Raw genomic sequence first — 244,095 nt, forward strand, 5'->3', positions numbered from 1 at the left:
CATATTTTTATGGCTGTTTTCATGTTACAACAACAGATTGAGTAGTTGTGACAGAGACCATATGGAATGCAGAGCATAAAATATTGACTGTCCCTGTGCAGAAAAAGTTTGGTGCCCCTTAGGATAGGCACTGGCGATGCCACAGTGAACAAAACAAACAAAGACCCTTGCCCTCCTGGATGGAGCTTACATTCTACTGGGGTGGAGTCAGGAGTTGGTTGAGGTAACATAACACAATAAACCAAAAACTAGATATTTAATATGTTAAATGGTGCTAAATGCTATGGAGAAAAGAAAGTAGGGAGAGAGGGTATCAGGAGTGCTGTGGTGTAGGGGTGTGGACTGTGGTGAAACTTAGGGTGTCAGGAAGTCCTATGAAGGTGACATTCGGGCAAAGACATGAAGGAGGTGGAGTGAGCCACGTGGACTTGGCCAGGAAGAGCCACCAGGAAGTGGAGCAGCAGGCGGGAGCCCGAACTGGAGGATTAACAATAGTTCATCCTATATTGAGTGCTAGGTACCTGGTGCCCTTCAAATGCTTTACATACATAATCTCATTTAATTACTTACAAGTCATCCTCTCATTACACACTTAATCTTACAAAAGAATGATCTGAATATATTTCCATTGTTAATATTAACACAGAACTTTCAGTTTACAAAGTTGTTTCGTAATGTTTGCTTGCTCTTCATAGCATTTTGAGATTACCGACCCCACTGTAGGGCAGCTGAAGACCAGAAAGGTCAAGTAAGTCCCTGGCCCCAGGTCACACAGTCAGTAAATGCAAAGGCTTGTTGGAAGGAACTAGATTGCCATCATCCTTCCAGGTGAGAGTGACCAGATGAACTGCTCCAGTCACACCTGGAATTCACAGACATGTCATTCCCTCTGTCCTGGGGCATTTACACTGTGCCCCAGGCTGCTTCTGGGTATGCCAGTGCTCTTCAGAGCAAACCCAAAGCAGAAGCTCAAAAGAGAGTGTTTGGCAGATCAGCTATTGCTGAGATTTTGTTTTGTTGCAGTTTAGCAAGCCTTTCTTATGAATGGAGGGAATTCTTCAGAAAGACATTAATTCAGCAAATATGTACTGAGAATTACAATGTGCAAACAAATTGAGATTTACTATGTGCAAAACTTTTCTACATAGTGAGCAGATTTACTACAGCAGGACTAGAGATGAATGGGACATGGGCCTTCCCTGCTCTGGGAGCTCAAAGTCTCTACTGCGGTGAGGAGACTGACATTTTGCATGTGGTTGATCACCGACTGTGTGCCAGGCACTGTGCCAGCCGGGCACTTTCATCATTAAAAATAATAGTAATGATAGCAAACATTTTTGAACCCTGACTGTGTGCCGGACACCAGGCTAAGCCGTTGACCTGGGCTAACTCCTTGGTATCTTCATAACAACTTCACAGGGAAGATGTCACTACCATCTTCAGGATGAGGCATCCGAGCCTCAGGGCGGTCGAGTATCTCACCCACAGGCACATCCTCAGTGGGTGACAAAGCAAGGATTTGTACTCAGGTCTGTTTGCCCTGCCGCTTGTACACACTCAGCTGTGACACACCTGGGAGAGAGAAATGGCCAGAGGAGAGACCCAGACAGAATTCGGAGGGGTCTCAAGATAAGGGCAGGCCTTGCTAGTGGGGGCTTCCAGGAAGGGTTCCTCAAGAAGATGCCATTGAGGTAGCCCCTGGAAAGCAGGCCTCCAGCAGAAGGGACCCCAACACACAGAAAGGGTCTCTTTGGGTGACAGCTCCCACAACTTTGGTTGTATGTTTGATACAAAAAAGTTGCCATTGGAGGCTCCCAGTGGGGAGATCAGGCTGGGAATCAAACAGACCTGGAGATGAATCTTTTCTGCCCCTGTTACTAGTTGTGTTGACCATGCACAAGGTAACTTTTTCCTAGCCTTGGTTGCCTCATCTGTAAAATGGACATAACAGTGATATTTTACCTCATGGGGTTTTATTGCAAGGATTTCATCAGACATGTGTGTAAAATGTTTAACACTGTTCCCCGGCACACAGCAAGGGCTCTACAGATGTGAACAGTGGTGATGGTGATGATGATCGGTGCCACACTCTTCAATTCTGAGGAATCTTGATTTAAAAAAGAGGTCCACCTTCCCAGCCCTCTCTGGGCTCTAATCATCCTAGATTGAGCACTGAACAACTGAACCAGTGGGCACTCTGGGCCCCAGGGAAGAGGGCCCTGAAGACCAAAGGGTAGTGGCATCCCACACAGTGGCTGGAGTGGGGAGTGTGTAGGAAACAGAGGCTGCAACAGAATGCTGGTTGGTTGTTTCCTTGTGGTGAGCGAGGGCAGTCCTGGGGTCCCCAGAGTCGGAATGGGTTGAAGGGTGAGCCAATGCTTTGGTTACATCTCTCGCAGACCCTTTACAGCAGCCCCATGTGGTGTGTTACAAGTTCCGTGTTACTGATGAGGAAGCAAGGAAGTAACTGGCCCAAGGTTGCAGAGCTGGGAATTGGCTGGGCAGGACTCTGAGGCAAGGCCCCCTTTCCCTCCAGTCCAGTGTCTGGGCCGGGCTGGACTAACAGGTTAAGAGGTCGGCTCAGGAGTCCAATGGGCAGACTATCTCAATGGTTCTCTGGAGTCTGTCCTCTCCTCTCCCACTCACTGCCCAACTCTGAGCCCTTGCAGGAGTCTCCCATCCGGCCTCTCTCCCCATCCCCTTCCTCCAGTCTCAGCTCACACCTCACTCAGGCGAAGACACACCAGGGAAATTGGCCGTGTCCTTCCCTGGGGTAAAAGCCTTCCATTGCCCACAGGCCTGCTCTCACACTGGCCAGTGCCCTCAGCAGAGGAGGCAGCCATCTTCCTGCAGTGACAATTACACTTATTTTCAAATTATAACACATATATGCTGAAGACTGGAATGTAAAATGTCCAGGGATTTTTCTCAGAGAAGGAGCTGTTTGGGGCTAAGCCAGCTAACCCTGGCACACTGGCACCCGCTGCCTTTCCAGCTGTGCTCCCCAGATGCCTGGGTGTGCTCTGTGCTCCAGCCATAACTGTCTTGAAGTCTTCCTTATAGCCAGTGTGACTTACTGCCTTTCTGACTAGAATGTCTTTCCCTTCTCCATTTTTAGCCTAGAAATCTCCTCGTAATCTTTCTTTTTTTTTAATGGAGGTACTGGAGATTGAACCCAGGACCTCATGCATGCTAAGCATGTGCTCTACCACAGAGCTATACCCACTCAATTTCATGTCCCCTCCTCCTAGAAGCCCTCCCTGATCCCACTCCTTCCTTGTAATGCTGCTCACTTGGCATCTTGCTCTCCCCTCTGCACAGCTTCTTACCACAGGCTGCTGGGACCAGCACTTTGAGAGATGGCCTCTCTAGGAGGTTATGAGTAAGTTAGGGTCAGGGAGTTCACCATGACCTCAGCCTCCACTATTCATTCAACACACACTAGGAGCCCCTCTCTGTGCCAGACCATGGGTTCTGGGTACAGGGATGACTCAACGTGTCCTCAGAGGCATTCTGACCAGAAAGAGAGACAAACCATCCATTCATTTATTGATTGATATATTAAAACAAACAAAAAGCAAAACCTTTAGCTGAGCCTCGACTGGGCCAGGCCCTCTGCTTAGGGCTGAGGATCCAGGAAAGAGCCAGACCTGTGCCTGCCCTCAAGGGACTCCCAGTCTGGCCAGTGGCCGGTGGAAACCACCAAGAGCATAGTGAGTCCGGGGGACTGGGTGCCAAGGCAAGGGTGGGGTGCTTTGCTTTTGCTTTGTTGCAGATGATAATGAATGAATGAATGAGTGAATGAATGAATGAAGTTTTCTTTTTCTATTCTAGGAAACTTGTGAGGTTTTAACCTTGAATGAACTCTAAAACAAGGCACCCAATAAATGACTGATCAATTAATTGATTGAAATGTCACTCAAGAAGTTGGTAGCAGCAATAGGGCTATATTCTGGTCTCCACCACCCTGGACTTTCTCAATGGGGAGCAAATCTACCCTGACCATGGCTGCTTTGAGCAGACCCTGCAGCTCCTGGCTGCAGAGCCTCCTGCAAATTCGCAGTAAAAGGCAGCAGCTCTCGGCCTGCCTCCCAAGGGGGTTGTGAGCATTAATTAGTTACCATTGGTAAAGTGCTCTGAAGATGTGGGGGTATATAAACATGGCAAGTCATTAGGCCTCTCCACACCACTCTGCTCTACAGCCAGGAACTGCTAATTGAGAAATAATTAACACCTCAGGGTGCAGAGGACGGATGCCTGGCTTTTCCAGGATTGGAAGGGATGTAATAACGTGCAGGGAGAGCAGGGAGAAATGTAAGGGCTACTTTGGATCCCGAAATACATTGATGATTATTCACGTCCTGCCCCTAGAGAGGAAGCATGGAGACTATTGCCCCAGTAAAACCTTTGGGATTGCACTCTTCGGAGAAAGCCCCAACCACAGTGCTGGGCTGCAGAGGCCGAGCGATGTTCTTAGAGCAAAAGGGCTCCAGTCCAGCCCAGGTCTGCCTGGCCTTCCAGCTGATGAGCGGATGCCCCTTGTGGGGCCCATCAAGCTGTATTTCTCTCAACTGTAGGACTGGGATGATGATGACATGCATCTATCATCCCCCCGCTTCCCACCAGGTTGCCTGGTGCCCTTCCTCCAGCTCAGCAAATCTAGCCCAGGCTGCACGATAGAATCACTGAGGGACTACAAAGTGCTGATGCCCAGCCCCACCCCAGATCAATGACCAGCATCTCGAAGCTGGGGCTGGAGGAGGGGGCGCATATGATGATTCCTAGTGCAGTCAAGGTTGAGAACTGCTGCTTTGGCCTGTATGTCAGGCACTGTTTTGGGAGCTGTGGGAAATCAAGATGTAAATCCTACTACACCCCATGGTTCCCACACACAGGCTCATTGCTTCCTAATTTTATGTCTGTGAGTGTCCTGGACATTCCACCCCACTCCCCCTGCCATTCTTGTGCTGAAACCCCACTCATCCTTCAGGATCAGCTTCCTCCTTGGGGAAACCCTCCTTCCCTACACTCCCACAGGACTGTTCTCAGCCTCCAGTACATCGCTGATCACACAGTGTTGTTCCTGGCAGATCCTGCAAGGCTGAGAGCCTCTTGGGGTCAGTATCTGAATCCCCAGTGTCTTGCACTGGGTTTGGTACACTTTAGGTGCTGCATAAACTATGGATGTTATCAGTTAGGTAGAGTTATATGATATGCAGCTCCCACCTCAGGGCACTCCCATTTGTTGTTCTCTGTGTCTGGAACATTCTTCCCTCAAGGCTCTCTCATATCTTTCTGGTCTTTGCTAAAATGTCACCTTCTCCACCAGGTTTTACCTGATCCTTCTATTTTAAATGGCAACCACTTGACCTCCAACCCCATCCTTTCCCTAATTAATTTTTCTCCATAGCATTTAACACTGTTTAATAGATCCTGTCTATATAAAATTTTTTTAATTTTTAAATTAATTAATTAATTAATTAATGGAGGTACTGGGGATTGAACCCAGGACCTCATGCATGCTTGCATGCTAAGCATTCACTCTACCATTGAGCTATACCTACCCACCCCCTATATAAAATTTTGATTAATTTGTTCACCATGGAGTTTTTGTATGATTTTATTTTTTATTTAAAAATTTTTAATTGCATTAAAATATCATTTACCTTGATCTTTGGCCTCCCTTTAAATTTCACTGTATTGGTTTATTGACTAGAATGTAAGCTACGCTAAATCTAAGGAACTTTGTCTATTTTGTTCACCATCTGACTATCTACAAGGAGCTGGTAGTAGTAGCTGCTCAAAAAAATATTTTGTGAATTAAAGTTTGATTTAGTGTCTTAAAGACTAAAGAAAGGTGCCCTATTTCAACTGTTTAAATTTTTAAAATTTATTTAAATTGAAAGCCTGTAAAATCATAGGGTAGATTCTAAACGACATTGCCTATCGTTGTCATAGTTACCCTATCACCAGCTATTTACCTATTGAAGAGTGGGCCGGGCCCTGGCAGTGAGAGGGAACACCAGCTTCAAAACCCAGGAGATCGGCCTTGATCATAGAGTTAAACCTCCCTAAATCCTAGAGGGCACTTCCGGGACGGTGATTTACTCAAGGCTGCCAGACCAATCTATGATCACGTTCTCTCTTCTTGGCTGTTTCCGGCAAACCTCTCACTTGCGTGTAGAGAGGGGTGGGGCCAGTCCCAGTGAGTGCGGCTTTGTGATTGGCAGGGAGGGCAATGGGCGGGGCTTGTTGCGGGCACACCCCTGGCGCAAGCGCACTGGTCCGACGCGGAAGTCGGAGCGCGGTTGGCGTTGGCTGGCGCTGTAGTCGGTGAGTGTGGGTGACAGTGAGGGCTGAGGGGCTGGCGGGAGACTGCGGCGTGAAGGAGGGCTTGGTTCTGGGCGCAGAGACCGAGGACCCTGGTGTCCGTTTTCCCATGTACATCCTGTCCTGGTATTGGGGAGGGGTCTCAATCACAAACTCTTGGATAACACTCGTCTCCTAGTCTGTTTCCTTAACGTTGTGAAATGAGTGCAGGACTTCCCTTGTTGCCTCGGGTCGTTGTGACTGGGAACTTTTTAGAAATACAAGTTTTCTGCCCACACTCAGACCTACTGAATCAGAAACTCTGAGGGTAAGGCCCCGCAGTCAGTGTGTTAAGCCCTCTGGGCGATTCTGATGCTTGGTTAAATTTCAGAACCACTGGGCTGCTGTAATGGAGCTTTTCAACCCAAGTGGAGAAGGTAAGGGACAGAAAGGATAGGGTGGACCTGAGAGAAATCTTGGAGACAAACTTATTCGTTTTAGGAGGAGTCAAGGATGAAGGAGTTTCTGGCCTGGGCCATGGGCCTGAGGTGGGACCTTAAGTAATGGCACCAAATGTGAACCTGCACTTTTCCACGCAGTCACATCAGGGCTCTGTGGCTGTGCCTTCCACCCTTTTTCAGGTCACAGGCCACATAGGAAATAATTATATTTGTACAGTGCCCTGGAGAAAGGGCTGACGCTGCTTGAGGTTGGAGGGGACCAGCTGGAGGCTGTGAGGCTACTGGAAGCTGGCGGGAGCCACCTGGGGGATTCCAGCTTCCTAGAACTGAGAGGAGTCAGTAACCCATTCTCAGTGTACTGCCGGGGAGCACCCCCATGCGATATGCTGAAGATTTGAGGTGCTTACAAAGTCTGGCAGGATAAATTAAGAACCATGAAAGAGTTTATACCCTTTGACTCAGTAATTCCATTCCTGAAAATCTCCTGAAAATTTATTGTAGATTACGTATAGCAGAAAATTGACAGCTCTCTGGAGAATCGTTTTTAATCTAGTCAATCAGTGGAATGTTGTACTGCCCTTAGGAATGTGTGAATATTTTATAAAATCATACTGAAAGCATCATGCTCATTCATGAGACAATGTGTAGTAAGCCTCTGCTACATGCAGAGTGATGAGCAAGTTAGATCTAGTCCTTGCCTATGCAGAGCTGAGTGCTTGGGGGAAGACCTGCAGCCAAATGAGCAGTAACTCCAAAGAATGATTGGTATTTGATAGGGGCTGCTGCAGGAAAGCTGGTCTTTGGAGTATGGGGTGTGGGACGAGGAAGGCCTCCTAGAGGACAGGGTGGCAATCCTGAGGCCTGGAGGATGAGTAGATGTTGGTATGTGAAGGGGAGAGGTGCATTCTATGCAAAGGGGACAGTGTGTTTTAATAGTGACCTTGCTGAAGCCGGAGAGGGTAATGGTGAGAGGAGGCCAGCAGGGACCGCAGCTGTTGTCAAGTGTGTCTTGGAAGTATTGCCTGTGGCTGCAGCGTGGAGAATGGGGTGGGCCTGGAAGCTAGGAGTGCAAGTGAGGAGGCTGTTGCAATAGCCCAGGTGAAAGATGATTGTGGCCTAGACCTGGGTAGAGGCTGTGGAGGTGGAGAGAAGGGACAGAGTCAGCAGCAAGTGAAGAGGTAGGAATGCCGGGGCCAGTGGGTTCGTGAAGGTGGTGCATGGCAGGGTGAGCTCAGCATGGATGAACCCGGGTTTCTGGTCTGGACAAAGGGTGGCTTGTAGTGCCATTCAGAGTGATAGGCAGCACTGGAGGGGGAGCGGGTTTGAGGGGAAGATGCTGAGCTCCTTCTGGGGTGTTCTCCAGGAGGCAGTCGGATGGGTAGGTCTGAAGCTTAAGAGGCACATACAGAATGGAGATGTTGACTAGGAGTCATGAGCATCTGGTCGTGCCAGGTACTGTGTGCTGTGAGGGGGGATGAGGCACACAGCATTTAAGGACATTGAAAACGTGGGTGGGGTGGGGTACGTGGACAGACAAGGTTGGCAAAAGAGACAAGGGATCATCAGCAGCGATTGTCTCTGGGCCGAGAGATTGTAGTTGATTTCCTTTTTTATTTGTTTCTGTTTTTCCTAGCAAACATGGATTCAGCTCACAGAATGTGCCAGATACTGTTCTGATAACGTTTTATAACTTTTCTCTGAACTCCCACAATAAATCTACATGGTGGGTCCTGCTGTAATAGCATTTTATGGAGGAAGAAACAGCACAGAGGGGTTAAGTCATATGTCTCAAGCTACACAGGGTGCAGTCGGTGGGAAGCCCGAGCCTGTGGGGTCATCATGCGTTGGTGTCTCCACACTATGCTGTTGTATTTTTATAAATGGGAAAATACTGATTTTTGTTAAACAGCGGTAAGAGGTGAGAGAAGTCGTACTTGGATCTGTTAGGATATCAGAAAAGAAAGGATTTGCATCTGCAAAATCATTAGCTGCCATCGAAGCCTGTTGGAGACCAGCCTGTGCTGGCTCCTTCATGGTGTCGATCACAGTTAACACTTAGTTCTGCACAGCTCGTTTTTCTTCAGACACAAGAGCCTCCCTGTGCCGGGTATCATGGAAGGGCTGCTGACAAGATGCAGCGCGCTGCCCGCCCTGGCCACCTGCAGCCACCAGCTCTCTGGGTACGTCCCTCACAGGTTTCACCACCGCACCCCGGGGAGAGGGGAGCGCTTGGTGCTGTCCCGCATGTTCCAGCCCCAGAACCTTCGGGAAGACCAGGTGCTCTCTCTCGAGGGCAGATCTGGCGACCTGACCTGTAAGAGCCAGCGGCTGATGCTGCAGGTGGGCCTGATCTACCCGGCAAGCTCCGGCTGTTACCACCTCCTGCCTTACACTGTCCGAGCCATGGAGAAGCTCGTGCGGCTGATAGACCAGGAGATGCAGGCCATTGGGGGGCAGAAGGTCAACATGCCCAGCCTCAGCCCAGCAGAGCTCTGGCGAGCCACCAACCGGTGGGACTTGATGGGCAAGGAGCTGCTGAGACTGAGAGACAGACACGGCAAGGAATACTGCCTAGGACCAACTCACGAGGAGGCCATTACAGCCCTGGTTGCCTCCCAGAAGACACTGTCCTACAAGCAGCTCCCGTTCCTGCTGTACCAGGTGACGAGGAAGTTTCGGGATGAGCCCAGGCCCCGCTTTGGTCTTCTCCGTGGCCGAGAATTTTACATGAAGGACATGTACACCTTTGACTGCTCCCCCGAGGCCGCCCGGCAGACCTACCACCTGGTGTGTGGGGCCTACGACAGCCTGTTCCACAGGCTGGGGCTGCACTGTGTCAAGGTCCAGGCAGACGTGGGCAGCATCGGGGGCACCATGTCTCACGAGTTCCAGCTGCCGGTGGACGTCGGGGAGGACCGGCTTGCAATCTGTCCCAGCTGCAACTTCGCAGCCAACATGGAGACTCTGGGCTCGGCACAGACAAACTGCCCTGCTTGCCAGGGACCACTGACCGAAACAAAAGGCATCGAGGTGGGGCACACGTTTTACCTTGGCACCAAGTACTCCTCCATTTTCAATTCCCAGTTCACCAATGTCCACGGCAGACCATCCCTAGCTGAAATGGGGTGTTATGGCTTGGGTGTGACACGGATCTTGGCTGCTGCCATTGAAGTTCTCTCTACAGAAGACTGCATCCGCTGGCCCGGCCTCCTGGCCCCTTACCAAGTCTGTCTCATCCCTCCCAAGAAGGGCAGTAAGGAGGAGGAGGCCACAGAGCTCACGGGGCACCTGTATGACCACATCACAGAAGCAGTGCCGCAACTCCGCGGGGAGGTCCTGCTGGACGACAGGACCCATCTGACCATCGGAAACAGACTGAAGGATGCCAACAAGTTCGGCTACCCCTTTGTGATCATTGTGGGCAGAAGGGCCCTGGACAACCCTGCACACTTTGAGGTTTGGTGCCAGAACACCGGAGAGGTGGTCTTCCTCACCAGAGAGGGAGTCCTGGAATTGCTGAGCCAAGTGCAGGTTGTCTGAACGCCCCCACCCCCACCCCAGGCCTGTCCCACTCCATCTTGCAGCCTTGGTGTTCGTTCTAATGCTGCATTTCTTATACTGCTTTCTGGGGCTGGTCCTCTCCAGAAACAGGACGGCTCCTGGAAGGTGAGACTAAGTTAGGAAAACCAGTTGTTACTCAGTCATTTGTTTGGACTATTTGTATTTAAAGTTGCTAACTTGACCCCTTTGTCTGCACTGGCCAGCTGCCACATGCCATTCCTTTGATATTCCATTGTGGAAGCTTCTGTTTCGAGGTAGAGTGGCAAGAAGGAGCCAAGCTGCCATCTGGGCCCTCAGGCGAGTCACTTCCCTTCTCTCAGTGGAGTTTCCCACGTGTAGGATGGGAGTGGCCGACGGCTGAGGCCCTTCTGGCTCCGGAAGTCTGACCATGGGCCTCTTGCCTTCAGTCCAGCTCTCCTCCATTAAGAAGCTGGGCTGAGGGTCTGGGGAGAAGAATCAGGACACCTGACTGCCACCGACTGACTGGTGACTTGGACCCTCCCCTGCTGGGGCTTCAGTTTCCCCATCTGTGACGTGAGAAAATGGAACTAGATCTGTAAGACCCTCACAGGTGTGACTGGCTGGTTCCCTGAGAGGTTTGTGACAGGCAGATCTGGTCCCTCTGTTCCACCATCATCTAAGCTACCCAGAAAGTTAATACAATTAGCTAATGGCTCAAAACCACCTCCAGAGACATGGCCCTATTGAGGCGGCTTAGCACTGAGATCATGTTGTATTGATTGAATAAAGTCAAACTATTGGGATGAGCCTTGCGTGTTAATTGGAACCAGTGGTAACATTTTACCAGCGCAGGACTTCCTGCCTGGAGACTGTTTCCTTTTCTATCGTTTCTCCACTCAAAAAAGAAAATTGGGTGGCTGGGAAAATGTGTTTTAAACCATTTCTTCCCACAAGTGTCAGGGGCAGCAGGCTTCAAGTGCCGTAGCGACCTTGTCCTGGGTGCAGAGTTGGAGCCTAGAGCCATGCACCACAGCGGTGAATATTAAGAGAAGGCCTCTGCCTGAGTCCTGGGGAGAACTGGGAGCAGGCTTGAGCTTTCATTGCTCCTGCCCCCCAGGTTAGGAACAGAATCAGGTTCTCTGTCCTTGGCCCCTAGGGTCGCCTAACAAGAGTCCAACCTAACAAGAGTCTATCAGGGCCAAGCTCAAAGCGACTGCCTCCTGTAACATGTCCGACATTCCTGGCAGCCTTCCCCCTCCAGCTCCTGGCGCTGTCCCTTGCTCAGCACAGTCAGCCTCACTTCTTGCTTGGCGCACAGGTTGCTGTGGGGTGGTCCAGCTTCTTGTCGCTGATGGGATGATCAGCTCCCTGAGGCCAGGGCCCTAGGCTGATTCCTAGTGCACTGAAGTTCTTTTCTCTGCCTTCCAAACAGCTTCCCAGTAGCTGGTGACTGCTGTACCTGCCAGAGTAACCTTGCCCCCAGCACACACCATCGGGTTTCTTAATGAATGTAGACACCAAGCCCTAATGACTCCCAGGCCTGCCGCTGGGCTCTGAGCCAGCATTCAGGCCAGGAGGCGGGATTCTGAGAGCGGACCTAGAAAGGCTGGATTATAAGGCAGGGATCTTACCCTTGGCTGCACAGTGGGAATCCCATGGGTCCCACTCCAAGGTTCTCTTCCAGGCTGTGGCCTGGGCATCAGCAGTTTTAAAGCTCCCCAGATGATTCTAATGCATGAAGTCAATGGAGAGCTCAAGGTACGGGTGGCCGCCTTCTGAGCCTGCGTTGCAGGCGACTATTTGAGCGGTTTCGGTTGTGCGTTAGATTGATGTGAGTTCTCTGCTTTCAGTGGTCGGTCAGTTATTTGTTGAGGGCCTGCATGTGCCATTGTCTGTGAGGTACTTTTATATACTATGTTTAGACCTTCAAACTGTACAAGGTAGGTGCTGTGAAATTCTCATTTTACAGATGAGGAGACCTGAAGCTCCATTTGAGCAACGTCATCAAGGATGCACAGCTGTTTTCATCAGAGCTGGAATCTGAGTATTGACCAAACCTGTGCCCTTCCCACTATACTGCTTGGCCTCTGCCTAGGCGAAATGATTCCAATAAAACCGGATTATTTACATCTGTCTAATTCAAGTTGGCCTAAAATAGCTGAGAAATTAGTATTTATGCAAACGAGTTCTTTTTTTTTATTTTAAATTTTTGCTCCATAGTTTACGTATTTATAGAAGGCTAGCCTAATGTAAGCGCTTTTAAAAACCAGATTCAAGGAATCGAGAACCAATTAATTTAAAACTCTTCATAAATGTGTACATTATAGAGTGATTTGACGGTGATGTAGAACTGTGGACCGTTAGAATTGGAGCCTGCCTGTCCAACCCTCCTTTCACAGATGGGAGACAGGCCTGGAGTGGGAATTAACCTGCCGCATCCCATCAGACTGGCAAAATGCCTGATTGCAGGCCAGGTGCTACGTCCCCTAAATTAGGCTACCTCAGGTCGATCTTTTTGCAGGGAGAGATGTCTGGCTGGATCAGCCTTTGAGCTGCAAAAAGCCCTACAGGTTTAAAACAAATACATGCCCTCTATTTTCCAAGGGAGACAGATACAGGGAGCTCAGTGATTTGCCCAAGGCCAAGCTGAACTGAAACCCGGGAGTCCTGACTACTTAGCCAGTGTTCCTTCCATTAGCCAGGGACAGTATAATTTGGTGGAGAGATCACAACCTTGAAGAGACAATCCTAAATCCACCAGTTAGCAGGAATATGACCTTAGACGAATAACTTGTGCATCTCAGATTCTTCATCTATAAGATGCACTCAGGATAGTGGTACCCACCTCCTAGGGTTGTCTGGGGTTGGCTGAGCTGACTTACATGAAATGCTTAACCTTTAGTGTGCTCTCAGGAAACCCTTCCCTTACATGGGACAACTTAGTAAACACCCCCATGGGGAACTCAGGTCCCGCTGTTAACGTTTTCTGGAAATGATGCTTCACAGCCTTCCTGGAGAATGCCACAAGCAAGAATTAGGTATCGCCTGTGGAATGGTTCCATCTCTGTAGAGACAATATTCAAATCTTGTACCTTCCTCTTTCCTTTCTAAACTTTCCCATGTTACCTCTCGCCATAAATTGATGAAATGGGGTTGCTGGCAAAATAACAGGTACAGGCTGTGTTATCATTGCTCATTCCTCAGGGAGTCGGAGCAGCAACTGGCTGGGAAATATTTGGCAGAATTAATACTTGGGGACAAAGTCTGGTGCATAACAAAACCATCATGTAAATCAAGCTTAGAATGTAAATCAAGGGCTCCATTAATATTCGGTGTTTTAATGGAATAAACACCTGCTGGGCTGTCAATAAAGGAGCTTTGCAGAAATCTGTTGAAATTGTCATTTCCTTAACTACTTGAGTGCTAGGCCTCTTCAAGGAGTTCCCACCATCCATTTCTACAGCGAGGTGCCAGTTGCTTTTTAGAAAGGATTGTCACACATTTAAGGGCACACACGGCTTTGTTTTAGAGTTAGGAGAAGGATTTTTTTTTTAAGTTTTCTATAATGTGAAAATGGGAAAATAAAGATTTTTATGATGTTATTGCAGACTTTGGGAACATTTGAAAAAAAAAATCAAGGTATTTCACTTAATTTAAAATAATGACTTACATCATAGTGACCCGGACTAGAGACTCTGGCGTCAGACTGCCTGGGCCACTTGGTAGCTATGTGACCTTGTGCAAGATACTTCTCACACCCCTTGTGCTTCCTCATCGGTAAAACGGGGACAGCAGTGCCTGCTCACAGAGGTGCCTGGGAAGTGGCAGCTGCCGTTATAGAGGGCCAGTTAGCCCCCTGCACACAGCAAGTGGGTGGGTGGTGCACATGAGCCAACACAGCAGGGTGGCATCTTTGGGCTCCCTCGTTCAGGCACCATCTCAGTGTGGGGATGGTGTCCACTCCTGTTAAGCTGGCAGCTCCCAAGACTGCTAGTGAGCTTCCATGGTTAAAGCTTAATTGCCTTTGGCTAATTAAAACCGTGTCAGCTGGGAGAGTGAGGTGGCGGTGCTTACCCATTAGTGGTAACTGAGGACGCCTCATGTCCAAGGATAGGACTTGTCCAGCACACCCAGAAAGCTCGGGGCTGACGGGAGCGCCATGGGCAGGGTATCGGGCACTGTGGGGATCCATCTGTGGGCCCTAGCAGGGGTTTCTACAGACTGGATCCTCTGCCCAGGCAGACAGGTCCAGGACGTTGCAGGTCACAGTGAGCGCCAAGTCCACCATAACCTCAGAGTGAGCCGGCAAGGGCCTTTGGATTTATTGCCAACCTGTTACTATTGCTGTCTGAGGGGCTTCAGGGAGATTCTGAGCTCAAATTCTGGCCCCATGCTTCTCTAGTTAGCTGATGTTGCAAGTTACCCTCTTTAATGTCACTTTTTTTATCAGTAAAGTGGTGCTGTGAAGCTGCTCACCTCCAGAGGTGTTGCGAGGATTAAGTGAGCCAGTCCACGTGAAACACCTGGAATGCTACCTGGCACTGCCCAAGTGCTCCAAAGGTGACGGCTGTTACTCCAAGCCAGGCCAGCATGTGCACTACCCATGAAAGATGCCCTTTCAAGATTCCTCGCCTTTGCTCAAAGGCCCTCGCACCTCACCCCACCCCCCACCAGTCCCTTCTTCAGCTTCATGGCCCACATCCATCATGTGTGGTGGCTCCCCCCACCCCCGATCTGTTCAGAATTCATCATTCCTCTGTGTCATAGTCAGTAATTGTTGTGCACCAACTATATGCTGCGCAGGTGCTGTGCTAGGTCCTGGCAGTACAAAATGCACAGTTCAGGGTCCCTGACCCAGTTTTCAGAGAAGCAGGAGCAACCATCAGGTAATCAATCACAGTGCAGTGTGCTAAGTGTAGGGATTGCAGGTGTCATGGGACGTGTGGATAAGGGGCCAGGAGGACTCACTGGAGGAGGCAGCCAGGCCTGATTGAAAACTAGGTGTGATGTAGTAAAGGGGGGAACCTTGAGGGTGGAGGAATGGGAACAAGTGGGAGTAAATCTTCTAGACAGAGGGAACAGAATGTGCAAAGGCCCAAAGCAAAGAGCATGGCAAGATTGGAGAATAAAAAATAAGTGTCATAGATTAAACATTTGGTTTGAGACAGGCTGTGTTCCATTGCTACACATAGATTAATTCATTTAATCCTCACAGCACCTGCGTAAAGTAGGTGCTGTTTTGCTCCTTATGTTGCAGACGGGGACACTAAGGCACAGTGCCCGGGGCCACTCAGCTAGTGAGTTGTGGGGCTGGAGTTGGAAGGCAGGCAGCCTGGCTCCAGAGCTGATGGTCTCGCCACTGCACCCGCCTGCCCCACAGCGGAACTGTGTCCGGGATGGCTGGGCTAAGGAGCCTGGAAATGGAGGGAGCCGAGGAGGTGGTAGGGGGCTTGACTCTGAAGGGCCTTGAATGCCACACCAAGAGTGTTATGAGGGAACGGGGAGAGAAGGTGTGGACAGACTTGCTTGTTGTGGCTGGTTTCTCTTCGCTGGAGCAGTTCCAGCCGAGACTTAAGTTTATGACGCCTACTCAACAGCATGACCCTGAAGGCAGGGGCTGCCTGATGCTCTTTGGCCTTGATGCCCTGCCCTTGGTGCCAGTTAAATGTTTGTAAAGCAAACAGAATAAAAGGAACACAGGAGAGGAGGCAGGTGGGCTCTGGAGGGAGATGCTTGGGTTCAGATCCTGGCTCTGACACTCACTGGTGAGGCTACCTGCCCCCATCTCCTTATTTATAAAATCAGGTCATAGACCTGAAAATGTGGCTGCTAAGTGAAATGAGAATTCAGGTACACGGTTTGCGCAGTGCCAGAACTCGGTGTTGACAGCCAGTCATCTCCCTGCCTGTTCTTGTGCGCCTGCCAGCAGTGTTTCATCAGGGTGGCTTAAGGGGGTTTTGTCCCTTCACTCAATTCTCCAGCTGCCACCCCAAATCCAGAGGTAACCAGAGTGGAGGGTCTCCTCCATCCCTGACCCTGGCCTTGGGAAGGGCCACACTCCTCTTGCAGGGGAGGAGGGGCCCTGGGATGGTGTGAAAGGCTCCGCCTCAAGTCCAGGATGCCTAGGATGCTGGTTTCTTGGCTGTGCCCTTGTCTCCCCTTCTCTGGGCCTAAGTTTCCTCATCTGTAAAATGAGGTGGGGGAGGGTTAAGTCCTTGTGGGGAGCTCTGACTTGGCTCTGCTAGAGTTCCATGCTCGGGCAGGTGGCCACAGAGGCATTGCATGAGGGCCAGGCCCACAGGCCCCACTACACACATCCACCTCCAGGGCCACCTGTCCCCAAACCCTCAGGCCCCGCCCTAAGAAGAGTGTCTAGGGCCCTCCCCCCATGCTCCTGGCTGTGCTCAGCTGGGCTGGGCCGCCCACCACTGCAGGCAGGCAAGGCTGGACCTGGCCTTGCACTCCACAAGGGGGTGTAGGCACAAGTGCCAGGCCTGTGGGCCCCACAGGGCCCCCTGCTCCTCACCCCAGCCAACTTATCCTAACTTCCATGGGCCACTCCTAAGTCTGAGCCAGATCCACGCTCCTGGCAACCCATAGATGATGGCAGAGCCATAGGCTGGGGAGGCCAGGAGACTTCCTGGAGGAGGTATAAGGTGGCCATGTTGGGCATGAGCCTGGGAACGCCTTTGCTGATGCTTGTGCCTGTGCAAGTGGGGCCCTGGGACAGGACTCTGGCTTTCCTTTTTTTTTTTTCCCCTAATTTTAAAAAATTGAAGTATAGTTGATTTACAATAGTGTTAGTTTCTGGTGTACAGCAAAGTGATTCAGTTTTATACAGACACACACATTTTTTTGCATTGTGGTTTATTACAGGATACTGAGTATAGTTCCCTGTGCTATACAGTTAAGACCTTGTTGTTTATCTACTTTATATATAGTTGTGTGTCTCTGCTAATCCCAAGCTGTTAATTTCTCCCTCTCCCACCCTCTTTCCCCTTTGGTAACCGTGTTTTCTTTGTGAGTTTGTTTCTGTTTTGTAAATAAGTGCATTTGTTTCTTATTTTAGATTCCATATTATAAGTGATATCATATGGTATTTGTCTTTCTGAGTTACTTCACTTAGTATGATAATCTCTAGGTCCATCCATATTGCTATAATGGCATTATTTCATTCTTTTTTATGGCTGTGGCTTTTTTCTTCTTTTTTTCTCATTCATTAGTTTCCTCCTTCATTCTTCCATCCACTCATCAGCACACACCCTGAGTTCCCACTGTGTGTCAGGCCTGGACACTGAGTCCCCACCTGGCCCCTGCCTACTAAGAGCTCGCCCTCTGGAAGATTTACTGCAGCCTCTCTCTAACACAGCATTAGTGACAGTTGGGGCCAGACAATTCTGTGTTGTGGGGACAGTTCTGTGCACTGTAGGATGGTCAGCAGCATCCCTGGCCTGTACCGACTAGGTGTCTGTAGCACTCCACCAAGTTGTGACAACCAAAAATGTCTCCAGATAATGGCAAGTGTCCCCTTGGGTGCAGAGCTACACTCGGTTGAGAGTCACTGGTCTAGTGCTACCAGTCTGCATGGGTGTGCCCCTGGGTATAGCTGAGTTAAGACCTGGTTATTGAATAATTACATGCCGGGCACTGCACTGAGCACTTTGCACACAGTATCTGCATAAAAGGGCTTCAGACACCTGAGAGGGGAACAGGGAATCATTTTACAGATGGAGTAGGCTCTGCACACAGTCCCTCAGTCACAGTCAAAGCAAGTCAGCATCACCAGGATCCTACCTGTGGTCTAACAGACTGCCATTCCAAGTCCCTTCCTCCTCTATCCCACCCCAGCCAGAGCGGGGCAGGGCCTGAAGAGAAGGCGGAGCAGAAGCGGCTGAGGACCTGGCTGCCAGGATTCTTAAGAAAGGGCTGGGTGACGGGGAGGAAAGTCACATAAGGACCATTCTCAGGTGCATATAGTTTTGAACGTACAATTTGCCGTCATCTGACATCTCACCCCAGCTCACAGTGTCCAGAAGGGGGCAGGGTAACTAGTCTGTGTTGCAGATGAATACGGCGGCAACTTGGAACCTGCTTTGTCCCATGGGAGCGTGGTGGCTGCTGCAGGAAAACCTGCAGCACCTGTCATGATTGCTGTGAGCCAAACGTGAGCCTCTTGCACAAAGTGCCGAGTCTAGCTGGTAAGTGAGAGAGGATGGCCTCAGCATGGCCTAAGCCAGGCTTAGGATGGAGGCTGGACTTCAGCTTCCCGGCCACAGGCAGGGGCCTGCATCTGGAAGAAAAGCTGCCTGGTTCTCTGTGAGTATTCCACAGCAAATTGCCCTTCAAAGACACAGCACCAAACCCCAAAGGAGTCTATCTTAAGGACAGCAGCTGGTTTCAGTTTAATGATGTATTAGTTAGCTTTGCTAGTAACAAACAACCCCCAAATCTCAGTGCTTATTACTACAACAAACATTTCTTTCTCATTCATGTTAGTCAGTGGCTGCAGGCCAGCTGCTTTAGCTCTGCTCCACGTGTCTTAGCATCCGGCAGCCAGGCTGAAGGAACAGCCCCTCTCTGGGAAACATGTTCTCCTGGCAGAGGGAAAAGAGCAGGAGCCCACCACACAATGACTCTGCAAGCTCTGTCTGGACACGTCCACTCACATCCTTTTGCATCAGGAGCAAGGAAGTACACTCCTCCCTGGGGAACGGGGTGAGCACTGCAAGGTAAGGACAGACAAAACCCTCCAGGAAGGAAGAAGCAAATAGCTGCAGAAAAAATACCACCTATGACAACGACTCAACACGCAAAAAGATTTTCCAGTTTAAAAGGCACAAAATCCTAAAATGTGAAAACTGGAGAGGAACTCAGAGTCCACTATCCCAAGTATGTCACAGTTCTCCATACTGCAAAGATGAGGAAAAGTGGCAAACTTTTTAGGGGTTCTGCACGACCCCAGTTTGTAGGTCTTTACAGATGCAGAAAGAGGACCCGGTTTTCCAGGCCCCATCTCACCCCACGGCATCCCCACCGAGCAGCCCTCTGTGCTTATGAAATAACGGGAGGCCCGAACCTCTCAGCTTTAATACCTTACAATTACATACATGGTTTGTGTATACATGAGGCCTCTGACTCCACAAAGGTTCAGAACCATGTCACTGGATCCTGAGTCAGCATCCACTGGCCAGTGTGCTCCTCAGGTCAGTTGCTGTGTTCTGGTCCCTACAGAGATGGAGGCTGGTGGTTGACACAGCTCACAGTGAGTCCAAGGAGATCATGACCAAGGCATGGAGTTTTGTATCAAAAGAGGAGAGTGAAGACCAGCTGGAACTTAGCACTCTGACCAGAAGAGGCTGCAGTTCAGGAAGTCAGCAGCAGCTCCCCAACCACGATGTGGGGAAGGCTTGTCTCCAGGGTGACAGAAATGATGTCTGGACTCCAGGCTGAGGAGGGGGAGGGAGAAGATCCAGGGGGGCCTGGCTTAGTCACTTTACCTGGCGCACCTTTCTCCCCTGGAGATAATTCCTGCAAAAAGCAGAGGATCCTACACAGACCAGAAATGCTGGCGTCAGGGCTTTTACAAAGTACCTGCAGTAAACACAAAAAAAGAAAGGGGTTAACTGAACTGCAATCTTAATCGTCCATGGATCATCCCAGTAACAGTCAAGGTGAACCTTTGGATATGAGTCAACATTAAAATGCAAGTTTAGCACATTTGTTTGGTTGTTTATAAATCTGCAAATTAGCATGACCCTCTCCCCCTTACAACCTTTGGGCCAGTCCTCTAGCATCATATCTGTCTGTCACTAAATGTGAAATAAAACAAGAACATGGTTCCATTTCTTCATTCAACAGCCAGAGCCCAGAGTAAGCGAGGCCCATGCTGAAAACACAGATTAAACTACAAACAAAAACCACCATCCATGCTCTCAAGTCCTGAGGGGAGAGAGAGAAGTAATCAATGACAGCAAGGCACAACTGTGCCAGCATTTGTAAGGTACAGTGTTAACCCAAGGGACGTGATTCCCTCTATGGGAAAGGGGAATCAGGAAAGACTTCTGGGAAGATGCCGTGTCTGCACTTGCTTTAATTTTTGGTGGGGCATGAGAGCGCAAAAGCCCGGAGGTGCAGGTCACTAGAGCATTTGCAGTTGTTGGGCATAAAGCAAATGGAGTGGGCAGGTCGGAGAGCAGGCAAGGCCGTGGCCTCCTTGGTCGAGAGGAATTAGCATCACCCAGAGGGCTTGGGTCTGGACAGGAGGCCTATATCTTGGCCCAGCACCCAGTTCAGGGTCTAAAGTTGCCATAAACCTGTCCTGGCTAGCCTCTTGCCTATGCTAGTCAGTTAAAAAGTAATCACTTCCAATGCATTTACACTTTCTGAGAAGCATGAAATTGGTTTTCCTCCACAGATCAGTCTGCTTTCTGTTTAGATTTCGCTCCCATTTTTGGGGAGATAGGGTAGAGTAGACCTCAGGCCTTTAAAGAATTCTGGGTAATTTGCTATAGAGAAAATGAATAGCTAAAAATTTGTCTATAAACTAGAAGGGAGATTTGAAGCCAGAAAAAAAACACTGCCAAGAGAAGTCATCGGTCGTATCTGAAGGAATCGTCACCCCCTGCCTGCCAAGCCAAAGCAGAAGCACCAAGACCAGTGGGACACCTGCACTGAGTCAGTCGATAGATCACCAGTTCTCACCCCATTCTACCTCCTACACTTGCTTCCAATCCATCCCCCACATCATGCCTCTTTAAGTACACTTAAAATCTGCACATCACTTGGTAAATTGTACCTAAACACCCTTGTCTGTGGCCCCATATGCCCCCATCAGCATACAGTTCACGCCCCTTCGTAGGGCATTCAAGGCCTCTGCCCTTGGCCTTCACCCAGTCCTCCAGCCTCATTTTCCACCGCGCCCAACCACCCTCATTCCTCTAGCACATCAGGCTCTTTTAGCCTTAATGCAAGACATTTACTCTGCTCAAAGCTTAGGGAAAAGTAGCCCAAGAGTCAGCTTTAAGCTACTGAGGGCATCCCCTTACTGTCCAGGAACACCCCTCCTCCCAAGTTGAAGACAGACAACTGCTAAATCCAACTGGCTGCCACTGTGACTAACAAAGGTGCCCTTTTGTGGCACGATCACCCTTCACAGTTTATAAGGGTTTACACTTTAATTCCTACTCTCTCAAATACCTGAAAAACACAAAGGCAAGAGTCATTATCCCCATATTAGAGATGAGGAAACAGCCCCAAGGAGGCAGCATGTGCTCAGAGTCGCATGGTCAGTAAATGATGGTGTTTGACTTCAAGAGCCAGTGTTCTTTTCATATAACAGCACTGGGGACACAGGCACCACTGGGAGCAGAAGGGCCATCCTGGCTGTCTCTGGTACAAAAGCCAGGTAGCTTCTTCCTTCTCAGGCTCCTGTCTGAGAGTGTCGTGGCTGTGGTGCAAATGGCTGAGTTGTCAGCACTGCAGCCGTTTGGCCAGTGGCCTGCACCAGCCTCCACGGTTGCTGTCTCACGGTTCTGAGTGCGGGGAAGGAGGGAGGGGAGTACGAGGCAAACACTCAGCAGCAGATGAGAAGCTGGCTGGATTGCTGGGACGGTGCCCGAGTGTCTTCCCTGGCCTCTCAGCCTCAGGAAAGCGGCTCACCTGGGCTGCTGCAGCACTTGCAGCAGGGTGCTCTTGGGAGGCACCCGGTATAGTTCTGCCCTGGCCTCATCCTCAAAGTAGACCTACAAGGTGAACAGAGGAGCAGGAGTCAGATGTGAATAAAGAGCTTCAGCAGCACGAGGCGTATTGAGGCCAAGTCTAGGGAAAAGGTAAAGAGACGGCATTATTAGTGAATGCCTCCTTTACAGAGTTGTGGAGTATAAAGCACTCAGTCCTCCCCTGTGACACTAAGAAAGGTAATACTGGCTCCATTTTCTGAAGACAGAGACAAGGCTCACAGAAGGAAAATAACTCACCAATTAAACTCAGCTAGTAAAAAGAGGAAGACGCAAGTCCAGGCCTAGGAGCCTTCCCTTCCCTAACATTCAGTCCTAGCACTATCAGGTGTGGGGAAGGAAAGCAACAGTGGCCCAGAGCAAGGGAAGAGAGACGTCCACACTGGGGACATCCCTGTGCAAGTATCAAAGCCCAAGCAGGGTGAGGAAGATGTCTGCGTAGGAGGGCTGCTGGTGGGTGAGGAGTGTCAGAGCCTGGACAGTGGAGGAGGGCTTCCTTGCTGGGGACCGGCCAGCTAAGGGTGAGAAGGGCAGCCACTCACAGCAGGGGGTGGCCTGCTGAGGGGAGTGAGGAGGTCGTTCATGCAGGATGGCCGAGCAGTGTGGGGTGTCAGGGTGTATGTAGGATGAGAAGGGCTGCTGCCTGACTGGGGGAGTCAGGAGGCCAAGTCGGGTGAGAAAGATTCCCCATGGGAGAGGGGACACTGGTGGGACAGGAGGGGGATTAAGTACAGGGGACTAATCAAATAAATATACTAAAAATAAAAGAAGCCACGTTAAAAATATAGGAAGGGAGAAAACTGGTCCTGTGATGCAGGGTTAGAACTGGAGATACCAGTGAGAGTTCATGTTTTCATACACATACACACGGCCCTGGAGCAGTGAGCACTTCCCTCCCTCGCCTCTGTACTTACGAGTATACCTACTACTAGATCTTGACTTCTAAATACCGTTTTCCACTAAAAAGAACCAGGGTTCTAGAGCTGGGGCAAGGAAAGCACAATTTGAGCCTGGAACATCTTTTGACAGAAAGCAAGGAAGTGCTTTAAAAATGGAAACAAGTTAAAAGGACACAGAAGCAGATTTGAAGGCATTCCCACTGACCAAATCTGGGACAGTTTGAGCATAACATTCATAGTAATAGATTATAGCACAATGAATAAAATAGGAAACCATAAATCCACTGATATAAACAATTATGTTGAAGGTTCAATGAACAATAAGATACTTATATTGTTTCAAAGTACCTCCCTTATAAAATACTAATTACAAAGGGGAAAAGAGTAACTTTGCAGGAGAGAAGCCTGGCAGACCCCTACCTCAATCAGGTGATCAAAGTGAACACCATCAATAAAGGAATGTTTGAAATTATGTGTGCCTGACAGGATACAGGGAGAACACAGCATCGCTTCTGTGATATTCTGGTCAAATATGCATAATCCAGGTCATAGTCACAGGAAACACAAGACAAACCTACACTGATGGACTTTCCACAAAATAACTGGTCTATAATCTTTAGGAGTGGTAAGATCAAGAAAGCTGCAGAAAGACTGAGAAAGTGTACACACCAGCACTGCCACAAGAACACGCAGCAGCTAAGCACTGGATCTCAGGTAGACGGGCCCTGGGAGAGGACTCAATCTAGCTACAGAGACAGCCTGGAGGGCCTGTGTGACTCAGAGGGAGGCACAGAGCCCACTGTCAGCACATGAACAAAAGTAGCGGGTCCAGCTATGGCAGACATTGTCAGCGTGTGCACCAGACGGTGCCACAAGAACATGCAGTGGCTAGGTGCTGAATCTTGGGCAGTCGGGCCCTGGGCAGGAGTATGCGGTGATCATTTCCCAGTGGAAGCACCCCAGCTCCCCACAACTGAGCACCAGATCTGGGGTGGATGGGTCCTGGGAGAGGTCTGCCACAGAGCCCAGGTCCCAGATGTAGCACAGCCACCTTGAATCCCACAGCCACAGGGCCCTGACCCTCAACCCCAGCCTATTCCACACCACAGGATGGTTTAACATACATAAATCAATCAATGTGATAAGCCACATTAACAAAAGAAAGGACAAAAACTACACACGCTCATCTCAATAGATGAAGAAAAAGCATCTGACAAAATACAACATCCATTCATGATAAAAAGCTCTCACCAAAGTGAGTATAAAGGGAACATAACTCAACATAATAAAAGCCTTTTATAACAAACCCACAGCCAATATAATGCTCAGTGGTGAAAAGCTGAAAGCATTCCCACTAAATTCTGGAACAAGACAAGGATGCCCACTCTCATCACTTCTATTCAACACAGTAATGGAAGTCCTAGCCACAGCAATCAGGCAAGAAAAAGAAATAAAAGTTATCCAAATTAGAAGGAAAGAAAAAACTCACTATTTGCAGATGACATGAGATTCTATACAGAGAACCAGAAAGTCTCCACACAAAAACTATTAGAACTAATAAATGAGTTCAGCAAGGTAGCAGGATACAAAGTAATATACAGAAATCAGTTGCATTTCTTTACACTAACAATGAGATATAAGGAAAAAAAGTTAAAAAAAAAAACCCACTTAAAATCTCATCCAAAAAAAAAAAAAAATACATAGGAGAAATAACCAAGGAGGTGAGAGACCTATACACTGAGAACTATAAAACACTGACAAAGAAAACTGAGGTGATTCAAAGAAATAGAAAGACATCCCATGCTCTTGGATTGGAAGAAAAAATGGCCATACTACCTAAAGAAATCTACAGATTTAATGCAATCCCTATCAAAATACCCATGACATTTTTCACAGAACTAGAACAAATAACCTAAAATGTATCTGAAACCACAAAAGATCCAGAATTGCCAAAGCAATCCTGAGAAAAAGGAACAAAGCTGGAGGTATAACCCTTCCAGACTTCAGACTATACTACAAAGCTACAGTAATCAAAACAGCATGGTATTAGCACAAAAACAGATATAGAGATCAACGGAACAGAATAAAGAGCCCAGACACACACCCATACACCTACAGTCAACTAATCTGCAACAAAGGAGGCAAGAATACAATGGAGAAAAGACATCTCTTCACAGCAAGCATTGTTGGGAAAGCTGGACAGCTACATGTAAATCAATAAATTAGAACACTCCCTCACACCATATACAAAAATAAAGTGAAAATGGTTTAAAGACCTAAATATAAGACATTACACCATAAAACTCCTAGAAGAGAACATAGGCAAAACATTCTCTGATATAAATCATAGCAATATTTTCTTAAGTCTCCAAAGGCAAAAGAAGTAAAAGCAAACATAAACAAATGGATCTAATCAAACTTAAAAGCTTTTGCACAGCAAAGGAAACCATCAACAAAATGAAAAGACAACCTACAGAATGAGAGAAAATATTTGCAAACAATGTGACTGACAAGGAGTTAATATGCAAAATATGCTCATACAATTCAGTATTAAAAAAAAACAAACAACCCAACCAGATGGGCAGAAGACCCAAATAGACATTTCCCCAAAGAAGACATACAGATGGCCAACAGGCACATAAAAAGATGCTCAACATCACTAATTATTAGGGAAATGCAAATCAAAAAACCACAATGAGGTTATCACCTCACACTGGTAAAAATGGCTATCATCAAAGTTTACAAATAATAAATGCTGGAGAGAGTGTGGACAAAAGGGAACCCTCCCACACTGTGGGTAGGAATATAAATTGGTGTGGCCACTATGGAAAACAGTATGGAGGTTCCTTAAACAACTAAAAATAAAGCTGCTGTATGATCCAGCAATCTCACTCTTATTCATAAATCCAGAAAAGATGAAAACTCTAATTCAAAAAGATACATGCTCCCCAGTGTTCATAGCAGCACTATCTACAATAGCCAAGACATGGAAACAACCAAAGTGTCCATCAGCAGACAACTGGCTTAAGATGTGATATGTATACACAACGGGCTATTACTCAGTCATAAAAAAGATGATATATTGTCATTTGTAGCAACATGGACGGACCTAGAGAATATTATACTTACTTAAGACAGAGAAAGACAAATACTATATATCACTTATATGTGGAATCTAAAAAACAATACAAATGAATCTATATACAAAATAGAAACAGATTCACAAACACAGAAAATGAACTTATGGTTACCAAAGTGGAAAGGGAGGGGGAGAAGGATAAACAAGGAGTATGAGATTAAGATATAAACTACTATACATAAAATAGATGAGCGACAAGGATTTACTGTATAGCACATGGAGCTATGTTCAATTATCTTGTAGTAACTTATAATGGAAAATAATCTGAAAAAAATATATATATATAACAATCACTTTGCTGTAAACCTGAAACTAACATAATGCTGTAAATCAACTATATGTCAATTAAAAAATTAAAAAATAGTATGTACAAGAAAAAACATTAGTGGGAAAATTTGTGAAAAGTGAATGGAGTCTGAGGATTAGCTGGTACTAGTGTATCAAAGTCAATTTTCTGATTTTGATGATTGATCAGAATCATGAAAGAACGTGTGCTTGTCTGTAGGAAACAGACACTAAATTATTCAGGGGTAACGAGGCATCAGTTGGCACCTGACTCTCAAATGGTTAGAAGACAAATTCTTTGTTCTGTAAGTTGTGATTATTTTTTTCAAAATTACAACAATGGAATGTTATTCAGCCTTAACAGGAAGAAAATTCTCACATGTGCTAAAACATGGATGAACCTTAAAGACAGCACACCAAGCGAAATAAGCCAAATACAGGAGGACAAATACTATATGACTCCACTTACATGAGGCACCTAGAGTAGATAAATTCAGAGACAGAAAGTAGAAGGGCAGATGCCGTGGGCTGGGGGGAAGGGGACATAGGGAGTTACTGATTGATGGGTACAGAGTTTCACTTTAAGATGATGAAAATGGAGTCAGACGGTGGAGATGACTGCACAACAATGTGAATGTACTTAACACTACTGAACTGTGCACCTAAAAATGGTTAAAATGATATGTTTTATGTTCTGTATATTATACCACAATTTTAAAAGGCAGTGAAACCTCACTGCACCACCTGTCCCCACCCCCCAGCCCCTGCCAATTCCCACAGAAGAACAAAATAAAACTTCTCTTACCTCTAAATTATCAGGGCAGTATTTTTGCTCTAAATCCCAAGAGGGCGTTTCACCAAACATCACCATTAGATGATCAATAAACCTAAGGAGATATGACATGTACTTTCTGGGTATCAATAACTCATGATCTGTTTTCCCCCATCACAGTCCCCAGACATCAATCCACAGAGATATCAAGAATGTATAAATCATGAAATGCAGGCTTAATCCATTTTGACAGCAGTGCCCAAAATGTGTGAATCACTATGACATAGTAATTCTCTTTGAACTGACTGAGGATTAACAACATTCTTACATTTAGCCACATTCTAAGCATTAACCCTATGAAATCACATGTTAAAATGGATAGTTTTATGCTTTCTAATAAATATACCCTTCAATTACTATGCATGTACTACCTCCAATGAGTTCATCTCTCACCAGAGACAAGTACCAGTGCTTGACCAACACTGTACTATGGTGTTACTCAGCAAGAGGGTGAGACCGTGTCTGTCACTGCAAAGCTACTCAGTGAAAGGACAAATCAGCTATGTGATTATGTTAAAACCAGACTCTGTCAAACCCTCTCTATTCTCTTCACTCCTCAACCAAAAATCCACCTGTCTCTCAAGCCAAGGCAGCAGGGAAAAGCACACAAGCACGAGCAGAGGGTACCTGGGGAAGGAAGTACCTGGAGTCCTCGTGAAAAGCAGAGATGAAGTCCGACTGGGCATATTCCGGGTACAGAAAGAGCACAGGCCAGCTCAGTCTGCCCTGGTCATCCACACTCAGCCTGGCTCCGTAAGGGTTCTCAGAATTCAGCCCATTCAGGACAAGCTCACTGAGACCTTCTGAGGCTGAATCTTCATCCTCTCCGGCAGCTTCGGAGATTAGCCTGATGTTCCTAGCCTGGGTCAAAGGCAGAAACACACACACACCCCTTATGTGTGGAAGGATGCAAACCCCCATCACTAAAACAGAGAAACCATACCACTGCGAGCTCCCTGGGGGCCAGCTCTACACGTGATTCATCTTCATTATCCCCGAGGCCTGGCACAGAGTCGGCATCGCTCGTTTAACTCCCCTTTACTAGGCATCTACCACATGCTAGACTGTGTCAGAGATGAGCTAGACATGGTAAAAAGTACAGCATAAAGTAAGAAGTAAAGCTGTGGAACTGCAGACCATGAATAATTAATTCAGCCTGGGGGTTGGAGGTGACTGGGGGATGCTAGGCCTTGAACAATGACTTTGAAAGGCAGAAAAATTGAGGAGCAGGGGTGTGGGAAGGGCATTCTACCCCAAGAACAGCCAAGGAACAGCATGTGCAAAGGTATAGGAAAGATCATGAGTAGCATGTATAGAAATGGCAGATGTTTCACTTTAGCTAGGACATGGAATACTAAAAATAATGTACACACTGACTTAATCTTAACTGTCTCATGGAAATAAGGATAAATCAAAGATCTGAACAGTAGTCACCTCTTGGGTATGCTGGGTGGAAGCTCCTAAGGCTAGCACCCAAGGAGAAAATCATACAGAAGCAAAATCATCTTGATCTATCTCCTAAATCAGGGGTTGGCAAACTTTCCCTTAGAAGGTCAGATAAGAAATATTTTAGGCTTCACAGGTCGAATGGTCTCTGTTGAAATTACTCAGTTCTGTCATTGTAGTGTAAAAACAACCACCGGTAACACATACACCAATAGGCAGGGCTGTAAGCCACGGCTGCAAGCCACGGCCGCAGCTTGCTGACCCCTGCTTTAAACCATTAAAATATAGTATATATAGCTTTGTGTATACTAGTGTTGAGAGTAATTCTTACATACACTGAAATTTGAGATACAGTTAGGTTAAAGGAGAGAATCAAAATAAAGTCTGTAAGCAAATGTCTGGGTCGTCCAATATTCTACATTTCAGAAAATGACCAAATCATTCTAGAGTATTCCTTTCTCTTTAATTTGTTAATGTGTTAACAGATTGCTTGTTGTGGGGAGGGACCAGTGCAGTACATTTTAGTAATGTGTAGTTCTCAGAGTCAACAAGTACCTATAAATGGGTGCATAATTTAACTCAACAAAGAATGAAACCAATTCCATAGGTTGTCTTTTTGTTTTGCTTATGGTTTCCTTTGCTGTGCAAAAGCTTGTAAGTTTAATTAGGTCCCATTTGTTTATTTTTGCTTTTAATTTTATTGCTTGGTAGACTGCCCTAGGAGAACATTGCTAAGATTTATGTCAGAGGATGTTTTGCCTATGTTTTCTTCTAAGACGTTTATAGTGTCTTGTATTACGTTTAAGTCTTTAAGGCATTTTGAGTTTATTTTTGTGTATGGTGTGAGGGAATGTTCTAACTGCATTGATTTACACGTGGCTGTCAGCTTTCCCAACACCATTTGCTAAAGAGACTGTCTTTACTCCATTGTACATTGTTGCCTCCTTTGTCAAAGATTAATTGACCAAAAGTCTGTGGGTTTATTTCTGGGCTCTCTATTCTGTTTCATTGATCTGTATGTCTGTTCTAACTACTATATATAAAATACATAAATAATAAGTTTATACTGTATAGCACAGGGAACTATATTCAATGTCTTGCAGTAACCTATAATGAAAAAGAATATGAAAACGAATATATGTGTGTGTATATATATATGCCTGAACTATTAGGCTGTACACCAGAAATTGATACAACATTGTAAATTACTTCAATAAAAAACAAAATAAAATAAATAAAATAAAAAAGAATGAAACCAAGAACCTACCCTACAATCTCATAGCAGGTTTACCTCCCCTGTGAAGGCAAGGTTCAACAGGTGACGTGTTGGGTATCCAGATGAAAGCAAGATTTGGGTCAGACTACATTCATTTAAAACACAAGAAAGAGAGGGAAGGAGAGGCCGAGTTTTGTTGTTGTTATAGTTAGAGGAGCAGCATCCTAAAAATTCAGACTCCCTCAGGATGCGGTATAACACAGGGGCCAAGAGCAAGGGTGCAGCTCTGACACATATTAGCTGTGTGGGCTTTCTTCATCTCTGAGACTATGTGCTCATCTAGCAAAACAGGAGCAAAAAGACCTACTTCAGAAGGCTACTGTGAAGATTAGATAGTGCTTAACCCACAGCAACTATTCAGGATCTGTTACCTGACCAACACATGGACACAAGTGGGAGAGCTGACCGAACTCAGAGGGCCTGACTTGTCACACTGCTTCACCAAAAGCAGAAAGAAAATGAACAAATCATTCAGGTAAAGCATCCCCAGAAAGGTTGCCAACAGGCTACAGGATTAGTGGACTTCACAAGACCATAAATGCCTAAGGTTTGAGAACTCACCTTGATGGCCTGGAGTAAAGCCTCATTCTGATTCTGCTCCTTCTTTTCTTTCAGCTTTGCTTTCCTTATGTCTCTCTGTTCAGTTCGCTGAAAATGAAATTCAGATGCATCAGCTCCAGGGACCCTGCCTCCTCGTCTGTTACCCCCGCCTGATCCTAAATGACTATTTCTGATCTCTATTCAACCCAGGCTCCTGTATCAAGGGATACCAGTGGCTGGATTCAGTTCAATAAACACTTAAAAAGCACATGTCTAGGTGCCAGGACCAGTGGCAGCAGAAATGTTAAAATGTACAGTTCCCACATCCAAGGAGCTCACAGTCTACTGAGAGGGTCAGACACGTTAAAGGTCTGTTACATGTCACCCTGGTGGTGTGAACCAAGTGCTATGAAACACAGAGGAGGGAGTGACAGAATCTGCCCCATTGAGGAGGTGGGCTCAGATAGAAACTAGGTGAAAGAGAAAGGCATTCTTGGTTGAGGGAATGACATCAGGGCCTGTTTTGTTGGGTTTTTTCGTTTTTTGTTTTCTCAAAAAATCTTATATATCCTGGCTCCTCCCTTACTTATTCAGAACAGTCCCTCAGAGCTATCTGAGAGACTATATCTAGGCCTTAAGTCCCCAGTTAAGTCTGCTGAATAAAACTTAATTCTCAACTTCTAGGTTGTGCTTTTATTTTTTCAGTTGACAGTTCTTAGAACATGTTTAAAATAACTGGTTTAGAGGAGGGAGAGTACAGCTCAGTGGTAGAGTGTCTGCTTAGCATGCACGAGGTTCTGGGTTCATTCCCCAGTACCTCCACTAAAAATAAACATCTAAACCTAATTACATCCCCCCCAAAAAAATAAATAATAATTTAAAAATATAAGTAAATAAGTAAAATAGCTGGTTTAAAGTCTCTGTCTGTTAAGTACCATGTCTGGGCTTCCTCAAAGACAGTTTCTACTGATTTCCAGCCCCCACCCCGGGTATGGGCCATGCTTTCTTGATTTTTGTAATATTTTGTTGAAAACTGCAAACTTAAAATAATATATCATGGCAACCCTGCAAATCACATTCTGTCTCCCCTCCCCAGTGTTTGCTGTTGCTGCTGTTATTATTTAGTGACTTCCTTAAACTAATTCTGTAAAGCCTGTATTCTCTGTTGTGACTACTAACGTCTCCAGTCAGTGAGCTTAGTGGTCAGGTAATGACTGGACAGATTTCCCTAAATGTCTGAAGCCAGAGAGTGTCCCAGTCTTTGCCAACGGGCAGTGCATGCTGGGACAAGCCTTCGACAATCACCCTAGCAGTCAACTGTTGGGCCTCCATCTTCACTTCCTGCTTACACAGAGCTTCCAAAGCAGTCAGAGGTGAGAGCTCAGGACCTTCTTAGATCTTTACTGAGCACACATGTGACTGCCTAGAGTCCCAGGAATATGCTGGAGCTTTTCAAAGCCCCTATACAATCTCATTTCCCAGCTTTTCCTTTTAAGATTTCTGGTAAGCCTATTGTTTGCTTCAACAGTTTTTCACTGACTCAAGCAGCTGCAACCTTAAATAACTGCCTTGAATTGTTTTTAACAAATGCCTCCCCCACCCACCCTCTATGAAAACACTTCTCATACTGGGATAGCTCCAAGATGGGTCAAATAAAAACAGCTTATGAGTGGGGTCTCCTAGGGAACCACCAGATGGTCAAATAATGACAGCCCTCTGGAGTGGGGCTTTGAAGGAGCTCTAATCCTGTTCTGCCTCCTCTGGTGGCTGCCAGGCTGCTCAGTTTCACTATGATTGTGGGCTGTTGGCTTTCAAGGCTACTAGGAGGAGATGGGAATAGGGCAAGTTAAAATGCCACAAAGCTTGCTATTCTCGTGAAGGTTCAGCCATTTTTCTTGAATGAACACTCCCTAGACTGTTGCAAGCCTTTGGTTCATTTCAGAGTTCTGAAAAAGTCAATTCTGACCATTTTTGCCAGTTTTCCACTGACTTTACAGAGAAGAGAATTTTTGTAGGTCTTTAGTTGACTGTTTTTGCTGACGTCACCTTTCTTTACTGATTTCTTTATCTACTTATTATTATCAATTACTCTGAGAGAGGGATGTTGCCATCTCCATCTCTCTGTACTTTTGTCTCTTCCTTCTTTGAGTTGTTAACTTTTTGCTTCATGTACTTTGAAGTTCTGTTATTAGGTACATATACATTTAGAATTATTAAATATTCTTGATAAACTGACCTTTCCATCATTTAAAAAAATGCCTTGCTTTATCTCTGGTAATACCCATAGCCTTGAAGTCCATCTTGTTCAACATTAAGATAACCATATGAGGTCTGTTGCTTACATATTACAAGCACATGTGAATCCAGAATCAATTTATACTCAGATAAAAGGGAATAATCCTGACACTCAGCAAGCAATGTCACCTATACCTAGGTCAAGCTTTTGGACCCTGAAATCTCTCTTTAATTATGCCTGTGCTGCAGGACCTAGAAGCTTTCATTTAGCTCCCATAAGGGCTTTTCTGTGGTAAGCTTAGCAATGGCCTTCCACAGTAGCCCTCTGGACACTCTCTCCTATATATACCATTTTTAGAAATTCTGGCTCACACCCAGTTACTTAGGCTTAGAATTCTGTTACTGAGCCATGTGGGTCTAGACATATCTATTTTTCTACCACTTCACATGACTAGAATGACTTTGACTAAAACTTATCCCTGTTCAGGGCCATCTCAAGGCTCCCTTGGCACTGAAAATTTCCATTCCGTAGTATAAGCAGTGAAGAGAGACCTGGACAAGGAATCAGAAGAGCTCAAGTCTTGTTCCAGGTTTGTACTGAACAGACATGTGAGGCAGTAGTGCACAGGGACTGAGAGTGTGGACTCTACAGCCAGACTCCCTGACCCTGAAGCCCAGCTTCGCCAGTTGTGTGACTTAGGCAACTTCCTGATCTCTCTGTGCTTTAGCTACCTCACTAGTGGAAGGTGAATTAGAGTACTGCCTACCTTACGGGGTTGTGTGTGGTTTAGCTGGATTCATGTAAGTAAAGTTTTTTAAACAGCACTGGAACATACACACAGTAAGTGCTATCTACATGCTGGATATTATTTTTGGTAGTGACGGTAGTCTGTTATTATTGTTTTTATCATCATTGTTGCTATTATGTGCCAGAATGTAGCATTTCATTAGCAAGTTATAGGTGTCGATGCCAGGAGCTACACAGTATTACAGAAGCTTAAGGTTTTGCTTAAACGTTTAACTGTCCTTTCCCCTTCTCTCTTTCAATAACTTTACTCAGTGTGCATACTAGACTATGGCAATAGTCTATTTATTCAAATCAAAATAGCCACAGATTTATCAAGTCCTTACTAATGTCAAGAAATTTGCTAAGAAATACACATACACACACACACATTCTCTCTCTTTAATCCCTAAAAAAACCTTTTGTATTATGTTCACTATATTCAAAGAGGGGACTTGAGTTTCAGAAATATCAGGAAGTTGCCCAAGGTTATATAGATCTGCTTTCTCCCATCTGGAATGTTCTCCCCCACATCCCCAAGCCAAGTAAACTCTTGTTCAGTCTTCAAGAGATTAGACTCAGGCATCACATCTCTCAGCAACCTCTGCTACCCCCATTTCTGCCTTGCTTTTGACCAGGGCAAAGTTAAATACCACTACTATATATACTATATATTCTTCCTTGCTTCTATCATGTTATAACTGTTTATTTACTTATTTGTTTACTTATCTGTATCCCCCAGAGTCCCAAGGGTAGGAACTGATTTTGGGTTTTAAAGGAGAAAAAGTTTACAGTGACCCAAGACACAATCTGGGTAATGCTAATTAATTAATTAATTAATTAATTAATTAATTAATTAATGCTAATTAACAAATGCCAACTGGCTACTGGTTTTGCCACCAACCTTTAATTTGTCTGCTTTAGCCCTCATCTCCAGAAGCTTCTTCTCTGTGGCATCTATTTGCAGCCCCTCATCGCACCAGCTCACAGCCTCCGCATAGTTCTTCAGTTCCAAATGGCATAAGGCACCTGTAGAAGCCAGCACCCTTAGTATCCCTGGACAACATGCATGGAAAGAGCCATCTTTGAACAGGACTCCCCACCTCAACCAGCTACCAGCCAGCACTCTGAAGGGAAAATGCATGACAAAGCCCCTTGTAGTGCATTTCCCAGACAAGGAAGAGTATTTTTTGTATCTTAGAAATTCAGTTCAAAACTCCTGTAAGCCTGGTGTCAAGGACTATTAAAGAAGGGAAGGCTACAGCTTAGTGACAAAGAACATAGTCTTTGGAATCAGACAGATTTGGGCTGGAAATCTGGTTATCATTTACCAACTACACATTAGACAAAGAACTGAGCAACCCTGAGCTTCAGGTTCCTCATCTATAAACAAGATTAAAGCCCCACTCAGATGACTTTTTTTTAAATGGAGAGAAAAAATAGAATTTGCCTCAGTTATTCATAAAAGCAATAGCAAGACCAAAGACACTAGGTCTCTCCAAAAATTGTTCCTGATGGCTACCAGTTTAAGCTGCCTCTCCTTTAATCATGTTTTTTCCTCCAGTTAGCCTCTTTGAACTTTCCACAGTATTTAAAAATAATAGAACTGTAAGGGCTTAGATGTCAACAGAATCCAACCTCATCTTCCAGAAGTGGGCAAACTGATACTCAGAGTGGGTGTCTTGCCAAAGTCACACTGCTAAGGTAAAATTGACAATTCAATCAAGGTATTTCCAGCTATGGCCAATTTCACAGGACTACAGTCAATTTACTTGCCCTTCTTTGTTTAGTACTTTCTCTGCGTATAGCTGAAGGACTTAACCCCCTCCCCAACCATGAATACTTAAGGAAGCATAACTTTGATAAAGCATTTTAAGTTAATCCATGGGGATATAGAGATTAATATGTGATGAATAAATTAAAGTTTATAAAGTAACTTTGAACTTCTCAAAGAAAAGGTGAAGTACAAAAATAATAAAAGCACTATCATTACCTAAAAAGGTCAGGCTACAAGAGAAAAAAATAATCTGGAAACATCTCAGCACTCGTGTTATCGGCAAAAATCCCATAACTTCTCTTTTAATTAATATTAACATGGCATTTGAGATCTTGCCTTTCAATCAGCTAATTTGGAAAAAAAATTCCAATGTGGCTTTTGGAACTGCTTTGTTTTAATTAATTTTACTCTTTATTAATTTAAATCGAGTAGTTTCAATTTCTCCACAAATTCTTAAAACACAGAGGGTTGGATTATTCTGTGGGGAATTCTTTTAAAAATGGCATGTTGCTATTGATAAGGACCAGGAACTTAATATCAAGATTGCAAAAATAAGGTGACTTCATTAGTATCTTAGCACTTTTAATACCAAAGCTTAAAACATTTCTGGTGCAGTGTGTGCCAACTTTTCCATAATGATAATCATACTGTCACTCTACAAGACTTACCTCTTACTACTGCTTTGAGATGGCAGGGTTTTAGTTTTCTGGCAGCCGTTACATCATTGAGAGCAGAACGAAAATTGCCTAACAAAACACCATTTAGTAAAAGAGAAAACAAGTTTTGAGTTCAGATTATTTCCCAAATTTTGTGTGTGGAAACAAAAACACTCTTCTACAGTCTTGGAGAAATATAAACCAGAGCAATTGTTTATGGGAAAAAAAAAAATAGTTGTGCTCATCAAGAGCCTCGGAAATGTTTGTAACATCAGGCAACCTACTGAACAACTATAAATGGCTAGTAAGCACATGGAGAGATGCTTAACATCACTAACGACTAGGGAAATTAAAATTAACATGAAACTGGTAAAAATTAGATACCAGTAACATCCAATATTGGTGAAGATATGGGAAAAGGGCACTCTAGGAGTAAATCAGAGAGCAAATTGGCATGGGCTTTGTGTATACACTTTGACCCAACAATACTCTTCTAAGAATTTATCCTTAAAAATGTTTGTAAAATTGTGCAAGGATAAATGTAAAAGCATGTTAACTGAAGCATTACTTTTAATTGTGAAAAGCTGGAAATAACCTAAATATCCTCAATTCAGTAATGATTAAATAAATTATGGTAACTCCATACTACTGAATTCTATGTAGTCATTAAGAAGAGTAAGATAGATCTGGTTGGCTGGAGCCCAGCAGCAAGTGTGAGTCAGTCAGAATCTGCTTCCAGGATCCAGAGATCCAGAGAAGCTGGGGTCAGAGCAGGTAGCTCCTCAAGAGTTACTGATATGAAATGGCTGAGAATGGAAAAAACTGTGACCAGAGACCTATAGCAATGAACAAGGAACAATATAATGGAACTTCACAAACGTGTCTTCAGTGAGTGAAAAGAGAAGGGATCGGGAAAAAAGGCAGAATATTGTCCTGTGGAGACAGCCACTCATTACCTTCCAGTATTTTTCTCTGGAAATCCTAGTAATCTTGAAGGAATGGACCTCAGAGTAAAGAGTTTTCCATTACCTTTTATATAAACCTAATTTACTAATTTTAGAAATCTTCAACAACTTCCTATTCCCTGTCACCTGCTCTATCAAAATGAATTAAATTTAGAACATTATAGGAATAAAAGGGTAAGATAGAGTTGCACGTAAAAGGCACAACAGGATGTGTTAAGCGGTGGGTCAATGTGTAGAGAAGTCTATCTTTGTAAAATAAACAAACCAACATAAATATACAGACACATGTACACACACATATATATTTGTAAGTGCGTTTTAAAAAGGTGTGCAATCATACACGCTGGTTATCCAAAGTAGGAGGCATGAGGTAGATTTTCACCTTTAGTTTATCCTGTAAATATTACTTAATTAACAGTTTGGTATTTACCTACTAATTTCACTTCTAAAACCCTAGCCCAGGGGTTAGCAAAATTTTTCTGTAAAGGGCTATACAGTAAATATTTCAGACTTTATAGGCTACATATGGTCTGTTACACATTCTTCTTTGTTTTACAATCTTTTAAAAATGTAAAAACCACTTTTAGCTCACAGGAGGCCAGGGATCCAGATGTGGCCTGTGAGCCAGTTTGCCAAATCCCGCTTATCCAAAAGAATAATTAGAATTATTGGAAAAACTTTATTAATAACTTTGTTCATTTTTGCATTACTTAAAAAAACCTAAAAGCAGCTACATACTCAACAACAGCAGAATAGTAAAGGAAATAGTGTAAAGAGTGGTATATCCATATGATGCATCTTTATGCAACTATTAAAATAGTATTCACAAATAATTTAATGCTAAGTGAAATTGTTTATGTTACAAAATTAAGTGAAAAGAACTAAATACAAAATTGGAAGAACAGTATGATCTGAACTATGGAAAAAATACATATAAAAGAAATCCAAAAACTTCTGCTTAAAGGCAGTAGACTGAACACGTGCATTTAACTCTACCCCTACCACTCCCCCCACCCCAAAAAGCCATAAACCCAGAGACAAGAAGAATGAGAAGAACACAGAACACATTTTAAAGCTGGAAAACAAAGAGACGGGCTAAATGACTAATCAGGCTTGAGAAAACTGAATTCCAAGCCAGCAGAGGGAAAACTCAAAAGCCACCCGAGCTGTACTGCAGAACCTACAAAGCACTCAGGACTGAGGAATCGACAGCACCAGGTGCCGCTCCAAGTGTGGGTGAAGGTGTCTTCCGCTTGGTGTATTCTGAATCAGAACTGATTCTGCATCCTAATCCTAGCACTGTGTACCCTCAGATAATTCATTTGACTACATTTATTATATTTACTACAGTTTCTTACTGTGATAACTAGGGATAAAACTGTTAACCTCACCTATCTTACATAGTTGCTATGAGGTCAAGAGGGAGAAAAAATGTGAAAGTGCTTTGGAAGCCATACCAGTGACATCACTTAAGGAATGTTTCTGATTATTATGCATTTGCTCCTCTGGTATAGCACACACACGTTTTTTTCCTTGCAAGTTGCTTTTGGTCTTACTAGCCCTATACATGACATTCTTTAAGTTCCCCCAGGACAGGAACTATGTAGGTCTTGTTCACAGTGCAGTGCCTACTACACAGGAAATGCTTTATATTTAGTAATCGACTAAGTAAATGAATGAAACTACTTTAGGGAAAAGTCAGGTCTTACTCATTTCTATGATGCTAGTGCCTAGCACAGAACAAGAACTCAGTTTGCTGAATGAAAAAAATGTACTCCTCCAGAAGTTAGAAGACTGGGTTTTTAGTACAGGTTTTGGCACTAACCAAAAGGTCCCTCTCTGGGCCTATGTAAAATGAGGGGGCCAGTTAGCTCAAATAATCTCGAAAGTTATATACCACTCTTATTTGGGGGATTTTATAATGAAACAGGCTAAGGGAGAAAACACCTGGAGCAGATTACAACTGGGGAGAAACTCCGCTCAAATGGTGTTGAGTCCCAACAGGCTTAGTCCAGCCAGACTGCAGGCTTATTCCCTGCCAGCCCCTCAGAAATGCCTGAGGTCATTCCCTGGTCCTCTCTAAACTCTGTGATACGAAACACGGGTCTAACATGACCAAGACTAGTCACCAGCAATAATGCCACCCAAATAATCAGTGTTCCCCAAAGTCATGTCTGCAGAACAGCACTCCATGTTAGTAAGTGTTATCTGCAAAGGGGGCTTATGAAACCTGTGAATCACAGGGTAAGGTTCTTTGCTGTAGGTTTTCTCAGTGTTAACATACTAATGTGCACTGCAAATCTCTAATGAAGAAGCAGCCCTTTCCAAATTTACTTGTCCAAAGAATATTTTTTACTTCAAATGTCCCACAGAATACTCTGAGAAATTCTCCCCTGGATTAATATAGTTTCTCTCACACAAAGAACTCTATTGCCTTAATTCTTCTAGCACCCTTGAAAAGAGGCTAAAAGGCCAGAAAAAAAAACCTTTTGTTTTGAAAGCGTAGAAGCATTTTGGCTCAAAAATCCGAGATCATACCAACTCATGTATTAAGGCATTTGATGTTACTTATTTGGTTCAGATAGTAAGAATTACACAATCTACCTGGTTCCTCTTTTCACGAAGTCTACCTAAAACAGAGTTCAATTAGAGTAAACTATCCTTGGTTTCTGGGATAAGCAGCCCCTCTTCCTCTGACACTCTCAAACCCTCCACCAGCCATCATATAATGGTTTTTATCATATGCTAATTTTTTAGAAAGGACTAAATAATGGAATAAATTACCCAGATAGTACTGTGCTGCCGCCCGGTTGGTATAAAGAACAGCATTCAGCTCAGGGTCTGCACATTTCTTCTTTAATCCTTCGGTATATGAAATCACAGCTTTCTTATAGTCTTTTTCTTTAAAGTAATCATTGCCCTCGTCTTTATAGGTCCTGGCCTGTTCTATAGAGAAGAAACAATCACTATTTCCTATTTTTTAAAGGGCTTATTAAAAATAAATTCTAAATCATGCAATAATGTAACATATGATAAACCAAACAAGAAACCAACAGGATAAGAAAACTTAAAAATGCTATAAAACTGGGTATTAACATGGAGAAATAAAGTTACAAGTACTTAAAGCTACAATCAATTCCAAATATCTTATAAGGTAGATTATTAAGTGCTTACCAGAAAAAAAAAAAGTATAAAGGAAAAAGTATACTTGTCCTAGCTCTTGAAGAGAGGACTGGGTTTTTTTGTTTTTTGTTTTTTGTTTTTTTTTTAATTACTGAAGAGGGGAAATTACACTTCTGCTATTGTGTATGTTGTTCCACTCCCTGGAATGCAGATTTCTCTCCTCACCCTAGCAAGAGCCTACAAAACTGTTAGAATTCAGTTCAAACTGCTGATCAATTGAAAGCCCACTCCTACCTCCCCCACCTTTAGTGTTTCAGCAGCACCTAGTATATAGCTACATGTTGGCTCTTATCACACACGTTTGTCCTGATTCTTTATGACAGTTTGGCCTATCCACTGGTATGTGACCTCTGAGGGCAGTCTTATTCATGCCTGTATACCCAATGCCTAGCATTCAGTAGGTATTCAAGTAAGTATACATGGGATAAATAGTGACAAGTGAGCTCAGGCTAACTACTACTTGTTATCAATCAGAACATTTCTGACTTTATCTCAATTCAATGGAGGATCAAAACAAATGTCAAAGTCATTGAAGATACCTTCTGGAGATCGCTCTTCATCAAAAATAATTGACTGGAGGCAAGCCAAGTCAGGATTCTCTCTGGGATCAATTTCTGATGGCGCTTTCTTCATAAACAGGGGGATTTTTTCAAATTCCTGGAGGTTGTTAAGAGAAGAATGAACTATACGAATAGGAGTTTCCACTAAGTAGCTCCAGTTCCATGTCTCTATATTAAAAGTTTTCTTACTCATCATGATTTGCAAATCATCATGATTGAATATATCTCTCCCCATTCAGGCCTCAGTCTCCCATTTGTAAAATGAGAGTGTAAGATAATAATCCCTAAAGATTTTTCAGTTCTCACATGCTTACAGGAGTGGTAGTAAATTGAGCGCTCACATGTTCCTAGCACTTTACCCACCCTCTCTCTTCAGCTTCCCCACAATCTTCGGAGACTGGTGCTACAGTTTGGGGAATTTTACAAATGAGACGACGGGCTCAGAGAAGTGAAGTAACTGACCCAGTATCACAGCCAGTAAGTGGTGGAGTCACAGGTTTCTGACTCCAAGACCTGGACACCTAAATGTACTGGCAGCTTAAGAAGACCTTCAAAACCTGGAGGCCGCTTTTTAACACTCAAGTAGAAACCACCTATCCGCTGCAGCGCCAGAGGTCGGGGGTGAGGGACGTGTCTCGGCCACAAACACACACACACACACACATACACTCGTGCGGAATCCCTGGGCCCGCCCACCTCCTCCCACTGGTCCTCATGGAAGCCGCCGCGGTAAGGCTGGCTCTGGAACTTTTCCAAGAACGAGTCCATGGCGTCGGCGGCGGCGGCCTCTGGCTCGGGCAGCTCCATGTCAGCCCCTCCGCGACCCAGCCGCAGCCCAGACCCTGAGAGCAGCTCGGCAACTTCCGGCGGCGCGGGTGCCCTTCCCTCAGTCTTCCGGGCCGCAACGGGCCGCGCGTCTGGCGTTCCGCAGTTCTGGGGGCGTGGCCGACCCGACTCCACCCCGCCCCGCCCCCTCCTTCAGCAAGCGCCTGCCCGGCCCCGCCCTCCCCTAAACTGTGCCTCAGCCCCGCCCTCCCGAATACTCGTGGTCGTGGGTAGGCCCAGTGCCCTATAATACCCCACTATCACTTCGTTCACTCATTTGTTCACCGTGTCAGTCTACAAATAACTTCCTAAGCTCCTTCCGTGTTTCAGGCCTAGTCTAGTTGCTGGGTGTACACTGCTGGGCAAAGCACGTAAAACCCCTGCCCTCTAGAAGTTGATAAAGTAGAGGGAAGAGACAGACAGTAAAACAAGTAAGATGTGAGAGTTGGTCAGGTGGTAGCAAGAACTATGGAAGAAAAGTTTTAAAGAGGGTGGACAGGCATTCAAGCAAAGAAAGAGGCCTGGGATTGGCCAAGGAGTGTCTGGGGAAGAGCATTCCCCCATGGAGGCAATAGAGAGGGCCAGGGGTGGGGGATGGGGCAAAGAGTGTGAGTAGAATGTAGGTGGAAGGGATAATGGGCCCTGATTCTTAGGGCTTGGGTTGGCCTTTAGAGTGCAATGGGACCTTTTGGAGAGTTTTGAGGAAAGGAATGATGTGCTCAGACTAGTCTATTTCTGAAGTTAACCACCCTTACACCTGGCCCCCACAGCTGAGATGGAAACAGGGCCTCTGGGCCAGGTGTGCCTTCCGGCAGCCGCTGGGTTGCCCAGCAAATGGCCGTGGGGCCTGAATAAGGTGCTACAGTCTTGGGAACTCACAGCCTATTCTAGAGGGAAAAGCAGACAGGAAAAGACCAACCTAAACCCGGGCTGGTCACAAGCCTGCACAGTGGAGGCACAGAGGAGTGCCTGTTCCTTGCGGGGTTCAGGGAGGTTTCACAGAGGTGATGCAGAGCTAAGAGCAGAGACGGGGAAGGTCTCACAGACGGATGGGGCCTGGAGGGAAGCTGGGCATTTTAGGCAGTGGGGGTCCATCTGCAGAGAGACATGGAGGTGGGCAACCGCCTGCATGCTGGGTAGTGCAAGACTTAAAGGGAAGGCCAGCAAAGTGGGTGGAGGCCAGAGGGCCAGAGTAGCCCTTTATCATAAAGACATGAGGGTAAATTTATCTTCCAAAGACCTGGGTTGCCACGTGAAAGATTGATGGGGGAGGCTAGGTTAAGAGATTGACAAGGAGGATGCTGGTGAGAGGCCAGGGAAGAAAAGAGATCTGAAGCCCAGAAGCAGAGGTGGCAGGCTTACTCATTATTTGCACGAGAATGACGGACAGCAGGGCTAAGGATGACACACAGAGGTCTGTGAACCTTCCAGGGCCAGGACTGTGTCTTTTCCCTTCTAACCCATCCACACCCAGCAGAACACCTGGTCCAAATGCTCCCTTTCCTCCAAATCCAAACCTCCTTCTCCACGCTGCATCCTCCAGCCTGCTCCCTAATGGTTCCCAACTTACCCTTCCAATTATCTTTTCCTTTCTTCAATACAGATCCTATAAAGTCTTTTTGCTTCTATTGTAAAAGTTAAATACCTATAAAACCGTGTAAGAACTCATTTTACAGGTGATGATAGGGAGGGTTCAGCGAAGGGAAGTGGCCTCTGACCCTTCTAATTCAAGACCACTTGGGGTCTTTGGCCAATAACTGACACCATCAGCCTCTGTTGTGCTTCAAGGCCACCCAGACCCAGAATATGGCAGATGTGATTTGTCAAGGCCACCCCAGACCTGGGTTCCAGCCAATGAAAGCAGCAATATCTCTGGGAGGAAAGGGCTCAGGCATGGGAGTTGGGAGGCCTTTGGGATCCATACTTCTATTTATTCCTGGCATGACATTGGACAAGGCCCACCTGTCTTTGAGCCCTGTCTTCATCTGTAGAATGTGAGCAATGAAGCTGGCCTTCCTGTCCCATAACTCCATGTGGCTACTGTGAGACTCAAACAAGGCAATGCTCATGAACATTCTTGGCAACAGACAAGGTTATGCGAAAGGACCACCCTCATTTCCTTCTCTCTCTTAGGCCCAGAATCCTGATGGCCTTGGCCTACCTTTATTGGACGATGATTGTGTGGCCAGCTTCACAGGTTCCTCATCTGCAGCAGAAGCTTAAATATAGGTCATCTACAGGCTTATATCTCTTCCACTCTGCACACTCACCCAGGAATCTCACCTCACCCCTGTGCACAAATAAATCCCAAATCTGTTTCCATCTCATATCCCTCTGCTGAGCTCCACCCCCGTGTAGCCAGCACCTGGGGGATGTCTCCACTAGCATGGCACACAAGCCCCTTAAGTTCACCACATCCAGACTGAACTCATCCCCCTACAAGCCTGCTTCTGGTCCTGAAGGACACTCAGGGCGAGGGGTGTGGGGGAGGGACACCATTGGCCCAGTCATCCACCCAGAAACCTGACCACCATCCTTGACATCCCCCTCTCCCTCCCCTTCCTCCATCCTGTCAACCACCAGATTCTGAAAATACTCCATCCTCAGTCTCCTGCAGGTCCAGCCACCCTCTCCACCCTGCACTGTAACCCAGGTCCCTGCAAAGCCTCCGGCCGTGTCTCTCTATCTGTGCTCTTGTCCATCACTCCCTTCCCCACCCCTCGCCGCCAGCCCTTTCACTCCACTACTGCAGGAGCTTTCTTCCCTCCCTTTTTTCATTTATTCCCTTTTATGCTCCAGAGCCCTCCTCTTCATCCCCTCCCATCACTCTAATGTGTTTTAGTATGCATTTTCAGTTTGTAAGTGTTCTTGCAAAATGCGGCTTCTTTGGTGCATCCATGTTTTACGTACATTTTTCCCTCAGCACTAGGTCTTAGGTCCCATCAGTGGTGCTACATGTACCCCTACTGCCTCTAACTGCTGTGTGGGACTCCACAGTGCCCGCTCACTTCCCGAGGATGGATACCCAGACTGTCTTCTCTCCCAGGTACCGCAAATAACACTAAGATAGACTTCTTCATACCTCTCTCCTTATGGACCCATGGAAAGATTTCCCTGAGATGCGGAATTGCTGAGTCATGGGCATGCGTAAACCTAATATGACTGAACGATGACAGATTCCTGTCCAGAATGGCTCCACTCTCTACCCTCCCACAGCACTGCCTGTATCCACATGAGGGAGGAGCTTTCTAAAGCAGACATCTGCCCACACCTCTCCCCTGCTTGCCTCTCCTGCTCCCCACCATGCATTCCCATGCTCTCTGAAGACTCCAAAGCCATAGTGACCCAGCCCTTGTCCCCCTCTCCCCTCCCACTCTGGGCTCCAGTGCATCTGTATATCTGCAGTCGGTCCTTGGTCTCATGTGCCCTGCTCTTCTCCATACATGTCTGTCATCTTTCCAAGCTTTCTGACAGCCCCACCCCCAGCTGGTCTATGTACCTCCTCTGGACTTCACCACCCCCATGCTGCCCTTCTTCACAGCACTGACCTGCTGGGCAGTTGGTGTCTTTATACATCTCTGATACTTCTATTTGGCCAAAGTTTCTCAACCTTAGCACTTTTGACAGCTTGGGATGGATAAGCATTTGCTGTGGGGCTGTCCTGTGCACTGTATGATATTTAGCCATATTCCTGGCCTCTACCCACTAGGTGATGATAACATCCCCCTCCACAAGTTGTAACAACCAAAAATATCTTCAGACACAGCCAAATATTCCCTGATGTCAAATCACCCCTAGGCATCAGACTCTGAACTGCCCAGGGCCTGGGACTGGGTCTTGTTCGTGTCTGTATCTCCTGTACCGAGAACAGGCCTGGCCCAGACAAAATGTTCAACAAATGTTGCCTGAAAGAGTGGTGGCCAATCTCTGGACAAAGACTGGAGGGCGGGACTCAGAAATCAGGGTTCTGGGACATGCATGATGTCATAGGGCGGGGGAGTCTCTTCTTTTCCTCCTCCAAAGGCTACCCAGGTCATCTTCTTTCGTTCTTATCCTCTCCTTGTGAGGGAGGGGAAACTGAGACATCAGCAGACTTACTGTGTAGCCTTGGGCAAGCCACTCCACCTCTCTGAGCCTCATCTTCCCCACTTATAAGATGTGGACAACACAGCCTATGTGCTACTGTAACTGTTGACTGAGCCAACACTGAAGACAATGTGCATCTCACAGATTTGTCCCACAGAGCGACGGCTGCTCCTGACTATTGGGCATCTCCCACGAAGAAACACTCAGTGGGGAGAGGCAAGCCATGTGGCATTTATAGTGAGGATGGCTAGGGCCATGGCCACCCCTGAGGAGGGCTGGGGGCTCGGGGACATCACTGCTTCAAGGACATCTTCCAGGAGCCCAGTGCCTTCATGATCCAGGAGCGCCGCTGGTGGGAAGTGGGCAGGTTCTCACAGCTAGGGCTCCAGCGGTGCATGGTGGCCGGGTCGCACACCCACGTGTCCCCATGTGGCAGTGGCCAGGAGTTCCGCCAGCAGCTGGCCAGGATATTGTCCTGGGCCTGGGCCGCATAGATGCACACTGATGCTTCTGGGTCATGTCTCAAGTTTTCCAGAGCTGAGTTATGGGGAGAGGAGATGCCACTTATTAAGACCAGGTTCCCACATGAGTCTCACAGCTCATGCTTCTCACTTCACACCTTGGCTTAGGCAGTCTGCTCAGCATCCCCTCATCTCCCAGCTCTTCAAATCGTTCATGCCTTTCAAAGCCTGAAGCAAAACCTGCCTCCCCTAGGAAGCCTTCTTGGACTTCCCCGGCCTACCTTCATGCTCCCATCAGCTTCCTCAGTTACAAAATTAGCCTGCCCCCTGAACTACTCGGCCTGCACCGGTTTCCTAGATCATAAGCTCCCCTAGGGTGGGACTGTGTGTTCTGTGTCTTGGTGACCGCATAGTACCTAACATATACTCGCCTTGATAAATACTAATACAACTGGACTGAGCTGAAGTCCCCGGCCTGGGGCCACAACCCTTCCCCTTCCTATTAACCACTGTGAGCCTACTCCTTCTCTCACTGGCCCCTGAAATCTCACCAATGCCAGGCATGACTCACCCGCTTTGACTTCATTCAGACGATCTTCCGTCATGATGCTCTCCATGCAGGGGACCAAGGACCCTTGGGCATAATCCAAGAGGTGAGTGCATCCTCCTCCCAACTCCGACCCCCACCCTTGGACCAGACCTCCTCAGAGAAGCTCTCCCCATCCCCCTCCAGCCCCGCAAAAGAGGACACAAAAGGAGAATTTCATCTTGACCCTGGGACAGATTCCCCGAGGAGGGTCCTAGGAGAGGTAGCAGGTCCAGCAGGCAGGGAGGATGGCACCAAGACAGGGTCAGGAGCTGGGCTACAGCTGACTCTGACAGGTGGCCCTAGGTGTTCCCTCCCCCAGGCTGGTCCTTCGTGTCCTCATCTAAGATTCAGGGAGATGCTGCCTCAGCACCACCTCCTCCAGGGAGTTTGAGCCACAGTAACATGGAGGGTACCAAGTGCCTCACCTACCTTCCAGGCAGGTGGTTGGCAGGATCCCTGGAGGAGCTGAGACCCAGTTCCTTGGCCACCCACTGCTCAGCACTCCCCTGCTCCCAGCCCACGTGCCCGGCTCCCAGTATACCTGCAAAAGGCCCTTCCCACACTTCTTTGCCTGGCTAATTTGTCCTTGAATATACGGTTTAACATAGTCGCTCCTCCAGGAAATGCTAACCCTGCCCCAAGCTAGGTTAGGTGCCTCTCCGGGTTCCCAAATCTCTGAGTTTTATCTGCATATACTGTGTCGAATTTTAATTGTGATTAATGACCATCTGCCACCAGACCAGGGGTTTCTTCAGCTTAGATCCACTAGGGTGGGGGAATGGGAAGGGCAGTCTCTGAGGATCTTTAAGACATGTGTACAAGTGCATGCACATATGCAGTTTTCTGGGGAAAGTATTCATAACTTTCTTCAGGGACTCACAAAAGATCCCTAGCCCACAAGAGGTTAGGAATCAGAACACCACACTGGGGGCATATGCAGGCGATACTCAGTTTTGTTTTCCCAACATAGGCCTGGACACAGAGAAGACTCCCAGGGTGTTGAACCAACATTGTTAGAAGTGATTAATTTGGAGCAAGATTTAGAGAAGTCAGAACCTGGAAAATAATGTCACTGTGTGAGAAGTTGCCCCTTGTCCTGAGCATTGCTCCTCTGTCCCAGAACTGATCATGTTAACAGCCACGCTCCATACCTCCCCACCCTCAGCCATCAGCATCACCTCCTGAAGGATTCTTTGTTTTTCTGGACTAAGCGCAGGGCCTGACACAGAGTGGAGGATCAATCGATGTTTGTGGTATAAACAATGAATGCATGCATGGATGACCACATGGGCGCAAACCTTCAAGTGAACTGGGGGAAGGTACTACAGGAAACATCGCTTCACAAGGTGGGGGGCTGGGAATGTCATCCTCTCTGAGCCTCTTTACGGCAGGGTCTCCTGGTCCTTGAAGGGTGTGTGGCTGTTCGGGGGAGGGGAGGGGAGTAGCCAAGAGGAGACAGCATGTGATCAGAAGGGTTCTGTCAGGGGATCTTAAGTGTAGGGAATCTATTTGTCCCCCCCACCCCACCCCAGAAAGGCAGAGGTTGGGACTGTGGGAAGAAGAATGGAGGTGACTAACAATGAGTGAGCATCTTTCTGTGCCAGTCTTCACTTAAAAAAATATTCTCATCCAGTCCATGAAATAGGAGTTGATCCCCATCTTACTGAGGATCTTACAGATCTTACAGAGGAGGCTCAGTGGGAGTAAATGACTCAGGTAGGGTCACCCAGAAAGGGGATCATGGAGCTGAGATTCTGGCTCACTTTTCCACTGTGCAGCTTGGTGCCTCCTGCCATGGTCAACAGCAGGCTCCTGCTGGGCCTGGAGCCACACTGTACTCAGGAGGGAAGCAGCAGAAGCCAAGGCTGTCACCTGCACCAGGACTCCAGGCTGAATGCAGCCTGTGGCCCACTCCCCAGGCAGTGATCTCAGAGGAGGGAAGCCTTTCTAACTTGCACTATGACTGCCTGCCGGCCAAGCCTTGTCCCTAAGGGGAGGCAGCCACCCAGGTGCCGGAAGGGCAGCCGCTTCCTTCCAAGGGGACTAGTTCTGCCAGGGCAGTTTACCTATGAATATGACTGCGGACTTCCGGAGGGAGGCCCGGGAATTCTCGGCGTACTCCAGGCTCTGGCTGAGAAACGTGAAGGCGCTGTCTCGACGGGTGTTCACCTGGGACAAAGAAAAGGCCTGAGAGAGCTGGGCCCTCAGAGGGACTAATTACCTATCCACTCCTCCTAGGAACAGGGACCCTGTTGGGCAGCCAAGCCATGGCCCCTTGTCTCCTAAATATCTCTGCTGCCCTTTCTGGACTCTCCTCATCTTCTCTCAGCTGATTGCAACAATCACTTCAGTGGTCTTCCTGCCTAGGGTATCTCCTTTTTCAAGCCCTCTACCATTTGCAGCCAGAAGGTAGGTTCTAAAATGCAAGTCCAGCCAGAGGTAAGGATGTACATGGCATGTGAGGGATATGACTAAGGAGACAGGTATGACCAGGGTGAAGGATTCAAGTTACAGAGCAGTGGGGAAAAAAAACTGGAGACTTGGGTCTTAAAAGTCCTTGAAATCCAGACAGGAACAGGGCTTCTTTTAGCATTAAAAAATAGGAAGCCAGCATTCATTCTTAATAGAGCAATGACAAAGCAATAATTGGGGCAAAATAGTCTGACAGTGGTGTTCAGGTTAGGTTTGATCAAGTAGAAACTAGGGGGCAGGCAATCAGCTAAGATAATGTTGAGGGAGATGAAGAGAAGTCTGATCTGATCACTCTCCTGTTGATAATCTGCATGTCAGGGAGTAAAATCCTAGGCCTGGTGTGCAAAGCATTCACCATCCTGTTCTTTCTCAGCCTCAACTTCCACCACCACCTAGGAATAAGGAACGCACAGCTGCCTAGCAGATGTATAATTTCAGTGTTTAGATTTCATTCTTCCTAGCTTCATTCTGCTAGAGATTTTGGATTTTCTATTTCTGTATGGTTTTTGACCTCCCTCAGTTCAGGTTCTGCCTCCCTGCCCCCCACCATGTACAGTATGCTCCACCCAGGTGGTGGCCCAGCTCTCTCCAAATGTGCCTGCTACAAGCCATTGTTCCTGATTGGAGTGCCTTTCCTCTCTTCTTCACCTCATGAATTCCTTTTCATTCTTTGAGGATCGGCTCAGAAACCATCTCCTCTCTGAAGGCTTCCACAACCCTCAGGCAGAGCTGAGCCCACCACTCTAGGTGATTCCGCAGCATGTTGCACAGCTGTTGTCATGACACCTATGACACTGTGCTATAATTATTTATAATGTTTATATATATTTATATTTATAACATTTATAATTATTTATAATGTTTATATATATTTATATTATATATAATATATATATATAATGTTTATAATGTGCTATAATTATTTATAATCCATCTCCCCTACTGGATTCAGAGTTCCCTCAAGAGAAGGGGCCATCTCACCGAGCTCAGAGTCCTCAGCATCCTGGACAGAGCTTGGCATGGCCCAGGTGCCCAGAAAGTGTTGGATGAATGAATGAATGAATAGTTTACAGATCCTTTCTTAAAGCTAAGGCTAGAGAGTGACCTTCATATGAGCAAAGCTGTTGATGCCTGGAGAGCAAAGAAGAGACTGAGAATCCAGAGGGGTCTAATCCAGAGGTCACAAACCGGCAGCCCAAAGACCACAAGTGGCTGGCAGGGTAGTGGCCAGCACAGTGCTTTAAACAAGCTAAATAATTAATGTCTTATAAAAATCTAGGTTACTAGCTTTTCTTGTAGAACTGGAGGTGCTGGCAAGAGTGAGCTGCCTGGTGAGCTGAAGCTCTCCACTTGTGCTTTCAACAGAGCCTGGGCTCTCCAGGTTGCCACCACCCCACCACTTACATGTAACTTATAATCATTATCTGCCTGGTCACTGATCACGGTATGTATTTGAATTAGAGACCCTGGCCAAACACTTTCTCCAAGCCTCCTTTTCCCCCTGTAAAATGAGGTAGTAATATTAGGCACTGGATTGCAGAGGTTTTGAGCATTACTGATAATGGCTATTGTTGCAAAGCAATAATCTGTTACTTTGTTTATTTTTGTTAGGTTGGTGGGGGATGGGAATGCTACATGCCCCGCTCAGATCTCCCTTAGGGTGTAAAGGATTTATTTCCCTTGCTACAGACTGCCTCCACAGAAGAGAACTGCTGGTCCAAGGTCACATCCTTTCCCAGGGTGGCTGGTACCCAATGACAAGTGGACATAGGGGTGTAAAGACCTGATCCCTGACCCCAGTGTGGGGGGTCTCGCTGTAGTGTTGGCTGGGACCTCCCCTGAATCTATGCTGCAGCTTGACTCCTCCCTCTGCCACTCCTGCTCCCTGCCCTCCCTTCCACAGGTATTGCTTCCAAGGATGCTCCCTAACAAACCTGCTCGCTAATCTCTGCCTCAGGGTCTGCATCCTGGGGAAGGCCCCCTATGACAACAGGATAGGTAGATGGGATTAGATGGCAAAGCTTCCCAGTTGTTATGCAGAGGGACCAGGCTGTGTCCTGCAGTGTATGTTACCCTGTGTGTGTGTGTGTGCATGTGTGTGTGTGGGTGTGGCTCGCTCCTACCTTAAGATGTTCTCCCTTCTTACCTGGAAAGGGAGTTCTGTGGTTAAATAAGTTTGGGAAACAGTTCCTCCATGAAACAGAACATCTCAGAGCTTTAATGTACCAATGGCACTGCAGATCTCCAAAAGAAAGATGATAATGCAGTACTTCCCAAACTTATTTGTCTTGAAACTTCATTTCTCCCCTGTGGGGCATATCTTGTAGGACTGGTGTTGCATGGAATACACACTGGGAACTGTTATTGTAGAAAAGGAAGCCAGTGGATCCCTTCAGGCAGGGATATAACACAGATAGACTCGTGTTTTAAGCAGCCCACCCTGGTGGCCTGGGTGGGGAATGAATTGGAAGAGATGAGATTCAAGGCCGGGGGAGCCATGGCCCAGGTAAGAGATATTCATGACCTGAACTAAGAGTAATGACAGTAGGGACAGGGAGGGAAAAACAGATCCAGAGGGATTTAGGATATTTAAGATCCATCAACTGTGGAAGGTGAAAGAGAGGAAGAAGTCTAGGATGGTTTTAGGGTTCAGCTTTGGAGATCTAGAGGAACAGAGCAGAACTGAAATGGGAAGGCCATACGTTCAGAGAAGACATGCTGAGTTTACAGTGTGTGACTCATCAGGGGAAGTGTCCGGTAAGCCACTGGAGAGAGAACACCAGAAGTAGGGAGTGAAGTCAGAGACAAAGATGAACTTCCAGGGACCAACAATTTGGAGGTGGCAATGGAATTGTCAGTAGGGATGCTCATGTTAAAAGAAGGAAGAGACAAAGAAAGAACTGGCACCTCCAACATACTCATAAGGACCCACTGTAGCCTTGGAAGCACTCACAAGGTACTTGCAAATTTTGGTCACTGTCTGCTGCCGGCTGTCCCAGGGCTTCCGGCTGTAAGCTTTTTTTGGCAATTCCCAAGCCATGAAGCAAGAACAGCGGAACAGGGTCTTCACACATTTCTGGGAATCAACAGGAAGAGAATACCAGAGCTGTGGAATTCCAGGACAGCTGGAACATGTTCCAGGGGAAAAAAAAACTGGGAAACTGGACTTTGGAAAAGCCATTCCTATTTGAAACATCCAAATGAGGTTGGTTGTTTCAAAGAGAAATACGGACATGGTACCTTTGGAAAACAGACTTGGCCAGGTATAAATAAACTATCTCACAATGGGTTGTCTGTGATTCTGGGTGAGGTTCTGTAAAGGGGAGTGTACCTTCAGGGTTCGGTGCCTGTGCACACTCACCTGGCTCACCTTGGCATTGCCCTCTTGCATGGTCAGCAGCAGGGGCACCAAAGTGTTTACCAGCTGCTCTTCTGTCTCCGGGGTGCAGGGCGAGCGCAGCTTCTGGACCACCTTGCCATACAGGTTGATGCAGGAGGAGCGCACATCCTCTCGTGACTGGGGCAGATCCAGAGGCTCAGGTGTGCTCCATCCTCTAGGAGACTGCCTAGACCTCTGCACCCCACGTGGAGGCACATGGCCTTCCTTCCACTCATTCTGAGGGCCCCTCCAAGTGCAAGAGGCACTGAGATGGAGAACAGCAGAGACCAACTGGTAGGGCTGATCTGGGGCCAGCATCCCCCTCATCGGAGCCTAGGTCCAGAGCTCTGCCCACTCTTCCCAGCCACTAACCTAAAGATGCCTTAGTGCCAAGTGGAAAAATATCCCCATCTGCCACGACCAATTAAAAAATGTGACCCTTCTAGGTGGAACAATTACAGTGAGGCAAGGCTCTGGGGAGACTTGATGACACAAGAAGTGCTCCCTCTCTGAGAACCAATTAGACAAGGAACTATCTCTGTGCAAAACAATTACAAAAAGACACAGACTAGTTGGAAAGGGTGCCCCTTTCCCTGGGCTGACTTGGACCTGTTCAGGTCCCAGCGGGTCAAGGGAGCTATTACAGGCCTCAGAGTAGTAAAGACCCGCCCTCCACGTGCCCCTCCATCCTCCCACCCTGGTGGGATTTCTTACATCACTGAAGTGCGGCAGCAGGATCTGCAGCATCTCCACATAGACCGAGCTGTTTGTCAACTTCCGGTCCTGCCCCTTGAAGATGGTCTTGAGGTTGTGGACAGCCTCTACCACCAGCAGCCCATCCACACTCTTCAGACCCTTCACCATGGAGGGCAGGAGGGCCTGCACCTTGGCGGTCTGCAGGGCAGGAGCGTTTGGGATGGAGGCTCCTACCTGTGCTAACGGGCGGGAGACCCAGCCTCTGACTCACTGACATGAACTTGATGAAGCAAGTTCCACCTCCAGGCCTTTGCTTATGCCATCCCGCTTGCCTAGAATGCCCTCACTCCAGCTACTCCTGTCCCCAAAGCCCACTTTGGCCTCACTGACTCCTTCCTAGCCTGGATGCCTGAGGCTCTTTGTTGTCTTTCCCCTTCCTGGCACTATGTAGATGATACCCTGCATTGGCTGTTAGCTTTCTGAGTCTACTTCCCGTGCCTTTGTCCCTCTATAACATGAGCTGCAACAGCACATAGCAGAGAAAAGCACAGCACTTTTTAAAATGCTAATGATACACCAACAATCTGGGACTCAATTTCTTAATCTGTAAAATAGGAAAAATTACTGCCATCCCCTTCCCCTCCTATATATGCCACCTTTAAGGTCATTGTAAAAAATCTAGATTTAGAAACTATTTTTTCCTTTGTTTTTGTTGTTGTTTTGTTTTGTTTTGTTTTCTTCTGTTTTGGGGGATAATTAGGTTTTATTTATTTATATAAATAAATATTTTTATTTATATAAATAAATATATTTATTTATTTATGGAAGTCCTGAGGATTGAACCCAGGACCTCATGTATGCTAAGTTTGAGCTCTACCACTGCGTTATACCTCCTCCCAAGAAACTACTTTTAAAAGAATAAAGTATATAGGGAATTATTAAGGGGTACTCATGTCACAGGTGGGACAACTGAGGCAGAAATGAGCTCTGATTCCAGCCACCAGCATCTGAGAGCCAAGCTCCATCTTTCTCCAGTTGGGGGCCTGGCTGGGTAGGCTCTCCCCTGCCCTCCACTTGCCTTCTCAGTCCTGTGGGCCAGAATGACCAGGCCTCGGATGGACAGCACCTTCATGATGGGGTCCCGGTGGTTCAGGCCTTCTGCCATCCGCCCCAGAGAGTATTCCTCAGGGATCCGCCGCACCTGCTCCATCTGCAAAAGCTGACGGAATAAGGGTAATTACTCCCTGGGTTGAGGGGCAGGGCAGCCTCCAGTGTCCCCACGCACTAGTAGTGCACACTGGGTGACCAGGGGCTGAGTGTTGGGTGTGAGCTATTGCTGTCTGGTCAGTGCTGTCCAATGCGAGCTACACATGTTACGTTAAATTTTTCCAGTAACCACATTAAAAAAGTAAAAAGAAATAGGTAAAATTAATTTTAATGATACATCTTATTTAACCCAAAATACTCAAAATATTATCATTTCAACATGTAATCAAAATAAAAATTATTAATCTATTTTACACTCTTTAAGATTTTTGTAACCTAGTCTGAAATCCGATGTGAATTTTATACTTACAACACTTATATTTACAATAGTCATAATTCAGACAGCTGCATTTCAAGGGCTGAATAGGTCCCATGCAGTAGCCAGTGGCTACTGTATCGACAGCACAGGTCTAGTTAATAATAACCACTGGGCTCTCTGTCTCCACCCAGCACTCAGTGTTGGTGACCCCGAGTCTGGTCTTCTCTGCCCTGCTTCCCTCTGCCCATTGTGCTCAGTGAGCTCCCCCACTCAGATTTTAACTGCTCTCCCCGTCCCGAGGCACATAACTCACAAGTCTCCATCTCCAGTCTCAGCTTCTGTCCAGAGCTTCCAGCTTAGACAACCAACAACTCACCAGACATCTCCACCTGATGTCCATCAGCACCTCATGGCACAGCTGAACTTGTGACTTTCCAGCTCAGAGCCCTCTGTGATCCCTCTTGTCTTTCACCCACCAACCCTGCTTGCCTCTGGGCCCTCTTTCACACCTGCTCACCCTCTAGCCTGCACTCTTACCACCAACCAGCCTCTAATCAAGCTGCCCCTCATTCACAGAATGACCCAGGCTGTTTTGTGCCCCTGGGCAGGCAGGATGACCACCCAATAGAGATCACAAGAGGAAGGCAGGGGTGGCAGTTAAGAGAGTGGGTTTTCCAAGTGTCTGTCGACGGCAGAATGGAGAAACAAAATGTAGCATGTATATACAACGGATATTAGCAAGCCTTAAAAAAGAATGATATTCTGACCTGTGTTACAACATGGATGAGCCTTGAAGACACTATATTAAGTGAAATAAGCAAAACACAAAACAACAAACATTGATGATTCCACTTATATGAAACCTAGAATAGGCAAAATCACAAGGCCAGACAGGAGATTGGTGGTTGCAGGGGCTGAGGGGATGAGGGGAGGTTATTGCATAATGGGTGTAGAGTTTCAGTTTGGGAAGGAAGATGAAAAACTTCCAAAGATGGATGGTGGTGATGGTTGCACAATAGTGTGAATTCACTTAATGCCACTGAACTGTACACTTAATAATGGTTAAAATGGCAACTTTTATTATATATATACATATACATATACATATATATATATATATATATATATATATATATATATATATATAATTTATACATATTTTGTAACCACACACACACACACAACTAAAGAGAGGGAGTGTATTTTAGAGCCTAGGTGTCCGAGTTGAATCCTGGATCTGTCACTTATGAGCTGCGTGGCCTTAAGAAAGTTACTTAAATCTGTGCCTCAGTTTCCTCCTCTAAAGTGGGCAAAGGAATAGTATCTGCATCATAGGATTATTGTGAGGATTAAATGAATCAATATGTGTAAAGTTCTTAGAACATGCCTGGAAGGTAGTCAGTGCTCAATAAATGTTATTATTTTTAGCAAGTCTCCCCTTCTGCGTCCAACCCTACCAACCTTCTCCTGACCCATCTCTCCCCAGCACCCCCTCCAGTACCTGCATACACTCACTCAGCTTAGATGTCTCTTCCTCCAGGAAGGCCTCCCTGATGCTCCCCAAACCTAACACATACAAGACTTCTGTTTTCCCACCACAGCTTGAATTGCCTCCATCACAGCACAAGCCACTCTGTGGTATCCCATGTTATAACTGGAGTGTCCTCTGTCTCCCCTGCCATACCAAGAATTCCTTGAGGGCAGGGCAGAGTCAGATTCATATTTGCATCTCCAATCTGGTACGTGGCACATAGAGGTGCCCAGCAAAGATCAGCAGTTGCCTGGGGGGGGGACTGGGGGGTCTGGGAAGAGTGGAATGGGGTGGGAGGGGTGAGAGATGGGAGGGAGGTGGGAGGGAGACCTGTGAGGTCTTTGTAGTCAAGACAAATCATGTTCAGGAGAGACTCTAAACTGTTAAGTACTGTTTGCACAGGAGAAGTGACCAGCAATATGAATTGAAGCCTATGCTCAGGGGAGGGCCTGGGGGAGCCCCTGCCCCGCACTCGGGGCCCGGGGCCCAGTCAGTACCTCCACGAAGAAGGCGGTGGCAGTGATCTTGTGCTTCTCGTCGCCGCGCTCCAGGAGCGGGATGAGCAGGTAGAGGATGCGGCACAGCTCCTGGCAGGAGTAGTGAACCATGGCCCTGGGGGTGGAGGGAAGCAGTCCGCTCAGGTTCTCCAGCCCTGGAGGGACCTGCTGGGTGGGGGTCTGGCTTGACACTCAAAACTCTGGGCCAGCCCAGGTCACCTGGGTTCCTGTATCCCTAGGATTTCCCACTTGGACAGGATCTCAGAGGCCATTTGTTCCAAGTGCTTCATTTTACAGATGGGAAAACTGAGGCCCAGAGTCGGAAAGTGACTTGCCCAAGAGCACAGAGCAAATCAGTAAGATAGGCAGGCTTAAGACCCCGGAGTGCACAGGATCATTCCAGGAGGAAGAGGTAGGAAGGAAAGGATGTGAGGACCACCCACCAGGCACCAGGCAGCAGCAAGAGGCTTTCAAGTTGTTATTGCATTTGATCCTCACCACCCCGCTCTGAGGCAGGTTACTGTTGTTATCCCCTTTCATAGGTAAGGAAACTGAGGCTTTGAGTGTGAACTGCTCAAGGTCACAGAGCTCGAGCCCCAATCCAGGGCTCCCCACTCCAGCTGCCTCATTCATTCTACTAAACCAGCAGTTCTCAAAGTGTGGCCCCTGGACCAGCAGTGTCAGCATCACCTGGGAACTTGTTAGGCATGTACATCATCAGGCCTCCATCCCAGGCTGACTGAATCAGAAACTCGGGTTGGGGCCCAGCCACCAGTGTTTTAACAAGCCCTGTAGATGATTCAGATGCACGCTCTAGTCTGCATCATGCTTCATTAATCCATGAACCCAGGACAGTGTGTCAGCCATGCGTAGAGTTTGGAATAAGACAGCCTGGGTTCAAATTCTGGCCCCACCACTAGCTGCATGACTTCAGGCAAGTCAGTTAACTTCTCTGAGTCTCAGTTTCCTCATGGGAAACACTGGATAATAACAGTGCTATTTCATTGGTCAAGGTGATGGTTAAAACGTACAACTCTTTGTGTGGTGCCTGGAACATAGTAAGTGCTCAATAAATATGGCTGTATCCTGAGACCCCCAGGGAGAGTACCATCATGGACACTCAGGGTGCAAGGCTAAGAGGCAGGCTGTTCCTACAGGAGCCACGTTAGTGAAATGAAATCAAGGTGCCCCCATACGCCTGACCCTATGGGAGGCTGTGTGTGGCTTGGGGGAAGAGCCCTGGTCTGGGTCAGCAGGTCATTTTCCAGCCTTGCTACTTCCTGGCTGTGTGACTTTTGATACATAACTGTCCTTCTCTGAACCTTGGCACCCTCCCCTGCAAAATGTACATTAATAATCCCTGCCCACCAGTCAGCATAACAGCAGTAAAAGCTAACCTGTGTTGAGCTCTTACCATATGCCAGGAGCTGTTCAAAGTACTTTAATCCTCACCCCACACCTCAGAGGTGGGTCCTGTTATTATTTCCATACTACTGATGGGGAAATTGAGACACAGAGAGGGAAAGTAACTTGTCCTAGGTCACACAGATGGGAAGTGGTGAGCTAGGATTCAGATGCAGGCAGACCTGCTCCAAGGCCACACTCTAAACTGCTCGGCTCTACCACCATTTCTGTATCGGTGTGGGAACTAAATTCAGGACACAGTGAGCAGGCTGCATTATACACAGTCTAAGTGCCCTGCGACACCAGGTACTGGTACAGCCATGGCTTGTCTCTGGAGAGGGTGGGCCATCTTTTCACATCAGTATTGCCTGCCCACTGAGGTAGGCAACACCCTGCTGATTTCAGAGAAGAGGTGATGGAGTGAGGGAAAGGTCTTGCCCGGAGAGAGATGCAAACTCAAGTTCGTCTGAAGACCCCAAGGTCTCTCCCCTCCCTCCCACCCCTGCCCTGGGGGGCCACGGCCTCACCTGGCCAGCAGGGACACTCCGCGGTGATGGTTCTCCGCCTGCCCCATGAGCTCCCAGCCGCCCTGGTCCTCCAGAAAGGTAGCCTCGTAGGAGCAGCCCATCTTCAGCAGCAGGGTTTTCACCACTTTGACCACCCAGCTGCCAAGACAAAGGGGCTGAGACCTCATGTCACCCTGCCCCCAGCAGGCCGGACCTCCCTCCACCCAAGCCTCTCCCACCACAGCTCCATCTGGCCAGACAAGCTTCTCTCTGCCATGTTAATTGTTAGACATTGATGTTCAGTGTATCCATAAAGGGAGACTTTCTAAAAATAATTATTAGCTTTGAGAACAAAAGAGTAAACAGCAGCAAAATTCCCATTTTTTCAGAGATGGTGCTTTTACCCTCCCTTTTCTCCTGAGCCTCGTTTACTGGAGGGAGAGTTTGGAGCCTCCCAGCCTCCAGGGAGCTGCCTGCTGCTAACCCTCCATTCCCCATCCAGCTCATGGCTGGGTGGGGGCCCTGTGAGACTGTGCTCTCTGCTCACTAGGACGCAGTCTCCTGTCCAGGCCTGAGTCCTTCACCCTCATGGGACACTTAAGGAGTGATTCCCAAGGCTTGATGCACAAAAGACCCCGGGGAGCTTTCACAGCCCATGGAACCACCAGCAGGGACCCAGGCATCTGCACCTTTGAAGACTCAGGTGAGCTTGAGAATCCGTGCTGTGAGGGAGCAGGGAAGAGGGCATGGCCATGAACTGACATCCTGCTGTGTGCTGGGACAGTATAGGCACTCACAAACGTGAGATACACACCTTTGTTACAATAAAAACTGACAATGTGTGGAATAAAGTTTACATTTAAACAAAGTTTTCCAGAACCCTAAACACTTGCTTAAAGAGTTAACAGGGGGAGGGAGGGAAATAGCTCAGTGGTAGAGCACATGCTTAGCAGGCACAAGGTCCTGGGTTCAATCCTCACTACCTCCATCAGAAAAAAAAAAAAAAGTTAATGACACGTTGTGTGGACATACTTCAGATAACCCTGAGAGCAAGTGGTTCTCATGACTCAAGACAAAGCATCCAAATAGTTTGGAAATCAGGCAATGTGCAGAAATTTGCTCTTAACTTTCATGTTTCTGGTCTTGAGATGAGTGTGGATCCAGTGTGAAAATTCAAGCTTCTCCTGAGGCCAGGGCTTTTGGAATCACTCGACCTTTGTGCCGATTCTCTGAAACACGTGCCATCACTTGCAGTCCCTAACCAGCAACGACTCCAGAGTTCAGCATCACGGCCTGGGGCTCGCCCTCCCCAATTCTCCAAGTCCCTCCTCCTTCCCTCCCACCCCTCCCTATTCCCAGCACTGGCTGATTGGCCAGGCTGAGGTTTACGCGTTTTATATGGAGATTTATCTGGAGGAGGAAGATTATTCTCTTCCAAGCATCAGCACCTCTAACTGAGAGAACGAGCTGCCATATGTGCACTCCCCTCTGACCTGGCCTCCGCCCCTTCTGGGGGTCCCGTCTCCAGAGGTAAGACTTTCTCTCTTACTGGCTTTCTCTCTTACTGGCCTGGGGACAGCATTGTGCTCAGGAGATCCACAGGGAATGACGACTTCAAGGTTTCAGACAGTCAGAGCTTTTACCCAGACATCCCCCTCCACCCCGTCCTCATTTGTGCAGCCAACAAGGAATTAGATTTAGGCCAACGTTCCCAGACGCAGAGCTGCTTCATTCGTAGTCTGTCCTCTCCTCTGTTTTGCCATCTCCTCAATCAGGCTCCAAATTTTAACAACCCATCTCCCTTCCTCCCCATCCCACTCCCAAAGACACACGTACAAAAGCCCCCAGTGAGGCTCTGCCATTTTGTGAAAGGGCAGAGGTGACACAGTTAGGAGGAAGGCTGCAGGTGTGTCTTGTCCCCTTTGCCTCCCCCAAGCTTCACCTTCCTGGACAGTTCTCAGCTTTTCCCAGCAAAGTGGAGCATGAGTTGCCCTGTATCTGCACTGGACTTGGGTAACCAACGATCCAACACAGGGCTGCTTCAAAGCCTAGAGCACCACATGGCACAGAATCTGGCTTCGAGGACACTCTGTCAGGCTGTATCTGTGGGGTCTGGCCCAGCAGGACTCCATCCTCCCCCACTTCAAACCCAACCTGTGTGATGGGGCTGGCGTCCATGCTCATCCCCACACCCGCCTCTCCTCATGGGAGACACAGTCTCTGTGCACTTGCTCTTCAGAGCTTTCCTGTTCCATCACTGGAGTCTGAAGCGCCGATGACCCATTCAGGTCCCACACCGCAGTGTCTTAGTTTCCCGTGGCTGCTTAACAAATCACATACCTGAAGGCTGGAACAACAGAAGTTTATTCTCTCATAGTACTGGAAGCCAGCAGTCCAAAATCCAGGTGCCAGCAGCAGAGCCACGATCCCTCTGAAGGCTCCAGGGGAGAAGGCTTTCTTGCTTCTTGCAGCATCTGGTGGCCCCCAGCATCCCTCTGCTTGTGACCACATCACTCCCATCTCTGCCTCTGTCTTCACATGGCCTTCTCCTCTGTGTAGGTGTATCTCCTCTTCTAAGGACACTTGTCATTGAATTTAGGGCCCACTTGGTTAATCCAGGATGCTCATATGTGAAGATCCTTAATTACATCTGCAAGGACTCTTTCTAAATAAGGTCTCAGTCATAGGTTCTAGGTGGGCATGTCTTTTGGGGGCCGCCACTCAGCCCACCACACCCAGGTACCTCCTCGTGGCTTTTCTGGTCCCCTTCAGCCTGGCGCTCGCCTGCCTCTGCTTTTTCAGTCTCACAGTTTGCTTCCTGAGACGTGGAGGTGAGGGTGGACATTCAGGCTCTCTCCTGCTCCCCTGTGCGGCCTCAGGTGAGTGACACCCTCCAGGTCGGGAGGTCACACCTCATCATTCAACAGTCAAAGATTTTCCTGCTACGTGCTCCTCCTTCTCCTCCAGCACCTTCTCCACTTTCCTCCAGTTGTGTTTTCCGCAGAGCCCCACCAGCTTTCTGAGTTGAGGTGATGCCCTCAGGGAATCAGAATCAGTGCCGCAGCCTCTACACGTGGTGTTGTGCTGTGACGTGATCCTGTTTGGTCCCTACATTTCACAGGCGAGGGAACCAAGCTGCCAAGAGGTTGAGCTGGTTTACCAAAAGTACAAAGCACTATTACAGTGCAAATCCAAAGTGCACTGACTTCAAGCCCACCTACCCAACTGCTCCCTCTCTGCCCTTCAAAGTTCACCTTTCTGAGCATAACACACAATAGAAGCCAAAAAGGAAAAGACTGAGAAACTCGACTACATAAAAATTTTAAATTTCTGAACAGCAAAAGACCATAAAATAGTTGCAGGTTAAGTGACAAACTGGAATACAAATGACAAAGGGCTAATGTCCTTAATAAATAAAGAGCTCTTAGAAATTAATAAGAAAAAATCCCAATAATCCTATATAAAATTAGGCAAAGAGCAAGAACAGGTTGCTCACAGAAAAGGAAACACAAATGGCATTTAAACTTCAACCTCACTCATAATAGAGAAATGCAAGCTAAAATTACAGCAAAATATCACTTTTTTCAACTTTCAGATTGGCAGAGATGAGACTATTTTATACCACATTGTGCTGGTGAAGTTACAGGGGTAAAAACAGCATCATATACTACTGGCAGCTGTGCCCTCTGTGGGAAGTAATTTGGCAGACTGGGTACTTTAGAAGGTACTTCATTTTCCTTTTCGTCTTTCACTGGTCCAGAACTTTTTCCACCACATAGTCCTCTTCCACTATAATATTTAAATGCAGAAACCCTTTGATGCACCCATTCTACTTTCTACTATGTATACAGTCACACATCTGCATAGAGACATACAAACAAACTCACTGCAGCATTGTTTGTAATTGTAAAATGCTGTGAAATACCTAAACCAATAGGATCCTGGCTAAATAAATGACAGTATGTTGGAATTCTACGCAGAGGGATACTATGCAGCTGTTTAAAATAAGGAGGTAGCTCTGTATGTAATGATCTCAGAGAGATGGTATAGGACAAAAGCAAAAATGTTTAACTGTGTAAATTCCACTACTGTTGGTGTAAAAATAGAGATTGTGAACATGTGTTCTTATCCTTGCATCAAACACTTGGAAGGGCAAGAAAGAGTGGGTTGTTAGGGCAGATAACTGGGGCGAAGAAAGGAACAGAGACTCCCTTTTAATGTCTTTTGAGATGTTTACCCACGTGCCCTTAGTTTTTATTCCAATTAATAAATCAAAATAAAATGGTTGGGCCTTGGATACAAATCTAAAACAAATAACACCTCTAGGGAAGGAAGAGGAAAACTGAATTGGTGAGCTCCGCGGGGGAGGCTGACTCTTCCTAGCTGTCCAGCACTGAGCAGCAGATACACACAGCAGGTGCTCACAAACAGTGCTTGAACAAACGATTGGCTCTCGCTCATAAAAGCATGCTTCTGTTTTCCCTTCTAGTCCCAAAGCTAATTTCTGCTGATCGATTGCCCTAAAGGCTTTTGGAAGGGCCCTTGCTGGTGGCTCTCCCTGCCGCCCAGGGGGACAGCTGGTGCATACCGTACAGGTACAAAGCTGGAGGGCTGCGCATCCTTCTTGGCTTCATTGCAGGAGGCCACGTGGCCAGGCAGGTTGAGGCCAATGTGGTAATGGACCTGAATGAGCAGGGCCAGGAGCAGCTGGGGGTAGATGCGCCTCACGCGACCCATGCATCTGTTGATGGACAGGAGCTCACACAGGCCGCTGGCTGCCTGGGGACAGAAGGGAGGCTGGTGGGAGGTCCTGGCGCTCATCCCAGCGCTCCTGGTGGGCCTGGACTGCTTCTCTAGGAGGTTGGCCCTGGATCGTTGCTCTCCTTTAGCCCCCTTTGGGCCAGCCCAGATCCCCACCACCACTGCACCCCAGCTCCCAGCTCTCTGGGTGACCCTGCCCTAGAACAATCAGAACGACCTGCTGATGTTGACACACCAGTGGAAGACTCATGGTAGAAGGATCCCTTCCTACATTGGGTGGGGAGGAGACACGCTCAGAGGAGTGAAGAGACTTGCCCAAGGTCATCCTGTCCCTCAGGGCTGAACTGGAACTTGAACCCAGGTTTTCAGAGACGGGCTGTAGTGAGCCTCGCATCTTCCTGATTCATAACACAGGCACACAGACGGTGAGGGGGCACCAGCTGCCTCTTCATTTGGGGCCATTAAAATAGGCTGCCCTCACTGCCTCCCTCAGTGGCCAGCAGCCAAGAGAAACAAACCCCAGCCTGAGGCGGGCGCCAGGCAGGACCAGTCCTGGACTCTGCTGCTCCATGCTCACCTGCCTCACATCCTACCCATGGCCCCACACCAGCCCTCCAACGTCCAGGGGAGTTGAAGACAGACTTTGGCTTTGTTGGCATTTGGCCCATGGTATTCCCTGGGGCCCAATTTGCACTCACCCTGCAACTTCTCCACCTGCCAGTCCTGCTCTGGTCCTGACCTGGGCTCACCCCTCACACTCAGCCGCCCAAGTCCTCTTTAACTGGCAGGAGGACAATGCGGGGGTAAGGGAGGTGATGGGCTGGGGTCCACAAGACCTGTTGGCTCATTCTGGCTCCACCACTCCCTGCCCCTGTCTGGCCTCAGACTCATCCTCCATAAAGTGGGGTTATGGTCCTAGTCCCACCAGCCCCACAGGTGTAGTAGAGGTTGAATGAGAGGAGAGGTGAGAATTCTTTACAAAGAAATGGTCAAGATCTGCCACCAAGACCCCGTGCAGCTGGCCAAGGGAAAAGCTTCCAATTGTGACGTGAAAGAACCCATGGCATGTTCCCATGGAAACACGTGACTTCATGTGGGTGGGTGAGAACAAAAAATGGCAGTGGTTTGTACTTTAGGAAGCCCTTTCACATATTCTGTCTCACTCATCTCAACAGGTAGGATAGATAAGGCAGGAGTTATTACTGCCCATTTTACAGATCTAAATACCAAGGCTAGAGAGGGGGAAGGTCCCAACCAAGGTTACATAATGAAGCAGTGGCAGAGCCAAGACAAGCCTCTTGGACTCAAAGCCTTTACATTTTTCAGTAACCCAAAGCTAATGGCTGCATCCAAAGAACACAGTCAGTGTGCGGAGAAAGTCTGCAGTGGTGTGCCACAGGGCTCTGCTCTTGACTTAATCTTGCTCAGATGGCCTCTCAACACCATCAGATAAAAATCAGTCCAGGCTGTACTTATGCTTAAACTAGGCTTGTTGAACAAGAAGCATGGATGGGTGCCTCAAGAATACACCAACACACACTGACTGGAGGAGTGTGTAAATGCCCAAACCAGGGAAGGAATGGGTGCTGGTGCTTATTCATAGAACTCAGTGCTGGGGGAGAGAAGCAGAGGCAATGGTGGTAAGGCATGGGATTTGGGGGAGGAGATCTGAGTTTGAGTCCTGGCACCACCGCTAGCTGTGTGACCTTGGATGAAACATGGAATATCTCTGAGCATCAATATCTTCCTCTGTAAAGGGATCATCCCATCTACTCCTCCATCATCACGTCTTTGTTTATTTTCTTTCCTTCCCTTCTTGCTCTCTGCTGAAGCCCCAGAACTTATGAGTGTGCCTGGCACATAGTATGTGTTCGATATCTGTTGAATAAATAAATCAATCCAACAAAAAATTTGAGTGTCTACTCTGTGCCAGGTATACATTAGACTTTGGGGATATCAGGCTCAGGCACTTAATTCATACATCTCACAGATTAATCAAATGACTCCCCACCCCCTCTACACACACACTATTGTCAAGTCACAAGTAGAGTAAATTCTCTCAAGATAAAGTATGTGAAGCAAAGTATAATATGCACAGATTTGATCTGGTCAGGGAAATCAAGAGGGCTTCCCTGAGGAGGTGATGATTTGAGTTGAGAGCTATGGGATGAGCGGAAATTAACTTGGTGGAGAGTAGGCTAGGCAATTGAAACAGCATGTGCAAAGGCCCTGTGACAGAAGATAGCACAGTGTGTAAGAAGATCTGACAAACAACAATGAGGCTGGAGCCATGCAAGCAAGAGGAGCATGGAGTGTAGTGAGGCCAGCAAGGGGCACAGGGCTTTGCAGCATAGGTAGGGGCACTGTGTTACTCTCAAGGGCAATGGGAAGCCATTGACGGGGTTGAGGAGACCAGATGTGCATTTCTCAATGGTTTTTTTTTTTTCATCTGTGGTACAGATTGGAGGAGCTCAAGTGGAAGCAGGGAGATAAGTGAGGGTATTACCCAGCTGGCTAGGACCAGGGTGCTGGTGACAGAGGCAGAGAGACACCTGTCTGTCCACCTAGCCTTGTTCCTGCAGTCAGAGCCCTTTCCCTCTGTGTTCCCAGGGCCGACCTCTGAGACTGGCAGCAGAAGCGATTAAACATTTTATGTCACTAAATGGATGAATGCATTACCACGTTTCATTTTCACAACTGCCACAGGAGGCAGGGATCGTTATTCCCATTTACAGATGCAGAGACTGAGCCTCAGAGATGCGAAGTGACTTGCTCAGGTTACAAAATAGTAATGGAACAAAGCCAGTTCTCAGACTAAGGTCTGCGAGTCCCAGGTCATTCTGTGCCCACTCTTCCAGGCTGCTGCTGTCACCGTAAGTAGCAGTACTGTTGTCATCCAGTGGATCACAAACAAGAGCCCAGAGACAGAGACTTGCTCAAGGCCACACAGCTAGTTCTTGGTGGAGCAGGGACTAGAAGACGGGTGCGCGGAGCTCAGCGGGAGGGGAGGCAGGAGGAGGGCAGGATGGGGCAGTGGTGGGGCAGGCGGGCAGGTCCTCACCGCCAGGGGCACAATGGAGGCCCGGCCCTTCTTGGTGACAGGCTTCTCCTTCAGGCTGGTCAGGAGCAGATCCAGGAGGTCTCGGATGTCACAGCTGGGCTTGCGTAATATCAGCTGCCTCCACATCTCTGCTCCATTGCTGGGGAAGCAAGGGTGGCAATTGTTAGTGGGGACCAGGACAGTGGGGCCCACCCTACCTCCCAACTGTTTGAGGAGGGAGGAGGGAAGGTGCCTTTGAAATGACGTCCATGGGTGCACCAGCAAACTTCTGGAATGGTCCAAAAAATACTCCCTAAGAGGCAGGGGGCTAACAATTACTGAAAACCCATTTCTAAGGTAGCATGCCAGGTGCTTTGCATACAATTTATTACTTCAGCAAAGATTGAGCATCTGCTGTTTGCCAGTAGACATGAGCAACATATTCAAGACACTCAAGGTCACTGAATTCATACAATGACCCTCACAGTGAGTTGTTATTCTCATTTTACAGATGTGGAGTTAAGGCTCAGAGAGGTCAAATCACCAGTCCAAGACCACAAAGCTAATAAGCAGCAGAGTTCAGCAGTACCAGGTCTGATAACTCCAAAGCCTGTGCCCATTCCTCTATGCCAAGGTGTCCTTTGGGGCCTGGATCTTGCATTTGTCACATAATGTCAAGGAGCTCCCACTCCTGTCCCTTAGAAGGCAGTGCAGCAAGCAGGGGAAAATGTCCATCTGGGACGGCGGGCACCAGACTGCAGGCACTCTTATCATGGGGAGGTGACAGCACGGACAGGCCAGTGCACTAAAAGGTTAACAAAACCTTTTTCCCCTTCTGCTGGAGATTTGAACCTTCCATTAACTTTCTAGCTCTGTTTCCCTGGAAACCTGATAAAGATAGTATGTCAACTATGTTGCTAGGCAACATTGCTTATGGTAAAAATGACCCAACTGGTAAATTGGGCCTGGGCTGGGAGAAACTATAAATTAATTCTAAGAACCACTGGGGACGCTGTAGCGTTGAGCTTCCCAGGGTGCAGTGACTCTTGTGACTGGGTTTGTCCCCGTGGGGATCCTGGACACAAAGTCTCTAGAGTTACTGTAAGAGATAACCAGTTCCTTCGAAGCCACAGCCACACAAGCCAGAGCAGCTCCTACACCAACCCCCTGGGAGGCCCAGTGCCCAGCCTAGGGTGAGGGAAGTGAGGCATCCAGAGTACAGTGTTTAAGGAGGCCCTGACTCTCAGGCTCATGCCAGGGCAGGTGTGGCACCTGAGAGCGAGGCCTCCTTAAATGCTGTCCCAGCTCTTGTCTGGCCTGCTGCATGGGCTGCTGCAAGGACACTGCTCTGTCTTATATCCTGAGTAACTGATGTCAGGTGTGGCCCTGGCAGTCTTATGAGTCTGAGTGTTTAGTGACTCCAAGAAAAAAACCTTGGTAGGCAGTGAAGCCAGAAAGGGTTAAATTCTTCCAGGTGGGAGGTGGAGGTGTCACCCCAGCCCTCAACATCCCAGCTGATTCCCTTGGCTTCTATGACTGACGCCAACTCTCCTGGTTAGAAGCACACCCCACTTGCACAGCTCTTCATAATTTTTTCCATTTACTCTCAACCAACTACCTTAAGATATGGGTTCCACACTTCTGCCTGGGTTTTGTTTTTTTTTAACTTTTTATTTATTTACTTTTTTAATTTTTGGAAGAAGGTTTATTTTTATTAGGTTTATTTATTTTTATTTATTTATTCATTCACTGGAGGTACTGGGGATTGAACTCAGGACCTCGTGCATGCTAAGCGTGCACTCTACCCCTGAGGTATACTCTCCACCCCCTCTGCCTTGTTTCATTCATTCAAAGCTGTAGGAACAGTTTCCTGGGCTGGGAGGCTGGAGGAGTCAGACTGGTGTCTCCTGCCCATGAGCTCATCACTGTCTGGCCACAGTCCCCTCGGCGCATCAGACCAGAGCTCCCTGCAGGCTGACAGGATGGCGCGTCCTCCCACACAGGCCCAGGCCCGGACAGGCACTCAGCATGGCTGGCTGCGTTACTTGTCATGACCACTCATTTGGGTGAGAATGCAGGAATTATCTCCTCCTTTTGCCTATGGGAGAGAACTGAAGCCTAGAGAGGGCAAACAGGCTACCCAAGACCACATAGCAGCTAGAAGCAGAATCAAGACCAATGCTGTTCTCCTCTCTGCAGCATCACTGTTGAGCTCTGAGCTTAGACTTGGTCATATTTGAGTTTAGGTCCTCATCCTGTTGCTTGCTCAGTAGGGGCCTAGAGCTGGAAACTTCCCCTGAGCCTCAGTTTCCTCATCTGTAGAACGGGGTGGTTTACTAGCGAGAATATGTAAATGTGCACACCTGGAAATGCACAGGAAGGACTTAGTAGTTGTCATATGCACCACAGATCATTGAAGAGGGGCCACCTGGGAGGGCGAGGGGTCCTCTGGGTAGAAGGAGGGATTCCTAGCCCAGGAGGGGGGCTGCTTCAACCCTCTGAGATGTAGTGGCTGGAAGCCCCCCTCACTTGGTACCTGTCCAGCGGGAGGGGGCACATGAGCAGGGCCACAACGACCTCGGTCATGAAGGAGCTGGCCAGGAGGGAAATGGGCAGCAGGGCCACCTCGCGGGCCCGGGGCTCCTGGATGTGGCTCAGATGCACATAGATGCCCTGCATGATCTCTGGGATCTGGGTGCAGCCGGGGCAGCCGGGAGCAGGCAGAGGGCCAATTGGAGAAGGCAAGGGAGGGAGGTGTTGGGGAGCAGGGACACGGGAGGAGGAAGGAAGGAGGTGACAGGGGACGGGGAGAGAGAGGGAGAGGAGGGTGCACAGGAGAGAAATCGGGAGACAGGTGAGCAGAGTGCCTGCTCCTTCCCTGGGGATGAGATAGTTTGTCTCTGTTGCCCTCCCCAACCCCACACCAAATAGTTGAGTTGTCTTAGGGGCTGGTAAGTGAGTTCTTTCTCAACCTGCAAGTTGGGAGCCCCTGGAATTCAGCCACCACCAGCCCTTCCCTGTCTGAGGGATGAGCAGGCCCTGGGGGGGGTCTCCCAGCCCAGCCCCTACCCCCAGGGGGTCTTACCACCTCTAGCGCCCTGTGGCAGTACCACTCCAACACCGAGCTGAGCATGACCTCCGAGGCTAGCTGCATCATCTCCCCCGACTCCTTCCCCAGAGCCTCTGAGCCACCTTTCAGCCCTTCTAGGGCTGCTAGCAACAGGTCTTTTACCTGCTGGGGCCCCAGGAAGTCTCCAAATTCCTGAAACAAAAGTGCAGAGATGCTGACACACAGGGACAGACCCAGAGCGGATGTACAAACACTGCCAGACTCGCGGATGTCAGCAGGGAGGGCTGTCTGCTCTGCTAGTGAGTGTTGAACCATTTGGGGAAGAGCTACAAAAGAGGAGGCGACGTGGCCCCTGCCCCGAGAGCTGGGTGACACAGCCCACACGCTGGGGCACAGACCAGAGGGGCTGGGGCACTCAGGATGGGCCTCTGTGGTTGGGAAAGGCTTTGTAAAGGGTACTTGAGCCTGGAGGGATGGAAGGGGTGGAGGAGGCTTGGGGTGGTCTGATGCTGCCCCTCCTCCCTCCTCCTGTCCCAGGAGGGCTCCGGGCTGATGGACAGCAGGCAGTCACCGCAATCACACGCAGAATGTTCTGGCATGGGCTGACAGGGTTGTAGGGCCCCAGGAAACGCTTGTTGCTCTCATACAGCTCCTTCTTATTGGTCTCTTCCTTATCTCTGGCTCCTGCAAGAAAAGAACCTTTTCAGTGAGACCTGACCACCTATTTTTTTTTAACTTTTTGTTCAACATAATTGTAGGATGTGCATACATCACAGGTAACCAGCCTGATAAATTTTCAGTGTACATATCCATGTAGGTGGCACCCAGGTTAAGAAACAGAACACGGTCAGCACCCCAGAAGGCTCCTGTGCCCTCACTTCAGTTCTCTATCCCCCTCCCCCACCCATAGTAACCACTGTTCTGACTTCTAAACCTGTAAGTTAGAGCTCCTTGCTGGACTTTTTATAAATAGACTCCTACAGTATGTTATCCTTTGCGTCTGGCTTTCACTCAACATTATATGGGTGAGATTCATCCCCACTGTGAGGTGGGAAGCCCCATAAAAAGACCGGCAGGGCCCCCAGGCAGGGCCACTACTTTCCTGCCAGCACCATCCAGTTCCCTGGCCCAGCGGCTCTATCTCACTTTTTGCCTCTGAAAGGGCTTACTTCTAGGAAAGTAGAACTTACCCCTAAAATTCTATTGGTTCCTGAGCTCACTCCTGATTGGTTATTTCCTTCACTCCTGATTGGCCCATTTCCCTAACTTCTGATTGGTCTATTTGTAGTACTTCATTTGCACGGAGCACACTCCTGATTGGTTATTTCCTTCCTCCTGATTGGTCCATTTCCCTCACTTCTGCTTGGTTATTTCTCTCCCTCCTGATTAGTCCATTTCTATAAAGCTTGTTCCTAATTAGTCAACATTTTGTTATACCTTATTTGCATATGATGTTGCAAAGTGTAAACTGGCAGCCTATAAAAGCCTTTGTAAACGTTCAGATGGGGTCCACAGCTTGGAGTGTCAACTTCTCTGGGCCCACTGGTGTGATAAACCTGAGTTCTCCAACTCTCCGAGTGCCGGATCCAGGTTGCTGTCACAACTGAGCTGTAACACTGAGCTGTAACACATTTTTCTGCAACAACTGTTGCAAATTGCAGTGGTTCATTGATTCTCAGTGCTATATAATTTTCCATGGTATGAATATACTACAATTTATTTATCTGTTCTCCTTCTAATGGACTTTTGGCTATTTTGCATAGTGCTGATATGAACATTCTAGTATATCTAGCCCGTGACTTTTGGTGAATGTGGGTACCCATTTATAGGCATGTAGCTAGGAGTGGAACTGTTGTGTCCTAAGGTAGGTATGGGTTCAGCTTCAGGGGATACTGCCAAACAGTTTTCCACAGTGGGGGCCAATGATGCTCCCACCAGCAACGTATGAGATTTGCAGTGACTTCATGTCTCACGAGTGAATGGTCTGTTCCATTTTTGTCATTCTGGTAGGTGTGTGGCAATACCTCTTTTAAACTGCAATTCCCTTAACCCTGGCATTCCCAATCCCCTTTTTCTGTTTTTTTCTTTTTTCTTTAATCCTTCGCATCATCCAGCTTATTCTATGAATTATTTGTTTATTTTGTTCACTGTCTCCCGACCACAAGCAGGTAAGCTCAACAAAAGGATTTTAATTAATCTTTTTTATTCTGTGTCCCCAGTGCCTAGAATAGTACCTGGCACATGGGGGCTCCTTATTTTCTGTTGAAGGAAACACATTTCAGGCACATTTCCTGAGCCTTACTGTGACCTGGTTTGGGTCCTACCTGGATCCCCCAGAACATGCAAGACACAGGCATAAGAAAGGGCCACTGAGGCAGAATGACCATCTGGACCAAGTGTGTGGGTTGTTTGTAAAGGGAAGGAGCTTGAGACCTGGAATCAGGCAGACCTGGGTTCAAATCCTAGCTTTGCTGCTTCCTACAGTCAGGGGGCCTGGACACACCACTACACTCCTTGAAACTCTAACAGTGTGGCTTTGTCCTAGATAAATTACAAGCTATCCAGTTAAGTTTGAATTTCAGATAAATAAATAATTTTTAGCGAAAGTATGCCTCAAATATACCAAAAAGCATTTATTGTTTATCTGAAATTGGGATGTAACTGGGTATCCTGTATTTTTTTTTTCATTTCAATCTGAATTTTATTTTATTACATAAGCAGTGTATTTTTAAAATATATTTTTATTGAAGTATAGTCAGTTTGCAATTTGTCAATTTCTGGTGTATAGCACAATACTTCAGTCATATAGGAACATACATATATTCGTTTTCATATTCTTTTTAACTGTAAGTTGCTACAAGATACTGAATATAGTTCCCTGCACTATACAGTATATACTTGTTGTTGGTATCCTTTATTTCCATTTGCTAGATCTGGCAATTCTAATTTGATGTATCAGTATACTAAGACTGATCATTAATATGGCTCATACCACCTTCACCCAACACCCAGGGGGTCTGAGTGGTTCCTGGGCAGCAGTGGAGATCTCCAAGGGGCTAAATCTTTGCCCCAAACACTGGAGAACAAGAGAAGCAGGGACACCAGACAGACCCCAAAGGCTCAGTCTCATAAGATGATCCTTGTAGGGTTGGGGAAAAGGAAACTCAACTGGACAAGTACCTGTAACTTGTGGAACGAGCTGGTCTTTTATACATATGTGATCTCATTTAATCTTCCAAAAACCTTGTGAGTTACATCCTACTATATTCTTTTTACAGATGAAGAGATCTAGGCCTGGACAAGAAAAGTACTCACCTGAGTTCACACAGCTAGGAATGGCCAGAGCAAGGTCTTGTACCCAGGGCACTCTGACTCCAGAGCCAGGGATGTTTGAACAATATGCCAAGGTCCCTTGGTTTGGAGCAGAGTTGGGACTATGGAGAAAGGAAAGAGGCAAGTAACAGTTGATACTGTACACCCCTAGGTGCGGTGCCAGCTGGGTATCTGTGTCAGCCTATACCATATCGCTAGCACCCTGCAGCTGAATCCAGAAATATTCTCCCACCTACAGGTTTTAGCCTCTCCAGATTCTAAGATAGGACCTCTTCTTTGTTTATTCATCCAATAAACATTCACAGAGCACTCACCATGTGCCAGGCCCTGGGCTAGATCTTGGGAATGCAGTGGTGAGCAAGACATAGCTTCAAATGGAGCTATAGTCTAGTGGGGAAAATAGACCAAAAAACAGGACATTGGGGCTATCATGTCTGGGTGTACACGGTGGCGTGGGAATGTGAAAGTGAGAGTCACAAACTAAACTTGGTAGGATGAAGAGAGGCTTAAAGAGAAGCATTGCTTAAATCAAAATAGGTGTTTTCGGCAGGGAGGGGATAAATTGTGAGTTAGAGATTTGCAGATACTAACTGATACATATAGAAGAGATAAACAACAAGTTCATGCTGTATAGCACAGGGAACTATATGTGATACCTTCAGTAACTTATGGTGAAAAAGAATATGAAAACGAATATATGTGTGTTCACATATGACTAAAGCATTGTGCTGTACACCAGAAATTGACACAGCATGGTAAACTGACTATACTTCAATAAAAGTATATAGATACAAAAAAACAAAACAGGTGTGTTGTAGCCTCTGTCTCCTGATTCTGTGGGGACTAAGGCTACACGTGGGCTTCCACCTGTGCTGGGCTCCTCCATCTCCCATCAGTGTCTTGTTGCCAAGGCTCCAGTCAGTCCCCAGGCTGAGCACCTGCTCAGAAGCCTGGTTTCAGAGGCACTTGAAAGGGCTTACGTTTTTGAAGCTCCAAGATGGTGTAGAGGATGGTGATGCCGTCTAGAGCCTCGCGGCCAATCTCCTCGTCAGGATCCCCGATGCGAAGGATGAGCCTCCCCAGCAGAAGCCCCAGTGCCAGGAACCCCGAGGACATCTGTTTGTGTCATAATCTTAGGAACTGAGACCTACAGGCTCAGTAATGCTGTTCAGTAAATGGGGACAGAGCTGGATGGCTTGGCCCTGATAGCGGAGCCCTCTGAGGGTAGTGAGCCCCCCGGGAATCTCTGGACAGAGGCCCAGGCTCTGTCAGATCTGGGAAGATTCTCCCTAGGAGTGTCCCCCCACTCTCCCAGGGCCACTCACAAAGAAAGGCAGGGTCAGAAGCACGTGGTTCAACACAGAGACGCAGCTTTTCACAGCCCGTGCTCTCTCGTGGGCCTTCCCAGAGTTCATCCAGGGCCCCAGTGGCTGTGGGGAGAAGGGCAAGGCTCAGATCTACAAGCTGGATGCCAGTCTCTGCTGCCTGGGTGGGCAGGCCAGCCTTCACCAATCATCAGGAAGCTTCTGGGGAACATAGGCACCCACCACAGTCCTCCTCCTCCTCTTGGAGCCGAGGGAGACGTGGGGTTCAGAAGCTGAGAACAGAACTGGAAGACAAGGGAGGGCAAAGGGCGATGAGGAGAGAGATGAAAGGTGAGAGTCTTCAGAATAAGAGACAGACAGGGACAAGAGCTTAGAGAGCAAGGATTTGGGGGCAGTTACAGTAGGAGAGGGGATAGGGAGGGAGTGAAGGGACAGGAGTTTGGAACAGGTCCTGTGAGAGGGACAAGGAAGCAAAAACCTAGCATGAGGTGACATCCTGAAGTCAAATTTTCTGGGTCCAGCCTACCACCCCCCCAGTCCACTTCTGAGTCAGTTCTCCATTCTCCTCCACCCATCCTCTCCTCCCTGCCTCATACCTCCAAGATGCTCTTCAGCCCAGCAGGAGTGGGATCCTCAACAAAGAGGGTGTTGAGCAGTGTCTGCAGGGCATCCAAGGTCTGACGGTAAAGTATCTGTGGACAGGAAGAGGACCAAGCCACTAGGGGGCCTCTGGAGCAGACCCAGCCCCAGGCAACTCCTGGTGGGGGTCAGGGGAGGAGGGGGTTACTCAGACCCAGGACAGTGCTTTCCCGTCCCACCTCTGAGACTAACTTGCGTAATATTAGACAACTTACTTCCCCCCAGGGGTTACAGTTTCCTTATCAACAAATTGGTCATTATTATCCCTGCGTTTCTCAGGTTCCAAGGGAGGAAGCAGGGGCCCAGCATTTACTGAGAATCCACCTTGGGCCAGGTGAGTGCCTTGTGGCCTGCACAACCGTATCACTTTATCCTTAAAGTGTTTTTCTCATTGTACAAATGAGGAAACGCTCATCCAAGGTCACACAACAAGGAAGTTTCCGTTTGTAAGGAATAAATGAGAAGATCAGCGGGGAAATGCCCTAGAACAGTAAGAGCCAGATAAACAACGACCAGCCTTACTTTTATCATTGTCTCTAGGGAAATGCTCTGATTCTTTGTTAATTGCTACTCCTAGACCCAAATAGATTGTCTAAGTTGCCCCTTCCAGGAGCCATCTCTCTCCTTCCTCAGCCACACTACAGTCCTGGAATTGTCCTAGCATTACACATGCACAAGGCTGAGCAGTGTCTTTGAGACCCTCTGTCCCTCCTGCCTCCCCTCTTCCCACTAGCTCCCCACATCTATCTTCCAGCCATTGTCCAGGCTTCCTGAGTCCACGCACACCGGGGTTACACCACAACCACCAAGCAAGCCTCATTCGCCAGCTACCTCCTCCTTCCTTCCCATCGGCCACCCATCACTGTGCAGCACTGACCTCTGCTGGCCTTGACTGGTACCACAAGAGGGCTGCCCTTTCTCTTGGCACCCAGGAGGGATTCCCCATCTCTCCTTTGGATCTTCTCACAAGAGCACCCCTCCAGGGCTCAGAGCCCTCAGGCTGTGGCTGGTCTGGCATCCACTGCTCTCTTGCTTCACCCTCTGGACTCCAGCCACACTGCCTCCTTGACATCCTTGCAGTCACCATGTTCTCTCTGTCCTCAGGCTGCTGCACAGGCTGTTCCCTCTGCCTGGCATGCTCTTCCTTCTGCCATCCCCTTCAGCTAGTTTGGTCTTCTGTAGCCTTTCACCTCCAGCACCACGACCCCTGACCCCCAACATGGTCATGTCTCCCCACTCCAGGCTCTTTATAGTACCAAGTACTTCTTGCTTGCAACATTTACCATTGTTGTAATTTTGCATTTATTCATACCATACTTTGATAATGTCATCTCCTCCCTACCCTCAGCCCTACTGGACCTCACCCTGCACTTCTGGAGTAGGCACTCAGTTAATATGTGCTGAATGAAAGGATGCATGCATGTGCCTCATCCAGAGCTGAAATCCCTCTCCTTCAACCTCCCCAACTACCCCATTCTACAGGAAGGCTCATCTCTGCTCACTCCTCCTGGGACAAGACTGCAGGGTTTTGAAGATGCTCCTGGGAACCACCTGAGGTTCCTTTTCCTTTCCCCAACTCACCCAGTCCTCAGGCCTCCTCCTCCCAATCCTGGCCATGTCCTGAGGCCATGCCAACATCTGCCCACCTCCTTCTCATAGGGCAGATTCTAAAGTGGACAGAGTGCTTCAGTTGAGGGATCTTTTATTCTGAAGATTCATTCATTCACCAAGTATGTATCAAGTGCCTACTCAGGCCAAGAGAGGTGAGGTGAATTACCCAAGCTGCTTGGATAGGAGGGTGGAAGATCTAAATCTACCTCCCAGAACACTCTTCCTCTCCCTGTTGGGAGTTCGGGAAGGCGTCTCACTCTGGGGATGCTGGACAGCCCTGAGACCCCTCTGGGAAGGGCCCTGCCTCACCTGGATGGCCTCAGCCTTGGCCTTGTCTTTCTCCTGCATGGCCTGCACAGAGGGCAGGGAGAAGACACTCTTCATGCACGTGTTCACCAGCTCGAATCGTTCCCGCATGCCCAGGACAGGCAGAGAACGACTGGGGGAGAGACAGAAAGCAGGGGCATGGAGTGAGGTGAGGGGCTGGGGCTGGAGGCAGGAAGCGAGGGATGCAGGGCTGGGATGAGGGCTTCTGGTGATTCAGATTCACAAAAGGGTGAGAAGAGGTGGGGAGGAGGAGCAGAGTAGGGTGCAGGGCAGACAGCCCTGGTAGAGGCTGGGCCAGGGGAGAGGAAAAGGCCTGGGAGTGGGGTAGGGGCACAGCCAGAGCCCAGAGGTAGAGGGAAAGGGACTGGGGGTAGGGAGGGGGCCGTGGGTACCTCAGCTGGGTCAGGGTCTCCATGGCTTGCTGGCGGATGGAACTTGAGAGGGAATCCAACGGTTCCTCCTGGATCTGCTTCTGAACAGGGGACCATGGAGGGGCCGCTGACAGGATGTGAGGCCACCCCTCCTCACGGCGAGTGGGCCGCAGCAGCCCCTCAGCCTGGGCAGCCGCCACACCCTGCCTGGCCTCCAGTGGGGGAGCCAGCTGACTGCTCAGACCCTGTCCAGATCAGTTCAAGGCCACCAAAAACACGCCAAGCCCTAACCCGCTGCATCGCCACATGTACGGCTCAGCAAAAACGGTGCCAGCAGCCCAGTGGTGGGGAAGCCCATTTAAACCAGGGACTGGCCCAAAGCAAAAAACTCCATGCAGAGCCCTTGAAAGTGGTCCAGCTGAATTCCTTTAAAATGTCCTTCTAATTAATTCTCTTTTGATCTAGCACCTATAAGCAGTAGGTGCTCAATTAATGTTAAGTAAATGAAGGCATCACAAGTAAGGATTTTTTCCCCCTCTCTTTAGAGCTAAATATAATTCTAGAAACTTCAGTGATTATCCTAGCCCAAACATTCTTGAGGACAATGGGAAGTGACTGAATTTAGGAAAGTGATAAGGAAACTCTCAGAAGTTCCCCACCAGGAGAAATTTCGGGGGAAAGAATGTAGAAAATGATGACCGCTCCCACGTTCCTAAGGCTTTATAGTGAACTAGCCTTTGGGTTCTCACCACCCAACAAGCCAAGGACACAGATTTTATCACAGTCGTTTGTAAGGAGTGAGGCTCAGAGAAGGGACATGGCTTGGTCGAGCTCCCTCAGGGTAGGTGGGGGCAGTTAGAGGTGGAGCTGAGACTCAAGCCCGTGTCCTGTGCCTGACTGTCCTCTCTCCCCCTCACCTCCCCCTCCACCCGGCCTCATCAGTAGGTGGTGGACTCAGGACCTCCGCCCCCTCCCCACCCCAATGCCACAGCCCCGCCAGTCGCTCCCGCACCATCATCTTCTTCATCATGGTCTTCTTCTCTTCTTCCATGTTCAGCACATCCGGGTGCTTCTGGAGGCTGAGGACATTCTCGACCTCAGGGGCAGCAGAGATTAAAGCCACAGGGTGAGAGCCCTTGGGGGCTGCTGTAACAGCCTCTTAGCCACTTGCCACCTGCAGGCAAGCAAGCCTCTCCTCCCCAGCTGCCAGCCCCCAGCATCCACTCAAGAGAATTGAGAAACCACAGGGGAATGTGGGGTGGGGTGAAGATTTGAGAAGATCGTGGTGGCAGCAGGGAGGTTGAGGGGATAAAACCTGTAGACCAGCATTTGGGGAAGGACCAGATATCAGGGACCGCAAAACACTCTCTCCTCCCCAACCAACTAAGGGAGAAGAAGCAGGAGCTGATGGGACAGAAAGGGTCCCAACACCTCCAGCTGAAAAGCCACACTTAGTAATATCTCCTAAAGGCCTTCTAGTGTCCACCCTGGGCACATACCAGTCAGGCTAAGGCATTCTGCTACCTGAAGGAGGGAGTACATTGACCAATATCCAATTAATCTATTCTTATTATCTTAAAACAGAAGAAGAAAAAAAATTGAAGTAGATAAAATAAAGTTCTTTCCCACCCCTCCTGTCAAGAGGACACATTGCTCTTGACTCTGGGCTCATCTGAACCCTTGTTTGGACCAACAGAAGGACGTGGAAGTGGTGTTGTGCCAGTTCCTGGTCTAGCCCTTAACCCAGCCACCACGCTGCAAGGGAGCCCAGACAGACCATGGGATGAATGATGGCACCAGCTGGAGAGAGATCCCAGAAGATCAGGGTCACCAGGGATGTTTCAACCCCTCTGAGTGATCTCAGTCTACACCACACAGAACAGTACCACCACCCCACTTGGCCCAGTCCAGTTTCAAAATTGTGAGAAATTGGGCCCCTCCTATACTTACTCCCCTGGCAGCCAGCATCAAATTTTAAACCACTAAGTTTGGGGGTGGTTTATTAAACAGTAACTGATCAACTGTAAAACTGATGGTAGAGGGAGGGGCTAATTTAGACTAAAAGTCAGGGAAGGCTTCTCAGAGGAGGTGAGTCCCAAAAGACAAGAAAGAGATAGCCATGTGAAGAACTAGAGGGAAAGTCTGCCTGTGTCCCCAGACTAGAACGTCAGCTCACTGTTGTATCTCTAGTGCCTGAGACAGTGCCTGGCACATAGTAGGGACTCAATAAAATTTGGTTGGCAGCAATAAACCCTCTGGGTTGCACACACCGTGCCCAGTGTTGTGCATACATTACCTAACACAGGCCTCGCTTCAACTTTAATATGCCCATATAGATGAGAACAACCTTTCTGACAGAAGAAGAAAGTGCAAAGGCCCCTGAGGCAGGAATGTGTGTGGCATGTGTGAGAAACAGAGAAAGACCTGTGTGGCAAGAGCAAGGCAGACAACTGGGGGAATTCCAGAGGATGAGTACAGATGCCCCCAAAATGCAAGACCTCTTCTTAGTCTTGTCACCCTCTCCCCACCCCCAGGCCCACTCTGCACTGCCCTTGGGGCTAGAGCTTCCTTTAAAGCAGCTTGTGGGCAGTGCCTCCCTTCTGCACAGCCTGGGTGGATCACCTGCCTCCACGCTATCTGACAGCCAGGCTCACCTACACTCTGAGTGCCACACTCGTGTTCAGCAGCCTGACCAGGCCGCCCCCACCGGCCCTCACCAAGTCCTGCAGATGCTGGCTTTCTCTAGCTTCCCAAGGCCTGCTGCATGGCCAAGACCTAGGTTGGGCCTGTGTCCTGAAAAAGGTCATTCCCAGCTTTTCTTCCCCTCTTAGAGACCCTCTCACAATTCATTCAGTTGTTTAAAAAACTGTTACGAGCTCCTATGACGTGCCAGACACTGCTCTAAGTGCTGGAAACAAGACAGACAAAAATCCCTGACCTATGGAGGGTGGATTCTAGTGCAAGAGACCAACAGGAAATAAGATGAACCAGTAAAGCCTATTGCACATCAGATGGTGATGAGTACCATGGAGGACAGAAGGGCCAGGCAGAGAAACAAGGAATGCTGGGGCAGGATGGGGGAGAGGGGTTGCATCCCAGGAAAGTCAGGTGGGATTGGGCAGGACACATACCAGATCCATTTTGTTGCCATCCTCGCTCTGCCCTGGCACCTTCACCAGGCACGAGGCCACTTCCTCGAAGGTTCCTGCACATCATAGATACATTGAGAAAAGAAGAGGGAAGGTAAAGATATGGTGTAGCATTGTCCCATCTCCCCTCCCCTACTGGGCCCCTCCAATCTTTACTCCTTCAGCAGCCAGACTGAGCCCCCATCCATAAAACCCTTCAGGGACTCCCCATTTCACTGAGCATAAAACTAGCCTCCTTATTAGTGCCTTCAAGGCCTTGTGAGTTCAGTCTCCCCCACCCTCCTCCCCAGCCTCACCTCCCCCTGCTCTCCTCTTGCTCACCATTCTCCTGCCACACAGGCCTCCTTCAGGCCCAGCAAGCTCCCCCCCCAGGGCCTTTGCACAGGTGGTTTCCTCTACCTGGGCTGCTCTGCTGCCATCCCCTGTTGTCCAGGTAGAGCCCCCTCCTTCAGGTCTCTGCTTGCCTGCCTGACCTTCGGGCTAGCGGAGGGCCCACTGAGATCCTCCCATGCATCCTCCTATTCTCTGCTTTCAGTTGTCATCACAATTTAAACTATTATTTGTTATAGTAGATGTATGCTGTTTTGTCCCTCTCAGATTTCCTCGTCTTCTGAAGAAGCCCCTGGTTTTCCTACGGGCTACCCATTCCATGTAGCTAGGTGAAGCTGAATTCTGCAAACCCCACCCATCACCCCTTTCCAAATAAGAGTGGGCTTTACACCTGAAATTGATATAATACTGTAAATCAACTATACTTCAATAAACAAACAAAGGTGGACCTGGAACCCATGCTTGGCCAATAATAGATTCCCATGCCCCCAACCAGAGTGACTGGTGTAGGTATAGGCCTACGCCGCTTGGATGAGCAGGGCCAACAGAGCCTTTGACTTAAAGGGGCTGAGGGGAAGCCCAAGGAGAGACACCCTGGAACTTCAGAGGCATCTTGGCCACCAGAAGCTACTGGAGGATGGAGCCAACAGTGAGAAGCAGAAACACCTCAACAACAGTGAATGCAGTAGCACCAAAATCTTGGCTTCTAAGTACCATTTTCCACTAAAAGGAACGAGGCCCCTTGGAGAAATGGCTGGTTCTAGGACCTGGGCAGAGAAAGTGCAGGATGAGCCTGAGACCTTTTGTACCAGAAAACAAGGAAGAGAGTTCAAGAAATTATGGGGACATGTCAAAAAGACAAAGAAGCTTACTCAAAGGGGATTCCACTGGTCAAACTGGGGGAAGTTTGATCATCACAATAAATGACAGCAGCAACAGATTAGAGTGTAAACTAGGAAACCACAAGTCCACACTCATGTAAAGTAAATGAACAAACTGAAAGTTTGATGAGGAATTGGATATTTACATAGTTTCTAAGTATCTCCCTAATATTTTTACATACTAGCTAGTACGTAATATTTATTACAAAGGGGTAAGTAATGACTTCATAGTGGAGAGCCTTGGCAGGGACCATTGTACCCAAGTGATCAAAGCGAACAGCACCAGTAATGGAACAAATCAAAACCATATGCCACCAGAGAGGATGCAGTGAGAAAACCCCAGCATCACGTCCGTGCTATTCCTGCCACAGATGTATGACGTGAATCTGATCATGAATAAACATCAGACAAACCCAAATTACAAAATAGCTGGCTTCTTAGCTTCAGGTATATCAAGGACATGACAGTCAAGGACAGTCTGAGAACTGGGGGAAACAAAACAGACTAGACAAAAAAAGTACAATGAGTGATTCTGAGCTGGAACCTTGTTTTAATAAAGAACATTACTGGGACAATTGGTGACATTTGAATGGGGCCTGAGAATTAAACAGTAGCCGTGTATCATTATTAATTTCCTGATTCTGACAGTTAATTTTTGTCCCTTTTTTATAAGAAACACATACTAAAATTCAGAAGTCACAGGGTATCACTTAGTAACTTATTATCAAATTATTCAGAAAAAAATTTTACACTGTACTTTCAACTTTCTTGCAAGTTTTATTGCTTTAACTTTTTTTTAAAGAATGAAGGAGAAATAGAGGTATTTTCAGACAAAAATGGAAAAAATTTGCCATTAGCAGAATTCACTAAAGGAAATTCTAAAGGATATGCTTTAGGCAAAAGGAAATTAATCCCAGATGGAAGGTCTGAGATGCAACAAGCAAATAAGGAAAAGAAAGAGGTTAATATTTGGGCAAATATAAAAATATTAACTATATAAAATAATAATAATGTTTATTGGGTTAAAAAAAAAAAAAGAACTAACATACATTACCAGGAGAGAATATTAGTTGTGGGGGAGGGTATTAAATAGAACTAAATTGTTTCTGATTCTTAAACTGTCTGGAAGAAAGATAAATGCATTGATTAGTTTAAAACTTTGATTAATTAAATATACATATTGTAGCTTCTAGACAGTCACTAAAAAACTTAAAACAGTATATAACTTCCACACAGTAGAGGAGAAAACAGAGAGGAAAAAACAACCAAAAAAAAAAAAAAGGAGAAAAAAAGAAACAGAAAAAGCAGAACAAAGAACACAGACATAAGATGATAGAGATCAGCCTATTCATAATGACATTAAATATAAGTAGACCATGGGTTGGAAAACAGTATTATAAAGAAGACACTGCTACATAAATTGCTTTGTATTGTCAATGAAATCCCAAGGAAAATCTAACCGATTCTTTTTTTTTTTTTATGGAAATCGACAAGCTGTTTGTAGAATCTATACGGAGAACTAAAATACTTAGACGATCTAGAGAAAAAACAAAGTTGGAGGACTTACACTACTAAATATTAAGACTTACTCTAAAACACATTATTAAGGCAACAGTTAAGGATAAAAAACAAAGGAACAGAAAAAGTCCAGAAATAAACCTACGTATGTGTGGTCACTTGGTTTACCTCAAAGGTGACACTGTAATTCAGTGGGGAAAGTATAGTCTTTCCAATAAATGGTCTGGAGCAATTAGATACCCGTACAGGGGGAAAATGAACCTTAAGTCCCTCTCACACTGTTTTCCAAAATTAATACATGATGCAATGTGTAAACGTAATGTGAAAGACAAAACAATAAAATTATAGACAAAAATATGAGACTATTTTCTCAAGATATGGGTACACAAAGATTTGTCAGAAGAAAAATAATAGCCCCCAAAATTGATATATTGGGTTCTTTAAAATTAAGAATTTTGTTCATCAAAATATTTCATCAAACCACAGACTTGGAGAAAACAGTTACAATACATATCTCTGACAGAGAACTCATACATGGATTATATAAAGAACTCCCACATATCAATAAGAAAAAGACAACCCAAATTTTTTGAATGAGCAAAATACTTGAACAGGCACTTCATTAAAAAGGATATACAAAATGACAACAATCTTATAAGAAGATGCTTAACATCAGTAATCATCAAGAAATGCAAATTAAAACCACACCAAATATCATTAGACACCCACCAGAATGGCCAGATTTTTTTTAAACTAACAATACCAAGTGAGGATGTGGAACAACTGGAATTCTCACATGTGAGAAGGTAAATTAATCCAATCACATTGAAAAACTGACAATATCTACTAAAGCTAAACATATGCTTATGCTCTGACCCAGCAATTCCACTTCTAGATAAATAAGTGTATCTGTGCACCAAAAGACATGTACAAAAATTTCAAAGTAACTTTAATCATAATATACAAGAAGTAGAAAAAAATCCTAATGTCCATCAGCAAAAGAATAAATTGTGGTATGTTCATAAGAAGGAATACTACAGAACAATAAAAAAGAATCAACTATGATACATGCAACAACGTAAATGAATCCAATAGGCACAATGTTGGGCTAAAGGAGCCAGAGTCGAAACAGTATCTACAGTAGTAGCCTGTTGATAAGAAGATCAAAAACAGGCAAAACTAGTCTATGGTGATATAAACTAAAAGAATTATTACCACCATGGTAGTTGATAACTGAGGGCAGTTGTGCCCCCCATGGAACACTTGGCAATGTCAGAGACATTTTTGGTTGTCACAACTTGTGTGTGTGTGGGGAGGGGGGTTACTACTAGCATCTACTGGGCGGAGTCCAGGGTGCATCTTTTAATGCACAGAACAACCCACACACACCCGCATCCACACAACAAAGATTTATCTAACACAAAATGTCAATAGCACCAAGACTGAGAAACCCTGCCCCAGAAGAAGGGGTATCGACTGGAAAGGGTCACAAGGGAAAGTTCTGGGCTGCTGGAAAAGATCTGTGTCTTATCTGAGTGGTAGTTACCAGTATGTATACATATGTCCATCAAGCTGTATCTACAACTTAAGATTGGCAGTGCACTTTACATATTTTACTGATACATGTTACATATCTTTAAAAAGATTTTTAAGGCTAATAGAATTTGAAAATATAATGTTTTTAAAAATTCAAATGGACAAAAATGCTCCTATTAAAAAAATAAGGTTGACCCTAAATAGCCAAAAAAATCTTGAAAAAGAACAAAATTAGTAGACTCGTATTTCCTGGTTTCAAAATTTACTACAAAGCTATAGAAAGCAAAACAGTGTGGTGCTGGCATAAGGACAGACATATAGATCAATAGAATAAAATAGAAATAAACTCTCATATATATGGTCAATTGATTTTTTACAAAGTTACCAAGACCACGCAGCAGAGAAAGGATGGTGTTTTTCAATAAATGGTGCTGGGAAAACTAGATGTCCACATTCAAAACAATGCAGTTGGACCCCTACCTCATATTATATACAAAAATTAACTCAAAGACTAAACTTAAAAGCTAAAACTATGAAACTCTTAGAAGAAAATACAGGGGAAAATCTTCATGACATTGGATATGGCAACAGTTTCTTGAATATAACACCGAAAGAACAGATAATAAAAGAGTAGACAAATTGGTTTTCAACAAAATTAAACTCTTTTGTAAATCAAAGGACATTATCAAGAGAATGAAAGATAACTCACAGAATCAGTGACAATATTTATAAGTCATATATCTGATAAGGAATCAATATACAGAATACATAAAGAACTCCTAAAACCCAACAACAAAAAACAACCAAATCTGAAAATGGACAAAGAATTTGAATAGCTCTTTCTTCAAAAAAGTCATACAAATGACCAATAAGCATATGAAAAGATTCTCCACATCATTAGTCATTAGGGAAATGCAAATTAAAAGCACAATGAGATACTACTTTACACTCTTTAGGATGGCTACTATAAAAATGGTTTTTAAAAATGGAAGATAACAAGTGTTGACAAACAGTGATTTAGTAATGCAGAATTTGGAACCCTCAAGGTACATTAGAGCCTTTGCATGTTGCTGGAGGGAATGCAAAATGGTACAGCTGCTCCGGGAAATAGTTTGGCAGTTTCTCAAAAAGCTAAACATAGAATTACTATATGGTCCAGTAATTCGACACCTAGTTAAATATCTAAAGGAATTGAAAGCAAGGATTCAAACAGATACTTGTGAGCAAATGTGTACAGCAGCATTATTCATGAAAGCTAAAAAGTGGAAACAACCCAAATATTCATTCATGGGTAAATGAACAAATAAAATGCTGTACATACATTGGAATATTATCTGACCATACAGAAGCATGAAGTACTGACACATGATACAACATGGATGGACATTATGCTAAGTGAAATAAACCAGGTACAGAAGGACAAATGTATGATTCCACTTCATGAGTTATCTAGAGTGGGCAAATTCATAGATCCAAAGTAGATTAAAGCTTACGAGAGACTGGAGAGAAAGGAATGGGGAGTTATTGCTTTATGGTGAGACCTGCTACTTGGGATGATGAAAAAGTTTTGGAAATAGTGGTAATGGTTACACAGTACTATAAGTGTGACTAAAGCCCCTGTATTAAACACTTAAAAAATGGTTAAAATGGCAAATTTCTGTTATATTTATTTTACTACAATTTTTAAAAGATAAATAATGTAATATACCAAAAGCCATTGAATTGTACACTATTAATTGGCAAATTGTATATGTGAATTGTCACAATAACTGGACTCCGCATGCAACGGAATGAAGTTGGACCCCAATTTCACATCATATACAAAAATTAAAGCAAAAGGGAACAAAGATCTAAATTTCAGAACTGAAAATAATAAAACTCTTAGGAAAAAACATAGGCATAAATCCTCATGATTTTAGATTAATAATTTCTTAAATATGACACCAAAAGCACAAGCAATGAAAGAAAAAAATAGATAAACTGGACATCATTGAAATTAAAAACTTTTGTGTTTCAAAGGACACCATAGAAAAAGCAAAAGACAACCCTAGGTTAGAAAATATTGGCAAATTATATATCTGATAAGGTGTATATCTTATCTGGGGATAAGGGATAAAACTTATATCTGGAATATATAAAGATCACTTACAATTCAATAATAAAAATACATGTGACCCAATTATTTAAACAGGCAAAGGATTTGAATTGACATGTATCCAAAGAATATATAGAAGTGGCTGATAAGCATACAAAAAGTCATCCAGTATTATTGCCCATCAGAGAGATGCAAATCAAAACCACAGTGAGATACTTCATACCAACGAGGATGGCTATAATCGAAAAGACAGATAGTAAGTGGGAGGTACAAACTATTGGGTGTAACATAGGCTAGAGGAATGTACTGTACAACACGGGGAGTATAGCCACTATTCTGTAATAACTATAAATGGAGTGTAACATTTAAAATTGTACAAAAAAGTAAAGTTTTTTAAAAAAGGATTCCTAGCTTTTTGTTTAAAAAAAAAAAAGACAATTACAAATGTTGGTGAGGAGGTGAGAATGTGGAAAAATCGGAATCTTCATACATTGCCAGTGGGGAGTGTGAAACAGTTTAGCCACTTTGGAAAGCATTCTGACAGTCCCTGAAATAATTAAATGTAGAGTTATCATACGACCTAGCAATTCTACACCTAAGTATATACCAAAGATAAATGAAAACATACCCATTCAAAACCTTGTTCATGAAAGTTCATAGTAGCATTATTCAAAATAGCCAAAAGCTAGAAACAACCTAAATGCCCATCAAATGATGAATGGATAAAACAAATGCAGTATATCCATACAGCAGGATATTATTTAGTCATAAAAAGTAATGGGGTACATGACAAATGTTATAATATGAATGAATGCTGAAAACATTATGCTGAATGAAAGAAGCCAATCAAAAAAAGGACCACATACTGCATGATTCCATTCATACAAAATCTCCAAAAGAGGCAAATCTATAGAGACAGAAAGTAGATTAAGTAGTTGACTAAGATTGGGGGGCATGTGTGTTGGGGGCATGTGGGTTTTCTTTCTGGGATGATGAAAATGTTCTAAAATTGATTGTGGTAATGTTTGCACAATTCTGTGTATATTTTAAAACCATTAAATTGTATGCTTTAAGTGAGTAACTTTTATGATACATAAATTTTGCCTCAAAACTGTTTTTTAAAAGAAAGGTCAACTTAAATAAACAAAGTTCCTCTACATCATCAGTACAAAATAAGAATTGTATTAGAAAATAAGGTATGATTCATGGTAGCAATAAAAACTCTAAAGCACCCAGGAATCAACCAATCCAAAATTGTACTAGTCTTTTATGGAGGATTTTTTAAATTCTAGTAAAGGATAAATCCTATATAAAGTGAAACTTGAATAGATGGATAAATTAATAATATTTTAATAAAAATGCCAGAAAGATTTTTTGAGGACCTAGACAAGTATGTTTTTAAATGTACACGGAAGAATGAGGGTGCTCTAATAGCCTCCAGGGCATGGTATAGAATTATTCAGAGAACTTTAAAGAGGTATTCTCATGCTATCAGATATGAATGCATATCTGCAAAGCCATAGTAAATTTTTTAAATCGCAATATGGTATTGATGTACAAACAAACAAAAATGTTTGGAGATATAAATAAGGAGATCTTTACAACATCAAAAACTGATGGGGGATGAATTTACAGATCATCCCCAGTCATCAGAAGTGAGAGACAGATTCCAGATAGGACCCCAGGGCTTCACTTTGGTGGGGATCTCAGAAAAATCAATAGAGGCATGCTGAACCTCAAGCCTGCCTGTTCCACCCATCAAACTTTGACCTGAGAAGCTAGGGCTGAAATTTATCAAGAAAGAAAGGAAGGTATAGTTAGCCGGTTGACTTGGAATTTGGACAGAATAAAAGTATTATGATATGGAGATACTATATTACAGTTAAGAAAATTGAAGCTCAGAGAGATGAAGTAACTTGTCCCAAGTCACACAGCAAGCAGAGGCTGAGCACTAGATCGTTTGTGTATAATTAATGTATCATGTGTTATCTATTGCATGCTGCTCCCTTCCTTTCCCCCTTCCTCTCTCCTCCTTGCCCTACAAGTCTGAATAGAGATTGTCTGGGTCAGTGTCCTCTCTGGGGCTGTCCCTCTGGCCTTACTCACCCTGAGGGATGCTTTGGAAGGCCGTGGAGTCCTTGTTTGCAGTGTCGCAGGTCGGGGATTCCAGTGGGAACTGGCCCACCTCGACACTGGCCAGCTCACTCCAACTCCCCAGATTCTCCTCCAGGGTCACGGTGTGGATGCTGTCCTCAGCACACTCATGCTGGCTGCTCAGTGTCAGGGTGGATGTGTCGCTGAAGATGAGGCTGGAGTCCAGGCTCACAGTCTCATTGGAGCCCAGGATCAGTGTCATGCATGAGGGTGGAGAAAGGGTGGAATTGGGTCTGTGAGTGCTGGAGTGCAGGCTGACAGCATCACTGGAACTGGGAACCAGGCTCAAGCATGAAGCCTGAGTGATGGTCATGTTCAAATTGGACCTGGGATTGCCATTTGAAGCCACGTTGATGGCTCCCTTGGAACTTGTGTTCCAGGCTGCACCAAAGGCTCTTTTTGAAACAGATCCAGAGATGTTATGTGAAACCAAAGTGATGGTCTCGTTCATGTCAGAGATTAGGGAACCACGAGAACTTGGAGCCGCATTCAGGTCCACTTTGGAGTTGTTTCTTGAGCCCACACTGAGCAGCTGATTGGAGTCAGGATCCGGGAAGGCATTTGAGGCTGGAATAAGGAGGGCTTTTGAGCCTGGCCTGGAGATGCTGTGGCCTAGAATGAGGGTTTCTCTTGAATAAGGCCTTCTAAATGGGTTTGATTCAGGCCTGGAAGGATTGGAGTTACTCTGACCCAAATCAAAAATCTTGTTTGAGAAGGAATTGAAGGCATCCTCAGAATCTGGCCCAGAGTGGTTCCTTGAGCTCAGATCCTGGGCCTCCATAGAGCCAGGGCTCAGAACGAGGTTTGAGGCTGGACACAGGGACTCCTGTGAGTTAGGCTTCGAGATATGATTGGAATCTGGGCCCAGGACTTCACCAGAGTGGGCAGCAGTGATCTGGAGGGAGGCTGGAGCCACGGCCTTGCTGTCCTCAGTTCTTGGGGTGTTACTGGACACCAGGCCAGGCTCCTCCTCTGAGACAACACCCAGATTAAGGTCTGGGACAAGAGCCAAGCCAGGACTCAGGGATGGATTCGAGACAGGAACAAGGTCCGTGTCTGGGCTGGGCCCAGAGATGGTGCCAGAGCCTAAACCTGGGGCCCCAGTGGAACTGAGACTTGTTGTCATCTTGGAGTCTTCCTGGAGGACCAGACTAGCCCTTGGACTCAGGGCCATGCCTGGTCTGGTGTTCTCTCAATGCCCCCTGCCCCCTTCTCGCCAATAGCCAACTGTTGAGCTCTCTGCAGTGCTCCTTAAGGGGAGAAAAGGCAAATTCAGGCATGCCTCACCTGCAACCTTTCCATGGCTCCCCACTGTCCTAATGATGAAGGAAGGCCCTGGGGTGACTTACGAGGTCATCCATGACCATGCCCAGCCCCCCTTTCCAGCCCCATCCTACCGGCAATCCCCCACCACATCCCCTGTGTTTCCCGTCTCTGACCACACCCTGTTCCCTCTCGGCTTACGGCCCTTAAATGCGGTTCCCTTGGCCTGGAACCTCCATGTATTGTGTGCTTGCCATTCTCACTCCTCCCAGCAAATGACTCATTGCACTTTATTCCAAGGGCTCATTTAGTGGTCCAGCCCCTGCTAGAAATGAGCTCCCCACTGGCAAGAACTATGCATACTTTAGTCCTTGGGGCATCCCCAGCAGCTAGCACAAGGCCAAGTCCATGGTAGGAAGTCCACAAATACTGGACAAACAAGGAACCTCTCCCAGGGAAGGAGGAGCTGCCTTACTTACCCTACTTCCAGCCAACCCCTAAGTTGCCAGAACTACTCGGCAAATGGCTGGGGCACTAGATTCCCAAAACAACCTCGGCAGAGCTGCCCACTGCCCTTAACAGTTTGCTCTGGGTGAAGCAGGCTATGTGGAGGAGAACCTGGGACAATCATCCAAAACAGAGCCTGCCTCAACCCAGCAATCTGACTGCTGGGTGAACTTCCCAGTCCCCCTACCCTACCCCACCCCTGCCCCTGGACTACCCTCCCTAAGGGAATTGTAGGGACAGCTCACCTGCATGCATGGTGTTCTTAAGCAGGAGTTGGCCCCTGGGAGGAGATGCAAAAGAGACCAAGTCAAGCAAGAGTAGCTTTTTCAGTACTTACTGAACAAAGTCTACAGGCCAGGCATGCACATCTGACAACCAAATGCCACACACACACACACACACACACAGTCCTAGAAGTTAGATATGATTACTCCATTATATACTTAAGGAAGTGAAGGTCAAGGAGAGGAAGATTACCCATGCCACTGGCTCTCAAGACAGCCAAGATCATCTCTTTATGCCACCCATCTGCCTACCCACCAACACGTCCCATTGTCTTCAGGACAGTATCACCAATCCTTAGCAGGACCTAAAAGGCCCTTCTGTGTCTGGCCCCAACTCCTTTTTCACCCTTCTTGCCCCTCTACATGCCCTGTCCCTGGCCCCTCCATTCCAACATCCCTCAACTCCTTTGAATTTCTCCAAAGAGCCAGCCTCCCAGGTTACATCTGGCCTTCCATGGGTTGGGAACCCCCTTCTCCAGCCTCGTTCCCTGGGTAACACCTATGGCTTCACCCTTTCAGATTTCAGCTTATAAATTACAAGCCTTACAAGTGCCCCCAACAGGTAAGGTCCACTTGTAAGTTCCCAGGGCATCTTGTCCACTTCCCCTTTCTTGGCACATAGTATCTGGTTTCCCCACTAGACAATATGACCCATAAGAGTCTAGCACAGTACCTGGCACACAGCAAATGTTCAATAAATGAGCTCGTTATTTCATCTTTGTATCGTTTCTTCATTCACTCATCCATTCTGTCACTAGTTCATTTCATCACTTATTCATTATTCATTCATGCACTCACTCACTCACTAAATCATTTATTCACCCCATAAATGTTGTTGTGCATCTTTATAGTGTGGCTTTGGAAAAGCCACAGATTTGGAGTCATGTCATTCCAGGTTCAAATCCCCACTCATCCTCTTACTAGTGTTAGTGAACTTGGGCAAGAGACTTTCCCCCTGTGGTTCTCATCCTCCTCATTGCTAACATGGGGAGCATGAAGCCTGTCACCCACAGTGCAGTTTCACTGGTACGGAGCACATGACCCACTGAATTTCTTCTCTGAATGGTAGCTACTTGTCTACTACTCTCTGCCGGGCACTGTGGGCAGAGAAGAGTGAGGAGCTCAAACCCAGTGGGAGCTGCCTTCATCTCCGAGCAAGTAGTTCATGCACAGCTTTGCATCCTGCCTCAGAAGGAAGCGTTCACCTTCCACTGCCACCAGAGGTGATTTTACCCTGAAGCTAATGAAATTTGAAATTTCAAGGCTCTTCAACAAATGGTGGTGGGACAACTGGAAATCAACATGCAAAAGAATAAAGTCAGACCCCTGCCTCACACTAGATAGAAAATTAACTCAAAATGGATTAAAGACCTAAATATAAGAGCAAAAATTACAAAACACTCAGAAGAAAACATAGGAGCAAATCTTTATGACCTTGGATTTGGCATTTCTTAGAAAAGACACCAAAAGCACGAGAAGAAAAAAATAGATAAATTAGACATCAGCAAAATTTAAAAACTTCTGCCTCAAAAGACACTATCAGGAAGTAAAAAGATGACCTACAGAATGGGAGAAAATATTTGTAAATCATATATCTGATAAGACTCTATTATCTAGAATATATAAAGAATTCTTACAATTCAACAACAAAAGACAAACAATCCAATTTTAAAATGGGCAAACAACTTGAGCAGCACACCTCTCTAAAGAAGATATACAAATAGCCAATAAGTACACAAAAATATGCTCAGCATCATTAGTCATTAGGGAAATGCAAATCAAAATCACAATAAGATACCACCTCACACCCTCTACAATAAGTATGGAAATAAGAAATGGAAAATAACAAGTGTTGACAAGAATGTAGAGAAACTGGGGCCCTCAAACACTGCAGGTGGGGATGTAAAATGGTGTAACCTCTGTAAAATCCAATTTGGTAGCTATTCAAGTCACTAAACATAGAATGACCATATAATGCAGCAATTTCACGTCTATGTATGTACCCAAAAGGATGAAAATTGATTTTCCAACCAAAACTTGTACACAGATCTTAACAGCAGCAGAATTCACAGGAACCAAAGGTGGAAGCAGCCAAACTGTCCATCAGCTGGGGAAAGGATAAACAAAATGTGGTATATCGATACAATGAAATGTTTTTCAGCCATAAAAAGAATTGACTACGGATGCATGTTAAATATGGATAAACTTTGAAAATATTATGCTAAGTGAAATAATCTAGACCCGAAAGGCTACACATTGTATGATTCCATTTATATGGAATGTCTAGACGAATATAAATCTAGGTAGATTAAAGCAGACAGAAAAAGGTTGTCAGGGGCAGGGGAAAGGAAGAATGGGAAGTGACTACTTAATAGGTACAGGGTTTCCTTTTGGAATGACAACAATGTTCTGAAACCAGTTAACTGTGACGGTTAGTAATGGTACTAAGTGTCACTAATAGTAAATTTTATGCTGTGTGTATTGTACCACAATTTTTTTTTTAAGGCATGTAACCGACAAGAGGACATAGACCCACTTTTCCATGCTCCTTCTTTTGAAACACAACTCAAAATCCTGGAAATAGTTCAGCAGATAACCATAAAAGGATTCTGAAAGCTAGAAAGAAGGCAGCAGTCTTACTAAGAATCTCAGGACTGGAAGAATGATGACTCTAGTGAGTTCCTCAGGGTTTTCTTTTTATCATCCGTGTATCCCAGACTGGGTACCAGAGAGGCTTGCAACACAGATCTGCCAAGAGCATATACACACACACAAAAGAAAAGGAGAGCCTGCTCTCTCTGGCCAAAGGGCCAGAAAAGGGGAAGCCCAACAGAGAGGGAGCTGCAAGGGGGAGCCCCAGTCCCTACTCCATACCCAGGGCAGTGGCAGTCCAATCCACCTGCCGTGGCAGCGTCAGCAGAGCCCTGCATCCTGGGCCCTCCACTCAGTGGCAGAAAACTTACTAGGGCCCATAGCTCCTGGCCTCCCAGTGACAACAGTTGGCTCAGAGAAGGACCTTATTCCCCTATAGGCAACACCCGCAGGAATAAACAGATTCTTCAGTGGTGCCAGAAGACAAAGCACACTACTGCTCTGAAAATGATCATTGGAACTATGTCCACAGAAGTAGGCCAGAAGCTACACACTAAACCTTAACAGGTTAACTGCCTGCGAAAACAGATTTAAATAGGCTCAAGAATCTCTTGGTGTAATATCCAAATGTCAAGGATACAATTTTTAAAAATCACTTGTCATACCAAAAACTAAGACAATCTCATCTTGAGAAAAGATAACTGACGCCAACCCTGAGATGAATCAGATGTCAGAATTTGCGACAAGGATTTTAAAAGCAGTCATCACAAAAATGCCTCAACAAGCAATAACAAATCTTCTTGAAGCCAATGAAAAATCAGAACTTTGCAACAAAGAAATCAAAGTTATTTAAAAGTACAATAACCAGAATCTAAATAGAAACTATTTTAAAAGCTCGATAGCTGAAAAAAATTTTATGACTTGCTGGATGAGCTCAATAGTAAAGTGGAAGAGGGGGAGGGTGTAGCTCAAGCGGTTGAGTCCATGTTTAGCATGCACAAGGTCCTAGGTTCAATCCCCAGTACCTCCTCTAAAAATAAATAAATAACTAAGCCTAATTACCTTCCCCCAAATAAAATAAATTTTTTTAAATAGTAAAGTAGAGATAACAGAGGATAGAATCAATGAGCTTGAGGACAGACTAAGAAAATTTACTTAACCTGAAAAAAAAAGATAAAATAGACTGAAACAAAATGAACAGATCCTCAGTAATCTATGGAACAAAACAAAATACCTAACATTCATATCATCAGAGTTCCAGGAGATGAGAAAAAGCGCTGAAAAATATTCAAAGTAGTAATAGCTGAAAACTTCCCAGACTTAAGATATAAACATACAGATTCAGGAAGCTGAGAAAACCCCAAATGGAAAAAAACTCAAAGAAATCCATACTATAACACATCGTGTTTAAACTTCTGAAAACTAAAGACAATGAGAAAAATATCTTCAAAGCCACCAGAGAGCGTTGCCTATAGGAGAACACCAATTCGAGTGACAGTTGATTTCTTGTCTGAAGCCACAGAGGCCAGAAAGAAGTGGCACGAATTTTTCAAGTGTTGAGAGAAAAGAACTGTCAACCATAAATTCTACATCTGGCAAAACTATTCTTCAGGGATGAAGGGGAAATAAAGATCCTCTTAGATGAAGGAAAAATGCATGCAAATTCAACATTGCCATTCCCCTCTTAGAACCGTTCTGTGATTTCTTATGGCTTTTTAGACTATGGGGTGTGGGTAGAGCTTATATTTTTTCAAAAGACAGATTCCCAGGCCTCACTCTGAAATTCCACTTTGCAGCTCTCAGTGGGCCCAGAAATCAGCCTTTCTCAAGCTCTACCACCACCACTCCTCCCCGAAGTGATTATCACATAGCTGGTGGACAGTCCACAAGGGGAGACAGCGTCTGCAGTCTGATGTCTGTGTTCCTTTTACCAGGACCCTCAGCACACAGGCCTTGCCCCTCCATCTCTCTAGCTACATCCAGTCCCTTCCCCAGCCCTCTGCTTGAACCACTTTCAACTCTTCCTAGTACTTCAGATATGCTGGCCTTCCTCTTGCAGAACCTTTATAAATACTCTTTCTTCTCTGTGTAAACTTCCCCAAGATTACCCACCTAAACCTCCATCACTCCCCTTGACTAACACTGAGTCACACTGAGATGCCAACTTAGGTGTCTCTTCTTCCAGGAAGTCTTCCTGGGACCCTCAAATGTGGGCGAGGTGCCTACCTCATATGATCACCCTGTATCAGAGAATTAATCTGTTTACTTTTATGTCTCCACCTTAGATAATGAGCTTGGTGAGTGTCTGTTACCCCTGTTTTCCTAGTGCAGGGCACAGTGCCTAGGGAAGGTTCAGAGAATGTTCGTGGATGACAACTCTTCAAGATAGGTATCATTATCCTCATTTACTGGCATGTTAATGCAAACTGCTTAAGGATCTAAAGCAATTTTTGCAAGCGGCAGAGGAAGGATTCAAAACCAGGTACTCGTATCTCACAGTTTTCCCTACAGGACCCCAGAGATTCCCGAGGTACGAACCACTCAGTGAAGTCATGTCTTCCTGTTTCTCATTCCCCATTCCTTCTGCCACTCTTTGGCTTCTACCCTGGAGGAAAGTCCAGTGAAACAGCGCACCTCTCCTGATGCCCAGCCACCATGCACAAGTCCACAAGTAGGTGTAGGACGAAGATGGGATAATGCACATAGTGATGATCATGTCATCTGGCCCCCTGGGGTCCCTCAGTCGTCATCCTCTCTGTCCTTTCCTTCCCCGGGCAAGGGCAGGGTGGGGGCCTTGAGGGAAAGACCAAATCTGGTTTCCAGGTTCTCTGCCTCCTCTGCCTCACAGTCTATGATTGTCTCTCCCTGTGTCTTACTTTATTTCCTCTCAACTCCCCCAGACTCCCACCCACCACATTCCCAGATCTTGATACCCTAAACTCTTTCTCCAGGAGCCTTAAGCTGCTGATGTAAAGTTCAGAGTGTTACCTCCACCTGAAGCATCCACATGGTACCAGAAAAGTCAGCCTTAAGTCAAAGGTATGAAGTTCTGACTGTAGAATTACAGAGAGCGGGGAGACTTTTACCCAGGGGGGTGGGGTCAAGGTGGTAACTACCCTGTGGAGGCTGCGAAGGCTGCCCCCACCCCTGGGACTTTCCCAGAGCCACCCCTCTGCTTACCTAGGCTCCCCCCAGCTCAGGCCAGCATTGGGGTCTTTGTGAGGTCACCATGGCTTAGAATTCCCAGCCAGTGAGGCTCCTTCTCAAGCCTACACAGTGGGAAGAAGCAGAGAAGTGTGAAATAGAATTCACATTTTATGGCAAGACAAGAAAAATTTAAACATAAAAAGTTCTTCTCTGCCCTCTGGCCTCCTCTCTCCCCACACTGTGCACTGTGTCTCTGCATTAGGCATCGACCAAACCTCCCGCATCAGCAGGAAACCCTGCTCAACCATAAAGAGCACTGATGTCCTCCTAGAATCAACAAGACAACTCCTTAAAAGATAACAAGCCTTCCTGAGTTTGTAAGAGGTCACATGACCCACCAGGATGATGCTTAGCTCTGAATTATGTAAACCGTCAATAATTCGTCATTTGATGTACAGCCCTCTGTCTCAAAAAACTCTGCCTTGATTTCTAACTGGCGAAACAGTTCTTAGAGCTTTCTGAGATGCTCTTCCTGGGTTATAATCCTCAGATTTGGCTCAAATAAAAGTTTCTTTCTTACTTAGATTGGCTGATTAATTTTTCATCAACAGAGGTCTCCTTTCAAAGAAGGAGCTATCTTCAGACCCTCCACCACTACCTAGAAATGACCTCGCTCAAACAAAGACTGACCACCTTGCCTGGCATTCAAACTTCCCCATAAAAGCCCCTCACCCTGTGACCTTATGCCTCCATTTATCTTGGGTGACAGACTGGTTCAGAAGAACACTGCAGATTTGGGGCACAACAGATGTGAGATGGAACCCTGTGGGTAGTCAGCCAGCCAGTGATGAGGAAACCGGGACCCACAGAGGGAAAAGATTGGCCCCTGGTCATGAGCTAGGACACTGCCTCTGTCCTTTGTCTTTTCCCTGCTCCACCCTGCCTCCTCAGGCACAGATGACAGTGTAGAGCAGGGTGGAAACGCGGGCTGGACCAGGAGACCCAGAAAGTGAAACCTGAATTCTGTGAAAAGGCAATGAAGACAATGCTATTATTCCTAAAGAAAAGCTGTTGAGCAATAACTAAGCTAATTAAGATTATCAGGGACTTCAAACTTCAAAACAGTAGAGGAAACTGTCCACTAAGTTGTATTCCCGCTCACCCAGATCATTAATCCCAGGAGAGTCCGTGTACGTCACGTGATGTTCTGAGCTGTGCCCAGAAACCTGCTCAGTCACATGCAGTCCCCACCCTGGGTGTGTCAGCCCTGGATGGTGGATTCCCTTCTGTCCACTTTGGGTCTCGCCTTTTCTGCCCTCACCTCCACGCCCCTGCCTTCCTTGCTCCTGGCCCTGCACCTCCCTCTGCCTCGGCTGCTTAGGGACCTGAGTCTAGAGCTGCTCCTCCACCTGCTTCTTCCCACAGCCTCCCAACGTGGCCGAGCTTTCTCTGCCTGAGTAAGCATCCTCCCAGCAAACCTGCTTCCTTCCCTGCAGCCCTTCACTTGCTCTTTAGCCACAGTGACAAGAACCATTTTTGCCTCCTCCTTCTCCTCCCCAATAATGCACTCAATTAATCACCAAGTCCTTCTGCCTCTGCATCGGTCCTATCCCTCCAACTCCACACCCTATGTCCTGGCTGAGGTCCTCAACTTCACAAACCCAGATCCCGGCTAGTTTTCTCAAAAATGTCCCACAGGGCAGGCTCTCCCCTCTGCTAGCCACCTCTGTCCTGCAGCCAGGGAGCGTCTCTGACAATTCATTTTCCCCTTAATCCCTTCCACTGCCCACAAGGTCACATCAATTCTCCTTGGTCCGGCATTGAGACCCCTGCACAATTTACTTTTTCCTGCCTGTCCTCCTTGTTTCTGCTCATTTTTCAATTTTTAAAATGTGTACTAAAGCACTATATACATACAGAAAATTGCATATGTCGTGTCAATTTTGTTGAATCTTCACCAAGGGAGTGCACCATGTAACTGGCACCCAGATCTAGATATGGAACCTTACCAGGACCCCAGAAAACTTCCAGCCGCTATCCTCCCCACCAAGGGTGACCACTATCCTGACTTCTAACACCACTGTTTAGATGTACCTGTTTCTGTATTTTATATAAATGGAATTATACAGCGCAGACTTTGGGTTCTGGCTTCTTTGGGTCGATACTAAGTTTGTGAGGTTTTACATATTTTTTGCATGTGGTAGCTGTTCCTTCTTCTAAATGTTGGCTCTCCTCTAGTCAATTCCTGCCTCCAATGTCTTTCCAGAGTTTTCAGGTAATTGTTCTTTATAATCTGTCCAGAGTTCATAATTGTTATCTCTAGGAGGGTTGGTCTGATAGGAGCTACCTTGCCATTGCCAGAAGTAGTATCTCTCCTTTTTAATTTGTATCTTATTTTTCTCCTTTCTTCTCTTCTTTAAAATTACTGAATTTATCTTCCTTCTCTCCTTTTATCCCCCTTTTTTTGTATGGAATTTACGTATTCTATGTCTATTCCTTGGGGTCACTCTAGCCATTCTAACATGCATACTTTACATAGAAAAATCTAAAATTAAGTAATACTATTAATTATTACTAATTTATTATTACTAAAAAAGTAAAATGAAGTAAAGTAATACATTATCCTCCTTCAGAAAAATAAAAAAACAAGACTCAGGACCTTAGAAGCTTTTAACCCTAATCAGCCAACTTATATACTATCGTTATCCTTTATTTTAGTCCTGTTCTGTTTTTTAAATCCTACCCATTAAATATCATTGTTTTATTCAATCAGGGTTTGTTAGATTTAACCAATATCTCACTAATATTTTGGCTGATCATGTAACTGAGCAGGACCCTATAGGGCCTTCCCAGGACAGACTGCCTCCCCCCACACCCCACCCCACCATGTCCTCCACCTGCCTCTTGTTTGCCAAAAAAACTTTACCCTTCTAGGCCTTCCCCAAGTTCCAAAGAATAAATTTAAGCAGAGAAGTGAGAATGTGCAGAGGCAAAGGGAAACAGTCAAACAAGACAAAATAATAATAGTTTAGCCATTAAACAAAGTCCAGGACCTTTAGTTCCTCCGCAAGGGCTATAAATAATATTCTGAGCCATAGCCTTTGAGCTGTTTTGCAGATACTGAAACTCCCACCAGGTGAAAGAAGTTAACTGTGTGCTGCCCACAAGCACACGGACCCCAGACCGGTTGGAACCAGAAGGTTGAGGAGGTTGACTCTTGAAGACCTCACCACTAATCAGAAGAATGTCGGCGAGCTGATCACACTCTCCACAATCCCCGTCCCTCATCCTGTCTTTAAAAACCTTTCCCTGAAAACCATCAGGGAGCTGGAGTCTTTTAAGCACTAGTTGCCTGGACTCTTTGCTGGATGCCCTGCAATACACACTACACTTTCCCGCACCACAACCTGGTGTCAGTAGATTGGTTTTACTGCATGCAGGCAAGCAGACCCAAGTTTGGTTCATTCATTCTTTTAAATTCAATCTCAGGAGAGGAGGGTGCATGCTTAGCACACACAAGGTCCTGGGTTCAATCCCCAGAACTTCCATTAAAAAATAAATAAATAAACCTAAATAACCTTCCCCCAGCCAAAGAAAAAATAAATTCAATCTCAGACCTTCCATCTGGGATCAATTTCCTTCTGCCTAGAGAATAGCCTTTAAAAATTCCTTAATAAGAGTTTACTAGTGATAAGCTCTTTTAGTTTTTGTTTACAAAAAAATATATTTTATCTTCATTCTTGAAAATATTTTCACTGCATGTAGCATTCAAGAATATCTGTTATTTTATTTTAGCATATTAAAGTTAATATCCCACTGCCTTCTGGCTCTCACTGATGTTTCTAGTTTATTATACCACTGGAATCGTCCCCCAGTCTCACCTACCATTTCCTCCTACACAATTAGTTGCTGCTTTAGCAACACACTGTTTTCCCCAAACTCACAGTGATGTGTCTTGCCTCTGTGCTTTTTCTCATGCTGTTCCTTCCATCCAGAATGCTGTTTCCCTCCCATTCCTCCTTCATTTCACCTGCATGACTCCTACTTATTTGTCAAAGCCCAAGGGTATCTTCTCTAGGAAGTCCTCCAGGATCCCCTCCCAATAGCTAGATCAAGACTTTCTCCTTTGCTCTTGCTGCATAGATCAGAACTTTATGACAGTGTGCTATAAATTTCCAGTTACTTGACTATTTCCCTCATTAAACTGAGACTGCTGTAAGAACAGAGATGTCTTATTCATCTTTGCATACCTGGTACCCAAGGTCTTCAGTAAGTATTTGCTGAAGAAATGAGTCATATTCTTACTCTGGCCTCCTCCGCCTCACTCCCTGCCCTTTGCTTAAACACTCTGATCTCTGTCACCTCCTCTCCACTGAGGCTCTGCCTCTGAGGACATTGCTCAGTTGAAAGTCTTGTCCTCCATCTTCATTCTCTGCCTTCTCTGGAGCATCTGCTTTGTGATGCTCCAAACTTAAGACTTTTTCCTCCCTCGGCTTCTGGGGCACTTCACTCTGCTGGTTCTCTCCCCGCCCCAGACTCTTTTTCTCCTGTGTTCCCCCCGCCCCGCCCCACTCCCTACATCTGTGTCCCCTGGGATTCTGGCTTTGGGTCTCATAGCTCTCACCTGGGGTTTCTTCCACATTCCTTGCTTTAATTATGGCATCAATGCTGTTGGCTCCTGGATCAGTCAGCGTTCAACCAGAAAAGTAAGAAACCATGCTAAGTGTTTAAAACAGGGAATTTATTCCAGAGAAGTGGCTCCACAGCGATGGATGAGCTGAGAAGACAAATGGGCAGGAGTCAGGGATACCAGAGCCCAGGTTCCTGGGCACATGGTGGGAGCCGGAGCCACTGAGAAACAGAGCCATTCGTTGCTAAACACGCTCCCTGAGGCAGAGATGACAAAATACTCTGCCTCTCCCCTTCTCCCACCCACCATGCTCCTGCCAGTGCCTCCCATTGGCTGAAGCAGCTGGAACACTGTGACAAGGGAGGCTGGGAAACGTTGCTTGCAGGGTTCAACTCAGTGCAAGGCAAGGGAAGAGCCAGGAGATGTGGACACCCCAGCCTGAGACTGAAACAGCCGCATACCTACACTTCCTGCCCCAAGCTTGTTCACTATCTATATACCCTACCACTTACAGGACACCTGTAACGCAGCATGTCTCAGCTGAATCTCCTTCCCAGAAAACGTGTTCCTCCTGCCAACTTCTTTATTTCTATCAGGGTTCTTGATTCTCATAGAGACAGGCTAAAAACTTCCAGCAAGTCCTCTGACTTCTCCCTCCTCCACCTGGTGTCAGATTCCAGGTACAAAAGACTCTTTGATGAAAATACCCACATATCCCCCCTTTCCATTCTTACTGCCCCCACCTAATTCAGGTTTCCTCTCCTCTTGCTTGGCTTCTAACAAGAGCCTCTTCGCTGGGCTCCCCGCTTCTGTTAGCATTTCCCTGATTCATTGTACACTGCAGCAGATTCATCCTGCTGGAAGCACAGACCTCAGCATGTCATTCACTTGTTTAAAAAACCCACCCATCAACTTGTTTAAAAAACTGGCGAATGAAACAGGACTCTTCCCACCCTGCAGCCTTACATCCCACCATGTGCTCACTCAGACCTCATGGCCAATCAAACAGGCCTTCTCCCTGCCCCTAGGGTGCCCTGGCTATCTCCCTCCGAGCCTTGGGTCATGCTGCCTGGAATGGTACTGCCTCTTAGCATCTCCTCCTGTGGATACCCCATCCAGCCATGCAGCTCTAGGATGATGTAAATCTCTTAGAATGAAATTTTCAGTAGATTCTGAAAGCCTTAAAAAATGTGCTTATCCTTTAACCAAGCAGTCCCACTTCTGAGGATCTGGCCTAAGAACATAATCGGGAGTGTGACCAGAAATGCTCACTGGAGCATTTGCTTATTAGTAAAAGATTATAAACAATCCAAGTATCCAACATGGAAGGTAATGGTTCCATAAACTATTGAATGAGATTTTATGCATCCATTAAAAATGAAAATTACAATCATATAGGGAAATACTCATTATATATGAGGGAAAAAAAGCAGGATACAAACTCATTTATTTTTTTAATTGTATGTACATGTACAACAACAGGTCATCTTTATCAAGCACTTGGTTTGCATTGGGTACTGTCCCAAGTGATTTACATGGATTTATTCATTTAATGCTCACAACAACCCTACAAGGTTATAAATGAGGAAACTGAGGCACAGAAAGGTGAAAAATGCCTGAGGTAAGTCACACAGTTGGTGCGTGTCAGGGCTGGAAGGTAGTTCTTAGCTGTAATGCCTCCCGCAGGCAGTGGAGCCCAAACCCTTTAAAGGGAAACAGAAGTTAGCCATCACCACGGTAGGTAGAATAATGGCTGCTCAAAGATAGCCACATCCTAACCCCTGGAACCTGTGAATATGTTACTTTCTATGCAGAGGGAATTAAGATTGCAAATGGAATTAAAGTTACTAACTAAATGACCTTAAAATGAGTGGGCCCAGTGCAATCATAGGGGCCCTTGTAAGTGGAAGAGAGAGGCAGGAGAAAGCGAGACTGAGAAGTGGCAATATGCTGAGGACCAGGCCCAACCTTGCTGGCTGTGGAGATGTAGGAATAAGGCCAGGAGCCAAGGGATGTGGGCCGACTCCAGAAGCTGGAAAAGGCCAGGAAATGGATTTTCTCCTAGAGCTTCCAAAAGGAACTCAGCCACACCAACATGTTGGTTTTGGCCCAGTGAAACCTATTTCAGATTCTGACCTGCAGAGCTGTACTGTAAGATCAAAAATGTATTGTTTAAGCCACTAAATTTGTGGTAGTTTGTTACAGCAGCAACAGAAAACAAATACACCTCCCAAAAAAGCAAAACAAAGCAAAAATTCCAGTAATAAACAGGCACTGGAAAAGATTGGAAAGGTCTTCAATAAAATGAAAGCGATCAGTTGTAACTGGTTGGTGAATCTCCTTATTTTTAAAGAATGATAATTTATTTTTCCATATTTCCAAATTTTCCAATAATTTTTTTGTACTGCTTTTATAAGGGGAAAAAGTTATTTTCTCCCTAAGAGATCCTACCAATCCTTCAAGGTCCAGGTCAAACACTGCCTCCTCCAGGGAGCTTCCCAGACATTTAGTCCTGACCAGGGGTGGCCGCTCTGCTTCCACGGACTTAACCCTGCACCTGGATTCTAAATGCCTCGGGAACAGGGTCCATGTCAGATTATCCCCAGGGTTCAGGGGCCCCAGCTAGTGCAAGCTGAATGTTCAGGAACTGGGATCAGGAAGAATCAATCATTTTTCATTAATAAATACACAAAGCTGTATTTCCCCACACTCTGATGGGATCCTCCGGGGAATGGGGAGGGGTGGAAAGGTGGGAAGGGGAGATAGACACTGCCTCCCAGAAGCTATCAGGGCACAGTGAGCTGAACTTCCTGCAGGACCTGCTCTAAAGGCTGTAAAGGTTTCTGCTCCACATCTGAAATGGGGGTGCATCCTAACAACCTTGATTTCTTCTCCTAGTAATATGTCAAGGTGGAGGGTGTAAGCAGATAGGGTAGGGGGTCTCCAGAAAAAGAGAATGAAGCATGTCTTTCTTGCCATAAGAGAAGCCATTTTTGGCCTAAGCCATTTTGTGATCTAAGCCTGGCCACAATGCTTGCCCTTGAACAGGTCTCAGCAATTAATGATCTTAAGGGACATGAGGGAATGCAGAGACAAAGGAAAAGCTGTCAAGAAACAATAGCTCCGCCATAAAACAGAGTCCTAGTTCCTCCTCAAGAGATAAACATGACAATCTGACACATATCTTTGAATTCTGCAGGAACTAAGGCCCCCACCCAGGTGGAGGGTTGAATAATTATGTTGACTTTTCGTGACCTTCATGACTTCAATCAACTAAAGCCTGGACTCTGTCAATCTCTGTCCCAATTCTATGCTGAATTCTCCTCTGCTAAAGCCCTTACATGAATGTGCTTGTACCCTTAGCTTAAAACTTTCCCAATTTTGCTGTTCGTGAAGACACTGCTTTGGGAAAGAAAGTGTTCTCCTTACTTGCTGCAGGTAATAAATCCTTCCTTCTCCGGATCTTTGGCTTGGTGGTGTGTTTTGACTCGACGCCCACAAGAGGTGAACCTAATTTTCAGGTAACAGAAGGGATTGAAGTAACCCAGGTTAACAGAGCCTGGGCCTCAAACCCCAGTGGGCCTTTGCTTGTTCTGAGCAGAATGGCGTGGGAGGTCATGTGGCTCGATGGCAGGGCCAGGGCCGGGGGTACTAAAATTGGATGTCCCCGGTGTTAGGGATGGTTGGGACGTCTCCAGCCATTTCTCAATACCAGCTTCCAGAATCACCATCCAAAATCCAAGCTGAGCAGGCCTCTCTCCTGCTTTTCCTATAAGTGAAGGCTCCCCATCCCCTCCAGGCTGGCACCAAGCTCTTTATTGGGGTGACCCAGCACTGCTCACCCCCCAACCTCCTCTCCTGAACACCCCCATTTCCCACCTGACAGGATCCAGTCCCACTGCACCCCACCATCCTGAGCAAGCCCTTCTCCCACATGCCTTTGCTCGTTACATACACGCGCACACACACACACACACGCTGCACCCTTGTCTGGGATGTCCGTCCTTAGCCCCAGTCCCCCATTGTTGCCCAAGAATAGGTTCTTGCCTCATGTAGTAAAGAATTCAAGAGCGACGCATAGTAAAGTGAAAGCAAGTTTATTTAGAGAGATACACACTCCACAGACAGAGCGTGAGCCATCTCAGAAGGCAAGAGAGAGACACCATGAGATGCGGGATTGCTCGCTTTTATGGGCTTGGTACTTTCATATGCTAACAAGTAGGGGGATTATTGCAACTATTTTGAGAAAGGGGTGGGGATTTCCAGGAATTGGGCTCCAATCTCTTTTGACCTTTTATGGTCAGCCTAGGAACTGTCATGGTGCCTGTGGGTGTGACATGAGGCTCAAGGTCAACTGGAAGTCAAACCTTCTGCCATCTTGGTTCTAACCAGTTTGTCCTGTCCTCAATTGCTGTGTCATTCCTTCAACAATTGTGCCCTGCTCCCTTCCCTCCTGTCTCATCATGGGTCTCCAAGTTCTCCAGGCCTCCTCTGAAAGACTCTGGGCCCACCTAGGAGGTTAGGGCTCCACCTCTGTGCTCCTAATCCCCTGTGTCTCCATCATATCCCACCCTCCCACTCCCACCCCAAGCCCTGCTACTAGCACATCCTCCGGCTGTGAGCCCACTCTTGCAGCGTTAGCTTTAGAATGGCAGCTCTACCTTTAGAATGCATGCTGGAGTCCCTGACAACCCCGGCGTTCTCCTCTCCTACTTCATGTCATAGGGCACGAGTGGGCCCCCAGAGCTAGTGATGCAGGAAAAACGGATGTGGGGTGTGAGGAGGGCCATGTCCCAGGTCTCAGTTGAGCTCCTGGGATGTGCCCCGCCAAGTGTGAGTCCTTGGCTTCACTCAGGAAAGAATTCAAGTGCAAGCCACAGTTGAATAAAGGTAGATTTACTTAGAGAGATGCATAATGCATAGAGTGTAAGGCAAGAGAAAGACAAGGAAAGAGGTGTGGGAATTGGGTGCTCAAGTTTAAGTAAAAGTAGGTACACCCTCCACAGACAGTGCAGGCCGTCTCCGAAGAGGAGCGAGTGAAAAAGGACCACTAGGCATAGTGTTGCCAGTTTTTATGGGCTCAGTAGCTTCACACGCCTACAGGTGGGACCATTCCAACTGCTCTGGGGAAGGGGCTGGGATTCCCAGGAATTTGGCCACTACCCACTCTTTGACCTTTTGTGGTTAGCCTTGGGACTGTCATGACACCTGTGGGCATGCTATTCACCATGCTAATATGTTACAATGAGCAAATAATGAAGCTCAAAGTCTACTAGAAGTCAAACCTCCTGCACTCTTAATCCTCAAGGCCAACCGGGAGTTGAATCTTCCACCATTTTGGTGTTAACTGCTGTCATTCCTTGAATGGCTGTGCTCTGCCCTCTTCCCTCCTGTCTCACAACGACCCCCATTTCTGGGCTCTCAAATGTCTGACATTCTTTAATGGGTGTGTCTCCCCTAACAAACTGATAACCCCAGGTAATGACAACCTTATCAGAGTCAAACCCCACCACCCTTCACGGGCCCCAAACTTCTCACCTCACCTACCACCAATCAGAGACTTGCGCACAAACCGATCAGGCACCTTGTAACCCAACCTTATAAAAGACCCCAACAACCGGCCCTCAGGGCTCACACAGACACCCCTCGCCTGTGTGGCCCACTATTGTCTATGACAGCATACCCCTAATAAACTCCTTTTCTATTCTCATACTTTAACTGGTAAATTCTTTTACCACCATGTCACCAGCTGGCTGCCTTGTTGTATCCCACAACACTTTCTTCTTGAAGTGACCCTCCCATTGGCTCCTGGGACCCCTTCCTTCTGTCCCACTATGCCTGATTGATTCCTCTTCCTCCACTATCCCTAAAGTCAGTGGTCCCCAAATGTCTGCCTCTACCCTCTTCTCCTTTTGCTTTAGGCAAGAAGTAATGCTCACACCCTCATCTTTGCTCCAGAGCCTCAGACCTCTGTATCCAGTTCCTTCCTGGGCAGCTCTTCAAGGATGACACACAGCCCCCATGACTCCACAAGGCCTGAACCCAACTCCCTCCCAACCTGCACCCTACCTCTCGGATTCCCACCATCTGCCCACCTGGGCATCATTCATCCTTCTAGTCACTCTTGTACACACACACACACACACACACACACACACACACACGACCATCACCAGGGATCCTGCTGGATTCCTCTGTGAACCTCTGTAAGCCAAAGTCCCTGTGCACATTACAGATGATTCTTGGACTCATTTAAACTCCAGGATCACTGAAAATAAGGTGGTCTCTAACTGCCTTCCCACACCAGGGTTCCTAGGACACCATCTGTGCCAGATGGTGACGCAGTCCCTTCCCTGTGGACTCGCTGAGTCAGGAGTGGCCTATAGCAACTCAGGCCAGCATGCCAGGCCTATCAGTTTCAATCCCAGTTAGATAATATATCAGGAATCGAAGGAAAATTCATATTCCTCAGGCAGATCTAATCTGCCCTTGTCACCCACCTTAGCCTGAACTTTGCGACTCCCTGGGGTGGGGCAGAAAGAGGGAAGGGCCATCCAGTTGCCTCCTTTTATGCAGGGGAAAGACTAGGTCCAGAAAACCTGCAGGTCTTCAGGAAGCCAAGGTCAAGCTTGTTTTGGGTCCCTGGTCTCCCAACCCCCAGGCAGGGGCCGACAGGCAGCAGGTGAGGGCTCCGTCCAACATCTTCTGCTGCCTCTTAATGAGCTCAAAGGTTATTTTGGGGGTGGCAGGATTTTCTGCTTGACCTGTTAAGATCCTGGGAGAGACAAGGAAGAGGAGGAGGGCCGGGAGGTAGGAGGGGCCTCGGGAGCTGTCTTCATCTGGGACATTCCAGGCCTGCAGGAGCTGGCTGTCCTGGGGGAGAAGTAGGTGCTGCTGGGGGCTCCTGCCTCCCACTCGACCCCAGCTCGCAGAGCCTCAGGAGACTGCACCAAAAGGAGTGGTGGGTCATTCCCTGGAGAGGTCATCATGGCCCGCAGGAAGGGGTGCTTGAACAGTCAGACCAAGTGGGCCCTTGTCAGCGGGGCCAGTGTGGCTGTAGTGTTCGCCATCGGGATGGTCCTGTGCTTCACACTGCAGGAGCACACCCAACCAGGTAGGGGCCTCCCGGTCATGCCACCTGGCTGGCTTCGCCCATCCTTCCCTCCTTGTCCCCACCAAGGCTCTGTCCACATTGATAGCTCTGATGGCCTCCTCTCCCATCCCTACTCATCCTCCTTCCACAGCTTGACTTGCCTCTCCTATCCACCAATCCCACTAAGACTTCACCCCAAGCAGAAGGTCCCGTTAACTTTCTTTCCCTTCCTCCTTTGCCTGGCTTCAGCTGCCTGAGGACCACAGAATCTCAGTCTTCAGCCCAACCTCCTTCTGTGCCCCCAGATTCCTTCTTGGGGAGTCACAGGGACATCTCAAACTCAGCTGACTGAGCTGAACTTTCCCCACCACCACCTGCTGGTCCCTGCGCCCTCTCCCAGTGAAGGGCTCCTCCATTCACACGGGGACCTGGGAGCACCTCCTCTCCTCCTGTATCTTCAGCCCTGCGCCTCAAGGCTTCTTCCTTTCCATCATCTACCCTCCCACTCTGACCTCTCAGTCCTCCATCTCCTGCTGAACCCCTGCAGCAATCTTCCCCCTCCCACACAGACTCTCTGCCTGCCACCAGCCTGGCTCTCACCAGCCCATGCTCGCTCTGCCACCAAGGAGATCCTTGCCTGCTGTCTCCAGCACACACTCAACTCCTTTGCTGGCACCCAAGGCCATTTACAACCTGATCACAGCCCTTTTTTCTAATTTTGCCCTATTCCATTTCTCTACATCAGTACTGGGCCAGGGGCCATTCCCTTAGGCAATCACACTTTTTCCTGTGGCCAAGCTTTTGCTTATACTGTTCTCTCTGCGTGGAATAACCTAGTCCTCTCTTTTGGTCAAATTCACACATCATCCTTCTCGGTCTCCCTTACGTGTTCCCTTCCCAGTGAACTTCCTAACACCCCCAGGCTGGTTCAAAGCCTCCTTACACCCAGGAACCCATGTATTTCTCTCTCACGCAGCACTGATGACTCTGGGGGACTCCGGGGTCCACTGTCTATCTCCTAGATGCCATGCTGGACACCCCCTGGGGAACCAGGGAGGGTCAGTGGGATGTACAGATGGGAGTCCTGGGCTGGGCGAGAACTGATGCTAATAGCCCTCTTGGTCTTGACTCCAGGCTGTAAGCAGGATGCGGTCTGCCGCCCCGACGCAGACATGCTGGACTACCTACTGAGCCTGGGTCAGATCAGCCAAAGGGATGGCCTGCTGGTCAACTGGTACCACGCTGCCAACAGCCAGGAGGATATGAAGGCTGCCCTCAGCAGTAAGTCCAGTCGCCAGGACTGGGACAGGCTGGGGGGAGATGGAGGGAGAGCAGAGGAGGGGCTAAGGGAGCTCTACCTACAAGGAGGCATTCTGATGGGTATCTTGCCTTTCTCCACTTGAGGAAGTGGAGGCTCAAAGGTTAAGTGACTGGCTTAGGTTGTACAGAGATGTCTGGTTCCAAGCTCATGTCCTGCCCTCCCTCCAATGGCTTGTCAGGAGACTGCTTCCCCACTCAGGAGGCCTTTGCCCTCAAAGCCTAAGGAAGCCAGAAGATGCGTTTGACCTCCAGCACTACCAAAAACAAGCTGTGAAAACCTGAGTAAACCAAAAAAGCTCCTGAGTCTCTGATTCAGAATGATTATGGGAGCCAGTCAGCAGCTGATTCCTGTGCGGACACATGCTCCCATTCCACGTGGGGCCTCCTGGGGCCATGAGCAAAGTTTTGTGGGTACCATTTGACAGAAGAAAAATGAAGGCTCAGAAAAGTTTGGTGTGGGCCATCTCAGAGGGTCAGGGAGGCCATGAGGCATGGGGGTGGTTAAAGCAAAAGTAGATTTACACACTCCATAGACAGAGTGCTAGCCATCTCCAAAGGCAAGAGAGAGTGACCAGTAACCCACCCAAGGTCACACAGCTTGCAAGTGTTAGGACTGGGACTAGAAGCTGGCAGTCTTGGGTTCAGGGTGGGCACACAGCCATGGTGCTCTTCTGCCGGATGTGAGGCAGAGAGCTCCTGGCATCTGGGATGCCTGGTAACGTCCAGTCTGCTCCCTCTGGGGAGCAGCACTCCTTCCCACCTGACTGTGCCCCTGAGGACCAGGGCTTCTACTGTGGCTGCAGGAACCTGATCTTTCCCTCATTTCCTGTCCCTTCTTCAAATCCCTACCCAAACAAGTCAGCCCCCAGATTCAGCATCTGGAAGGCACATAACAGGTGCTGATGACAAGGGAGAAAATTTCTAGGAGGAAGGTGGAACCAGGTGGCGATCACAAGGAGGCAGGTTAGGTCCATCAGTCTTTAGTCCACTTCACTAAACATTTTCTGGGCCTGTGCTCTGGACCCAGGTCAGAAGGAAGGTTTAGAAATGACTGAGACATGACCTGGGGTTCATGGAGCTCGCAGTGTCTCAAGGGAGACGGCTGGTGTAGATCCAGCAAGGCAGCAGCATCGGAGGGTCACCAGGACTCTCTCCCAGAGCAGCCCCATCTTCCCCAGACTGGAAATGGCCCCCTTAGATGGGGAAGGAGACCCCTTAGCACCCATTCTCTTGAGCTACCCTCTTACCTGCCCAGCTGCCCGGCTTGGGCCTGGCTTCTCTGGGCCTTATTGGGCCCCAAACCCTTTGGACCCCTCTCTCTGCATTCCCAGATAACTAAAAGTTAAGATAAGAAAGGACTTTGTGTTCAAGCCATAAAAATAAAGGCTACCTTCATACTGCCCTTCACGGTTTACAAGGTGCTTTTATGTCCATATCCTGCAAGTCAGGGCCTGAGGCGGGAGGCTCATCCCCATCTTGCCAGTGAAAACACCAGGACCCGCAACCTCTGGGCAGAAGGAATAACATGAGGATGAAATGGGACGAGGCCAAGTACCTGCTCAGTGCTGGGGACAGCCTGGCACTCAGCTTCCTTCCCCTCCTGGATATCCAGACATCTAGGTGTTAGAGAAATCTGTAAAACTCCTCTGCACTTTTGGGCAAGCTCTTCCACCTTTCTGGACCCGGGCTGGTTGACCTTAACTTCTCTATCATTCATTCATTCTGTCATTCATCATCCAACAAACATTTCTGAAGCTCCTTTTTAGGCCTGATACCATCTTGGCATCAGATGTGCAAGTGATGGTCAGTGCAGACCCAGACCCTGCTCCCTGGCACTTACACTCAGGACGACTGATGCTGAGCGAGCAATTACACGGGGGCTGAGTGCTCAGAGGAGAAGCAGGTGACCTAACTCGACTGGGTGTGGGGTTCAGGGATGGCCTCCTTGAGGAAGTGATATTTTAAGCCAACACCCACAGATGAGCCGGAGGTGGCCTAGTAAAGCTGCAGAGGGAAGAGTGTTGCCAAGGCAACAGCCAGCCACATGGAATCGCCCAGGGATGGGAGGACAAGATAGTTGAGCCCCGATACTCAAAGTGTGGTCCACGGACCAGCGGCATGGGCATCATGGGGGAGCTTGTTAGACATCTCAGGCCCTGCCCCAGACCTACTGATCAGAACGTGCATTTTAACAGTTTCTGGGTGATTTCTGTGTGCACATTAATGCTGGAGAAGCAGGAGTGGATGGAACCTAGAGATTGAGGGAAAGAGGAATTCAAGATGAGACTGGAAAATTTGCCAGGGCCTGGTCATTCATGGTCAGGCGTTTGGATTTGATTCTCAGGGCAAAGGGCAGGGCTGTTTTTGTTTTTTAATAGAAGTGACACGATCAGGTACATGTTTGGAACACTCACTCTAGTGGCTGTGTAGAGAATGGACTTGGAGGGAAGTGAGAATGGTCAGGACACTGCAAATATAAACCAGAAGAGGCCCCTCCTCATGCCAGCTGTCTGAGATGATGCGGGAGCCACCCCGCCCTCCCCGCACTCTGTTCCCTGGGCAGAGACCCTGGTCAGCTCTTCCAGGTCTGCTTCTCACTGGAAAGGCCTTAGCTCTCTCTGGACTGAACTCTCAGGGCAGGAATGACACAGCCACCTGACCGAGTTAACTGCGTGAATTTAGGAGATAAAAATAACAATGCTCAGTGCTGTAAGGGTGCCGGGAGATGGACCAGCTTATGTACTTCTGAACAGAACATGAATCAGAAGAATTTTTCTAGACAGTAATTTGATCATATGGGCTTTAAAAACGACCCTGCATTGCCCTGACTCAAATTCTGCAAGTCAGGATCAGAAATAATCAGAAAATCAGAATAAAATTGTATCGTTACTTATTAGTAGCAAAGATTAGAAACTACTGAAATGTCTCAGGAATAAGGGAGTGGCTAACTAAAGCAGGGTGAGTGCCCTCCATCAGGAATTCTGCAGCTTTTTTTTCTAATGAGACGTAGAAAGGATTGTGAACATGCATTATAATATTGAAAGAAAAGGATTAAAAATTATAAATGCAGCATGGTCTCAACTGGTAAAAACTATACATAGATAAAAATGGAAGAAAATACATCAAAAATGAACTATGATGGAAATGTAGGTGACTATTTCCCTTCTTTCTGCTTTTCTGTATTTTCCAAATGTTCTGTAATAAACGTGTTATAAATGAGAAAAAAGGGACTGATTGAGTTTGTCCTCTTGCACAGGCGATGCCATGGTCCTAGAGGCAGATGTCACAGTAGAAGGACTTGGCACGGCCAACGAGACAGGGCTTCCAATCATGGCGCACCCCCCAGCGATTTACAGTGACAACACCCTGGAGCAGTGGCTGGAGACTGTGCTGACCTCTTCTCAGAAGGGTAAGGACCTCTCTCAGCCCCTCCCTGGCTGCCCAGCCCCCTGGTCCTCAAGCCACATGTCAAGGATCTCTCCACTGGGAGGCAATTCCAGTCCCCGTCAGAAGTTGCTTGTTGCCTCGGCTTTCCAGCCCACACCCTAGAGGCCTGGGCTCCGAAGATTGGTGAGATGAGGGATGTAAAAGTGCAGGATAAGCTGCAAAGGGCCAACCTCGTGCAGGGTGTTCCCTCCTGAATCCACAGAACTGGACACACATGCCCAAAACCAAATTCCACCTTCCCCTCCCATGTCTCTTTGCCAATTGCAGTCAGAATCCAGACATCCCCCTAATGCTTCTCCCTCATCCCCCACATACACTCATCTGCTGCATCTGCCAGTTCTAACCCTGAATCCTACCCCTTGATTCAGCCCCAGCCACATCATTTTCCCCCTGGACCTCCTTCCTTACTGGTTTCCTTCCTTCAAACTCAACCCCTACCTGAGTGAGCTTTCCAAAATGCCAATTGTCATGTCACTCCCCAGCTTTAACCATCCATGGCTCCCCACTGTCCTCAGGACAAAGTGTGATCTCCTTGGCCTGGCTTTTAACATCCTTCTCTAACTTCCCACCCTCATCTCTGGCTTTTCCCGTCATTCCCAGCCCCCACCCCCCTCAACAGAATGGGCTATTGTTCACGCTGGGTCCTTCCTCTACATAGACAACCCTCCTCCACTCACATGCCCCCTCCCAAAGACCCAATGACCTCCCACAGGCTCGAGTGGCCCTGAGCCTGCCAGCTCAAGAATCACAGTGCCTTTTCATCGGATGCTTGACAACCCCTGCACCAGCCCCAGGTCCCAGGCCCTTAGCCGTCCTCTGCTTCCTCCCTTTGGGGATGAGGGATGGGAGCTCACTCCTGCAGAACCAAGACCTTCCTCTTCAGGTTAGCTCTGCTTGTTTGAAAGCCCTTCTTAACGCCAGGCCAGAATCTGGTCCCTATCTTTCCCGTACCACCACCCCCATACCTGCTTTCTCTGCCCCAGTAAGTCATGTCTTCTGGTTCCTTCCTCCTGGAGCATGAGGGACCAGTTCCTCAAGCCCCTGGACCTCTCCCCACAGGCATCAAACTGGACTTCAAGAGCATCAAGGCTGTGGGCCCCTCCCTGGACCTCCTGCGGCGACTGACATCGGAGGGGAGAGTCCGGAGACCTGTGTGGATCAATGCCGACATCCAGAGGGGCCCCAACGTCCCCATCCCAATAGAGATCAATGCCACACGGTAAGTGTTCACCTCTCTGCCCAAGCTGTGTCCAGTCCTCTTCCTTCAACATCTGGCACAGTAGGTCCTCAGGGGACCTTTGCTGAATTTGCCTCCAGCCACACTATGCAACATCTGAGCCTTTGCACATGCTGTTTCTGCTGCCTTAAATGCCTTTCCCCCATTTCCTGATGAAACTTTGCCCAGTCATTACCTATCCCAGAAACTTCCCTGACACCCAAGGCTGCTGAGGGCCTTCACCCACACTTCCTCTTAACACAGTCCTGATTTCATTGCGTTATCATTGTCAGGTTACAGGTTTGTCACCCCTACTATACCGTTTACTCCTGGAGGGCAAGCAAGGTCTAGTCCAGTGACCAGGGCAGGACTTGGCCTGCTAGAAAAGTCTAAAGCCCTGACTCCTTCCCCAGGCCCCTGAAATCCCAGCACTGCCACCAACAGCCATCACGTACATCAGCTACATGGTGCTCTCCAATTCACAAAAAAGGACCACATATAAGGAGAGACTATATCTGAGTTTGATTTTCACATAGCAATGCCAGGTTAGGAGCATTTTTTCCTCCTCATTTTGCAGATGAGAAAACTGACAATAATTGAGGCTCAATTTGTTGACTGTTTATTATGTATCACAGGCACTGTTTTAAGTACCTTAGTTGTAGAATACCATTTAACTCTTACAATGACAATGAGGTAGGTACTATTATTTTCATTTTGTTAATACAGGAACTATCTCACTAAAATTAAATGATCTGCCTAAGTCTAGTAATACGCAGAGCAGAGATTCAGAGCCAGGCTTTTATGATTCTAACCCTCATGCTCTTTACCATCCATCTCTACATCCATCCATCCATCCATCCATCTTTCCAGCCAGCCAGCCAACCATCCATCCATCCAATATTTATCATGATTCTCAAACTGAGGTGCATCTGGAAAGCAGCAGTTTGAAAATGTAGTCAGTGGCCCAAGATAAATGTGGTTCATCTTCTCCGAATGATTTTACTCAATATTTTGGGGAGAGGGAAAGAGTGATTATTTGCCTATTAAAATCCACATCAGGGCAAAATTTGAATAAAATTTTAAAATAAAATCTGGAAGTTCAGAGACTCCACAGATGACAGAACCCAGATCCCACACCCAGGGTTCTGGACTGCGTGCCCCCTGTCCAGGTAGGGATGTTTAAGAAGCCCTGTCCTGCTTGAAAGGATGCCATCTTTGAGAATCAAAGAGGTTGGGTGAGCTACCGAAGGTCACAGAGTCAGGACCCAAATCCAGACCTGCCGGACACCAAAGTCCAAGCCTTACTGTGGGACTTCTGTTCCTTAGGACTCTGCCCTTATCTCATAGATGCAATAGGTCCTGCCTCTTCTTAGCATTGATGGGAACCCAGGAGATGAGGAAGGGGCTCTAAAAGACCAGCATCTTTTATCCTTTTCAGGTTCCTGGCCTTGGCCCAGGAGAAATATCCTGAGGCAACCCTGTCTACAGGCTGGACCACCCTCTACCTGCCCATGTTCCCGAACAGTACGTATACCCGAGCCATGGTGGAGAAGATGCAGGAGCTGGTGGGAGCACTGCCACAGAAGGTCACCTTCCCTTTGTACGCTCTCATGGCGCGGTCTGCCTGGCCCTACTTCAGCTGGCTGCTGGGCCAGTCTGAGAGGTGAGAGCTCCCAGGCCCCTGCCACAGCCCCTGCTCTCTCCAAACCCATTCCCAGGCACTGATGCTCCAGGAAGATCCCAGGTGCTCATGGCTAGAAGAGTCTTAATGATCATCTGGTCCAACCCCCTCTGGTGCCCCCTTTCCCTACAGTGTCCCTGCTTCCCTGCTTCCTGCTTATATACCTCTGGTAATGGGCAGCTCACTATCACCTGAGGCAGCCTGTTCATTGGTAGATAATCTTGCCTGTTGGAAAGTGTTTATGCTGAGACACAATTTGCCTCCCAGTTTTCTCCCATGGGAGCTGGCTGTGCCCCTGGGGCTGCACAGATTGCACCTGCAGCCTCTGCCCCAGGATAGCTCTGTAGGGATTGAGAAACCCCCATCCCCACCCCTGCACTCTGCTCCCAGCTGCCCAGCACCACCTTCCTTAGCCTCTCCCCACAGGAGTCTGGAGGCTGCCCCTTTCCCCTCTTCATACCTGACCTCTCCCCCTACCCCCTGTGCCCATCTCTCCTGTCCTTGTCTTTTTCCTAAGGCAAGATCCAAAAATAGATACTCCAAGTGAGGAGGCAGGGCAGGCCATCCCCTCCCTCCATCTAAGCCTCTGTGGTTTCTTCTGCCCCCAGGAAGGAGGTAGTGCTCTGCCCCTGCCCAGCTAGGGTCTAGCTCTGAGCACAGAAGTGGGGCTGAGGACTGCTGAGCCCAACAGGCACTGAGCCGGCTCTCTGGGCCCCAGGTACAGCCTGACGCTGTGGCAGGCCACCTCAGACTCCGTGTCAGTGGATGATCTCCTCTACATCCGGGACAACACCGCCCCCCACCAAGTCTACTATGACATCTTCGAGCCTGTCCTGTCACAGTTCAGGCAGCTTGCCAGTAGGGAGGGGTCTGGGGAGGGTGGGGAGGGCGGTGGGGCTGGATTCCACACAGGGCAGCAATTGGTGGAGCAGAGCTAGGAAGGGTGGAGCGTTGGCAGGGGGAAATCCTGGGTGGGATGGGAGGAAGGAATTGTTTTAAGCATCAATTGTATGCGACCCCGATACAATATGCTGTCTAAGTCTCATAGATCCATGAAGCATGGATTCCATTTCACAGAACAGTTATGTAATTTACACAGTCATTCAGCTTGTACGTAGCAGAGCTCAGACTGGAACCAGCAAATTCCAAACCCCATCTGCTTCCCCTTGTAACACAGCTCCTCTGAGAGTTACTCTGGCAGTTCAGAAAATGGCCGCTCCACCGTACCTGCTAATCAATGATCCAGACACTACCTATTCCTTCGTCCAAACCCTCATTCCCTGGACTCCAAACTTAGGAGAGCCTGCAGTTAAGTCATCTCAAAGGGGACCCAGCAGACCCAACACTCCTGCCATGGGAGCCATCTAGGCGAGGGGAAAGAATACCAGCTTTGGAGCCAGATGGATCTGGTTCCATCAGGTTCTAATCAAAGCAACTCTGCCTCATGGCTATAGGACCTTGGGCAAGTCACCTGTAATCTACAAAACAGGGAGTTACAGCTCCCTGGAAGCTTGCTGTGAGGCTTAGGGAGGATGTGTATAGGGCCATGCTACATAGAAGGTGCCCCACGGCTGGTGGTCACTTCATCTTGGCAATTTGTCCCACAGTGAATGCCTCACGGAAGCAAAACTACTACACTGGGGGCAGCCTGACCCCATTTCTCCAACTCCCTGGGGGTAGCAGTCTGAGTGTGGAGTGGCTGGTTCCTGACATTCGGGGCCATGGAAGCACAGCAACAGTGGGCCTCCCAGGTAAGGTCTGCCTGCAGTCCTTGTGCGCCTAGCTTTCCCATGAGGGCTTCCAATGCTGGGGGAGCTACCTCAGGCCTCAGTTACCATGGCAACACAGCTGCGCGCTTAGGGAGTACAGTGCTGGCAAGAGTGTGGGGCCTTCAGACCAGCACCTGTGAGCCCGCAGTCACATCATGCTGCAGGAGAGGCGGGCACGGGCCCCAGGGCCAAGCCATAGGCAAGGGCCCAGAACTAAGTTAACGGCTTATTGGTTAATTCTCACGAGCCCCGGGCACATTTATAAAGCAGCCCTTTCATCTGGAACCCAGATCCCATCAACAGGTCCCATTACCCCCCTGCTATCCCTTTAGCTTCAGCAAGGGCCTCTGACACCCCAGGATAACCTAAACCCTAGACACTCTTCCTGCACTACCTCTTCCAGACAGAGAAGGCATGATCCTGCTGAACGTTGGCCTCCAGGAGCCCGCAGCTGAGAACCCCATGCCCATCGTGCGTGCCCCAGATGGCCGTGCCCTGACGCTGGAGTCCTGCCTGCAGCAGCTGGCCACACACCCCCGACGCTGGGGCGTCCATGTGCACATTGCAGAGCCCACAGCCCTCCGGCCAACCCTGGCCATGCTGGCCCACCTCTCTGCCCTAGGCCACCTGTCTAGGCCTGTGTGGGTCGGGGCCACAATCTCCCATGGGAGTTTTGTGGTCCCTGGCTACATGGCTGGCAGGGAGTTTCTTACAGCTATGGCTGAGGTTTTCCCCCATGTGACAGTGGCACCACGCTGGCCTGAGGAAGTGCTGGGCAGTGGCTACAGGGAACAGCTGCTCACAGATATGCTGGATCTATGCCAGGGCCTCTGGCAACCTGTGTCCTTCCAGCTGCAGGCTGGGCTGCTGGGCCAGAGCACAGCTGGCGTGGTGGACAGACTGCTGGCAGCCTCCCCCCGGGCCACTGTCACAGTGGAGCACAACCCTGGTCGGGGCAACTACGCATCTGTGCGGGGAGTGCTGCTGGCAGCCAGAGCCGTGGATAAGACCCGAGTCTACTACAAGCTACCCCAGAGTTACCGCGAAGATTTGCTGGCAGATGTTGGTAGAAACTGACCACCCAGGGGTGCTGGGCTGGCAGACCCCTGGGTAGAGGCTTCCCAAGGGGGAGGCGGGAAGAAATAAATGCCTCTGCCTTCCTCAGTGCACTGCACATGTGTCCTCGGGGCAGGATGGAATGGGAATGGGTGTGAGGTGGCCACTGAGGGTGCCTAGAGGGTCTGGAGGCTGGGGGCCAGATCGTTCCGGTTGTCCAGGAGGAACTGCTCACAAGCCTTGAAGGTGGTGTAGAACTCAGAGGAGAGGCCGGTCACATTGGTGGTCACATAGTTGAGAAGGCCCGTGGTGGCCTGGTTGTAGTAGGACACCTGCAGGGCGGGAAGCTGCACTCAGGGAGGTGGGGGCGCAGGGGGCGGCTGAGTGGACAAGAGGCAGGAGGGAAGCAGCCTTGCTTGCCTGCTAGGAAGGCAGCAAACAGGAGCTGGCACCTGGGGCCTTAGAAGATTGTATGACTGGCAGGCCTGACCTCCTCCAGCAAGTCTCCCCTGACCCCTCCTCTGTGTGCTGACAATCCTGGCTTCCCTCTGTCACCACACACTGTACTGTCACCACGTGCCTCCCCTGTCAGGTAGGAGGCTCTGGAAGACAGGTACTGGATCTCCAGAGCCCAGCATGGAATCCCTTTTAAATGAAGGTGCTCTCTGGGGCCATACACAAGTTAGAATAAGCCCAGGGATAGCCCTGAGAAGCTCGCCTGTTTAAGCGTATTAAGTTAGCAAACACTGTCCAAGGCCCTACCTGGGAGGAGTCTCAGGGCCCTAACAGCCGCTGTGAGCTGAGGAAGGGGAGCTGGGTATCCCCAACCCCACACGCTCTCAGCTCCTCCCCCACACTTTCAATTAACACTGACTGCTCTGCTGAGTTTTATGGGCCCTGAGAGCCATATAAAGCCTTCCTAGAAAGAAGTAAATAAGGAGATGGAATTTTAGATCAGAACACAGGCCTTCTGCCCTCGGCGTCCAGAGCTTTTTCAGAGACCCTGCAGTGGCCTCGGACTTATCTCTGCATAGATTAGATCTTATTCTATCTTAATGAAGGCTCATTTTCAGACACTGTTAGGCTCCCCTAAGCTGGAAGAGAGCCTGATGGCGGATGTGGCTGAGTCTGGAGCTGAGCCGGACAGCACTGAGCTCTCTGTGGCTTTGGGGGTGAATCTGGGTGGTAGGGGGAAAGCGGACACAGGGCCTCACCTTGGTCAACTGGTCCCCCTCGCGCCAGAAGCAGAAGCCCGAGCAGAGGGTCTCCCTGCGCCTGTACTCTGGCGTCTCGCGGTGTGTGGGCAGCGTAACCGACCTCAGTGCGATGACGTAGGGGTCCCTGGAGAGAAGGAAGGGTGGGGGGTGGGCAGAGAAGAGGGTGAGGGCCTGGCTCCGGAGCCCCCTCTGGCACTGACCCAGGGTCCCAAGCCTCCTCTGCACTGATGCCCTCATCATTATCTAAGGCACATAAAGCCTGGCTCTGGGTCCACTAGAGAGAGGAGGTATCTGTGGGTTAGCAGCTCTGAATTTGCCAGGAGCCAGTGTGACCACACTGTGGATTTTCTGGAAAAGCCCCGCCACTGCAGACACTCAGGGAGCAGTGCTCCACTTTGGGATTTTTGCGCTTCACCTTTCTCCCCTGTCTCGAGCAAGAGTCACGCCATCGCTCCTGCATCCTCATCATGGCACAGCTGGCAGCCTTGCCACCCTTCAGCCAACATGGGGCTTTTAGAGACTGGAGGCCAAAGAGCTGCCCACGTGAGAAATGGCCTGTCCATGGCCTGGGGCAAGGCAGCCTCACCACCCCAGGGACAGAGAACAACCTGCTTTAGAGGATGAGTGACCAAAAGGGCCGTGCCTCCCCGTGTCCTCCATTCTACCCACAGTGTAGACCACGGCCCACAGGAAGCAGCGCACTGACTCTAGGCTGAAGTCCCTTCCCCAGGGGAGGAGGATGAGCCCTGCCCACCTCCCACCCCAGCAGGCAGGCACGCACCCATTGTCACAAGGCTTCCGCCGAGAGGCCAGGATCACAAAGTCCTGGGGCTTGGGATCACTGCCGAGAGGGGGGCTGATGACGTGGTAGATGGCATCATCCTCATCCACCTGCTGCACTAGCTCCGCACTCCTGTGCAGAGCCCATGGGAGTCACAGGGGAGCTTCTGTCTGGCCCAAGCCCTCCCAGGCTTCAGCCTCCCCAAGCAGATGCTTAGGGGACATTTCACACCCAACACTGCTCAGCAGGGATCAAAGGATGGCAGGAAGGCCTGGCCAAGACAGGCACACACACACAAGCAAATGCACAGCCCCACACATGCAGACCTGGGAATAGACTAAGACATACACGGACACACCCACACCTGTGGGCATACCTATGTGCACAGACACATAGACACCCACCAGTGCGCACACAGGTGCACGCACCCTGCACAGATGTGTGATGATTGAGCGGTTGTTCTGTACTTAATATTTAGTGAGTGCCCACTGTGTGCCAGGCACCGTTCTAAGTGTACTATCTCATTTAACCCCGCAGCAGCCCAAGGTTGGTCTCAGGACCCCCATTTTATAGATGAGGGGCCTGAGACCCAGAGATAGAACTCGTCCATGGCCACAGAGCTAATAAGGAAGCAGGGCTGGGAGGTGCTCAGGCTGCTGGGTGTCAGAGCTGTGCCCCTCAGGCCTGGATATACTGCATACACATGCCCAAGTAGAAACACTCAGGCTTACACCAACACACACGTACACAGACAAGGCCATCCACACAGAAACACGCATGACCAAGTCCAGACCTGCCACCTTTCCCTGCTGTCCTGCCCACCCTGGGAGCTGCCTCAGGAACAGGGCAGCTGTGGGCAGGGTGGGGGGAGCTGCTAGAGGCTCCCTCCCCTTAGGCACGCCCCTCAACCCCAGCAAGCATCAAGATCTGATCAGGCCTCCAAGGCCCACGCCAGTCCACCCCCTACAAGAAGCCTTCCTACCACATTTACAAACCCCTCCCCGCAACATCCACCACTAAATCACCTCTCAAGCTTCTAGAATGGCATGGTCAGCAGGCCTGGGGTCACCTAGACGAGGGCTTTTTAAAGCAACACAGCCCTTTTTGCAAAGAAACCTTAAGCAGAAAGCCTGTGTACGAACAGCTACAGGCAGACCTGCTTTGTGAAGATAGACGCGGGTTGGTAGGGGAAGGCCAGTCTGTCAAATATCAATTCACCAAATGACCTGCTTACTGAGTTTCCAAATACACAGATCTTCCTTGGATACACCCAGGAATATAGGCTTCTCCTAATAAGCCATTGGAGAAATGATCAAAGAACCCCCAAAGGACGGTGTTGGCATAAAAGAAAGTGACTTTAGAGAGATACGATAAAAACAAGAGTTTCAACTTTAATATTCCCATATTAAACACTGAAATTTTGGCTATTTTCCTAAGAATAAATTTATCTTCCTTGGGTAAATTCGAGAAGAAAATATTCACATGGAGAATCAGTAAATTTGGGGAACAAATGTATTCATAGGAATAACATATTTATATTCAGTAACTCACTACATTCAAAAATAACATTCATATCCATACAAGAACTGGTAAACTTGGCGAATTCAGCAAACTGGCCCTTCCGTTAGTTACCCTGAGCCTGGGAAGGAGTCCCACCCGCCTCCTCAGCCTTCCAGCTCCCACCCCAAGCCATCCCTGAGTCCCGTCTGGGAAGGCAGAACTCCACAGAACATGGTTTGAAAATCACTGCTCTATCCCTGAATATAAATCCATGACTCGTATCTTAAGTACCCATTTTAACAGAAGGAAAACTGAGACCTCAAACAGATACGACTTGCCCATGGTCACATAGCTAGTTGGGCCATAAACAGGACTTAAACCCACACCCCCAACTCCAGTTCCAGGCTCAGTACCTTCCCTGAGGGCTCAAAATACCCTTGACTCACACCCGCCTAGTACATAACCATAGTACCCCCTACCCCAGGCTAAAGGCCAGCAGGCACAGAGCACAGTTGGGGAGGGCTCGGCAGGAGGCGACACCTGAGGACCTGCCCTCCCCACCAAGCCTGAGAAGGGACCATGCCCCACCCCGAGTCCTACCCCTCCACCTCCCACCGGGGTGCCCCACCCTCACCGGTAGTGCTTGTCCCACTCGGGCCTCCGACGCAGGTCTGAGAGCAGCAGGAAGGCCTGGGCTGCGTCCACGTGCACCAGCATCTCCATGTGGAAGGAGAGGAACTTGTCCTCCTCTAGAGTGTACAGGCGGACCTGCATGGGACAGACAGCAGCCTCGTTCCTGCACCTCCTCCTCCGACTATGCTGGAGGCCAGGGTTGGAAGCTCAGGGCTGCCACTGACTGCTGTGTGACTGTGAACAAGCGACTCAACCTCTCTGAGCCTTGGTCGCATCCCTATGAAAATGAGCGATTCAGCACAAGCAGACAGGAAGGGGTCTGAAGAAGCGGTCACTGAATGGGTAATCGCACTGTGGTCTGATGAAACGGTGCTTAGGCATGACATGGAACAAACCACAAACACTCCACAACACGAGGGAATCTCAGATGCATTGTGCCAAGTGAAAGAAGTCAGATTCAGAGGTTACATTCTGTACAATTCCCTGTATTGGACGTTCTCAAATAGACAAAACTGAAGGGACACAAAACTGATTCATGGTTTCCAGGGGATTAGTGTGCGAAGAGGCTTGACCACAATGGAGAATGAGAGAATTTGGGGGGATTATGGAACTATTCTGTATCTTGATTTTGGCAGTGATTATGTAATTGTATGTGTTTTCAAAACTGGTAGAATTATACACTAAAAGGGGGAATTTTACTGTATGTAAATTATACCTTGATTTTTTAAATGTGGAAAAAAATTAAAAGAGTGACTGATGCAACAAGAGAATGGATCTTCAGAGCCAGGTGTCCAGCCGACCCCCTAATGTCACTGAGGGGAAGTGACCGTCCCAGGACACAGACAAAAGTGGCAGAGCTCAAGTCCTCCCTCAGCCTGCGTGTACCCCAGGCCTCACCCCTGCAGCACCTCACAGTAGAAGGAGCCAGGGTGGGGAGTGGGGAGCGGTGAACAGCAGGGCAGGCAGTAGCAGGGTGTGATGGGGCAAGAAGGTGGGCGGACAGGAGAGGACTTGGAGCAGGGAACCCCTCTCCAGGCCCTGGTGGGGCAGGCATGTTTCTATAACTGGGTCGGTTTCATGATCTCATCCAGTTCCTTTGAAGGAATCCCCTTTTGACACGAGTGGTTTGAGAGGGTTGCTGTGGCTTGCAGTCAGTCACCTCTGGTTGCTCAGAAGAGGAAGGAAAGCCGGGAGGGTGGGGTCAGCTACCTGGTTGATCTCCGAGGACAGCACCCAGTTGTCCTTGGCCACGAGCATCTTCAGGGAAGAGACGTTGTTGTAGCTCAGGCACACCTGGACGGAGCACACAGGGAAGCCTCACCTTCTCCCCTTCCTCGGGGCTCCACGCCCGGGCCATGCTGAGGTGGGCAGAGGAAACTGGACGTGAAGGAGGATGTCCTGGGCTCTGGGAAAGGAGGCCCGGGCTTGGCCAGACTCGCTCCTCCTCTCAAGGCCCCAGATCCCTCCTGCCAAGCAGGCGGACCCAGGAAAGCCCTTGGCTAACTGTACCAGTCCTGAGGCATGGAAGCAGTATACTGTCCCCTCTGGGCCTACCTCCAAACCCACTCTGACAAGAGGAGAGGGGAGGGGTGGTGGGCAGCCTGGGCAGGCAGAAGGCCTCACCTGGTTGCTAGGGTCCCAGGGGACAGACAGGGGCATCTCCGCCTGCTTACAGGACACGATGTACTTCCTGGGAGAGAGGGAAGACGACAACCTTGGTCCCTTGGGAGCACATCTCTTTCGACAGACTTCACTGCAGGCTTACTGTGTGCCAGGCCCTGTGCTCAGCCCAGCAGGGTGGGAGAGACTCCTGTCTGGCCAGGGAGACTGGATGGGCACACAGAAAACAGCAGCTGAGAACATACATAGTGAGAGGCCGGGACGGGCCGGGGAGGGGAAGGGGCAGACCCTACAGCCCTGCTGAGCGACTTCACTCTGGCTAAAGTGATTTCACCCTTATGCCTCAGTGTCCTCATCTGTAAAATGGGATCGGTAGTCACACCTGCCTCCTCATGGGGTCATCATGAGGGGAATAGTGTTTGGCATATGGTAAATCCTCCATAAATGCGCATGCTTCTTATTTACATTGGATGGTGAATTCTGGTGCGTTTACAGAACTTTCAAGTCTGCAAAATGCTTTCCCAGTAGTTACTCACACCTGGGTTTGCTTCTTAAGTAACTGCATCTCCTCTCAGAGCCTTCCTTTCTTCATCTGCCAACAGGTATCAGAGGCAATGGAAGGAACACAAGATTTAAAATTGGCCAAACCTGGCCAGGTTCAAATTCTCATTCTGCTGAGCATTCCTGTCTGTCCTCGCCTGTACAATGGGCTGTAAGACAGCTGTGTAATGAGGCCAAGACCGGAGGTTGCCTGACATAAAGGCCCAGCCCAGTGCCCAGCACAGGGGCAGCACAGGAGAAACGCAAGTTCCCAGGGCCAGGGAGCAGATGACAGCTCTGAATCTGTGTCCCCTCCCACCGCCCGGCCCCCAACTTGCCTGTCCAGGCGGATCTTCTTCCTGGCACTGGCCTCTCGGTACCGCCGCTCACCATCCTGGGGAGAAGAGCGGGGACAGACTGTGGTGCAGGCAGGACAGCCAGCCTGTCCCCCGCCCAAGGGCCCACAGAGACCCCACAGCCCTGAAGTGGAGGTCAGGTCTCCCTGGGGCAGCCAGCCCCTGAGCTCCAGCTCCAGCTTCCCCTCAGACTCTCGGAGTGACTTTGGGAACACCACCTGCCCCCTGGACTGGTTTCCTCCTCTGTAAAAGGGGGTCCCCAAGGGCACTTACAATGCTAAGAACCCACATTTATTGAGCATCTGTTATGGGCAGACATGCTTCTAAAGTTCCATGCAAAACTTCAACTAAGCCTTACGACAACCCTCTGCGGTTGGTACTGGTCCTACCCCCATTTTACAGAGAGGAAACTGAGGCACAGAAAGGCTAAGTGGCTTATCCAAGGTCACAGGGTTAAGGAGTAGGGCCAGGAACAGAACCCAGATGGCCTGACTCAGAGCCCACCCTCTGAACCACAACTTCTAACGTCTCCTCACTCATGAACATTAAATGGCAAAGGCCTGAAAGGCACCTCAGGGACTGTCCACTGTCCTGCCAGCCACTGGACTCCCCACTCCTCCACCTACTACCTGTCTTGACTGCCCAACGCCCAGCTATGGAGCAGGGATTTTCACAGCCACGCTCCGCCTTGTGAGCTGGGCAGGCAGGGCAGGGGACCTTCCCAGAGAGAAGGTGCAACCTCTCCAAGGTCGCTCTCTGCCCCCCTAGAAGCAAGCCAGAGCCTGGCCCACAGAAGGCACAAGGGTAAGAGCCAGCCTTGAATCCAGGTCCCTGACTCTCATCCCAATGCTCTTTGCTCTCCTGTCACCATCATCACAACAGTCGCCACTTACTTAGCCAGGCATGGAGTCAGTATCCCCGCAACAGCCCCGCGAGGCAGGGACTGTAGACACGCCCTCTTTACAGATGGGACTGAAAGCTCGCAGAGGGCACCCGCTGGAAAGTGGCTAAGGTGGGGCTCCAACCCACATCTGCCCCCAAAGGCAGTGCTCTTCCAGTTCTGCTGTTAATGGCCAGCGACAAGCCAGGCCCACACGCATGGTCTGAGTTCTTCCAGAAAGCACAAGGTGTCTTCCCTGCTCAAGGGACATCCCCGGGGGTCACACCAGGGCACTCGGAGTTGGCTGTGCCCCAGCAGAGGGGCAGGGTGGGCTCGTGCTCCCCAGGTGTCACCCCTGGGCAGCCAGGGAGAGGGGCTGGTGGTGGGGCAGGACCCTGCCCCTGCTCACCCCAGGCTGGGGTCGAATCCAGGGCAGCATCTGAGGCTGGTCATCGGCATCCAGGACCACGAAGGTCATAAAGGCGCTGTTGATGTGCCGCCGGTGGGTCTCAGCCTCCTGGCGATAGGCCTCCACGCACACGCCCACCTCCATGCTGAGGGGGAGGGAGGGCTTCTCTCATGCGGGACAGGCCTTCCCACAGCCACCCCCTCCCCAACACACACACGCACGCACGCACACACACACTCCTGCTTTCCTCCCGCAGCCCCCCTCTGAGTCCCATGGGCAGGAAACCCAAGCTGTTCCTTTCCAACAATGTTTACAGAGCACCTGCTGCACGCCTGGCCCTATGCTAGTCACTGGGGTCACAGAAATGAATGAACCTGTCCAGTCCAGGCCCTCATGGGCTAACCACTGGGGGACGGAGCAATAAATGTACATATAAAATACATAAACTGCAAGCATTGTGGAAGGACATAAGAAAGGAGGTGGAGGGACAGAGAAATGAGAAAATGTTCACTCTGCACATATTCACGAGCGCTCTGACAGCTCAGTTGCTGCTGTTTCTGGATATCCGACTGTCTTTATTAATTATAGACCAGCGCCACCTCCATCCCCTCTCACATAGGAAGGTCTATGACCCTAGGATGTGGACATTATGCAGATGGGGAAATTAAGTCCTAAAACAGGGCAATAATTCGCTCAAAGTCACACAACAGTCAGGAAGCGAATCTGCACTAGAAACCAGGACTCCCAGCTCCTAGTTCAGGGCTTTCCCCTGCCATGACAGCAGACCACGAATTTGTTTTAATAAAATAAAAATAAATTAATAATAATAATTATCATTATAATAGCAGCAGCAATGGCTGACCTTCACGGAACATTTTCTCCGGCATTCCACTGGTAACCCCTCACTGAATCCTCCTCACAACTGTGAGGTAGTTGTGGTGAGCCCCATTTTACAGGTGAAAAAAACTGAGGCTCAGAGGGGTTAAATAACTTGCTCAAAATCACACAGCTGATAAAGAGTTGAGCCAAACTTGAATCCAGGTAGCCTAGCTCCAGATTTTTAACAACTACACTATCATTGAAAATCACTTTCAACGACTATACTATCATTGAAAATCACCAAATCTTTGAAATCACCAAAAGAGATACATATTTAAAGTAAGCTTTCATGGGGTTATCAGAATTCATTCCAAAGGTAAGTGCTCTGGGAACTAATTACTGTTTTAGGAAAAGGGTGGGAAAGGGTCTGATAAACAACAACACATTGGCAAGAGGTGGCCCTGTGATCTGAGCATCCAGTGTGGCAGGACCCAAGGCAGGAGCCAGGGAGAGAGACAGAGACACACTGAGCACGTGATATGACCTGAGACAGTGGGAGGCACAGGGCTGGGGAGCCCAGAGGAGGGAACATCAGAGCTGAATCTTGGTGATGGTGAAGCGGCTCAGCAGGCAGGCAGGGTTTAGACCTCACAGACCTCATCTGCATGTGAAAGGGTTCCTGGCAGGTTTGCAGTAAGATCTTTTCTCAGGTCAGGAAGAGCCCACAGCCCGGGGAGGCCCGTCTCACCCATCCTAGCCTCTCACCTATGTTTGAAGGCATTGTTCACGATGGCCTTGAACACCAGACGGTCCCCAACCTGGGATGGGCCCCGGAAGTGGAACATCTCAATGGCCTTCAGAGTAGGGTGGGCTCGGCACAGCCGGCTGGAGGAGGCCAGGGGTTCAGGGACAGGACAAAAAAAGCCCCCTGTGCATCAGCCACTGGCTTGGGCCAGCCTTCTCCCCTTGCCCTCATCCCTAGACCCAGCCCAGAACCACATGCACCGCCCTCTGACCCACCCTCTCCAGAACCCAGTGACAGTTCTGCCCAGAGGAAGAGAACTAAAGTCCCATCTCACAGCTTCATATACTGAGGTCTACGTGCGTAACTGGAAAGCCCTGAATTTGAGGTGACAGAGGAAAGGGCAGGGCTTGGGGTAAACCTTTTCCTTCCAACCTTTACACCCTAGCACCTGCTGTCCCTACTACCTGGAAGCCTTCCCCTTACCCAGGCTACTTATCATTCACAGCTGAAGTATTCTTCTTCCACGAAGCCTTCCCTGACTACCCATACCCTGACCCTCCTCTGAGATCTTACTGCATTAATAGCTGGGGCTGCCCAAAATGGCATTGCTTATGCACTGTGTCCACAGGTTAAACACAAAGGAAGGGCCACAGGTGCTGGGCTCTAAAGGGTGAGGTAGAATTCGCCTGGTTGAGGAAGACATGGGTCTGGGAGGGCACTCCTGGCAGAAGGAACAGCAAGTACAATAGCATGGAGAGTGCCAGTTCCTGAATGTCAGTTATCATAACTATAAATTAAAAAAATGCCACAAGATTTGGAGCAGAACGTGCCCCAGACAGGCAGAGGTTCTAGGAGAAGGAAGGAATTATATTTACCTCTAGAGAGAAGGGGAAAGTCAAAGAGGCTTCATGGAGGGGGTGGGCAGGGTTTTAGCAGACACAAAGTAGTGGGGTTGGCATGGCGGGAAGTCAGTCCAGGAGTGAAGGAGGGGCTGGCAGCATGGAGGATGGAGAAGGGAAGGGCACATGGCCTGATTTACAAGGGGTGTAAAGCACAGGAAGCGAGCAGGCAGGGCCAGGGCAAGGAGAGGCCCTCACGCCAGCTGAGGGGCTTGGCATTTCTCAGGCCAGTGACAAGAACCATGGATGGAATGGCGAGCTCACAGAAAAATCATTCCTTTCTGGTTCTCTGGGTCTGAAAGCCCTGGGTTACCTTAACAGAACAGCCAAGTTTCTAAAGCCTTGAATGCCAACACCAGGATGGGGTTTCTTGCCCAGAGGGAGTTGGACAAGGGAAGGAGGGGGAGAAAGGAGGGGAGGCAGAGGCAGCAAGCACCCCTCACCTGGCTGCAATGGTGGCCACGTTCTCCATCCAGGCCATGATCTGGCCCCCAAAAGTGTTGCCCTGGTGATTGGCGTGGGGGGGCAGGACCAGCTCCACACTCTCCACTCGGGTCTTCTCAGCCGGCACCATGTGGCTACAGTCCCTGCTCTCCAGATCTGACCGGGGAGGGGGAGGGAGAGGAAGCGGGGAAGTGAGAAGACTCCCAAGGGCAGAGCCTCCCTGTGGGCCTCCCAGGACCCCCACCCCACCCCACCCCACCCCACCCCACCCAGATTCTTCCATTTACTCAGCACCAAGGAGGTGCCATGCACCTCCCATCTCCCAGGGAGAGAGAGTATGTCAGGGAAAGCCCATGAAAGAGGTGCCTTTCCCTTGGCTTGCAGACTGCTCAGAGATGCCACAGGCAAGGAGACGGGACAGGCAGGACAGTCACAGGGAGCAATGAGGCCTTGGCTTAGCTGGAGCTGAGGGCAAGTAAAGGGACAGTACCAGACCCAGCTGAGCGGTCAGCCAAGGCCCGGACGCCAGGCTAAGGCATTTGGACTGGCCCTTGGGTAGAAGGGCTGTCAGGGCAGGAGGGCTGCAGGAGATGGATGGTTCCAGAGGGCCTTGACGACAGTAGGAAGAGCTGGGCCTGTCCAGCCGTGGCCTCTGGTATACGGAATTCAGAGCACAGCTCACTGCTCTCCCTGGGGCTCACAACTTCAGCCTGCTCTCTCCACTCTAGATAGCTGAACTTCCCTTGGTTGATCCTAAAATTGCCTCCTTTAGGTTTCCAGGAAGATTCTGCATTCTAACCTTCTGAAGATCAGTAAACAAATCCAGGGTCACCCCTCCGGGCCTTTGGCCAGCCTGTACCCCCTGTCAGGAAGACCTGCCTCATTTCTCCACCCATCAAAATCCTCCCAGTACAAAGGAGATCTTTGTGTGCTGGTATGGGACTATCTCCGAGATATGCTTTTAAGAGGAAAGGCGCAAGATATAGAACAGTATGTACTGGACATTCCCCTTTGGGTAAATAGAGAAGGTGAAATAAAAGGTAGACGCTTAAATATGCAGGGAACACTGACTGGAAAGACGCCCAAAGATGAGTGACAACCCCGAGGCGCCTGGGTTCTGGGTAGGAGAGACAGTCTTGTCTTTTATTCTCTCTCTGTCTCTATCTCTATCCCTACACCTTCCTCTACCTACCTACCTACCCACCTATCTATATGCTTTTTTTAAAGTCCCAGGGTCTTCAAGGCCAAGCTCAATACCACCTTCCCAAATACCTTGACTTCCAGAGACCCAAATGCATTTTGTGGATGACAAAGTGTTTTCCCTGTATCCTAGCTCCATCTTCATGGCTCCTGGGAGCTGGCGAGAAGTCCAAACACTCCCCTTTCCCTGGAGGGACCTTGAGGCAAGAGGCCATCCAGGCCTGAGGCTGCCAATGGGTACACATCCCAAAGAGACTCCCTTCCTTCCCCTGCCCAGTGGAGACCCAGGGCAGAGGGGGACATGCAGGATGCCAGCTGCCCTCCTCACCCACACCCACTCACCATCCTGAATGACACAATTGGCCAGGAGGTCCTTGATGGTGTCCGCGTAGACCAGCCGCATGCGCCGGCGCTCGGCTGCCACACTGTGCTCCGTCTTCTCCTCTTCTGTCTGCGGCATGGTCTGCTTCAGCTTCACCTGTAGACGCGGGTAGGGTGGGAGATGCTCAGGACAGGTTCCCTGAAATAGCACAAGGGCCTGCCCTCCCAGCCACCATCTCATGCTCGGGGCTGCTAGGTGGTTACAAGTCTTCATCCCTTCTTTGTCCCCATCTTCCTGTCTCCGTGTTGACTGATACATCATTTCATCCTCCAGTGTCCCTATTCCCCTTCTTCAGCAAAGGCACCTTGGATGGGGGGGTGTCAACGCAGGACATGGAAGGGAACAGGGAGACCTGGAGGATCCTCGCGTAAGGTGCACAGGGAGAGGTGGGGAAGAGCAGAGCGGAGAGGTGCCTGGAGTTCAACTGCAGTAGGGGAGGGGGCCTTCCTCTAGGGACTGTGGTTCCCCTGCCATAGCCCCTTCTAGCCTTCCACTAACCCCTAGAACCACTGTCCTGGGCAGATGCCCAGGTGGCCCAGCAGCATCGGGTAGCCAGGGGTAGCCACCTACCTTGGAGAGCTCCCGGTGGGCCACAAAGGTGGCCAAGGCCTTGCACACGTTCCACTGATTCTCAGAGCACAGGTCCTCAGAGGCCACGTGGATGCCCACCTGTAGAGGAAGAGCAACGTGGGTAAGTGAAGAGGGAAGAAATAGGGTTCACCAGCCTGAGGCCCCACAGCTCAAGACGGGAAGTCTCACCCCAGACCTGGCCTCTGGTATTTCTTTATCACCTACCAAGTCCAGAAGGCCAGAGACCTGGGATAGGTTCTGATTCTGCCCCTGGCTCCCTGGGAAACCTTGGGCAAGTCATTCCCTTCTCTGGGCCTCAGTTTCCTCATCTGTAAAATGGGAATGATTGTACTTACACTCACAGGGTTATTGAGAGAATCAAAATGAGACTGTGTTTATGAAAGGGCTTGAAGTAAGTAAAGTGTTGGCTAAATTGGAAGGACAGACACCTGAGGGGGTCCTCGGAGGTGGAGAATCTTAGTATTTATAGGGGGCCAGAGGTACAGTCAGGACCCTGCTATTCCAGCCTCAGTGATTCCTCAGTAACCACTGGTCCAGCTAGGTGAAGTTGCCTGGGCCTGACATCTCTAGGTGGGAAATAGAGGCCATGTGCATCATCAAAGAGTCCTCCCATTAAAACTTCAACAACCCTGCAGCATAGGAATCATGTTCCCATTTTACAGATGGGGAGATAGAGGCTGTGTGTGAGGTAAGCTAATGGGCCAAAGGCCAGTACCCTTCCCACTCCACCATGCTGCCTCCAGGGTCAGGCACAGCGGCTATCTTCCTGCATTCCTGAGACCACCTGGCCCTTGAAGAGAGGGTCTGAGACCAGGTGTGAAGGCCCAGGAGACTGGAAGTCCAGGCCCACATTGGAATCTACGTGACTTGGTGACCTGGGGCAAGTCCCTTCCCCTCCCTGGGCCTCAGTTCTCTCTTCTGTGTTACAGGGTGTTGGACAGTTAGACCCTTAGGATCCTCCCAACCCTGCCAGCTGTTTCAGAACTCTGCTGCCTCAACCAGGGCTCTGTGTGTGTGTGCCCGGGCTGGGGGCTGAGAGTGGAGAGGAGGCAGAAACCCCACCCGTGCGCCCACTCACCCCAGCCAGTGCCCGCCCCACACACCTCCATGCTGGAGTTGAAGGCCCGGTTCACCTTGGCCTTGATGTTCACCACCTGTCCAACACTGAGGAGAGAAAAGCAGGAGGTGAGCCTTGGAGAGTGGACAGTGGGAGAGAACAGGGGCCTCAGATACTGGTGGGGCCTCTGCAGAGGGAACTGGAGGGAGAATGGCACAGGGGACAGAACATATTCCCGTCTACGATGACCTCGAGTCCTCAGTGTTCGCACCCCGTGTTACAGGTGGGGAAGCCGAGGCCAGAGCATCAGCATGGTATCATTCATCTCCCTCGTCCCTCTGCTCCCCCTTGTCCAGTGAATGTTCAAGCTTCTCTTTGCTCTCAGCTCAACAGTCCCTCCTAGGGAAAGCCCTCCCTGCCCTCCTGCAGCCCCGTAAGGTTCACCCTCCTAGTGCTTCTTCTAACTCTGTCTCCCCCACAATCCTTAAGTTCCCCTGGGGCAAGGATCATGTCTGTTTTGCTCACCACTACACCTTCAATGCCTTGCACACAGCACAGGGTAGGCACCCCATAAATAGAGACCTTCTGAATTAATGAATTCCACAATTACTGAATGCCTGTTAAGTGCAAGAGGCTATAAACAGAGGCTGGGAAGGGAAATAAAAACAAAGAATACCTACTCTGTGCCAGCCACCGTGCACAACCTCATTTGAGTCTCAAAACAAGTTTAGCAAGTAGGTTTAGGAGGGACTGAAAATCAGAGTGGGTAAGCCATTTACCTAAGGTCACCCAGCTAAAAATTGACAGAGCCAGCATTCTAGACTGATTCTATCAACTACACTAGCCCTGCTCTTTCCAGCTGCAGCTGTCCCTCTGGAATGGTTCCATGTCCAGAAGAACAATCAAAATCTCTGGGGGAGCCACCTAGCCTGCCCTGTGCTGACTTGTTTTTCTCCTATTTTCTTCAATAGGTCTAATAGTCATGTAGGGGACTGTCATTTTTAGGAGATGCATGCTGATATGTGGAGGGATGAAGTATCATGATGTCTGCAACTCACTTTCAAATAGTTCATACAATGGAGATACTATGGATTTGGTTCCAGACCACCACAATAAAGCAAATATTGCCATAAAGGGAGTCACATGAATTTTCCGATTTCCCAGTACATGAAAAAGTTTGAAATATTGCAAGAATTACCAAAATGTGACACAGAGACACAAAGTGAGCCAATGCTATTGGAAAAATAGCATTGATAGATCTGCTTAATGCAGAGTTGCCACAAACCGTCAATTTGTGAAAAAAAAAATGTAATATCTGTAAAGTGCAATAAAATGAGATATGCCTGTATTTATCTACATACAGACAAAGCAAATTTAGCACAATGTTAATTACTGAACCTCAGTGGTGATGACCATTGCACTATTCACTTTTCTATAATTTTGAAAGTTTTCATGATAAAAAATCAGGAGAAAAAAAACCTTCCATAATCCCCCAAATAAAAATAAAAGTCTGTTTTTTGTGGTGCTAAAAAAAAAGAAGTTTGTGACCCTTTCTATTCTTCCTCTTCCACTCTTCCCTTTCTTGATTTTCCAAAGCCAAGCAGTCACCCATTTGGACTCACAAGCTTGTGTTCCTTCCTGACTATCCTCCATTCTACCACTCAGGCCAAAACTGGCTCCATCCCCAGGGTCACTGCCCAGCCCCCTTGGGGGCCCCTTCAAGCCCCTGGTTTCCTAACATCCCCTCAGCTTCTATAAACAAATCTGACCCCTGCTCAAGCACTTCCCCAGGACCAATTTACTGTGAGGACAGAGGAACATATATAATGACACCACAGTTACACTAATAGCAAAATCCAGATGATGGAGAACTCTAGAGAGCCCATGACCAGGCTTCTTCAACAAATAAACTTCAAGGTAAAGAGAGAGAGAGAGATGGTAGGGGGAGAGGGTGTTGGGGGGAGACGTAAAACCTACAGGTTAAAAAAAAGACTTAAGAGACATAGCAACCAATTGCAACCTTATTTGCTTCCTGACTTGAGCAACAAAAAGAACCGTAAAGCACAACAAAATAAAAACAAATTCATGAGACAGTAAGGGCAACTGAGTGCTGACTGGAAATTTGATGTTAGGGAGAAATTGTTTGTTTTATTTAGGTGTGCTAGTGGTGATGAAGTTATGTTTTAAAAGCGTTCTTACCCCTTAGAGAAACATTTTGAAGTATTTTTAAATGACAAAAGCAAAAACAAACAAATGAAAAAACCTTCCCCAGCTTTCCTCAGGTATGGCCAGTCCTTTCCTGACCACCAACCACACTCCAGGTCTTTCCCCAGCTTGCCCTCCCTCCCAGGATCCTCTCCAGCTTTCCCTTCCAGCCACACCCTCCTCTGCCCAGACTCAACCTCCACTCTGCTGGGTCCTGCAGCACATCCATCATCATGCACACATCCTCGCCCAGCCCTAGCTACCCCTTGCTCCTCCAAGAGCCAGAACCCATGTTGGCAGCAGAGACCCAGAGCTGGCCTAGACTCGGCTTCACTGGCCTAGAAAGCGTCACTACATACAATACTGGAGCCAGCTCAAACACCTCCAAGAAGCCTCCCTTGACTATCCTCTGCCACTACACCCACACCCAGGCATACAGACAATGTAGCCCACTGGTTAACAGCAAGTGCTCTGGGGCCAGACAGCCTGCCTGGCTGGTAGTGTATCCTGGATTCTCCACCAGCCGTATGAGCTTAGCAAGTTACTTCACTTCTCTGTGCCTCAGTTTCCACATCTGTAAAATGAGGATACTAATCGCCAGGATTTCATAGTATTGTTCTGAGGATTAAATAAGTTAATGTATTAAAAAGGCATTACAAACAACACATCAATATGGGATCATTAATTGTGACAAAGGTACCATATAAATGTAAGATTGTTACTAATAGGGGATCTGGGTGTGGGGTGTACGGGAACTCTCTGTACTATCTACGGTGTTTTTGTAAATCACAGACTATTCGAAAATAAAAGATATTCAGAAAAAGTATTACCAAGGACCGGTATGTCAGAGGAACTTATCCTTCTGAACTGAAACTATGTTTCCACATCTGTCTCCCTGCTGACTGGGAGCTCCTGGGGCACAGAGACTATGTTCCAGTTTACTTTGTGGACCCCAAACCCAGAGTGGGCACTGGTCCAGAAAAAGTCCAAGTAGTGATGAATGACTTAATAAATGAATTCAGGGACTGGCCAAACTTTCCTTAACTGACACACGGGGCTCCAGGAAGCCCCGAATAAGCCCTTGGCCCTTGATGTCCTGGGCACTGAGAGGTTAGAAGCAGGCCTGGGGGTCAGAGCAGTGTATGTCACCCCTGCAGCCTGTCCTGGGCCAAGGGCTTGGATGTTCTTTGGGTCCCGGAAAACCTGTGTGGAGACAAAGCTCAGCACATTATAATGAAGAGCTTTCTAACCAGTACAGATATTTTTTTTAAAAAAAGAAAGAAAGAAACTGGGAGGTGGTGAGCTTCTCATCCCTGGAGGTATGTGATCAGAGGATGAGTGGCTCAAGCTCCTGGCTCAGGCTTTGCCAAGGCACTTTGCCCAGGGACCTCCCCAAAGTCTGGTGACCAATGACCCGCAGAGAATGTCTGAGCTCAAAAAGGCATTCATTGATTAATTCTGCAGGTAAGAAAACTGAGGCCCAGAGAAAGAGACTGACTTCCCCAAAGTTGCCCAGCATCCCATGATACTATCTCAGTAATGTCCAATTCCAAACCTGGCCGAGGGAGCCCACACCCCATGGCACCCAGCTACAGGGCAGCTCTGAACCCACCACTGCCCCAGACACCGTGCAGCCCGGTCGGCCGCCCTCCTGCATCTGCAAAGGCCCTCAGTCCGCAGAGGCAGGCTCCAGGCAGCACACAGGCTGACCAGGCAGGAGTTGGGGAGGTGCCCTGGGCTCAGGGCGGGGAGACCAGAAGGAGAGGCAGGCGGGGCCACTTACCTAATGGTGTGCTCAAAATAGATGTCGTCCATGGAGGCCGTGACGCAGGGGCAGCCAGCATGCCTCTCCGCTGGCGTCAGGAGAAGAAAGCCATGCGTTAGCAGCCTCCCCGTGGCACACAGGCCTCTAATCAAATGTCAGACCACCTAGCTAAGGCCTGCCTCCTCAGCCGCACCCCCACCCTTCTGTACTTTCTTCCTCGGGGTTAGTACACCCTGACCCTGTCTTACATATCTGGGTGTCATCTGTCTCGTGTCTCTCCCTTCTGCTAGATCACAAGTCATGAGGGCAAGGACATTTCCCTGTCTTGTTCATTGCTGCGTCCCAGTCCTGAGCAGTGCCTGGCACATAGGAGATACTCCCTGAGCAGCTGTCGAATGAATGAATGATCACACCCTGCTATTCTACTTCCAAGCCTCCTCGAGTGCCCAAACCTCTGCCCAGTCAACCTCACCCACCTTTGTCTCCTTGCCTGAGTCATTCTTGCCCTCAGGATCCTGCTCCCTTGCACTCGTCCCTCTAGAATCCCTTCTCTGCCCTCAAGGCTGGGTCAGGGCCACTGGTCTGTTCTCCTACAGCCCCACTTCCGCCTCCCTTTCCCAGGCCCCATCAAACACTGCTGGGGGGCAGTCAGGTCTCCCCCACCAGACTGTGAACTCCCTGCGGGCTGGAGAAAACTGGTACGCTAAAGGCAATGAAATGAGCTCAATCCAGCTCCACTCAGCTCTACTCAGTGTTGGGAGGTGGTTCAGGCCAACAGCCTTGGGCTTTGCTCACAGCAAATGCCGTCCGTCTTGGAACAACCACGTGTAAGGCTCTGCTGTGTCAGGCAGGGACCTGAGGGTGCAGGACCAGCACTTGGAGCCCTGGGGGTTTGCGGGTGAGAGGGTGGGCCTGCACTGAGCATGGAGAACTTGGAATGGGCATTGCAGCAGGTGGAGCAGCATGAGCAAAGGTCAGGATTAGGGAGGAGCACAGCACCCAGGGGACAGTGACCACCTCTGAAAACAGAGGCCTCTCCTCTGGGTGTGCGGAGCCAGCGCTGGGATGGGAGCCTTACCAGACAGGCAGGCCGTGGCGTCAATCCACTTGAGCAGCTGCCCAACGCTCAGCTCACCACGCTGGTTGGTGTGGCAGGGCAGCACCAGCTGGCTCATCTGCACCTCCGTGGGGTTCCGGTACCCCTCGCCCTCTGCCATGGTGTTCTCAGCACGTAAGGCCGACTTCCGGGATGTACGGCTGGAGAACACTGAGGCCAGGCCCTGGGGAACAGGCAGGGACAGAGAGGTCAGCTCACAGCTGGGTCTCCCAGGTCTCCCTGAGACCTGAGGACCACCTCCCATGAGACCCCACTCCAAGAGTGGCCAGCACCCTCCAGCCCATGGTGTCAGACCCCAGAGGCTCTCTGGATGCCACTTATCCCTACCCTCCTTTTAGCCAACAACTCTGTGTTAACACAACCTTGGACCTGAGGGGGGTGGCGGGGAGAGGTACTGAGCAGAGAATCCACCCAGAGAAAATCCTCAAACTCATGAATTAGAGGCAGAGTTTCTGCCTGGGGCCCAGCCCATTTTGGAGCAGCCACGTGTAAGGCTGTGCTGTGTCAGAGCAGGGACCTGAAGGTACAGGACCAGCACTCAGAGATCATCAGACTGTGAACAAGAGCTGGGGACATTTGCCTGTGTGAGAAAAATGACAGGAGGAACAGGCCCAGGGTTCCAATTTTCATGGCCAATGTCAAGTGTGGTGATAACAGTTACCGCTAACATTTATAAAGTGCTTAATAACTATCAGATTCTCTTCTAAGCACTTTACAAGTACTAATTCAACTTCCACCTGTCCAAAAAATCTCTGAGATAGGTACATTATTACCCCCATTTTACAGATGAGGAAACTGAGGCCCAAGGAAGTGCAAAGCCCAGCTGTGACCTCAGAGGTCTAGCCACAGTGTCTGAGGTCCTACCCACCACACTACACTGCTTGCAGGGCCTCCTGGGGCCTGAGATGAGGAGTCCAGGGGCCTGGATATGGATTCAGCAGCAAAGAGTGCCATGACCTGATGCAGACCCTGCCAGTGCTGCAGGATGGGGCAGCGATGGCTCAGGGTAAGGATGGGACTTGCACTGGGAGTCTGTATCCTTTGGAAATTTTCCCTTATGAGGATCTTATAGCTAATTTAATAAATCCAAAACACTGAGGTGACTTGTTTAAGATCACTGACACCCTACGTGGTAGAAATGGGATTTGAACCAGGCCTGTGTGACCCAGAGCAGCTGTGGGTTCCAAAAGAGGCAGCTCATTCCCAAGAGACCCTGGGTACCAGGTTCAGTGCCAGGCACCAAAAGGAGAGGAAGCAGCCATCCCAGGAGCTCGCAGCCTGGGTGGAGGCCTGCAGGTGCCAGGCTGCCAGGCTGCCAGGCTCTTGCAGGCAGCTCACAGGCCCCTGCGGTCCAAGCAGCAGGATCTGTCACCATGGTAACCACTGCCAAGGCATTTCCAGCCTGGTGTGCATCGGGGGCCTGCCTGGATGTGGATGCGGGTGGCTGGCTTTTCGGTGTGGGAGACGGTTAGAGGGAGGAGGTAGGCAGACTCTGTTTACCCACACTATTCCCAAATCCTTCCCACAACTAGGGGTTCTGGGCAGAACATTCCAGAAACAAGCCCTGGAGAAAGTCAGGGCAATGGGGAACGCAAGATGCAGAGGGGAAGGGGGCAGAAGAAAAGAAGCAGACCATGTGGGGTTTCTGGGCAGTTCTGGATGTGCACACAGGGAAGCCCCACACACAGTATCCCTACTTTACAAGCTTATTCTCATTCACCACCTCACTGGATCCTCACAAAGAAGGCAGAGGGTAAAGACTATTTACCTCATTTTACAGATGAAGGTCAGGATGGAAACAGCCCTAGACCAGCAGTCAGGACACCTGAGATCAATCCTCTCTGCTTCCCACCTAGCCAATCCCCACTCCTACCAGCCTCCTATTTCCTGTCTGTGAAACAAAAGTCCCAGCCATTGGAGTCTACCTGCCCGCAACTAGGATCTTTACCTTGTTCATTTCATTCATTCGTTCACTGAGTACCTCCTCTGTATTGGGCCCTCAGCCAAACATTGAGAATACAAGATAAACTGGGCCAATCCTTTGAGAAGCTCCTACTCTAGTGCTCATGCTTAGAAGGGCCTGGCACACATTAGGACCTTATCCAAGGTTTGTAGAGGAATGTCCAGAGACAGATTTGAGTTCAAACCCAGCCCTATCCCTCAGGTGCTATGTGATCCTGAGCAAGTCCCTTCCCCTCCTGAGCCTCATCTGTCACTCACCAGGCAGAGGCAGGGAGACTGCTTATCACCAAGGCACCCCAGCCCTGGTACCAGGACCCTGGGTCTAACTCTGCAGGGCTCAGGCACAGCCAGCTGAGCTTTCCCATGAGGAAGCTAAGGAGCCCTGTCACCTGTCAGACAGGAAATACTGTGTTCCAAGCAGGACTGAGCTCCCACCCCACCCCAGGCAACCTGAGGGACAAACCCCACTGTGCGGTGTCCACATCCGTCAAAGGGAGGCATACAGAGCCCCAGGGCTGTCGCACAGGCAGAGGGGGCAAAGCAGCACTGGAGGCCCCAAGCACAGCCTCTCAGACTCCAACTTGGGCTCCTAGGCAGTCTGCCACATCAGGCCAGGGCAGGCCAGGGCAGGCCAGGCCTCCTCCTAATCCCAAGGTGGGCAGGCAGCCAGCCCAAGAGGCAGGGGCGTGTGTGGCCCAGGCAGTGTTTAGCCAATGGGGCCCCAGAACCAGGCCACTCCTCCCAGGGCCAGTCATGGGGAGAGCAGAGGCCCTGGACAGAGTCAGGGCCTGGGGCAGCCAGGCAGGCTGAGCCAAGACAGCTGACAGGGAGAGCAGAGCCCACATGAAGGTGGGGAGGGCATCTGAGGGTCAGAGACGTGCGCTCTCAGACAGCAGCATGCCAGGCGCTGGCCACCAGCCACAACAGACACGGCCAGATTTGATATCCCCAGACTAGGCCCCAGCTGACTACACTGTGGGCTCTGTCCCCCTTCTCCTGGGCCAGAGTCATGTGACAAAACTGGGGCAGAACAGGAAAGGCCACTTTGCCCAATCCCTTCACGACTGGGGAGACGGAGGCACATAGAGGGAAAGGAGGTCCAGGGTAAAGCCTCCCAGGCCAGCGCTCCATCTGGGCAATGTGACGACAGGCCCACGCTAATAGCCTTAGCTGGATTTCCTCCCTCCCCCAAGTAGCCAAATCCCAGTGATCCAACCTCCTCAAACTCTCAGTCTACCCACCACTGCCCTGCTGCACCCAGGCCCCCACACTGCTCACTCACTGGGTTGTTTCCACAGCCTGTCCACAGGCCTCTCGTCTCTCCTCCTTCCAGCCTCCCCACAGCACAGGAGGGAACTTTCCAAAACCCAAACCCAACAACCCAACAACCACAACCCACTTCATCCTGCCTTGCAGGGAGGCTAGACCCAGTCCTTGCAACTCCTCCCACTACAGGACTTCATTCTGTCCCTTAGGACCACACAGACTTTCTGAAGAGCAAGCCAGAGCGGGACCTCCCCTGCTCAAGAATCCTCAGTGGCTCCCTATTCCCCTCACAATCAAGGCCCTACTCTGGGGCTCCTGTCACTGCCCCGCAGCTGCTCTCCCAGCTCCAGACCACACTGGGTTCCTCTGAGCACCACTCTCACCCACCTCTGTTCCTCTGCTGCGTGGGCGCTGCTTCCACCTAAAATCCCTTCATCTGCCTTATCTGCCAAGTGGGTCCCTCCTCCTCCCTCTTCAACCCCTCCCCCACCCCTGCCTCTTCCCTGGGGAGAGCTAGGGCCTCCCTGGCCCCTCAGCTTCACTGTCTCCACAACACTGATCCAGCTGTGAAGTCACTGCTTTCACAGCCACCTGCCCCAGCAGACAGGCATTCCCACAGGACAGGGGTGCACTCGGGCCTGGCACCGAGGAGGTGCCAAATAAACACCTACGGAAGAGGAAACGGGTAATGACCGGGGCGGCCCTGGAGCCGAGACCTGAAGGTGACGATGGTCTGAAGTAGAGAGAGGACTGAAGAACAGCAGAAAGGAAGGAGAAGCAGGAACAGCGGTGACTGGAGTGGTAGGGACAAAGGGCAGCCCGCTGGAAAGTGCTAGGGGCCTGTGTGGGTGGAGACGAGGGAGAGGGGCCAAGGAGTGCCCAGAAACCAAGGAGGACCAGCGGAAAGATCTATGGTGATTGGCCAGAAAATGCGGAGACCAGCCAGCAGAGAGATCACAGTGCCTTAGGGAACCATCAGAAACAGCAGGCCTAGAGCAGAGGAGGCCCACCTGCGCTGGAGGAGGGGGGCTGGCTTGGATGACTTCTTAGCTCACCCACCATGACCCAAGGCTGTGCACAGGCCTTGGGGGTCAGCCTGGCTTGGGTTCAAGTCCGGTTCCACAACTAACTTGTGGGTGACTTTGGGAAAGCTGCTCCACCTAACTCTATGGGCCTCAGTTTCCCCAACTGTAAACATGGGATTATAATACTTATGTCCAAGGGTCATCGTGGGGATGAAATTACACAGGATCAAGTGTCCAAAGCTCCTAGCACGCGCCTGCCACGTGGCTAACGTTTATTGAGCACTTACGTTAGCATTATAAAACTGAGTTTAGGCTTCCTACAGAAATACAGCCGGGAGACACCTAAACAGAATTCAAACCAGACTGTTTACATAGTACTTTCTCACCCATGATGTCACCAGAAGCACGTGACAACCCCGTGAGGGGGCAAGATTCGTAGCTGGTTTGAGAGCTCCTGTGAGAACTCAAAAAGCCAGTGGAGCAGGGATTCAAGTGCAGGGTGCGAGACTGCACGGCCCTGTTCCTCCCACTCTCCCTCCCTGCCTCTCCCCAGGGGCTGGGGACTGTGAAGGCAGGCCCCGAGTGGGCAGGGAGAAGCAGCCTTGGCCCACTCCCAACCAGGCCCCATGAAAGGCCGGGTTGTCCGAGCCAGGCACTCTAGCAGTGAGGGGAAGCTGCCCAGGCTGGTGCCCTGTCCCCACAAAGGTGGCTCCAAGTTCTCAGAGCAACCAGCAGCCTCCCAGCAGTTTCCCCACCAGCAAGGAAGGAGCATCTGTCAACCTCCCAAGCACCCTTTCAGGCCTACTCCCTACCTTCTTCCCTAAAAAGGCTCTGAGGCGGCCTGCACATGCACACAGGAGGTGCAGGCACGCACACACGGGTCCCGAAATGCAAACACAGCTAAGGAACCAAATAAGGGAGGAGCAAGTCTTTTAGGAATCCAGTTGCACAAAGGTGCTGCTATAGAGAATTTCATTTGGCCTTGAGATTCCCAGTAGCCAAGGCAAAAAAGGGTAGTAGTGGGTACCAAACGCCCAGGTAAATAGAGAGTGCATCAGTCCATGAAGCCAGCGTGAGGGCTGGGAGGACATCAGTGGACTATTCCATAGGCTACTGATTGCCACACAACATCAAATCATATCTTCATTCTAGAAGATAAATAATGGTCCCCAATCCTATACACACATCCTCATGTTACTTCTAGCTACAGGGTGTGTTGGCACTTGACAATTTTCAAAATTTCAGGGTGGGAAAGGTAGAGAATAAAACTGTTATTTTTTATTAAGCACCTCCTATATGCCATTCATTTGGTTAGCATCATTGAACACCTACTGTGTATCGAATTCTTTGCTAGGAGCTTTCATATGTATTATCTCAGTAATTCTCAAATCTATCCTACAAGGCATTGTTTTTCCACCCATTTTACTGATGAGCAAACTAAGGCTGAGAGCAAGTGCATTGCTTCTGAACACCTGAGAAGTGACAGGATTCAAGAAAATCTCAGACTTACTAGCCAAAGTCCATGTTTATATCTCTACAGCACTTCTATAGGACTTGGAGATGAAGAAGATGGAAGAAACTCTTTCTAGCGGAAATTCAGAGACAGGATGCAAACTACCCCAAGTCACACAGCCAGTCAGTGACCAAGGAGAGAATAGAGGCCAGTGCCCTGAGTCCCTGTCCAGAGTCCACAGACTGGAGCTGGCTGATCAGGGGGTGGGCACTCCCCTTCTGAGCCAACCCTTGTGCTCCCCTAGTAAGGACAGAGGGGGATGGGAGGGCCTCCAATCTTCTAATCCTGCTCCTGACCCCAAATCTGGCAAGGAAGAGAAGTAAGGCAGGGGATGATAATTGGAACGCTAAGCTAAGGACAAGCCTGCCCCCACCTCTCCTTTGGAGGTAGAGCTTCATGAGGCATTTTCAGTTCAGTGCCTTCCTGTAAAACTGAATATAAATGGAACTTTTATCAGCTCATCACCCCCAGGAGACCTTGGATGAATTATTTTACCTCTCTGTGCCTGTTTCCTCATCTGTCAAATGGAGTATTTGACTGAAGAATCTCCAAGACTCTTTCTAACCGTGAAAGTGTTTGGTTTACAGGAGGAACTCCTTCACAAGGCCCACGAGGCCCCCAATAACTGCCTTGCCGCCCCTCCAGTCTTACTCACACCAAGTACCCCCCGCCACACCTGCCGTCTCTCAGTCCCTCACACACATCAGGCCATCTCCCACGGCCGGGCTCTTCCCATACTGTCCCCTCTGCCTGGAGGACTCTTCTCTCCTCTTCACCTCTATAATGCCCACTTGTCCCCCAGATCCGTTATCTGTTCCCCGTCCTCATGCTCCTGGCCCCAGAGACCTCCCCTCTGTAAGGCTCTCCACTGTGATAACATGCATTTAATTGTGAGAGTATTTGGCTGACATCGGACATGAAGGTTCACCAGGCAGGAGCCCTCTCTCTCTATACTCGGTGTGGACAGGGCCCAGCACAGACCCTGGCTCACTGTGGGCCAAACGAATGAGTTTGCTCAGAGGGTCACCAATCCCCACTAATGTTACCCCATGCAGGCAGGGGGAATGCAGGCCAGGAGGTCAGGAAAAGTTCCCCACTAGAGACTTTGCTCCCATGCCAGCCCCCTCACCCCATTCTAGAACAGAGTTTGAACATAATCTGTCTCCCCCTACACCCAAGGGTAAAAATAGCCTTGCCTGAAATCTGACACCTCCCCTCAGCTGGGTTATCTGGACAACTCCCCCTGACCCACTGTGGAGCCAACCAGGAGCCAGAGTGGGTAGAGAGGACGTTTCCTGAACGCCTACCCATTCCCATCTCACCCGACCCACAGGAAATGGGTGAGGCGTTATCATTGGTGAGGTACACAGGGGACCCAACGGAGTCCCAAGTCCAAGGTCTGCCAGCTCTTAACCAGAGAGGTGGGGTTTAAGTGCAGGCCTCCTGCCTCTGTCTACACAGCAGTCCTTGCCTCAGCACCATGACAGTGAAAAGGGCTTAGAGACTGATTGCAAGTGCCTGCTGGTATGGATGGGGAAACTGAGGCATGAGGGGGCTGTCTGTCCAAGGTCTTAAGTGAAAGGGCAGACCTTGGGTAAGTTATTGGAAGCTGAGGATAATCCCCACCCCTTCTCCCTCCAAGAGTAGTGACGGTTAAAGGAGGTCCCACAACTAAGGCACCCGGCTGTCTGTGAGGGTGGCTGGAGAGGATGAGGCAGTTGGGCTGGACCAGACTTGTCTTTCCTCCAGTAGTCTTCTCACTTCTGGGAAATGAACATGGAAAAGGGAAGGAACGTATGGAAAGTGCTTTGCAGACCGCAGTGGCTCAGCCCTCCTCTTACTCCTGCACTTCTTCAGCCTGAGGGGGACCAGCCACACAGACAGGACAGTGGGTCCCCGCCCGCACAGAGCCAAGACAGGAGTGACCTGGCAGATGCTGTTACACCGAGAGGCAGCAGGAGCCTGGAAAATGGGCAGAACCTGCAGGGACTGGCTGTGTGAGGCTGGGTTCAGATTAGCTTCAGCCAACATCCTCAGCTCTGCTTCTCTGCATCATTTCGGTACTGTCCCTGCAGCATGTCGCAGAATAACAACTGATGGGACATGAGCCAGTTTTTAAATTTCTCTGACCCCAGCTTCGTCGTTTATAAATTTGAAAGGGTAGATGTGCAGGTGAGGTTGAGAACAATCATGCTCCCCAATTTAATTATTTAATATGTGCCAGGTGCAGTGCTCAGCATTTTCTATGCCTTATTTCTTTCAACCTTCACATAGCCCTAATACTTGAATGTTGTTATTATTCCCATTTTACAGATGGGAAAAGAGGTTCAGAAAGGCTAAGTAATGTGCACGTGTGCACACACACACACAATCACACAGCCAGTAAAGGGCAGAGTTGAGACTTGAACCCTGGTCTGTCTAACTCAAGGGCTGAGGCCGCTTGGGTGCTTTGCTCTAACTGCCTCTCTCTCTTGTCAGATGGGCAGGATAGTTCCTGTCACATCCCAGGCACTTGTGCCAGGCTGGGCCCATTCAGGGAAGCTCTCCTCCCCACCGACCCCATCTCCTCTGCAGGAAACGGTGGTGGTTATCAGTACCTCCTCCCAGCGTGGTCCAGAGGCCAGGCGCTTGTCCCAGTGGGTGCTCAAGACCCAGCGGCCTGTGAGGAAGTGAGGCAGCCACCACCAGTGAGGAAACTGCAAGCTCTCTGTCAGCTGAAAACTGTACTTTGTAAATCCTCAGCTCTCAGGAGTGGGAGGAAATCTCATGGTCAGCTAGATATGCCCCTCTCAGATGCAGGAATCTCAGCTACACCAATGGCTGTACAGTGTGAGCTTGCTCGCTCCCAGAGACAGGGGGCTCACTCCCTTACAATGTAGACACTTCCCCTAAGGAGCAGGCCTGCCTGTCAGTTTTCTCATCTACCCCTCCCCCTACATCTCCAACAGCTGCCTCCCTGCAGCTTCCTTCCTTGGGGCTGATTGCCACCTCTCACCCCTACCTCCAGCAGACCCCAGAAAGAGGTAGGAGGGGTCTGCAACAGGCAGTCCGACCCCAAGAGTGACGGGCCCCCACTATGTGGCCCCTTGAGGGAGCCCCTCCGACAGCACCCAGCCTAGAACCCACATTCACCATCAGCTCCCTCATGATGGAGCCCCTGGCAGTGGGATGGGCCCTTCACAGGCTGTGAAGAACAGAGCCAGCCTCTCTCCTCATCAGAGTCCCTCATACCCTCCCTACCAGACAGCCAAGGCTGCTGCCTGACACCACCTCTGAGTCACCATAGCAACGGGCAGCCAGGCGACAGGCCAGGTCTGGCCACCCTGCAAGCAAGCCCGTTTACCTTGGAGCTGGGCACACCAGCTACAGGCAACACAAGCCCCCTCCGGGAGGGCAAGGGGGAGAGGGAGGAAAAATGAGAAGAGGGAAGCGGGGAGGAGAGAGGCTTTACAGAGAGAGAGGGAGGAGAAAAGAGAGAGAGAATAGAAAAAACACGAGGTCAAAGAATATACGCTGGTAGGAACAGACCAAGTAGAGGAGAGGGGAGACGCGCGAGCGCGCACGCGCACACACACACACACACACACACACACACACACACACACACGTCCAGAGAGAGAAGTAAGAGAGGCAGGAAAGGGGCCCCCTCTCAACCACCCCCACTGCACACATTCCTCAGGCCTGAGCTGCTCTCAGCCCTTTGGGATTCTGGTCACAGCTGGGACTTCCTGCCCCGGGAAGCTCGGAGCCCTGTGGCCCCTTGGAGGCCCCAGATGCTACTCCAGCCCCTGCAGTTCCCTCCAGCTGAGGGGTGGTGACCGCCCTCCCCAGCAGGTGGGCCCCCCAACCCCCAGGCAGCACCTACAGGCTCAGTCCCCTGCTGGTTCCCCACACTCCCCGCCATGCCCCAGCCAGTCACCAGTTCTCCTGTCCACCCAGGCCTCCCATTCTCTCACCCAGCTCCCCTCCCCTCACACAACACACTGACTTCTTTCCCCCAGTGTTCAAGAAATCATTCCTAAACAGAGCAGAGTGGTGGGGGTAGGAGACACTTCATCCACGGGACACATTTCCTTACACCGCACAAGGAGTGGACCAGGCCTCAGAAGGAGGCCCAGCAAGGGGACACCAACCCTCAAGGGGCTGCTTCTAAGGCCCCGAATTGCCAGGTCACAGGATGGGGCCCAGAGCTGGGCCTGGCCTGCTCTCTGGAGGGGGCTGCTGAGCTGAGCAGGTGCCCAGCAGTTACCATCTTCCAGGGCCTTCCTTGGCCTCAAGCTCTCTGGCTGAAAGATGGCATGATCATTCCTGCCCTAGTCCCACTCCCGCCACCATGTGCCCTACATTGCCTCAGAGGAATCTGAAGCCACAAGAAAAGCTTGTTGAAGGGGTGATGAGCAGGGCAGGAAGAGAAAAAGGAAAAAACGGAAGGCACAGGGGCTGGCAAGACGGACACAGGCTGCACTGGAATCCCGGCCCCACCTCTGTCTCCCTGGATAACCTTAGCCACTTACTTAAGCCACTCTGAGCCACATGTTCCGTATCTGTAAAATGGGAATAATAATATAGGGAGGATTCAATGAGACTAAACACAAAGTGCTTAGACCAGGACCTGACCTGTGGAAAGTGCTTGAAAAGTTTCAGCTCTCCATGTTAAAAAGCCGAGGCATTTGTATCACTTTTTTTAGATTCCATACAAAACAGAAATAGACTCAGACATAGAAAACAAATTTATGGTTACCAAAGGGGAAAGGGCGGGGGATGAATTAGGGGTTTAGGATCAGCAGATACACACTGCTATGTATAAAATAGATCAACAAGGTCCTACTATATAGCACAGGGAACTACACTCAGTACCTTGTAATAACCTATAATGGAAAAGAATCTGAAAAAGAATATATTTATTTATGTACATAACGGAACCACTTTGCTGTACACCTGAAACTAACATAACATTGTAAATCAACTGTACTTCAAAACAAAAAAAGCCAAGACACTGTTGAATGACACAGGAAATTGTCCTAACCAGGAAGGGCCTGCACAGGTCCCTGGGGGTCAGAAGTGCCTACCATGACTGGCCAGGCAGCCTTGGCAGATCCCACGCCCAGCTTGAGGATGAGGACCCAGGCTTCCGGGGGATAGGAGAGCTGCAGGAAGCTCCCAGTAGGGGTGGGGGTCAGACGGCCCTTCGTGCCCCACTCTGTGACCATCAATGTCAGGTGAACACGCACTCTGCCTGCCTCCAGGGCTTCATTTCATGGATCAAGATGCTGAATTTGACAGGCCTCCCATGGGTGACCACCCACAGTCCAGCTAGACTCAGCAACTTCTCATCTCCCAGGCCCCTGAAAGGCTCAAGACGCCTCACAAAGGAAATGACTTCTTGGAACAGAAGGCAGAATCACTAGAAACCAGCTCAGGTATCAGGGGAACAGGGCATTCTAGGCACAAGGGAAGAACTCACTGGGGCAGGAATAGACATATTTTGCATTTGCACAGACCCAGAACATCGTGGGTGCTCAGTACACAAGAGTTAAACTGAACCTGGGAGCCGTCTCCCACGGAGTCCCACATTTGTCTGCTCTGTTCAGCATTTGGCCAAGGGGTTGAATGAAGACACACACAAGGTTGTAACATGGAAACATAAAACCAAGCAGATGAAAATGAACAAGAGTCAGGCAGTCAGCCTGCATTTAAGTTTTTCTGTTGTTGTCACTTTGTTCTAAGCTATGTTTGTGCTGGGGTGGCTCTAGCTTAATGGTTGTTTATACAAAAATGGTCTCATGGCTTCATCTCTCCACAAGCTCAACAGTGACAACTCCTGCTGCATCCAAACAGGGCCCTGTGGCTGCTGAAGGCCTCTCTGGAAGTGAGGGGTAGGGACGTGTTTAGGGCAGGAGTGATTTGGTGGCAGAGAGGAGACAGCCTCCAGCAGGGATAGGGCAGGCAGTGTGAAGCCCAGCCCTGTATGGGGGGAGGAGGGGACAGAGGGGACAGGAAGTGCCACAGGTCAGACAACCAGGCAGCACGAGGGACAGCAAGGGGCCCAGGTTATGTTTGGCCTGGGTGATAGGACTCTGGGTGCAAATATGAGAGCTGGCTGGGTCAGAGGCCAGGAGGGTAGGGTCCTGGTAAGGATTAAAACCAAGACCACACAGGAGTGGAAGGCTGGGAAGAAGCCAATCCTGGTTGGGGATCCACAACAATCTTTTTTAATCTTTTCGTTTGTTTGGGGGGGGTAGGTAATTAGGTTTATTTACGTATTTATTTATTTAATGGAGGTGCTGGGGACTGAACCCAGGACCTCATGCATGCTAGGCATGCGCTCTACCACTGAGCTATACTCTCCCCACCCCAACATCAATCTTTTTTAAAACTCCCATTTCTTCCTCCAAGGTGCTGGGAATACAGCATCGAATAAAACACAGACCCTTCTTCTTATGAACAGACAATAAAGGAACAAGATTGTGTTAGAGTGAAAAGTGCAGTAAGAAGAAATACAGCGGATGAGATAGAGATAAGGTGGTGGACAGGAAGGAGCTACTTTAGGTTGGGTAATCAAGGAGGCTCACGGCCAAGATCTGAATGAATGACAAGCTGCGGTTGGGCAAGGCTCTGAGAGCACAGGGTTCAAGTCAGGATAGCAGAGGGTTCAAAGATCTCAAGGACGGATGGGGACAAGCTTGGCTGCCAGAAGAACAGCAGGGTGGCCAGAGTAGCCGGAGCAGTGTCAAGGAGAAGGGAGCAGACAGGTCCCAGGTCACCCAAGGCCTTAGGTCCCAGTGGAGTCTGGATTTTACTCCAAGTGTGATGGGAAGAACAGGAGGCTGTGAGTGGGGAGGGAAGTGATCTGACCTGCATTTTAGGATCACTCTGCTGTCATATGGGTGCAGATTTCAGGATGAGAGAGAAGAAGCAGGGAGACTACTCAGTGGGCTACTGCAGTCCCAAGAGAGATGATGGACCCAGGTGGATTCGGCAGGTGGATTCAGCATGACTTGCTGATGGATTCCATGTGTGAGACAGAGAAAGGAGGACCCAGGCTTTGGACCAATGGCTGGTAGATGGTAGTGATGGTTACTGGGTTGGGGAGACCGGGGAGAAATAAGTAGAGGTCAAATCAAGAATTTTTGAGGTCTTATAAAAAAATTAAAGAGATGTCAAGGAGATGAATGTTCAAGTTTGGAGCTCCCTGGAGAAGAGCCTGCACCTGGGGACATGAGAGTACACAGGAAATTAAGTTCCACATGTCTCTGCAACCTGCGGTTGGTCAAACACGGCTGCCAAATCTTTGCTACTCCTCCCTAGACCCCAGGTCGGGTTTAATCTCCTCCTCACGCATCTGGGTCCGTCTTCGAGATATATCGATTGGTGATTTCCGAGACCAGGTCACAAGAAGCCCAGCAGCCTCCACCCAGTTCTGTGGGAGCCCTTGCTGCGGCAGAGCCCACTGCCAGATGGGAAGTCGGACCACTCTGAGACCCTCACACGAAAAAGGCCCATATGGCTGCTCAGAATGATAGTCCCAGCTAGTCTCAACTTTTGGGCTATTCCCACCAAGGGGGCCAGATACCAGTGAAGCCATCGTGGACTCCCTAGTCCAGCACATCCGCCAGCTGAACACTGCCAAATAACCTCCATCAACACCCCATAAAGCAGAACAGTCACCTGGCCAAGCCCTGCTCGAATTCCTGACCCACAGAATCTCAAGATATTCATAAAATGGCTTCTGTTTTAAGCCACTAAGTTTGGGTATAGTTTGTCACACAGTCATAGTAACAGAACAGACATCATCCAAGGAGAGAGGGAAGACAGCTAAAGAGGTCAGTTGGAGGAGAAGCCTGCAAGGGAGCCTGGGAAGGCGCCTTGGGCAAGGTGGGAGGAGCATCAGGAGAGGGTGGATCTCCAGGAGGAGGGGTGCCAGGGGCAGAGAAGCTCTAGGGCGGCAAAGGCAGAGAGAAGAGCTCATTCAAGGGGATCAGAGAAAGGATGGGAGGAAAGAAGTGGAAGCAGGGACCACAGAAAACTCTTTCAGAGTCTTGGGGGAAACAGGGAACAAAGAAACAACGGAGTATCTGGGAGGGGGCAGGAGGACAAGGGAGGGGTTTTGTTTGCCCAGAGGTGAGGAGATGTTAGAGCTCATTTGTCTGCTAATGGGACAGCGCCAGTAGGAGAGGCGTTCCCCGAGCCTAAGGGCTGCCTATAGCACAGGGGCCGCCCAAGAATTGCCCTCCCAGAAGCGCTAAATTCCCTTTTCAGAAACCCATGGCTGCCATTTCCTGCGCACCTACTGTGTGCCAGACCTAGTCCTTGGGAGGTCCTTTAATTCTCAAGTCCACCCTGAAGTAGAAGCCCTCATTTTACAGTGGAGGACAAGGAAACTTAGGGAACACGGAAAGATTCACCCGAAGGCAGGTGGCCAGTAAAAGGCAGAGCAGAGACCGGTCATGGGTTCTTCTGACTCCAGAGCCTGGCAGGGGTGCTGCATGGGGGACCACAGCCCTGGAGATCAGATCACCCAGCCCACAGGACTTCTGAGACAGAGCCTGGCACTTGGGAGACCCTCCATCGATTGCCTCCAGGCTCTCCTGCCTTCCAGATGGCATGGAGAAAGAGATGGAGGGGGAGTGGTCCCTGACCAGTCCATCCCACCTGGGCAGTGGGGATCGCAACACTCCTTCCCCCCTCCCCTGCCCCGTCATCATCCCCTGCCACCATGGCCTCTCCAGAGGGCTTAGCAGGCTCGGAAGTCCTTCCCAGTCTCTCCTGTTTGCCTGGCTGAGAACCAGTTTGAGCAGGGATGAGACATACCTTCTCTTAGTCTGGCTGCCTGGAAATTCTACTTTTATTTTCAAAAGCAAGGGCAGGCAGGTGGGAACCAGGTAAACTCAGTCCCAGGAGGCCCTCAGGGTTGGGGTGGACGAAGCAGTGCTGTGCTTACCCCTTCCCTTGCCCCAAAGTCCTTTAATCTCTGGGCCCCTTCCTCTCTCCAGGCTGCCTGTCCCACGTGCCCCACTGCTCTCAAAGCCTGTAGGCAGGCCATTCAGTCTCTGCATAAGTGCCATCATGGCACTAACCTGCTTGGTACAAAGCAGGCTCAAGTGATGGGGACCATTATTACCTCCGTGTCCATATCTTACAGGTGAGGAAACTAAGCCTAAAAGGGTAGCCTCTAGCCACTAGCCCAAACCCACCAGAGCCATCCGACTCCAGACCACCACCCCTCACACAGCTGGGGGGTTGGGGGCAGCATCCTCGGAGAAGGAGAGGAGCTGGGTCTCCCCACACCCTCCCTAAGGGATCAAATGGAAATTGAGACCCACCTGGTTCAGCTCAGCCCTGGAGTGTGCCGGAAACCTGAGGCTGCTTTAGGAAGACTGGAGGGCCACTCCCCTTCCTGGGCTCTGACCAGATTCCAGGCCTGAGAGCAGAGCCACACCTGGCCAGGCCACACCCACAGGGTGGAGCACAGCCTGTTCTAGAGGTCACAAGTAGGATGAGGCCAAGGAGTGGAGGGGCAGGGGCTCAGCACCGCCACCCAGCAGCGAGCATCCGGTCCCGAATGATGGGCCTCTCGGGGCCACAGCAGAGGTGGTACCAACCAGCCTGAAGCTTCCCTGGACTTTTGAACAAGATAAAGTACATACAAGCGCTTTCTAGATTGTAAAGTGGGTGTGCATATGAGAAGATAGAGAAACTCTTTGAGGCCAGGGGCCAGGTCCCATGTCTCTCTAGAGTCCCAGGGCCTCACTATAATTTTATTCCCAGTTCTATTGCGATATGGTTGACAAATAAAAGTTGCATTATTTAGGTTGCAAAACGTGATGGTTCTTTTGGGGTAGGTAGCTAGGTTTATTTGTTTTTTCAGTGGAGGTACTGGGGATTGAACCCAGGACCTTGTGCATGCTAAGCATGCGCTCTTCCGCTGAGCTATACCCCCTGTGTGTTTTGATATATATATACATTGTGAAATGCTTACCACACTCAAGCTCACCAACACATCCATCAACTTACAGTTACCCTTTTTTTGGAGGGAGTGGTGAGGCTTGAGAGCCATATCTTAGTAAATTTCCAGTACATAAGATGTTATTATTAACTATAGTCACCATGCTAGACATTAGGTCTCCAGAACTTGTTCATTTTATAAATGAAAGCTTGTACCCACTTGACCATCTCCCCACCCCCCACCTTCCCACCATACTTTTTTGAGCACCCACTATGTTCCAGGCCTATATATACATTACTTAATGACTTTGTATTCATAATATCATTTAACCCTCACAAGGTTTTGGTGCAACTATCCCTCTTGCACAGAAAAGGGAACTGAGGCCAAGGCGCTCGGAAGGACTCACCCGAGGGCAGGCTGCTCGGGATGGTGCAGCTGGGATTTTGCTTTTCTCGCTACCAAAACCCTTTCTACTCACTCACTAGGCTTCCTCTCCAAGAGAGATGCTTAACACTTCATGTCTGCTGACATTACCTAACTCATGTCTGACTTGTTAAGAGCAGGTTATTACTACTGAAGAAGCCCCAGGCAGGATATACATATTACATGGGCATGGGGGCCAGAGAGGGATTCCTTGAGGGGTCACTGCCAAATTCTCTCCCTGTTCCTTGTGGAAAGGGCTTTTTCCCACATCTCACACACAGATGCCTCCACCTGGCCCATGCTTCCTAACCTGGAAAAGTTTTCAAGGCAGAGCCAACCCAGCACCTCCTCCTGTTCTGTAGACTGTGAGGAAGACCTCTGGGCTTCCCTCTGTCACGGCCTGGCCACACTGTGCAGTCTTTGTCGTTTTGTACCTTTCTCTGTCTCCCCATCAGCCTGGGGGCACCTGAGGACAGGTCCAGTCTGACTCATCCCTATGTCCCTAAAACGCCGGGCTCTGGTCCTTTCCCACAGCCTTGATGTCACCTCCTGCCCACAGGTAGGCTGCTTCTGAGAATGGCAGGAGCATGCAGGCCTGCAGCCAGGGAGCTGGCAGAGGACCTAGTGGGCAGCACCATCTGTCCCTGGAGCCATAGGACGGAGCAGGCACAAGGCAGAGGTGTCAGTTCCTCGGTTCAGCCAGGGCAGCCCAGGACAAGGAGAAGTGCCACAACACCAGGGCCCCAGCCCAGCTGCAGCTTACAGTCAGATAAGACTTCGAATTCTCTAACTAGCACAAAGTGACTCAACGCCAGAGCCTTGGTTTTCTTAGCTGTACAGCTAGATGAATACCGGCAGCCTTGCAAAGCTAGTGGGAAGTTTAAATATGCCTCACACTTAGTAGGTGCTCAACAAGAAGCTAGCTTTTACCACCTCATCCCACCAACTGACCCTGTCATTGACCCACTGAGGAAACTGAAGTCCAGGTGAGATGAAGAAAAAGAAACAATATTTACTGTAGTCAATTATGTGCCAAGTTCTACATTCCTCCAAAGTCTTTAATCTTGCCAAAAATCTAGCAAGATCTGCAGGAACAGATCTAGTTCACAGATGAGGAAACTGAGGTCTACAGGGGTGGTGAGTTAGTGTCTCTAAGGCAGTTTCCTATACTCTGACCACTGCCCAGCAGAGTGGGTGAGCAGCCGTCCAGACACACCAGGATGCCAGCGTGGTCCCACCTAGACCAGGCACAGGTGAAAGGCAGTGATGTGGCCTCCCTTAGACCCTGGTGCACATGAGGTGGAGGAAGGTGGTCGGTGCTGAATCTGCAGTGCAGTGTGTGAAGGCTGGGGAGGCTGGGATGGGGTGAGTTCAGGTGTGAGAGCGAGGCCACTTTCTGAGTTGCCAAGACACGGGCTGGAAAAGGGATCCCAACCTAGCAGGTAGGGGTTCTGAGTCTCTCGCCAGTGGTACAAGCCCAGGCATATCCTCTCATTTCTCTGTGCCTTGTCAGCAGCTCCCTCCCTATTGTGAGGGGTGGATGGGAAGGCTGTAGGGACCTTCAGGGCAGTGGCCATACAGAGGAGAGGAACTGTGATGATGTGTTTCCCCGGGTTGCTGAGCTCCGTGTGCAGGGACTGAGCACCCTGGCACCAAGCCTGAAGGCCGCCATCTGAGCAGGTGAGGAACAATCCCATTTGTCCCTTAGAAGCATCCCTCCAGCAGAGGGTTGGTGGGAGCAGGGTGGACATGGGATGAGGAAGCGGGGAGGGGAAGGTGCTCCGGGCCAGGGAAGGATGATGAGGTCTGGGCTGAGTGGTGGTCATGCAGATGGAGGGAGGGTGGAAAAGAGATGTCTTTATTTGCCTCTACCCCTTTTAAAAGGCTTTTCCCAAACATGTCTTTAGAGGACACTCACTCTACATCAGCACGTCTACCAGTCTGTCCTGAACCCTCTCCATTCATAAGATCAAAGGTCCCCACCAGGAACCACTGAGCACTGAGTCTATGTGGTACCTCAGCATCTAATCGCAGCTCCAAAGTCCCAGTTAAAAGGTTCCAGGGAAACGTTCTCTGCGAGGTCACTTAGTCCTGCATGTGTTCTCCCAAAGAGGTTACTGTCCCCGAGAACCCTGGCTTCACCTTGTCACACTCTCTCATTTGCACATACACCCCTAGCCTGTGACATCTGGCAGCCCTGTGGCCTTTGAGCACCAAAATCTGAGAGTTAAACACCATAGAGTCCCAGAGCTGTGCCGTCCGGTGGAAACCGGCACAGAACTCCATAGGGAGAGACACACACCCCTAGAATAGAATTCCAGACAATTCCACTACACACAGCCAGCCCTCCAGAGAGCGAGCGGCCCCTGGGGCTTGTTTGGGGCTTGTTGTTTATAATAAACCAGCCCAGGAGTTCTGCAATTTCTCCTTGCATAGAGAGCTACAAAATAGCCCTTGGAAAATGAGACAGAAGATGCAGAACTTCTGACTTAAAATGGAAACTTCGATTCTCTTTCGGGATCCCCAGCCTCCAGTCCCCTCCCCTCCCCTTTGCCTCCACCCGTCCCCAGCCCACCCTCCATACCCTTCGCAGGTGATTTCCGACATTCTGGATCATTGCTGCCGAGCCCCCGCTAGCTGGTCGCACACTCCTTGAAGAGACACTGGTCACCTGAGCGACGACCCGGCTCTGGCTCCAAATGAAGCCGGTCGGCCTCTCCTCCTGCTCCTCCTCCCCAGCCCCCGCCCCTCCTGAGCCCAGCCGTTATCACCAAGTCCGGCCTTCCCTCAGACTGCCCGCGGCCCCCTCCCACTAGAGCCCCCGCACAGAACCTCCGGTGCCCGCCAGCCCACCGGGTGCAGAGGAAGGAGGGAGGCTTTCAGCTGGGCCACCGCCACGTCAGAGGGCCCTGCGCCCGCCCACTGGGCACTAGCTCGACACTCGCTTCGCCTCCAGCCACAGCCAAACTTGGCCACCTCCACTTCCAGCCCCTGACATCATCCTCATGGGATTTCTGGCTCTGGGCTCGCTCCCGGGGCCAGGAGGCTCCAGATCCCCAGCCTCAGCCAGTGAGACGGGCAAAACAGGCACCAGGGTTCCATCTGTCCGTAAGGGTCAGGCCAGAAAGTGGCAGGAGGCCAGGGAGCTGCCAGCAGCCTCCAGAGAGATACCAGACCCACCTGCTAGGACTCTTCACCCTTGGGAGTGCTGCCCGCCTGCCACGCGCCCCACCTCTCCAGGCTGCCAGAATCCAGCAGCTACTGGCCAGGGCCAGGGCACACCCCCTCACTTCCTTAAAATAGGCAGTGTGACTTTTCTAAAAGTTGCACCTGTCAAATTCCACCCATTGACTCCACAGAGTTCAGCCTCCTGGGCACTTACCCCAGCCCCTCTGTAGCCACCACTGACTAAACGACCACCAGGATTTCCCCTTCTCCCTCTCACTTCTGCAAGAGGCTTCGTGAAGTGGCCTTGACACTCACATTGGACTTCTCATGACAGGGCAATAAAATCAAGTGCTTGGTGGTTAAGGGAAGAAGTGGGAGGGGGAGCAGAATCCAGGCAGAGGAGGCGGGAAGGACAAGTGGTCGGGAACAATAATGAGCTCCTCACAATAACCCAGCACCTACTGTGTGCCAGGCCTCACCATCTCCTCATTCCAACTCACCTGACAGATGCTTGGGGAGGGTAGGTGAGGTGCCCCAGGTGGCACAGCTATTGAGTGCAGAGTTGTGCTGGAACAGATGTCAGCCCAGTTCTGAGGCTCTGACCTTTCCTCTGCCCCACACTACCTCTAGTTCACTCATCACATTGCTAATAACATCTCTCCCTGGGCCTAAGACACCTGAGTTCTGGGCCTGATTCTTTCACTAATGTGCTGTGTGACTTTGGGTAAGTTCCCTCCTTTCTCTGGGCCTCCCTGTTCTAGGTGTCAAGGACTCACATTCATCACTATAAGCTCAGGCCTTCATTTCGAGGAGTTTATGGTCTGTTGGCAGTTCATTGTCTACAAATAAAAAATTAAAGTCACAACTTAAAGATGGCAAGATGGTCCAAGGATGGCATTGAGGGTTGGGGCAATCTGGGAGGCTTCCTGGAGGAGGTAGTGTTAGAGCTGGACTGAAGACTGAACGAGTTTGGATAGGCTAAGAAGAGAGGTGAGGTAGGAGGCCTAATGGGAACAAAACAGGATGCAGTCCTAGGAAGTGCACAGATCCTCTTCTTGCAGGAGAAAGCTAGGAATATCGTGGAGTACCTTGAATGCTGGGCAACTGGGTTTTTAGACATCAAGAGCCTCTGAGGTTGAAGAACATGCTTGACATGATAAAAGTCATGTGAGGTGAAGAGGACAGGTATCATGAGACTTTTCTGGATGGGCAAGGAAACCAGCCCAGAGAGGGAACAGCTTATCTCACTGAATCCCCAATCGCACTAGGTAAGGCAGGCAGTCAGAACAATTTCAGGGTCCTCACAATGCAGATGACAGATGGAAACACAGAGAGCTTCTGGTCCCCAACCATTCCCTCTCTCCAGAGATGTCTGGACTCAGACTCTCTGGACTCAGTTCAGTCCCCCCATCCTATCAATGGACACATTGAGGCCCAGGGATGAAAAGTGAGCCAACCAAAATCATATATCGAGGAAGCTGTCTAGAATGACCACCCCGACCTCAAGTCTAGAGCCCTGTCCATTCTGCCTGCCCCCACAACAAGGCATAAAACATGAAAGACTTCAGTTAGACTTATAAGAGGACTTCCAGCAAGGCTGAATCAATATACTAACAGGAACCAGGTTTTTCTGCAGAGACCCCTCCAGCCCACAAAGGTCTCCCTGCCCTATGCTACTTATTACATAACAGACTCTTGCATCTCTTTAGCAGCTCTGTTCAGTCTGTTACTCCAATGAATAGTGTCTGTCTCCCCTTTTCAACTCACCTGGGAGCCCCCTTACAGCTGAGACCACATCTTACTCATCTCTGTGCCTCTCCCAGCAGCCCCCAGACCAGGGCCCTAAATGCAGAAGGCATGAAACAACTGATAAATCATAGTCCTGGAAAGGCGAGTAAGGTTTTAAGTAATAGCTAGATCAACAGTTCTCATACTTCACCCTGCATCAGAATCACCCAGGGTGCTTATGAAAATATAGATTTCCGGCTCCATCTCCAGCAGAGCTGTGGTAGAGCCCACGAATTTGCATGTCTAACAAGATCCCAAGTGATGCTGTTGCCGCTGGTCCAGGGACCACACTTTGAGAACCAGTGAGCTAGTCAGTCCTCCGATTTTGAACTGGACAGAATGAGGCCCAGAGCTTTTAAAGGCAGCACTTGATGGTAAATACTATCATCATTATAATCACCGTCGTCATCATCATTGTCATTTTAGCCCTTCATTATAGCCCTCCTCACATGCCCAGCCCTGTGCAAGCACTTCTGGTTTGTTGCCATCTCTGGGCCTCACCCTAAGAAGAAAGTACTATGATGATTATTCCCCTGCAGAGGAAAGAACAGAGGCAAAGCATCATTTGTCCAAAGTCACACAGTTGATACGTTAGCAGCAGGACTTGTACCCTGATACAGGTCCGGAGCCCACAAGTTCAACCACCACTCTACACAACCTGCTTACAGCTTATATTGACCAAGGAATTCTCTAGAGGTTCCCAAATCCAGTGGACTTCTTCCTGGCGAGGGATGAGCTTGTGATGGCTTCGAACGGTCCATGGAGGAAACTTGCCTCATTTAAGCCCCATGAACCCAGAGTACTTTCTCCCACAAACACTTCTTTTTCCACATTACATCTTTCATCTGGACCCACCAATGGGGCCTTCCTGGCTGGAGGACAAATATCTCTATTAATTTTTCAGGTCCATGTCCCAGCTCTACCACCGAAGTCAGCAACAAAACACAATGAAACAACCTCCACTCCTATTCCACAGTGATACTGGGCTGTCACTGTCAGGCATGGGTCTGCTCCCCCATCAGACTGGAAACTCACATAGGCAGGGACCTCATCTGTATTACTGAGTCCTCAGCACGGGATCTGCCCAGAGCAAGGGTTTAGTGACCAAGTGATGAGCGAATGAATGAATGAATGAATGAACGAATGAAAGAATGAATGGGTGGAGGGGCAAAGAGGGAATGAATGAGTGAATAAATAGCCAAACTCCCAGGAATTCCCTCTGCTGGACCTTTTAGCCTTCCCAGGTAGGACAACAGACTCTAGGCGAGAGGCAACCTCTGACATCATGCACTCAAACTCCTACTTTCCTCCCTGTCCTAGAGGAAACCCTCCCGGGGCCAGAACCCACAGCTCTCCCCACTCCACACACATGCCTAGTATCCCAGCCTCCACGCACACACCTCCAAGACTGAAAATCTCACTCCATCTAAGACTGCCTATAAAATTAAAGAGCTCTCATATCCACAAGGATATTTCCATTACCTCATGACCAAGGTTCTGAGTCACCCAGAGTAAGGCTGCTCCCCTGTCCTGTGACAGCTGGCAGAGATGTGGGAGCACATGGCCTGTCCTCTGCTGGCCCTGGTCTCCTTGTCCAGATGTATTTCTTTTAATCCTCTCAAGCCATGAACAGAGCATCCCACTGTTCCCTTACATATTTGAGCTTTCCTTTGTTCCTAGTGTTCCATCCACCCTGATGCCCTCTAATAACTCAACATCTAAGCCCTCCCATTGAAGCCGGGCTCAAATGGCACCACCTCCAGGAAGTCTTCTGGGCCCCTCATAAGTGGAAATGACATCCTCCTCCTCTGTACCCTCACTTCCCACACATAAACACAGAGCCACACTTCACAGCCCTTTGTCTCTTTTGATTTGTGCTCATTTCTCCTTCTTGACCTTGAACAAGCTGGCAGAAAGGAAAGTACTGATTCATCAGAGTATCCTGCCTCCCTCCCACCAAATACTCAAGTTCTTGAACATAGTAGATGCTCAGTAAGTGTCTAGAGAACGAGGGAGTGAGTAACTGAATGGAAAAGAACAAGGGAACGCACGAGTGAATGAAGTAATGAAAGAATGTCATCGTGGTCTCCTGTTCTCCAAGCTAAGACTCCCAGTTCCTTCTGGGGGTCCCCTGGGCTTGGTATGGCACAATAAAGGAAGTTGTAGGATAAACAGGGACAGGGCAGGAGAGAAGAACAAAGGAAGAGGGTAGTGATACCAGCAGGAGAGGAAGTGGACGTGACTTCATCATTGCTCCAAGGCCAGGCCCCCCCTTAGAACCACAGCGCATTATGGAGAAGCTGGGCAAGCTGAGCAGTGAGGAGCCCATTCAGTGGTCCAGAGGGGAGAAGACACAATGTGGTGGTGATGGAGAGGAGGGAATGCCTACAAGTCATGAAGGCCCGATTCAGGACACATGAGCAGCCTGTCCAGCCAGCCCTGAATTCCAAGCAGCTCAAACATGCTCTGGGTCCACCTTTCCCACTGTCTCCTTGCGTAGCAGCTGGACCCCCTTCCTTGGCCCAGCTGCTGGGGCTCTGGACCCAGCCTGACTTCCAGGATTGGGCCCTTGCCAGGGAGTTGCTCACCCACCCTACCCCAGGCCCAGGTGAGTCAGTATTGGCTGCATCCTCTGGACTCAAAGTCTTGTGCCCCTAGGCGCTGCCCAGGGCCAGCCTCCTTGATTCTAGTGAGAGGCCTGCCTACCCCAGCTCAAGTCTCAGGATGCTTTATGCCCCAGCCTAGCAGAGAAAGCACCACCTGGCTTATCTGAAGCGTGGTCCTGGGGTAGAGGCAGCTCTGCTTCTGGAGGCTGCTGGGGGAGGAGGAGCCAGCCGCTGGAGGATCCTAGGGAACGTGGCTCTTCTGAGACAGGGAGGTGGGGGAGGGGCTGCGGGCGGCAGAGGTCTTACCCAAGTGGTGGGACACTCTAGATCCAACAGCCTGCGGGCCAAGGCCCGGGAGCCTTCTGGGGACACTGGGGAAGCGGTCCGTGGGGAGAGGCTCAGCAGCGGGCATCCAGAGCAGAGCCTGGCGGGGGGAGGCTGTAGGAGGCCAGAGGAAGGTGCAGGAAGCCGGCGGAGGCGCAGGGAGGAGCAGCCCGGGCCAGTTCCCTCCCCTCCCCTCCCGGCGCGTGTGGGGCGGCCCTGGGCGCCTCCGGGGCTGCAGAGCGGGCAGATCACCAAAGGCCAGAGCACCTGGACTGGCGCCAGGCACTCCGCCTCCTGAGGCGTCAATCCCATCAATCCCGGGGCGCTCTGCAGAGGCGAAAACGCTGGTGGCCCGGCCTGGCGGGGTTGAGGTGGAGCCGGACAGCAGCCAGAGTGCAAAAGACACCTCCCCGTTATTGCTAAACCAGCCCCTCACAGTCTTAAAAAGTAATACCTTATTGAGCGCCTACTATGTGCTAAACAAGGAGATGGGTTTTGGGACGAGGTTCTAAGCAGGACAGGCGGTCCTTACGCTTACTGGTACCGATAGAAAAACAATTAAAATGGACCCCCCAAAATTAAAATGAACAAAAAACTAAATTAAATTGAAAATTAAATGATTAAATTTAAATGATTGCTTTAAAATAAAATTAAATTTAAAAATTAAAATAAACCAAAAAATGGACAAAAAATTTTAAATGGACAAAACGGTATTGATAGAAAAAATTAAAATGAATTGTCATTCAGAAGAGAACAAAGAAAATAAACACCAGTGTCTCTTCACCCAGAGAGAAGCACTGTTCATATTTTTGGCATGTGCTTCCAGCCAGACTAGAGCTGAAAGATGTAAACATGCTGACCTGAGAGAGAGGCACTGTCCCCCCAACCACGTGTAAGCATACATGTTCTGTCATATGACACAGCGTGATATGTAATATATGACATATGATATGATCAGAGACATGAAGGAGCCGCCTAAAAGAATCTCCATCAGTGTTCATGTTTGGAATACAGGCTCATCTGGCAGACTTGGAAGGGGCCTGACAGAGCATGCTGGTGGTCCCTGAAAAACAACTATCACGGGAAGAGGAATTTGGCAGTAAGAGTACGTTCCACACGAAGACCAGCGTGTGGGATGGGTCAGTCATTCCAGACACCTCCCAGAGGCTGCTAGTTGAACTCACCCTGCCCCAGACCCTCTGAACAGACAGTTACCATGCGAGTTCACCACACGTGGAGCCCAAGCAGCCCTCCTGTGGAGACCTCTGGCTGGGTAACAAGATGGGGGGCCTCCCTCGGCACTCTGCTCTCAGAGCACCCCAAGTGTGAGAATCAGGGCGGGAATGCTGGGCCTCTCACGCACAGGGCTTTGGCAGCAGCCAGGGCAATAACACGGGACTGTCTCTGGCTCAGCTAGCAGCAGTAACTCAGGAGCCTCAGCTTAGCAGAGGCCCCAGGTGTCAGCAACAGAAAATGATATCTGACACTGCTTTCCGAGTGCAGTGAGACACATTTGGGAACACCCAGAAATATGTGGGACAGGTAGACTTCGCAGGGAAGAGGAATTCCCACACAGGCAGGATGGCTCTGGGCTGGCATAAACCATGGCTTAATTTTAATGTGACACTATTTGTAATCAGTGAATCCTGGAGACATTCAGGTTATCTTAAAAAAAAAAAAAAAGACCATATTGGATATAGTGTGTTGTAATCTGCTTTTCACCCCTCTTAACAATTACTTTTTCCCATAATTTTTACTACTGCATAGCATTTCTCTCCTTATGGATCTACTCAAATTTATTTAACAAATTTCTTTTTGTTTGCTTTTGTAGCTTTATTGAGATATCATTATGTACAATAAAGTGCACATATTTAAAGTATACAACATGATGAGTTTGGTCATGCATATAATACATATACACATTCATGAAAACATCACCACAATCAAGGTAATGAACCTAGTCATCATTCCCCAAGTTTCCTGCTGGCCCTTTATAATCTCTCCCTCTGTCTCACGCTGCCGCTGCCCCTTCCCCCACATCCCCTGGCACACAGTAATCCACCTCTGTCATTCTAGATTAGTTCGCATGAATGGAATCATACAGTATGTACTTTTTCTTGTCTGGCTTCATTCATTCAGCATAAATATTTTCCAGTTCATATATACCGTTGCACGCATCAGTAATTTGTTCCTTTTTATTGCGGAGTAGAATGTCATCTTATGGATGTACCACAATTTGATTATTCATTTACTTATCGATGGATCTTGAGGTGTCTCTAGGTCCTGGCTGTTATACAAATAAAGCTGGTAGAAACAAGGAGGGTAAGATGTAGTTCAAGTGGTAGAGCGTATGCTTGGCATCCACGGGGTCCTGGGTTCAATCCCCAGTATCTCCTCTAAAAATAAATAAACAAACCTAATTACCTCCCTTGACCAAAAAAAAAAAAAAAAGTTAACAACAGCAACAACAAAAATAAGTTTACAATAAATAAATAACAATAAAATAAAGAAAACACAAAAAGGAATTTCAAAAAGCTGGTATGAATATTCATGTTCAAATATACGCGTGTTCAAATATACCTTCACTTCTCTTAGGTAAATACTAGGAGCAGAATGGCCAGGTTACATGATAGATGTAGGTTTAGCATTTTTAAAACTGTCAGAATGTTTCCAAAATGGTAGTATCATTTCCCATTCCCATGAGTAGGGCATGAGAATTCCAGTTCCTCCACATCTTCACCAGCATTGATTTGGTCAGTCAGCTTAATCTCAGTCATTTCAGTGGATTCATAGTGGTATATCATTGTGGGCTCGATTTATATTTTCCTGTTCATTGTTGTCATTAAGCATCTTTTTGTATCCTTATTTGCCATGATCTGTGTATCTTCTTTGGTAAAATGTCTATTCAAATCTTTCCTTGTTTTTAAAAAACTGGATTGTTTGTCTTTTTTTTTTTTTTTTGGATTGTTTGCCTTATTATTGAATTATAAGAGCTCTTTGTATATCCAAAAGAAATGAAAACAGGCTCTCCAAGAGATATTTGTACACCCATGTTCACAGCAGGATTATTTACAACTGACAAAATGTGGAAGCAACCCAAATGTCCATCAACTGATGAATAGACAAACAAAATGTGCTATATACATAAAATGGAATATTAATCGGCCTTAAAAAGGGAAGTAATTGGGATACATGCTACACCATGGCTGAACTTTGAAGACATTATGCTAAGTGAAATAAATCAGTCACAAAAAGACGAACACTGTATGATTCCACTATATGAGGCGTCTAGTGTAGTCAAATCCATAGGAACAGAAAGTAGAGTAGTGATTGCCAAGGGCTGGGAGAGGGGAAATCAGGAGCTGTTGTAATGGGTACAGTGTTTCTGTTTTATAAGAAGAAACAGTTCTGGAGATTCGTTGCACAACAATGTGAATATTAACACTACCAAACTGTACATTTAAAATGGTGAAGTTGGTAAATTTTGTTATACATTTTACCACAATTAAAAATTTTTTTTATTGAAAGAGTTCTTTACATGTCTCAATACAGTCAGTGGCTCCATGTCTGCAAATTCTGCCTCCGCAGATTCAATCAACCACAGATTAAAAATATTAGGAAAAGAAGAAATTCCAGAAGTTTCCAAAAAGCGAAACCTGAAGTTGCTGCGTGCTGCCGACTATTTACATAGCATTTATATTGTTTTAGGTATTCTAAGTAACCTAGAGATGATTTACGGTATACAGGAGGATGTGCCTAGGTTATATGCAAACACTATGCCATTTAACATAAGAGACTTGAGCATCTGCAGATTTTGTTATCTGCGGGGATCCAGGAACCAATCCCCCAAGGATACTGAGGAAGACTAATATTGTCCATTGCCTTTTATATTGGTTATTGCTAAAATTTCATATTTGCTGATTATGAAAATATTCATATATTCTAGCTTCTTCACTGTTGTGGGTTTGCACCTTTTTATTTCCTTTACTGTCATTTTTATAGACTCTTGTTAATGAGAGCATTTTTTAAATGGATAAAAATGGGCAGTCCACCATCTCAAACCCAGAGTTAGTAATAATACTATTAAAACAGCCTAAGGTATGTTTTTGTTGTCTTTAAAAAATGGCATGCCACTGTTGTTTCCCTTTGAGCTTGCAGCCAACAGAAAGTCCTAGAACTATCCTTATCTGAATCCCTGTTAATCTCTGCATTCTGTTTATGCAGTTGATAGCTGGGCACAAGCCGTAGGACTTTACTTTCATTTCATCACGTTGGATTTGTCTGGGTTCTAGTCCAGGAACCTGTTTGTCGTTGATTAACCTGTTTGTTTTTATTAACTCTCAGATGCGCACAACTGGATTAATGGTAATACTTGGCTGAAGACACCAGGGCTATCTTTTATACTTATTAATTATTCATTTATTCTTCACTTGTTCATCCATTTATTTTTCAATTAATAGACTAGTTTTTGAGCAGTATCAGGTTTACAAAAAATGGAGCAAAAATTTCCATGTGCTGCCTCCGACTGTACCTCCCTCAATTTTTTCCCCTTTATTAACAACTTGCATTAGCAGGGCAAGTTAATGAGATAATACTGATACATTATTGCTAACTAAATTCCATAGTTTACATTAGGGGTCACTCTTGGTATTGTACATTCTATACAAAAGAATAATGACATATATCCATCATTATAATATCATACAGAGTATTTTTCACTGCCCTAAAAATCCCCTGTGCTCTGCCTAGTCATCTCCCTACCCACCAGATGCCAGAAACCACTGTTTTTCGATTTTCTCCATAGTTTTGCCTTTTCTAAAATGTCACATTGTTGGAATCATACAGTATGTAGCTTTTTCAGATTGGCTTCTTTCACTTAGTGCTATGCATTTAAAGTCTCCTCCATGTCTTTCCATGGCTTGATAGCTCATTTCTTTTTAGTGCTAAATAACATCCCATTGCCTGAATGTACCAGTTTATTTATGCATTCACCTACTGAAGGGCATCTTGGTTGCTTCCAAGTTTTGGCAATTATGAATAAAGCTGCTTAAACATCCATGTGCAGGTTTTTGTATGAACATAAGTTTTCAACTCCTTTAATAAATACCAAGGAGCATGACTGCTGCATCATACAGTAAGAGTATGTTTAGTTTTGTAAGAAACCAAACTCTTCCACAGTGGCTGTACCATTTGCATTCCCACCAGCAATGGATGAGAGTTCCTGTTTCTCCACATCCTCACCAATATTTGGTTTTGTTAGTGTTTTGGATTTTGGCCATTCTAATAGGTGTGCTGTGGTATCTTGTTGTTTTAATTTGCACTTCCCTGATGACGTATGATGTGGAGCATCTTTTCGTATGCTTATTTGCCATCTGTATATCTTCTTTGATGAGGTGGTATGGTCTTTGTCCCATTTTTTAATCAGGTTGGTTTTTTTTGTTGTTGAATTTTAAGAGTTCTTTGTAATTTTGGATAAGACCTTTATCAGATGTGTCTTTGCAAATATTTGCTCCCAGTCTGCAGCTTGTCTTCTAATTCTTATCAATTTATTTTTAATAATATAATGAAGACCTGTGAAACCACTACCCAAATTTTAGAGCACTAGTGATAACTTTCCTGTACCTATACCATCCTCCCCATCCCATGTCCCTCCCCACCTCAGGGAATCACTATCCTGAATTTTGTATTTATCGTTTCCTTGCTCAGAGGAGGAGGTTTGTTATTTTGCATGGTTTTGCCCCTGTTCATGACTCCTGATACAAGTATATACCTAGGAGTGGGTCTATACCTAGTATAATTTTGAGGTATACAGTATGAAAATGTCTAATATTACAAAATAATAATAACTTATTTTTCAAAGTGGCTGTATCAATTTGTACAATGTGTAAGCAGTCCTATGAGCCACATGCACTCTAGTTTTCAGGCTTCTGATTTTGGCCAAAGGTTGCAAAATGATATTTCATTGTTGTCTTGACTTTTGTTTCCACGATTACTGTTAAGTTGAGCATCTCTTCAGATGTTTATTGGCCATACATGTTTCCTCCTCTAAGAAATAACTGGTCGTGTATTTTTTTTCCCATTTTTGCACTGGGCATGTTTTCCTTTCTTATCAATTTTGCATGTTCTTGATACTTATCTTTTAGCAACTCTATGCATTGAAAATACTTTCTTGTGTTTGTAGTATTTTACTTTCTTTAAGATTTCTTTTGAGAAAAGGGAGTTCTGGGTTTTAATATAGTCAAATACATCAGTGTTTTACAGCTAGTGCTTTTGAGGTCTTTTTAAATAACTATCTCAAAGTGAGAACAATGTTCATTTACGTTCTCTTCTTAAAGTCTCAAAGTGTTGCTTTGGACATTTAAGCACTTTAACCCATTTGAAGTAGACTTTTTCTGGTAAGAAGTTGGGTATGAATTCAACTTCATTTTTCCATATCTACAACTAAGTTGTCCACTTCCATTTATTGAATAGCCCCTCTTTTCCCCCTGGGGAAACTGAGGCCAGAGAGATTCAGCAACTTGCCCAAGATAAAGAAGCTAGTGTCAAAGCCAGATTCAAAGCCAGGCAGTCTGGCTCTGGAGACTTCCATAGTTTGAACCACCCTGGTATACTGCCTTTTGCTTCTGTCATTCAAATTAAATACAGGGTTCTGTGCAGGATCTCAGTTCTATTTCACTGGTCAATTTGTCCATTCCTGAGCCAGCCCACACTGTTTTTTTGGTTGTTGTTTGTTTGTTTGTTTGTTTGTTTAACAGGCTTTGTTCACTTTATTTTTTGCATATAAAACTAAGTGGTGGCCACAGCTGGAGCCTGGATCCTCTGCACAGAAACTCTGGTGTGGGTCTTCACGAGATGGTCAGTGAATTCCTGATAGGGAGACTTGGTGAACACAGTCTCTTTCCAAATATCGGGGGTGAGATAGCTGTAGGTCTTGGAGATGGCATCAAAGGTGGCCTTGGCAAAGTTACCCAGGGTGGCGGTGCAGCCCCTGGCAGAAGTGTAGCAGTCATCAATACCAGCCATCATCAGCAGCTTCTTGGGCACCAGGGCTGAAACAATGCCAGTGCCCCTGCGGGCAGGGATGAGGCGTGCCAGCACAGAACCACAGCGGCCAGTCACCTTGCAAGGAACGGTGTGGGGCTTGCCGATATTGTTCTCCCAACAGCCTCACCACACAGGGACGATGGAGAGCTTGGCCAGGATGATGGCCCCCCGGATGGCTGTGGCCACCCCCTTGGAGCACTTAACACCCAACCAACATGTCCATTGGAATCACCAATGGCGACAAATGCCTTGAACCGGGTCCGCTGGCCAGCACGGGTCTGCTTTTGCACAGGCATAATCTTCAAAGCCTAGTCCTTCAGGGATGGCCACAAGAAAAAGTCAATGATCTCAGATTCCTTGAAGGGCAGGGAGAAGAGATAGATCTCCTCCAGAGGCTTGATCTTCATGTCCTTCACCAAGCGGCCCAGCTTGGTGACGGGGAGCCACTCTTTGTCCTCTGCCTTGCGTCTGTGAGCTCCACGGGCACAGCCACAGCCTCGACTCCGGATGCCGCTGCCGAAGCCTCCGCGGAAGCCACCATGGCCTCCCGTCCCAGGACCCCCCGGGGCCTCCAGGGCCTCTGGGCCCTCCCGCAGCACCGGCATTACCCGCCATTCGGTGTTCTCTCAGAAAAGAAGCCAGCCCACACTGTTTTAACTATTAGGGCTTTATAATAAATACTGATATCTGGTCTACCACCAAGGGCAAGTCCACACGTCTTATTCTTCGTCAGAAAGGGTGAGGCTATTTGGGGGATTTTTATTCTTATACATATATATCAGAATCAATATGTCAAATTCCATAGATATCCCTGTTGGAATATTAGATTGGAGTTGCATCAAATATATTTATATATTAACATGATTTAGGGACAATTGATACCCTTATGAATGTTAGGTTTTGCATTTAAGTCTTCAGTGTTCCTTGGTTAAGTATTAAAATCTTTTTCATGCTAGTCTTACACATCTTTTGTTTCTTAGACACGTTATCCCTTAGATACATCTTTTGCTGCTAGGGTCTTTCTTATTACATTTTCTTATCCTGGGGTCCATGGTCACTAAGGCTGGGCTCCAGGAGCTCTGTGAACCTTATGAAACTGTATATGCATTTTGTGGAAGTAGATAACTTTCATCGGACTCCCCAGTAACTACTGCCAACAGTACTAAATGTTTCTCATGTGCCAGGCACTCCCCTGGGCACTTTACAAGTCCCTCAACCACCCTGGGAAATAGATGCAGTTATTCTCCCATTTTATGGATGAGGACACTAATTTTCAGAGAGGTTAAGTACTTTGCCTGAAGTCACACAGCTAAGAAATTAACAGCCAGCATTCAAACCTAGGCTGTATGGCCCCAAAGCTATCCACTGAACCTCTGTAATCTGTAACCTCCAAAGAGGTTGAGGACTTCTGCTCCAGGCCAAGGCACTTGGTCTCTCTAGGCTCCTATTTGTTCATCTGTAAAACATGTAGAGGATTACTACTCCACCTACCTCTCAGGGCTGACTGGAGAGACAACTGAGTCCATGGATGGGAAAGAGGCTCTGTAAACCACAAAGTGCAGCATGAGGTGGCAGAGGTAGCAGAGAACGCAGGGGATCGGGCGACTCTCCACCTCTCCCACCACCGCTGCCAGCTTCCCAGGCAGCCCCTTCCCCGGAGATGGAGGACACCCAGGCTCAGCTGGGAAGGGGCTGTCCTGCCTGAGCACCCACTCTGCACCAGGCCCTTTGTTGGGTGGGGACACAGAATCAGATGTGGCCCCTGTGGTGGGTCCACATCTAGTGGGTCCAACCATAACAGGTGATGACAAGGGGTGAAAGGGCCATGGCAGAGGTAGGCCTGGGGGTGGCAGAACCACAAAGAGGTGCCTTGTCCAGCCTGGTGGAGCCAGGGAAAGCCTCCTGCTGGAGGTGACCATGAGCTCTCCTTGCACCACCGTGGCCAGGCCCCCTCCACTAGATGACCATCTCCTGGCTTCCCTTAGGGCTTCCTCCACTGCCCCATTTGGAGCAGTCATGTCAGCTCTGAAGGTGCGCATTCATGGTGCCATGGCCCTGCCTGGGCCCCCTCAGTGATCTCCACTACTCTCACCACAAAATCCATAGTCCTTCCCACGGCCTCTCCATCAGGCCCCAACCCCTCATTTCCTGGCCTCACCCTGAGATTAATCACCCTCAACCCCACGGATTTCCTGCAGACTCACCAGCTCTTCCTACCTCCCGACCTCAGCACCTGGGGCCCCCCTCCCTCACTCTCCCTGGAGGGCTCCTCTCCTGCTCATCCCCTGGGCCCCAGCTTAAATGACACCTCCTCAGAAACACCTTTTCTGCCCACCCCATCTAGAGAAGGTCTTCGCTGGGCTTTCAATTTTCTGTCTCAGCCCCTAGTTGATTCCCTTCATAACTCTTACTATAATTTCCAATTATTTTATCCATTTTTCTCTCCTCTCTCCCTCCTATCCTCTCCCATTATAAATGCTTCGTTAGGGCAGAGGTCATTCTCAGCAGTCTCCTCCAAGCCTAGCCACAGCAGGCACTCAATAATTTTTTTTGAAAAAAATTATTATTATTATTATTATTGGATGAATGAATGAATGAATGAATGAATAAATGAACTGGATTTTAAAGACTCTAGAGCTGTGGTGTCCAATACAATAGCTACTAGTCACATGTGGCTATTCAAATGTAAATAAGTTAAAAGCAAAATAAATGTAAAATCCAGTTCCTCAGTTGCACAAGTCACATTTCCAGTGCTCCGAATCTACACGTGGTTAGTGGCTACTGTCTGGGACAGCACAGATATAGAACATTTCCGTCACTTCAGAAAGTTCTGTTGGACTGTGCTGCTCTGGACGACCTTAAAGGCAGAGAAAGTGGAGCAGAGGGAACAGCGTGTACCGAAACCTACAGGTGCAAGAGAGCATGGTGGCATCATGTTCTAGATCTCCATCCTTGCACAGCCCTGTTCACTGTGACAAAGCTTGGCTTAAGGCAAGGAAGAATGTCAGAACTTGGAGAGTCCTAGGAGACAGCTGGTCCCATCCATTTCTCTTAGAAGTGGAGACTGTGGCCTGAGAGAGGAAGAAACGTACCCAAGATCACAAAGAAAGTCACATGAATGGGGTCAGAACCCAGGCCTCCTGACTCCCATGGCCTTAGGAGTCGGTTTCCCCCCACCAGGCTCATGGACACCTCGTCCCTCCTTCCCGGCCCCTCTCCCCACCCGCAGCCAGGCCACTGAGCCTGGAGAGCCCCCGCCCCAGGAGCATCTCATCCTCAGCACTCAAACTGGCCGCTTTTATTTACTCTTTAAAGTATCACAACCTCCCTCCCAGCATCTGACCCCTAGAAATTTTAGACATCCCAAGGAGAATAGCTGCTTATAACCATTTGCTAATTACACGTATGGATGTCAATTAATTCATTTAACTAATTAGCCACTCGATGAGCACCATGCACCAAAGAACTGTAAAAGACAGGCATATGGTGAGGAGGAGGGCATTGGGTGCTCACGCAGCATGCAGGGACGGAGGAGGGAGGGCACAGTGTTTGCAGCTCCTCCCCACCCCTAGATGAGTGGAGGGAGGTGGCTTCATGGCTGGGGAAATGGAGCCACTGCTGCTGCTGCCATAAAGCATCATTACAGCTTTCCACTAAGAGGAGTGCTGGAAAAAAAACACACACATGAGCACCATGTGTGCAGACAAGCACACACATTTCTGTTCATACACACACTCACGTGCTCACAGACCAGTATGCACATACCCATAAGCACAGTGCACACCACATGCACACACATGGACACATTGGGTCATGTGGAATCAATGCACAATTTCTTCATCAAGTCCTACCTTCAAGTGGAGGCTGGAGGAAGGGAATCCTCTTTTATTGCACCCGACTTTGTGCCAAGCACTGTGCTCAGCCCTTCCACATACGTCATTTCATTTAATCTTCATATAACCCCGCAAAGAATGAGTTCTCTCCATGTCACAGTTGAGGCAACTGAGGCTCAGAGAAGCCAAGACACTCACCCAAGGCCACACAGCTGATAAGTGGCAGAGGTGGAGCTAATCCCCACACCTCTGTGACCACCTGCTGAGGAGGGCAGGTGAAGGGAGAGGGGGAGTTTTATCTGCTTGCAGTTGATGGGATTTTGGGAAGATAACCCCTTCTGGAGGGTACTAACTGCTTGGAGAGTGAGAAGAACCTTTGTGAGAAGACGAGAAGAAAAATTGAACACTGATGGGAAAGAGGTTTGCTGGGAGGAGAGGAAGACACACACTTGGGGCTATTTCACAATATCATTCTCACCAGGAAAGGAACCTCCTGGTCAGCCTCAGCTCATCCCATCAGTCCACTCTGATGCCACCTCTGTGCCAGACCTGGCACCCAGGACACAGGGCAAAGATCTGACCTCACAGCCAGGTGAGGCGGACAGAGGGACGTAGGCTGTCACCAGAAGAGCAAGCACTTGACTTAGCTGTCTGGATTGAGGGCCCAAGCTCTCCCCACCTTCTTCCTGCCTTCAAGGGGCTGGGCTCCGAAGCCTAAGATGAACCCCTTGAGCTCCCTGAAAAGGACTCTAGCCTCCTCCTTCAGGCCTTCTCCCTGGGGTCCTGCCCTGGCCTTTCATAGCTTTCCTCATCCCCGTAATGACTGCAGGGGGTGACCTACCCAACAAAATGGGAATGAAAGTTTCTCCAGTTTTAGGGGAAAAAAAGAAAATTCTCCAACCCCCTCTTCCCTCTCCTTTACTGCTCCTTATGTCCACTCACCAAAGTGACACAGGGGACCACAGTTAGGGGATTTATTTATTCATCTATTCAACCAACACTCCAGAGAATTCCTCTGGTCTAGGACTGGATGGTCTCAAACACTCTTTTAAGCCAAAACCAGCCAAACAAATACTTGCAGCTCAACCCCCAGCCGGCATCAACAGAACACTCAGTACTTCTATCAGTTAAAAATCTTTCTGTGGCGAGTAACAGAAGATCCAACACAAAGTTTCAGCAAAGAATATATTGCCTCACATACAAGGAGTACGTGGCAGCTTCAGGAAAAGCTTGATTCAGGGGTTCAAGCAATGTCATTAGGACCAGCCTCTCTCTGTCTCTTGTTCTTACCATCTCCTATGTGTTGGCTTCATTCTAAGGCTGCATTTGGTGATGAGCGTCTCTTCTCCGATTCAAGTCCACCAGGAAAGAGGAGCTTTTCCAAGAGCTCCTACAGAAGCCCTGGGATTCACTGTGATTGGATGTGCTCAGGAACGTGTCACCTCTGAACCAGTCCCCACAGCCAGGGGGATGCTATGCTCAGATTGGCTGGATCCAGGCATAGAGCTCCAGCCAAAATTCAGAGTAGGGGCAGGTGGAGCCCCAAATTTTGTCAGAAGAAGGGGGAATGGACAGAGGACTAGGAGGCAACCTACCAATACCCACTACAATGTTCTTCTAAACGTTCAAGGTCAGAAGGATAGGGAGGATCAGCCCTGTTGTGGAGCTAAGGTAACTGAGGCTGAGAAAGGAGATAAGCCTAATACAGATGCTACAGTGGATAAGGGATTGGACCAGGATTTGAACCAATTCCTCTTCACTTCCTCCTTGAGCCTTCCCCCCACATCAAGCACTCAGCAGCACTCTCCGGGCATCCGATCTAGAATGAACCGCCTTCCTCAGTTCTGCTGTCCGCCCATCAGAAGTCTGGACCAGCAGGGCCTCCTGACTTCCTGGGAAGGGCCTCCAAGGCTGGGGACTTGGTGAGAGCCAGGCTGCCCCATCCACATAGGCATGGGCCCCACCCACACCCTCTGTGCTTGCTCCAGGACAAGCCCACATCCTGCAACGCAACTCTCCCCAGGCTTCTCTCTGCCCAGGTGTGGTGGGGACAGGCCAGGAGGGCCCAGGAGCAGCCCCAGCCAACGACTAGTGGAAGCTGGAGGATAAACGCAGCTTCCTGGCCCCGTGGTGCCGTGACAAGGTGGGGCCTACTCCACCCAGCTGCCCATAGTAGTGACTGTTCTGATAATCCGCCTTTCCTGGCTGCCTTCCCTGTCCTGTCTCACTCCCCTGATCCTCTCCCTGCTTCCTGGGTTCATCTCTCAAACAGCCTTGCACTTGAACCCTTGTCTCAGGATCTGCTTATGGAAAAATACAACTAAAGATGCCCCCCATTCTTCTGTAAAATTAGGGTACAGGGAGCCTGAGTCAGGGGTTCAGCCAGATTGACAATGCTTTTTCAAATGCTTTTCTTTTCTGTCTGGCTTTCACCCCTCTCCCCCTCCTAAAATCCAGGCCTCTCCCCTCCCCGCACCCTGCCCTCCCTACCAAGTCCCAGATGTCCCCCAGCCTCTTTTAAGTCTTGTGAATTCCCCAGCCCCTGGCATCTTCTCAGTCAAAGGCATTCTCTTCTCTGCCAGGTTCTGTGCTGAGAGGAGGTGGAAACTAGATTCCTTGGTGAGGGAGGGCAGGAGGGGAGTCATGGAAATAGAGTTCACTCCCTCCTTGTGCATCTAAAAAATCAGACACATTCCACACCTCAAAAATGAGTTTCCTGTCGAAAACCCTCGTCGTGTCTACATATGCCTTCTGATAATGTAACTTTTGCCTAATTATGCTCACTGTAGAAAACTTTACAAAACCCTCTTACATTAACCCCGCACCAGGGGGTGCCATGTTTAAGGGCTCCAGACTGGTTCCTCCCCAAGCTTCCTGATGGGGTGGGAGAGCTCTGTCTTTCTGTCTCCCTTTGTCTGCCTCCCCACCCTCTCCCTCTCAAGGACTGTCTTCCCATCTTCCTTCCTCTGGAGTATCTGGAGATAAGAGGTATCAGCTATCAGATGCTGTGGAACAAATCACACCAAAACTTAGTGACACAACACAATAATTTTTTATGGTCACAAGTTCTGTGGGCCAAGATTTCGGGAAGCTCCTTTGGGTCTTCGATGCAGCCGCAGTCACCTGAAGGCTTGACCAGGCCCAAGGAAGGTGACCCACTCCCATGACTGGCTAGTTGTTGCTGGCTGTTGGCCGAGGGCCTCAGCTCCGCCCCACGTGGGCTTCTCCACAGGCTGCTCGAGTGTGCTGACAGCCCAGCCGACCGGCAGCTGGCTTCCCCAGAGCAGGAGAGCCAGGAACCCCACACAGAAGCTCCAATGCCTGTTGTGATTCAGTCTTGGGAGCCACATCGTCATTGTCATCTTATACTGTCAGCCATACAGGGCCTCCCTGATTCAGTGCTGGAGGGAACCGCACAGGCGGTGTGGGTCATCGGGCCATCTTGGAGACTGACTACCATAGGAAGTTAACTGGAGCCCTGTCCACTTCGAGGCAGTCCATGATGCCTGCTCCCTCAGTTCTGGTCCTGCCCCGACACACCCCTCCCCCCCACCTCCACTACCACAGTCCACCCTAACTTGATGAGATTGGTATTTAGTAATGTGTACCAAGAATTCAGGGAACAGGAAGTTCCCAGAATGTGATCCCCAGAATCCGTGAGCAGGATACAGGATCGCTTTATGTGACTTAGTTATGAGATAATTTGATGTACAGCATTAGATAATGGGCTGTCCCCTAACTCCAAAGACAGTGCATTAAAGCAGTGATTCTGCCCCAGGACAACCCAGCTCTCAGACATCAGGCTCCCTACAGTCTTACCAATCAAATGGGTCACTGACCCCACCCCTTCCTCCCCCTGTGAAACAAGCCAGAGGAGTGGAGAGGGAGGCCAGAAGAGTGTTCATTCCAACACATCTTCAGCTTCGGCCATGAGGGGAAGTGCAGACAGGAGGAGACACTCCTGCAGCCCACACCCACACACCTGGGCCTTGTTTTCCTCCACCCCTCTGCCTGGCTGTCCATGCACAACCGCAATTCCTGTTGCCTTTTCAAGCACTTTAGCCCTTCCTCCTCTCCCCTCCACCTGCCCCCCATCACCACCCAGGCCTCAAGCTAGCATCTGTAAATACGCAGACAAGGGCCTTCTAGTCCAGCTTCTGCTTTTGGCAACACAGTGAATCAGCAGAAGCTGGAAGACTTTACAGTTTGTTCCCGAGCTTACTAAATGAAAGAGCGGCAGGTTACCCTAGGAACCAGCCCTGGCAGGGAGGCAGGGAGGGGTAGCAATTTCCAGGTTGATAGGGAAGGGGTAGGAATTTTCTATTCCTTAAGGTTGACCATATCTGGAAGGAATAGCATCAAAACTATTTTTAAGCCACAGAGGTTTCTTGGGACGTCACCGGGATAGCACATGGAACGGGAGGAATCTTGGCAGGAACCTGGATGGTGGCTCCAGGGGCCTTGGAAACCTGAACATAAACCAAACTTTTAACAATGATTATGTCTAAGGAATGGGATCATGGAAGACATGCTTCCTCCACATGGCTTTCTTTCTCAACAGTTATATATAATCAAATATATAATCAACAATAATAAAGTTCCCATTTAGAAAGAAAAAAGAGGTTTGAAGCAAGGAGGGGGATGCCTGGAGCCCCACAACCTCTGTCCCCTCGTGGCTCCCACCGCAGAGCCCTGGGGCACCTCCACTGGCTAATTACTCAAGATCTTCCAGTGCAAAACTACTGTCAAACATGAGACCTGTCCAGAGTCTGGACCCAGCCTCACCTGCCCTGACCTGGCCCAGGACAGCAGCCAGCACCTCAGGGCCCACGAGCACCCCACGTGTAGAGACCTGGGCCCCCACTGCTGATCTGCTGCCTGCTGACGAATGGTCCTGCCTTCCCCACGAGCCGTGACTCCCGGGCCCATCCATCAGCTACCCAGCCGGTGCAATCGGAGTTTAATGATGTCATGACAGGAGTGATTACAATTGTTAATTACCTTCCAGCCATCAGCAGCTTCTGCAAGCCCTCAGCCATGTGGCAGCTGCCACAGCCACCCTGTGCCTGCACATACTTCTCCTGGTCTCATCAACCGCTCCCAAAGGCCCTGGGATAAGGGGATGGGCATTTCAGTGAGGAATTTCAAGGGACCGGCGTGTCCCCCAGACCCTGGCACTCTGAAGGCCTGAGTGTTTGCCTTCCGGGTTGAATTTGTAGAACCCATGCTGTCGGAGTCTCAAAGGAAAACACTGACCACATCACTATCTCCTCACAGTCAACGGCTCTTCACTGCCACAGCATGAAGTCTAAACCCCTTAGCTTGGCGTTTGAAATGCTCCACGAAGGCAGGTTCCTGCCTTCCTCTAGTTCCATCTCCCATTACTCACTTCCACACACCCCACTGACGGAGCTGCCAGCCACTCCTCATGCTCTCCCAGCCCCGTGCCTGGGCCCGCGCTGGCCCTTCGCCCTGGAAAGCCCTTCACCCATAACTCCACACATTCAATTCCTACCTGTTCCTCCAGGCCTGCCTCATGCTAACTCCGCAGAATATGGCCCAGATCTTCCCTCTCGCCCCCATGCCCCAACCCCAAGTAATTTTGGCCTCCTGGGATCTCCCAAAGCACTTCACCTGAGCCTCCTTCCTCACACATCAATTCCCGGGTCTAAGTAAGGTATGAGTCCATGACCTGGCTCTCCCACAGCAGCAAGCTCCTGACAGCAGGGCCTCAGCACCCAGCACAGGGCCCGGTGTGGAATAAGGGCCCAGAGTCAGTGGCTGAGTCTTAGAGCTGCCCAGGAGGGGAGAAGTAAAAATGGCCCAGAGAAGGAGGCAGCGTGCACCACTGCCTCCTCCTCAGGAGTGCTGTGCCCGCGTCCAGGCCCGCCCCACCTTACCCAGGAGTGATGGCCCCCTCACCGGTCTCCCTGCAGCCCACCCCCACCCTCCAGCAGCCAAAGCAAGCATTCAGCTGTGAATCAGATTCTGCTACTCCTTGGTTTAAAACCCTCATCCCTTCGAGGTTAAGTCCTTTGGTTTAACGTTCCAGGATTTTCATGACCACAGCAGGTACTTTTAGTGCTGCCTGCACAGCTCACCACCACCCCTCTCCTCTGAAGACACCTTCACACACAGGTCAAGGCCAAGCCAGCTGTGTTTGTACCTCACACCCTCTCCCCGTCACAGGTGACAGGGCCTGGATGGGCCCACTTGGTCCAAGCTCAGCCAATTAGATTCTCTCTCCTCCCCCGGGAACTGAGTGGGGTGTAAGTGCCCTGGGGCGATGCGGTGGTTGTCCTGCACCTGGAGCCCGGAGAGGACAGATGAAAGGGAGGGGCACAAGGAAGGGAAAGAAGAGGGGCTCAGAGACACAGAAAGATTCCGGGCGCCTCTGTAGGCTGCGCCTGCCCCTCCCCCAGACCCAGCTGCACTGGGTTCCAGGAGAGGCTCCCATCTCCTTAAACATGGTCCTTTTCTTCTTACTCTGGTTTCTGTTAAATGTGTAAAAGATGGAGGAAAGTTTGCTCATCCAAACATGTATGGTTTGGAACAAACATCAGATGTGTTTGGAAGAAATACTCTGAAAAGCCATTTGGGGAGCAGCAGGCATGTGAAGGTGCAGGTTCCAAGGGCTTGTCTGTGTTTCATGGGTTGTTGGGGAGGCTGCCTGCTGAGTGGCAGACGACAGCACCATGCTGCTTCTAGAAGCAGTCTGCGGTCGGGGTTCCAGAGAACCAACCACCTCCATTTGAAGCCCAGCCCTGCCACTCGCTGGTGATGTAAGACTGGACCTGTTATCTCTGGCTTCAGTTGCTGCATCTGTAAAACGGGCATGCAGATAATAATGGTGTCTACCTCAAGGGGGTATTGTGAGGGTTAAGTAAGTTAATATGTGGAAAGCACATGGTAGGGCGTGTTAAGGGCAAACACCAAGTATTAGCAACAGTGGGGAAAGTGGATGCTATTGCTGTAAAGGGCCTGGAGTCCTGAGGTAAACTCAGGTGTGCAAATTTAAGCCAGGATCTGGGGCATAAGTGAGCTTGAGAAGAAAGGAACTTAAAGTGGATTACTCACCACTGCATTCCCGGGGGGTCTCCAGGGCACATGGCAGCCCAAGTCCCTGCTCTCACAGAGCTTCCATTCTAGAAGAGGACAGGTACTCAACCAGGTCCCTGCAGATGACGATTACAAAGACAGCCGAAACCAGGAAGGTGACAGGGGGTGGCTGGAGGGCTTCTCTGGATTCGGCAGTGACTGAGGAAGAACTAACCGCTCGAGGCACCAGCCATGTGGCGGGAAGCTGTCAAGGAGGGAACAGCATGTACCAAGGCTGGAGAAGGTGAGTGATGCCAGCAAGGCGGGGAGCCATCTGTGAGAGGGCAGGACAGGGCAGACCACTGGGCAGGCAGCAGAGCGGGGCCACAGGAGAACAGAACATCTAACATGGACTCTGTAAGGTTCTTTGCTATAAAGCATGAACAGAAATGGCCTCATCTCTGCCTTAACCTTCAGTCCATCCCCCTTGCCCATTAATGCTTTGGGGTGGTTTGGCTCTCTTGGGGGAAATCAAGAAAGTTCTGAATTCAGCAAGAAACAAAAACCAAGACAAGAGGTGCAGGTACCCAGTGGGGCTGGCCCCTCTAAGGCTCTTCCTCCAAACTTAGCCCTTCCTAAAAAAAGGTCCACAAAATCCCATCATATTCACCCAGAGCCCAAGGCTGGTTAACCTGCCTCAAAAGAGAAGCTGAGAGGAACTCACCTTTGTCCTGTCTTCAGCTGGTCTGCTCCCTCAGTGACCTCTAGTGAGGAGAGGCAGGAGCACTGGTTTGGGAGTCCAGCAGACTAGGTGTCAAGTCTTTGCTCTGCCACTTGTGTGCTGGATGCTGGGGCCACTCTCTCAACTGCCCTACTCTGTAAATGGGGGTAACAGTTCTTGGAGAAGAGGAGTGAGCCTTGCACAGCATGCCAGAAGGTATCAATCTCAACACATCCACGCTAGTCACCCCATCTTCCCTCTCAGGGGACAGGGTCAGTGGGACAGCATCTTCTCCAATGTGAAGAGCAGTGATAGCTACCCTTTGATGAGTGCTTTCTGCATGCCAGGCACATACTAAACAAACAAACAAAAAACAGCAATAAAGATTAAAGACAGCAACAACAAAGAATGAGTGCTGAGTGGAACTGTTTTACTACTGAGCAGGTCCCCCAGTCTGGCACAGAGTCCAGGCTCCGGGGGATTGCAAGTTTGGTGAGGAATTTAAAGGAATTGGGTTTTTTTAAAGCCAAAAAACCAAGCACTGCCTGCCCCATGTGAGGAAAGCAAAGGCTCTGAGCTGCCAGTGGTACCGGCTCAGCAGCAGGCACGTCCTGAGCATGGGGGCCCACCTCAGGACTGTGGCATCTGCTGCTCACGCAACATGCCAGGTTGGAGGTAGGTGCCCCAGAAGGTCTGCCCTGGTTAGCAGGCCAGGTGGTCACCGCAGGGTTTATCGCCCTCTGTCACCACTCTTCATGCGTTACCACCACAAAATACGGCTTCTTATCCCCATTTTAAAAAGGGAAACTGAGGCCCAGAGAGATCAGGGATTCCCCCCTTAGATTACAGGGTTAGCAGGTGGCTGGGCTGGGTTTTGAACTTAGATCTGTCTGGCTGCAAAGGACAAAACTGTCACATCAAGCCACAGAAATGCCAGCTCTGCAGAGTAACAAGCAGACAGTAGAAAAGCTAAGCTCAGAATCCTCAGCAGTTTGAGGAAGGGGCCAGCCAGGGAGGAACCAGGCCAGAATGTTGGGGCCAGGGTTCCCCCTCAGGCCCCTGGTGTTGCTGGGAAGCTGGGCCAGGCCCAGGGAGAAACATGGGACTGCTCCCAGGCGGCACCAGCCTCCCGCCTTCCCTCAGCACGCCCCCCACCGGAGGGTGATTTTTCAACCCAGACTATCCAACCTCACCCCTCCCTGGGCGGCCAGACGCGGGGGTGGGGGGGAGGGAGAGGGGGCCCCCACAGCCCACCCGCCAGCCCTGACTCCCTCCTGGAGCGGCGGAAGCCCGCAGCCGCTCTGCAGACACCCCCTGGTGGAAACAGCTCATTACGGGATGGGGAAAATGTGCTAGAACATTAGCTTAATAAATCAAGCGCTCCTGGAGCCCCGCAGCCAGCCGCAGTCGCCGGCGAGGCGGGGCCGCGGCGCCCACCCTCGCTGGGTCTGAGGGGACGGGGCGGGGTGGGGGCAGAACGCCCGCGGGGCTGACTGCCACCCAACTCGGCGGCCACCTCCCCCAGTGGAGCCGAGTAGCCTGCGTGTACAGAGGGCTTGGGAGCTCAGGCTGCCTAGGGTTGGAATCCCAGTGCTGCCATTTGCTAGCCTGCAACTCAGAACCAGGCTGGGGGCATCCTGGAGCCTCAGTGTCTTCATCTCTGCAGTGAGGCCATAACAGGCCCTATTCATGGAGGGCCTCTAAGAGCTGGTGCCCTCTGTAACTCACCACGGCCCGGTGAGATCCCTGAGGCCACTCCACTTTTCAGAATGGTGAGATTTAGAGTATGTGGCTGGGTTATTTCCAGTCCTGCCAACCCCCTGCCCAAGGTCACTACCAACCCCTAGTGTCCACCTCTGCCCATAGATGGTACTCTATGTGAAGAGACACCTGCCAGGTGGCCAGGTTCTGCACGGTAACTCACCTCCTGGGTGCCCAGCAGGCTGGCCACCCTACCAACCTATGCCACCCTGTCCCAGACAAGGAAACCCCAACCTATGGGAAAGGGTCTGCCAAAGACCGGGCACCCCAGGTTTCCCGCAGCCTCCCACGCCTGTCCCTGCTACACACCAAGTCCTTCCCAGTGTCTGTTTCCTGTGTTCCTGGGGCAGTGCAAGGGCTGGCCCCACGTGCCTTCCCTTCTAGGCCTGCCTCAGATGTTAACCCACCTAGGTCCTGCAGAGAAGCCCTCCCCTCCCTGGGCCTGGTTTCCTCCTCTGTGCAGGATTTAGCCTAGAGGCTCCTAAGAAGGATCCTGCTTGCCACGCCCACTAGTCTAGTCAGGGAAGGGGATGCAACACCAGAGCTTCTAAGCAGGGAAAACCACTGTCTAGAGAGCTAATTCCTCCTGCTCTCTAGGGGGTGGAGAGAGGGCTAGAGAAAAAAAAAAAATTCAATTACTAGACCATCTATTTGTCAACTCCTCCCTCCCCATTGACTTAATTTTCTCCAGCCAGACCCAGAGTCAGAGGAGGCAGGAGTGAGCTTGGAGACCCAGCGAGGGAGGGAGAAAAGAGAACTGGAACAGGGAGAGGGATGAGGACCCCTAAAACGGACACAGGGATGGGCCTATTGTATGCACATGAAGCCAGAAAGCCTCTTTTGGGCCCAGAACAAACAGGCAGCACCAGAGATGAGGAACAGATATTCCTCTGTGTCTAGCCTTTCCCAGGGACTCAGAGCAGCATCACTTCCTCCAGGAAGCCTTCCCAGTTCTCCCAATCTGGGTTAGGAGCCTCCTCTGGGCCCCCACAACCCCTTTGGTTCTCCCAACATCATGCTGATATGGTCTGTTAACTTTCATTCATTTAGACAACAAATATCTGTGGAGCTTAGTACATTCCAGGCTAACAGCTGAGAATAGAGCTGAAAACAAAAACTACAGTCTACCAGGAAAGATTAATAATAAAATAAGTAGAAACCATTTGGATTATCTACTGTTGCACAACCAATCATATCAAACCTTCCTGGCTTAAAATAACAGCAGTCATTTTCTTCCATCTCATGATTTCTGTGGGCAAGGAATTTGGAAAGGGTACAGCTGGGCTTTTCTGGCTCCGGCTCCCCCACGTGCTGTAGTCAGACTGCAGCTGAAGATGGAACAGCATTGGTGCTGAGCAGCAGGGAGACAGCTGAGCACCCTCCCTTCTCTTAGTCTCCCAACTTCTCTAAATGATCTCTCCATGTAGAGAGTCTGGGCTTCCTCACAGCATGGCCGTTTTAGGGTAGTCATGGCAGCTGCACCACCATGAGCTCTCCAAAAGAACAAAACGGGACATGCTTGGCATCTTTGTGACCTAGCCTTAGTCATAAAAATAATGTCACTTCCACCACATTCTGTCGGTCAAGGCAGTCATCAAGGTCCACCTAGATTCAAAGAAAGGACACATGGACCTCCATCTCTTCATTTGATAGGAGGAGGTTCAAGTCACACTAAAAGAGGAGCATATGAGGTGGGAGATATTATTGGCATCATTTCTGGAAAATATAATCTGCTGCAAAACCCACTTAGATTTGAGTAAGATCGCCTCACGCCCTCCACCACCCTTGGAAGTTAAGTCCTCCACATTTCACATTTCTGCAAATTCCCCAAGGGCTGACTTACCGTTCCATGATCATCCCTGATCCCAAATCCCTGCTTTAACTGTATTTGTTCATTTTTGGACTATCTCCCCTGCCTGTGGGTGCTGATTTTTGTCATAAGCCATGAGACTTCAACAGAAACTCAACCCCTGCCTCCCTTTCCACAAAACACTCACCTGAGGCAGATGAAGACGTGGTGGGCTTTGCTGAGGATTTAAGGAGACCAAGGAGTAGCTCTAGTGACTTGAAATTGAATATTAGACATCCCTGCTCATAACTGAGATTTATCCTTGGGCCTCTTCACTCTACATACTTCACCCTATCTCTCCTCTCCCCTCTTTGACCCTCCTCCCTTTCTTACCCCTTCCTCACAACTCCACCCCCCACCCAAATGTTTACTAGGTAAGCTAAGCAGTTCTCAGAACCCCTTGCCCTAAACCTGGCCCCAGTCATCCTTTTGGAGGCTCAAACAAAGGGCCTTCCAAGTTCAGAACTGCCTTCCCTAGAAGGTAGGTGCGCATTCCTTGATGCGGTGATGGATCTTTCCTCCATTACCCAAGCCAGGACCATCAAGTGGGACAGGGGCTCTAATGGGGAAGGGCTTTACGTGGACCATCTCACTGAATCTCTGGGATAGCTCTGTTCTGCCTGGTCTGCCTCCCTCACCGCTCCTTAGGAGCAAGAGAAGCCTGAGTCGTCTGGATCCTTCGAGCCCATGCAGGGTAAGTACTCAGGAAAGACTTATGAAATGACAGCAATTCAGTGTCAATGACACCAGGGATCGAAGTTTGCCAGACCTCAGGCCCTTCAAGCCGACCTGACTTCCCCATCCCCAAAGGACAGACCTGCTCTGAGGCAGTTGCTGTGGGCTGTCCTCAGTGCAGATTGTGGAGCACCGGACAGGAAGACCGACCGGGAAACCCAGCAGAAAAATGTGCCAAGGACATCAGCCGTTCCCAGAAGGAGAAGCCCAGATGGCTGACAAGTGCATGAAGAGCTGTTTATACTCACTAACAATCCGAGAAGCACAAATTAAAATGTTGGCACCTTATTTTCAACATACTGGCAAAAATTAGAAGGGTGGGTAATACCAAGTGCTGGTGGGCATGCGGGAGGTAGGGGCTCTCACACAGTGCTGGTGGGTGCAAAGTGGTTCAGTCACCCTAGAAAGCAACCTAACAATAATTAGTCAAATTAAGCAGGTGTGTGTCCCATAAGGTAGCAGTTGCACCCCTGGTGCATCCCCGGACATGCCAGGGAAATCCTCATACAGTCCACAGGGGGACATGTCCATGATGTGTACAAGGGTGTTTTGTCGAGGAATTATTTGTAAGAGGCAATGTATCACCGGGGCAATGAATGAGTAAAACGTGGTGTGGATGAGCCCTTGGGAACCTGTAGAGTAATAGGGAGCAATAAAGAGATCTTCAAACAAGTCGTGTTGAGTAGGGGGTAAAAAATGAAAGATACAGAATGAGACCTCTAGCACCCAAAACAGCTTTGCAAATTTTACAAAGATACGTGCACATTCAGGGTCATATATGGAATTCACTAGAGTGGGTGTTCACAGAAAGAGGAGACTGGGAGAGGGGACTGAGACTGGGGGCTGGTGAGAAGAAAAGGAAAACCCAACACATGTTCCATATTAACTGCAAGCTAGGCATAGTATTCAGAGCTGTGTATGTATCACCTTATTTCATCTTTGGAATATTCTATGAGGTGGGTACTATTTACAGCACTGTTTTTTTCAGATGGGAAAACTGAAGCTTAGAGAGGTCGTTACGTTGTCCAAGGTCACACTGCTGTGGAAGTGAGAAGAAGGGCCAGGTTTTGGTCCCAGGCCTTGGCCGTGGTGTTCACCTCCTCCCTGCCCTGCCTGCCTTCACCCCAGTCCCAGCTCTGCTGAACTCTGGATTCAGCTCCATGAGCCCGGCCTTGCAGTACCCTCGGTGCTGTGGTCTTGGGGTATGCACTAGATGCTGGCATTCAAACCCCAGCTTCTTCTTTAGACTCTGCCCTTCTTCTGTGTGTCTCCATGCCCTAGGACTCCCCCTTCCTTCCCGCCAGCTCTGGCCCACCCAAATCCAAATTCACATGAGCCAGCAACCAACAGGCCTTACCCCCCTCCGCCAAGAATGGATTCTACCAAGGAAGCTCAGGTCAGTACTCTCTAGCCGATGGCTCCCACTGCCTGCACACTAAGTCCAGCTCTACCCAGGTGTTCGAAGCCCTCTCCGGTCGGACCCAGCTCATCAGGTAGCCTCATCCGCCATTACTCCCCTACATACTTCTGATGCTGGTATCACATCAGGCCAAGCTTCCGGCCTTGATGCGCCGTGGCCTTTCACACCCACCTTGAATGCCTTTGCTCAGCCCTTCTCTGCCAGTGGGACCCCCGCATCCTGTAGGAACCACCTTGTCCTGGGAAGTCTTCCTGGGGTTTCCCGATGGCTCGGTGGACTAGAACGATGTCGGACCAACAAGGGCTTAGAGACAGACCACATGGCCCTGCCACTCACCAACTGTATCTTCCCCTTTTTTCTCTTTGTGATAATAAAAAACCAAACAAAAAAACAAAGAAAAAAATTTCTTAGGGTCTTTTCAGACATAAGAAATATATGCTCTGGTAGTTTTCTTGTCTGGTTTTTTTTTATTTTTAATAATTGATGTATAATTTACAAGTACAGATCTTAACTTCAAAAAATTCATTGAGTTTTGACAAATACCTTCATCATTTTGATAGTCATTTCCCCTCTCTGAGTCAGTTTCCCCATCTACAAAATGGGGTAATGTCCACCTTATAGGGTTGCTGTAAGAGGGAACAGTAATGTGACACATGGCTAGCACAGAGCCTGGCACCTGGCAGGCAGACAGGAAATGTCTGTTACTACTGTTCTTCATGAGCAGTTTGTACACAGTCTTCAGCCATAAGAACTTAAATGAGCATCTACTCCATGCTCCGGGTATATATGACCTGGAGACCCCAGGGAAAATCAGAGATGGAGGCTGCTAGCTCCTATGGATTATTATACTATACTGGGATGGGTGCTGTGATAAAAGGAAGCACAAGGGACAATGGGGATTGAAAGGAGGAACCCAGTTCAGCTTTGGGGATCAAAGAGGGCTTCCTAGAGGGAATAATTAATGCCTGAGCAGCATCTTGAAAAAGCTAACAGTTCATCGAAGAAAGGGCGAGAGGCCTGGGTGCTAGGGAATAGGGTTCCAGGCAGAGCAATCAGGATGGGTACTGACCTGATGGCTGGAGGGAACACGGTGTATTTGGGGAACTACAAATACCTCAATTGGCTGCAGGATGGGAGTGTGAAGCCCTCAGCTGAGATGAGATGGAGAGGCCAGCAGGGCAGACCACAGCAGCCTTGAATGCCACACAAAGGAGAGGGCTTGCCCCTGAGGGCACCCAAGAGCCAATGAAGAGGTTTAGAGCAGGGATTGACAGGACCACCAGGTGTGTATTTTAGAAAGTTCTCACTGTGCCTTCTTCATTCTGCCTCGACCCAGTGTATTCTTTATCTACCTCAGTCTGCAAGCTCCTTGAAGCCAAGAACCATATCTCATTCTTCTTTAGATCCTTTCTAGAATGAGGCAGAGAATAAGAAGGTAGACTGGGTAAATAGTCATTTCTGCATTCTCAGGGCCTGGGTGCAAGATGGAGGGTGTTCCCAACATGCAGTCCAGCCTAGGGCTCAGAACCCTCTCGTGGCTCCCCAGGGACTGTACACAGACATCACAGCCCCTTAGGCCAGCACCCAAGGACCACCTTGATCTGGTTCCCTCTCCAGCTACATCTCTCCCCACCTCCTCTCCTCTTACATTTCAGCTATAGCATCTACTATTTCATTAAGGGTCACGCTCTCTCCCGACTTGTGCCTGCCCATGCCGTTGCCTATTCATGTCAGTCCCTCTCCCTGGCCTGTTTTCCCCATTTACCTTTGTGTATCTGGACAATTCCTACTTCTCCCTTGGGACTCAAGCATCACTTCCTTCAGGGAGCCTTCCCTGATTTCCCCCCATTCTCTTAAGACCCCATTCTGCCAGCAGTCATTATAGGCCCACGCTTCCATGTGCTTTCTGCAGAGAAGGGTGGCCTTGTTCACCTCAGTAACCCCAAAGCCTGGCAGGACCTGAGAGTGACAGCCTGTGCGAGCCCAGGGAGCATGGCAAGCTCCAGAAGTCACATGCAATATCACTAGGACACAAAACATGTGTCAGAGAGGCTCAAAATGAGACTGGTGAGTTAGGAAGACCCAGATCCCAGAGGGTCTCACCAGCCTGGGGTTGATCCTCAGGGCCGTGGATGGCAGGGCATGGACTGAAGCAGGGGAGGATGTGCTTTGTGGTTCAGAAAACTCAGCTTGGAGGGGCCAATTTAGAGCCCTCTGGAGACCAGCAGGCTGGCGGATTAGGGTGGTGTCTCAGGGATGAAGAGAAGGGAACGACTGGAGAGATATTTAAGGAGAGAAAGGACCAGACTTGGTCCCTGGTTGTTCGTGGGCGGTAAGGGAGAGGGAGGAGTCAAAATGACTCCCAGTGCAGCTCCCCTCATCTCTAGGGAGAGAGGAATGAGGCTAGCAGCCAGCTTGGGCACCAGTTACCCTGGACACGAATAACCCCCAGGGACCCTGCCCCTGATGCGCCAAGCTGCAGCCTCTGACAGTGCCCCCTACACCCCGTTTTCCCAAGGGGTTGACTGGACACTGCTGGCTCCTTGCCCACAGCTCCCTCCCGCAGTCTACTCTGCGCCTGCCAGGAGGGGAGGGGAGGGGAGGAGTGGCTGCAGAAGCCCTGGTGGGAGGGAGGAAGGGCAGGCAGAGGAAGCCAGCCCAGCCAACCCCCAACGTAGGATCAAGGGAGAGCTGGTGAAGAGAAGGTGTGACAGGCAAAAGAGGAGGAGGGGCAGTACAGCATCACCAGACACTGGAGATGCAAGATACCTTCCAGATCCTCTTGCCCCACAACCCCGCATTTTAGAGATGGGGAAACTGAGGCCCGAGACAGCAACAGTTTAGGAGCCTAGAACCCAGGTTTCAGCAGACCCACATCCTTCTGTTGGACCGCTCAACCTGGAGCACCCACCTCCACCCTGGTCTGACAGGGATGGGTCCAGAGCACCACAGCTGCCCCCTAAGTGGAGGGCTGGCCAGCAGCTGAGCCTATGCTTCATGTCTTCCAAAGTCCCCACGGTATAGAGGGCTGGACAGAAAGACAGGAGACTTCAGTTCTTACTCTGCTGTATGACTGAGCAAGACAAGACCTCTCTGATTTCTCATTTGTAAAATGCCCTATACTGCCTCTGATAAACCTCTCTATAAGGAGCCACTGAGGTCAGGGATGAGGGAAGACTCTGTAAATTCAAAAAAGCCACAGGACCCAACAGGATTAAGCGCAAACGCATGTCCCTGCACAGATCGCACCCCACTCCAGGCCTCAAATTCCCCAACTGCACGAAAGGGGGACTGATCTTAAAGGTCCAGTCCATCATTGGAAGCCTGTAGGATGCACCCACCGTCTGTTAAAGTTTTAACTTCTAAAGCAAACATACAAACCTCACCATCACATCGCCCCGCCACCCAGAACTGGCGTTTGGAAGTCCTCTTCAGGCCTGTCACCAATCACCTGGAGATCACTACCACCCTTGCCCAGGTACTACCAGCTCCGACCTCAAGGCCCCTCGCCGACACGGCTGCAAACCTCCGTCGGTGGCCCCTAGGGGGCAGTGTTGCCCCGAACTTGGGCCGCCGCCGCTCCTGCCCCCGCCCCAACGGGCGCCGGGAGAATACTTGAGTTCTGGGAATGTTTGACACCCCCGGCACACACACCGCCCCCCGCTGCCAACCCCAGCCCCGGGGGCTCCCGCGCTGCTCGCAGCCCGCCCGGTGCGGACTTGCTGCTGGCTCCCCCACCTCTCCCAGCAGAATACACTTCGCGAGGACAGGGCTTTTATTTTTGTTTTTTTCCGCAGGAGTCGGGGGCAGGTATTGGCCTCAGGCTGCTCACGCGGACTAGGATGTCTCGGCACTCAGAGATCCGAGGGAGAATCTGAGGGGCGAGGGGACTTGTTTTCCCAAGAACCTGTCATCTGCTTCCCCCGTCACACCCTTATCCCTTTGATAAGGGGTTGGCGGCATCCATCCTGCACCTCCTCCCCCAGATCCATCGCTTAGGGAATCCCCCAACCCCGCTAGGAAGCGCCCCGGGGCAGAGGGTGCAGGCTGCAAAGGTCCGATGTTCCCGACCCCACCAGTCTCGCTTTCCCCAGCTCAACACTAGGCCCAGGGACCGAGACACAGCCGGGATTTGAGGGGCTGAGCTTGGGGAGTGACTTCTGCTTATAAGTCCCTCCACCCCCAGCTGTGAGCAGCAAAGTCAGGGTCTGGAGTTAAGACAGTAAAAGGGAAGTCGAGGGAAAACCCCATTCAAGTTTGGTCCAAAGGTTTAATGGAGGTGTGTGCGTAGGGAGGGGGGAATACGAAGAATTTAAAAGCCCCGAACCCGCAAAGCAGACTTTTTAAAAAATTATAATTGAAAACATCTCGAAGTAAGGGCGGCCAGGAGCGGGCCAGCTCCCCCCCCCCGCCCCATCCCCCTCTCCTGCTCCCCGGAGTCCGATGAAGTCATGATAAGTAGGCTGCAAAAAAAAAAAAAAGTGGGGGGGGTGACTTGGAGGGGCTGGGGGCACAGGGGTCCCAGGCTGGGGCCCCGCGCGGACACAGTTTGGATACTATGGTTACACGATGCGACCCAAACAGCGAAGGCGGACAACAATAGCGGCCACCAGAGGAGGAAATTCCTTCCGGGGTGGACGGCGCGGGGGGAGGGGCGCCTGGCTGGAACGCCGAGGCGGCGGCTCGGCCAATCAGCGCGCGGCCGCCGGCGGTTTCAAGGTGCCCCGCGCCGCGCGCCCCCACCCCCCCGCGCGCTCCGCTCGGGCGCTGGAATTGCTGAGACGTTTCCCTGCACGCGCCTGGGTAACCCTGCGGGGGCTGCTGCCCAGGCCGACCCCCTCCCCAGCCCTTCTCCCCGCCCTCCTCCCGGAGCCCACCGCCCCGGGAAGGCCCAGCGTTCTGCTCCTGACTTGCTTGCACTTGAGTGGGGGGGAGAATCCCTCCAGACTACCCCTTTCTATGAGGTTGGTTCCTGCACAAGCCTGTTTTCTATTTTAAAGCATGTCTCAAGAAAAAATGAGAGGAGAGAGAGAACCGGGAGAGCGAAGGTCCACCCCAACTCAAGAAGCCTGGGAGGCTCTGACCCCTGCCTGTCTGGCCGCAGGGACTGTTACATAATAAGTTGGGCTATTGCTATTGGCGGCCCTGGCCGGGCATCTGGCATGCAGAGGTCCAAGGGCAGAGCTGGCATTTAGAAAAAAAAAAAAAAAAAAAAAAAACCTCCCGTTAATGTTACCTGCTTCGTAATGGACCAAAGGAACTAGGGGTTCCCCTCAGGCGGCTTCTGGGTTATTTATGTGGTGCCCATGGGGTGACCGTGTCTGCTTCTCCCCAACCTACCAGGGATCCTGTGCCCAAGTCCCCCTGCTTTAGAGAAGCCCCCGACTGGCTCCTCTTCCCCCACCCCCAACCCCCGCCAGGCCCTCCACAGTGCTTCCTGCTCTCCTGCCAACTACCCAAAGCCGGCATCCTGGGCACTGCGAGCACCGAGCTGGTCCCGTTCCTTTTTCAAGCTGAATCGGGTTTCTGCTTTCTGATGCCTCCTGAGCTCAGAACACCACTTCGATGAGGAGTAGATGCCTTTTTATTCATTGCATACTGAGAGATTCACTTCTCTGAAAGGCTCTAACGCTCAAAAAGTATTTGCCTCGCTCTCACTCTTTTTCTCTCTCTCTTCATATATAATGGGGATAGCCCTAATTCTCCAGTTCCTCGTGTGTCTTTTTATAAATAAATAATGAGATTTTATTAATTATGCACGTATAGTATCTGCAAGCAGATTGCTTTGTCTCTTGACGCTTAATAAAAAAGAAAAAAGGAAAAACTCTCCACACTGAAGCTGGGTTTGGGTTTGGTTTTTTCTTTTCTTTTCTTTCTTTCTTTTTTTTTTTTTTTTTTTTTTGGTCTCCCTGCAAGCAAACAAAAACTTCAAGGGGCCATATGTCCTCAAAGGAGGGGAGGAAGGCAGAAGTTGGGGAGTACATGGGGTAAGAAGGGAGGGATTAAAGGGGGTTCTTTTGCAGATTTTCAAGGCAGCTGAAGACAAATTTCGGGTAGCCTGATTGAGCTGCTGCTGGTCTGAAAACATACCAAGGTTCGCTTGGGCGTTTGTGTGCTAGGCGGGATGGGCAGCTGTTAATAGTAAACAGGAAACCAGTGAGAAAGGAGCTGGCCACAGCCCAGTCCCTCTCTCAGTTCCGTGCCCCTCCTCAGAGCCCCCAAACCCCTGAGCTCTCCAAACACACTTGGTTTCTGGGCACTTGTGCATCAACTATTTCCTGGGTGCCCAACACAATTGCTGGCACATAGTAAGGGCTCAACAAATATTTGCACATTGAACAAATGGCGAGTAGAACACATACCAGGGACAGAGGAATGGTTGCAAAGTGGCCAGGGGCTAGTTCTTAGGGCGCCATGCCTTGAAGGTGCAAGAGCTGGAGCTTTAGTCCTCGGACAACGGGGAGGGGCTTGCCCCTCAAGTTTTCTCATCCAGGAAATGAGAGAGCAGAGCTGAGCCATGAAAAACTAATCTGAATGAGGGAGACGAGAGAGAGGTGCAATGATACAGGCATACAGGCGTCGTAAGGCAGTCAGTGTGGCTAGAGAGAAAAGGATACGGGTGGCCTCCTACCTTTCACACGTGGTGATGAGGGCGTGGGAGGGGTTAGAGGTGAGCTTCACTTCGAAACATTCCGGTTCCAGTTCTGAATAGCAGGCCTGTATGGGAATAGAGATTTGAAGGGTGTAGAGATGAAATGCAGGAACTCCTATAGAACAGGCATCTTAGACCGAAATTTTAAAAGTAGAAAAACAGAGACCCCAGAGGACACACATATAATTGCCCATCAAGTTCTCTGTCTGGGGACTTATCATTTGGGACCCAGAGACCCCAAGAGGAACAGAGGCCAGTCAGGGGTCCAATAGTAAGACGGAGGCCCAACTAGCACACCACCCCATGTTTTTTGCGTCCTTCTCAGGTAATTTGCACTATGCCCACCTCACAGGAAAGAAATAGTTTTCTCACCCAGCCCAGGGCAGAGCAAGCATCCTGACAAAAGGTCTAATTAAACTGGGCGCATGTTGCGCAAGTTCAAAAAAATTTTTTTTCAAGGCAGAATTTCTGGATGCCATTTCTCCTGCCTGAGAGGTCTATATATCACCAAGGAGTTAAAACATAAAAATAAAATTGTGCTGGCTGAGGTTACCACAAAGCTATCAAGCTGGGTCTTGTTGCCGGAGTCCTGGCATCTGCTGTGTAATTTGGGGAGCATTTACTCTCCCAACCGTGGGTGGGGGCGGCTGTCTGACTTCTCTCTTTGTATCCTTCTAATTAAAAGGGACCAGGATCCCTTACCACATGTGTTAAAGAACATCTCTTGTGCCAAGGAAAGGCAAGGAGATGTAGATGCTATGAACATTTGGGATTTGGGAGGCAGTACCAGGATCCAGCATGAACCACCCACCTCTCAGATCTGATGTGTCATGACCTGCTGTGTGACCTTGGGCAAGGCCTTCAGTTTTCCCGAAAATCAAATCAAGGAGGGGAGGGGAAGCTGGTTGAAGTCTCGCTCTCCGCTCTCTGGTTCTAAGATATGAATCCAACAGGGCCTCAGGGCTATCTTCCCTCATGGTCTGTTGGGATGGAACCTCTGCCCCTAAGCTGCCAACATGACTGTATCCTGCCCCCAGTTCCAGTTGTGGCCCAAGGTCCAAAAACAAAAACCACAAAGATCCCCAAACTATAGACATGCCCAAGCTCTAATAGATAGTGTCTTCCACAGACAAATACAGGGTCACCAGGCCCAGCTCACCTGGGATGCACGTAAGCCCTCTACAGTATCGCAGGCTAGCATCTGTCCAGCCCCTGCTTGAATGCCTCATGTGCCAAGGAACTCACTACCACTTGTGAAAGCAAGCACAGTGTACCCTAACCACTCACTGCTCCTGTCTACCAAGCTGTCCTGCTAGTATTTCAAAGCCAGTAGGTACCAGGATTGAACTCTTGATGTTGTCCTCGACAGACCTGCTCCTCCTCCCCTTCCTCCCATATCCTGGCTCAGAAAACTGGCACCACAAGTTAAAAACTTAGGACTTATTTTATTTCTCATGCCCCCTCCAGTTAGTCAGCCCCCAAGACCTTACATTCAACCTTCTTACTGTGTCTCCGGTCAGTCCCACCTCCCCATCCCCACTGCCTCCTCAACACTCACCTGTATGGTAGCATCTGCATCCTGGCTGGTCTCCCTGCCTCCTAATTAGTCCTATCCAAGTTCTCCCCAGTGCTGCCTACCAGAGGGCTCTTTTTAAACCCTTAACCTGAATATGACATGCCTCTGCTTATAAATAAACGATGACCTGAGTTGCCCACGTGACCAAAATTCCTTAGCACAGTATTCAAGGCCTTTCTCCATCTAGTACAGACTCAGTGCGGTCCCATTGCCCACTCCTCCTGGCGGATTTACCTCACACCGCAGCCACACCAAATGGCTTGCAGTTCCCCGAACAGACTTTTGTTTTTTCATGCCTGTGTCTTGGATCATGCTGTGCCCTCCACCTAGGACAACCCCTCTCCGCATTGAAGAAAGAGATGAAAAGTCCAGGGTCCCTGCCCGAGAGGAACCCACATTCTAGAGCTGCCATGTTCACAGTGGTAACCACTCACCACACAAACCAACTGAGCCCATGAAATGTGGCTTATTAAAATTGAGGTGTGCAGTAAGTGCAAAATACACACCAGGCTTTCAAAGACTTAGTACAAAAAATAATAATAGTGTAGAACAGCTCATTAATATGTTTATGTTGATTCCATGCTTATCATATTTTTGATGTCTTGGGTTTAATAAAATAGATTAGTAAAAGTAATTCCATCTGTTTCTTTTTACTTTTTACAACATGGCTACTAAAGAATTTAAAAGTACAGATGTGCCTCACATTTGTGACTTGCATGATGTGTCTGTGAGACAGCGAAGCAAGGAGCACAGACGGAAACCAGCGGTTAGAATGATGATGTGGTGGGGGTGCCAATGGGGGGAAACACAGAGCTAGAGGCCAAGGTTTAGGTAGCACCCCTCATCTGATGGTGCTGAGTTTAGGCTTGCCGGCATGGCTGTGTCCTTGCACAGCACCTGGTCAAGTGCTGGCAGAAGTAAATGTCTAAAGGAAGGTAAGGCGTACATTCAGACCTCACTTGGCTCTCGCCCAGGCACTTTTTCTGGAAGCCATCCCCTGCCCTAGACTGTGTGAGTCTTCCTAGGGGCTCCTGCAGCCCCACTGCTTCCTAGTCACAGCATGGAGCAGTCTGTGCTGTCATCGCCTTTGATGGGTGTGACCATCTGCCCATCCTCCCCACGACCACCCCCGCAGGGCTGAGGGGCTGAGGGCTGAGGGCAGTACCTTACTTCCTCACAGCGGTGTCCCAGGGCTGGGTGTCCCAGGGCTGGGTGTCCCAGGGCTTGGTGAAGGGGGGACCTCTGTGAATGTTTGTTGAAAGTTGAATGAATCTCTTCGTTCCACAAACATTCATTGACCCTGAGCGACCTTCCAACTACCTCCTTCCACAACCCCACACATCCTCAAACCTGCCTTCCCCGAAGCAGCTGAACAGACGTACTGCCCAGAACAGTGACGGGGCTGGGTCCCACCGAGTACTACGGTACTGGTGTAGGTTATCTTGTTTGATTTTCTCCTTATCCTGTGAGATGAGTTCCGTATGTCCCCATTTTTGTACAGATGAGGAACTTGAAGCTTGGAGAGGTGCAGTGACTTGCCCAAGCCCCAAGGTCACATGGCAGGTCTGACTTTCACTAATGCTCCCTCCAATTCCCAGACCTTTGACCTAAGACAGGGCTCAGGCAGGGCTTTCTGGGCACTGTCCTGGCTGACTGCTCTTCACTCCCTCCCTTTACTCACTTCCTCGTCCTTCTCCCACTGGGTCTCCAGCCTGTGAGGGCTGAGTTTAACTCCCACGCTAGCAGTGGGGAGGGCCCCTGCCCCACACCCTGTGCAGGGGAAGTGCCTCCCCGAGAGGCTGCCTAGGGCTGAGCACCCCGCCCCCAGCTGAGGAAGGGAGGAGGGAGGGAAAGAGAAACCCACCGGGGCCTCTGGGGCACAGCCCTGAGGAGCCCCGGTGTTTGGTTTCAATTAGGAGGACAAATTCCAGGAAGCCAGGCCAGTGCTAGAGGGGGGTTGGGGGTGTGCAGGGCAGGGCTCGGAAAGAGGAGGCTCCTGGAATCTGGCCTTGGGAAGAGGCTCCTGTAGGGTGAGGGGCCCGCTGGGGAAGAAGCCAGGCCCATCAGGACCGGTTTGGGTCCCAGTTCACGGTTACAACATACAGTGTGCCGTCCAGGGGGTGGAGAACGTGGGCCAGGTGCCTGGCACCCAGTAGGCTCTCGTGGGCTGCGGAAGTGGTGGCCAGCTTTGCTTCTGTTCATGCTTGCATTGTTTTACAAATTCCAGTTCTGGGAGCGGGGAAGGGTACCTGGTAGCTGATGATGCAACCTACCGCAGGGCAAGCTGAGGGCTGAGGGCCCAAGATGAGAGAAGCTGAGAGCTCATGCACAGTCCAGTCACAAATAACTGCTATGCCACATGGCCAGTGTGAGAGCAGCACCGAGAGCCAGGCTCTGGAGGCTCAGAGGAGAATGGAAGATTCAGGAAGGAAGGAGTCTTATCTGTCCTATTCATACTGTGTCCCTAGCCCCTAGCATCATGCCTGGCCCAGAGGAAGCACTCCATAGATATTTGTTGAATTAATGGGTGATGCACTCTTCTGGGAAATTTCAGGGAATGCTTCTTAGAAGAGGGGTGTGTCTAAGCAGGGTTTTAAGAAATGAATCAAAGTTTGGAGACCAAGACAGGAAAAAAGGGTATTCCAAGCAAAGAAAACAGCTGATGCTGAGATGAGACAGCACGGAGCATGTGGCAAAGTATTCATTGATTCACTCATTCAACAAATATCGATGGTGTGACTGCGACCGTCCAGGCGCTGTGCTTCGCCTCAGATGGCTGTGGCTGAACTGGAAGGGGATGAGCTGGAGGAGGAGTCAGGGGCTAGACCACGGTGTGTGTGTTGGGGGGGAGTGTTTGTAAGGGAGTTAGGACTCTGCCCTGTAAACTATGGGGGGGACCTGCGGGGGGTTGATATCTTCTGGAAGTAATCATGATAATCTAGGACTAGAGCACAGGAGGGAAAGGGTCCTACCATGCGGACGAGGAACCCGAGGCTCTGTGCGACGCTGGCACATGCTCGGGGACATCTAGGTAGGCAGTAGCAGACCTGGGCCTCTGCAGTCCCACAGCCCTGGGCTTACTTCCCTGTACCAGGTCTCTCAGCTCTCCCCCCAGGCCAGCCCGACCCTGGATCAGAATCCTGGGTCTCTGGCTCCAGTTGGCTACTCCCTTTCTGAATGACCTTAGATACCTCTCCTCCTCTCTCTGGCCCAAAGGGCTTGGACTGGAGTAGGGTCTTCCAAAGTGTGGGTCTGGTCCACCCAGTGGGATGGGAGGGCCCAGACCTGGCCACAGACCATGGAACCCCAGCTCATCTTGGGAAAGTTATTATCCTTTGGTTCTTGCCTGACTAAGTTAAAGAGAAGGAGAAAAGCCCACTTTAAAGCTAAGATCTCTTTGATGCCTCTCTTGATACTTGCTAATCTCGCTTCATAGTAAAGAGAGGGGCCTCTTAGCAAGGAAAAGTAATCTAAGCTAGAATTGCTTTGTTTTCATCAAATTTATTCTTATAGTTACCTTCTGTTTTCAGAAAGCCAACACATTTAGAGTACAAATACAGTTTATTTTGTTAAAGTTTTGTAAAAGTGAGTTAATTTAAAGAAAAACACTAAGCAGATGAAGTAAGAAGATACAGCAAAAATCATGGAGGATGTACTAACGACAGGACTTAAGAGATGTGGGGTGGGGGTGGGGCGCACCTCTGACTCTTCAGTCCTAACATCAGCCATTTTTCTAGGAAACTGACTTAGCGTCTTGGTGCTGGGTTTCATCTTTTTTAAAAAGAGGGAGAAGGTGGGAATTTCACTATGGAATCAACTCTAGTCACCAAGGAATTTCCCACAGTAAACTTCAATGCCAGCTGCAACACTCTGGCCATGTTCTCCGTGAAGGTGAGGATAAGGAACCCCAAGCTGGGGTAGCCAATCCTGAGCCATTGTCAGCTTCCTTCTCCTGATTCTGGGGGAGCTCTAGGGAGGGAACTCCAGGACTCCCACACCCCTAGAGTTAAAGCAGCTGTCTGGAGGGCCCTTAGCAGAATGTCTGACCTTGCAGCTGACTGGCGAGTAGGACCAGTGGAGTCAAAGACCTGTGAGGACCCCTTTCTTCCCGATAAAGGCAAAGCCCCTTGTGTGGCACTCAAGACTTCCATGTCATCCCCAAACTTTCTGTGTGCCACGTTGACCTGGCTGATTCCTACTCCCTTTCTGGGGAGCCCTTTCTCTGTCTCCCCAGTCCCTCCCAATCCAAGCCAGAGCCTCCTGTGGGATTCCAGTTTCCTTCGCATCCCAGGGACCCTAGGTCATCATTGCCTGTTTGTGTGCCTACTGTCTCCACAGATGAGGAGACAGTGCCTAAGCTGTCTCTACATCCCAGCACCCAGCACAGGGTCTGTACAAACAGATACTCAATAAAGCTTTGATGAATCAAAGAGGGTATATTTTAGTATGCACAGTGGTGACATCAGTTCCAATCCCTGTGAGACATTTCCTGGGCTTCCTTTTCCTCTGTTGAATCTCCTGAAGGGAAAGCTGCCTGTGAAGAATAGTGAGAGGCAGGGGAAAGGCCAAGATCTAACACAAGGTAGCTGTGTGTTCAAATCCTGTTGAGCTGTTCAACTGATTTAGCTCAGCCAGAGTATTGTTAAAGGGGGACCCTAATCCCCACCACAGAGGAAGACAGGGCATGGTGAATAAATGAGTTAATGTGAGAAGAACAACATCCACAGGTCAAGTACACACTTGCTTGTTAAATTATAAACATACATATATAAATTACAAGAAGTGTTAGAACTATAGAAAGTGCAGAAAGCCTGGATACCTAGAGGAAAAAGGAACTCATTCTGCCCAAGGGACTGAAGCAGGGAAAGCTCTCTACTTGAGGGGACTTTTGATTAGGGCTTTGAAGGATAAATAGGAGTTCCCCATAAACAGTGAGGAAATTGAGATGAAAAAGCTGAGCGTTACCTAGGGAGAGTACTCTCCGCTTATATGGAACTACAGCAAGAGGAATTCTGGTTAAGAAGAATAAAGGACTTCTCACCCCAGAGCTTTGGGCACAATTCTAGTCTAGATTTGACTAAAGATGTAAAATGACCCAACAAGGGTCAAGGACCCTTTCCTCATAAGTCAAAGGCCAACTGGTCCATTTACCTATGGCTAAGCCATCCAATTACTTTTGTTCCTAAACCTGCTTCCTTTGTGCTAGAAGTGAGTCCCGCCTTGAGTGAGGAGGGGAAGAAGGGGGAGGCTCCCCTCTGATTCCTGGGTTTATAGCCAACAGGCTGGGCCCAGGGCCAAGCAGCCCCCTTCCCTCCCTCTCCAAGAGCCTGATCCCCACCCTGCCCGGCTCCTTCATTTCTCCCTGCAGCCTTGACCCAGGGCAGTGATACCAAATTGGAAAATAAACCCCCTCTCCTGGGCCAGGGAGGGACAGAAGGAGGCAGGGCCCATTTTCTAGGTCAGGACTCCTTGCCCTTGCCCTTCCTCCCCGAGCCCAGCCCGTGTTATTCAAAACTAGACCTTGGGGAGAGAGGAAGGGGGGGAAGTGTGGATGCCTTTGTGTGTGACTGAGTGTGTATGTCTGTGCGGAGAGAGGGAGCTGGAGGGAGAGAGAACAGAGCCTGGGAGTGTGTGTGTTATGTGTGTGTAGAGAGAGAGGGTGACAGAGAGGGAGAGAGAGAGGGAAAGAGGGAGAGAACAGAGCCTGGGAGTGTGTGTGTGGCTGTGTGACTGCGTGACTATGTGCAAGAGAGACTGTGGTGTGCGTATGTGTGTGTGTGTGTGTGTGTGTGGCACTCCAGCAGCAAGCTGTACCTTAAAGGCGCAGACCCTGCCTCTGCCCTGCTCCCCTCCACCTCCACCCCTAGCCAGAACCACCTCCCACCACCATTAGTTGGGAACCAGAGCCGGCCAGTCCCTAGTGACTCCTGCCTGAGGGGAGAGAAGCAAGCCAGCCCTCTCAGACAGCCCCACTCCAGGGCTGAGGCTTGGGGAGCTCAGAAACGGGTCCTACAGGAGGAAGGAGAGAGGGGCTCTTCTTTCCTGAGGGAAGCAGGGCCTCCCAGAGGGTTGGGGGCTGGGGGGGGGCTGGGGAGGGCAGGAGGCCCAGCTCTGGGCCAAGACTGCCTGGTGGGGGGGTCCCAGCTTTTCATTTACTGGGGGTGGGGTGGCTGGAAGGAGGCCACAACCTCCACACCTCCTTTCCTGAGGCGGGGACATGGAACAGAGCTGTGCAGCAGTCCTGGATGGAGACCATGAGGGTATGGGTAGTGGCAGGACACCAACGACCGTCTCTGTGGCAGGCAAGAAGCCCCTCCCTCAGGTCTGCACTCTCAGGCAGCCTTCCTGCCATCTTGGCAGCTGGAGCGTGCAGAACAGAGAGCAGGGGTGTTTGTTTTCTTCCCACAGCAACCTGCCCCTCCCCCCACTCTCACACCGAGTTTTGGCTCCAAGGCAGGAGGTTATGGGTGGAGCACTGGGAGGCTAAGACCTGGTTTCTCATCCTGCCTCGGCCTCCAACTCCTAGTGTGACCCCGGACAGGTCCCCCACCATCTGTGGGCAGCTGCTGCCTGCTCTATATAATGGAGACGTTGAGTTCAGAGACTCTACCAACTCTTCTAGCTCTGACATTCCTTGGTCTGGGGTCTTATGATGGGCATCATTTGATGCGAACATGCAGAAAAGGATGGAAAACTACCCAGCCCTGAATCGTCCCAATCCCTTCCTAGAGCCACATAAAAAGTAGTGAGGACGGAAGTGTCCATGAAAATCTGGTCCAACTCCTCCATTTCACAGGCAAGGAAACTGAGGTTGGGAGGGGAATGTTGAAAGCAATGATTTGCCCGAAATGCACAGAGACTGAGAGCTGAAACCTGGACTGGAGCCCTGGTCCCCTGGTCAAAGGGGGACCCCCAGCTACTCGGCAGAGCCCAAGTCGCCAAAGGAGCAGCGGAAGCCCGGAGGCCGGGAGGAGAAAGAGCAGCTAGGGGCGCGCCCGGCCGGCCGGGCCTCTGCGGGCCCCTTCCGGCCCCTCCCCCAGCCAGTTCACCGTCCCGCCACCTGCTCCCCCGCCCGCCGGGGCGGGGCCGCCGCCCCCGTCCCCATGGCAACGCGCGGCCCCGACTGGCCGCCCTGGCCTCCCTGCAGCCACGCAGCCCATCTGGCCCCAAGCCCGCCCCAGCTGGGCTGCCCCAGACCCCCGCCGCCGGGGGCCCTCACAGTCCCCCAGGGGCCGGAGACCAGGGCAGGAGCGCTAGGCGTCGGGCACCTACCCTTGCCGGCGTCTGGCTGCTGGGCTTATCCTGATGTGTCAGAAGCCACTCTGCCCTCCAGGATCTCACATTCTAGAGAGGAACTCCCCGCCACCTCAAATGTCCACCCAATGCGGCAGGAGGCCGCATCTCAGGATTAAAGGCCAGCTTTCTGGAGCCAGCTCGGCCCCTCGACCCTGCTCAAATCCCCAAGTAGTGTGACCCCAGGCAATTTACTTAACCTGTTTCCCATCTGAAAAATGGAGATGATCATAGAACCTGCCTCATAGGGTGGTGTTGAGGGTTAAATGGGTCAAAAAGGAAAAATAGATGGAGTTAGCACTCAATAACTATCAGCTAATATTACTGCAGGTGGCAAGTGCAGCAGGAGCGAGCGTGGAGCCCAGAGTAGGGGGCCTAACTTAGCTTGGGGGGCAGCAGGGGCTGCTTCCCAGAGGACGCCATGCTGGTTGGAATCTAAAGAAGTAGCAGTTAGCCAGGAAGCCAAAGGGAAAGAGGAACAGCAGCAGGAAAGACACAGAGGTGAAAACTAGCAAAGGATGGGGTGGGGACTTACAAAGCCCCTTAGTGTCGCTGGAGGGTATGAAAGAGCTTGGCTTTTAGTCAAAGGGCACTGGGACAGAAGCCACTAAAGAGTCTGAACAGAGGCATGACATGTCCCTTGTCTTCCTAGACACAACTCTAGAGGCCATACATTCACTGGCTAGGAGAGACCAGTGGTCCTTTTAAGAGATGATGAGGCCTGAACAAGGGGAGATGCAAGGTCAGTGGAAGGTGGGGACAGATTCATGGCTATTAAGGAAGTAGACGTGGCAGGATGGTGGCCGATGGATCGGATGTGGCTGGAGAGGTAGAGGTAAGGATGGCCATAGACACTCCACTCAGGTGGTTGATTTGGGACTGGGATGGTGGCAGTGCCTAAAGACCGGCAGGTATGGGTGTGAGGAAGAAGATGATGGGCCGTGAGTGTGGAGCAAGGGGGCAGGCGGGAGGCTCTGACCAGCTTGAGAACACTTGACTGACTTTGGAGCCAAGAGACCTGGCCTTGAGAGACCAGCATGGGAGCCATCAGTGACTGGATGGTAACAAATCCTGCGGGGGGGCCTGAGAGAGGCCCCAGAGTCAGCAGTGATTAGGGGCCCTCACCAGGTCACATCCTCTTCCACAGAGAAGAGAACTTTTGTTTCATGATTGAATTCTATGTTTCATTTCCCTGGGGCAAAGTAGGGTCTGTCCAAAAGAAATTTAGAAATTCTAACCCAAATTCTATGTGTCTATTATCTCTTTCCAAGGTTGTGGGGCTTTGGAGGGTTGTTTGGGGTGAGAAGGGCAGAAAAGTACAAGGAGATAGCATGTTGTGCTGACCTGTCCCAGCTCTGTTGTACAGCTGCTGTAGGGTCATAGGCAAGTCTCCTCACCAGCCTCAGTTCCCTCCCAGCTACTTCCCTGGCAGAATTGTCATGAGAATTAAACAGGGTTCTGGACACAAAGCTCCCAGCACAGCCTCTGGTCTTTGTTAAACATGCTCATCCCATGACCCAGGAATATGAATTTCCATGCGTAGGTCTGGGACTCTGCAAGCAAAACTGGCCCATCACTGGATCAAAGCTTCTAACTACCACCGTGGGATTTCCTTGGCAATGGTCCCTCTATGGGGAAGCCCACCCCTAACATTTATAGCCTAGGACAAGAGCTCAAATGGCAGCCCACCTGCCAGGTTCCTCCTTCTCTCCCCACCTGCTTCCTCCTTACCGCAAGAGTCCTTGTGTGCAGACCTGTGGACTAAGGCTCAAAGTTCAAGCTCCCAGGACCTCCCTCTCCACCTCCCCAAACAGCTCCTTGTCCACCCCTCAGGCCTAGGGTTGTACACACCTGCAGCACAGTCCACTGGGAGCAAGGACCCAGGTCCTGGGAGTGGGCTCAGGACCTTTTGGACAGGGAATTCCAGATCCCAGTGCCTGGGGTATGATCTAGAATGACAAGCTTGGACTCCAGGTGGTCATGTCCCTTCGCCCCATATACACCTCACCTTGTAGGGAGGAGTGGGGCTGGAGGAAGGCATAGGGGAATTCTATATAATAGAGTTCAGAGCGGAGGCCCAGCTGCCCGGGTCTATGGGCTCCCCTGCCTCTGTTTCTATCAGCCTTTCCCACCAAGGCCCTCTGGTCAGTCCAGTGGTTCCCAGCGGCCATATTGTGGAAGCTGGAACCATTTGTCCATCTGCCTGCTCCCTACCCAGCTGAGGTCACCTCAGACTTTGCCTCCAGCCTCTGCTGCTCCTGAGAAGGATGGGGTTCTGAGGCCTCCGACACAGCTCCCTTGTGGGCTGTCACAGCCCATACGTGACTAGTCCCTGGCTTGTCATGGGAGATTATAATATGTTCTCCTTTAAAAATAAGGAAACAGAGGCTTAGAGAAGGCAAAGGAGGAATTAGTATTATAGAGCACCTGCTGAATGCCAGGTGTAAGGGAGGTGCTTTTAAATACATGACCGCACAACACTATTGTCAGAATTATCCCCGATTTACAGGTGAGGATACTGTGGTTTGGGAAAGAGAGGTAACTGGCACAAGGATCATCCAGTTGGTAGGAGGCAGAGTCAGAATTCAAACTCAGACTGATCAGACCCCTGAGCCCAGACCAGACCCCAGAGAGGCATAGTAGAGCTTCAGTTAAGTCTTGCCAAGAGGAGCTAAGTATGATTGGAAACCTGGGCCTGCCGTCTCCTGGGAGGGCCACGGAATGTGAGGAATGTCCACCCCCAGGGCAGAGCCCTGGGCAAGGTGACCTTTGGGGAGATAAAGTCAAATTCCAGTACTCAGAAGGAGACCAGCAGAAGTAGACCTGGAGTGATACTGCCAGGGATCAGCTGCAGCCAGGCACCAGCCCCCCAGTCCCCTCCCTGAGCCATAGTTACAACTGGGGCCTGTGATGGGGGATGCTCCCACACCTCTGCCCCTGCTGTTCCCTCCACTGGAATCTCCTTTCCCCTGGTAGGCCAATGACACTTCAGCCACTGTGCCTCTATCCCTGTCCTCAGCTGTCATCTGAGCATTTCTACTTGGAGGGCCCTGGGGCATCGCAGCCATAACTGTCCATAACTAAACTCATCATGCTCCCTGACTCCTTCCCACCACCCTCCCTGGGATGCCACCTCCGTGCCCCAGCTTGATTGCTCAGATGTCAGGGTGCTAGCCTCACCTCTTCCTTCTCCCTCTCACTGCATCCAAACTCAGTCTCCTAACATCTCTGCCCTCTCCTCACTGCCTCTGGCCTCCAGTCTCAGACCCTCCAACCCATCTCCCCTCGGCAGCCAGGGCAAATAGAAATACAGGACTTTCAGTTAAATATGAATTTCATATAAATAATGATTTTTTTAAGTATAAGTATGTCCCAAATACTGCATAGGAGAGACTTATAGTAAAAACAAATTATTTGTTGTTATCTGAAATTTAAGTTTACCTGATGTCTTGTATTTTACCTGGCACTCCCAAGCCAGTGTGTATTTCACCACTTAAAACTCTCCAGTGGTGTCCTGGGGCCAGAGAATGGAGAAAACAGACATGCTTGAAGCATTACTCCCCCACTGGCTCTTCTCTGCCAACCTACAACCGCCTTTCTCAGAAATCACCTCCTCCAGGAAGCCTTCCAAAGAGCCATAGGCTGGGTTAAGGGCTGCTCTGTGCAATTAGAGGCCACCACATTTCCCTTGTCAGAACCCTAAGTGCACTGTTGGTCTCCCATCAGCAAGAGGTCCATGAGACCAGCAGCTGATCCTTTTGTTCCCTGTGTTCCTCAGTCCCAAGCATCATGCATGGAGCCTAGAATAATTGCTGTGGAACCCTGGCTACACCCATTGCCTTCTCTAGGCTTCAGTCTCCCCAACCAGATGAGACAGGGTCATCTAAAATGGCCTGTGAGGCTCCTTCCAGCTCTGACGCCTGCCCATTTCAGCCTGACCCTGCACTTTGATCCCAGAGATCCTGAGCAGGGGTGGCACAGGCGAGAACTCTGAACTCAGCTTGGAAGAGCTGAAGACAAGCCCCAGCTCTGCTCTTTGCAGCCCTGGGCAAGTTCCCCACCCTCTCTCAGCCTGACTTTCCTCCTCTGCCAGACTCTGTACAAGGGGTGGGGTATGCTGCCTGCCTGTAAGGTTATTGGGATGTTAAAGTCAGAGTGGTAAGGTCTGCAGCCCTGCACAGCACTTTAGAGACCCTCAAAGAACAGTAGATTCCTGCCTGCTCTTCCCATTCAACTGGAAGGCTTAAATGCCCAGGTGGGGGCTGCAAGAGCTCCAGGGGGGAGGAGGGAGGGAGAGAGAAGCTGGGCTGGGAGCATTCAGGCAAGACTTTAAATCTGGTCTTCGATTTATTTATTTATTTATTTTTAAAGGGCCTGAGCATCTTCCCTGAGAGACTCAGGAGTCATTCCAGCCCAACAGAGGGGGACAACCGGAAGTCAATCAATCTCCTACTCATTTGTGGGAGTCAATTTTCCAGCCTAAGTGGAGGGCAGGGAACATGTGGCTGTAGGGGGAGCAGACTCTGGAGACCTGGGTCCGAGGAGACATCAAGGTGGGGGCTTTGTGCAGCCTGAGAGCTCCCATAATCTCCTCCAAACTCGCAGACCACAAATAAACATGCAGCTTGAGTGAGGACGGGGTGCTTACTGGCGTCAAGACAAACTCATCCCCACGCCCATTCCAGTCCCCTTTCAACCGGTGGGCCCATGAGGTGGGGAATTCCTGGCAGGCCCCCAGGGCGGCCCAACTCTGGAATCCACTCTTCCAGTGCTGCGATGGGCCTTCCCAAGGACACTTTGGGGCAAGGAGGGGGATGCTCCCTTCCAGGACAGTCTGGGGTTCTGGGGGCTAAGACTGCAGTGATTAACTCAAGAGCTATGAGCCCCCAGGAAATGAATTCTTGCCTCTGAACAGGAATCTTAAGACAAGGCTCTCATGCCACCTCCTTCTCCTCCTTGTGCTCCTCCCTGTCCCCTCTTCTGCCTCCTTCCTCTTCCTGCTTCCCTGTCTGTCTCTCCCAGCCCCTGCTGAACTAGCTTCCAGTGGCCCATCAATCAGGCCTGGTCTGATCTCAAGACCAAGAGGCAAGAAGAGGCAGGGAGGGAGGGACGAAGGGAGGAAGGGAGGAAGAAAGGACAGGGAAGGAGGGAATTTGCCTTTACTGAGACCTGGTCAGCTGGGTTCACCTTTACTTCCACCGTGTCCTAGAGTCCCAGCCACCCCACAAACCTATTCTACCGGGGAACAAACTCAGCCTCCAAGAGTGCAGACACTGTGACAGACACACAGCTGATAAAGAGCCAGTTCTCATGCTTCCCCTTTTCATCCCAGGGCGCCAAGGTGAAATCCCAGCGCTTAAACTGACCCAGAGGAAGAAGGGAGTCTCCCGTATCCTGAGGCTGCAAGGCTCAGGTCTTTCAGGTCTGAAGCCAGTCTGAGCAGGTGGGAGGGCTGGACTGGCCAGTCCCTGTCCCAAACAGGCTCGGTGACCTGAGGCAAATCACTTCATCTTTCTGAGGATCCCTGAGTCCAGTTAAAATTTGTCCTGGAGTAACCTTTGCCCTCAAGGGAAAGGGGCTAAGTTCCTGGGCTTTGGAACTAGACTTGATTTCAAGTCCTGGTTCTGCTCTTCCCAAGTTGACTGCTTGGAGACAAATCATCCCTTCTCTGTCACGTCCCACCCCTGTGAGATGGGGGTGACTAGGTCATCCACATGGTGTTTTCAGAAGATTGGGAGAGCACACTGCTTGGCACCTTTGAGAGCTCCACAGCTGGTGGGTGAGGGGCGGAGAGAAACCCACTGAGAAAGCTTAGTGACTATGATCTGTAGGACCAGGCGTGGCAGGTTCCCATCACCTTGCTGGGGAACCAGGCAAGTGCCTTTCCCCCCACAGAGTCCAAAGCACTCTTGGGCCTGGGAGGGCCGACTAGAGACTAGAGACATATGTCTGACCTTTCACCCTCTCAGCTCTCAGACAGTGGACCCTCACCTCGCCCTATCTCAGTCCTGGCCAGGGCACATCCACCCTGCTGTGTCCTTCCCCATGCTGCCCAGGCTCCGTCCCCACCCCACCCCCAGAACAAAAGGGACGTTTGACATTCTTTGTCCTGTGCAGACTCATTCTCCGAGTGAGGGACCCACCAGGCCTTGCAGCTGGGACCTGCAGCCTCAGCTCCCCCCACTCTCCCACCCCCAAGTCCTGGCCCAGCTCTCCAGACAGTCTGGAGGAAAGGGAGGGAGGGAGGAGCCTTAAAGGAGCAGTCTTCTCTCAGAAAGTATTCCCCACCCCCACCATCAGAACTGGCAGGAAGGAAACCAGGTGGGGGAGGCAGGCAGGAGAGCTGTCCAAGGAGATTACAGTCATGTGACTTGTTTGAGATTGGAGTGGGGGTAAATTGGGGCTAAAACCTACTCTTCTGGCTCCCAGCCAAGGGCTCTTTTCATTAACTATTTTTTAAAGTATCTTTTAAAGGAACTGGTCCCAACCCTGCCTTGATTTGCTGTGTAACCTTGGGCGAGTTCCTTTCCCTCTCTGGGCCTTGGACTCCCTTGCTTAAAAGAAGAGAATGAACTGGAGGATCTCACATGAGAGATTTTCTGAGCCAGACCCTGGTCTGGTGCTAGGATACCAGAGACAAGTCATGCTCCCAGAATCTCTTCTAGGGTTCCATTTGGAAAGAGCACAAAATGATACTGAAGGTAAAAGAAATATGTTTCCATAAAAGTAGGTCCTCCTCCCCCAAATGGTGGAGGAGAATTAGCCTCCCTTCCCTCAAATTGACACAGTCCTGTACAACCTCCAAAGCTTTTCCACTCCTTCATCTATCTATAGGCTTGTGAGACAAATGAGACCGTATGGTGTTCTCCTTTGACAGAAAATAAGGCTACAGGCACACAGAGGACAGGCCCCGACCCGCCCTGGGTGCCAGTGTCTGGAAAGTGACACCTGAGTCCTGAGCCTAATGGGGAAAGATGGGCGATGGATATTCTGGTCAAGGGACCCAATGAGCAAGGGAGAGGGCACTGACACAACGTACTAGCTGGAGCTCGGGGTGAGCTTGCGGGGAGCAGAGAGAGGAGGCTGAGGGTCTTGGCTCTCTGGGTGCTAAGAAGCTGGGGCGGGGTGGGCAGGGGGGTGGAGATTTAATGCCCTGTGGTGTTTGCTCACTGCCGCTGTAGTAAAGGGAATGAATGGTGGGGGCCCAGACAGAGACCACAGGACAGCTGTACACACAGGTACCTTCTGACAAAGGGGCCAGGGAGCCTCCACACACCATGGGGGAGGGGGAATAGAGCAATTCCTCCCGGGAAAGAGGGGAAGTGAGCAAGGAGATGAAGCAGGGGAGAGGAAATGAAAGATTAAGTGCATAAAGGCCATAAAGCTCAGAAATGTCCAGGCTGGATGGAGTCCCGGTTTATAGATACATTTATGGTCAAGGATGCCCAGTCAGGCCTGATACCCCAGCAAGAGCAGCCACCCAGGAAGGCAGAGGGAACACTGGGCAGGAAGGGACCCCTCATGCCCCTGTGCTCCTCTCTTGCCCCCACCCCTGTCACCTACCCCCAACTCCTCCAGGCTGGCTGACAGCCCAGCTGGAAGCAATTGTGGGAGCCTCCAGCCTGTAGAGCTGCATCCCACAGAGGGCCCTGGTAAATAGCAGCCCACACCCCAGACGGCCTGCAGCCCCTACCCCAGACGGCCTGCAGCCCCTGGCCCCCCTGCAGCCCCCTGCCCGGAAATTTAAAACAACTGCTCTACACAGTCTTAAATCCTCCAGGAAGGAGCTGGGGTTGGCAGGCGGGAAGCATGAGGCTAGCCAGGGCCCTGCCTGGAGCCCCCTCTCTCCCCAGCTCCCACCCTGAATTTCCCTGAAAGGCCACCTCCCACCTGCCTCCTCAAAATCTTGCCATAGGCTTCCCAGCCCCTAGGCTTGCTGTGCTGGTGGTCACTACAAGGTACTGCAGCTTGTCAGAATTGCCAAGTAGACGGTGAGCACCCAGAGCATAGAATGGTCTTGTGCCTGCTTGTACCCGGCACTGAGTCGGCCACAGATCAAAAACATAGTGTATATGCGAAGAATGAACAGATGAAGCCACCATGTGACCCTGAGCCATTGCTCTGCTCTTTGGGACTCAGTTTCCTCATCTATCAAGTGCGCACAGTAACTTTTTGACCCAGTCTACCTTCCAGAATTGTGAGAGTTAAGTAAGAATCTTTTTGCAGATATTTTATGAACTGCAAATCTGATGAGTCACAATGATTCAATTCTTGTCTTCCTGGCCTCAATTTGCTCATCTGTAAAATGAGGGCCTGAGTTAAGTGCTAGCTGGGTCTTTGCTATCTGTGATATTCTGAGAGACCTCAGCCAGTGATGAGGATACTTAAATTTTCTTAGGCTCCTTAAATACCAGCTGGCTGGTAGAGGGAGGGCAGAGGGTGTGGTGTCAGGGAAAAAGCCCTGCCTCGGGTTTACAAGGCCACTATTTTAGCTCCAGCTTGGCCCCTGACTTGGTCTTCTCTGGGCCTCAGTTTTCTTCTCTGTAAAATGGGAGTGGGTGGACACAGGATGCCTGAAGTGACCTGTAGCATTCAAGTTTTATGATGATAGGGCATTATCCAGAGGGCAGTGGGGAGCCACTGATGGGCTTTGAGCAGGAGCGTGGCATGGTGGTAAGGCTCATATTGCAGAGCACCCACTCTGGCAGTGGTGTGCTAATGGGTAGAAGGGTGAGGAGTCTGGAGTCTGGAGACCTGGAAGGGGGCTGCTTTGCCACACCAGCAGAAGATAGCAGCCTCCATGTCTTTCCTCATGCTGTGCCCCACACCTGGGCTGCCTGCCTCTTTCCAGTGTCACCTTCTTTTTAACACTTACCCAGCTTTAAGACACAGTGCAGGGGCCACCTCGTCTCTGAGGGCTTCTCAGATTATCCTGATGTGGTTAATAAACTCCTCCTCTACCTCCAGGTTTCCCAGCTCTGTGTACCTTCATCATGGGACCAGTTTGAATTCCTGGTGTGTACGTGTGTGTGTGTGTGTGTGTGTGTGTGTGTGTGTACAAGCATGCGTGCATGCTCTCTCCTGGGTTGTGAGCTCCTAAGGTCAGGGTGGGTGCCCTTCCCATGTCATTTCCAGGACCTATCACCCATCACCTGGCCTGGCCCAGAGGAGGTGCTCAGCACGTGCATGCAGAGGACTGCAGATGTCCCAGCATCCTACCTCTTGAGTCCACCTTACAGGGTACAAGACTGGGCTCCAGCCCCAGCTTCAGTACTAATAGCCATTTCTCTTTAGAGAAATGTCCCTTTTGGACACATAAGAATTATCTCTGTTATTCATTCTCAAATCAGGACGCTAAAGGGAGGGACCACCCTTGGGCTTCTTCCCCGGCACCTCCCCTCACTCAGCATTTCCTTTCCTGTGCTCTGGATCACATGAGCTGTTCTAAGTATGATCCCACCAGAACCTGAGCTCACCGGGAACCTCACCTCTGGGTCCTGCACAGTGCTCTCTGCTCAGGGGATGCTCGACAAGCCTATGTAAAGAGGCACTAGTCCATTCCTAGGTCCCATGAGAGGGCACATAGTAGGCTGTCCATAAATAGTGATGTGAGATCAAATGTGTGCCTTTGAAACAGGCCAGGAGCATTCACTGCCCAAGCCCTGCCTCTGTCCGCCCACCGTCCTGTCAAGCCATCCTCCAGGGGCTAGTCTGGCCTCCCCTGAGAGGTGTGGGGAAGGGGTGCTGTCAGCAGATGGATCTAAAGCCAGCACTGCTCTGCCCCAGGCAAGCTCTGCTCCAATCTCAGCCAGAATCCCCCTCCCACTCCCCTGCCCCCACGGGCTGGGACAGACCTCAGCCAGCAGGCCTCCCAGCTTTGATCAATACAGGGCACACAGCCAAGGCGGCTGCAGGCTCCATACTCCCAGGAGGCCCCAGCTCAGCTGGGGTCACATGGGGGAGGGGGCTGCAGCCTGGCTCAGGGACTCTGGGGGGGGCGGGGCTGGGGAGAGCAGGAAAGGCAGGCATCGCTCACGGAGTGATTCATTCCTTCATCCCCTCACTCCTCCAGCCACGTGTTCAGCCCACAAATATTTAGTGAGCATCAACTATGCACCAGGTACTGTCATCTGCTATGGGGACACTGTGAGGACAAGACAGTAGCTTTTGTGGAAATGAATGTCCTCGTGAGGAAAAGAGACAACAGATGAATGAACAAACAAAAATAAGAGGTAGTTTCAAAAGGTGATAAAAATAAAATAGACTAGGGTGACAGAGAGATGGGGAAACATTCCCCATGGTGGCCAGGGAGGATGCTCTAGCTGAGACTGGAATGATGACAAGATGCCCTCCGGGTGGCTCAGATCAGACTCCTGGAAGCAAATGCTGAGGTGGAGATTTGCCTGCAGGCAGCTTGTTGGTTTGCTCATGGTTTGGACACCTATGGAAGAGGGAGGGAGGCAGAGCAGAGTAAAGGGAGAAGTTGGGCTATGCCGCAGTCACAGCGAAGGCCTCAGCTGACCCCACAGAGCAGGGAGGGAGGATAGCCCTTCTGAGTTGTCCCAGCTCCAGGCAGCCGGGCTGGGCCTTTGTACACAGCTATCCATGCTGACCAGCCATTGGGTAGCTGCCCCCAGGAAGCGGCAAGACTTTGGGCAAGACAGCCATCTTCTGCAGGGAGTCATTCTCAGAGAGTCTCAACTGATAGCTCCTGCCACCGAAGCTCTCAGCACCTTTGGGACTGAGGACTCAGTCCTGAAGGGGGACATTGGGGGCACACCTCAGCATCCACTAGACATGCCAAAATCTGGAGGAAGAACGTTTCAGACAGAGGGAACAGCAAGTGCAAACTCCCAGAGGGAGAAGCAGGCTTAGCCCAACTGAGGCACAGAAAGAAGTCCAGCGTGGCCAGAGTGTGCCTGAGTGATGGGGGAGTCACAGGACAGTCAGAGAGGCAGGCAAAGGCCAGTCCAGAAGAGCCTCATGAACTGTGGGACTTTATTCGAAGAGTAAAGGGCCACCCTGGGAGGGCTTTAAGAAGAGAGTGATCTGATAATTACCTATTAACACTACCCAGGCCTCTGGGTGGAGAAGGGGAGGAGAGGGAGATAGGAAGCTGGGGGAGGGGTCCAGGTGAGAGTGCTGGTGGCTTAACCAGGACTGGGAAAAATCACGTCTTAGTAAAAGTGCCAAGATGAAGGACTCCCGGGGTGCTGTAGGGGCTTAGGGAGAGGTTCCAGATAAATCTGGGCTGTCATGGGATGTTTTAGAGGTGCTTCCAGTATCCCATGGGTGATACTAAGCCTGATGAATTTGATTTTCCCCACTTTTAAGATCTTAAACTTTTATAGATTGAGGAAGAAACTTCAGAGATTCCCAGTTCCTCTCCTCACCCCAGGTAGGAATCTCCTTTCTAAAACTGGTGACTAGTGATCCTACAGCCCCTGCTGTGCCCTGAAGGGGACCAAGGACTGTCCTCACAGATCACTCTCCTGGAAAGTTCTGAGAGCTGGCGCCACTCTGGGCCACGCTAACCGCATCTGTTCCTCCTGTCCCAGTAGGCCCCGAAAGGTGAGGACAGGGCTCCTCTCTCCACTCCTACTCACCACCTCTTCTTACCTTGTGAGTTGTCCTGAGGGGGATCTCAGCTAGTGCCCCTCCCTGGTTCCTGGCCTGCCCACTGACTCACTGCTGTGATTCGCGTCTGACCGGGGAAAGCTATGGAGAGAAATCATCTTGTAGAATTTGTAGAAGTACATCTTCCTCCAAGGCCTGATGCATGTGGAGGCGAACCAGGCTGTGAGTTAGGAGCGCTGGGTTCTAGCTTATCCATGTGACCTCGGGTCAGTGCCTTCTCCTCTCTGGGCTTTCTTTGCTCCTCTCAAAATGAGACTGGCCAACTGGGCGGTATTGAAGAGCTGAACCAAAATATTGTGAGTCCATATGTAGATTTGCCCTTGTTCATTCTTCAGAACCTAAGCCAAGGGGTTTTTTGTTTTCTTTTCCTCTGACTCCAGGAATCATAGAATTCTAGAATCTTGAGGCTAGAAAGGCATTCAAAAGTCTAACCAACTCCACCTGCTCCATGCCATGTTTGTTTCAACATCACCATCAAGTGATTGTCTACCCCCAGAGCTTGAACACCTCCAGACATGGGGAGCTTACTATCTGATGAGATAGTTCTATCAGAAAGTTCTTCAGCTAAATGAAGAGATTTTATGATTCTATAAGTAACATAGTGACTCATCTTCATCTGTATAGCAGCTCACCCATTCTTTCAACAATATTTATTGAGCCTCCATCAAATGAAATGAGGCACTCAAAGCCAAGTGATGGAGCAAAATCATAAGTATAAAGGTAGTTCATTTTCACTGAGCACTTACTATGGCCAGCACTATATTAAGGACTGCAGGTACACCATCTCATTTAATCATCACAGTTGCCTCTCAGCTGACAAATGAGTAAATTGAGGGTTAGAGAGTATGTGAGACTGGGTCTTAGTAGGAAGTAGATGGGAACTGAACGGCTTCTTTCTCTTTTTTTTTTTAAATGTCTTCCTGTAACTTTTTTTTTCTTTTTTTAGTGGAGGTACTGGGATGGAACCCAGGACCTCGTGCATGCTAAGCATGTGCTCCACCACTGAGCTATATCCCAACCCCACTGAAGGGTTTCTTGAGAGTTTAATAAGGGGTCTATACAGAGGTAAGGGAAGGGTTAAGGAAACCTACAAGGGGTGGTGGGGTGCCCCAGGTTAGGAACCTATAGGTCTGAAGGGGGAAGGAGTAGCCCCCTAGTGAAGCTGGGGCTGTGAAAGAGGGGTCACCTGATGGGAGCTGTAGCCAGAGAGAATGGGCATGGGAGGTTAGGAATTAACACCCTTTCCTCCTGCTCCTGCTGGTGCTTACTACTGGATGAATCCACAGGAAAACAGAAGGCAAGGTGTCCTAGATGATGTAGTCCACAGAGGTCCGCTTTCTGGGGCACACGAAAGAAGAGAAAAAGAAAAGATCTTGGAGACAGGGGCTATGCAAACTAAGAACCAACCCAGAGAGTTAGGTAATTTGTCTAAGGTCTCAAAGTCAGGGAATTGTGGAAGCATAGAAATAAAGGCATAATGATAAGTGTATTCTATTTAAGTTTTAAGATTGTGAAGGTGTGAGTTGTGTGAGGGTTTGGAAGGGGCCACAGGATAGTTAGGAGTTTGTGAGACAGAGAAAGGGGAAAGGATATTCCAGAGTGTCCTATGCAAGGGCTGGACATGAGCAAGAACACTCCCTTTTGGGGTCTCCAGGACTGAAGAAGAGAGCTGGAAAGCCTCCAGAAACCTCAGGGAGGTGGGAGGGGGAGGCTGAGGGGTAGACTCCGGGAGCTTCGCTATTGGAACAAGATAAAGCCACTACTCATGTATTAAGTTATTTGAAACATGCCTTGATAGAGCATCTGCTCTTTGCCAGGGACTCTGCTAGGAGCTGGAATAACAGCAGTGAAAAGTACAGCCGTAGTCCTGACCTCACGGAGCTTACAGTCTCTTAGGGGAATGGGTGGAAGCGAAACAATGAACTAATTGCCAGTTTTAGTGCTCTGAAGGAAAATTTGTAAGCAATGGGGAGATACTGATGGACACTGATGCTTTAAACTTTTTAATTTTTAAAAATTGAGGTATGGCTTACAAACAATAGATTGTTCAAGTCTTAAGTCCACCTCTTTTTTTTTTTTTGTATATGTATTTTTATTGAAGTACAGTCAGTTTACAATGTTGTGTCAATTTCTGGTGTACAGCACAATGCTTCAGTCATACATGAACGTACATATATTCGTTTTCATATTCTTTTTCACCGTAAGTTACTACAAGATACCAATATAGTTCCCTGTGCTATACAGCACGAACTTGTTTATCTTAAGTGCACCATACACCTCTTAATGAATTATAACTGCCACTTATATCAAGATTCAGAACATTTCCAGTCCCCAGAAGTCTCTTTCATGTGCCCTTCCAGTCATATGCCCTATTGAGTAACCACTATTTTGATCTCTGTCATCATATATTAATTTTGTCTGTTTTTGAACTCCATATAAATGAAATTATATCATATGTACAGTTTGTTCCTGGCTTCTTTTGCCCAACATTATGTCCAAGAGATTCATGTGTGTTGCCACATGTAGCAATACTCTGTTCTTTCTCCTGGTTATATAATTTTTACTGTGTGTATATATATATATAATATATATTTTATTTTATTCTATGTTTATCTAGGACATTTGGGCCATTTCCAATTTTTGGCTATTAAAAATAATGCTGCTATGAATATTCTTATACATTTCTTTTAATGGATATATGCATACTTATTTCTGTTGGGTTTATATACAAGGGTGGAATTCCTGAGACAAAGAATATATATACCTTTAGCTCTGGAAATATTGCCAGTTTTCTAAAGTATTGTATCAATATATATTCCTACTAACAATGTGTGAGAGTTCCAGTTGTTCCACATTTTTGCAAACACTTGAAAATGTTGGTCCTTTTCATTTTAGCCATTCTGGTAAGTGTATAATAGCATCTCGTTGTGGCTTCTATTTGCATTTCACGGATGACTAATGATGTGGAGCACCTTTTCATATGTTTATTGATGATTTGTGAAGCCTCTGTTCGAGTCTCCTGCCTATTTTTTTTTAATGGGTTGTCAGCTTTATTTTCTTGACAAAGTTCTTTAACTTTTCTAGGTATGAGTCCTTTGTTTGATATATGTATTGCAAATAACTTCTCCTATTCTCTGGCTCACCTTTTCACTGTCTTAGTGGTGTCTTTTGATGAAGAGAAGTTCTTAATTTTAATGATGTTCATTTCCTTTATCTTTTCAACCTTTCCCTTAATGTTTGATTTTTTTTCAGTGTATATCTGATACGTTTAAACAATCTTTGTCTACCTCAAGTTATCAAGACCCAAGACCAATGGGTCTACTTGTCTCCTCTGTGCCAATACTTAATTGTCTTAATTACTGAAGTTTTATAATGAGTTTCTGTATATGATAGTGTAAGTCCTCAAGCTTTGTTCTTCTCCAACATTGCACTGTCTGCTTAGGTTCTTTGAATTTTCATACAAATTTTAGAATCAGAATGTGAAGTTTTAAAAAGCTGTTAGATTTTTTAAATTGGAATTGCATTGAGTTTATAGGTCAATTTGAGAAGAATTGGCACTTTAACAATACTGAAATCCTTAGCTATTTACCTGAAACTCTATTCTTTTATGCTCCATCTGACTCTCAGGCCCACTTAGATGCTGCTTCTTCTGAATTTTCATTGTACTTTCCATATCCTTAGGTATATTGATATTGTCTATAGACTTAGTAGACTGCATAGTAAACTGATCAGATGTCTGTAGCTTCTTTAAGAAGTGATCTCTTGTGGGTAACAATCATCTTTTTATCTTGACACCTAGTACAGTGCAAACTTAATATAAGTTTGATGAATAAATGAATGAATGTATAAATAGAATCCATATCACTTTACATCTCAGAGGTTGTCACTTTATCTCTGCCATTGCATCACCCCTAATTCTGCAATCTGAGCAGCTCATTAAAGTAAGGAATGAAGTTGGAGACAGGTAGATGGCTCAACAGTCCAAGGCAACAACTAAAGGTAGAACTCAAACTGCATAGCCAACTGTCATTGAGCTAGTGAGAGCATCTCCATATACGGACCTTGTATTAAAAGTGGGGTGAATTGACACAACTTTGTAAAATGACTATAACTCAATAAAAAAAATGTTAAAAAAAAAGTGGGGTGAAGAGATCCACCAGCACTTTCCATGGCAGTTCTTAGCAATAAAGCTGCTTATCATCAATATGAGAATTATGCCTATTTGAATGTGTCATAGGAATAGGAATCAAAGACTCACTGTCCCCTTGCTGTAGTCCTGTTGCCACAATAAAAAAAAAACTATTTAATTTTCCAATCCATGAATATAGTATATCCCTCCATTTATTTAGGTCTTCTTTTACTTTTTGAAGCAGTAATTTAAAGTTTTCAGAGTAAGGGTCTTGCACATAATTCATTGCATTTGTTCTTAGGTATTTGATGGTTTTTGATGCTATTATAAATGGTATTATTTTCAAATTTCATTTTCTAACTTTTACTACTATAGAAAAATATGGGGGAGGGTATAGCTCAGTAGTAGAGTGTGTGCTTAGCATGCATGAGATCCTGGGTTCAATCCCTGTTACCTCCATTAAAATAAATAAACCTAATTATCCCCCCAAATTAAAATAAAATAAAAATATGTATAATTATTTTTGTATATTATCCTGTATCTAGAAAACTTGCTAAATTAATTCTAGTACTTTATTTAAAGATTTTTAAAAATTCCTACACACATGGTCATGTCATCACAAAATAATGGTAGTTTTACTCCTTTTTCAATCTTTATGTCTTTTATTATTTTTTCTTGCCTCATTGTTCTGGTTAGGATTACTAGTACAATGGTTGAACAAAAATAGTGTGATGGCACATTCTTGCCATGTGCCTGACATCAGGGGGAAAGTGTTCAACATTTCATATTAAATATGATGTTCGCTATAGGATTTTTGTGGATATCCTTTCTCAGATTAAAGAAATTCCTTTCTTTTCCTAGCTTGTTTCTCTTTTATTCTGTGAAAGTGATAAAAATTATATTGACCTATTTCAGGACATTAAGCTAAACTTGCAACTCTGGAATAGGCCTTACCTGATCACATGCTATACTATTGTATTGTATGGATCAGAGTGAGCAAGACTAGAGGCAGTGAAACCAGAGAGAAGGCTCGTGCAAAGGTCCTGGTGACAGAGGAGGAGGGCTTGGGCTAGAGCACAGGCTGTGATGAATGAAGAAGTTACTCTGAGAGGGTGGAGTGGGGAGGACTTGGTGACAAATAAGATTTGAGGCCCCTTAACAATAAAGGCTTTTGGTCTGGGCATCTAAGAGGGATGATGGTGGTGCCATCCTCCAGGAAGGGGGCTGTAAGACTGGGCTGGCGATGAATGATGAGTTCTTTTTTAGGTGTATTACATTTATCCAGTAGAGCTGTGCAGGAAACAGGTAGCCATGCAGGACTGGAGCTCAGGGGAGGGATCTGGATGGAGAAGTGATACAAATATCTCCTGTTTAGAGGAAGTGGAAGAAGCTTTGAGAACTGAGGACATGGCTCGAGAACAGAGTGCAGAGTGAAGAGAGGAAATGTACAGGAGGAGCCATGGGAAAGGCCCACATTTAAGAGATAAGTTGAGGGTGAGAAGCTGGGAAGAAGATGGAGAAAGAGCAGCTAGAAGGATGAGGGAAATCCCGGAACCCAGGATATCAAGGGGGCCATGGAAGACTACATTCCAAGGAAGAAGTGGTCTGCTGTGTCAGACAAGAAGTCAAGTGATGAAACGACTCAGATTGCATTTATTTCCAAGTCCCCCTGAGGACAGAGGCAGAGGCAGGGCTGACTGGTCAGAGAGAAGAACTGGCTTCTCACTGGATCAGAGATCCAGTCCTCACATTTCATACATCAGAGATGGAGGCACGTGACAGCTATGGCAAAACAAGAACCAGAAATTGTCACCCTAAATCCCAGGCATAAACTCTTTTGGTATCACTCCCAATAATAATAGCTAAGACGAAGTGTCTACTAAATTCCAGGCACTATTCTGAGCATTTTATAATATTAACTAATTTAACCCAAAATATGATAGGTACACTTATTTCCCATCTTGAATATGAGGAAACTAAGGCAAAGAGCATGGACAAAGTCTATGTTCGTAACCATTCTCTACACTTACTCTTTCAAACCTTAAAAACTATGCTATCCATCGATCTAAAAATGGGGATGCCATCCTCTGATCTCATGATTTTTGAGTCTGTATCCATGTTCCCCTTGGCCTCCAGAAAGCGAAGCCCAGTCATTGCCACTCCTCTGCTTGGATCCTTCTATAGATTTTCATGGCCTTCATCCTAACCTCTAGCCTGGTTCTGGTCCTCTATGATCTGGTCCAAATACACTTCATCACCAACCATAGCATCTCACCTCCTTCTTTGTATAAATCAGGGCCTTTAGTTGCCAACAACAGAATCCATTTGAGCACATGAAAGCAGAAATGGGGTTTGTTGCGGGTTTTTAGGTTGTTCAGAGAATTATCAGAAGGCTGAGAGGAGCAGACTCAATAATAAACATCACTTCTAGGGACAAACTACAGAACTGGCCATCCGAAAACCTGCTGTCTCTGTCACTACTATAGCCAAACACCAAACACTAGGACCTCAGCTTCAATGGCAACTGCCATTGCTACTGCCACTAGCACCAATGCCACATCTGTGTCAGGGACTCAAACCAGAACCTGTGCTACCTACCCATCCCCTCCCCCCTAAAAAACCCACCTGCACCAGCACAGTGCAATCTCCAGTCTCACTGAGGGCCTGCTTCTTCACACTGCTCTCTCCTGAATCAAAGTCCTGGGTGATTGGCAGAGCCCAAGCCACATGTCTGCTTCCTAGATGCAAGGGAACCTGGGAATTGATGTTCTGCCTTCTATCTTAGGAAGGTGGGACCCATTAGGGAATCACCCCAAATACAGAAAGACTATTCAGAAGATGGACAACCATGAATATGACAATTGTCCTCAACACACATACTGTCTCTTAGCCTGGAATGCCCTTTTCTGCACCTAATGAACTGCACCTCACTTTTTAAAGCTTCCTTAAGTGTCACCTCTCCCAGGAAGCCTTCCTTGACCTCCCCATCCCACCCCTGCCTGGGTTGAGTTAGGTGCCACCCTAGTGCCATATAGATCTCACAGCACTGGTTGCAACATGCCAAGTGCTGTGATTGGCTTTCCTCGCCCGCACTAGATTGTGAACTCCCTGAGGGCAGGAGCTACCTCATCAAGCTCTTGCCACCAGCCTGACATCATAGAAACTTAGTGAGGGTTTGTTGAATGAATAAATAGATGAATGAAGAGAATCAGTTCTCCTCTACCTGGACTTTGGCAGCAACAGGAGTTCGTCCCAGGGAAACAGAGGCACCGAAGAAGGGATATACGTGCAGGGGTGGTAGGTGCAAACAGACATGAATAAGGGAGAGAAGAGGCTCTTATCCATCAGATCGGATGTCACAAATAGGGTTGTTAGCATTGTTTACACGGTGCAGGGTCCTGTCTGCTTCACCTGCTGTAGAAAGAAATGTTCAGAGAGGCCTGGGACTAAGGATGGAGTTTAGGTTCCATTTGGAACCTGATAGGGTCACTGTGAGTTCCTGAACCAGCAAGATGGAGTAGAAAGGAAAGAAGACAGACAGACCTGGCTCTGAATCCCTTTTCTGCTACTGGTTCCCTGAATTGCTTTGGCAAGTGTTTTATCTTCCCTGTGCCTCAGTTCCCTCATCTATAAATTGGGGATACAAATGCCTCACCCCTCCCAGGTGTGTGAGGAGTAATGAAGCACGTCTGAAGAAGTGTCTGTCACATGGTTGGCCCTCAGAAAATGGGTCCCATCCTGCCTTGATCCAGGAGCCAGTCTTTTCTTACTCTCCCTCTCGTCCTCCCTCACAGTCTCCTACCCTCACCCAGCCAGGTCCTCCTCCCCTTTTATGACATGCAGCAACTTCTTTTTAGTGTTTTTTAAAATGCTTACTGAATTCATGGAAATTGAAAAAGTACCTTAAGAGACTAACTTCCCAGGATGAAGTGAAGTCCATGTGAGTAGCTGGGCAGAAGGCTTTAGTGACAGCCAGGCCTCCCAGGGGTGTTCACACCACGCATACATGAAGCCACTGGTAGGAATGACGATACCTCCCTTGTCACACGGATCTGTGAAAAGAAGACGGTAACTTGTTCAGTGAGTGGATCATTCTTCTAGAGGCACTAGGGTAGGGTGGTGGCCCCCTATCTTACTCCTCCTGTTCAGCTTTCATTCCCCTTCTTTGGTGACAAAACCCATCACTTTTCCTTTAGGAACTCACTCTGTCTTACTCTTGGTTCTGGAGAGGCTGATTTCAGGCTGCCTGGCTGATCAGAGCATCCTATGGCCTTGAGCACAAAGATTGGACCTGAGGTGATAACGTGATCCCGCATCAGGCCAATGAGAGAAGAACCTGGGATTCTTGGCAGAGCAGGAGAGAAATGCTGTTTTTTCATGGGGGTTGCTAAACTGGTAGAACATAAGCCTGGAACCATTAGTGGCCATTTTTGAGGCTTTTTAGGGAAAGCCTGTCTGAGAGTGAAGCTGGCACCTAAGAAAGCAAAGCCAAGAGTTAGAGACACAAGTCTAATGGTGGCCTGACCATTGAGGGACTGGACCCAGCCATGCCTGCTGCCAGAGCCACCCCTGGGCTTTTCAGCTATGTGAGCCAAAAAATTCTGTTTTGCTTAAGCCACTTTGAGTTAGGTCTTGGTCAGATCTAGATGAAGTCACTAGGTGTGGGAATCTTCTTCTGTCTCACAAGTGATGTTAGGAAAAAACAGTTAACAAACCAGTGATAGTGGCGGGGGGGGGGGTCACCACAGAGCGCCCCTGGGTGCCCGTGGGACAGGGCTGGGCAGCAGACTCACCTTCTCCATGTCTGCACAGTTTTATGCCTTTAATGTTTTGATCATTAGAATGTGTTTTCTGTTTAAAAAATTCAGTGGCTTATCTTCCAATCCATATAGCTTGTTGTTGAAAGAATGATAGGAACAGTTTGCTCACTTACCTAAACACGTTTATGTCACTGCAGAAAATCTGAAAATACCAAAATATTGTAAAGAAGAGTCAAAGCATCTGTAACCCTGCCATGGTTGGAGTTTTATTTCCTTTTGGTCTTTAATTACTTTTCATGTTTGTTGTTGTTGTTGTTGTTGTTGTTGTTGTTGTTATTCAGGCTTATTTAATCCCTACAGCAACCATATGAGGTAAGTACCACCAGTGTCCCATTTTGCAGAGGGTAAAACTGACCCTTAGAGAGGATAAGTGACTTGCTCACATTCAGAGCTACTAACTGATGGATACATAACTGACAGTCACACATATTATGCACAACACACATAGTTTGGGGAAAAGATGGTCTCATATTCATATAAGTAGTTTGTAGTCTTATGTTTTTCACTTAAAATTATACCATAAACTTCCCTCACGATATTGACTATTTCCTTAAAATATGATTGCTAGATGCTATAAAACATTCTCTGATATGGCTGAAGCATTGTTAATTTACCTCATCATAACCTCTGGCTTTTACAGCTGTTTCAACGTTTCTTTCTTATTCATTTTGTTGTGATAAACTCTCTAGTACGTGAACGTTGGCTTCTCTGGTCGTCTGTTCAGGTTAACCCCCTGAAGTGGACTTACTGGGCCATAGAACACAGAGAGTTTGCCGCCCTGCCTCCCAGAAGGACTGCTCCCAGGGACAGTCCCAGCAGCAGGTGCGAGCGTACCCTGGCCACCACATCCTCACCACACCAGGCACTATTTTACTCACCTGCCCACCCCACCCCCATTTCCATAACGTAACAAGTATCCACATTTGCACTTACCCATCTCTTGTAGAACGTGAAAGGTCTCAGATACCAACAGGACAACAGGCTTCAGAATCTCCTGTTACTTTTTTCTTTATTACCTGCAATTTAGGCACAGGTCCTCATTACAATCCTCACCCATAAGTTGGAAATGGAAGACCCTTGATTAGGAAAATCCAACCGTGATTCAACAAATGGAAGAAATAATTGGGAATATAGGGGTCTATGAAGGGAGCAAGTTGCTAGCAAAGTGTGCAAATTAAATTCCACATAGAATCAAGACTTTAAGGGGGGAGGGTATAGCTCAAGTGGTAGAGTGCATGCTTAGCATGCATGAGGTCCTGGGTTCAATCCCCAGTACCTCTTCTAAAATAAATAAATAAACCTAATTACCTCCCTCCTCCGCCAAAAATAAAATAAAATAATTTTAAAAATATTTTAACATAATGATGAGATCATAAAAGTGCTAGAGGAAAATACTGAAGAATTATTTCATAACCTAGGAATGAGCAAAGACTTTCAGACTTAACATTAACTTAGAAGAAAAACATAATAAATTGAGAACATTAAAAAAACTTTAAATTTCCATATGGCAAAACCACTGTAAACGAAGTCAAAAGATAATTAATATACATTATATATACTCCTATATGCACTATTATAATTTATTTATAAACAGAAGTCTAATTTCATTAAAATATAAATAATTTTAATAAATTAATGACTAACAGATATAAAAGTGAATAAAAGATATAAATAAGCTGTCTGCATAAAAACAAATGCAAATGGTTAATAAACACAGTAAAAAGATGAGCACCTTACTTATGATTTAATTAGTTAATGCAAATTAAGACAGTAAGATACCAGATTGTCAAGACTGTCAATGAGATCCCAATAAGATGTCAGATGGTCAAGATGAAAAAGATAGCTAGAATGTTGACGAGGAGGAAAGCTAACTGGAATATTCATATATGCTTAGTGACTGTGTAAATGGGCATAGTCATTTTGGAGGGTAATTTGTTCCCCTTTGCTATGTAATACCGTGAAGCTGTTAAAAAGAGTGAGGTGTCCCTGTATGTAATGTGAAAAGATGCCTAGGATATATTTACTGTTAAGAGAAAAGAGCAAACTACAGAATAGCATATATAATTGAATTCATTTGTTAGAAATAAAAAGGATATATATATATAAATTGTTAGAGGTACATAGAAATACTTGGAGAGATACACAAGAAACTGCTAACTGTAAGCTGTGACGGTTAACCGAGTGGGGGTAGAGGGGTGGAAAGGACAATGAGGGCTTTTACTTTTACCGTCTGAACTTTTTTTACATCAAACATGTTTTATTTAAAATATATAAAAAATGCATGTAGGAATGTTATTCCCCAAATTAAATCCTCAAAGGCTTCCTTTTTCCCATGGAATCAAGTACGAACTTCCTCGCAACTTCCTACCGTTCCCTTCCCCCGTGTCCCCTAGTGCGCCGTGCTGCCTCACACCTCTGTGATTTTACTGTGCTGATTCCTCGTCTCCTGTTCCTTGTCCCTCCATCATCTGCCAGGAAGTGCCTCATCCTTCAAGACCCACCCAACACTTTCTCCCCTGGGCAGTCCTTCCATTTTCCGTAATAACACAACACTGACTCCCTTGTGATATGTTCCATATCTCCTGATGTTAGCTCTTAAAATTTCCTATTCAACTTTATATTTGTGTCCACCAGCTTTATTAGACATGGAGCTCTTTGAGGGGCACAGGTACCCAATATCTAAGCTTGGTTCATGTTTATAGAATGGAAAAATGTGCACACCACTTGGTGTGTCCTGGTCCTACCAATCTGTTCTTTACTTGCCATTCTCTCCTTGCCTTTCGTTTCCTCCATGGTTCCCTAAAAGGGGTACCTAGTCAGTGACCATCTGAACCGTCTCTACTGAGGAAATCTGGCCCAGTATGTATACAAAGCATGCATACATACACACACACGCACACGCACACGCACACACACACACAGAGGGAGAGAGAGAAATTCATAGTTTTAATGATAATGTGATTCCATCCTGTGCCATAAACTCATGAAGCCCCCCACCCAGGTCCAAGAGTGGGTCTAAGCAGGCCCACTCTTAGCTGCGGTACCTTGAGGACCCTCTTGTAGCCCGGGAGCACACCCATCTGGGGCTGTTGATGAGTTACACATATGTCTTTGCTGTTCTCAGGCAGGAGTATGGGTGATAAAGGCAAGAGCAGGTGGAGCCCTTCCGCTTAGGAGTCCCTGAATCTCTTGGATTCAGGAAAGACAATGAGTCGGGGGGCTACACCCCTGGAAGATATGCCTCAGCCCTCCAACTTTGCCAAAGCATCGTGCAAAAAACACCAGAGGAAAATGTTTTGTTATCTGCTCTACAGCTGTGTTGAGTTTGCTCCCTAACATGTCATGTGCCACAACCATCAGCATTTTTTTTTATCTTAAGCTGTAGAAACAGACTAGTGTGAGCCCCAAAGGAATCCACTGGGAGGCTATGATGTGGCTTGCAGAAGGGCCATCAGGGCTTGGAGAGGACACCGCGGATAGAGTTCTGGAGATCCCAGCAGCAGGAGCCAGCAGGCAGCCTTCTGAGACCTGCATCCGACATCTCGTGCCTTGCCTCACATCCTCTCGGGCTCCCTCCTACTGCCAGCATGGTCTCTTCTGCACAGGTTTTGACCCAGTTTGCACTTATAGTGCTTCATCTCAAAATGAGATGTGCCGCAGCCTCTCACTTCCTGCCCCAAGCTGTCCTCAGGCTACCACCTGAGGTGCCCGTGCGAGCTTGCTGGGCACATATTTGGGGGCTACCCAGCAATGCAGGAGTGAATATCCTTACCCCGTGGGGTCAGAGGCCAATGAACACAGGCCTCTCCCTTCACCCCTCTTGCAGATTGTTCTGGGACTCACAGTGTACTCCCCAGAAGGTTCCAGGGGGCTGGAACACCCAACGTGATAACCGTTGGGTTAGATTTCTCTTCCCATTTCCTCTCTCCTGCTCCCTGGAATCACTTCCCAAATACACTTCCTGCATAAAAGCTCTTGCTTAGGCTTCAAGTTCAAGGGGGCTCAGACTAGGACAAAATCTCATCTTGGGGGATGATTGATTACTTTCTTTGAGACAGGTCAAAGTTCAGATTCCAAAGAATACATTTAATTGTTCAGGCTTAGATCATGGTCCACCCTTTAGCCAGAATGATGGCAAGCTCCCCAAGACTCTATCCATGGGTGGAGGGATGTTTCCCCAAAACCAATGAAGATGGTCATCAGAAGAAAGGTAAGAGATGCCTTTCAGTAAGCTTCCATATGCTACTAGTATCTTGAGGCACCAAGTACCTCATCTAAACTGAGCTCTTTGCTTCCTACACAAAGCTTCTGGCATTGCCTTCTCAGTATGTGGTACCACCATCCTCCCAGATGCCCAAGCCAGAGCCCTGGGAGGGAGCCTTCTCCCATCTCTTCTCCACACAGCCAGTTGCTCACCCAGCCTGACAACTCCACCTCCTTCAGATGTCTTGACTTTCTCCTCCATCTCATGGCCACCACCCAATCATCTCCTCCCACAGGCATCTGTCTTCCCACTGATCTCCTTGTCATATCTGTCTGTCTGTCTATCTATCTCTGTCTCTCTGTCTCTCTCTCCTGCAAACTGTTCTTCACTACCAGAGTGATTTTCCTACAATATGGATTTGAACACATCACTTTATCACTTAAAACTCTTGTCTGGCTCCCCACTGCCCTCAGGATGAAGTCATGGAAACTTTGGTGACATAATCTTGTCATGACCTGGCCCTACTGGCCCCTCCATTGACAGCCCTTGGCATTCTTCCTTCCCATACAGCTTCCCCTGCAGCCACACTGAACTGCAGGCCAGTCTCTCTCATCTAGTCCTGGTGCCTAGAATGTTCTTCTGCAATAATTAGCATCCTTCCAGCTGCAAGTAACAGAACACCTTGACTCAAAATGGCTTAAGCAATCAGGAAATGCCTTCTCTCACTTGGTATAGAGGAAAGATGGGTCCCAGGCACTATGCAATTAGCAGCTCAAAAGTGGGGAGGAGCCAGCTTTTTCCATCTCTTTTCTCTGCCCCTCTTGGGATCAGATTCATTCTAAAATAGAATCCATTCCAGGTTGGAAGAAGATGGCAGTAGATTCAAACTTCACTCCTAGACTTGACAGCATCCACAGGAGGAAAAGGAGACCATGCCCAGGGTCTCTTTATTAGAGATTTGGACTCTCTTCTCAGAAGCCCTCTAGCAGGCTTCCCCTCACCTCACATTGACCAGGACTAAACACATGCCAATGCCTGAGCCAACCACCAGCAACAGAAATGGGATTATGATTGGTGGAAGGCATGTGGGGGGTGGGCGGGTGTCAAGCTCCATGACTACAACACCTCCCCTCCTAATTTGGCCAATTTATTTCAAAACTCAACTCAAGTGTTATCTCCTCTGGAAAGTCACCAAAGAAAAACATCCCTCCTTTTATGCATCTGTCTGTCACCACTACCACCACCCTTGCCCTTGGACCGTAAGTGCTTTCACAGCAAGGAGCTCGTTCTTATTTACTCTGTATCCCTCAGTGCCTGGCTCAGGGCTGGCACAGGAAAAACTCAGTTAGATTGCTGAATATTTCTATAATTTCAAAACTCTCTATTTTTTAAATTGAAGTATACTTGATTTACAATGTTGTGTTAGTTTCTGGTATACAGCAAAGTGATTCATATACATATATATATATATATATATATTCTTTTTAAGATTCTTTTCCATTATAGGTTACTACAAGGTATTGAATATAGTTCCCTGTGCTATACAGTAGGACTTCGTTGTTAAAAACTCTATTCTTTAAGTCAAAATGTATCTTATTATATATTCTATCTACAACCAACTTTTTCCACTTAACAATATATTATAAAAATATTTCCATCATATTATATCATCTTTTAAAATAGCTGCACAGTATTTCAGGGTATCGACACATTGTACCACAAATTATTTATCCAACCCATTTGGGTGTTTGGTCATTTAGATTGTTTCCCGTTTTTCTGCGTTAGAAACAATGTTGTGGTAAGCGTCCTTCTGCATAGCTCCTTGACACTTGTATTAGTTCCCTATGATAAATCCCTGTAAGTGGTGTGTGGTTTAAAAAAACAAATGATTGCCAATTCTTTGCTACTCCTCCCATCAAGGTTTGTGGTCTACACTCCCTCCTCTGAAATCTAGGAGAATTTGTGCAGTTTGATCACTAGAGTACAGCAAAAGTGACAACACGTGACTTCTGACGCCAGGTCATAAAGATTCATGCAGCTTCCATCTTGGATTTCTGGAATGCCCCCTCTCAGCACTCTCCCTTCTGAAACCCGGGCAACATGTGGTGTTATGCCCAAGTCACACGGAGAGGCCACAACAATCCTAGCCGAACCCAACTTTTGAGTCATCTCAGCCCAGGCACCAGATGTGTGAGAGAAGACGCCTCTGGGAGATTCCAGTTCCAGCTGTTGGAGCTTGATAGCTGAATCCCCAGACACCATGGAGTAGAGAATGGCCATCCTTACTGTGCCCTGTCCAAGGTCCACAGAGTCCCTGAGTGTGATAAAACAGTTGTTATTAACACCACTAAGTCTGGGGTCATTGTTTATGCAACCATAGTACCTAGAAAAATGAGCATTCCTCTTACAAAGAGTATACATATTTGATTCTCTATTAAATACTTAATTAAACTATAATTTGATGGAAGAACACTTGCTTTTTTTGAGAAAGTCCCTCCATGACATGGTAGGACAGGTGTATATCTGGGCTGTTGCCTTGAGCAAGTTTACCTACATGTCTGCTTTTGATTGGTTTCCCTGAAGACCAACCTCAACTTTGAGAGTTGTGGCCCAAGTTTATAAGGAGGTGTTCTTGGAAGATGTGCCTGTAAGGAAGGTGGGAAGGCATGACTGGCCAGAGGCAGAGGCTGACCTGCATTGTGGTTGTAATCGAGACCTCAGTTGATCCTAGGGAGAGCCCTGAAGCTGTGATGGCCCTAACTGAAGCAAGGTAGCCAGGCACTGCAGTTCCACATTAGTCACCCCTAACTGGGACAGAACGTTGGGTGAGGACCCTTGCAGCACACTGCATGCAGGTTAGGATGAGTGGGTCAGCCTTGAAGAGGAGATCTGGATGGAGGACCAGAGGACCCCTAGCACTGTCCTGATCCATTTGCATCTGTGAAGCTTGACCCATTTGGGAATCACTTCTCCAGGATTCTGGGTGGGTTTGTTTCCTGGGAAACTTAAAAGAAAAGGCTTAGCAGGGTGAACTACTGCCTTAGCTGTGGAAGTTGACCTCAAGACTATCACTGATACTGGTGACCACTGCTCTACTGCACGACGTAGATCCCCCTCGCTTTCTGCTGACATCTCTTCTGGTCTTGGCAGCTTTCCTGGTGGAGACCAGGAGACCTGGTGGTCAGCTATGAAGGGTCTGAACCCGGGGCTCCCACACTCTGCTTGACTTGTCTGTGTACCATGAAAGCCAGGCATGCTGCACGCAGTGGGTCACCTGAGCATGACACAGATTCTCCTCTGCTCCTACTGTTTAGACACACAGACATAACTTCTGATGAGCAAGGTCAATCACCTCTGCCAGGATGGGGATCCCTCTCCTTTCTGATAGTCTCTTGGCTCAAGGAGTTCAAAACTGGGCAGCAGTCATAATTTTAAGTTCATTGGAACTCTTACTGTGTCCCCTGATGGAAACATTACCCCCTTGGGACCTACAGACCCTCAGAACAGGACTAGGAAGCTCTACTTGAAGGAGGAGGTGTCACTTGGGGTGAAGTAGTTCCTTGCAGCCAAAGGCAATTTTCAGGGAGGAATGCTGTTTCATGCTCTCAGTGGCCAAAATTCCCAGAAGCTGAGGGATCAGTGCATTGGTCCTGGAGAGAGCATCTTAGTGAAGCACCATCACAATATTCACTGCAACATCTCAGGTTCACTTTCCTTCCTAGAAAATGGGAATAACAATGGCTTCTTGGCATGGGTATCGGGAAGGAAATGAGATCATGTATGTTAAAAATCCCAGATTATACTTAACAAATGTCATTTTGATCCCCTTATGTCAAGAGCTCCATAGTGATCATGCTTCCCTTTTCTCCTTGGCCAGTGAGGAGCTGACAGCTTCACCTGGGGCTCTATTCCAGCAGATGCAATGTTCATTTTCATTCTCTTTTTTTTCCCCCTCTGTCCTGCTTTCTTTTTTTCTCTTTAATTAACCTCTAACACAATCCCTTTGTTGCAAGTGTTTTGAACTGGAATCATGTTTGCAAAGTGGCAGAGGATAAATAAATACCTTGTAGAGAAACTTGCTGCTCTGAAGATGATTCATTTTCCAAGAAGTGACAGTACCTCATCTATAATACCACCCCAGCACCTTGCTCAAACCTAGCCAAGCAGTACGCTACTGGGTCTTTGACTTGTTTTGGCATCTGCCAGCCAGCCAGCACCTAAGCGTGGGAATCCCTTTACTTAGAGGGTGACTCACAGCTCTGACAAGTTGAAAAAATTAAAAAATGGGGGGATTAGTGTTATCAGGCACTTCCATCAGCCAAAGACACTGCTGGTAATCTCCATTCCCACCCTCTTTCCAAAAGGACCCCTCCACTCACTCCCAGATGGCTAGTTAGCAGTCCCATCCTGCTATTGGAATTGTGCTATGTAGGGGACAGAATAGGGCATATGTGGCCCACATGTTGTGACTGAGCTGAGTTCTCCTATCCAGGCTACCCATCGGGTCTGAACCCAACCTCAAGGCATTTGGGGGACTCAGGAGGCTCCAGGTGTGCCTGGCCTTGTTTTCTGCCTTGAGATCCCTTCACTGTCTCCAGAATAATTCTTGTAAGCAAACGCATCCTTCTCTCCCTCCCTCCATATGCGGCCTCGAAGTGCCAGTGGGGTGTCACACCTACTATTCTTGTTCCCATGTCAGTATATAAGATGAACCACACTTATGAATAACACTTCCCTGGAACCCACATCAGCAGACACCCTTTTGCTAAAGGACTTCACTGTTCTTCATGGCTCCTGGCTCTCCTCACACCCCTCTCCCATCATTTGTGATTCTACGTCAAGTTCAAGAGCTTGAAGCGTCTGGGTGAGCCTGGGTATTTAGCCTCCCAGAGCAGGGGTCTTGCTCCCACAACTTGCTTCCCCTTGCAATCACATCATTAGTTAGTGAGAGTGTGCTCATGAACTTGTTCAGGGAAGACTCATGGGCTAGGGCCCAGCTTCTGGGTTTTGGGAAGCTCTGGAAGGGAGAGAGGTTAAGACAGTGACGATGCCAAGAAAAGGGCTGGAGTCAGGATGTCCATTTCCAATCTGCCCCCTACTTCCTGCTAGCTGGGTAACGTGGTCAACCACCCCTCTGCTCCAAGCCCAGCTTCCTCCCCTGGAAAATGGGTGAAATAACACCTCCTTTTTAGAACTGTTGTGACAGTCAGTGAGCTAACATTTGGAAAACTAGTACCATCTACTATTTCCTGATCACACACCAAGCCAGATACTTGGCCAAGTACTTTATAGCTATTATCTCATTGAATCCTCCAACAAACCTTAAGAGTTAGTGTGATGACCTCTATTCTACAGAAGAGGAAACCCAGGCTTTACAGAAGGTCAGTGACACAGCTGTCAGGGGCAGAACCAGGCCTCACACGTAGACCCCAAAGTTAGGGCTCTTAACTACCACACAAGACAGTCCCAGCCCAGGGCCTGGCACAGTACACAGATTTATTACAACCTTACTCTATTTTTTCGGGGCACATTCTTTGTCCTGGGAGAGAAGTGGAAATGATATTCACTGAGCATGATCATATGTGAAGTCCTTTATATACCTTATTCTAAGTCTTACTCCAAAAGGATGGTATCCTGACCTCAATTCTCCAAATGAGGAAACAGAGACTCAGAGAGGTCAAGTAACTTGCCCGAGGCCACACAGAGAATAAAGGGGTAGGGCTGAGGTTGAAGAAGGTCTGCTGTTGGACTCCATACCATGTTCCACCACCACATCTCACTCTCTTGATTAGGGACTGTCTACAGAGTTGGTTATCTCAGGGTATACAACCTCTTTGAACCTACTACATACTGCCCCCTCATGCTTTAGAGGGCCTAAAACTCCTCTCCCTGGGGCAAAATATTCATCTTCCCCCAGGCTCCCAAGAAGGGGGACAGGCCTCTGAAGATGGCTGTTGGTGACTAGGGTCATGCAGGGCGGTGAGTGGCTGCCTCAGAACATTTTCTACTGTAGATTACTGGGAGGGGCAGTCTTTTGGCCCTGAGGGTCTTGCTGTTCAGGAGGGGCACTGGGCAGAGGAAAACAGTGACTTGGAGCCAGCTGTAGAAATTAGAAACAAATCACTGACTTCCCATTTTTCTGTGAGCTGCCCCAGTGCCTGGGTCCTGCTTCTAATGGTTATTGGGGGAGGCGGGGAATGTGTGTAGGCGGCTGACTGAGGGTTGAAGCTGAAGGCTTAAAGTTAGATTTCCTAAACCCACGTCAACCTAGGAAACATTTACAGGAAAGAATGCCACAGATGGTTTTGTGTGTGTGTGTATCTGGAAGCAACTGAGAGGCAGAACAGTGAGAGAGGGAGACAGAGAATGAGAGAGATCGAGCAAAAGAGATAGCTACAGAGAAAAAGAGGGAGAGAAGCAGAAGTCAGAAGCAACACAACAGCAGATGAGGCCAAGGGAGGACAGAGAGAGGAAGCAAAGATATGCAGCAAGGGAGAGGGAGAGGTAGAGAGGAGACGTATAATAAGATGATTCACTTGACAAATGTTTGCTGAGCACCTACGATGTGCTGGGTGCTGTCTTAGGCATTGTGGATGCAACAACAGACAAAACAGAAAAATCCCTGTTCTCATGGGTCTCTGTAGTGGGAGAGCAGAGAAACCCAGAGAGACAGGTAAAAACCCAGAGAAGCCCACAGAAAGAGACTGGGAGGGAAATGTATGGAGAGACCCAGAGACAGAAGAGGCCAAGACGGACAGGGATGCAGAGACAGAGAGAACAGCGAACCACAAGACAGAGACAGCAGAGCAACGTGAAGGTGGAGTCTGGGGGTGCGGGTGTGCGGACAGCATTCTAGGGGTGGAGGGAGGCAGAGCTGGTGGACATCCTCCAGAAGCCTTTCTCCTTTGAGACTGCTCTGCCCCCCCTCCCCCTCCCAGTGTGCTGGGTGGGGGGGCGGGGGGCTGGCTTCCAGCCCTCAGTGACTAGGAACCAGATCTTGGTTTTATCGACATCGGCCTCGGAGACCAGGGCTGCATTAGGGTCAAGCTCCCAGTCTGATCCAGAGATGCCTAACAAGCATGTGTGGACTTCAGATCCTATCTCCTCATTATATGGATGGATGGGTGAACTGAGGCCCAGGATAATGGGACAGGATGGCTGCTGGGCTTCCCGGGTTGGGGGCAGCACTGGACAAAGAACAGAGCACTGACCTGGGAACCAGGGCCCTGTGTTCTTGCCTGGCTCTGCCTGCAATGCCCTGCTCTCCTCCTCACAGCACGGTGGAGGGTGGGTGGCTAAAATTGCTACAATCGTGGAGGCTACAAATCACGTGAGAGTAAGTTTTGGAAGAGACCTGTGTTTGAAAGCCGGGACTTTGACGGTTGCTGATGTCTGTTTCCGTGGAAACGGAGCTCAGAATCAGAGAATGAGCCGGCGAGCTTTGCTCTTGGTGCCCCAGATAGCTGGGGGAGAGGGCTGCCACCGCACCCGCCTTCATCATGATCTCTGGAGTCCTCAGTCCCCCACGGGCTGACCCCACAGGAAGGGTGGCTAGAATGAAGATTTTGACCATGGGGCTCCCAGGGACATAGCTGACACTGAGTGGATGCTCACTGGGTCTCTGGCCCAGCACAGTGAATGACTTTCCCCTCAGATGGGGAAAGCCTGCAGTCTGCATAGCGCTCATTTTTAGGGTAGATGTATTCTGTCAGAGCACAGATCCTTCGATCACTCAATGCACATGTAAGCCAGGTCCTGGGCGGCACAGAGATGAACAGGACAGTCCTTCCCTTCCCTCAGGAGCCACGGGCGCTCGGCCCTGAGTTCCCAGGTGCTCACAAAGTCAACAAGGAAGGTGCGAAAGCCCCGGGTGCCACCGCTTTACACCGCACCACCCCTCAACCAAACGTAGAGCTCTAACACATCGGTCATTCCGGGCGTCATGCTGCTCCCTTGCCTGGGGTCCCTTTATCACTGCTGGACTGCCTAGCAAACTCCTGCTCAACCTTCAGAGCCCCACCTCTGAGCTTACCTCCTCTGCAAAGCCCCCTCCCCTAGACGGTGAGCACCCAGGTCAGGTCTCCTCATCTTGTTCCCAGAGAGGGTTCCCATCCCTGTTGACTCTGCTGCCTTCCCATCTTCTAAGGGGCTTTGCTCTAATGTCATCCGGGACCTCCACTCAGTACCTTTGGCCTCTCCCCTTCTACTCTGTCCCTTCCAAACAGCATTTACAAAGGTCTGGTTTCCCCTGTCTTCAACCAAAATACAGCAGAGCTCCATACCCCTGGGGCACTGGTCTGTCTCTCACCCCTTCACAGCCAACTTCCTGAAAGAGTAATCTCTACTGGCTGTCTCTAGTTGTCTTCCTTCCCTGGTGTCCACTGCCACAATCTGGCTTCTGCCCCCATTGCTCCCATAAAACTGCTCTCACCAGCCAACATGCCCTCCCCAGAGCTCTGTCTGAAAGCCATGTTCATGTGCTTGGTGCTCAACCCCTGTCAGGCAGTCAGTATCCTCCCTGAAGCACTGTCTTCCCCAGCTAACTCCTGCCCAGACTTCCTCCCCATTGGCCCCTCTGGACAGGCCTCCTAGTTCTCCTTCACCGGCTCCTCCTCTGTCAGACCTGCTGGTGCTCCTTAGAGCTCTGTCTCCAGCTTCTCCCTGAGAGTGCCTGTCTACTACCATTATGGTCCATGGAAGGCCACCTCCTCCAGGCCACATTCCCTGACCCCCTGGACCACCAGCTTAGCACCATTGCAATATATAAGTTGCCTGTATCCTCCATCGTGACACTCATCATGTTGTATCATAAGTACCAATGACATTGTCTGCTTCTCCCATAGGCTGCAAACTCCAGAGGATCACATCCATCCCTGGTGCCCAAGACACTGGTGAGCAATGAGCTGCAGAGGGAGACCGGAGTCAGATCAAAGGACATTGAACATTTTTGCTGAGGACCTTGAACTTCATCCTGCGTGAGATGAAGGATTTTAACCACTGAAACAGGAGCATGCCATGGTCACATCTGTGCCTTTAACATATCCCTTGGGCTGGCAAGGAGAGAGCAGGTGCTTGGGGGAGTGTCTGAAGGCAGGGAGATCCACTGGGGGCTGTAATCCAGGGCTAGACTCCAGTGACAACAGTGCAGGGGAGATTGTTGACGGGAATAGACAGGACATGGGGGTGATTACCAGATCCAGCTGACCAACCTGGTGCTGGCTGGGGGTGAGGAAGAAAAGGAGCAGAGATTGACTCTTAGGTTTCTGGCCCAGGTAACTGGTTAGGTGCTGGAATAGTGTACAGAAATAGGGACTGAATAGGAATCAGATAGGAAGAAAGAATGAGTGCAGTTCTGGGCACTTGGACTTGAGGCACCCAAGGGACAACCAGGTGGTAATGCCTTGTACCTAAACAGATCTGGGGCTAGTGCTGAGAAAAAGATCTGGGCCAGTGGGACAGAGTCTGGAGTCATGATGGAGGTCCGGTGTGGTCAATGCAATGAGGATGGCTGAACTTGCCCAAAGAGAAAGAGAAAGTCAAGGACAGAGCTGGAGAGATGCTCATGTGTGGTATATTGTGTTACTCTTCAGCAAACATCCACCCCCCCTCCTTCTGTGGGAGGCATACTCTTCCCTGCCCCACTAAGGCTGGGGTTGGCCGTATGACTTGGGAACAGATGTGATGCCTGCCTGGGTTGGCTGGGCTGCTGGTCTCTTGTCACCTACTCTGAAAAAACATGCCAGGCAGCCTCTGTCCCTCAGCCTGGCCTCTGGTGTGGGAGACCCACGGAGCAGACTAGAGCTGCATCCTGAAGCAGAGCTGTCTAGTTGACTGCAAATCTGTGAGTGAGAAATAATGGCTTTGATTACAAGCCACTGAGATATGGGGGCTGTTTGTTACGTAACATTGTATCAGCAGTAGCTTGACTAATAAAATTTCAAGAGGAGACTGGAGAAAAAAAGACTCCTTCAAAGGGTAACAGGAAGAACAGTCAGCGGGGAAGGATAGAAACCAGGAGAGAGCTGTGGGCCTGAAACTGTGGGAGGAGTGGTTTCAGGAGTATTGGGACAGCTGATGCTCCGAGGTCCACACTGTTTGCACCACACCTTCATGTCATCTTCCTCACAGGTTGTGCTGGGTCACTTTAGCTACCATTCTGGGCTTGAATCTACATTTTAGATGTTGTAGCCACCAGACTGCATCTTCAGGGCAGCGCTACCTCTGGGGCTTCAGACCCACTATCTACCTGTCTCCTGGATGTCTCTATCTGGCCATCCAATGGGCTTTTCAAACTCAACACGTCCAAGACTGAACTCTTCATATGCCCCACCCACAGACCTGCTTCCCGTCCTGGGCTGACTGGCAGCCCCATGGTCCATGCCAGAAGCCTGGGCATCACCTTCGACACCCTCACCTCCTGTCGGCTACTAAGCCCAGGAGATTCTCATCCACCAGCTTGTCTCCACCTCACCAGCTCTAAAACCTCTCACCACACCTGCTGCTGGGCCCCCTCACTGTGATCCACACTTGCCTCTTCCACAGTGACCCCCTGAAGGCTCTTTCTGAAGCATAAAGAGAAGTCACCTCTTAGTTAAAGCCCCTTCTGGCAGGACAAAGACCAAACCTCTCAGCATGACACCCTGAATGGTCCAGCCTTAGTTGAGTAATTAACACCATCCCTACTGTCTGAAACATATCCCACACCTGTCCCCAACCGCCCAACTCCTGCTTGAACTTCAGTTTAGACTTAGCCTCCTCCAGACCTCTAGACAGCTTTCCCTGACCACCTCCTATGCCATCCCACCCCACCCCACTGGGCTAGTTTAAATGCTCCCCATCCCTTCTAGATGCCCCTTTCGAAGCCCCATGATATCCTGTGTTGGACCCCTCTTGGGCTGTGCATCATAGCTCTCAGCCCAGTTTTTTTCTTTCTTTTTGTAAATTCTGGTAAAATATACACACTATTTATCAATTTTAACCATTTTTAAGTGTATGGTTCAGTGGCATTAAGTATATTCACACTGTTGTGTAACCATCATTACCATTCTTCTCCAGAACTTTTGCATCCTCCCCAAACAAAACTCTGTACCCATTAGGGAATAACTCCCCCTTGCACCTCCCCCCAGCCCTTGGCAACCACTGTTCTAGTTTCCAACTCTATGAAATCTGACTACTCTAGGTATCTCATATGAGTGGACTCATACAATATTTTCCCTTTTATGTCTGCTTATTTCACATAGCATAATGTCTTCCGGGTTCATTCATGTTGTAGCATGTGGCAGAATTGCGTTCCTTTTTCAAGGCTGAATAATATTCCATTGATTGGATATACCACATTTTGTTTTTCCAGTCATCTGTTGATGGGCATTTGGGTTGTTTCTTTTAGCTATTGTAAATAATGCTGCTATGATCATTAGCATACAAATACCTGTTTGAGCCCTGCTTTCAGTTCTTTTGGGTATATACTTACAGGTGGAAGAAGTGGGTCTTATAGTAATTCTATGCTCAATTTTTTTGAGGAATCACTGCACCATCTTCCATAGTGGCTGCACAATTTTACATTCCCATCAACAGTGCATGGGTGCTAACATGATATTTTCTTTCCTTCCTTCCTTCCTTTCTTTTTTTCTTTTTCTTTTCCTCCTTCCTTCCTCTCTCTCTCTCCCTCTCTCTTTCTTTCTTTCTCTTTATAATAGCCATCATAAGAGGTGTGAAAGTGGCAAGCCCATTTGGACTCCAGTCATTGCTACAGTAACCCGCTTCCTGAAGTGTTACTCAGCAGCACCTCCCCTCACCTGTGGGAAGGAGCTCTTGTTTTCTGCTCCAGGGTTTCTCTGATACCATGGCAAGGGACACCTGCAGAATCACTGAGTATTCTGTTCTTGCCACAGGGACTAGCTATCAATAACTCCACCTGGCAGGCTCCTCCCTGCTGCAGACTTCCCTTCCCAGCCTGGAAGGTTCTCCCTTTGCGTGGTTAACTCTCACACATCCTTTAGAACTCAAACGTCACCTCCACAGAGAAGCCCTCCCTGACCACCACCCCCTTCTCCATGGGATCATCCTCTACCTGGCACAGTTTGTCAGAACCTGTTTATCTGTATGCCTGTGGAATTAACCCTTGTCTTTCCCTCTGGGCTGTAAGCTTCCCATGGAAGGAGACAGTGACCACCTTGTTCACCATTGTATCCTTAGCGTCTACCACCATGCCCAGCCTATGCGGGATGTTCAGGAAGCCTATTAAGTGAATTATTTTATTCAATGTTTAACACATTTTTATTGAGTACCTGTTCCAAAAGTGGAGATAAAACTCCCACAGTGCTTAAATTCTAATGAGGGAAATAGGTAAGAAAAAATAAACAAACATATGTCAGGTGGTAATGGTTGCTATGGAGAAAAATAGAACAGGATAAGGGTGGAGGGTGGGGGCAGGTGCCATTCCACAGATTAGGGAGGGATGTTTGATCAGGGACCTAGAGGGAGTGAGGGAATGAGGAGAGCCTTGATCTGGGAGAGAGGGTTCCAGGCAAAGGGAACAGCATGGGCAAAGGTGTGGCAGGTGAGTGAAAACAGAGGCATGCTGGGCCCAGGCAGGGTAGAAGAGGGAACCGCACCCCAGAACTGGACATAGCAGAAGGCTTCCTGGCATCTTCTCCTTGCGTTTATCGGAATGAACTCAAGGCCAGGCACTCTGGGGAAGGGGTTGGGGAAATGCAGCAGGAACCTGGGAAGGACCACAGCCACCCCTGGCAAAACCTTGCCTTGTATTTTCTTGTGCTTACCAGTGTCCCTGGCTCAGGGCTGAGCACACAGTAGGTACTTTCTAGATAAAACTAAACTCATTCAAGGAATTGCCTAAAACCCATTTTGCTACAAGATGGCTCAGGACAAGTATACATCCATGAGAAGACATTATAAAAACACATTTGATTTTAAACGTAAATCCACTTCCTTCTTCCTTAGCACCTGTTTGCTGGCCCTGCTCTACTAATAAAATCAGGAGTAATCATCTTTTTCAATTTGCAAAATGTTTCCCCAATTACTATCTCCGCTGAGCCTCCACACAACCTTCAAAGTACCAACTCTCTGTTGTCCAGAGGTATCAGAACCATAGGCTCAGCCAACACTGACAAACAGTCCAGCAAGTGAGTCCCCATCAGTTTCCTCATTTAACATCTTCATTTCATAGACGGATTCAAAGAGGGCATGTCATCTGCCCAAAATCCACTTCACCACGCTGAAGCCAGGTCTCTGGGCCCTGGATTCTGTACCCCCCAACGGAGGCCCCTGATGACCTTGTGGAAACTTCTAGTTAAACTGGGGCTGACCAGCCTGGGCCTGAGCATCCTTGGCCAGAGTAGCCCAGAGTGTTGACCAGAGGTGCCTCCTCGTGATTCCAGGGCCCAGTGTGCTGTGGGCGGGAGGTGGGATGGGCTGCAGGTTCAGTATCCACTCAAACAGCCTGGTGTTGGGGTGGGGGACAGGGGGACAGCCCCCAGCCTCCCAGCAGTTGTGGGGAACACAGAAATAGAGCTATGAACCTGAGAGAGGAAACAGAATCCTCTGGCATCCATGGCAAGCACAACATCCTGGGTTGTGCCTGTGGACCTGAAATTTCTTTCCTTTAAGTGCCATCTTCTGGAGGCATGGCCCCTACCAACCTGATCCCAGAGCCCAGGATTTCTGTCCTCCTGTTTCTGGCAGCCAAGTGAAGGAGTGGCCATTCTAGCCTATGCTTGGAATTCACCTCTCCTTCCCCTCTCCCACCTCACCTGCCTGTCCCTCCACATTCTGGTCACTCAGTTACTCACGTATATTTTCACCACTGTTGCCGGGCACTGGAGGTCCACAGGTGAATGACGATCATTCCCTGACCCAGAGGAGAGGCGTGCATGTTCCGGTGGGGGAAATGCACACGGGACCACACCTTTGCAGGCTGGCCAGCAGCAATCAGTCACGGTCAGGGAGAGGCACAGGGGTCACCAGGGGACACCTGGCCCAGACCAGCAGCTCAGCGAGGGCTTCCTGGGAAGACCTGCCCAGGCTGAATTTTAGAATATCAGTAGGAGTCTGTCACAAGAAGAGGCTTTGGGGCAGAGGATTTCACAGCAGTGCAAGCTCCACAGGATAAGGATTTTTGTCTGATTTAGTATCCAGTGCTAGAACAGTGCTTGGTTACATAGCAGATGCTCAATAAACATGTCCTGAATTTTTAAAAAAACAGGAAGGGAAGGAAGGAGGGAAGAAGGGAGGGAAGGGAGAATAGAGAGAGAGAAAGAGTGAGTGAGTCTAGGGTGGGTGTGTAAAATAACTTGATGTATTCTGGGAACTGAAAGTGCAGTGGTTCTAGGCTGCTGTAGTTTAGGCAGTGGGCTGAACTGGGGGATCGGCCTTGTCTAATCTTACTGTTGGTGGTGTCCATTTCTTATTTCCTTATGGGTCCCAGAGCTACTCTGGGGATGAGATCACTTTTTCCTCTCGTTCCCAGCAGCCCCTGGTCCTTTGAGTGTTAATGTGCACACAGGTATCGAATCTGCGCTGGGTGCTGGAGACACCGATGACACTGAGTTAGTCCTGTACACACAACCCCCCTCCTTCCCCACAGGGGGAGACAGAGAATAAACAATGGGCAGAATGAATGGGGAGCTCTGTGGAGGTTCAAGCAAAATGAGACCAAGCAGAGGGATAGAGGGATGGGTTTTGCCCCAGGAGTGAAAAGCAGAGAGCTTTTTGTGGAAGAAGAGGCATTGGAAGAAATGTTAGCCTTAAAGAATGATCAAAGAAGTGGGTTGGGTGGGAGGTACCCGAGGCAGAAAGACTGGGCCAGAAGATGTGGTCAGGGAAGGTAGGGACTTAGGGGAGCCAATGGGAAAGGTAGCCTTGGGGAAGGGATGGGGGACCTGGGCTAAGTGAAGACAGAAAGATTGCTCCCAAATTTCCAAGGGCAGATCTGGCAAGTTAGTCCCTTGGCTTCTCCACAGAGACGGAGCCATTCTGGGGTAGGGTGTTTGGACTTGCTTCTGATCTGACTGCATTTTGGATCATTGTGCCAGCAACTGCACAACTACTAGTTAGGGCTGCTGAATGGTCCTGCTTCCTGGGAACCATCAACTCTCCTCTCCCCAGCAGGCTGGGAGGCTAAGGCGCCCTCCCTTCTCCCTCTGCCTGGGCCCTCCCACTATCTTTTTTAGCTCCATCATGAACATACCAACATTTTGTGTCAAGCCCCAGCAAAGGGAAGACCACAGGGACAGAGTGCCTGGCACGGCATGGGTTCCCGAAGCATGCCACACTTGCTCTGGAAGGAGGTGCTGGTCCTTTTTTCAGGGTCAGGGGTGGGGAAAGAAAACTATAGAAAATTCTTAGTATCATAGAACTTCAGACTCTCAAGAGATATTAAAGGTCCTCCTTTCCCATTTGACAGATGAGGAAAATACACAAACAGATGTCTGTGCTGCAGCCCTGATGTTGACAGAGCATGGCCAACTTGAGAGAGACTGTAGTGTAGTAGGGCCAGAGAAGGGCAGTGTTTTCCTTTAGCCAGGACCTAATCCACACTCATGATACTCATAATTTGTGGGCCTTGCAGACCCAAGATGAGTCAGACTTCTTGTGAGTCAGTCTGTTGACAAGCCATTCCTGGCTGTTCCTAGCCCATCAAATATAGAAGTCCAGGGGAAGGGTAGGAACAGGCCAATTTAATTACTGTGGGCTCGAAGGTACCTTAAGTTAGCCCTATTAAATTAAACTGCCTGGGGGAAAAAAATAACTGTAATTATTTCCTTCTCTCCCCTATCGTTGTATTTCAACTCCCTCCCAACCTCCATGCTTCTCTCATTCACAAAACAACCTTAAACTAGGAGCTAGCACACAGACCAGAGACTAGCGTTCAGTGTTTCCCTTTTTCTGCCCCTTTCCCTATGAGCTCTGGGTTCCCATAGAGAACGGAGTGCGTCGAGAGGCGTCCGCAGGGCCTGGCTGTATTCTAATTTAGGGAGGCTGTTACACTGAGTACAACATTATTTCAAAAATTTACCCAGAGTCTCCTTCCTAAACCAATGCAGATCCGTTTGCAGCGGGTATTTCTTTTAAAAGCCCCTTTTCTCTCTTTGACAGATCAAAATAAGCAAACTTTAATGGTAGTGAATTATTCTTTATTTTGTTGAAATCTAGTTCTGAGTTTTCCTACTTGAAACGTGTTTTCCCCAGGACACTGACCTATCCTTTAATTGTTTGGTGCGAGGCATGTTAGGGGGAGGGGCGTTACTTGTTTATTGGAACAGCGCAGTTAAAAAAAAAAAAATCAACCTAGGCTAACAGTTTCAAGGCTCCCCTAAAGATGTATCCAAACAGGCAGCCAATCAGCGCTTACACAGCTTTTTCTGCTTGACTCTTTTAAAGAGACAGTGCCGACACTATTTTATCACATTTAAAGAGAACCGCGCTCTGAAAACAGTCTGAAAATGGGGGAGTCTTCCCCTGTTTGGCTGGTTTCTGGTCTTAAGAGTCTCTAATGAGGGACAATCAGTGTGTCCTAGGGGTTCTCAGCGTGGGCAAAAAGGAGTCAGCAGCAAATAGCTGGGTCACTCTGCCAGCCCCCCTCAATTTCCCATTGTACACCTGGGTCACTGACAATAGGAGTTTCCCCTCCCCCCACGCCTGACTCTCGTCCCCTACTCCCCAATATAGCTCCATTTATTTGAAGTTTGCAGATTTCTGTGGCGCGTATTCTGCGTCGCGGGGGACCCAGGTGACGCCCCCCTGCCCTGGAATGGCACCGTCTCTCGCGGAGAAGCCGAGGGGCTAACTTGCTAGGGGGAGGCAGACCTTGGAAATTTGGGAGCAGTCACTCTCCCTTCTTTTAGTCCAAGTCCTCTGTCCCTTCCCTCAGGCGCCCCAAAGCAGACCAAGGGCCATTTTCGCGCGGCTCCACTTTGGGGTTTTCCAAAGTATTTTAATGATCTAGTGAAGGAACAGCCGCGCGCCTCGGCGCTGGCTCTAGCCGCCCAGCTCGCAGCGTGGAGCCCCGAGCCCGGCGCTCCGAAGCCAGACTGGGCAAGACGGAGGAACGGGGGCGGGGCGGCCGAGGTGGGGGTGGGTGGGAGTCTGGGGAGGGGGTCGGGGTCGGAGCCCAGGGAGAGGGCAGGCGAGGGGGAGGGGGAGATAAGGGCTGGGCTGGCGCGGGCTGCGGCGGGGGGGAGGTGAGGGGCAGATAAGGGAGAGGGACGTGGCGGGAGGGAGCCCGCGGCGCTCCGCTCAGGGGTCCGCGCCCCCTCCCCTCCGACTATGCGGCAGCGCCGCCCCCCCTCCTGGCCCCCAGTGGTCCAAGCCGCGGAGACCGCGGGTGGGACCCCCTCCTCGAGGGGGCCGGGAGACCAGAGCTCCCCGGTCCTGATGCATGTCCCCTCCCCACATCTACAGAAAAAAGAAGCTCGCGCCCCCGGACACCCCCGGTTCGCCGCAGGAGCAGGGGCAGCGGCTC

At 48.9% G+C, this 244,095-nt stretch overlaps 5 protein-coding genes, 1 long non-coding RNA gene and 1 pseudogene across 13 annotated transcripts; 2 read left to right on the forward strand and 5 right to left on the reverse strand.

Annotated features, from left to right (window-relative positions):
- The first annotated feature begins 6,287 nt into the window (after positions 1 to 6,287).
- On the forward strand, positions 6,288 to 13,679 carry PARS2 (prolyl-tRNA synthetase 2, mitochondrial). Its single transcript, XM_010984588.3, has 2 exons — positions 6,288 to 6,333; positions 8,404 to 13,679. The coding sequence occupies exon 2, from the start codon at positions 8,883 to 8,885 to the stop codon at positions 10,308 to 10,310; it is 1,428 nt and encodes a 475-aa protein (XP_010982890.2). The 5' UTR covers positions 6,288 to 6,333; positions 8,404 to 8,882; the 3' UTR covers positions 10,311 to 13,679.
- Positions 13,680 to 18,687: 5,008 nt separating this feature from the next.
- TTC4 (tetratricopeptide repeat domain 4) lies at positions 18,688 to 41,481 on the reverse strand. Its single transcript, XM_010984589.3, has 10 exons — positions 41,301 to 41,481; positions 40,584 to 40,701; positions 39,646 to 39,807; positions 35,909 to 35,986; positions 34,368 to 34,492; positions 30,466 to 30,552; positions 27,826 to 28,043; positions 27,156 to 27,237; positions 21,951 to 22,033; positions 18,688 to 19,883 (listed from the first exon to the last, which is right to left on the reverse strand). The coding sequence occupies exons 1-10, from the start codon at positions 41,409 to 41,411 to the stop codon at positions 19,781 to 19,783; spliced, it is 1,167 nt and encodes a 388-aa protein (XP_010982891.1). The 5' UTR covers positions 41,412 to 41,481; the 3' UTR covers positions 18,688 to 19,780.
- A 4,241-nt stretch (positions 41,482 to 45,722) lies between these two features.
- Positions 45,723 to 90,764, reverse strand: MROH7 (maestro heat like repeat family member 7). 2 transcript variants are annotated; one of them, XM_064493546.1, is made up of 23 exons: positions 90,731 to 90,764; positions 88,668 to 89,282; positions 80,184 to 80,257; positions 78,065 to 78,148; positions 77,074 to 77,153; positions 76,664 to 76,793; positions 74,701 to 74,796; positions 74,105 to 74,209; positions 73,760 to 73,895; positions 70,018 to 70,130; positions 69,462 to 69,638; positions 68,913 to 69,067; positions 66,398 to 66,536; positions 63,164 to 63,354; positions 58,597 to 58,734; positions 56,666 to 56,780; positions 54,191 to 54,331; positions 53,131 to 53,310; positions 52,399 to 52,554; positions 51,991 to 52,113; positions 48,632 to 48,734; positions 46,548 to 46,610; positions 45,731 to 46,052 (listed from the first exon to the last, which is right to left on the reverse strand). In XM_064493546.1, the coding sequence occupies exons 1-23, from the start codon at positions 90,738 to 90,740 to the stop codon at positions 45,808 to 45,810; spliced, it is 3,369 nt and encodes a 1,122-aa protein (XP_064349616.1). In that variant the 5' UTR covers positions 90,741 to 90,764; the 3' UTR covers positions 45,731 to 45,807. The 2 variants fall into 2 exon arrangements, with proteins under 2 accessions (XP_031321050.2, XP_064349616.1); XM_031465190.2 differs by lacking the exon at positions 90,731 to 90,764 and having other exon boundaries at positions 45,723 to 46,052; positions 88,668 to 89,889.
- On the reverse strand, positions 89,256 to 156,848 carry ACOT11 (acyl-CoA thioesterase 11). Of its 6 annotated transcripts, none has more exons than XM_064493551.1 (17): positions 156,600 to 156,848; positions 137,842 to 138,043; positions 136,782 to 136,851; positions 132,840 to 132,900; positions 131,716 to 131,814; positions 131,106 to 131,241; positions 129,563 to 129,719; positions 128,241 to 128,360; positions 126,657 to 126,801; positions 125,350 to 125,405; positions 124,475 to 124,541; positions 124,061 to 124,144; positions 122,853 to 122,986; positions 120,719 to 120,850; positions 119,935 to 120,061; positions 90,731 to 90,765; positions 89,256 to 89,282 (listed from the first exon to the last, which is right to left on the reverse strand). In XM_064493551.1, exons 1-16 carry the CDS (start codon positions 156,630 to 156,632, stop codon positions 90,748 to 90,750), a joined length of 1,641 nt encoding a protein of 546 aa, XP_064349621.1. In that variant the 5' UTR covers positions 156,633 to 156,848; the 3' UTR covers positions 89,256 to 89,282; positions 90,731 to 90,747. The 6 variants fall into 6 exon arrangements, with proteins under 6 accessions (XP_064349621.1, XP_064349620.1, XP_064349622.1 ...); XM_064493550.1 differs by lacking the exon at positions 89,256 to 89,282 and adding an exon at positions 89,915 to 89,965; XM_064493548.1 differs by lacking the exons at positions 89,256 to 89,282; positions 90,731 to 90,765 and adding exons at positions 96,576 to 96,630; positions 118,956 to 119,052.
- On the forward strand, positions 107,966 to 118,828 carry FAM151A (family with sequence similarity 151 member A). 2 transcript variants are annotated; one of them, XM_010984595.3, is made up of 8 exons: positions 107,966 to 108,252; positions 109,366 to 109,512; positions 112,808 to 112,960; positions 114,058 to 114,217; positions 115,653 to 115,877; positions 116,614 to 116,753; positions 117,503 to 117,646; positions 118,068 to 118,828. In XM_010984595.3, the coding sequence occupies exons 1-8, from the start codon at positions 108,126 to 108,128 to the stop codon at positions 118,739 to 118,741; spliced, it is 1,770 nt and encodes a 589-aa protein (XP_010982897.3). In that variant the 5' UTR covers positions 107,966 to 108,125; the 3' UTR covers positions 118,742 to 118,828. The 2 variants fall into 2 exon arrangements, with proteins under 2 accessions (XP_010982897.3, XP_064349623.1); XM_064493553.1 differs by lacking the exon at positions 116,614 to 116,753 and having other exon boundaries at positions 115,653 to 115,738.
- Positions 156,849 to 168,659: 11,811 nt separating the features above from the next.
- On the reverse strand, positions 168,660 to 169,560 carry LOC105092833 (small ribosomal subunit protein uS5-like; annotated as a pseudogene).
- A 22,394-nt stretch (positions 169,561 to 191,954) lies between these two features.
- On the reverse strand, positions 191,955 to 196,316 carry LOC135322825 (uncharacterized). Its single transcript, XR_010383728.1, has 5 exons — positions 196,212 to 196,316; positions 195,696 to 195,772; positions 192,934 to 193,019; positions 192,665 to 192,832; positions 191,955 to 192,434 (listed from the first exon to the last, which is right to left on the reverse strand). It is a non-coding gene; the product is annotated as an uncharacterized LOC135322825 (long non-coding RNA).
- Positions 196,317 to 244,095: the final 47,779 nt, after the last annotated feature.

The sequence above is a fragment of the Camelus dromedarius genome, chromosome 14, assembly GCF_036321535.1.
Source record: "Camelus dromedarius isolate mCamDro1 chromosome 14, mCamDro1.pat, whole genome shotgun sequence".
NCBI classification, from domain to species: Eukaryota; Metazoa; Chordata; class Mammalia; order Artiodactyla; family Camelidae; genus Camelus; species Camelus dromedarius.

Excerpts from the sequence above, each read along its gene's own strand:
- PARS2 (XM_010984588.3), top strand. The coding sequence starts at position 8,883 with ATGGAAGGGCTGCTGACAAGATGCAGCGCGCTGCCCGCCCTGGCCACC.
- TTC4 (XM_010984589.3), bottom strand. The coding sequence starts at position 41,411 with ATGGAGCTGCCCGAGCCAGAGGCCGCCGCCGCCGACGCCATGGACTCG. Across the intron at positions 40,702-41,300 it reads ATGAGGACCAGTGGGAGGAG|GAATTTGAAAAAATCCCCCT; the intron begins GTGGGCGGGCCC and ends AACAACCTCCAG. Across the intron at positions 27,238-27,825 it reads GCTTTTCACGAGGACTCCAG|GTTTATTGATCATCTAATGG; the intron begins GTACTTCCTTCC and ends ATATCTCCTTAG.
- MROH7 (XM_031465190.2), bottom strand. The coding sequence starts at position 89,889 with ATGGCCCTGAGTCCAAGGGCTAGTCTGGTCCTCCAGGAAGACTCCAAG. Across the intron at positions 54,332-56,665 it reads CCACCGCCTTCTTCGTGGAG|CTTTTGCAGATGGAGCAGGT; the intron begins GTACTGACTGGG and ends TTATTCCGTCAG. Across the intron at positions 46,611-48,631 it reads GTCCGCAGTCATATTCATAG|GGTCCTTGGTCCCCTGCATG; the intron begins GTAAACTGCCCT and ends ATTATGCCCAAG.
- FAM151A (XM_010984595.3), top strand. The coding sequence starts at position 108,126 with ATGGCCCGCAGGAAGGGGTGCTTGAACAGTCAGACCAAGTGGGCCCTT. Across the intron at positions 116,754-117,502 it reads ACAGTTCAGGCAGCTTGCCA|TGAATGCCTCACGGAAGCAA; the intron begins GTAGGGAGGGGT and ends TTTGTCCCACAG. Across the intron at positions 117,647-118,067 it reads AGCAACAGTGGGCCTCCCAG|ACAGAGAAGGCATGATCCTG; the intron begins GTAAGGTCTGCC and ends TACCTCTTCCAG.
- ACOT11 (XM_064493547.1), bottom strand. The coding sequence starts at position 156,632 with ATGATCCAGAATGTCGGAAATCACCTGCGAAGG. Across the intron at positions 131,242-131,715 it reads CCCACCGGGAGCTCTCCAAG|GTGAAGCTGAAGCAGACCAT; the intron begins GTAGGTGGCTAC and ends CCGCGTCTACAG. Across the intron at positions 125,406-126,656 it reads GGATTCGACCCCAGCCTGGG|GATGGTGAGCGGCGGTACCG; the intron begins GTGAGCAGGGGC and ends TCTTCTCCCCAG.